At 40.2% G+C, this 224,275-nt stretch overlaps 6 protein-coding genes across 14 annotated transcripts; 3 read left to right on the forward strand and 3 right to left on the reverse strand.

Moving 5' to 3' along the window:
* The first annotated feature begins 395 nt into the window (after positions 1–395).
* Positions 396–67,263, forward strand: myocd (myocardin). Of its 7 annotated transcripts, XM_087845257.1 has the most exons (13): positions 396–582; positions 45,853–45,918; positions 53,553–53,708; positions 56,885–57,069; positions 57,969–58,073; positions 58,533–58,876; positions 60,116–60,272; positions 60,370–60,906; positions 61,253–61,756; positions 62,642–62,788; positions 63,136–63,243; positions 63,922–63,979; positions 64,110–67,263. In XM_087845257.1, exons 1-13 carry the CDS (start codon positions 432–434, stop codon positions 64,721–64,723), a joined length of 3,132 nt encoding a protein of 1,043 aa, XP_087701383.1. In that variant the 5' UTR covers positions 396–431; the 3' UTR covers positions 64,724–67,263. The 7 variants fall into 7 exon arrangements, with proteins under 7 accessions (XP_087701383.1, XP_035766328.2, XP_087701380.1 ...); XM_035910435.2 differs by lacking the exon at positions 53,553–53,708; XM_087845254.1 differs by lacking the exon at positions 53,553–53,708 and having other exon boundaries at positions 64,188–67,263.
* A 2,884-nt stretch (positions 67,264–70,147) lies between these two features.
* map2k4b (mitogen-activated protein kinase kinase 4b) lies at positions 70,148–81,120 on the reverse strand. 3 transcript variants are annotated; one of them, XM_006796936.3, is made up of 13 exons: positions 80,887–81,120; positions 78,732–78,767; positions 77,156–77,188; positions 75,952–76,054; positions 75,005–75,179; positions 73,529–73,648; positions 73,299–73,418; positions 73,152–73,203; positions 72,932–73,059; positions 71,210–71,287; positions 70,970–71,118; positions 70,850–70,895; positions 70,148–70,670 (listed from the first exon to the last, which is right to left on the reverse strand). In XM_006796936.3, the coding sequence occupies exons 1-13, from the start codon at positions 80,996–80,998 to the stop codon at positions 70,557–70,559; spliced, it is 1,266 nt and encodes a 421-aa protein (XP_006796999.1). In that variant the 5' UTR covers positions 80,999–81,120; the 3' UTR covers positions 70,148–70,556. The 3 variants fall into 3 exon arrangements, with proteins under 3 accessions (XP_006796999.1, XP_006797000.1, XP_035766290.1); XM_006796937.3 differs by lacking the exon at positions 77,156–77,188 and having other exon boundaries at positions 80,887–81,119; XM_035910397.2 differs by lacking the exons at positions 77,156–77,188; positions 78,732–78,767 and having other exon boundaries at positions 80,887–81,119.
* A 1,398-nt stretch (positions 81,121–82,518) lies between these two features.
* On the reverse strand, positions 82,519–85,740 carry adprm (ADP-ribose/CDP-alcohol diphosphatase, manganese dependent). The gene is made up of 3 exons (XM_006796938.3): positions 85,004–85,740; positions 84,075–84,197; positions 82,519–83,443 (listed from the first exon to the last, which is right to left on the reverse strand). The coding sequence occupies exons 1-3, from the start codon at positions 85,572–85,574 to the stop codon at positions 83,124–83,126; spliced, it is 1,014 nt and encodes a 337-aa protein (XP_006797001.2). The 5' UTR covers positions 85,575–85,740; the 3' UTR covers positions 82,519–83,123.
* A 687-nt stretch (positions 85,741–86,427) lies between these two features.
* Positions 86,428–91,077, reverse strand: rsph1 (radial spoke head component 1). Its single transcript, XM_087845060.1, has 7 exons — positions 90,908–91,077; positions 90,702–90,815; positions 90,324–90,429; positions 90,081–90,171; positions 89,636–89,771; positions 88,579–88,650; positions 86,428–87,661 (listed from the first exon to the last, which is right to left on the reverse strand). Exons 1-7 carry the CDS (start codon positions 90,956–90,958, stop codon positions 87,539–87,541), a joined length of 693 nt encoding a protein of 230 aa, XP_087701186.1. The 5' UTR covers positions 90,959–91,077; the 3' UTR covers positions 86,428–87,538.
* A 5,105-nt stretch (positions 91,078–96,182) lies between these two features.
* LOC102784652 (myosin-4-like) lies at positions 96,183–114,439 on the forward strand. Its single transcript, XM_087845171.1, has 38 exons — positions 96,183–96,386; positions 96,560–96,703; positions 100,204–100,360; positions 100,455–100,482; positions 100,561–100,675; positions 100,756–100,848; positions 100,928–100,991; positions 101,071–101,169; positions 101,265–101,368; positions 101,449–101,587; positions 101,775–101,893; positions 103,271–103,420; positions 103,499–103,669; positions 103,765–104,071; positions 104,163–104,245; positions 104,330–104,417; positions 104,507–104,624; positions 104,696–104,819; positions 105,746–105,882; positions 105,968–106,223; positions 106,301–106,543; positions 106,792–106,968; positions 107,046–107,191; positions 107,276–107,366; positions 107,466–107,855; positions 108,367–108,493; positions 108,573–108,691; positions 109,325–109,521; positions 109,616–109,799; positions 109,904–110,069; positions 110,314–110,438; positions 110,532–110,840; positions 110,924–111,127; positions 113,268–113,393; positions 113,497–113,667; positions 113,758–113,958; positions 114,015–114,170; positions 114,422–114,439. Exons 1-38 carry the CDS (start codon positions 96,183–96,185, stop codon positions 114,437–114,439), a joined length of 5,850 nt encoding a protein of 1,949 aa, XP_087701297.1.
* Positions 114,440–122,504: 8,065 nt separating this feature from the next.
* On the forward strand, positions 122,505–189,246 carry gas7b (growth arrest-specific 7b). The gene is made up of 14 exons (XM_087845258.1): positions 122,505–122,915; positions 148,695–148,812; positions 158,587–158,664; positions 160,030–160,118; positions 161,635–161,688; positions 166,209–166,298; positions 168,858–168,973; positions 169,191–169,265; positions 175,522–175,600; positions 180,400–180,528; positions 181,017–181,140; positions 185,249–185,328; positions 186,008–186,106; positions 187,469–189,246. The coding sequence occupies exons 1-14, from the start codon at positions 122,736–122,738 to the stop codon at positions 187,580–187,582; spliced, it is 1,425 nt and encodes a 474-aa protein (XP_087701384.1). The 5' UTR covers positions 122,505–122,735; the 3' UTR covers positions 187,583–189,246.
* Positions 189,247–224,275: the final 35,029 nt, after the last annotated feature.

The following is a 224,275-nucleotide window of genomic DNA, read 5'->3' on the forward strand; positions in this document are numbered from 1 at the left end:
AGCAGCAGCTGATGGAGGGCTGCGTCCATGAGGCTGAAAATGGGCTTAAAGTTCTGTAAACAAACACACGCTCTGCTGTCTGCCTGATCCAAAATGGACCTCTGAGAAAAAAAAACAAAAAAAACAATGCAAAATCTGGAACTGCTGTTGTATTCTTCAAACACTAACATGGCTTGAGTCCAGTTCTCGGCACCGCGGAGGAGTCTTCAAACGCAAACACTCAAATGGCTGTTTGCTGTGTCTTTCGTGCTCGTTCAAACTCAATTAACTGAGCCCCCTTTAGCTGTTACAGCTGACTGAGGTGGCAGCGACAAAGTCAAGTGTTTTTATTATGATGTGCACAGACTATGAGTTTTCATTGTGTCTTTTTCTCTTCAAAAGGGAGGTGACCCGAGAAGAGATGTCATCTACTGGGGAATGAAGTGTGAGCCATGAATGCAGTGAAAAGCTCTGAGGTCCACAACGGTCCACAAGACAGACGGTGTCCTGGACAGCTGCAGCGGGCCACGCAGCTTCATGGAGACAAGGAGAGGACAAACCATGTGTTGAAGAAACACATACAATCAAGAGAAAGCAAGAATGGTGAGCCCTTTCTTTCCATTTCAAATCCTTTGCTCTTTAGCGACTTAAGTCCTAGTATATCATATTTGACACATACACTTTTTATGAGTTTTCTATATAATCAGTGTGATTTTCCCCCCTGAAAACCTAAATAAATTGCACAATACATTTTTAAACTTTTTTAAAAAGATGTAGCAAATGTGATACAAACTAAAAGTCATGTGTGGAACTTAAAATCTGATTAATTAACGCTCAATTTTCAAAAAATGTGAATTTTCTGACAATTATTCCATGGTTCAGGCATTAAAGGGTTAACTACCTTAATGTTATCCACATTAAATAACCCAGTCCATCAAACTAAACTGACTGTTCAAATGCTGTTATATGCTTGATTTGTGTCTATCTTTTTTTAAGTAATGACAGCTGATTCTGTTCTTCACTGCTGCAGTTTTAGGTTGAAATCTTATTTTTGCACTCTGAGATTTGGCCTCCTATGTGAACATGTGATCTTCTGTTGTTGTAGTCGTTTCAAATGAGAGATTTTCTCGTCTTTATTTATGATTTTCTGGGTAGGTTGTATTGGGCAGGGCTCATTTTAAAATGTTTGTGATATACAAAAAAGCACTTAAACTGAAATGACAGTTTTAAGGGCTTGCATGAAAATCTATCTAAAAGTTGAAAAATTATATGTCTCAATATAATATTCTGATTATTTTAAAACATTTCCAAACATTCTCAACAAGAAGTTTTTAAACTTTTGTTTGAATGAACTATTTGTTGTTCACAAAAAAAAAAAAAAAAAAAAATCTCTAGTGTCTATCCAGATTAAAATCTGAATCTTGTTTTTACTTCCCGAGCACGTTTCCCATAAATGGAATTTGACTTTTAGTTTCAAGTATCCTGGTTTCCCTGGATAATGCTACACAGCACTCAATAAAGCTAAGCAGAGATAAGCAAAGAAAATCATACGGCTATTGTGTATGTAGAGGTGAGTAGCTATAAAAATTGATATACACTGTATAAGCAACAGCATGCAACTCTGCAAACAAGTCAAACAGTTACAGTGGGTTGTGTATGCACGGTCCAAAAGTGGCACAGGGCAAAGCATGCTCGAGCAGAAACAGTTTGGAGTGTCTGTGAAGTAATTTAATAGATTTATTCTAATTGTAGTGATTTGATTCTATTTTTTTTACTGTATTCTATTATGTTTAGGATTTTGGTTTTTTACATTCACATCAATTTGTATTTTTTTGTCATTTCTTTAGCACCATTTTTCTATTAGTGCCTACAAAAGTAATATAATATTAATATTAACAATAAAGTCAATAATCAGGGGAAAAGGTTAAGTATGCCAGTCGCATCCTCAGAACAATCCTCCAGGCCAAATCAAAACAAGGGTATTTGAATATTTTAGGAACTAATGATTAAATCTGTTCTCAGCCCAGATCAAGCTGGTGTATATGTCGCTCACATCACAGGGCTGAAGGTGAAAGTGCCTCAGGAATCTTATGATTTAGGTTGGTATTTTTAGACGGAACTATTCCTGCCATCTCTCAAAATAGTGAGAGCAGCGCAGCATTTCACTTCAAACTGCTAGACCCTGCAAAGTTTTCCATGATGTCATGGGTGGTGTGGGAGTGAAGTAATTGAAGAGGGAGATGAACAGAAACTGGAATCTCCTCACATTCAGCCATTCATTTTATCCCCTTATTCTTCAAGTCAGCCGGTAGACGGGAGGAACGAGAGAAGCAAAACAAGCGAGGAGCCCGAACCGCTGCTCCTCGTGCTCCTGCCAAAGACCAGATGACAAACGCAAATGAGTGATAAGACTGTCACTGGCATAATGGCCCCTTTTTCATTTACACGGTACGAGTGCAGTAGAAACAAGATCCTAGTCAATCCTAATAATGAGCTCAGGAGGCGTGTATAATGTTTTCATTTTAGATGAAAGTCGGGCTTTTAGCCCAATAACAATGTTTAAATTAGACAATCCACATTTTTAAGCATTTACATGCAAAGGATCTGCATCAAATGTATTGAGATGAGAAGATTAATTAGACATTAATTGTAAGTTCTTGCCAGTGTTAATAATGGATTCTTCTGAACCTCTTCTTGACTTAAAACCTAAATGCAATAGTTGGCCTGACTTCTGCCATAAAGCTCAGGCCCAGCAGGGAACAAATGTTAAAACTTCTCCTCACATAAATGAAAGAAGTGAATAAAAAATAACTAAATACTCATAATCAAGGATTTTATTTTTTAATACAAAACAAAAAAATCATTTTTATTGTGAAAATACGACTCAGGAGACAAACACACAAAAAAGTCAAAACTGTAGGTTATGTGATGTTCTACTGATATGACAACTTTTAAGGAAGAAAATGAATAGATAAATAATTTACCAGTTTTATTTTAGCCTGCACTGATAGAACATTAAAGATCTGCTCATGCTGTCACATTGTAACATACGCTTGAAAACCTGGCTGAGTAAGAATATTGTAAAATTGTAACTACCCAGACTCAGCTACAGTAATCTACTGGACTATGTGTAATATCTAGAAAGTTTGCATCATCAATCACTGCAATAGTCTACATGTCTAAATCTGTTTATGTTGTGAGTAAAACATACATTTTAAAGTTACAAATGTAAAAAAATGTTCAGTTTTGCCTCCCTACAAGGAAAGCTCCGTCCAGTCGGTGGGGAGTGACCGTGATGTGCAGACTCAGTTGCTGAACGTAGACTGATTTTTAGTTTGTAGACTCTTACCTCATCACTCCCCACAAGGGAAACTCACCACGGCAGCGAGTGGGGAGAGACAATAATGTGCAGATCCAAGAAAAATGCAGCTGTAGTATTTTGTCTCTCCCCACTAGGAAGGCTCATTACAGCTACGAGTGGTGCATGTCAAAAACATGGTACACGTTCGACTTGAATGAAGGATTTGCTATCTGGCTTCTGTCCTTGTGAATGGAAGTATAGCTGATGCTACACTTCCAGGATCTGGCCTTGTCACTTCCCACTACGGAAAACTGGGTATGAGATAGGATGATATTTCTTCTCATTCCAAGAAGATGAAATTTATTGTGTGCCTACACAAAACTGGCACCTACGTGTGTGTGTGCGCGTGCGTGTGTGTGTGTGTCAGATAAAACAGTAACTTGGAAATAAATTGCCTCTTTTAGAAACTTTTTGAAAGTTGCAGTTGCCCTGATGTTTTTTTGCTCAGTTGCATTTGTGTTAACACTAAGGCATCAGTGTCCACTGCTTACAAAGATGTGTAAGAGTCCACATGATGGCATTGTTAACACAAGTTTGCCATTAGAGGTGTTACTACTGTACTGCTGCCCACTTACACTTCGAAGGCTCGCTCCTTGCAGAATGGGCAGCGTTCCTTTTGGCTTCATGTTTTGACATTCATGTAGTTTCTCAGAAAGTGCATTTGAGAATTGGTTCGTACCGTCGTAGATCAATTCTTGCATGCTCATTCTAAGCAAACATGCAGTCAGACTTCACCAGTCTTCTTTGCTAGCAGCGGTGTGTTTCCTCAGTCAAAGGTGGCCCCGGCACGGCTGTAATTCTTCACTGGGTCTAATATGAAAACACAGATCTGTCTGATACAAATCTGGGCAGCGCTCTTTTCATTTAGTGAGGTAAGAGTTGAGGAGAGGTCCGACTGGGTAAGAGGGTTCTTTGGCAGCTCGAGAGTCTCAAACACCTGCAGTAAAAAAAAACAACTGTTATTGCTCCAGTCTGGATTGTTCGTGCGGCACCTTCTCTCCTGAAAGCTGAGTGGATTCCACACTGATTTGATGGTGGCCAGAGTTACACAGATTACTCTCATCTGGAGGAGATTAGTCAGTGATGCTGATAGACATGATCAGCCCGACACTTCATCATTTCACGCAGTTAAACATCAGCCCTGCTCTGCTGGCTTGTTTTTGTAGTGCTGTGCCCTTAAACTGACTGAATCATTTTCATCAGAGAAAATTAGCTTTTTTTTCTGATTATAGACAATCATGCATTGTGCAATAGCTTAAACTCCATGCCAGCAGGTAAGAGTTTGAACTTTTAGGTTAGCAGACACAAAGGTTTGAAGTGATTGTAATGAACGGACATTAGCGGAGACATGATAAGAGCTCCATGTTCTGTTAATTGCACTCTGGTTTGAGGGAGACAAGAAATGTTTGCCTTTCTGTTCTCATTATCAAAAGCATTTTCTGCAGCTCTGCCAGACTTTCTATCTTAACCATCAGCATGAAACATCAACACCATAATAAAAACCAGCATTTTTTACATTAGGCAACAGGTGGAATGTGTGCCGATGCATTTTTTTCTGCTATTGTTTCTAGCTCCTAATTCATCCGTGAAATTACTCAGATGTTCATTTATCATGTGAGCAAAGCCGAGAGCAACAGGCCCCGAAACAAGGATCAGTTGATGGATAGAACATTTTCTGTGGGCAAATATTACCTCAGTTTGCACGGGCTGTAAACACATTTATTATTTATCAAACCAGCCTGTGTGACGTGATGAAAAACCAGAAAGGAGATTATGAAATAAATGCTTGTATTCAAGGGGAATGATAAATAAAAAAGAACAGCCCCCTCAACTGACTGTGTTTGTAGTGCCGACCCAAGTTTGTAATTGGTTTCATATTTAGTTATACTACAGTACAACGTATGGAAAGGTGTACCAGGGTTCTGTGAGCTCAGACACATAAATACATCTCAGTTACTTTTGTTGCACCTCTTTGTGCCAAGTGTTCTGACTGGACATTGACCGTTAATTTTTTTTTTCTTTGCAAGCTTTGAAATATCCATCTTCCTGAGCCAAGCGCTGTTCACCTATCTGGAATGTACAGTTAAAATTGCTTTGCAGCTTATATAAATACAGGCACGGCTGTTGTAGTGTAGAGAGATGGCAGACCCTTGTGTGGAGAGCGGGCAGCTCTTAGTCACAGTGCTCTTCCAGTGAAGTGAAACGTGGCCTTGTTAGCTTTCATGCTGATGTCTTTGTGAGTGTCTTGGTGCTACCCTCGATCCCTGACAAGTGATTAACAACACATCACTGCATTTCTATGATGCTCGATGACAAACTAGCTGTTCTCAGGACACTCGAGCGCACATCATTCCTCTGGTTAGTTACAAAGTAGCAATGTATACACATTTTAAAAGATAATACAGTAATGATCAGATACTGTGTAAAATATGCAAGACAAAAATTTTGCGAAACTGAGAAACTGTTACTTTTTTCCTATAATGGCACACAGTGGTGTTCTGTAAATTTGTATTGAATTTAGAGATGAATTTATTCATGTGTGTTTCATTGGTAGCAGTTTTGGTACTAGTCACTGCCTCATCGCTCACTTAAAGTTGCTATAGTCATATTTAAAGGTGCTAGAATTATTACTGCTATATTAACAATGGATTTTATGGCTACATGAAGTGTTCACCCATTATTATCCCAGAATTATCACTCTTCATGCAAGCAGTGGATCCGGGAAAACTCAAATGTTTAACAGGGCCTGCTTTTGAGAGTTGGTGGAGAACAAAGCAGAGCTAAAAATGCCAACGAAAATAACAACATTGACATTTGGCCTTCTTTTGGCAGAGACCAAATTCCAAACAAAAGTTAATGCAGCAATGCATTTGATCATTATGTAAATAGTTTTGCTGATAAGTTTATTTTTATTTATAAAAGTGTTGCTTTCACGGCTTTTTTTCTGCTGCCAGAAATGTTGGTTTAGGGAACAAATGTGTAAGGTGCTGTTTAATGGTAAATGGCCTGTATTTGTATAGTGCTTTTTTACTAGTCCCCCCTAGGGACCTCAAAGCGCTTTACACTCCCAGTCATCCACCTATTCACACACTGGTGGAGGCAAGCTACAGTTGTAGCCACAGCTGCCCTGGGGCAGACTGACGGAGGCTGCCATATTGCGCCATCGGCCCCTCTGGCCAACACCAGTAGGCGGTAGGTGAAGCGTCTTGCCCAAGGACACAACAACCGAGACCGTCCGAGCCGGGGCTCGAACCGGCAACCTTCCGATTACAAGGCAAACTCCCAACTCTTGAGCCCACATGATTAATGTCATGTGTTTGCTAGCAGTCACACAAACTTGTGTGGATGCATTAGGGGCAATAGGATACTTTGGTATACAGCTGGAAGAGTCAGGAATCCACTGACCTTCCCATTTGTAGGTAACGTGCTATACCACAACTGAGGGCGAGGACCCAAAAAGAATAGAGGGGTCCATGGCCGTCTTAGGGGAGTGTCCCCTCTTGAGGTGGGACTCTCCACCAGTTGCTCCTAGAACTGAAGAAGCTTCTTGGATGAGAGGTGAAACGTCTTCAAGAAACTTAAAGAAGTCCAGATGCTTTTCTTTCCAAGCTCCTTAGACTACGATGACCTGGATGACTGAGAACCTCATTCATATTCTCTACAGGGGTTTTGGTTATGAGCCATAAAATCCAAAGTAGGGCTATGACATGGTGAAACAATGGTATGTGTCCTAATACCAACCTTGTTTTAATAAAAACACCCTTTTATTTGCAATATCACAGTAAAGAACTACTCTACCTACAAACAGCAAGGAAGCACCGTATCGTACTTCATACACAACACAAACTGAAAATAACTGTTATACAGCACAACCATAATGAAATGATTAAATTTTACATGGTTGGAAGTCTTTTGTTGTGGAATCTGATTAGCAGTGTATGTTTAGTTCCCTTACTGGACAGTAAACGGACTGGTTCTGCTGCTAAGCACTCAATATAAACCACTCACCTCGACACTTTTGCTGTGCTTTTCTGTTGAATATTCACCCTGCAGTGGATGAAGCAGGGAGCATCCATCGGAGTTGGAGCTGCCAGGAATTGAACCACCAACTTTCTGAGATGTAGATTTAGTAGATGAGCCGCACTGCCTCCTGAGCTAAAGCCGACCCTGTTGTTGTGATTTGGCGCCATATGAATAAAATTGAACTGAACAAAAAAAGATTCATGTTAAATCTAAATCATGAAAAATAATTTAAATTAATGGCTGCAATGTATCTGAACGTACTCCTAAAAGATTTATCAAAAGATGATTGATTCGTTTGCATCTTCCACACAAACATTTAATATGATTGCTTATCGAACATCAAAAACACAGTGGTTCCATATTTAGGCAGCGAGAGAAACGATATTGTGTAATCTCATTGGCCGACTCACATTTGGACAGTTTTCGAGAGGGAGGATAGATGTTATTATGATTTCATGGCTCCTAGTATTATGAAAAGGATTTTCAGATTTGAAGCTACTGTCCACTGGAAACAAAAACTCAGCTGGCTATTAAACTTTCCGTGATTGTCACTAATATGCGCTGTGGATATGAGTAAGGACAAATGTAATATAGAAGGAATTAAAGGGCTTACCTCAGAAAATTCGATTCAAAGTTTTCATTATTTGTTAGTCTTCATGAAAGCAAGCAATTAAAAGAGTGCCCTCGATCATCAGTCGGCACAGATACCAGGCTGTTTCAGTCCAAATCTTTAAAAGCTTTGCTTGAATTTATAAGGATATGGTAACACAGTACACCAAGTAAGAGAGGGAAAACATTCTAGAAAACTGCATTATAGAGATATAAGTAATCAGTGCAACACCACATGATTTAGCACTCTTAAATGAAGAACAACACTGATACTGATCTAATCGCTGCTTCTCTGTAATTACTCATTCATCAGCTGTTAGCAGGAGTGATAAAGACCATCCAGGATTATCTATCTCTCCAAAAATCCGGAAAAGATTAGGTCATTGCATCCACTGAGCTATTTTTAAAGCTCTTAACGGTGGCATATTAAACAAAACGCTTAGAAATTCAATTAAGAAACCACTCAGCCACAATGACCTGAAAATAACCCAGAGTTATTCTAAAACAAAGGCTCTGCCGACCAGCCGCTGTGCCGCTTCACATGTGGGTTGGAAAAAGGAGTGCTTTAAAACCACAGATTTTTAGGGGCTGTGGAGATTAATGAAGAGTTTCTTTTTCCAGGTGTTGTATTGTGGATACAAGAGCTTTGGGTGGTGAATTTTTACCAAGGCTAGAAATCCATGTGGTAGAAATGAAAACAGTAACACAATATACAGCTCTGATCCGGCTCACGGCTTAGATGCGAGAACAGGAGGGCATTCCAGACTCGAGAGAAAGGATGCAAGGAAGGGATCGTTCTCAGATATCGATCACATGTACTACATTCATATTAGTGAAAGTGCCATGTATTCCCGAGGGACCTCTTTAACTTCAGGGAAGTGTTTTAATGGTTTTCACAACCCCTTTGCCCTCAAACCCTTTAATAACACAGTTGGACACCCTGATATAAATATCAATAAATGAAACATCTTAGTCCATCCTATAATTTTATCCACATGCGTCTGTCATCATCAGCACTTCCAGGGGCTGTTAGTCATCTTCTACTGCTTTCATTGGCAGTTTAAAGCTGCCACATGGGTTTCTGATTTTAATGTAAGATGACCCTCAGCCTGACTGTCTGTTAGGCATGAACAGAATTGCAGCTCAACAGTGAAAAAGCCGAACCCTTCTGATCGGTTTCTCACTTTGAAAGAAAATTTACAAAACTAATCATTACAAGACAAGTACAGACTAATTAATGTGGATAAAATGGACAAAATTGAGCATTTGCTCCATTCCTCTTGGTTTTCTTCTACTTTTTTTTTTTTTTACACACAATTCAGATCATCAAACAAATTTTAAAATTAGACCCAGATAAACCGAGTAAATGAAAAATGCCGTTTTTAATGAGGATCTTATTTATTAGGGAAAATGTTTTCTTTGCTTTTAACACCAGATGATTGCCAGAGTAAGCAAATTGTAAATATGATTTATATTGAAGGTTAAATATAGAGTTATTTAAACATAAATTTAAGACTTTTTAAGTTTAATGTCCTAAAGTAAAGTCTCAAGATTTAATTGTCTCGAGCTGAGCGCTGAGAACTGTTCCTGACTCAACTATCATTATTTGGGACTCGATATCAGAATTTAGATTTATTTTACCGGGCTAAATTTTGAATTAAGGCGTTAATTGTAAATGTGCACTCATTACATTTGCTGTAGATATAAAGGAAAATTAGGAGCTAAACAAAGCTGGGCAACAGTTTGCTGACCTACGACGACCATGCAACTGCAGATTATCCCAGGTTCAATTGGGGTTCACTTTAGTTTCATGGTTGGGTGTTGGCCACAAGTCCACAAATGAGGACCGACATCACTCACAGCATGCAGAAAGACAACAACACAATACTGAAAGGAAGCGCTTGTTGCCAAATGTGGATACAGTGTTTTTCTGAGGGACCTGTGGATATCAGATTTAGGATATTACCATGAAATTGCATCTGTGTATTAATGGCTGTGCACATTTTTTAAAGATCCAGTAGATGGGGTTTCACCTTCCTAAAGTAAACTGGAGGAAAAGAAGTTCTGGTCTCTCACAACTGTGACAAGAAATAAAAACATCCTGTAATGCTTTGGTCAAGCAAACACAAGACCAGAGAAAATGTAAATGACAAACAACAACAACAGAAAGCTACAACTACCACACATATAGAAATTTGTCCAACTAACTCTCTGTGATTCCTCTAATCGGTGGTTGCTAGTCTATGTTTATTGTGACTACTGTACAATGATAACTTTTTTACAAGCTTGAAAGGTGCAGACACAAACTATTTACCTGGACTGTTACTACCTTTTCTGAATGAAGTGTTACGGCCCTAGCAGGGCCTCCTCCTGAAGGTGCCTGTGTGGGAGTGTCCTTCAATCGCTTCTGCCTGAGGTGCCACCTTTCCCTTTTCCACAGCTGACTTTCGTCAGTAATTAAAAGTATTTAATCCCAGGGAAAGGTGAGCTCTGGGCCAGAGTGCCATGTGAGTGGTTGCAGCTAGTGAGCTGCTCTCTTTCTTTTTGGCTTACGTTTTATTTTATTGACCAACGCTTGAGTTTTGTTTGTTTTCCTTAAATGGTGATAGCGGCTTGTCCGTCTCTTTTAGTTGAGTTTGATAGGAATTTTAATAAAAACTCTTTAATTTAACCCTTATGCCTTTTTTTCTCCTTTTTCTGACCCGGACACTTTTTGTTACCTCCCCCTCACCGCCTAGACCCCTCAGGGGAACGTAACAAGTGGCGGCTCGTCCGTAACAGAAGTCATGGCAAATGGGAAACTATTCACATCCTCTCACCCATAAACAAACATGTTGCCAAATGTCTGTGACAGAGGTGAAGAGTTAACATTGCCGTATTAATGTAAAATAGATAATTCCTGTAATTCCTCTGATGTTGGATGTGACTCTGGATGTAACTGTCTTGACTGGGACTGGACTTTCTTGACTTGTCTTAACATTGAACTTTTGATAATGCAGATATCTAATCGTCCAGCCAAAGTGCATTAACTTATTGCATTTAGAGATGTAGACATGGGCAAGACATGGCCAAGTTCAATCCAAGCATCAGAATAGGGAAGAAAGATGATTCAAGTGACATATGTGGCATCGTTGTTGGTTCCAGGCAGGCTGGTCTGAGTTTTTCAGAAACTGTTAATCTACTGGGATTTTTCCACACTCCCATTTCTGGATTTTAGGGCGTCAAGGTGTGATTATGTCAGCGTGGTCCAAACAGGATCTAAACAGAATCCAACCACCTTAGCTTGCTTTGTAACTCGAGACTGGACTGCTTTGCCTTATTTGCCTTGAACTGTGCTTCAAGACTCTACACTGTCTTGATCTGGCAACTTTGTTGCATTACTCTTCAGGCTGATGTTGTCTAACTGTCATGGCTTGGGACTCAAGACTTCAGGACTATAACTGGTGAACAGTGAATTATGTTTAGGGCTTGAGGTGTTATGGGACTCGGAACTTAACCCTCATGTCTTAGTATGGAACATACTAAGACAAAGACTTTGTATATTCCTTTAACTGATGGGAACTGGTAGAAAAGCTACTTACTTAAAACTTAAACCTATTGTGCCCACTATAGTATGGAAGATTGATGAATAGGAACCTGCTATGTACATTGCAGTGATGCCACATTCCTGTATTGACATGCAAACCTTTCACCTCTCAGTGATATTTGCAGTCCTCAAGTGCAAAAATGTGGACTGTAGGTTTGTTTTTGTTGAACATACGAATCCATCTGTTTAACTGCAGTCGCAGATCATGAAAATATCACATTAAAGTCTTTCTTCTAGTCTGTTAATGCCCACTACAAATGTAACTTATAGCCCCAAATTATGAATAAATAAAAAAAAAGATTTTGGATCAGCCAAGTACAATAGGTCCTGCTTCTAATAACCGTGATCACAGTCATGTATTGAGGTGCACAACACGAGCAGAGGAGGGTTGCATGCAAGGTGAAATCATTCTCAGCTCTGTTCCACCTTGCTTTCCCCGCCATCCTTGTGTTGTGAATAATAAAAAAGAAGAATTCATTTTATGGTTTTACTAGTCAGCAACCCAGGTATGCATTTGTCAAAATAGGAGGAAAGTTAGAACCATATGTTAATTTGAATGTGCGGCACCTGGTTGTGATTAAGGTCATGCTGTGGATGATAGAAACACAGTGGGCTGTATTCTGGGAGAGCACAATGGACACTGCAACATTGACTCAAATCGGAGTAAAAACATTTGTAAAATCTAAAGGATTTGTTTTAATGAACAGAGTGATTCACAGGAATACATGCCATAATTCTGAGTAGATCAGTGTGTTGATGGACAGCAAAGAATCTCCATATAAAAAGCTAATTTTCCATAAATTACAATGCAATTTACTTTACAACTTCTCTCTCAGTATGTGGGCTTGTTTGAATGTGAGTTCTTTTCTTCTTTGAGGCCACAAAGATCTTAAGCTGAAGAGTGGGTTTTTTAGGCTGTTCGGTTTTGAATTTAAGATTTATGTCAGATGGCAAATGTTCAACAGGTGTTACGAATAAAATATGGAGAAACAAATGTTTTGTCAAACAGCATCTTTCTGTTAAGTCTTTTGTTTCGTAGCGCTAGAAGACTCAAAACTGCAAAGTGCAACTGCCAAACAGAAACATGACAGAAAGATTAAGTTTGACAGAGGTTAAACACATTTGGGCTTTGCTGCCAAACCAGATTTGTTTCTAAGATCAAATCTTTAAGGTAGACTGTCTGCACAATTATTTGCAAGTGGTTAGATTGGATTTGTGAGGACGATACCACTTACCTATCCACATGGATTGCTGTGTATGAAGGTATACCTCCTTCAGTCCATGTCACTCGTATCTCTTGGTGGCCTTTGGACAGACAAGGCCAAAGTTGAGACATTTGGCAATCTCACCAATGAATTCTGTAATGTCTTGGATCTTTATACTTGGCTTGGGACTCCTTCTTTTCCATGTATGTTGAACACAAGGACAGTTTATGGAAATTACCCTGTGATCACATTTTTATGATTAGCCTGACTAAGGTACTGCAGTGTATGTTAATATATCTTTGATTATATATCAATTGTGATGTGATATGATTGTGTTACACTGTGAAACTAGAGAGTAGGCAGTATTAGATTTGAAGAGGTCATGTCTATTGGGATATACATGAGCTATTGTATTATAGCCAGTGTATGTACGTTTTAATCAGCAGTACGTTTGTGCATAAGTGTTACGTCCCCCTGCAGCCCCTAATCATCTCAATGTGTTCATCTGGTGCTAACTGGCCACACTTAGTCAGGTGTGGATAAAAGCATACCTGAGGCAAGCTCCTCGAGGAGCTCACTTGTCTTTGCCTTGGTGGCACCAGCCATTTTAAGATAAAACCTCTTCTCACTAACACTCTGGTATTCATCTTTTTTTTTATGTTGCGGCCTTTGAGCCGGGTCGTAACATAAGCTTGTGTAAGTTTTTATGTAAACAAGAACTTGAAACTTTAGCTTATGTCAGAGAGCCAGATATTTTTGTTGGAGGGGCTCTTTTACTGGTGTTGGATCCTAGTAGTCACAGTGACGAGCCGACTGAGAAATTATGTTTTCAGAGCTTTTACAATGTCAAAGTATTCGATTTAGTGACACTAGCTCCGCTTTTCAGGGTTGAAAGTTTCTTCACAGTATTTCCTTGAAGTATTGTTTCAGTGGTAATGCTACAGTCACAACTGCAGCATTACCAAAATTATTGCTACCATATGCAGTCTTGCAATATTGTTGCCTATGAAACAGTTGCTTCAAAGACCACATCCGCCACCACTACTTGTCGTCTTCAAAGCAACTTTGGTCCATTAAGATGGCAATCGGACCATGCCAGTCTTGGCAGCAAAAACTGCAATCAAGCATTTGTAATAATTTCAATGAATCTTTTACATCGCTGTGAAGGAATTTTGCCCACTCTTTGTAGAATTGTTTAATTCAGTCCCATTGTTTTTTTTTTTAAATCATCCATTTAAGGTAATGCCAAAGAATTTTAATTATATTTAAGTCCAGACTTTGACCAGGCTCCTCCAAAACCTCCCTTTTTTTCTTTTGTTTTAGGCATTCAGATTCAACCTGGCATCTCCCATGCAATATAATGTGTGAGTGAAGTAATCTGCTAGCGACCAAAGAAATAACAAGGAGGTTTTTGGTGCAGCACTGTCTTTGACCAGAGCTTGCCAGGGAGTGTCTGACCAGTATAAGCCTGTGTGACTGGAACCTTATGAGTGTGCAGAGTCCCTCAGTTTCTTAATCAAATTTGCACCTCACTCATGACTTTAACAATGGTGACAGTGGAAATGCTCAACTTGAGGCTTTGGAATAGGACTTCGCAAACTACACTTAAAAAATTATTAGTTAAATGAACATAAAAAATAATGGAAAGGATTTTAGGATTATGCAGTTCTGTTATTCCAGCTTATCAACTTCTTTGCTGCAGTTCAGTCCAACTCAACAAGGCGCCTCTGTCAGTGCGCCCCAGGGCAGCTGTGGCTACAACGTAGCTTGCCATTGCCAGTGTGTGAATGTGTGTTTGAATGGGTGAATGACTGAATGTACTGTAAAGCACTTTGGGGTCCTTAGGGACTGAGTAAAGCGCTATACAAATGCAGGCCATTTAAATTAATAAACAAATTTCATGCAGATCCTCCATGATTTAGTTACGTTGACCATAGAAACATTTTTTGTTCAAATTACAAGTTAGACTCTTGTAAATGTAACAACCACCCAATGTCATTTTGAGTGCAATGGATTTATATATCCATCTTTTTTATACATTGTTCTATTGTTACTAAAATAACCACTTGAATAGCAGCTAAAAGTTACATCCTAACAGCATAAAAAGGAATTTTTAGAAACATTTTGTCGAAGCATTTACTCTAATCTACCACATTTTGGCATAAATGGCATTAACACTTAAAACCTCAAGGATTTATTTTTAGTTTAGGCAAATTTTATCCTCTTTTTACTCAAAAATGCTATCTGATAGTTTCCATTATGTATCACCTAGTCTAATTTTTTTTTATCATTTGGTGCTGAACGTGGAATGGAGAGTACCTGTGCCCTTTGTACAAAACATATTGACGAGGGATACTTTAAGAATTCAACCATTCTATTATCTAATGGTTCTGTCACACGAGAGTAAAACTAGGATGGCAACCATCTTTGTGACCTGGAAAAATATGCAGCTGCAATATAATTGCATTGAATTTGTAACCGTTGATCCAGAGGTGGCCACCCAGCGGTTGCACATGCAAAACCCTCAACATCATGTGTACTACAAAGGTTGCCTAAGCAATCACACCTATGTCATTTTGTAATTAAGTCGTCTTCCTACAGCAACTGTGTCACTATCTCTGGAGGAAACTGTGATGTTCTGTCGACTCTGAATGTAACTAGCTACTGTGAATTTCTGTAGAATATGAGTTTCAACAGAAGGCAACAAATTTGCAATTTTTGCTGATTTAGTTAGTCATGTTATCACACACAGATTACATGTAACTGGCAACTTGACCACATTCATTCACAAACTGAAAGCAGGCTGATAGCAGGCTAACTCCATATTACTGCCATTTTATTGGTGTCTTGATGCAACAAAGTTCCTTTGAAGACTGCAGCTGACTGTGAACGTTCCTACCTTTGAAGCAATCATTTCAAAAAAGTTCATTGCATACAAAAAAGTTCATTTTGGTCTTGCCCCATCCTCCAACCATTTTCCTTTTTTCAGGCTCAAAACACTTTGACGTGCTGTACCAAAGGACTAATCTGACTTAAGCATGATTTAGACTTGTGCTGGAAATCTATGCCGTAAACTTCCAAGCCATTGTAAGTTATGATGTAGATTTCCAGCAGAAGTCTAAATCAGGTCTCACTCACTGTGACTCACCCACATTGGGTTGATTCATCCCAATACTGCTCACTGTGAAAGTGGTCAGTGTTGGGATTAATAAGCTTCACTATGCATTGCTCAGATTCTTCCTTTTGTTATAAATGTTGCTTATGCCAAATGCAACATGGCACTGAGGGTCATATTTTTAAAGGTTTCACCTGACGAAATACTAACATTCATATTTAGATTTTTACCTCAGCCAGTTGTCTGGCAACTATTTAATATATATTTTCTTCGATTAGTGCTCAGGACAGCCATCAAATTTCATAATTTCCTGTTTATGTACACTGTGCTTCCTTTTTAACACACCTTGGAAATTTAATTAAAATGAAATGGGCGCTGGAACAGGTATCTGAGTTTTGATCCACTGTTTATATGATTTGATATAGATGACTGTTAAATGATACTAAGCTTTATGTCAGTTGGCTTTACTGTGAAATAATGAACTAAAAAATGGGATGAAAGAGATTTTACTTCTAATCTGAAGAGAGGAATGAGGTCAAACTGTGAAGGATGGCAATAGTGGAACATGAAAATGTACTTTCTTCAAATTATACGTGCATTGTCTTAGATGGTACATTTAAGCACATTTCTAGCCATCACCATCATCATTTTTTCTGCAGTGGATGTCTAGCAATTAATCGCTACCAAGCAGTGTCTGTCTTAACTACTCCCTAACAGCCTTTGCCATTTGATTCTTGCGTCTTGCGTTCACTCTGATGACCCTCCTCATTACTACTGATTCTATTTGGTGGTACCTCACTACATCCTCCCCTGCTTCCACCTTAAAATCTCCAGGTTCTTTTAGCTTTGCTATGTTTTATAACATATAGTCCAACTGTGTGCACCTTTTCCCTGTTTCTCCTTGTACACCCCATCCTATCTGACAGTTTATAACCTTTAGCAGTAATATTGTCAGCATTCATGGTTCCACCTTTCATTTCACACTGTCCGTTCGCCTAGAAGTAGCCATCCATTCATCAATTTTCTTCTGCTTATCCGGGGCCGGGTCGTGGGGGAAGCTGACCAACTGACCACCCCCCTCCCCCAACTTCATCTAGAAAAAACTAGTCTATCCGGTTGTTAAGTCTGACGTCATTAGCCGTGTCTGGGCCTAAACTCCGCTGCAGGTCCATATATCAATCGATCACTATGGCATTACTGAGAGTTGAAAAACTGTCTAAAGTCTTTCATCTTTAATAAAATGATCAGCGTTCTGCTCTACCAGGTGTAACAATTGAGTTTAACATCCAGGCATCCATGAAAACAGAATTTATGACATTTAACGGAGTTAGAAGTTAGCAGGAAGTTAGCTCGCTAGCTTCTATCTAAATACAATATAGCATGTCCTGATTGCGGGGTTTTGGAAACAAATTAAAACGTACAGCTCTGTTATCACTTCCAACATAAATGAAGACAGAAAACTAAACAGCAGTGACGTTTGTAGGGTTGCTGAAGTTTGGCTAGCTGGTATATAATGATGTGCTACGTGACTGCTAGCGACACAGCTATGTTAGCATAATATAAACAAGCTAACTTTTTTTCTACTCAATAAAAGTTAACGTGAGTGTTCTCGGTGGTCAGGAACAAATGTAATCGCATGGCAGGATGCTGTAAAAGGACCAAACTTCAGCCAGGAGAACAACTGAGATAATCCATCCACAATACGAGGTTAGTCATTCATATACTGCTGCATGGGCTGGGCTGTAGTTACATCCTAAGGTTTTAAAAACTGAGCTTAAATAAATGATTAGCGGTAATAAAAGCCGAGGGAGGTCAACAGTGATCACTGACTGTTTTAGGAGCTTTTTGAGATTAAATAGAAGAAAATACAAAACATTAAACATGTTAACAACACAAAAGCCATATTAAACGCAGACTACTTTAGGCCCGGAAGTAGGATTCGTCACGTCATCACTTAACGACCGGATAGTCTGCAGGACTTCAATGAATGTATAAAAAGGCCCAAGTGAGTCATCACATAGCCACTTCTATTAATGCTCGCTATTAAGGTGGAGGTACCTCCTGTAGTGTTCTCCTGAACAATAGGTGTCACCCCTCAGCATTGCACCCAAAACTGCCACATCAGTGCTGATATAGGAAGAGAAAAAGTCCAGGAAGTATCATCTTTTTGAAGCTGATGCAGCATTTCCCTCTGTGAATCTGTGACCTTCTGTACTGATATGTCATAAAAATCATGCTGAAAACTGAAAAGATTGTATACTCGTGTTTCAACATCTCAACATCAAAAGCATCTCTGCTATTTTTCCTGTTCTCTAATTCATGGACAAACAATCACAGCTGGTCAGGTTTTTACCTCCTGTCTCTACTAAAATGTATCATTCATCACTGTACCTGTACATTATGATTTATTCAGTCATGGACACGTGTAATTCTCTAACTAAAATCAACAATAATAAAGTACCCCATTCAGTTCATCTGCCGTCCTCTCTCTTGTGAGATCTCTAACCTGCAGAGTCTGAGCCAACAGCAGACCTCTCCAGAGAATTTCGGGCAGCCATCCCCACAGGCTGTGAGTATTCCTGTGTTTGACAGACAGGAATGATAAGACTTGCCAAGCAGCACGTTCCCAGTCATTGTGCAGCCAAATCCTGCAGTACAATACGAGGTCACACTTGATACATTCAGTCTGATTACTTTTTGCCAATAGAAGAGTTGACTTTGCTTGTCTGCCTGTTCCTGTGTGTTAAATGTCAAGGTCGTATTATTTTTTTAGAAATACATTTTTTAATTAACAAACAAGACTGAAAAAGTAAATGTTGTATTTTCTAATGAAAGGAAAAAGTCAGAAAAAACATTCACTCGGAGAGAAAGAAAGGAAGGTTCTTGTTATCTGTTTCACTAATGGCCTGACTAATGGAATGGACACACAAAGACAGATAAAGCCAGTGGTCTGTCTGCAGAACTCAGTTGCTGTCTTCTATTTCCTTGCCTTACAAGATGCATGCTGTCTGCTTCTGAGAGTTGTTTATCTGACCAATTGCAACATAGAACACGTCAAGAAACCCAAGCATTTCTGAGCTGTCAGTCAAGCTGATGAAGAGGACAGTTTGCAGGTTTGTGTAAAGTATGCAGAGGTTGAAAGTCCTCCTTGTCAGCACGGCAGCAAGTGTCTCACATCGCACGCAAGTATAGAGCGCAGATGATGGGTGTCTGCATATGTGATGATGTCTTCATGTGTGTGAATTCATACGCAGAACCCTAAGAGGTTAAGATAGGCATCTGTTTCCACCAAACAGAGGCTCTTTAGACAGCTGTCACCTTCAGAGGTGTTATCAGACTGTTGTCTGCTCTTGCGCTGTTTGTCTCCATTAGGAGTTTGTGCAGTTATGATTAAGACGATAAAACCAGTGTTGAGTTTGAACACAGAATAAACTGAAATATTACAAGGACCGAAATAGGAAAAAAACAGAACATCTCATGACATACCCATATACTGGAAAAAGTTTTCATTGATAGACTTGACAAATTTATAGATAAACATAAAATAATAATGGACAGTCAGTATGTTTTCAGACCAAATAGATCAACATCCATGGCATTAATGGAACTAATTGAAAATATCACCAACAATATAGATCAAAGACAGTGCACAGTTGGTGTTTTCATTGACCTAAAAAAAGCTTTTGACACAATTAATCATGAAGTATTACTTGATAAAGTGGAGTACTGTGGCATTAGAGGAGTGGTGCTAGAGTGGGTAAGGAGTTATTTGAGAGACAGGCAGCAATTTGTGAAGATTGGTGAATATCAATCAGAGTGCCTGGACATTGTTTGTGGAGTCCACAGGGGTCAGTATTGGGACCAAAGCTGTTTATCCTGTACATCAATGATATATGTAAAACATCTGATATATTACAGTTTATTTTATTTGCAGATGATACAAATATTTTTGGTGCTGGAGAGAATTTGCAGCAGCTTTTGGAACTTGTCACACAAGAAATGATTAAACTGAAAACATGGTTTGACAGAAACAAGTTATCACTAAATTTGAAAAAAACTACATTTATGTTATTAGGAAATTGTAAAAAAGATGCTGGAGGAAAATTGTTAATAAATAATGTTGAAGTAGAGCAAGTTTCTCATACAAAATTTCTGGGTGTGATAATAGATAACAAAATCTGCTGGAAACCTCACATAAAGCATATACAAGCTAAACTGTCAAGAAGCATCTCTGTACTGAGTAAAGCTAAACATTTTTTGTCTTCCAAATCACTCCGGGTACTTTACTGTTCACTTATATTGACATACTGTGTGGAAATCTGGGGAAATACATACAAAACTTCACTTCAACCATTATGTAAAATTCAGAAGCAATCAGGATGATTACTAAAGCAGGATTTAGAGACCACACTAACATCATGTTCTTGAAATTAAAAATTCTGAAGTTTATGGATCTTATAAAATATAAAACTGCAAAAATTATGTACAAAGCCAGATACAATATGTTACCAGGGGACTATGAATTGAGGGAAAAATTAAATCTGAAGACTCTTAACGGACAAAGGTTAAAACCTTTTGTGTTACCATTTGTGGGGTAAAACTGTGGAACAGCAATGTTCAAGCATTAGTCCGTTCATAAAGATGTTTGAAAACTGATTTTGGAAGAATATGAAACTGATAAAGTTGATCACCCATTGTATATATAACTATGCTAAATTGTATCTAAATTATATCTATCGCTGTAGCTATGTTTATACATGTCCTCCTTGTTTATTGTGTGGAGTAAGTGATGATGGGAATTAGGGGTAACAATGAATAGTGGGCCTCAGAAGACCCTTATGAAGAGAACATCGAGGGAACAGTTTACCCTGCCCGGGATAGGGTTACCGGGACCCCGCCCTGGAGCCAGGCCCGGGGAGGGTGACCGAGGGCGAGCGTCTGGTGGCCGGGCCTTAGTCCATGGGGTCCGGCCGGGCACAGCCCGAAGAGGAGACATGGGCTCATCCTCCCGCAGGCCCACCACCCACAGGAGGCACCATAGGGGTCGGGAGCATTGTGTGCCGGGTGGCGGCCAGGAGCAGAGGCCCTGGCGGACTGATCCCCGGCTGCCAAGACTGGCAATAGGGACATGGAATGCTCCGCCAGGGCTGCCCTTTGTCACCGGTTCTGTTCATAATTTTTATGGACAGGATTTCTAGGCGCAGCCAAGTGGCGGAGGGCTTTCGCTTTGGTGGCCTCAGAATCTCATCTCTGCTTTTTGCAGATGATGTGGTTCTGTTGGCTTCATCGGGTGGGGGCCTCCAGCTCGCGCTGGAACGGTTCGCAGCCGAGTGTGAAGCAGCGGGAATGAGGATCAGCACCTCCAAATCTGAGGCCATGGTTCTCAGCCGGAAAAGGGTGGAGTGCCCACTCCGGGTCGGGGATGAGTTCCTGCCCCAAGTGGAGGAGTTCAAGTATTTCGGGGTCTTGTTCGCGAGTGATGGGAGAAGGGAGCCGGAGATCGACAGACGGATTGGGGCTGCAGCTGCAGTAATGCGGACGCTGCACCGGTCCGTCGTGGTGAAGAGGGAGCTGAGTGTAAAAGCGAAGCTCTCAATTTACCGGTCGATCTACGTCCCTACCCTCACCTATGGTCACGAGCTGTGGGTAGTGACCGAAAGAACGAGATCGCGGATACAAGCGGCAGAAATGAGCTTCCTCCGAAGGGTGGCTGGCCTCTCCCTTAGAGATAGGGTGAGAAGTTCGGCCATCCGGGAGGGGCTCAGAGTAGAGCCGCTGCTGCTCCACATCGAAAGGAGCCAGCTGAGGTGGTTCGAGCATCTGACAAGGATGCCTCCTGGGCGCCTCCTGGGTGAGGTGTTCCGGGCATGTCCCACCGGGAAGAGGCTCCGGGGCAGACCTAGGACACGCTAGAGAGATTATATCTCTCGGCTGGCCTGGGAACGCCTTGGTGTTCCCCTGGATAAGCTGGAGGAGGTGGCTGGGGAGAGGGAGGTCTGGGCCTCTCTGCTTAGGCTGCTGCCCCCGCGACCCGGCCTTGGATAAAGCAGATGAAGATGGATGGATGGATGGATGGATGAATAGTGGGATACAATAACAATAACATATGACTAAAAGAAGGCTTCTGTTTAAGTTGTCATTGACGTTGACCCCTTAGAGCTACATAATACTGAATTTTTGTTTTATTAAGTTTTTCTCCTGAGAAAAACAACGAAAATAATTGACACGCTTAAAAAAACATTAAAAAACCTCCCCAAAAAGTCAGTGTTTGCCAAAATGTATCTCCAAAATATAGGGCTAGGCTAAGGTTATGGGTAGACCTCAGAGGTTGAACATAAAAGCTCAAGATCAAAGGTCAAAGGTCAAATTCACTCACAAGATTTTATGGACCTAGCTTTGTGCACTGGTGTTCCCACAAAGAAACTGTTCCCACAGAGTAGGGAGCGTTCAATTGTCCAAAATCTCTTTGTGTGCTGAAGCTAAGGGGCTGATTTACTCCACATCAAACGTTACATTTGGCGTTGAAATACACACATATGTGGGGTGGCTGCAGCTCAGGAGGTAGAGCAGGCCACCTACTGATCGGAAGGTTGGTGGTTCAATCCTTGGCTCCTCCAGTCTGCATGTCAAGTATCCTTGGGCAAGATACTAACCCCAAGTTGCTCTCCGATGCATCCATCGGAGTATGAATGTGTGTGAATGTAGTTAGATAGCACTAAGTATACATAAAGTGCTTGTGAGAATGGGTGTGATTGGGTGAATGTGGCATGTTGTATAGAGCGCTTTGAGTACTCTGGGAGAGTAGAAAAGCGCTATATAAGAATCAGTCCATTTACCAGAAGCAGGTGCTTGATGTCACACATATGTGACCAGGGAAGTGATTGGAACACCTGAATTAAATGATTTGAATAGGTGAGTGAAGACTTTTGGAAATATAGTGTATGAAAACAAATTATCCCACCAGACAGTGTGTTAAGAGTAGTTTTGCAAAAATTTAACCCATTCATAAAAATAATGGTGGCTGTCACAGTGACATCTTTTACATCACACAGGCTATGATTTGTGTTGTTTCCCCTCCAGAGAAGTGGTTTACTACTTTTATAGACAGATGTGTTGTTTTTTTGCAAATTCTGTGTGTGTGGTGAAGTTGCAACCAGTAATAATGTGATTTTTGGTCACTTTCACTTAGTTCTGCTGTCACATCTCCCATTCCTCACTGTTCTGTTGAGATCTTGGGGCTGTATCTCTGACAGGTGATTACTAGTACAGTGTCACTTCTTCGTTTTACATGTTTTATTGTGCTTCTTTTTTTAACCTCTTTATATGCATTTCCATGGCTCCATACAAATACTTGGTTGTTTTTACTGTATACTGGCAACAGAAGTTCAGCTTCATAGTTCATTCTTGACTGCAGAAATATTTGCCAAAAAACAGAATCATCGTCTCTTTCTGGCTTTGTTTCTTGATTCAAAAGGTCAACAGAAATGTATTGTACCAAGCAAAACTAATGGGTTACATCATTAATTTTAACCCCTCCTCCAGTCTCTGTCTGCACTGCCCTTTACATAGCACTTGTTATGCTGATAGGTGCTGTACTACAAGTGTAAATTTCAAAAAGTCAAATGATATCAGACACTGGGTTAAGGAGGAATCGCTGGCAGTGTTTCTGCATCATTTCTTTGTGCTCTAGGACACTGTGGAGTTGTCTCTCCTCTCCTTTCCTGCTGTTTACTCTTCCTCCCTCCCCCTCATCTCCTCCTCGTTCTCTCGGCTCGTGTGGAGCCTGTGAGTCGTGCAGCTTGCGATCATGGCGCTGTCCACCGCTCAGCAGACAGGCAGCCAATGACATCATGCTTCGCTGCGGATGTGTGTGTGGAGGGGGGAAGACATAAAGTGACACCTCTGGTCAGTGTGACACACCATTCGTCTCACCCACCAAGTTCATGCACTGAGTCAGTTCTCGTTGTGTTGTGCTGAACTCTAAATGTTATCTTTCTTATGGTTATTCCTGACTACTAGACTCAATCTGCTAGATACAGCAAATTAAATTATAAAACTCAACCAAATGCCACATGGAAAAAGTAACAACTATAACTGCAATAGAATGGATTGCAATAGGATTTGGATTTGAAGTGTGTATATTTGGTATTTAAAGTAAGATTTAGAATAATTTTTAATTAGCTGCTGTGATTTAAACTGAGTAAATCCAAAGACAGTGCTTTGTGCAAATACTGAACACTGTGACCGTACACAGCGTGATCATCAGAAGATATGTGAGCGTTTTGTGTCTTAAAGCTGTCTGTGCTACGATGAAATAAAGTCCTGTTGCATGTAAAAGCTCAAACTAAAAAATGTTGGGATCCCATAAAGTTTGTGGACTGTTTGGAGACGTTGTTCTTGCTTGCGCTGACGATCTTACCATGTACAGTATGTCAACAGGCAGTGTTGGGAAAGTTACTTTTAAAATGTATTCCATTACAGAATACAGAATACATGCCCCAAAATGTATTCTGTAACGTATTCTGTTACGTTACTCAATGAGAGTAACGTATTCTGAATACTTTGGATTACTTAATATATTATCATGCTGTTTACAACTACGTGAATGTACTATTGCTGTGATTTATTACTGTTACTGAAGGTCAGCGGCTCCGAACCGTAGTAAAGGGACCTCTGGCTAATACGGTGGGTTCTGTGTCAGGCTCGTAGCCGAAAAATAGCTTTACTTTGTTGTCTGGGTCACTTTGCTAGCGAGAGACAGAGAGAGGCGTTGAAAGGCTGCTCCAACGGAACTTATTGTTTTTGGAGGAAAACACGAACACGGTGTACAGTCGAGTCTTAATAGCTTACTTACAACTGGGCTCGTCAGGCACTCTTCTTGGCTGCAGTGGTTATTATTATATTTACATGCTTCCAGCTCCCGTTTTTGCTCGATGACAGCTCGTACTTTTCCTTTTTCTCCCTCCCTCGCTCACAGACACATAACGGGTATGGCAGTCCATTCTCCCTGCAGCACGGACTACACTGCCCATGATGCTACATTCTTTAGAGCTGTACCTGTAGCATTCTGCCTATTAGCTTAGCACAACAACAACAAAAAGGCCTCTCTCACCCAGGAAACACGCAGAGAGAGGTGTCACCCTGTAACCATGGCAACCGTAACGCTGCCACCTGGAACAACAGAACGTAGCTGTCAAACAAAACCCAAACAGTCCTGACCCGCCACAATATGAAACAGGGAAGTACCGCCGTGTAATCCATTTATTTCAACAAAGTAACTGTATTCTAAATACCACCTTTTTAAACGGTAACTGTAACGGAATACAGTTACTCATATTTTGTATTTTAAATACGTAACGGCGGTACATGTATTCCGTTACTCCCCAACACTGTCAACAGGTAACGAACAGGTTTTTCCCGATCTCTGCATTTACAAAGTCAGCGCTCCAGATTAAGATTTCTCTTGTTTTAAGTAGTTATGTGCAGGCTTTGCATCTTAAAGCTGAGCTGCAGGGTCTTGATTTAGACATACTTACAGTAAAATACTGTTTTTATAAAAGGTTTTTTGGTCATGCAAAGCTGTTTATACTACCTCTGAGACAAATTACTGTAACTTTGAAGAGTTAGTATTGTAAGATAAAATACAATGCAAGGGACACATTTTGGCCTATGTGAGATATGGGGCATCTAGATTAATAATGATCAAGTTAGATAAAAGCAGCTTGAAAAAATCCCAGATCACATCTAAAGTTTTGTTTTTTCTTTTTTCTTCTTTTTCTTTTGCCTCGCAACAAATGTGCTACTGTCAAAAAGTATTTCTCTGCCATATTTCATCTCATTACAAGGAAACAGGCAAGACAAACACAATAAGGAAAGGAATAGGCAATAATCTTTAAAAATATTGATGTAATTTCACTAACTTGGACTCCAGCTTCAGCTCACACTTGCCAGTGTTTTGTCTTCTTAGCATCCAGTCTTTATTCAATAAGCATATCCTCTGGACTTCAGAAATTAAAATAGTAAGAAACACAAAAGAGATTGTGGACTGTATCTTATCTACAATAACTTACCCGATACCTTCACTTTTGGAAAAAAGAAAAAAAAAGCATGAATTTAGTTAACAAAGTGCGAAAGAAAAATTATAAATACAAGGACCATTAAGGAAATAGTCTGAGGTCTAGTCCAGACACTTAAAGCTTGAGGAGGATCCCATAAGAGAGTTGGTTGGAATTATTATATTATCAGCATCTCACAGTTTCCAGGAAGAACTGCAGCTAAAAATCTTGGTGTCTGACATCATGGACCACTTTCAGAGGTCTGTTAGTCCTTCAGAAGCTTCAGAGAGGATAACATTTCAAGTCTCAGTGTGTCTATATTTATGTAGATGAAATGAGATGTTATTATTTATTTATTTGATGAACTGTTTTTATATTATAATAAAATCACTCCAAATAGATGGCTAACTAAAGTAATTAAGCCTGAAAAACATAAATTAAAATCTGCACTGGTGCTCTACCATAAGTGAGCTTGTCTCTTTCCTCCGTCCACAATATCCAAACCGAGGCTACATCTAGGGAAAGAAAACTGCCACAACCAATGAAGCAAAGGTGGTCGTTTTCCACATTTCCCAATCCTGTTAGATGAATCAACAGCATCCACTATCCTATTACTCTCAGTCATGACCAAAGTTTCCAAACCCATACAGCCTGGAAAGGTGTGCTGGGGTTTAATACACACAATCACACCAGAGAACAGGAAAAAAATGCAACCAAAAATACACATCCAGACCCCTTCAGAACCCTAGAACAACATTTGATCACAACCTACTGAGGGTCCCTGGGGTGTTAAAAGCAAGCAGGACCATGTAGCTGTTGGTGCCCCTTTGTTGATTCAGCTTTTGGAATCGGGTGAGGAAGAAAGAAAGGTTTGTTTGAGCGAATTACCTATTGCGAGAAAAAAAATAATAAAGAAGCCAATGTAGCGAATCAATGGGTTAGCATGACGATAGCATAATTTCTTACTGACAAGTCGCATAAGTCAGGCCTTTCAACATCCCACAGAGTGGCGATAGCACATACAGCTGTGTGTTTGTTTTGCACACCGAATGGCAGAAAATGCCACTCCTGATGAATCCTTCACAGCGCTGATAAGGCAACATGCACACACGTGACACATGTGCACACACAGACAGATAAACAGACACACAGAGATGTAGTCCTCTATAAATAAGTCTTTGGTCCTGGAGGGTCAAGTGGAGTCCATGCCAGCAGATACCAGCTCTGTACCCAGGGATCAGCCTGTGGCCCGTGGCAACCCCTCTGTCTGCTGTCTGTCTGTCAGCCACCTCAAATTCTGTTCCCAGATCACATTACACAGCAGTTGGACTCGAGTGAGTCAGTTTTTGTTTAAGTACACAACTCCGACGTTGAATCTGTGTCTGGAGTGGAATGTTTTACTCTGTCAAACAGACATCAGTGGGTGGAGGGCGGGCAGAGTGGTGGGGTTGTGCAGAGGACGGGCTCGTTGGGGTTGGGTCATACCAACAAAAACAAGGCTCCGGTTGGTCCTCATTGAGAGAAAGAATGTGCTGGCTGACAGGTCATTTCAGCCAGGCTGTTTAGGAAGTGCTGGACCAGCTCAGAAGCTCCAGATAGCTAAATATTTGCAATAGTGAGTCTTTTCTTACCAGGAGTTGTTACTAGTTCTGCAAGGATTCTGTGGTGGGTCTACATCAGGGTGTCTCCCTGTCACAGTCAGGTGATGGAGATGTGGATCAGGGATGACATTTTTAAATGTTTAAACCATGGGAGTTCTAAATCCTCACATTTAAAGGCTTGTATCTATCTAGCTAGCTAGCTAGCTATCTTCCGTTCTTGAAGATAGATAGATAGCTAGCTAGCTAGCTATCTAGCTATCTATCTATCTTCCGTTCTTGAAGATAGATAGCTAGCTAGATAGCTAGATAGATAGATAGCTAGATAGATAGATAGCTAGATAGCTAGATAGATAGATAGATAGATAGATAGATAGCTAGCTAGATAGATAGATAGCTAGCTAGCTAGCTAGCTAGCTAGCTAGCTATCTTCCGTTCTTGATCAAGTGCGCCATCAATTACTCAAGTTGCTGACCTCATATCTCATACCTCATGTAAAAGAATATTTGTATAAACTATGAACATCATCAGAAGTAATGATTGAATACATTTCTTTCTACATGATGAATACTTTTCCCAGTATTTTGGTGGTTTTTTAAGACTCCTTTCTTTCCTTTTAATGTGACTCACTATTTTTATTTATCAAGCCTCAAAATGTTTTACTATTTATATTTGAAATGCTTATCAGCTCAGCTTTATTTAAATAGTTTCCAATAACAGTTTTCTCAAAGTGTGGGAATCCACATGAAAAGATGCCTTAGTATGACTAAGTGTGTGGTGACAGGAGGCCTTCTGCCGTGTTTGTTAGTGGGTGAAGCCAAAAAGAGGGTTCAAAGTACAGAAAGGCTGAAAGCAGACAGAAGTTAATAATGTTCTGATATTTGACTATGTGGAGACTAAACGTGCTCTACAAATATGTACAAATTAATTCTTTTCTTTCTCATTAAAAATGAGAAAAACAAAATAGTGTGTCTCTTTTAGTTTTTTAACTAAGCGCCATGTCTGAGCTCTCACCATCTTACTTCATTTATTTTTTCACACTGCAGTGTACTGAGTTCACATATTTGTTTGTAGAAAGTAAAGTTCCTTTGAGGCCGTGGTTCTCTGCCTTGTGTCAACACAGCTGATCGTCTCTCCACCGAACGCTGTGACAAAACAGTTTGTCCTGGAATTATTTCAGCTAATAATCAAACATGCTACTTCATCTTCACAAATTTTTACTTAATAGGTTTCTCGTTGTGGCTCCGTCAAGCTTGATGAAAGACATTTGCGTGGCATACCCGGTGGTTCCTCTTGACGGGCCTTTCATCTGGCCTGTTAGTCACGGACACACACATTAACAACAACAAAGCAGACTTTGAGTTATTAAATTTCTGATAGTGAAGTTTTGGGAATACCACATAAAGCCAGCACATATAGGCCTTGGTAATAGGCAGGAGTTACAGTTAAGCTTTAGTGATGCAGGCCCGTCTCTCTGTTGAAGCCTCGCAGACATACACCCACCTCCTCCCAGCTTGGCCGCACTCCAGCGCCTGCAGACTACAGCGGAGGCAAAGTCAATTGGCGAAATCTAAACAACCACAAAAGTACAAAACACCACGTCCCCTCTGCGTTTTCAGCTTTTTACATAATGTGGAGAAAATCTATTTCCCTCACGCTGTTGTTGTGTTTTGGGATTACATTCAGATCGCTCGCAGCGCCAGTGCCTCTCACACATGTTGACATTTCCAACCTGGCGGCAGACATGCGCCGCTCGGACCCCGTGAGGCCCGAGGAGAGAACGCAGAGTGAAGGTGACCGACGCGCAGACCAGATAAAGATGGAGCGAGAGCAGAGATGAGGGATTTGAAGGGAGACAGGAGGGGAGAGTGCTGGCTCAGCCTCATCTTTCTGTCACTTCTGGTTTTGAATTCAGCCCACTCTGACTGGAACTTCATTATAACCGCAGCTCAGAGACGGAGGGAAACGCTGAACCTGACTCCTCGTCTGGCCCGGTCCACATCTTGCTCTTTCTTTCCCAGCCTCCCCCATTTCTTTTTCTTGCCTCTCCCTATATTTCTGTCTCCTCCAATCTCATTCTTTACTTTATGCCCTTTTCTCTTATACTCTTTATATTTCGGCGACTCTGTTTGCGTTCCACAGTCGCCTCCTTTTTCAGTCCTCTTTTTCTTTTTAGTTGGTCTGCTTGTGTCGTGAGAAACCCCTCAGCTTTCTGATAAGGCTGATTGGTTGCTGATAAAGTACTGAATCACTCTCAAGACTTTCTGATAACTTATCCAACTGCCATCATCTAACCTTATATTACCCCAATGGCTTTCTCATGTGTTATAGTGGAAACAAAAAACAACTATATATACATATAAAGTAAGCTAGTTAAGTAAGAATGCTAACAAGTGTAGCTTGCATCGCAGCAGCTGTCAGTTAAACCTCAAAGAGACACAAACAAGAGTCTCATGTTAGGCATCAGCCCTACAACATGCTGTGGAAGGCTGAAATACTGTATTAGGCGATATTTCAGTAGCCCCTGTCTATTTGGGTGATTGAACAGAAATGCTAGCTAGGGCTTAGCAAGCTAATGTATGTAGCATGTAAACATGTTACTCACAGCTTTCTTAACTATCCAAATTCCACTACATCACAAGTTGATACTATATTTAATTATACTTTGGCTAAACTTTAATAAGTAAAATAAAATATATATGACAGTGACCTGAAAATATTAGTTGGATATCATCAGTGATAAAAATGCTTGCTGCTTGTTTTGTCCACAGTCTCAACTCAACTCAAAATTAGCATTTTTGACTCTTAACTCCAAATTGTCTTCAAAATGGGGGTTTGAATCCTTCTCTGGGTAAACCTATAATCTCCTCCTTAACATATCATTAAAACTGTAATTATATAACTTTTATGCTCTGTATGGGCATGACCGAGGCACAACATGAAAAAGATACTTGCTGTCAAGTCCCAAGCAGTGACTTGTTTAAACTGATTCATCTTTTCTTGTTGGGATGGGTGAGACTTATTTTAAATCTGCTTGGCTGTATTAGTGCAGGACTCTAATATATCTCTCTGACCGCTTATTTAAATGTCAGTATTTACCCGAGAGCCAACCACCACAGAGACAGTGGACCAAGAGCTGCTGTCTGAGGTAGACCAGCACAAAGGCACTCACACTGATAGGACACAGCTGCTGCCACCAAGGCCACTGGGGCTCTTTAACAAACACGTACACACCTACCAAAGTAATTGGCCATAGAACCTGGTGTTCAGGTAGTGAACATCCAAGTTTTCAATTGTTGTGGAAGTTTTCCATTAAATAAAGCCTGCAGACAAGCGGTGAGCAGTAGCTAACATTCTTTAATCAAACACAAAGAACAGAAAACAGAGTTGGTGGAGAGGCTGCATGACCGCGGGGCAGCAGAGTCTCTCGAGCCTAACATGGCTCTCAGTTAAATACCTTCTTCAGGAACAAAAGGCAGTACACAGCTGTTTCACACCTTAAGGTTCACACTCAACAAAGATTGCATGTGAAAGACAAAAGATTCTTCCTGTGGAGTTTTCTGCTTCCCCCCAACTTCCTTACTAGACCCCCACCATTTGTCTTACTGTATGAGTGTGAGACATGTTAAAATCCAGTGGCACCAAGGCATTATACAATAAAATAATGTGATTAATACATAAGTAAAAGAAATTCCTATACACAATAAATTCATTTTTTCTGTATTATAGCTGTTTTTAGTTCAGGTCAGATTTACTGTTTGCCAGTTTGGATATAATCTGGTCCAATTAAAATGTCTGTGGCTTCTTGTTGTTTTATATGAGCCACGATCATGGGGCGATCGTGGCTCAAGAGTTGGGAGTTCGCCTTGTAATCGGAAGGTTGGCGGCTCCGACAGTCGTTGTGTCCTTGGGCAAGACACTTCACCCGTTGCCTAGTGGTGGTGGTCAGAGGGCCCGGTGGCGCCAGAGTCCGGCAGCCTCGCCTCTGTCAGTGCGCCCCAGGGTGGCTGTGGCTACAATGTAGCTGCCATCACCAGTGTGTAAATGTGTGGATGACAGGTTGTGTAAAGCGCTTTGGGGTCCTTAGGGACTAGAAAACATATACAAATACAGGCCATTTACCATATATATGTATTAGTGGTGTCTGTGTAAAAAAAAAAAAACATGCACATAGATGCACAATGTACCCTCCTAGAACAACCACCACATCCTGCGCTCTCCTCACCAGTCAACCTCATCTGTTGCTATCAAACGTGTTATATCAATTCTCTTATTTCCCATCCGCCTCCTTTTTCAGTTAGTCAATTAAGACACACCAGGATTAGCTTCATGTCTTTGTAAATGAAAAGGTTTGTCTTGTTTGCTAGGATATCTTTGGTAGAAGATCAAAATAGACCTTTATAAAACCATCTAAGCTTGAATTTTCACGAGGCATTATCTTATAGAATACAATCGAATCATGGATGCTCAAGAAACGTTAAAATGCAGTTTGAGCACAGATTTGTTCATCTGTGATGAATGGGGTTCATATGATCTCACAACATGACCAAAATTGAGACTTGTGTGTGTGTAGTGTCAGGTGTGCACAGTCTGTGTAAGATCATTGCATTAACATGTGATGAATCCTTTTAAATACTTAACATCAAAGACATATCCTACAGCTTTGATCATGGGGCATGTGGAAACCATAATTATGTTTCCCAGGAAATTGAGGCATTTTCATGAACTAAAATGAGAAAAATACCTAAACAGAAAAACATCGGAGCGGTGCCAGTTTGTGGAAGCCAACATATTGAATCCAGTGGCTGAGAGAGACATTGCTGTTCCCCTGATCACACTTTATATATGTGGTTAGAAAGCGGTCACACTGTACATAGTACTCCAGAGGTGGAGGAGAAGAGAATTAGGCATTCGTTTGTCGTGGGGGTAAATTTCTTTTAATTTTTAATATTTTGTCGGCACCTTCAAATTTAACCCTTTCACGCATAGTTGTCCCTACAGTGGACGGCTATTCAAACACCGTTTTCCTGTATTTGTGTCCCTGTTGATGGTATCCTTGCATATAAACCACTACAGTGGACACTGATGTGTCACTACATACCCTGCCACGCACTGGTTTTTTAATGTTACCATAGATGTATAACATGTTTCATTGTAATTATTGTTATTTAACCCTTTCATGCATGAATTATGACAACCTCAATCAGAATTTTTTTTCTGAAGTATTTTTACTCATCAGAGTGAGACAACAAGCCCGCTAAACAACAAAAGCTGTTGGTTATATGCATTATGCCAACTAATGTTAGGCTTGAGTAGCCTAAAAATCACACTTTTACTCTGATTAACATACCTTACATCAGAGCTTCCCAAAGTGTGGGGGCCGCCCCCTAGGGGGGGAGCAGAGCCATTACAGGGGGGGTGCGGCGTGAAAAGGAAAAAACAAACAAAAAAAACAACGCTTGGACACTGCTAGCACAGGGCGCCCACTCAAACGCAAAGCGGGAGATGAAGCATCGTTGAATATGTTTCCAAACCAACTTCATTTTAAGCCAAAGACTAGAAAATATGGTGAAGCAAATCTTCCCTTTGGCTTCACCTGCACAAGTGCCGAAGTAGGTCTCCCTGCAGAATTGGTTTTCCCTGCGTCGGGAGCAGCGCTGGGCTCTCCACATCACGGACAAACAGGATCCCACATTCTTGATTTTTAGTTCACAAACACTTCTTGTAATGACTAACTACTCCTGACATTTTTTAGGTGTTAGCTCTTTATACAGTAAAGTCACAGCGGGATACAAATAACATCAGGCTCATCCTGCCACGATTTGTTCCCCCGGTTCAAATCACGGACTAACAGTATCCCACAGTTTATGTTTTTAAACCCATTTTGCACAGAGAGGCATTTTTTGAAAAATGTTTGAGGTGTGAAATAAACCGCAGTGGAGCAAAATATGAGTGTGTGTGGTTGGAGGATGTGTTTGTGCGTCCGCGTGCACTGCTTTGCTCGTAAAACTAAGGAGGCCTTGCAAAAAACGTTTGGGAACCACTGCCTTATACTAAGGCACTAAACTCTCATGTAGGAGTTTATTTGCTGTTACAGTCCAAACGATAGATCAACTTCAAAGTTTTAGTAACATTGACTAACAGCAGCTAACAGAAATGAACAACCCCAACAGCAGCATAAAAACAGCAGTGCATCCAGGGAGAAAGCTTATGGATATCCTCAATAACTCATCTCAGTATCACTGTCAGTGGACAGAAGTGGGTTTTTCTGGCTCATCAATTCTTATCCACATCTATTTACTCCTCTAGAATAAAGATACAGGACTACATATTGACAGCTGAGGTAAACAATGGACTAACAACCTACTACACAAGTACACAAGCCATAGTTGTTTATCTATTAGCTTAACATATCTATTTGATATATAGATAGATGTAGCTATATAAATGTGTGTGTTTTAAATTCTAAAATATTCTAAAAAATTGGCTGATATAAGATGAAATGAGTCATAGCCATAACTAGTTTCCTGGCCAGCTACCAGACACACACAGAATTGAAAACAGTGATAGTTCAGATAAACCACATAATTAAGCTCAGCCTCAACCCTGATAGAGCAAGCTTATCTCTGTGCACGCTCACATCACCTGGTGATTCAAAACCCTGCTGGACAATCACGTAATCAAAGCTCCAGCCCATGACCTGGTAAATGGTAAATGGTAAATGGACTGATTCTTATATAGCGCTTTTCTACTCTCCCGGAGTACTCAAAGCGCTCTATACAACATGCCTCATTCACCCAATCACACCCATTCTCACAAGCACTTTATCTATACTTAGTGCTTTCTAATGACATTCATACACATTCATACTCCGATGGATGCATCGGAGAGCAAGTTGGGGTTAGTATCTTGCCCAAGGATACTTGACATGCAGACTGGAGGAGCCAGGGATCGAACCACCGACCTTCCGATCAGTAGGTGACCTGCTCTACCTCCTGAGCTACAGCCAGCCCTGGTGTATTCTAGTAGACAAGTTTGGGCATAAATTACCAAATGACATGTGGTTTTGTAGTATTTTAAGCTTTGTGAGTCAGTCTGTCATAATTCCACCTCACTAAGTGATGGAAGATAGACGAGACAGGATGGTTGAAGATAGAGGGATGAAGGAGATAAGTTTTCAATTTTTCTCAGAAGTCGGGTGTCACGTAACAGCTGCTGCATGCTCTACAAGGCAGTCCACACAACGTCCAGCACATGTTGCATTCACACTGGACAGCGCATTCTAGTACACTTCCTCCTGTGACATCCTGTCAGGCAAATGGCTGCAGGACAGCTGGATTCCACAGATGGCATTTGACAGGAGATATTCCAAGCATTTAAAATACGATGCGACTGCTCCTATCAGCAGAAGGGGCTCCTACAGACCACTGATTCATCATTTACTGGAACTGATGGAAAAGACAATGTGACGATGTCGTTAAAAAATGTCCAGACACGTCGTGTGTAATAACTGTTTGTACTAGATGTGATTTTTATTACATTGTGTCCAGTTTGGCCATTTTTGCGAGTCACATCTGCGTTATCTAAAACACAAGAAATCACCCAAAACACTAACAGTCATTTTTTGATCTAGATGTCTGCGCAGTTGGCCAATAAACAGTTTCTTTTGCCTTATGCTCCAGGCACAGACATTTGAGTAATTGCATCAGAGAAACATTGTTGAAATATGCATCACAGAAAAGAAAAAGCAGAGTCCGACCATCAACAGACACTCTGCTGCATCCTTATTGTATATAATGTAAAAAATATGCACTCAGAACTGTCTGAGTGCATGAGTGTGATCATCTGCTCTCTTCGTGTTTTTATCGCACACGCTCAAACACACACAAACACACGTGCGCTTCCAGACAGTTCAGATGAGACTTGTCACATCCGCTGACATAGGCCCCAATTAAAGGGGAGGATTAAGCCAGGGCTGGGTGACCTCCTCAGGAATCTGTCTGAGACACTGTGTGTACACTGTCAAACCCCCTGACAGAACTTCCCTTTAAGCACTTTCACCTGCTAATTAAGACGGGACCGGTTCGCGTGTGCGTGTCGGCGTGCGTGCACCTGTGTTCATTCAGCGTACTCGCAAGACAAATGTACCTGTGAATGTCGGGGATAGATTTACAGCCCGAGGAGCTTCTATGTAAATATTTGACTTGAGAATCCTATGGGTTTCTTGGAGCTCACTCCAGCACACGTCAGGCACATGGGCTAACAGCAAACAGATAGACCGTATCATTTATTACCTTAAATTATTGCGTGTTTTGGTGTGCGCATCTCACTGGTGTGTGCAGGGGCTCTTCGGCAACAAAAACCAAGCAGTGTTTATGGTGTGAAGAGATTAAAATGGATAGTGGCGAGGCAGAAGCACTGAGCTGTTGCTGGAAAAAAGCTTTCAATGACTGATTAGCCCTCTTTCGCTGCAGTTTTTACACAGTGTGGAGAAAAGGCCTGTAGTAATCACACACTTGTCTTTGGTATTCTCTCTATTTAGCAAACTGAAAACGGGCAGGGTGGGAAATTAATGGAAAAATAACTTTCAAGCCAAAGTTGAGGTGGAGAAAAGCCTATAAATAGGGGGATACAAAGAGAAAGGGTCAAAAGGAGGCGAGATTTTTCTTAAAAACGAATTCTTTTGAATCATCAGATTATAATACAGAATAATTTGCTAGTAATAAACAAGCTAAAATGACAATGCTTGTTAATGTTTTAGAATAAAATCCCTGTTAAGAAATTAAAGAGTGTATTTTCTGGAGCCTTGCACACCTGCACTGCTCCTGGTGTTTTTCTTTTCATGCTCCGGATCATATTCCATATAACTTTCCATTCAAATCTAAGGATAAACAGCAACGGTGAAATCCTTGATGTGTCCGGCCGACGTCCAATGTCGACAGAGGTTTAGGAGGCTCCGCACCTGGTGGGGCAGCAGTTGGCGAAGGCTGCCCTCAGAGGAGAGTATGTGGTGGGGATCACATGTTGAGGACAGGAGAATATAATATAAACTGCTGTGTGACTGAGCAAACTCAGATTGTACAAAAAGTCGACAAAGACAAGTAGCTCACAGAGGTTTATTTTAAATGCTAGACTGTTTCAGTGGTCATCAGTGTTGCTGTTGTTGAGGCAGGCGTGTCTCATTTACAAGGGAGACCTGTTTGTATATCTCATGGTTTCAGAAGTCTGAAAATTATTCAAATGTAAAGCTGCAAAATAAATAATGTTACTCAGAACATGCATGCAAGATGTAAGTAATTGGTTATGTTTGTTTGTCTGTTTAGTGTCCACAATTTTCAAATTTTGTGTAGTTGTAGATGATTTAATGTTAGCTGGGTTAACGTCCAGGCCAAAGCAAGTGTGAAAATCGGTAAAACGTTATATTACCAGCAGTTTTTATGGGTCATTTTCACATGTCACAACAATATACTACTATTGTTAGTGCCCGAGGTCAAAGTTCACCTTGAAAAAAATCTGAAAGGAGACAGAGAAAGCTGTACGACACACTTTTTTAAATACTTAAAGTCACAGTGACACCATAAACTTTTGCAGCTGTCATATTCATGCTGTTCAGTCCCTCCCCTACTCTGCTCTAGCAAATCGCACGATCTGATATCCTCGTGTTGGTGTTGTTCCCAGATCATCATACTAAAGGTTGTTCCAGGATCAACATTGCAAGTGACCAATCAGAATGTTGTGATGTCATACTTTTGCGACTTCAGGAAAAACCGGCGTAAAACAAAAAACTGTACTTAAGCTGCGAGAAACCGCCTTTGTCCGCCGATCAACGGACCCTAACCCTGACCCTAACCCTTTAATAAACGCTAAGCAGAATTGATATTGTCCTTGCAACATTGGAATTTCATAAATGCACGAATGGGTTGGTGCGCAAAAGAATAACGTCACAACAATGTGATTGGTCACTTGCAATGTTGAACCTGGAACAACATTTTCATGATGATCTGGGAACAACACCAACACAAGGATGTCAGATCATCCCTAGCAAATCAGTCATCATTACTGGGCATAAAATGTATTGATACTGGTCTGCCTGTGCTTGATTAGCCTAATTAGCACTGTGTGAAGTAATGTGGCTTGAATGTGACTGGAACACTGGACACTCTGGACTTCAAATCAAAATGTTTTCACAACTGACATATACAGTATTTTTAAAGTATAAACGAGTATTTAGTTGAAACCCAGCATTTCAGATGGAGTTGTAGTCAAAGTTGCCACAAACGATTATTTACCAGCTTCCTGAAAATGTTTCACAATAAAAGCCCTGTTAAGAAATGAAGGATTTCTTTCCACTTTCTTGGATTTAAATTGGAAACATTCCTACATATTTTTGTGTTTCCATTGTAGCATTGGTTGTGTGTTGTGGTCAGTGTTTCTTCTTTCAACAGATTGTTGGATAATGGATTTAATTATGATAAATTTGCCTTTTATTTACCTACGTGTTGGTTTATTGAGGCTGTGTTTGCTGAAAATACTTTTAAATCACGTCTTAAAACCCACTTTTATTCCTTGGCTTTTAACCTCAGCGAGACTTAGTTTCTCTTTTAATTGAAGTAGTTATTTAATGATTTCACTCTTCTTTTATTTGGTTTTTACTTATATCTTATGTAATTTTATTTTACAGTTCCAATGTACAGCACTTTGTGTCAGCTGTGGTTGTTTTAAAGTGCTTTATAAATAAAGTTGATGATGATGATGATGAAAAAATGTAAACATATTTGGAAGAGAATCTCGAGTTATTTTAGACTTCTGTCTTACGAGTCACTCATTTCTTGCCAAACAATTGTTAACCATCACCTTAAAATAAAGTTCAGTGAGGCTTAGTACAAGAACTACTTGCTACTTTCTGCAGTTCAGTCACTGTGAGGAAAATAAGTGATCAGTAATCAGGTTTTCAGTTAATATCTGTTTAAAGTTTTAAAAAAAAAATGTGGCAGCCATTAATACTTTTATTTATTCTACATTGTCCACATTGTTTGTCTCCTCTGTGTGTGTAAAGCCCACTAATGTGTGTTTCCAGTCTGATTATACTGCTACATTTGTATCACAAGTTTATTGAATATTGCTTTTATGCATTCTATTTATTACACGAGGAATTGAATCCTCCAGTGAAACTTGTTGCCACTCCTGCTTTTCTCGCTTTCTTCCTCCTGGCTGTCCTGCTACTTCATTATCTGCTCCTCTATCTTGATATTTCCCTCCCCATCTAACTCCCCCTCTCTCCTCTCTAATGACAGTCAACAAGGCTGATAGGCTGATATATTTACACTGGTGGCAAGGGAGGAAGAAATCATCAGCCAAACCCTGTCCTGCCCCTGGGCTCTGACAGGCGGGGCTTGGAGGAAACCCTGGCCGCTTAGCCACTCCCAGAGCAGGGCATATCTCTCTCTGCTGTCCCTGGCCCTGCTCAGATCTCACAGCTAGATGGGACCAAAGCTTTCTCAGGCCCGCAGACTCACAGACACACTCCCACATCAGCTACCGGGGGGAGAGTGAGCGGAGAGGAGAAAGCAGCAGACAGAGTGGAAGGCTGCTGCTGGTGTGCACGCTGGCTGAGAGAAAGACAAGAAAGCCTGTGTTTGTTTTGTTTTGGGGTTTTTTTGCTGTGCCACTTTTCCTCTAGATCTGTTGATGAGCCAGGCTGGGTCAGCTCTGGGTCTCGTCTCAGTGTGGGGTTCAGAGGTCGGGGTCAAAGTGTCACTGCTTCTTGAGTGTGCGTGGCTATTTTGCAACTTTTGAACACTGGAACTGTACTGTAAGCATTATGACTCTTCTGGGCTCTGAACACTCCATACTAATACGAAGCAAGTTTAGATCGGGTAAGTCCAGTGATGACTGAAACGTAACTTTTATTGCTTCTCTGTTCTGTCACAACTTATGAACACTTCCTGTGTGCAGTTGTGTTTATTCTCAGAAGCCGCACAAACAGTTTGTCTGCCAACAGCATTTGAAAACAATTCTCCGCACGTTGTGTCATTCGTTTGTGTTCGCGGATGATGTTGATACTCAGAACGTGCTCCTCAGTAACAGCAGCCGAGTGACAGGTGTGTGTAATACACGGTGCTGGTATGTGATGGCACAAGGAATAGCAGAGGGAGGTCAGAAAGCTTCCCGTCACTCTGTCACAGCGTGATGGATTTACAGACGTGATGTCCATCAAACTCCTTGTAAATGACACGAGAGAGAATGATGCTTCAGACAGGTTAGTGCACTTGTTCAGTCCCAGTCGCTAACCCTCTGCTGCTGCTGAGGAAAGCCAGTCAGACATTGTCGTTTTCAGGCTTTGATAAAAAGAGATTAGAGGTCAAAGGTTATCTAAATATGGCTGCATTGGAAGCTGCGTGTACCTGAGCATATCAAAGCGGGAGGAAGGGTCTGGACTACAGCACTGACTTAAACTCCTTCTAATACACATCAGATGTTGGGGATTTGTATCCATCTGTCTCCTTCACGTACACAGACTCCTTAATTCCGTCACTTTCTTATTCCCACACGCACTCTCCTTAGTTCGAACAGACTTTGTCTGAGCTCGCACGTGTGTGTTTTCAGCGTGTGTAGTCTGAGCAACACTGCCACCTCCCTGAGGAAATTGCAACTGATCGTAGCTGCTCGGCTTGTTCTACACTCAAAGAGCAGCTGCTTCAAAGCGGTGGCTGCGGTGGCTCTGGTTGCTACCTCCAGTTTGCCTGTGAGCTGTAATTGCGTTCCAGAAATGGCAGGCTAAATGATGCTTTTCCTTTGATTTGTTTAGAGCACATCAGTAGGGTGGGAAATGACTGCCGGTGCTCTGGGGAGCATGAGAGGCTGGATTCAAAAGCAGCATAAGGCTTTTCATGAAGGTGGCTCAGGGTCTGTGTTGCTCTAACCCTTGTGCTATAGCTTGTTATAATACAACACAGATGTAGAGATATTGTCCTTATGCCAAAGTTTGCTTGATATTACAGTCACAGGGGTTAATGCCGCCTGATAAAAGTGACTGCTTGAGCTCATTTATGAGCGCATGAGTGAAATGTTGTGCGTAAATGTCTCTGTGATAACTGCTGATGGCAGGGGAAGTCGAAGATGATCTGCTGTCAAGGATTTGCAGTTTCTTTAACATGATGTAGCTCGACTTACACTTAGTGGAAACCAGCAATTGTCACTCCTATGCACCATGCTTAAACGACAATCAAACTAATCAAAGCCATGGGAACTGCTACCGCATGGTTGAAGCTAAAAGGAAAGATAAAGATCTCATTTAAGTGCTCCCCACGGAGCGCCGAATCTGAGTGTGAGAGGTACTGACGAGTTCTCATGCCGATTTGATTTAGAGCTCAAATGACCACAGTCCATGCTCTTAAGCTCAAGGCCATTGCATAATGTTATGACAGAGACGTCAAATGCAGTGCCACATGTTGACCATGTGTAAATCAGCAGTGCATACATGTGCTGTCTTTAATATATAACTATTTCACACCCATTTTCACTTCTGATCCCAAAAAACATAAACACGCTGGATGTTTTCAACCTGGATCAGCGAGAAAATGGAAATAGTAAAACAGGAAACTTAGTTTGATGTTGTTTTCTGAGCTGGCAAATCTGTATCTGTGAGTTTATCAGTTATAAGCAGAATAAGCCTTTCACTCCACCGGTGTCATCTATAAAAAAAAATAATCCATCTGACCCACAGAGAAAAAAGAACAAAATAAACAACAACAAAAAAAGAAACTATTAACTTAGCTTAAAAAAAAAAACAGGAGGAACCAGCAGTCTGCACTAAATGGATAAGCATACCATGCAGGCAGTCACATGACAAAATTTGTGGGTTTAGACTTTGTTTAGGAAAGTCGCTGTTCTAGAGCCTTCATGACACTCCTCCAGGCGCTAATTGCAACAGTTATTTTGAAGTATTATTCAATAAGTGATCAGAATAGGCTGTAAGTATAGAATCACTAGTCAAAAGATATTAAAAAAAATTGCTATAATAACCTACCATAACATTTTAAAAAACACTTTTACTTCTCTTTTAGTAAATCTCTAATGTTAAATGTACTAAACTAGCACTAAATTAGTCTCATCTTGCATTTATAATGCTGTGCTATAACGAACGTGTCACCAGGTAAAATTGCAGCAGAATTCTTGTCTCTTCTGACAAAGTTGGTAATAAGTTACGAAATGAGCGACTACCCCACAACACGCTCCGCTGACGATGATTTGCAGTCCGGCGACACATAAAAGCACTCACCGGTGTTTCTGAACTCAAGTGAGATTTTTTTTTTTCGCCTTCTTCAACATACATCCAAATCTCCTTATTACCCCACTGTTCACTATGAGTCACTGTCAATGGAGCCGCTCCAGAAACTGTACCTTAATGGTGGAGCGTTGGCTCTCCTCCACGCAGGTCCTGGCTCGCATTCACAAACCTGACTCCAACTGTCCAAGACCGTAGAAATAAAATATGCCAGTTGTGTTTTAAGCTGGATTTTCACTTTATGCAGAGGTATTAGACTAAAATAAACTTAATACTTCATTTAGGAATACCTGTTTATTACAAGTTATACAGTTACACCCATATATCTGTCGTGAACACATTCCTGATTGCACTAAGGGAAAGTTCAGGAGGATTCATGTAACAAATGCAACCAGTGTTGGAGCTTAAGTGTAAAAGTGAGGTGTTATTATTATCTTGTTTTTTTTTTTTTTTTTTGTTCTTTCTTCAGTGTGGTGGCTGTGAGTGTGTGAGGCACAGAACAATAAATCACAGTATCACTCAACTGGCTTGTGCAATTATCAGCACTTCACTGGTGCGAACCAAAGCCAAACGACAATTTATTTACACTATAAATCTGAAAAATTGGGTTTGTCTGTCCTTTATTGTCAAGAAAGCCCAAGTTAAAACAAGTGTCTTCAGTTTCAAAGTCAACATTCAGAGAGGCGTAGTATGGTTCAGTGATCTGTGATTACATAGCTTGGCTCTGGCCCACTTTCTATAACATGTATACGCTGCAATCAGGACAAGCGAGCCTTTGGTCTCAGCAAAGCTTTTGGGGAGAAAGAGCAGATTACATGGCAGCTGCTGTGCTTTTCCAAGCACAATTATTGATAACCTGTCGGTGAACATAATAAAGAGCAGCTGATGTTTCACCTGGCTTTTTCCAAGAAAATTAGAGACAAAATTTGCACGTACGACCAGATTCAAGCTATTCAGGCTGATTGTTACGTTAGCCCGGTATCATGACACGATGTTTGGATAGCGCATTGATTTCCATAGGTCATTTTGTTCATTCAAATGCATTCTTTTAGGACACCTAATTTTTATGAATACATATAATGCTGTGTTTAAATCAAATTAATCAAATTTGTTCATATTTGATCTGACAAATGTTTCAGGCGTGTAACTCTGTCCTAAAAGTTTCACAGGTTATCTGCTTTTGAAGAGAAAAAATCAAAGAGGAAGTTTCTTCATAAATAACAGTTATTCTGTCTTTTGTCTGACAATGAAATTAATTTATCTTTTAAAGCCCTTTTTCTAAAGCATATAGAGAAGGGGAAATAATTATTTGATCCCTTACTAAATTTGTAAGTTTACTCGCCTACAAACAAATGGACAGTCTTTAATTTTCATGACTGTCCTTTTAATCGAGACAGAATATCAACCAAAAATCCAGAAAAAACACAATGCATAAAAATAGCAAATTACTGAGTGAAATAAGTATTTGATCCCCTACAATCCAGACAGAGTTCTGGTTCCCACAGATTGTAATCAGTCTGATCTCAGCGCATTACGTGTATAAATTACACCAATCACAGAATCAATTTCTTCCATTCTAACCTCTTCACCACCATGATCAAGACCAAAGAGCTGTCATGTGTCCATAGACAGGGACACATGGGTGGAATGAGCTACAAGACCACCACCAAGAAGCTTGATGAGATGGTGGCAACATCATCAGTCACCCTCAGTCTGAAGCTCCATGCAGGATCTTGTCTCATGAGGTGAAGCTGCACAGGATATGAAGACGGTTGGACCACAGTCACCAAAAAAATACTATTAGTAACACACTACACCACAATGGGCTGAAATCTTGCAGCGTCTGCAAGGTGCCCCTGCTCAAGAACACACATGCACAGGCCTGTGAACGGCTAAATGATTCAAAGAAGGCGTAGGAGAAGCGCTGCGGTCAGATGAAACTACAGTCAAGCTCTTTTTTGGCATCAACTGTACCTGCTGTGTTTCGGAGAGGATGAGAGGATAACAGAAAGAACATCATCCCCACAGTCGAGCATGGAGGTGGAAGCATAATGTTCTGGGGCTCTTGTTCTGCTAAGGGTGGAGGACAACTTCAACACATTGAAGCGCCAACCGATGGCCGTGTATCACAAGATCTTAGACAAGAACGTCCTTCCCTCAGCCATAACTCTGATAATGTTCGTGGAGTCTCCAGACCTCAATCCTACCGAAATTCTGTAGAGGGAGCTGAAGCTTTGAGCTGCCATGCAGCAGCCAAGAATTCAATTCAATTTTATTTATATAGCGCCAAATCACAACAAAAGTCGCCTCAAGGCGCTTCATAGATACAGAGAAAAACCCAACAATCATATGACCCCCTATGAGCAAGCACTTTGGCGACAGTGGGAAGGAAAAACTCCCTTTTAACAGGAAGAAACCTCAGAACCAGGCTCAGGGAGGGGCGGGGCCATCTGCTGCGACTGATTGGGGTGAGAGAAGGAAGACAGGATAAAGACATGCTGTGGAAGAGAGACAGAGATTAATAACAGATATGATTCAATGCAGAGAGGTCTGTTAACACATAGTGAGCGAGAAAGGTGACTGGAAAGGAAAAAAAAGAGTTTCTATAAAAAGGAGAGGGCCTTTGCATGTTTTCCTTGGGGAACAAATACTTTTTTGACTCAAAATACAACGTCCATTTGTAACTTTTATGTCACGTGTTTTTGGTAAATGCTGGCAATGCTATCGGCTACTTGCGTAGGCTACATTTAACTACATAGATTCATAGCATAAGTATAAATGAATGCGTTAAGGGTTACTGTTACATTACTGGCTTACTGGCGGTGCTAAATTTTAACACGAAAATGTTGCTCTTACAAGGACTTAGCTCAGTACTGTTCAACTTCAACTGTTATTTTTAGATTCAAATGAGTGCAAGCTTGTTGAATAAAAATCATTTGGCTATAGTTACATTCCATCTGTCACCTGGTCTTAAAAAAGAAGAGACAACATTTGCATGCAGGAAAGTGCTCATTTTTCCTTGTCAGAAATTGTATCGGTTACACGTTTTGGTAAGCTTCCAATCGGCAACTAATGCCTTCATTTGCTCTTTGGGATGTCGCGACCGGCAGGTCACGACCCCCTCGCTGTAAACGAAAGCAGATGTCAGATGAAGGGAAGGGCCTGGTATTACATAATGGAGGTGCTCTCCCATGAGAGACCTGTGATGTGGCGCCTGAGCTCGCTGACACACAGTCAAACTGTTAAGAAAGTTGTTACATGACATCAAAGCTGGAAGAAATTCATAAAACGTGCGATTGCAGCCAGAGCTGCGTGAATATAAACCACCTGAGTGAGATAATTAACAATAGGGGAGACAGAAAATGATTAGGACCGTGCAGGGAAAAGGGAACATTTCATGCTTATGTGTCGGATCCAGGATCTGACAGGGAGACCTTCAGATAATACTGGGGAGGGAAAACACATACAGACAAAGGAAGAAAGAGAAAGCAACAAAATCGCAGACGCAGTCAACCAACAGACATTGAGGAGTTTCTATGTTTATGACCTTAAACTCCCACCTAGACCCCCCCCCCCCCCCAACCCACATCCCCCCCCCCCACACACACACACACACACACACACATGCAGGGCACAGTGAAACGTGTGCACATGCTGTGGACCACACACTGCAGAGATCTGTTTAAAAGCCAGGAGCTGTGTTTATCATTCCCTACATCCTGCTCACAGAAATATTTGTGAGCAAGCTGCGCTGTTTTGTGTGTTTTCTGTATGTATATGTGCACATACGTATGTGTCCATGTGCATCTGTTCAATGACTACAAATTGACGCTGGAAGCTTTTCATTCCAGCCCGCAGACAAAGTAAAACGATGCTAATTCGACTTTACGTTTCATTCTGAAATACCGATTTAAGTGGCTTGTATTCTCAGCCTCGTCCTGCTTTTTCTCTGTCCCTCTCCTGTCTCTCCATACCTCTTTCTCACCTTCGCTCTTTATCTGTCCTCCTCTTCCTCCTCCCACCCCCAACTTTAGTCCTACAGTTAAGACTTCAGCAGAGGAGGACACGAGAGCAGCTGGCAGACCAAGGCATCATGCCTCGTGAGTAACACCTTCCAACATGGAGCTGCTGCACATCCAAACACACACACACACACGTGTACTTACATGCTTTCAGACTTAAGTGTGAGTCAGACAGTCAGAGGAAAAAAGTGTGAGAAACTCAAGCTTGTCAACTTATCACACTTGTCCCAATTAGCAATTAGATACAGAGGTGAAAGGTCAGTTCCCCCGACTGTCTAGCTGTTAAAATAATGTAGGTTTTATCTGTCCAAAAGATAAATGAGTGTTCTGCTTCCATGCAAATACGAGGTTGATAGGAACTGAATTTTTTACATTCATTTATGTGAGGCACTCTTTTAACATTAGACTTGTTCCATTAATAACAAAAATATTAGTGAGCTTTAAAACTGTTTTTAAGTAATTTGGGTTTTTTTTTTTTTTTCAATAATTTAGAGCAGTGAAAAAACAAATTTTGGGTGCTTTGTCCTCGGGTGGATGGTGCAGTTCACTGTGGGAAATATGAGCAGTTTCTGCATTTTTCAAATCTGCCCTAGGTCCCCTTGGCTCAATCAGTATTATTTTGAAAATCCAGGAATGAGGTTGTGAGAAGCACCAACTGCCCGAGTTTCACATGCATCGGATCCTCGAGTCTGACATACTGCTTGACATTTAAAGAGAAAAGGGGGAAAAAATAGTTCGATGTAGGCCTGAAATGAAAACTATAAAAACAGATACCAGCTGTTAGTCAAAAGAGAGACAAAAAGAAAGCGATCCACAGTCTCTCATGGACAATTTTTCACAGTACATATATGTTACTGATGGACGTGTAACATGAATCCAGCTGTGTTAAAGAGAGAAAGCAAAATGAAACAGGCAGCAAAAACACAACAAAGCACATATCTAGATAGTGGAGATGAATCAATCCAGAACCAAGGAAAGCAGGTGGCTTTATGCTACAGAGCAGAGGAGAAAGAGACCAGATAGTGGCTGCAGCCCGAGAACAGGCAGACAAGATTGTAAGTGACCGCCGAGGAATGCTCTTGTGCTAGAAGAGGACATTCGGCCTCAGAAGAAACAGCTTAGGAGGCCAGATTCACAAGAGGTGGCACCTGTTTACAGCACAGCGCTGAGAGGCACGCCCAAACACAACAACTGAGCGCGCATTTACAATAAAGAGGCTTTGTGCTTTTAAGAGCACGTAAGTCACAGTGATGAGAACACGTAGACCTGACTGTACTGAGCAACCTCTTAAATCTTCACCCTTGCTGCGATTGATGTTCCCTCCTTTCCTTCAGGTCAGCTTAGTGGATGTTTGCAGCTTTTCGGGTTAGCTGTGACTGCCAACGCACGCCGCGCCAGAGATAAATTTCAAATATTCATGAGAAAGTAGTTTGTTTAGTGTGCGACGTTACAACACAGCAGACAGCTACTCATAAAATCGAGATTTGTATCTATTCCTGTTACTTTAAAGCATCTCGTAAGTCATCTCGGGAAACATGGAATTAGTGAGCCATGCAAGCTAGCTGGTTTTGTCCCCCCCCTCGATTGCTTGCCTGTAGAAACAACAAGGGGACCGGGTGACCTGGACTACAGGCTGGGGATTTGTTGAATGATATCTCTGGCACCGTTCGCCATTTCACAGAGGCTCCAGCCTCAAGATAAACCTCTGGTAAGTGTGCGGGGGAACGGAATCCAGAGGCCCGGCGAGCCCCTATCAGTTTCTAGGAGTCTGTCACAGATAAGGCAGCAACGAGAAACACAATTGGCCAGCAGGGCTCCAAGCACTCTTTTAAAAAAGAAATTTCAATTGGCTGTTTATCTCTTGATTGCAGGCGGTGGTGCAGATCTGAGAGACGTTGCAAGGACTCGTATTTGCGCTGTTTGTCATACGCCCACACACTAGATGTCTTATCGTTCTTCAAAACATCATCCGTCCTCCCCCAAAAAATCAGGCATTTCTGAGGAGGGCACAACATCCTCCTCCTCCTGCGGCTGCCGCTTCTGCTGCTGTCGATGTGATCCCTCAGATGCTGGTTGACTCGGCCTGGCTGTGTTATTCCTGCTCGGGGGAGATGGACACGGCACAGGGTCTGTGTATATATTACCCAGGGAACATCTGGTGTTTATTAGACTATTCAAGAATCCGCCACGGCCTCTTGGGCCCGACTGGCGTGTGGCCTGCATGGGAGCACACACTGTCTGCCTGCTGGCCACAGGTCTGACTTGACACACACATACAATCTAATATTTCCCCATAAAGATAACAGGCCCGTAGCTGCAGGTTTACTGTGCTCTCTGTTGCTTTAAAATGTTCATTTCCACAGCAGAAGGACTTTAATCCTCAGTGGATGGAACCACAAAAGGAATCATTCCAGCTAATGCACCGAACCTCTCTGTGTAGTGTTTACGCATGACAGTCAGCAGTTAAATGTACTGCAGTAGGTTTAAAGAGCACTGTATGTTTAAAAGTGAGCTTCAGACTCACCCGATCATGTTACATTAGGCCAGCGCAGTCGCATCAGGCCAAGTTCTAAACAGACGATAACGCCGACGTGACCATGACAGCAGCTGATGCTTCTCCACTCTCCCTCAGAGGAATGGGGCGTGCAGCCACAGCGGATCATCTGTATTACCCACCTCAGTGTTTTTCCTTCTACTCAAATTGAATCTTTTTTCTTCTTTTCTGCTCCTTTTCATGCTCCCAACATTGTTTTTTTTTATTTTTTTTATTTTAACATCCCCTCACCCCCAACCGGTCACTGCAGATGAGCCTGGATCTGCCAGAGCTTTCTTCCTGTTAAAAGGGAGTTTTTCCTTCCCACTGTCGCCAAAGTGCTTGCTCATAAAGGGTCATCTGATTGTGTGAGTTTTCTCTGTATTATTGTAGGGTCTTTGCCTTACAATTATACAGAACTGTGGTTGTGATTCGGTCCTATACAAATAGAATTAAATTGAATTAAATTTAACTTTTTTCCTGTCCCTCCCCTTTTTGAGTTCAGAATTTGTCTGTGTTGAATATTTTTCTTTTTTTTGCTCTTTATGTTGTTCATTTTCTGGCAGTATCAAAACTTCTAACATACAATGATCTTTCTTAATCTACTTCATTGTCCTCTCTTTTAACATGTTTCTTTCTTCCTCCTCTCTTCTGGTTTATCTTTTTTATTTTCAAGTCAATTCAATTTTATTTATATTTATATAGCGCCAAATCACAACAACAGTCGCCTCAAGACACTTTATATTGTGCGGTAGACCCTACAATAATACATACAGAGAAAAACCCAACAATCATATGACCCCCTATGAGCAAGCACTTTGGCGACAGTGGGAAGGAAAAACTCCCTTTTAACAGGAAGAAACCTCCAGCAGAACCAGGCTCAGGGAGGGGCGGGGCCATCTGCTGCGACCGGTTGGGGTGAGAGAAGGAAGACAGGATAAAGACATGCTGTGGAAGAGAGCCAGAGATTTTATTCTCTACCTCCTGATACTGCTCCTTCCTTCTTTCTGTGTTTTCCTTTCTCATTCATCCTGCTTTAGTAACGTCTGCCTCTTTCTTTTTTCGTCTCTAGATTGATAGATGTCTATTTTGACTGAGACCTTTAGCATAATATTTGCTTCATCTAAAGTTTAAAAATGCCTAATATTTGAACATTAATCTTGATTTTGATGAAACCCATTTTTCCTCTGAAGCATTACATTTCAGATCCGTTTTTCATCAGACACTAATACTCTCTCTAACTTGTCCAGCACAAAGCTCAGTATCATTCATTTCTTTGTTGGCGCTGGATCCTATGTCATCCCTCTGAAATATCCCACTAAAATTATATTTGACCAAATAAGTGCTGTTGCTCTTTCTTGGGCTCAGATAATCAAACTGATCTGGTGCGCTCGCCGCACCGCCTGGTAATCAGTCCTGCGAGTGCTGCGGACAGATTGTAGGCCAAGCCAGGTTAGCTCTGGCCCTGATTATTTATCCAGGATTTAACAGAGATAGATTGTAGAAAGTTGAAAATCTTACCCACTGCAACCCTTTAATTAGAGCCTCTCCATTTATTTTTCTAGTATTCAGACTGTACTAGGAGTAAAAGCAGCTGGACTGATATTACAGCTGATCCAAAATGTAAATATTGATTGTTGAAGGATAAAAGAAGTGTGGAGATAGCAGCTGAACGCAGAAGTGTGTAGATTAATAATGATATGATAAAAAGGGAACAGAGGTTTAAATGGAAGACCATTTTACTCTACAGGAATTTAATAAACAGATGAGAAAAACCCCTGATATCACTTCAAAATTATTGTAGTTTGTTGCTTCTAAACATCATCTATAACTTTGGTTATTGTGAATGTTGTAAAGACAACATTCACAATAAGACGAAAAACTAAAGTCTGTATTCTCCAAAAGTTGATTCTGTTCATCTGGACGTAGTTTTCTGGGAGAAACGTTTCATCACTCATCCAAGTGACTTCTTCAGTCTCAGCTGACTGCAGGTTTCCCCAATCTTATAAACAGTACATTTGCATAATGACTGAAACTGAAGGAACAATGGGCTGTGAGGTCAGTTCCTTAATCATAATTATGCAAATTCTCATGACCATTGATCAACAACCACTGACCAAAACCCACTGATCAAAGACCACTGATCAAAGACCACTGATCAATGGCCATGAGTACCATTCACAGAGAGTTGGGGAATGGCTGCAATCACAGCATTGTAAGATGGTGACAGATGTACCCTTAGGCCCCCTCCTCGATTCAGAGATGGTCTTTCCCTTTTCACGTAAATGGCCTCCTTGACTCCACGCTCAAACCAGCATTCCTCCCTGTCCAGGATGTGTACATCCTCATCCTTGAAAGAGTGTCCACTGGCCTGTAGGTGTAAATAGACTGCAGAGTCCTGGCCTGACGAGGTAGCTCTTCTGTGTTGTGTCATCCGCTTCGCCAGAGGTTGTTTGGTTTCCCCGATGTATAAATCCTGGCAATCCTCCTGGCACTTAACAGCGTACACTATGTTACTCTGTTTGTGTCGGGGGACCCGATCCTTGGGGTGGACCAATTTTTGGCGCAGTGTGTTTTCGGGTTTAAAAGCCACAGAGACCCGGTGTTTAGAAAAAATGCGTCTCAACTGTTCCGATACTCCTGACACATATGGGATCACTACTAAAGTCTGTATTAAAAAAGCATACACAAAGAGTTATTTGCCATATTCTTATAATTACTGACATTATTGAGAAGATGCCCCAATCAAGTTACAGGTAAATGTTCTGTAAGGAAAGAAGGAAAAGAGGAATAAAGTGTAGAAATATTATGAGCAGAATCTCTCTGCGTACAGGAAAAACAGATCTGCTGTTATGAATTCGTGGTGTGCTGCAGGCGCATTCCTAAAATGCAACGTTCATCTTTTTGCTACTGAAAAACAGCCTTGTGACCTTAACTTGTCTTTCAAGTGGAGCAGTGGAAGTGTGCCAGCTTAACCGCCGAGTTGTGCTTTCTCGCAGCTTGCTCTTGAGACGCGAAGAAATCATCTGTGTTTATAGTCGTAGAAGAGACGCACCGAACGGTGGAGACGAGGAGAAGGATTGCATAAAAATGCAGGCACAGAGCCCACGCTCGTTAATTGCAGGACATTATCCCACTTATAGATCACCAGTGACACTGTCAGTTACCTGAATCCTCTAAGAAATGACCACAGTGACGGTGTATTGAAGGATCGGGTTATATGGTTTGTTTTTACATGAATTTCAACATTAGTTCAGAATTGTTTGAAAGTTATATCTGGAAGATGCTCAAGATCGTTACTGCAGAGATCTTTTCATGTTAGCATGTAGCATCAGGGTAAGGTGGAGCCATTATTAACTAGCTTATGGACTCATTATACACTGATCAGGCATACCATAATTCGCACTGACAGGTGAAGTAAATAACATTTTGATGATCTCTTTATCATGGCGCCTGTTACTGGGGTGGATATATTAGGGAGCGAGTGAACATTTTGTCCTCAAAGTTGATTGGTTAGGAGCAGGAAAAATGAAGGAACGAATTGTGACGGCTAGACGACTGGGTCAGAGCATCTCCTGTGGGAGGTTCCCAGTCTGGAGTGTGCATTGATTAGCTGAACACCAGGATGCACTATGGGAAGAAGGAAAGCCAGCGGACGCTGATGCTTTGGAAAATGTCCTGCTGGGAAAACTTTGGTAATTCATCTGCCACAAAGCAAAATGGTTTGAGGAGTTGACTTGACCTCCAAATTCTGTTGCTAACAGCTTGGTACCAGATACCACAGCACACCTTCAGGGGTCTAGTGGAGTCCATGCCTCAATAGGTCAGGGCTGTTTTAACAGGCTAAGGCAGATATAAGGCAATATTACGCAGGTGGTCATAATGTTATGCATGATCGGTGTAAGTTATTCTGGACAACATAGACCATTTTAAATCTTTAAAAGTAATAACAGTCACTGTCAAACAAATGGAATAAGGATCTTTGTGATCACGGCTAAAGTGCATTATATCAAAGTATACTTTCAACTGCAAACATAAAAATATACTTTTAAGCATGTACTTCATTACTCTCCACCAGAGATGGGCAGTAACGCGGTACTTGTACCGCGTTACTGTAATCCGATTACTTTTTTCAAGTAACGAGTAAAGTAAGGGATTACTATTGCAAAAACGGTAATTGGATTACCGTTACTTTCACGTAGAACGCTGCGTTACTGCGTTACTAAAACCATGATTTTTTTGCGAGAATGTCTCACGACACTGACGTAAGCAAGTGCGACGTTTGTGAAAACAGCTGTGTGCAGAGCAACAATGGATCATATATCGAGTGCGGGAGAGAGTATGAGCGTGCAGCATTTAAAGCGTGGAAGTACTGACCTTACTTTGAGTTTGATTCCATAAAAAGTGACATAAAAATTAGTGTCCGTTGTGCGTGGGAAGAAAACTTCTTTTTACAGCGAAAAAAACCCCTAAACTTCCGAGCAAACGCCGAGTGCGCTATGACGTAATGGGAAAGTCACAGAGAAACTCGCGGATTCTTCCACTGACCGCTGCGGCACACCTGCACCAAGGTATACTTCCGCCTACCCCACTCCTGCTTTACAGGTGAAAATAGAGCAAAAGGACCGCTGAGTCTTTGACTTTATTTATTTTCTGCTGTGTTTTACTTGCATCTATTTAAAAGACTGAGTGTAAACACACAAAAAAATTATTTCATGTGCTGGAATGTGCAGAAAATAGGTTTAAATATTAAACAAATTTCTTCCAGTCAGAGAATGTTGCATATAATTTAATTTTTGCTTGATGCATAAAGTTAAAAGATTAAAACTAATAAAACAAGTTTTAAAAAGAGACTTTTCCATTTGATTACATTTTGTATGATGGATTATGCAGAAAAAGTAGAATTGGGCTGAAAGATCTATTGTTTTATCACCTATTCAGGTTGTAAATCGTGTTTTTAAAAAGTAACTAGTAACTAAGTAACTAAGTAATTAATTACTTTTGAAAATAAGTAATCAGTAAAGTAACGGGATTACTTTTTGGGGGAAGTAATCAGTAATTAGTTACTGATTACTTTTTTCAAGTAACTTGACCAACACTGCTCTCCACTCCTTTAGTGTAGTGTTTCCCTGGTGTGTCCCATGTCGTTGATGTTGTGGTCCTGCTCTGTGTTATCCAGACCCGGCCTCGGGCGGCTCCAATCTGGAAGCCCAGCTGAGGCTAAAGCGAGCCCAGCTCGCCGAGGACTTGAATAAGAAGTTGGCTCTCAGGCCAGGGCCCATGGAGCTGGTGCAAAAGAATATCATTCCCCTAGACTCTGCCATCACGATGACAGGTATCAGTGGAGAGACGCCGCCACGTGGTGTAACCCGACTTTAACACCCGCTGCGCCTTAGCCTGTGCGTTTATATGCTTGTGTGTTTGGAACTAAAGTTTAGGTGTAGTGTGTAAAATAGCCCTTCTAACTGACTGACTGTGTGTATACTCATTAATGAGGCCGACTGTAAGCTACTCAAACGAGCTTTGTACTTGAGTGGACTGCACGGCTGCGTCGGTCACATCGTTTAGTCTTCTAACAGGAGAAACGGATTATTCCAAATGATAAGACCGTCAGAGGGTCTGCACAGAGTCTTCAATGCATCACAACTCCTTTTGTTTTTCTCTCGTGCTGGAGAGTCATGTGCTAAAGTCAAGTTTATAGGTATGAGCAATGATATTTCTCTTTATTTTAACCTGGTCTATTTTTGCATATGTGAACCACGCTAATGTTGCACTCTCCAGCAGAGTCTATTTTGGGAAAATATTACAGTGTTTCAGGAAATGGAATTTTAGAGGAATTGTTTTAAACACTAAAATTACTAAAACTATTAATTACTATTACTATTCCTTATTTCTATTAATAAAACACTGGTATTACCACAAAATATGAGGGATATAAACCATCCGAACAAGCATTTTTCACAACTTGGCCATGTGTTCTTGTTTATCTTTCTGATCAGTCACGCTTTGTAAGGCATATCAAAATGCATTATTCAAGTCAAAATTTGAATTCTGGTCTTGATTAGTGGACCACCTATGCATCAAAGTCTTTGTACGTTAGATTTAAATGCCTTAACAGTGACGAGGGCTGTTAAAATGAACATTTGTGTTTGTAGCCAGAAAGAAAGAAAGAAAGAAAATCCATGTTTAAAAAAAAAAGGTGCTTAGCAATCAGCATTTAAAATGTCTATTATGGACTCAAGTGTTTGAGGAGTGCTCTTTGGTGCATCGTGTATGCTTAAACAAAGATTTAGCGCTGTGTGAAGCGCAGGGCCGGAGCTGTCCCACCGCGCCGCTCACACTGTTTGGGTCCAACATGTTACTCACTCTCTCTGTTCTTAGCAGTGCAGCGAGTTTTCTTTAGACTCTGCTGTTTTAGCGGTTTTATGTTTGCCTCCTTAAGCTTCCAGTAAACATGTTGCACAAAGGAGCCGGCAGGCTGCGGTCAGCTGGTTTATAATACCTCTGCCGGAGAGGGGGATCTCCGTTTATCGAGATGAACAGCAGCTGTATTTGGGTCCACCCTTTTTCTTTAGAAGTCTACGATGTGTGTGCGTGTAGAGTGCATCCTTTGCCACATGTGTGGGCGTACCTGCCTGTATGTTTGGACCTATCTGCTCATCCTCCCCCCCTCCTCTTTTGTCTGTGCTCTGACTGGCTCCAATCAGCCACCTACAAAACTACGTGACAGGACCAGGCTGTTGTGACCCCCACCCCGCCCCCCTCGCCTGCAGCATTAACCCCTCACCTTAAAGCTCTATATCTCCCTACATAACACTCCCAGTGATTGTTTCAACCTCTGTCTGGTAATTTTGGAAACTGCCTGACCCGCCATAGCTTGTAAACCAGTCACGTGAAAAGAGGAAGCGTACGTGGCGTGCAGATTTCCTGTAATTCTGCCAACTCAATCTCCCGGTGACAACAAATTATCTTAAAGAGTCCTGGACTGTGTGCAGCAGAGTGAAAATGCACCGAGTAAATTCACACACAGACCGTGTTGGTGTTTTTCCCTACAGAGTTAAACGTGAACAGGTGGGAGGAAATGGCATTTAGGACAATGCTATTTACTAAGCTGTGCGGTAAGCTCGCCGAGTGTGTGTTTGTGTGTACTGCAAGGTCATAGAGTTGCACAGAATGGACCTGGTACTGTGATGGAAACCAGAATCTGTTCCTGGTTGTCACATGTTTGGATACAAAAAGAGAATCTTATACCTCTCAGCGCGCACACACACACAAACACACACACACACACACACACTCCAGCCTTTACCACCTCCTTCCCTGGCTCTGTCCCTTCAGCTCCATTAGATAGTTGCTCTTAACTACCCCAATCAAAGCTGTGTTCCCTATCGCGCCAGCCAATCAGGAGCGTTCTAGAAGTAAAGTGGTTGTGTGAGTGTCTTACCCACACAGCGTAACACCTCCGAGCTGAGTGCTGTACTAGGTGTGAGTGACAGGCAGTGTGTGAATACCTCTGCTCACATACATTGTGTGCAGCATGCAGTATGCATCCAACCAGCCAAGGAGCAAGTAAAAGAAAATGTTTCACAAAAACAGATGTGAAAATGGTCCAGTGGTTTGTGGGTTGAATGAAATGTTTTCTTGAAATGGTGTTCAAGGCGCTTTGGACAAATTCTGATGTCATTTGTGGGACAAAGGTCTTAGCCTATCAGCAGCACATGTAACTAAAGCCTGGTGTATTTAAAACTACAGAGCACAGAATGATTGAACTTCCATAGATACAGTGCTGGAGTAACATAACAGCGTGTTAAACTGAGAACCGTTTCCACTAAATAAACAGGTGGAGGTTGAACACAATAGTCTTGTGACTGGTCATTTGCTGTTTTAGATTGCAGATGAAGTAGTTTGGTGGTAAAGTCTGACTGTCAGCCGGCTGGAGGCAGCAGTAAGGAACATATTGAAGCATGCTCGGTTATTAAAATGTGCTCTTAGTGTCTTGAATCACAGGTCTTGTGATAATTGTATATCGATGATGACTGTGACAGTTTATACTTGCTTTGCTTTTAGTTCTGGTTAGATTTTGCACTTTCGTTTAATTCACCTATCTACATTTTTCCAAATTTTCTTCACAGATTGTACTAATGTTATGTGGAATATGTGAATTTTTTTTGAGCATAATAATATTGTAACAGCCCTGATTTGTGGCTCAGTATGCAAATGAGTTAGATGGTACATCCCATGTCAATTGTAGCAATGCTGCTAGACACTGTTAGGTTATGTGATCTTTAAAGTTTCTACGTGGATCATTTCCTTTAGGCTGTAGTCACACTGTGCAGATTTCTGTTATGTCTGATAACAACGCACGCCTGGCAGATTGAAGACGATCCGAATGCATTCTGTGTGCACTTACAGTTTTTGTTTTGTTTTGTTTCTAGGTGTAAAAGGGGTCTAGGCTGATAGCTATTACATCGCTGACACCCCCACGTATCTCTGTTTTTGTTCTTCTTGCAGTAAACCATGGTAAGCTCCCTAAGCAAGAGGACTCCTATGCATTTGAGGAGGACAGCAGCAGTGAGAGTCTGTCTCCAGAGCAGCACCACAGTGATGAGTCGCAGGGTTCGGCCTGCCCTTCATCTGAGGCTGTCGGCAGTACGGCCTCCTCCTCGTCCTCACCTGCCCTCACCAGCGAACGACAGGTAAAAAAAACCACACAAACACGCCTCCTCTCCTTTGTTCTATCCATTTCTTTCACTCAAGCTCCCACACTGAGCAGCTATGATTACCACCAGTTTATTTCTGCTGCCCTCCTGTGGTAGCAGAGTGAGCTGCACATCCTCTGTTTTCCACTGTTGGACTGAGTTGACATAGGCAGGTGTCACATTCCTGCATGCTGAGCCATGCTGGCGGCGCAGCTGCCTTTATATGCTTGCTGCTTACCTTTCACTCACGGTGACCTCATTCCAACGGTCACCAACAGAGACGGTCCCTCAACTGAAATTCATGCCAGAACACAATTGTTTACATCTCTCAGACCTCTGCCTCTTAAATGTTCCAACTGAATCATCATCCCTCTGTGCGTCATGTCAGTCCCAAAGGTTTGTTTAAAGCTTTTTGGAATACTTTTGCGGAGGAAACATCAATACATGAGCATTTTAGGGATAATTATTCTATTTGGATTATAAACTGTCAAGCAGTCTCCCTGTCTGTTCAATTTACCTTTATAATCATGAAGAAGAAATGAGAAGAAAACAGATACAGTCAGAGCAAAATGCATGAAATCTAAGGCAACAATAGCAAAAAAGTTGCCAAAGACTATAAAATAGCTGCGTAAATACAGTCGTTCACTTTTATTACATCCTGCCATGTGCTTGTTTAGTATTGTTTGGAACCAGATGTCTGTCAGTAGAGTGGATACGATAAAACAACTCCAAGGTTAAACCTCTTTGAGTGAAACTGAGCTCAACAGACCAGTTTATCAAATGAAGCAAGAAGACAATATTCTTTACGTCTAAACTGAAACACTTTATACTTTAGTAATTATTTCTTTAACTTCAGCCTGGAAAAGTAAATGTACTTTGTTTTTATTTGTGGATAGGGTGGTGTAAGCAGAGATCCCCCGGATCAAAGCCAGGATGAGGGGCTTTCTGGTGCTAACAACAGCCAGACTACTCCCCCAATACCTGTTCCTGCTATCGTCAAGGTCAGTTTGTCATTAAACTCACTATCATCTGCCACCTGAGCTACAGCCAGGCAGAGCAGGTCAACTAACCAGAAGGTCAGTGGTTCGATCCCAGGTTGCTCCAGGTTGCATCCTTAGGCAAGATACTAACCCCATGTTTGCCTACTGGTGGTGGTTAGAGGGCCTGGTTAGAGGGCCTGGTTAGAGAGCCACTGGTCTGGTGCCAGTGTCCGGCAGCCTCGCCTCTGTCAGTGCGCCCCAGGGCAGCTGTGGCTACACTGTAGCTGTGGCTACAATGTAGCAATGTAGCTTGCCATCACCAGTGTATGAATGACTGAATGTAGTGTGAAGTGCTTTAGGGTCCTTAGGGACTAAGTAAAGCGCTATACAAATGCAGGCCATTTACATTCTTAACTTTAACAATTCCATTCAATCCATTCAAATGCCTAACTCAGATTTTCTCGTCCTCTCTACCACCAGTCTAAATCTTCCGACAAGAACCGTCACAAGAAGCCCAAAGATGTGAAGCCTAAAGTCAAAAAGCTCAAGTACCACCAGTACATTCCTCCAGACCAGAAGGCAGAGAAGTCCCCTCCGCCCATGGATTCGGCCTACGCCCGACTCCTCCAGCAGCAGCAGCTCTTCCTGCAGCTGCAGATTCTCAGCCAGCAGAAACACACTCATGCGCAATCGCAGACACAGCAGTCGCAACAGCCGCATACCCACACTCCGCAGACGCAGGCCCAAGCCCAGTCTCAGACTCAGGCTCAGCAGAGGCAGCCCACTTTCAGCTATCAACCCCACACACCAGCTCACACCCAGAAGTAAGTAGAGAACATATCTAACGAAATCTCCTCAAATTATCTACTGCAAACTTGTGTATGGGGGGGGGGGTTAATAAAAGTAATGCTACATCTTACTCTTAAGTGTGATCTAAAACAGTAAATAGCACAAAAAACATGAACTGAAAGACTTTAAAATGATGTAGATTAGGGAAGAAATCTGGGATCTGATTACTTTCTGTAGGTTTGAGCCAAACTCCTTACATCTGCATCAGTAAATATGAGATCCAGTTTTCAATAGGGATGGGTATCGTTTAGGTTTTATCCGATACCGGTGCCAAACCGGTACTTTTGAAACGGTGCTGGTGCTTAAACGGTGCCCAAACCGGTGCTTAAAGAATGGAAAACACAAAATTGGTCCAAAAACCTCTCATGTTCAGCTGTTTTTTTGTAAAAAGATAACAATGTTAGCCTTTTCTGCAGGTATAGGGCATATATAGTATCACTCTGGGCTGGAAGCAGTGCTTAAACAATGGAAAAAACACAAACTTTGTCCAAAAACCTCTCATGTTTAGCTGTTTTCCACTTTTTCTTTGGTCATTTTAGCCTTTTTGGCCAGGGTGAAGGGAGTATCTGCCATCAAACAAGAAGACAGCCGCATGTAGCTATGATAGTGTTTGCTAGTTCACCTTACATGCATTAATGTAATAACGTGGTTAGCCTACTCAACGTAAATTACACACAAACAACATTAAGCTACTCACGCAGAGAAGAACGGCTGCTGCTGCATCATCATCCTTCATCATTTCTGCTAGACTGGCAGGGCTAGGGGCCAGGACTCTCCCCTTCGGGTTTTTGGGGGATGTTGCTAATCCCCCAAAAACTTTAGAATCTAAAGCGTATCATTCCATACCAGTTGGTGGCGGTAATGCACCTTACAGTTGTTTGCCAACCGCCAATACAAATGTAAGGAAGAAGAAAGTGTATCACAGCTCAGGAAAAAAAAGCACCGAAATAAAGCACCAAAATGTGCGCTGCTTTTCGGTCTGGTTACTACCGTTTATGTCAGAACCGGTGCCATCATGGCACCGGATACCGGTACCCATCCCTAGTTTTCAATTTACCATCTTACATACTGCAGACCCATGTATCACACATGTATCACAGTGAGATAATCAACAACATGTGGTGCAAGCACCAATGTAAGCAGTCAGAATGTTTTGGCTCATCAATATATATATATTTACTTTTGGGTAATCTTCTTCAATTGCTCCATTCCAGAGGAGTCAGTGAGCAACTATCGGCTTGTAGTTCCAGTGCCCCGTCGAGCACAGCCAACAGTAACTCATCCTCTCCAGTCAAGAACACATTCCCCAACCAAAGCAACATCTCACAAGTCAAACCTGGGCCCCTGCCATCTAATCTGGATGACCTAAAAGTAGGTGATACTAGAGAGGAACATTCTGACAATCTTCTCTCCTTAACATACATATGTAATCCTTTTTATTCTCCTTTTTTTTTTTTTGCTCTGCAAGGTTTCAGAGCTGAGGCAGCACCTGCGTATTCGTGGCATGCCTGTCTCAGGCACCAAGACTGCCCTCATCGAGCGACTCCGGCCCTTCAAAGACTCCAGCTCCTCGCCCTCGGGATCCTCTGATATCACCACCATGACCTTTCCCGTCACACCCACAGGGTCCTTGTCCTCCTACCAGTCCCCATCCTCCTCCAGCGCTCTGTCCCAGGGAGGCTATTACCCGTACCCCAGCACCTCCTCCACCCCACCCATCTCGCCGGCCTCCTCTGAGCTGTCCCTCAGCGGTTCACTCCCCGACAGCTTCAGCGATGTGCCCATGTCTTCGCCAACACAGTTTGCCCTTCATCGATCTCCTGCCCAGCTCGGCGTGGAGGATGGCTTTGGGGGAGGAGGAGGTGGCAGCATGGGTGGGGCGGGTCAGAGGATGGGGGAGGTTGGTGGTATGGGTGGTGTAGAAGCTGAAAAAGACAAGATGCTGGTGGAAAAGCAGAAAGTGATCGAGGAGCTGACGTGGAAATTGCACCAGGAGCAGAGACAGGTGATGATCTGTTTAAAGGCATTTCACCTCTCATCCGAGGTTCCTCAGGTCTAAAACCAAAAGATGGACCCATGACTTTTTTCACAACTTGGGCCATGTGATTACACACTAATTAATAGGTCAGTGCTTCTTGAATGAGAGGTGAAAAGTCTGCCTTTTTTTCAAGCTCTTAAACCTACCACTACATGCTTCGCTAGTCAACAGGTGGATGTAAAGTAGAGATGTTAAGAAAGCTAATTCTTATTTATCAAGTCTGCAGCATCTAATACTAATGCAACAATCAATCCTGTTATTATTTATAAAGTATTGAGTTGTAAATTGAATGCTCTGTGATCATCCTTATTAGGTTGAAGAGCTAAAGATGCAGCTCCACAAGAGAAAACGTTGCTATGGAGCAACACAGGATACGGTCCCTCCTGCATCTCATCCTCCCATGCACCACCAGCAGCACCAGACACCAGCCATGATGGGGCAGCATTTTTTTGGGGTGACTATCAAGCAGGAGCCTTTGTCTTTGTCCTCCAGCTGCCCTCTGTCCTCCCCTAAACAGCCTAAGTGCCCTCCTGGTAGCTGCAGAGAGGATATGGGACACTGCAGTTCCTCCATTACCAACATGGGGGGCCCCGGGGGACCACAGTGTATGGATACAGGCCCTTCCTCTAGCAGCCCCACCGCTATGTCCACCTTCCTCAGCCCACAGTGCTCACCGCAAGACTCTCCTATCAGAAAATCCTCCAGCAGCCCACAGCCTTCATCTCCTAACAACCCCTACCTGCTGTCTCCTCAACTGGGGAGGGATGGCTGTGGTCACCCCCACACCCAGGGCAACAACAGAGCATGCAACATGCAGGTATGATGCCTTTATATTTAGAATGGCCATTTTTACTGACTTCTATTAGATTATATAATTAAAACAATTCAATTCAATTCAATTCAATTCAATTTTATTTATATAGCGCCAAATCACAACAAATGTCGCCTCAAGGCGCTTCATAGATACAGAGAAAAGCCCAACAATCATATGACCCCCTATGAGCAAGCACTTTGGCGACAGTGGGAAGGAAGAAAACAAGAAGCAGTATTTACTTTTAAGGGAATAGTGTTGTATTTTATATATATTTATTTTGTTTTCTTTGTTCTCTTCAAACTTTGAGATGTTTACCTTGAAGACCATGGTGGAGACAATAATTTAACCCATGTTTTAACATATTTTAACATGACCCCACTTTACACCCCTACGAAGTTTTATCAAACTATCCTGTTTAGAGACAGAAAGAATGATATGGACGCAAACAAACGCTACCAAAAACATAACCTAATCAAAGATTGTTTAGCTTTATATTGCTATTTCTTTATTTTCTTTGGATATTCTGATTTTTATTGTGATTTTTTTAGCATTCCTGTATTTGCTGTCATGAGATCACCAAAATCATTAGGCATCATCATCATCATCAGTGGGCTGCATAAGTAAATGTATATTATAGTATAAAAGTTAAAGAAAACCGACATATCTACATTTTTAAATGTAGGCAGCCACCAACTAGCACAGAAACATATGTAACTAGCATTAGCTTTTACAATTTCCCATCATCTGCATCTCTGAAAACATGTTCAAAACAGTTAATGTAAATATTGATTTCATATACAAAATATGCTCTCTTTAGTTTAGGTGGGTTTTTTTACTCTTTTCTTCTTTTGTTGATTTCTAACGTGTTTTATTTTTGGCTAACTATAGATACAGCAAAAGAGTGGCGGTCCGCCAATAAACTGTTCCTATCCTTCCGACCAAAGAGGTCTTCAGGGAGTTTATCCCAGCTCAGCTGACTGTGGCCTCAACAACAGCAGCCCTGCTAAGGCTGAGAGCCAGAACATGCAACCAAAGGTAATTTTCTATCCACACGACCAGCATTTTACAGCATTGTCACATCAGCATCATTTACTTCAGCTGAATCATCTCACATTTATGTTACTGTTTTCCTTTCTTCTCTCCATTTGTGGCCTGTCTCTGTGTATTATTGTCTTTTGTTGTGAAGTTCATTTTGTCTTCATATCAGTTTTCATCATATATTCCTTGACATGTCAGTGACATTTCCTTTACAAGACGACAACGCCAAATCATTTTTTAGAGTAAACTTTTCACTGTGATGAGATTTTTTCAACGTGAGGGCCTAATTTGGGTAAATCCCCCTATAATATACTAATATCACTTTTCACCTATTTCCCATATAGATGTCAGTTTTGCCAAAGTGCCAGGTCCCTCCCCCTGCCTTCAGTAGCTCAGATTCAGATGCATCTGACTTAAGACAGCCCCCATGCTATGAGGATGCAGTCAAACAGGTAAACTCAAATCCATGATAAAATTCAGTAGAGATGGCTGGCCAGAATTTATTTGACCTTTTTTTTTGGCGTTGCTCTCATTCCACTCTTCCTCCTGTGGTCTGTCTTGTTTTTTCTTTCTTCTATTTTTATCTGTGTTGTAGTTTTTGTTTTCATCCATCGCTTTGTTCACTGCACTTTTATACCTATTATGACAAGAGCATTATAGTGATTTTTTTAACCATCGTAATTCTGTAAAAATTTGTTACAATCGACAAAATATTTTATTCATTATATTAAACTGTAAAAAAAATGCCCTACAGTGTTGTGAAATGTCTTGTTTTGTTTGCACATAAAAGGGATTTTTTTCCCCTTAGACATAAAAAGGTTAGTGAATAATTAATAATTATTAGACCACTTGTTGTAGCTCTACGTTTTTGACTATGAGCAAAACTAAATTTCTGTTACCTTCTTAATTTTGCCAGCAAAGCAAAATAAAGCACAACTAAAATTTTTAAAGCCAATTAAAATATTTCTGTTTCTCAGAAACAAGCAAAAAGCTAGTAAAAGGGGCCGAGTCCCGTTTTAGGAGCTAGAAAGTTTTAAAAGAAAACAAAAAAACAAAGACAACCAATTCTGTTTTTTAAGCGTTTAAAATTTCAGCTGATAAAAGGAACGCACTTTTTGTTACTGTTACAGCAACTGACCCGAAGTCAGCAGATGGATGAGCTTTTGGATGTGCTCATAGAGAGTGGAGGTAAGGATTCATTCTATAGATCCTATTGGCTGAAGATGAAAAGCATTTGAAATCACTGCCTGTTGTTCACAGTCTTACCTGACACATTGAACCTGCTGTGACCCTCCCTCCTCTCCTCTTTCTCTTCAAGAGATGCCAGCTAACGCCAGAGAAGAGAGGGAGAGGTCCTCTGTAACCAAAGTTATGCCTCACATTACTGTGTCCCCAGGGTGTCCCGGCCTCCTCATCCCGTGGTTTCACCGACATTACGAGCACCTCCCCCCCACCCAGCTCCCTTACGACCACGCAGCCAATCACGTCACCGAGAGCCACCCAGACACTCTGCTTGGCAGTCCCGTCGGCCGCGGAGGGGAGGTACCTCTTCTTAAAATGGCAGCAGAGGATGGGGGCCAGGAAGATGAAGGGAAGCGAGAGGTTGATCGGTACAGCAGCCCTCAGAATCATCATCACTCTCATCATCCGCAACAGGACAAACTTCTGAGCAACCGAGATCTGATGGACACGTCTCTGTCGGCCATCGGCAGTAAGGCATCCGCCAACCCCGAGGTGCAGGGAATGGTCAGCATGACCTTTAGCGAGACGCCTTGGGAGACAATGGAATGGCTCGACCTGACACCACCCAGTTCTGCCACTGCCTTCAGCATTGCTCCACCCAGTGCACCCAGCATTTTCAATGCCGAGTTCCTGGATGTAACAGACATTAATTTGAACTCTGCCACAGACCTTCACCTGGAGAACTGGTAAAAACAACACTGTCCCTAAAGTGCTGGTTAGCAGCATACCAGCCATCGAACTCAAGACACCAGCTTGCAACTAGCTGCACGGACTTCTGATATTAGCTATGACAATACCAAAGACCTATTTAATTCTGTTCTTAACAGCTTTAAATGTTCACGTGTTGCTCCTTGCTATGATCCAGTGGAATGTATAACCATTAGCAGATATGCAAAAGCTGAAATCTAAGCCAGAAATTTGAACAATTGTCACATCCCAGCCTTTCCACTTCACTGAAATGTGGTTCTTATGTTGTCGTCACAGACCTGGTGCTTTTTTTGCATGATCTTGATGCTCACAACTATCAAGTACTTATGACAGCGGACATAGTGTCAGAAGAAGCGTTAATGTAACTTAAACTTTACGCCAACATTTAATACAGTATCAGTGCTATGACTTGAAGACACAGTTTGACTTTCATTGTATACTTTGAGTTATATATTTGTACTGGAAAAAAACCCCAGAGAGGACTTAACAGGTGAATTGGAGAATTGGATTGCTTAGTAATGGCCATACTGTAAATATCAAAACTGACAGAGATAAGTTGCAGTCTACATATTATGTCAGAGGTGTGGAAGAACATACAAACAACAAAACAAATGCTTTCTGTAATCGCTTTATATTTGATGTAAATATGTTTTTTTTAATTCACTGTGCACCTCTAGCTTAATAAACACTTGTCACAGTTTGCTTGAGCTTAGTATATGTGTATAGGTTAGGTCATTTGAAGGAATCTTTTTGTACTTATTTGTTTTCCACTATTATCCACAGGATGACACCTTTAAAAGAATTATCTTATCAGTTTATGTCAGCAGCCAAATACTGCCTTATTTGCAAAAGCTTTTTATTCCCAAATTTTAATATCAAATGACTGCTCCCCTGGAAGTTGTTGACTGATGTGATTTAGATGGCTCCAACCATGTAAAGCTCACATCTAGTTTTTTCTCTCTCTTTTTTTGGTCATTAAAATGCCAGCATTTCTGTTCCCATTTACATTTATTTATTTTGTGCTTTTTGTATTTATAGTTGATCCTGTATTTATACATTCCTTTAAAACAGATTGGGGCTCTATATGATGTATGAAAAAAGTACCATTATCGATCACTGACATTTCTTCATTATTAGTTCTCTTAAGAATGTGATACAAAGTAAAAGAACCACTTTGAAAAGCCATGTTTTCCTAACTTACTTTTCTTAAAAACAAAAACAGATTTGTAATTGACAATTCTTAGCACTTGTTAATAGGATGATGTAATATAATCAAAGTTTTACTGTGAATACTGGATATTAATAAAGAATAGACTTTCACAAAAGCCAGCCGAGATAAACCTATTATGCACAGTAGTTATAGGTGAGAATGGCAAACTCAGAAACAAATAAGGTTTTAGTTTTGATTAGTAAATGCATTTTTATGCACCTAAAAACTAAATTAAGGAAATAAGTATAATTTCTTGCATACCTCCTTTATATCTGTCCGCAGACTGTAAAGCTACAGCTAGCGCTAGCAGTTTGTTAGCCTAAATTGCATAAAGACTGACAGATGGGGACAGACCGAAGTGGCTTTGTCTTCAAATCACAGAATCAGCCAACCAGCACTTCTGTTTTATGTTCCTAGTTACATCTGTTCATTTCTTCTCAAAAGACCCAGTAAACTTCATTCATTGTTCACAGTACTCACCGTCTTTTCCAAATTAGCATTATCTTAGCTAGCTCATTAGTCATTAACTTGAAAACATGATATTAACTTTACTCCAGATAAACTTGTTCTATTTAATGTGAGTATTAGACATATTACAAGTTTTATTAGCAAAATGCTAAAATAAAGTGCTTTTTTCATGCAGTAAGATTAATACTAGCATAACTAGCAGTCTAGATAGCAGTCTAGACTCCGAACACCCGAGGAGACAGAAAGAAAACTTAATATGCATTTTCTTTTCATTCATGTTCTATGCTTGAGCAAATTTTTAACAGCAGTCAGCTTGCTTTTACACTTGAACCAGAAGTGCTGGTAGGCGTTAGCTACATAAAGTGTTTCTACCTTATTCCAGTCTTTATGCTAACATCACCACCTAGCTATTTTACAGACAGATGTAAGTGGTTTTGATGTCATTTCCAGTAATATAAAATTATGACTTCAGTTCCTTGGCTAATAAACCTCTTCCAATTATTCGTGCCCTCTGTATGGTTCTCATGTCGTGTTGACCAAATTGTTTGTTTTTTTGTTTGTTTTTTGTTTTAAATGAAGTGTTGCACTTGAGTGGCTTCTCTGGTTACATGTCAGCTATTACCCATCTTCAGTATATGTCAAAGCTAATACTTTATTTCCTGTCTTCTGTTGTCAGAACATTACTGTCCTTTTCTTAATTATTTTTGACAAATTTTTAAATAATTTTCCCTAATTAAGAGGAAAGTAATCTGACAGAAGCTTCCATGTTGCTTGGCCACTGACTTGCCCAAGTCCCTGTATACTACAAAAAAGACAGCAATAAACTTATCACTTATCAAAATTATTTTGGCAGTTTTTTCGTGTCTAAATTACAAGAAACACACAATACAGGTTTCCAATCTTTTACGTGGGAACTTTATTTGTAACCATCGATGAAGATACAATATAATATTCATTGCCCTTAATATCTTATAATCTAATATGAACATTCTAGTAATTTTGCAATTTATACAACATGTACCCTGTAGATTCACCAGCGTCAGGTTAGCTTCCTGGAAACACATGACAGACTACAACAGCTCTAGAGACAGTTTGAAGTTAAACGGCTCCATCTGTGGGCTTTCTCTGGGGTCTGCACCATTTCGTGTTAGACAGAAATGGAAAGTCGCTTACCAAAAGAATCGTGTGGGTTCTACAACGTCACCACCTATGCGGTTGTAATGTGTTGCCCTCCCAAACAGGCCAAAAGTATTTAACATTTTAAACAAGCCACACTAAAACGTCCCCAACCCACTCCAACAGTGGTGGTAGTTTCTGGGAGACGCATGTAAAAGTCCCTACAGTGTCCCACACTTAAAGGACCATCATCCATACAGTTTGGTTAATAGCTATCGCCAAGTAGTGTGATATTTGTCTCGCCATTCTGTGGATAAGAGGCCCCGCCTAGTAAATGTGGCTTTCTGAAAAGAAACGACAACGGGTGCATCTCAATAGTCTCAAAATTGCAGCCTCCCATTGACCTTCTGCCACACAATTATGTAAAACTCCAGAATATTACTGACAAAGGAAGACAGGTGAGGCATTTTGGATTATGGAGATGCATCCGAGTTTAATGCATGGTTTGGCATGGAAATATTCTATCATCAGTGCAAGCCAGAAAGACATACTAAGTCATGGAGAAGCATGCCGAGTCCGTGGTGAACATGAGGACAAAAACGCAGTAACTGTGTGGAGTGAGATTCCTCTTCTCCCGACAGTTCGGTAGTTGGTATGGAAGTCAATAATTTGTGATTTAGCAGCATTTACAGTTTTTGTTTTTGACAGAACTCCCATGCCTAGACTTTTAAACTTATAGTTACTGCTGCTATATGGCAGCACGGTGGATCTGTGATCAGTGTGCATGAGAAGTTTAACTGTACAGCGCTATGACAGGTGGAATTAAGGCTCATTCCTAAACTAAAAGAATTTGCACCTAACACCTATCCTGGTGCTTGGATCTGTGTTTAGGAAAAGCCTTAACTGTTGAGCAGAACCTGCCAGTAACAGCAGGTTAGGTGTTCTATGTACATACACATTTACAGTGGACATAATGTCCCAAACTAACTTTACACCAGGGTAGAGGGCATCTTCCACTACTCGCAAGGAGCATGGAAACCAGGATGTTTTTGTGGGACAAAAAGCGTGTAGCCTGGGAGACTTCTGGGTGGTCCTGAAAGAACGACAGTATGCCTTAATGCAAACTGATCGCATTTAAAATGCAGGTGAAGGCATTTAAAAAAAAAATAAAAAAATAAAAAATTAATTGTTGGGTTTAAGCCTATAAAGCAATGGAAAAATAAGACTGAAAAGGCCAACCAGAAGACTATTACTGTAAATGTTTGGGGCCATCTCCCACTAGGTTCCTGCAGCAGAATAGGCTAATGTAGCACTGGATTAGCACCACTTAAAGTCTCTTGTGTTATCATTTTTGGCAAAGTCAAAAAATTAAGTCTCTTTTTTTTGCAAAGTTATTCTTGGAGACCAAAATAGGTTAAAAAAAAAATTTTTTTAAATAACCTTGTTACCAATAAAGGCCTGGTTAGCTAGAGGCAATGCAGCTTGTTTGAACTACATGGGTTTTACAACACTAGGTATTGTAAAGGTATATTTAAAAAAAAAAAAGAAAAAAAAAAAGCAAACAACAAACATTTACTTGTGATGTGCAAAAATGAAACAATGTTTATTTTTTCCTGTTTTTTTAGCGCATTTTACAAATCTACAGATATTTTACCCAATGCTTTGTTGTTTTGCTAGCATCACAGACCTATTACCATATAACTACCTTGCTTACCGCGAATAGAAAAAACATACCGTTAGCTAGATGTTAAACTTGAATTTATTAGCATGATAATAGCGTAACAGTCTTTTCTATTTCCTCATCCATTTGACTAGAACTATATAGTAGAAAAATATACATTTCCATTCAGTTAGTATACCTTATTTTACCAATCTTAACCTTTTTTAAACCTGCTTTTTCTTTTTTTTCTTTTTCTTTTTTTTTTAAAGGACAGAATTATTTAACATATATTTTGCTAATCCGCTTCTCATCTTAGCTAGCTATTGTTACATCATCTTGTCCTTTGTCTTTTTTATTAACAAAAACCTATAAAGGATATTTTAGAAGCATGCGTTATTTTTTTGTTTTTTTTAACCCCTCAATTGTAGCTACCTCTTTGAATGACAAAAATCCAGTTACATTAAACCAGATGTTGCCATTTGATATTACTTCTCATTAGGAGTTTCTACCACCAGCTCTGTTCGGTTGCTGTTCAACAAGACTAACACAGGAAATTCTCAATCAAAAAGAGATGCTTAGTTTTATAACTCAAACACAATGATAACAAAAGAGACGAACTGAGGCCAGTTTGTGAGAAATGGCAGTTGTCTTATTTTTCTATCAAGACAGCTTCTCACAGATTGCATATTGGGGGAAAGTGAAAAAGAAAAGAAAAAGAAAGCCGCGCTACCGAATCCACCACACAGAAACACTCTTGCATACTCAACCATTTGCTGAGACTAAAGGTGCTCTCAACCAATGCATAAAAAGACTGTTGAGACAGCAGATCTATCTGCATACATTTGTACATGTCAACAGTTCAGAGGTGAACACACATATGCAATCATACAGTCCACAATGTACAATCCACTGGGTGGCTATTTTTTTTTTTTTCCCTCATACATCAAGAGCGTCACTGCTCACCATTTTATTTGGTAAATTCTGTATTTGTGTACAAATTCAAGTACATATTTTATATATATACTCCATTCCTTTTTCCTCACATACACAGATACATTGCATTTTACTAAGACAATGTTCTCGCTTCAAGTTTTTCTGGCTGAAGATAAATGACAATATTATGGGATTTTAGAATGAGGTGATGGGAGGTTGAAAGGTTTGCTTAAGGATATTTGTCTCATTGCACTGAGCAATTTGGACTTAGTTCCTTTGTTCTTTGGAACACGAGAAAAAACTGGTGATCCCACCTAACTCTTAGGGCTAAGATGTCAAACGTCGCGTCACAAAACTTAGTGTCCAACCCACTGTTGGCTAACGACCCCCCTCCCCCAACCCTAACCCCACCCTCCCTGGACTAACTGTCAGTCGACATACATGGGCGAGATAGGAGAGGCAGGGATCTGATCCAGAATGCGACACACATAGCTGGCGACGTCCACAAAACGCTCCTCATACATCAGAATGAAAGGGTGTTTCTACAGGAGAGATACACAAAGCTGAAGTCACAATTCATCCTGTATGAGGCGGCTAATTTAAAGTTGGTTTAGCCTAAATCCTCAAATATCGCAGAGCTAGGAGTTGGGGTAAAATTGTATTTACTGCAGCAAATAAAAATGACTTTTACATTTCAATTTTAAGTAGTATTGAAACTCACCAGAAGCTCCTTGTACTTTGGCCTTTTTGATTCATCCTTTGTAAGGCTGGACAGACAAAAAAGAACAAATCAGAGGCAATGGTTCAAATGTAGTGGGCATAAAAATGTGATTGTGCTTACCATAGGTTAACAAAGTTGGTGAACTTGGGGGAGAACTGCCTCTCCTCTGAGTTGCTGAGCTGGGGAGGCTCGCCTTTTACCACCTGTGTCAGCTGATCGAAAACACTATTCCACTTAGGGTAGGGGAATCTTCCTGTTGCCAGCTCATACTGATAACAAACAGAAAGAACCGTGATTGTCTAACACTGTGGATTTATCCTTATCACAACAGCTTAACTTAATAAAACCCTTGGGTCTTACCAGGGTGATTCCCAAACTCCATACATCAGACCGGACATCATAGCCTTGTCTAGAAGCACTGGGGTCTATCCTTTCAGGCTGCAAAATCCACAAATGAAAATATTCTGTGATACACAGATAATTCACTAGACCCCATAAGACAGTATTTCCCTCTATCATACAAATGCAAAATACATGTGAGTCACAACAATTTTAAATCCAATGACACGTGACGTGAACATGTCATTAAATGCAAAGTTCTGAGGATGCTCATATAAATATAGACTCGCTCCCAACTGCAACACCCTCTGTGCAGTGAAAACTACCGAGAAATGACTTGACACACAGCTTAAGCCAGGGGCAGACAATTAATTTTCCCAAAGAGCCACACAAGAAGCTGGACTGTTGCGGAGGGCGATGTTAATAAGCTGAACTCAATTCTGCTCAGTATTAATTTGATCTCTCCACAACATTTGCACTTCTCATGTGGCCGCTTGGGAAAATTAATTGCCCACCCCTGGCTTAAGGTACTGAACTGGTCTCCAACCTCTCTTCAGCAAGCCTGATTTATTACAATCCAAAGGATCAGTTGCTCGACAGCACAGGACACCAGAGGTCTGTGCCCCCATTGGTCAGAACTGAACACAAGGGTAACCCATGCAATATTAAGCAGAAGATTTAAATGTTTTGGCTGCTTGGGGTGCACTCTGCAAGGTATGAACAACTCAAATGAAGGTTCGTAATAAATATGATAATAACACCAACCCGTTTTACTCCTTCACATGTAACTGATGCATATTTCTTAACCCTTTAAGACCTACCATAGAACCAAGTCCGCCAGAGCTTATATTATATTTTTACATGTTGTGGAGCCATTTTTGGGAGCATTTCAAGTTGCTATACATCAATACAACCATTACAGCCTAACTTTTAATAATATGCATGCATTAAGTGCATAGTAATTACATAAATTGCAAAAAAGTGCAATAAACTACAAAAAAAATTGAAAATCGCTTTTGTTTTTTTAACATATATTTCTAGTTAGAGAAATTTAAGAGGCTTATCCCTCAAAACTGTAAATACAAAAAAGTTGCACAAAATAGTTTCCTACCACAGGAAATTTATTTTGAGTGTCTTCATAGTTTTATTTTTGAAATACACCAATTTCTATACACTGCAGGAAAAACAAAAATAAATATTATAGTGCAAATTTGCAAAAAAAACAGCATATGCATCAAAATAAACTATTTGCAGCAGTGCAATATGAGTCCTAAGCATCCCAGAAACGACACAGAAAGTCATAAAGTCAAAGATAACTTTTAAAAACACCAGTATAGGCTCATGAGGCCTTGATGGTAAAAAACTACATTTCTGCGAAAATGATGTCACTTCCGGTTTCGGGCAGGTCAGGGCGGACATGCGATAGTTCACGCTGATGGACGTAGGAAGTGTTATGAACAGCTGATCGGATCGGAAAAGCATGTTTCTGGAATATTATGTTTTTGTTGCTGCAAGTGCATTTTATGCAGTTTTTGCAAAGCTATATCTGGAAGGAAACGGTGACCGAGGACAAGCTGATGGCATAACATGTAAGTACAACTCCTCTGGTTTCATATGCAAAAAAAATTATTGTGCTAGCTCATGTGGTTGCAGAGCTACCGGGATTTAAAAATAATTACGCAAAACGGAGCGTGCCCGCTCCGACCGGTTTTAAAGGGTTAATCAGTGCAGTTGATTACTTACTGCCATGTAAGGCCTGCAGCCTGCATCTCTGGTCTTGGCTATGGAGTCCACCAGCTGGCCGCTGATGCCAAAATCGCACAGTTTGATATTCCCCTTTCGGTCCATAAGAATGTTGGAAGGTTTGATGTCTGCAAACACAGTAAAGGACGAACTAACTATAATGTAACTGGGACGAGAGTTAATTAGTAATAGCTGATCAGAATAAAATGAGAAAACTTACCTCTGTGAATTATTTTCAAGTTTTCTTTTAAGTGGTTCAGTGCTTTAACGGTCTGTCAAAGAGAAAAAAAATCTTTGGTTAATTATTTGATGCTATGCATGCCATTACAGGAAAATTACATTACATGAATATGAAATCGTTGCTTACTGCTAATGTTATTTTGCCTAATATTTCCTCTGGAATGACGTCATCTAATGCACAATATACATATTTGTAGAATTTGTCTAATGAGGTAGACATAAGTTCCATACAAATCCAACAGTCCCCCTGAAACAAAGACATAAAAGTTACACTCCTTCAAGAATTTGCAATCAACTGAATGAATCGGGTATATTTTGTTTCTGTAACAAAAAGACAGGTGGGTGTGTTTTTCAGACCTCCCTGAAGAGGGCGCCATAGAACTGCACAATGTAGGGACAGTCACTACTCCTCATCACTACATCAAGGTCCATCAGCAGCTGCTTCTGCTCCTTCTCATCCACAGTGGAGCGAATCCTCTGAGGGACACATCAGAAAACAGACATGCATGTTTCAGCCTCACACTTTTAATCACATTGCCATTTCTAACTTTAGCAGCATTAAGAGAATTCATGTCTGAGAGAGCAATGGATCAATCATTTTTGTTATTTATTATACCTTGCAAGTTCACCTGCTATCACTGTGTGCATGCTGGGTTCAATAAAAGTAATGCACATAAACCACTCAAGCCATCCACTTAACAGTGAGGTCATTTGACCACAACACTGATGCTAGTTCAGTCAACCTTTGTTTCAGTCAGAAATGAAACTGTTCGACCCTAAAATGCATCGGCGAAACTAATTCCAATGAGCTCGTTATCGTGTTATTCAAAATTCAACACCACATTTTTTCTAAAAATCAGAGTCTGTCAGTATTTCATCTACACCAGTGGTCCCCAACCCCCGGGCCTCGGACCGGTACCGGTCCATGAGTCGTTTGGTACCGGGCCACGAGAGCTGAGGCTCAGGTGTGAAATGTATCGTTTTCAGGGTTTTTATTGGTTTTCAGCGTTATTTTGTTATCGTTTACTCAGTTTTCCTGGGTCTTTTCACGTGTGTTATGAATAAATTATTTTTTCGGTACCGGTACTAGTTTTATTTTGTTGTATTTATCTGCGACACCTTAAAGGCCGGTCCATGAAAATATTGTCAGGCATAAACCGGTCCGTGGCGCAAAAAAGGTTGGAGACCGCTGATCTACACAATGAATGCTTCTAAAAAGGCTGTCAGAATAAGCTAACATGTAACCACCTGCAGTGCACACTGCATGCCATCCAGGTGTGTGGGCAGACTGCTGCTGCTTGCACGGCTAATGTTAGTCACACTTTGAGAGACGTTTACTGTCAGACTTGTTTCAGTACAATCGACTAAAATATTAGTTGGTTGGGACGTCTTTGCAAAACTGAGTTCAGATGCCTGTTGATCAGTAAAGACTGGCCTCTGGTGACATTTTCATGCAGTACACTCAATACAGCAGCTCTGCATCCGCTTAACAAAAAGTAGAGATGCACCTAGAGACCGGCCAGAGACTGGAATTGGTTGATTTCACGCGTTCTGGACCCTCACTGGTCACTGCTTGGTCAGCCTTCCATATGTTTGATTACATCTGTTTTATGCATGTGCAATACACGCACAGCAGCGCAGGCAAATATTTTCACGCACACTCAAAGCCTAACATGTGGATGCTCCTCACTGCTAAACTCAAAACATTTGTAGTTTGATTGAATTCTAGTCAGCAATCATCTTAATTTGAGACAGACATTTCAGTCTTTTTTAAAAAAGCAGACTACAGGAAACAAACTTCTCCAGATCACTAATAGTCTGTCATTGGGCTACCTTGACAGCCATGATCTGGCCTGTGGGTTTGTGGACCATCTTGTTGACGGAGCCATACGCCCCACGGCCGATCTCACCAAGGTCTCTCAGATCCTCTGCAGTGAAGTCACAGTGCTGCTCAGGGGAGATCTTCAGCTTCCCAGATGACTCAATACTGTGTGTCCGTAGGCGCTCTCTGTTGAATGTGGGACGATGACAGCATTTAGATTTAATATTTCTGATTATATTTTAATCAGAAATTAATTCTATGCGAACTGTAAAGTTTCCATGAACCGGCTTTAAAATCTGATCAGGTATGTGGGATTTGACAAGTTGGCAAAATATGAACATAGTATTTGTAATATTTTTATCATTAAAAACTCCCCTCCTGATATTAAAGGTGCAGGATGCATAAAGATTTGACCGCCATTAGTGCTATTAAGCAGTATTTCTAAGGTTATGCCCCAACTTAGACTGCATGTTGTGCAACCAGAAATATGAACATGTGCTGAAAAACAGTCGTGTCAGTGATTTTGTGCCATTGCACAGCACTCAACAAATTGCCAGGAAATGTAGCAACATGTCAATTAAAAAAAAAAAAAAAAAAAAAAAAAAAATGCAAGCAAGCTAAAGTGGTTAGCATAAAAACCAACTCTACAAATGTTTTACACAGAAGCAAATGTAGTCAGTACATTTCTGTTGTCATAGTAACTTGAAGAGATTTTGGAAAATTGCTCACAAAGAAACTTAATAATCAAAACGTACTTCCTGAGGTTATGAAGCAAATGAGCAGTGTCGTTTCTCTGTAAACGTCTACACAACAGGACTGCTTTTTGCAACCAGGCACCGCCCCCTGCTGGCCTGACAAATTCACTCTACTGTTATCAGGTCCAGAGGCTATGTTCAATTTCTATATACAACCTCTTATCTAGTTCCAGTGACATCATGTCCCAACTATCTTTACTCACATGTGAGGGTTCTGGAAAGAGGGAACTGTTGGATTGAGTGGGAGCCTGGAAGCCGGTTTCACTGGAGGGTTGGCAAAATTCAGTTTCAGAGCTTTGCGTTTACCTGGTAGGACAAAGAGAGAAACAGATGCACAGTGCCACCACATGCACACCACTCTGTGGGTTCAACCAACTGGTGAAGACAGAGGATACACGTGGTGTGATAAAATGCCTTTCTTACCTCAGTATTGTCTTTCTACACTTGAGATAAGTCTCAATATGCCACAGCAACTTAATATAATCCAAGTATAAACACATTCATGTGCATTATACAGTTGCATTTGAAAAATATGACTATGAGGGAAGGGTGGGAAAAAAAATCTGTGGCATGAGGTTTTGGAGTTATCTCAAGCTCTTCTGAAGCTTAGAGAAAGCAAAAGGTTTTGAACAAGCAAAAATGTACAGGGGTTCCCAGTGTTCAGATAGGTGTACTGCACAAGCCCTTTTAGCTATAACCTTCTGAACAAATGGCATGCAGCATGTGTGCAAGCTATCAGGCTAGTATGCTGTGCACTAAGCAGGGTGCTAACATTGGGAATCCCTGTTCAGAATGTTTCCATCAATAATCTTTATAAATGTGCATGTCAACACTAAACAGTTCCCACTGACATGTGAAAGCGACCCAACACTCAAGACAGCACTTCGTTCAGACTGAGGACACATAGGTTGAATTAACTGTTAGGTGCATGTGAGTATATGAATGCATCACCCAAATAGAGTTGGTAATTAAGTTTAGGCATTGTTGAAAGTGCTGAGTTCAAGTGTTAAGTTGTCTCTGCCATGCCCTGTCCAACCAGCTCCTGAGTGCAAACAGATCCCTTAGCCTTTTAAGCCCCAGTGCAAATGAATCTTTCTTGGAAATAAATATATTTGTGACAATTAACAGCAGTGAACAGTGGACAGACTCTCCCACTACCAGAGCACCACACAGGCTGTTTCAGTAGTATACAGTGGCATCCTCTCACCTGTGTTATCCAATTCCGCACGTGCATGTATATAATAGTATAAACCATGAATCAAGACTGAAGCTCAGTAACAGGAGGCAAGAATGAGCCCAGTGTTGAATACGGCTACAATAACAGAGGGAAGGATGCTCCTTTACACTACTGAGGTGTCCCCACAAAGAGTAGAGGTTGTGTGCTTTGTGTGCAAGTCTAATGCTTACTTTGGGGTATTCCAGACAGGCTTATCTGAAACCCTGAAGTAAAGAAAAAAACATTTTTACTACATTTTCTTGAAATGTGTTGTTAAGAGTTTAAATGGGCCACGTTTGATAAATGCCGTCCCAGCATGATTCAATGCTGAAAATGGAAAACAGGTCAGGATACTGAGAACGTGCTTTAGCTGGCAAAAGATGTGCCACATTTTGGTGGGTCTTGCTCAGTGCACTGCCATGTATAACCGATGTAGTGTTTGCTGTATTACTGGCAAAATAGTTCAATTTTTACAGTCATTTCAGTACCATCTTACTTTGTTTTATTTTGAAAAACCAATGTTCTGCCAGTCTTGTGGCACTACTTTCTGCTGTTCCACTTGCAAATACTACCACCAGAACAATAATCAATTACATGTATTTGTCACTGCTGCCTATATAAAACTGTTTTAGGCTTTTGCAATTACTTCCTGTGACCCTCTAATAGATAGATAGCAATCGTTGTGCCAAGCTAGGTTAGCTGGCTGCTAGCTTCTTAGCAGTACTAAAAGCATATGGCAAAAAAGCAAATAGTTCAATTTTCCATATTGCCAAGATTATTATTAAAGTTGGATACTGTATCATCAGTGTATGAACTACTATAGAAGAATGAGTGGATTGCATTAAAAAGTGACAGTAAAATTAAAATAAACTACATTGTTTCCTATACTTGGTTTGGCGTTAGCCCTTTTTGCTAACGTATGCTTAGCACTACAAAGTCAAAATACAGCTTATTAAAACAAACTCAATGTCACTGTTTGCCATTGTACCTTAAATGTAAGTATATAAACTAATATCTTAGAAAATTACATTTTTGTGGGAAAAAAAATTAAAACAAAGGGCTACACGTTTTATAGTTAAAGCTAGCTGATAAAACAGTCTTAGCAAAAAAAACAAAAAACAAAAAAAACAGTTTGTATTACAAAAATACATTTCGTGCTGCAAATTCTTGGTAATAAAGTTAATTACCTGCAACCGTTGAATTTAATCACAATGGGGAGTCGGGTGGAGGTAAATAAAACTAATACTAAAAGCTACGATGTTTGTTAGCTTTATAAAAAGACAGTAGTAAAATACTATGAACTTAGATAACACACTAGTGATGACTGGTATTTGCCAGTGGAACAAGACTGATATTCTCTTTTTGTTGGCTTAGCAGAACACCACAGTTTCACAGTGGCCCGCCACTAAAAACTGGCATGTGCCACTTCAACAGCCAAGCTGGTATAGTGTTAATACAATGGAAACCACACTTAACAGTGTCTCATCAAATGGGGTCTGTCTACATCAGGTCATTCTAACATAGAAACTCAGTTGAAAACATGCAGAAAAAAAAGATAATACAATTACAGGTATTACAAAAATGGAAAACAATAACTTTATGCAAACAAAAGAAAAAGACCAACAGAGGGAAGCGATGGGGACATTTCAATAAATTCCTCTGCCAAGATTGGCCCTAAAAATTATAAAAATAGATTTTTTTCTCAACTCAACAAAAAACGAAATCTCCCCAAATCAGACTAAAACCTTATAAAATAAGTTTGAATACCTGTTTCATTTTGACATCTCCAGCAGGTGTTGGTTTCTGCAAGGTTTAGATAAAACATTTGATACTGCCACAGAGCAAGAAATTACAAAGTCAGATATGGCTGTTGAGGCTTAGGATTAGGCGCTTAATAATCAATAAAATCCAGAGTAAAGCCCTCCTGACATACTATGAGCACATCCATTATTACATGCAAGTCTGCCTAACCTGCTCTGCTGGCTTTTTCCAGTGAAATGACAACTCTTGGAACAAACACAGCTAAATGTATGTGAAGCACTTTACATGTGTGTGCAATCAAGGTTAATGAATGACAATAAGAACTCTATTTAACCCCCCAAAACACCCATCAGCTGTCACTACATGACTCCCTGTATATCTGCAGAATTTCAACTATAGCTGAGAACTCCTACTCTGAGGACTTAGGGTTTCATAGGGGGTGACAAGCAAGTCAGAACAAATAGCATCCTATGGAGCTGTAGCCCAAAAATTGACTTTTTTCCCCTCCTCTTGTAATTACACTTATATGGGGGGTGTTAGTCTTCCATATACCACAGCACCAAGAGCAACTTTACTCCTGACAGCAGTCACCTTCAACATTCAAAGGTTTTTGTGGTGATTTATCTTTGCTTCTGAAATCTAATTCTAATTTGTAAACAGAGGTAATCAAGACAGTGTCCTAAACCCTCAACAGGAAGGTGCTAAAATTAGCTTCCTGTAAGAAAAACCCTACGGACAAAAGTTCTTTGTTACCTCAATTTAAACATAATGTCGATATTGCATTCGCAAAAATTAAACTAATACGTTGTCTCCCTTTTTTAGTTAAGTATTTTTGTCAAGTGTTAATAATTATTTTGGAGATTTTACAGAGGACTCTCTTGCGATCATGCTCTTTTATATGCCCAGTGGATTAATGTAGAATAAGAAAATTTGATTTTATGTATCAAGTTTCAGTAGACGTTTCTGTTCCTCACAGCACATTATTAAAATGTGTGACCTCACTAAAACAAATCTTAGCTGACTACAGGTTTTGTCACGAGGTTTGCCTGTCCGATAAGAGATGACAGTGTGCGCTCAGAGGCATTAACTAGATAGAGATGTACACTTAACAAATATAAAGGCTTAGACTTTACATTTATTTTACAAATCGAGGTGATTTGTGTCAACACGTTATGAAACCACCGACACAACTACCGTTAGCAACACAAGGAAGACAAGTAACGTTATGTATGGCCTGAAGCCAACAGAATTTAATGTTGACACTTAATAGAATTGATAGCCCCAACTTTAACTTTATTAGCGCCATCATTTCTTTGCTACTAGGAGCCAAGCACTGAAACAGTGGCCCGACCGGGGACAGAAGTACATTTCAGTGTAGGCCTTGAGGCTACTTGTAGCAGCCCTCTGCTAATAACAAAGGCGAAAAAGTTAAAATAGTTAGAACTCATTTTTTAAACAACGTAATACTTTTAAGGTAGAGTCGAGATGTACGATTCAAACTTCCGGAATGAAAACACTTGACTATGCCATTACAGGCCCGTTGGTACAACAATTAAACTGAAGCTTGTGCATCATTGCTAGCCTAGCAGCAGTGCAGTTTCAGGGAGATGGAGATGAAGCTAAGCGCAGAAAGACAGAATTAGCGGAAGTCTCACAAGTCAGACGTCAAAGTAAAAGCGCTGCTTGTCGACAGACAATTACTCAGATCCTACAGTAAAGCCTTTGATTAGTTTAAGCTAATCAACTACATGGTGTGAATATTTTTTTAATCGGATTTAACATGCAAACACTTACATGTGTGATGCTTGTCACTAACTGCTCATTTTAATTTTAATTATGATTAACCAAATAGGTGCACAGATTGCCCTTACTCAAAGAAAAGGCGGTTCGACCACTATTATGGCTTGTTTTGGCAAAAGTGTGCATTTTGCATTAACATAAGCGGAGCATCTGCAACAGATGCGTTAAATTGGTCACGTTTCCAGACATGGGCCGCGTAACATATTTTATTTTGAAAGTTCTGACCGAAAAGACTTGCTTATTGGGTTTCTCTTGACTACAGTGTTTCTGCTTTTAGGAAGCTAAAGGCTACCCTTTCCTACAAACTCTTATGTCCCCAGTAGAAATATAAAACTGTGAACTGGAGCCAGTGCTCGCCTACCTTGCATGCTGCTGCTCTGTGTTTGCTGGTGGAGTTGGTGCGACGTTGATCCTACGATGTTGCTGTTGTTGCTGGAGCTAGTGGAGTTGCTGTTAGGACTGGGAGTCGCCATTGTTGTGTTGAATTCCAGCAGCAGCGCTCAGGCTGCAATGCAGAGAGTGAAACTTCGCCCTCTCTGCCTCCAGACGGGACACTGCGCCACTTGAACGCAACAGCCGCAACGACGGCCACGTCTCTGCTGTTGTTGCTTTTGTGGACAGTCGGAAATTGCAAATCACGACTTCACAGTTGAACGTTTGACCTGCATAAATAAAAAAAATATATAACATATTCTACATTCTGGCTCGTATGTATCGACTTCTATACTTTTGTTTTATAGTCTAAGCGATTTAACACAATATGATGGACAAAAGACAATCTAATTTATTCAATTTTTTAATTTCGTGTTGAATAATGAAGCTTCCTTTTTTAATTTGTAATATATTTTACTCAGATTTTTATAGTTGGATTTACACTGTTAGATGTGTCAGCTCATCAAAGATAACCAAGGATCACATAATATGTCAAACAGCCTTTGAAATGATACGCAAATTTCTGTCCAGGAAGTTTATGCTTCATTTTTGGTAAAAGAAATTCTGGTGTTTTATTAGTCTGTTGCTTAGCATAAATTAACATATGTGTATATGTATCGGTGCTTTGAATGTAGCCTGCTAATTAGCAGTAGCTGCTAACTAGCACTCCAACTTCACCGGTAAAAGTCTGCCAGTTTAAGCTAAAAATGCTACACTTTTAATGTTCAAATCCATAACTACATTTATACCAAAACAACAGAGACAATGGTTACTCCAAATTTAGTATTTTTAGATACTCAAGAAACAATGGCTTGTGTTTGTGGCAGTGAGGCAAATGTAGTGGTCAAGCTTTTTTCCTCATCCCTTTTTTGTAAAACAAATGCACCACTATTTTTTCTGTTTCTGGACTGCTGCTACATGTTAACCACAAATCATCGGTGATCATTGTGATTGCATGTGTTACTTTCTCCTTTGGGGAGAGCTTATAACAAATACAGAACTTATAAAACGTGTTAACTTCGATTTTCTTATTAAACAAACTAATTTATTAATAATTTAGGCACTCTGCATGACGCAAATTTATAAAACGTAAAATAATAATCCTTGTGCCGCCGCAGTCCTCCAAAGTATCATGTTAAGAAATACTGCTCTAATGAAGAAACACAAGCATTAGTACGTATCTGTACATGGTAAAATTTCAGGATCAATATGAGGGCCAAAATGAGTAGCTACATAACATGTCGGGTAGATTTAGCCTTTTACATCTGAGGGGTAAAAACTGCATATGTAGAACCAGCAGTCAAATCAAAAAACACATTAAAACTTTGCTTTGCAACTAATAAAAGTGTAGTTTTTTCTCCCCTAGGTGGCACTATTGTTCCACAATGGAACTGGTTCTACCATCAGGCTCTTTAGGCTTTCAGTGTGCAGGAAGAGATGGTTAAATAATATAGGTAATCGACAATGTATATGGAAATACCATACACTGGAGCCTGCTATCACATCATTATATTTATATAACTCCACCCCATGATGAATAACTTACGTCTCAATTTTTAATTTACCACTAACTTGAACACATCACACAATGCAAGAAACAGTAGCATTTAATGTATCCACTGAGCATAGATACGTTTTTATTTTCACTTTATATCATACAGCCTTAATCAAACACTTTCAATCAAGTGTTGTCACCAATTTGGTGTGTTATCATTCACACGCTGTCATAGATTAAAAAACAACATAAATGTCAATACAATATCTGAGCTACTGTATTTGTCAAGTATGCTGCTGTTTTCATATTATCATATTACAATCCCTTGAATAGCTCCTAATTTGTCAGTGTTTTTCCATTTTAAAATAACTTAAAAAGCTCAGTGCTGTAAAGTGGAAAGCAGCGAGAACACTATCTTCTTGTAAGGTGTACTCACAATATTCCCACTTCTTCAGAGAAACATCCTTCAAGTTCCCAGTCTGAAGAACATTTCTCAAAATCCAAACAGTTCCATCACAGCTCCAGGTGTGATTAAACGCAAAAGGACACTTTCAAAAATCTTCTAAATTAGTTCCTAGGTGTATCACTAACTAACTGGTGGACTGGACTCACACAAGAAATAATTCTTCAATAATTCTTTTTCAAGACAGAAGCGATAAAGTTGTGATTCTTTAATTACAGTATGTCTCATTTTGTCTGGATGGAAACAGAAACACTCGATCTGTGATACTCCCGTATCCTTTCAGCTCCATCCTGTCTCCATATACAGAGACTGTGGCGAATGCATTGCTGTCAGGTGGCGTCTCAATCACCCCATCGACCGTCAGGTGGTGCACTCCTGTATCTTCGTCTTGGCAGTATCCACCGTCGTGGGCGTGTCCCGCCATGTAACACACCACACTGGTGTGGGAGCGTATGACGGCCAGGAGCTCTTCAAAGTTCCATGCGAGGCAAATGGTATCTGTGCAGTCTGGGTGGATGGGGAGGTGACCTGGATAAAGGAGGAAAAATAAAAACACACGTGTTCTTTTAAATTGTACTAGAAGCACTGGACTGTTGAAGATCAGGCTCTGATCAAGCTGAGCTGGAATCAGCATACGTTCACTTTGGCTACCTTTGTGTTAACATGCTGTTTGTCCAGATGCTTGCAAAGGGCTGGTGTTTTGTTAGCAGTGTAATGCTCTTGGTTCTGTGCTGGATGCAGTTTGCAAACCTAGAACCAAGGAAACTGACTGCAGCAGCAGAAGACCACACCAGAAACCATTCCTGCTAAGAGCAGGAAACTAGGGCTCCAGTTTGCATGAGTTCATTAAAACTGGACAGTAGAAGATAATGCAAGATAATGCGCCATGTCACAAAGTTCAAATCATCTCAAACTACTTTCTGGAACATGACAGTTAGTTTACTGAACTCAGATATAGCTCGTTTGGGATGTGGTGGAACAGAAGGTCCCATCACAGACATTTTGCTGACAAAGCTGCAGCAACTGCATGAAGCTCTTATCTTAATATGGACTGAAATCTCGTAGGAAGGTTTCAGCACCTATGCTGTGAGAAATTAAGGCAAATCTTGGTCCTGTACTAGCAAGGTGTCCAGTGAACGTATTTAAAAGTTTTACTTACTGACAATTGTGACCTTTTCTTGTTTCTCATCAGCTGATGATAGAAGAGAGTCTAACCAGTCCAGCTGCTCCTTACTGAACCCACCATTGAACATTGTGAATCTCTGCGTGAGATTGTTAAATGCTGAAACAAAAACACAAACCATCATCAACTCATCTTGATGCATTCTCAATCATCCAGGAAAATAAATCTCCAAAAGTTGATTCTGTTCATCTGGACGTAGCGTTTTCTGGGAGAAACGTTTCGTCACTCATCCAAGTGACTTCTTCAGTCTCAGCTGAGGAGGAGGGGGCCTAAGGGTACATCTTTCGCCATCTTACAATGCTGTGATTGCTGCCATTCCCCAACTCTCTGTGAATGGTACTCATGGCCATTGATCAGTGGGTTTTGGTCAGTGGTTGTTGATCAATGGTCATGAGAATTTGCATAATCATGATTAAGGAACTGACCTCACAGCCCATTGTTCCTTCAGTTTCAGTCATTATGCAAATGTACTGTTTATAAGATTGGGGAAACCTGCAGTCAGCTGAGACTGAAGAAGTCACTTGGATGAGTGACGAAACGTTTCTCCCAGAAAACGCTACGTCCAGATGAACAGAATCAACTTTTGGAGACATCATCAACTCAGTTGGTGGGTCGCAAGCTAGTTTAGTCAATAACAAGTGTAAATCCATAAAACCTGTTTTCTGTCCTTTGGCCCTCATTTACAAAGTATGCTACTAAAACACATAACTGTCATACTGGATACCTTCACTGGTATAAATTACATTTTCATCTAAGAATTGTCAGTTGTTTAAGGAAGGCGATAAATAAACTAAATACATATTACTGCATTTTAAACTGTGTACATGCATATTCCTATTACTTGATATCTGGGCTAATGTAATTACATTTGTTTTATTAATGTTGTAATTATCAGTAAAGCATACCTGGAGGACAGTTGAGATCTTCGTTTTTGTTATACTGCTTTATCAAATTCATAGCGTCGACATATTGTTCACTGGCCTTGTCTCTTCCCAGCAGGCTCACATCATAGGCATCCAGGACAACAAATGTAAACCCGGGGAAAGGGCTGAAACTGAAAGCATATATGCCGGAGCCGGCCGGGGCAGTGCTCATGCTCCTGTCAGTGTGGAGCGTGCTGTTGAGCTTTGAACGCAGCAGCGCGCTCCTGCTGAAGTTATAAAACTCGTGGTTTCCCCATACATGATACACCTCCGCGGGGCAGGAGCTCAGCTCTCTCAGCACGGTGTCCAGCGCGCTCTCCGAGGCGTCCTTGGGCTTGTTAAAGCCGTCGATAATATCTCCCAGCTGGAGAATAAACGCTGGCTTGACAGCTGATTCCGACCAACTTTTCCGAGCATTTCTCAAGAGCTGGAGACCGCTTCGGTAGTATCGCCTACGAGTCCGAGTGTAATTGTAGCCGTCGTCGATGTCTGCGTACTGAATGTCAGCTATCACGCCGAACGTAAACAGCAGCGTTTGACGACAGTCGTCCATTCTCGGCGTTGTCTTCGGATTAGCTTGAGTGCGCCCCTTATATCTACCGAGGAGGATGAAAATACCGACTCCACGCAGGTATCCTCTCCACCCCCTCACATGCTGACTGCCTGCCAGAATTTCTTCCGTTGTCTAGAATGACAGCGCAGCAGCCAGCGCGTAACCGAAACTGACGGCAACAAAACAACTTCCGGCATCCTTCGAAATAATGCTGAAAGCGAAACGGACTCATCGCAGCACACATGAAGCGAAAATGTGGAAACTGGCTTTATAAACTACTCGTAAATTATATATTATTTCATAGGTGAGAATACTACATTTTTCTTTTGGTTTATTTTTCTATATTTGTAGAAAAATTTAAAGACACATGTATTAATTTTATAGAGAATATAAAGAAACATTCATTTACCTATGCTACCCCTGCAACAAAGGTCTCTATTAATGTATTAAAATATATAGTGTTTGAGTTCACAGCATGTTTAAAATTCTGCTCTAACTTTCAGTTGACAGTGCATGAATCAAAAACATCTTTTCCATCTTACCTCCACTCAGATATTTATTCCAACAGGCTCTACAGTAGTTTGGGGGGTGTTTTTTGTTTTGTTTTTCAACAAATTTGACATAGCTATAAGACTATAATGAAGGAGAAAGTTTAATCTAAAATAGTATAAAGCAAAGACAACAGACAAAAACTATTTTTTTTTCTTTTAAATGTTAGAGAGAACAGTTCTGTCTTTTAGCAGAACTGCAAGTATATTCAAAAGATTAATAAAAAAAATGAAATATTCTTCTGAAAGCTATATAGATGAGGAAGTCCTTAGTAAATATACCTCAGATGAACAACAACATATGATATATTACACAGTGTAAATGTTTATTAAACAAATGCACACCAAAATAAAGAAGCAGTTGTAAAAATTAAATACATCCCGTGATTCAACAGCTTGTGAAACCACCTTTTAGCAGCAATAACTTGAAGTGATTTCTGTATAACTTAATTAGTCTCTTGCATCTTTCTGAAGCACTCTTCTTTACGGCGTTGTTTCAGCTCCTTGAGGTTTATGGCCAAACCTTCATGTCAATTTAAATAATGCTAAAACAATCTCAATTTGAGGACTTTTACAAACAGTGATGTATTTTCAGTGAGGTATTAGTACTTTTTACTAAACAGCATAACAGATCAATACACCTCCCACCACCGCTGCCCCCTTAGTTTAGTTTTGATCTGCTTACCACAACGGAAATGTCACAAACATGAAATGACCCCCTCCAATTCTAAGGACCTATGTTCTTGATGATTTATGATGTCACCCTTTGGTTTGTAAAGCCATCTTCATTTTTATTGGTCCCGATTATTCATTTATTATTTATTATTTGTAGCACTGCTTTCACATGCTCACATCTGTGTCTGCATCACAATAAAACTCGTCTTCCTTATTTGCATCAAGAAAAAAATATATACCAAAACTTAATGCAAAATTAAAATCAACAAGGCTGTTCTAGGTGATCCTCTTGGAGGCACAAGCTCATAATGTGGAGGAAATTTCAATTTTGGGGATTTTTAATTTTTTTTAACATAATGTTAGTCGTCTACATTAGTCCAGGAAACTTAAAACTGCAGGAAAAACTATGATCTGCACAAGCGGGTGGTCCAGCACTGATTTAGGGAGCAACTGATTTGCTTTTGCTTTGCATTTTAACTGGTGAAGCATACATTTAAGTATCAATCAATCATGCTTGCCCATGCAAAAATCATTATCAAAATTAAAATTTTATTAATTGTGCAGCCCTAAAACAAGTATATTGACAATTATTTATAAAATGTTAGCCTTTTACTGAACATTTTTTAAAGTTTTAATGAACATTTTCAATGTTTTCAAATTCAAAATCTCTAGAGTTGCAAGAGTAACATTCTGTATGGGGTTCTGCTACCAGACAGTAGTTTTACAATCACGGCTTGCACGTCACTGTTGAATTTCACCTGAAGTCTCTTTCCCAGGAGTTTCTGTTGTTAGGCCTGTGACACATTTGGGAATCCATTTGAGGACAGTGGCATCCCACTCACCCTCAGCTCTGTCCTGCAAAGGCTGGAGAGAGGACAGGATGAATCCTACAGATAGAAAATGCTCTAAGAACACACTTTGGCATGTAATTCAGTCAGAATGCAGACATATTTCTGTGTAGATGTTTCCACAAATAGCAGCATGACTATCTGTAGAGTGAGCTGAGCGTGACAACATCTGCAAACACTAGGCACATCTGCAGCCGACACACAGCCACTGAAGTCAATTTGATTATAAGCAGATTTAAAACCACAAGGGCTGACCAACTAATTCACATTTAAATGCAAGCGCGTAAATATGCGTCTTCAAGCAGGTTTTAAAGACAATTTAAAGAAGTGTTGGTGAGGTCCTGGTTTGAAGAGGCAGACTGTTCAAAAGTGTGTGTGCAACTACAGCAAAGGCCTGATCTCCTCTGTGCTTTAATAATAATGGATTGCATTTATATAGCGCTTTTCGAGACCCTCAAAGCGCTTTTACAATTCCACTATTCATTCACTCTCACATTCACACACTGGTGGAGGCAGCTACAGTTGTAGCCACAGCTGCCCTTGGGCAGACTGACAGAAGCGAGGCTGCCATATCACACCATCAGCCCCTCTGGCCATCACCAGTAGGCAGCAGGTGAAGGGGCTCGAACCGGCAACCTTCCGATTACAAGACGAACTGCCAACTCTTGAGCCACGATCGCCCCTTTAGTCTGCTTCTCAGAACAACCAGAAGCTGTGATCAGCTGACCTTAATGATCTATCTCGTGACTTTTTCCCCCTTAATAAATTAAAAATCATTTAAAAAAAAATGCATTTTGTTGGTATGTGGGCTAGCTTTGTCTGATACTTGTTTGATGATCTGAAAGTGTGAAAAGAAATAGTAGCTCAGGAAGAGGGCAAATATTTAACATCACCGTGTTTCTGTTCAAGTGAATCGAGTGGATGTTGAATTACCTGCTCTGCTTTCTGGTATTCTCCGTGCTGCTCACAGCCGATGTCAAACACATACTTCCCCGGGCCAAATGGCTACAAAATTAAAACCGAAGATAATAAGGGAGAGAGGCACAGACTCTTCCTCATTTACAATGACACAGACCACAATGATATAAGAACTGATTGTTGTTTCTGTTGATTGACACTGAACACACCAATCTGTCATTTTGCAAAAGTGGGGCAAAAAACAAAACAAAACAATACACAGTGTACACAAGGCAAGAATGGAGCCGAATAATGTAACTTTCTTTATGGTTAAAAACAGAAAAAAATAGTTTTTTGTTTTTCCTTAAAAATTATTTTTACAACACTTTGACCTTTTGATTATGTGATGAATGAAGTGATTCTGATGGCTCTATAGAAGACGCACCTATCCTAAAGCCTCTACTTATATCAAAGTAATAATGCTACAGTATACATACATTCTGTAAAATTAGACTTACGCTGAAGTACAAGTACAAATGTTCTGCATTAAAACATACTTCAAACTCTATAGAACGGTTAAATCATGGAGATAATTCACTATAGCTAAAGCACACCATAATTTAATAGTTTATATATATATATATATATATATATATATATATATATATATAATTCTGCTAAATAGAAGTACAGTAAAAGAGTAGAGTCCATGAAACCGACTAACTTACTAAAAAGACTAACTAAAATCCCCACAAAGCACGGTGACTAATGAAGCCTCCAGGAAAATGGTTAACTCACTGGACAAATGATGTCGTCCCCTCACATAAATAAACACACAGGTGCAATGAAAAGAGTGAATGATGCTCTGAATTTAGGGGAATAAGGAGGACGGTGTCATAAAAAAAAATTCTGTCACTAAAAACAATGAATAGTGATGACAAATAACACATAACTTAACAGTGATCACAAAAATCATCATAATCATTTTGGCTGTTGTCACTTTTCACACCATGCACAGGCTACATTAAAACATATTCAGTATTTTGATCGATCACTGACCAATTTGTGAGAATGTAATAAAAATAAAACTTACATAGTTGTTGATAAAGTTGCCCATGAATCTGTGGTTAGTATGGAGGTACTCTCCAGCTGACTCCATCTTGCCGTTCACCCAAGTGCCCTTGAACTTAGAGCCAGTTTCTTGGTAGTGGTAAATGCCCTGTCCGTGCCTGGGAATCACAAAAACAGCAAAGATTCAAGTAGCTTTTAACATATAGTTACAGCTAACTTCAAAGTAAAAGCATGTCGGTGCAAAATAAAGTTCAAACATCTCAGAAGTTAAAGACATGTGACAGCATTTCTGGGACTACATTTCAACATGAAAAAAGTCCTGCTCTCTAGAGTATTAATACTGTTGAATCAAAGTAAATTATCTAAACATGTAAAGTGTAATATAAAGCCAGCCTTAATATAAACCCTGACTCCTTCTGGCATTACAAGTTGTTATAGCAATTGTGATTGCAGTTCTTGTGACATACCTCAAATTTTGCAGCCACTCTCCATCATAGGTGTCTTTGTTGGGGTAGGTGTAGACACCGTGACCTTGTCTCATATCCTCAACCCACGACCCTGGCAGTCAGAAGAGGCAGTGGTAAGAGTTTTGCTTACAGAAACCAACATCAGAGCTTCAGCTGGCTTTAAAAACTTTCTCAGGACTGTATAAAAATAATTTTGATTGGTAGAAGTACACAACACACTCAGGTAAAGCACATTTGTTATACCTTCATATTTGGACCCATCGGGATAGTAGAAGGTTCCCTGTCCATGTTTCATGTTCTGCTGGTAGTTCCCTACATATCTCGCCCCATTCTTGAACCGATATGTCCCCTAGTGGAGAAAGCGGTTATATTTAAGTATATATTAGTCCTTACCCGAGTAGCATCAGGGAAAAGCGTGAAATATTAAGAAGAATTTTCTTTGGGACTAAATATTTAAATAAAATTGTAATTAGAGAGTAAGACAAAACTGCTTTAAACTGCTCAGTGTTCTCACTGTCCACACTGTTATCTAATTTAGCAGCTTTTGCTATATCTAAAAGAAAATGTCTTTATGTGCTGATATGCACATACATGCAGAATGTTCCAGCTCAAACGTCCTACCTGTCCGTGTCTACTCCCGTTCTGATAGTCTCCCTGATAAATGTCTCTGTTGGGCAGAATAGCTTTCCCGAATCCGTGCCTTTCTCCAGCTTCGTTTCTGCCTCCTTCATACTCCTGCTCGGGTAAAAACAAAAGAGGTTTTTACCATTAGCTTTAGTTCAACGTCGGCAGCAAACAAACATAACACGATAATTATATTCTCTCACCCCGAGTTTATTTTGTTCATCCTCGAACTCCTCAGATCCTACCTCCGACATGTTTCTGTCAGTTTGTGAACGACTGTGTTGTAGTTTTAGTTTAAACAGAAGCGCCAAAAACGGGGAAAATCCTGCACCTACTCTTTTAGCCTCCTAGTTTACAGTTGCTATGACAACCGTCGGTCACGCGAGCTAAAAACCCAGGCGCGCTCTTGCCTGAGAAGACTCGCGCAGTATTGACGTTCATTTGTGTACTGGACGGACGCAGCCACAAGAGGGCGCCCGTCTGACTCAGATTTTTTTCCCAAGCTAAAAATGTTCATTTTGGAGAATACGTTGCGTTAGTAGCTTTTTATCTCTACTCTATTAAACTTTGAAGCCAAGCTCCCCACTTCTCCATAATGAAAAGCAACGAGTGTATTCAATGTCTATTTTGAAGGGTGTTATTCTAGCAGTAAACATGGTGAGCCACCCCTTATTTCTTTATTTTTTAATTCCAAAGAGTTAGACTTTCTTCCTTTAATTGGTTTGAAGAGTTTTCAAGTCAGTTAACAGATAACTTCGCAAAGAACAATTTTTAAATGATGTATTCAGGTACTTTGTTACTTGTGGCAAAAATACATGACTGGGACCCATTTAATTGAATCTATGAAAAATGTCAAAGATAACACCTTGACAGATATATATAGTATTTTTGTATGAACAAGGTAATTCCCAAGGGGCTATTAGCCAACAAATATACCTTAAAAACTGGACAAAAGAAGAAGTGGAAGGCCTAAAAAACATACAGAACATCAACAGTGTCTGACAGTCATGTTGTAAAGTGACAGGAAAAAGGGTTTGACACAGCGCGTGAGAGCTACTGCACTGAAAGCTATTCGTCAACAATAATCTCAATGGAAATGTATGAGGTATTCAGTAACTAATTACTGATTACTTCCCCCAAAAAGTAATCCCGTTGCTTTACTGATTACTTATTTTCTAAAGTACTTAGTTACCTTTTAAAAACATGATTTACAACCTGAATAAATCTAATAAAACTAGTTTTAATCTTTTAAATTTAGGCATCAAGCAAAAATTAAATTATATGCAGCATTCTCTGACTGGAAGAAGTTTGTTTAACATTTTAATAAATTGTGTCAAACTTAGTTCAGTTTTGCTCTTTTAAAATCTGCTTCAAAGCTCCAAAGGGCTTTTTTATGACCACACAATCAAAAAAATAATAAATCCACAGCATTTCAATAAACGATTCATGAAAAAACATTTTTCTTGATATCTTGGCAAATCAGTATGTCCATCAAATGACACCAACATAATAACCTTAGTGACCTCTCCTTTGCAGCTCTTTATTTAGACAACTTGAACTTGTTTTGACATTAACTCATAAGCCCTGAGATTTTGCCATCTGTTGCATTAAAGATTAGAATGAACTCTGGTTGTAATCCACTGTGTTCAGCTGTTCCCTCTGTGACTCGAGATAAGGTGCCGTTTAAAATTTCTGAAGCAGGCATTCAATAACATACATACAAGTTCTAATAAAGCCAAATGAAGGGCAGTTTGTGGCCGTGGTGATAATCTCCGTGGCATCATTGTCCCTTTGAGGACAGTTCCTAAGAATATCTCACTCCTGATTAATTCCTGAAACAGTGCATATTTAAGAAAGGGCCAGCTAATACCTGGGTTCACTGGCTGCTTGTTCGAGATTTAGCACCTCACTTGTCAATTTATATCCATCTAATCTCTCTCTCATGACGCTGTCACTGGTTTTTAAAATAAGTGACAGTTTAACAGCCTATTATGACCTGTTTCCTGGGCACGATTAAACGCCTGGCACCATCTGCCTGCATACAGAAACATTATACCAATAATCTTAAAATGTTGACATATCTGATGTAGATAAAGTTGCCCAGCACAACTTAGTTAAAAATAAAAGTTACATTGATTTGCATGCCCAAGCAAAAGATGACTTGTGGAGAAATCCTTGTTGGCAAGCACAGCGGTAGTTTGTCACTAGATTGGTGCACATCTCGTGAGGGGTTTTGGGACACTTCTCTTTACAGAAACTCTAAATCTTTTAGTTTTCTTGGTTGCCTCTTGGGAGCTCCCTCCATAGATTCTCTATAAGATTGATGCGATGAAATCATCCTGTATCTTTAACAGAAAAAAAGACTCAAAGGAAGTTTCCACCTCCGTGCTTGACTGTGGGGATGTTGTTCTTTAGGTCATACTCAGCATTTCTCTTCCCCCAAACACAGCGGGTCAAGTTGTAGTTCTTCGTGTAGTTTATAACATTTATGTCATGTGTTTTTTCTCAATTGTGCTTGCTATCCTGTCTCTCTCCATTAAAATGAAACTACCATAAAAAATGAGAGACTATTCATTTCTTTGTAAGTGAGCAAAAGCAGAAATTTAGCAGGAGATTGAAGAATGATATCCTCCACTGTAGACACTCTGATCTCAGCCAGAATTGACATATTTTAATGAGGTTTTTTAATAGCCATTAAAATATAATTGAAAACTTTTTTGCATTTTTTAATGAACTATCAAGGTTTAACAAAAACGTTTTAAAGCTAAGGCAACCTCTTTCTGCACTAAAGTGACATTGGGTTGTTTTTTTGTTTCTGTTGCATCTGTCTTCAAGTGTCCCTCAGACATGATTCTTTGGGACGGGAAAAAAAGAAGCCTCAGATTCTCTAATGTGACCGCTAGTCCACTGTGATCTCTAAAGCCACCCCAGAAGGATCCTGGAGGAATTTCTATTGAGGGCTTTATCAGCTATGACTTTATTTATAAACCTGTCATGACTATCAGAAGTGTCACCGCGCACCATTAATGGTACATTTCAAAACAATAAGCTTTGGAGATAAGTGAAAAATGCATTTTGTTACATACATACATACATTTGTGTATTCACCATATGAATTTTTGAAATATGTAGGAATGTGAGTAAATCAGGACATAAAATAAAACCCTGTAAAGCACAGTTTCACTTTTTTTTTAAATGTTTATTTATAAGATTTTAAGTTCAAAGTTACATAACGTCACACCAGACAAAGGACATAAGATTCAAAAACAATAACATTTAAGCACAGAAAAAAAAGAAAAGAAAAACCAGAAACCAAACACAACAAAAAAACAAACAAACAGGAAAGAAAAGGGAAAAAAAATAATTAAATAATAAATAAATAAATAAATAAATAAAATAAAAAAATAAAAAAAATACACCAGTTAGCCAGTACAAATCAAAAGTTCAAAAGAAACACCATTGTCCAAAGAAGATGATCTTCTGTGTGAGTTTAGACAGGGCAACAGAGAGTTCACCAAGACCAGAAGATGTGGGAAACATGTCCAGGAAGGAATCAGGGTCCGGCAGAAGTGCAGTTTCACACAAACACAAAGTGCAGTCAAATGGGTTAAAGTTTATGTTGAATTCCCATTAATATGATTGAGAAAAGGGCCCCAGATTCCAACAAACTTAAAATGGGTGTCAGCCAAAGATAATGAACCTCTTCAATATACAAACAAGCAATCATCTCACGCAGCCAAACCCTGAACAATGGAGGAGATGGTGATTTCCAGGCTCTAAGAATAAGTCTTTTAGCTACAATCATGCCAAACATTAAGGCTTTCTGAAGAGGACATCTGAGTGCCAATGAGGTTAGAGAGCAGCCTAGCACTGCAAGTACACCATCCGGCTCTAATTTTAAGTCATAAATCCGGTTATACATATTAAATATCTCTGCCCAGAAACTCCTGAGTGTGGGGCAAGACCAGAAAAGGTGACCAAGGGTTCCATCCATCGCTTTGCATCTGTCACACAAAGACGAAATAGACGGAAAAATGCTGCATAGCTTTGTTTTAGAAAAATGCAAACGATGAAGGACCTTGAACTGTATAAGTTGTAGTCTGGCATTAACAGAGCGTTCTTTAATCTTCTTCAACCCATTGGCCCACAAAGCATCCGATATGTCTACTTCCAAGTCCTCAACCCAAGCATCCTTGATGTGGTTAGTAGGTGGTATAAGGGAAGTTTCACATTTTTTATGTAATTGTTTCATGACTTTATTTGTGAGAAAACTTGTGATACCACACTCATGTTCATCTGAAACTGGAAAATGAATACACACACAAACACACACACACACACAATAGAAACTGTAGAAAATGACAGATCTTTCAGTCAGCTGTGTTCTAATGAGCAGTGCCAAATCATTTCAAAACTTCACATAAGTAAAAAGTTAGCTTACAGTATTTTACTGTTAATGTCTTGAATTGGATACAAAACAAAAACTCGTCAGGACATAATAAAATCATTTGGTCCTCATCACGTCTTAATATTAGATAAATACAACCTCAGATAAGCAAAACATTTTACACCATCTCATTGTTTATTTAATAAAAAAAAAGTAACCCTCACTGCTTCCATATGAATTAAGAAGAATAAAGAGTAGTAGTAAGTAGCAGGCGATGCTTATACTTGCAGATTGCGGCTTGAGCCTGGTTCTGCTGGAGGTTTTCTTTCCTGCTGTCACAAAGTGCTTGCTCATAGGGGGTCATATGATTGTTGGGGTTTCTTTGTATTATCGTAGTGTGTTGCACATACACATTCCAGTTGTAAAATAAAATCAAAATTCACATAATTTTCAGTAATGAGATTAGACTTGAGCAGCGACTGCTTTGCGTTTAATAACTTTGTGTACCACCAACTATTACTGGCTTACAAATGCATTCTTTGAGCTTAAATTGTTCAATAGCTGCTTTTAAGTCTAGACACATCCTTAATGTCAAATCCAGTTATAATCTTGGAGATCAGTGCCCAAGATAACAAACACTTGGAAAGTTTATCATCTGTGTGAGCCGTATCTCTGGCAGAGGTCACCCTCCTTTGGCATTCATTCTTTTCTTGAGCTGCAGTTGCTCCACGGCGCGGATTTATAACAAAAGCTCAGCACCATCTGCATGACATCACATGCCAAGCTAATCACTTTTCTCCACCCACGTTCAATGGGGGATTTGACCTAAATATAGTTGTTTGCTGTCTATGCTAATGCATCTTATAAAAGCAGTAAGCGCCAACTCTTCGTACTTTTTTCTGCTTCTTTGTCTTCTGGCTGTGACGGCTACTGACTTAACCAGCAGGAGCTCTGATTCAGGTGTCTCTAGAAGGAGCCATACGCTGATTTTCTGGGGTAAGATTTGATCAGGGTGATGATCAAATTCATTGATAGATGAATTCTAACATTAACCCTGGATCTTTTAGTCCCCTGGGGTGTACACTGCAGAGATGAGTTCAGACGCTGACATGGCTGTTTTTGGGGAGGCCGCTCCATATCTGAGGAGACCCGAACGAGAGAGGATCGAAGCTCAGAACAGGCCCTTTGATGCCAAAACTGCCGTGTTTGTGGTGAATCCAAAGGAGCTCTTTGTTAAAGGCACATTGCAAAGCAAAGAGGACGGCAAAGCGACTGTTAAAACTCAGTCAGGACAGGTACATCTGCTCTATGTATCTCTATACTGGAGATTCATAGGCCTCGTTGGCACATTTTATTTAGATTGTCCACTGATGAGCTTTTTAATGTACTTTACATTGCAGAAGTAATATAGAGAGCAGGCACTAACTTCATATATTTCTTGATGAAGGTGTCTTTCTTACCATCACAGGTTGTGACAGTGAAGGAAGATGAAATCTTCCCTATGAACCCACCCAAGTTTGATAAGATTGAGGACATGGCCATGATGACACACCTTAATGAGGCGGCTGTGCTGTTTAACCTCAAAGAGCGTTACGCAGCTTGGATGATCTATGTGAGTACTGCACCAGACAATGCCTGACAAGCTGCTGCTCAACTGAAGCATGCAGACCCTCCTTCATGCAGAAGAAGAATTAGTTCTTCTTTAGTAAATGTAAAAATTGTAGCAAAGCTTAAACAACAGAAGCGCGAGACTAATCCACTCGAAGAGACTTCTTTCCATCCACAGACTTAAACACCTGATTAGGTTCGCTGAAAAGATTAATAAAATCTAACGTTTGATTAAATTTCAAAAAATATGAATGAACGGGGGGTTTCAGATATAGGAATACATATGCTGCAAAAATGTAACCACAGGCAAAGAAAAGGAAACGTGTGGATTTCTTGTCAGAATCAAATAACGCTTCGTTGCCACCTGAGCCTCAGGTACCTTGGTGTGATCTTTGATTCTGCCATGTCCCTAGAACAACACTCTCGCCAGTTAATTAGGAACTGCCTTTTTCAGCTAAGAAACATCTCCAAACTGCGAACTTTGCTGTCTAAGTCTGAGTTAGAAATGGTTATTCATGCTTTTATTTCTTCTCGCTTAGATTATTGTAACAGTCTTTTTCTTTGTTTGAGCAAAAGGAATCTTGACCGTCTCCAGTTAGTCCAGAATGCTGCTGCAAGGCTTTTAACTAAGACACGAAAAAGAGAGCACATTACACCAGTGTTACGTTCATTACACTGGCTTCCAGTACATTTTAGAATTCATTTTAAAATCTTGGTACTGACTTTTAAAGTTTTGAATTGTGATGTCCCTGATTACATTTCTGATGTTTTAGAACCCCACGCTCCCTCTCGCAGCCTGAGATCTTCTAATCAAAGGCTGTTGGTAGTCCTACGAACTCGTTTTAAGACTAGAGGAGATAGATCTTTTAGAGCGGTGGCCCCCAGGTTGTGGAAGTCTCTCCCTCCATCATTACGTTGCCTTGATTGTATTTATTCTTTTAAAAAGACACTTAATACTCATTTATTTAGATTGGCTTTTAATTAGATTTGTGCTGTGTTTTATTATTAATGTATTTTATGTATTTCTGTTTTATATTACTGTGAAGCACTTTGTGGTTTTTATCCTGTGAAAAGTGCTATATAAATAAATTGATTTGATTTTGATTTGACCAACAGCAGAGGTGCAGTCAGCTGAGGGTTTATTTGGGTGCTTTGAGGTTATAGAAAAAGTCTAGAGAAGTGTTTATCCAAATCGATCCTCGAGTATCTTCCTGGACAAGTGAGCCTATTCTCTTTTTCAGGAAGTGTTATAAATGAAACTAAACATAAATTAATGTTAAAATGTTCTTCAAACTAATAACAAAGTCTTACAAATTCACTGAAAAATTCACGATTTGCGGGCCAAATGCGAGTTCACTGGCAGACAGAGTAAAGCAAAAAGCAAACTTCATTCGGGCTGATCTCAGAGTCCAGAATTGCACCATGCAGGAACACACAACAGGACAACAGTGTTACGGTTCAGATATTGAGGGTGAGCACAAAAACAATAACGGTCCAGAAGAGCTTCGGTCAAACAATGATTTTAATGAGCACACGCGTGGGGAGATGAACCCTGCCCACCGACAGCATCGATCCCCGCCCAATGATACACAAACGGTTGTTTTATACCATCGGGGTTTGGTTTATGACGCCCCCTCATGTGTCAAACAGATACAATTCATGCATAAGTTTCAAAAACAACAAATGTTCTGTTGACGACTTTTGACACATTTAAAAGGACATCTTCTCCGTCTCGAGGCCAGGTGCTTCCTACTAATCTTCTAACTCTCGCTTATCTCCTGGAACAAACTGTCCCTTAGGCAGACACAATTTTGCAGTCACAAGCTTTTGCAAACTATTATTTGAACTCTTACCTAAATATGAGTCTAACTACTGTTTGTGTGTGTGTGTCTCGACCTCCAACGCACTCAGCCTCACCCCGCCCGTTGATGCTTCTAACCTTTTACCAGACAGAAGCTCTCTGTGATAGGCGTAATAATCATAACTAAGAACACGTGTAATCTATTGAATAAATGCTTTACTGAAATGATAATTAATGTAATGGTAAATGGCCTGTATTTGTATAGCGCTTTTCTAGTCCCTAAGGACCCCAAAGCGCTTTACACAACCTGTCATCCACCCATTCACACACTGGTGATGGCAGCTACATTGTAGCCACAGCCACCCTGGGGCGCACTGACAGAGGCGAGGCTGCCGGACACTGGCGCCACCGGGCCCTCTGACCACCACCAGTAGGCAACGGGTGAAGTATCTTGCCCAAGGACACAACGACCGAGACTGTCCAAGCTGGGGCTTGAACCGGTACCCTTCCGATTACGAGGCGAACTCCCAACTCTTGAGCCACAATCGCCCCATGGTAATGATGATGGTTATGAATAGTAGCAGTAAAATATTTCCCTGATCTTCACAACAGCAATAAACAATGAGGGAACAAATTAGACTCTAAATTAAGAGTAACATATAACAAGAACTACAAGTTCCCCAAATGCTCAAGAATAAATAAAGAACAGTAAACGAAACTATGAACACCTAGCAAACAAAGAAATTAACTTCAAAAAGCTCAAAAACACAAAGTTAGGCCCAGGATCATGACAAAAATACAGGTGAAAACACCTGTATAAATATAGTTAGCCTCAGCGTTTAAATAATACGGCCCAGTTTTGGCCTAATTTTGTCCAATACTCAGTTTTAAGTGATGGAATTTTACAAAATGGCAGCCAGTCCAAAATCCAGGTAAAATATATGTTTAAATATAAAAATTACATTACTTAAGTCATCTAATGAATGATGACAGATCACTGTGTGAATTAAAGCATCTCATATTTTAAAACCCAGGCCAATCGAATCACTATCCAGTGTTATTTACCAGAAAAAAGAAAACATTTGAACCATAAACAGAACAACACAAGAAGAGAAAATCCAATTAAATTAAAATGTTGTATATATACTGCTTCTGACTTAAGACTTCATAGTTACCACTTACTCGCCTGTCCTTATAATCCATCACATCCTCTGTCATGAGAATCAGTGTCACCTGTGTCCTAAGACAGCGGTCCCCAACCTTTTTTGCACCACGGACCGGTTTATGCCCGACAATATTTTCATGGACCGGCCTTTAAGGTGTCGCGGATAAATACAACTAAATAAAACTAGTACCGGTACCGAAAAAAAGAAAATTTATTCATAACACACGTGAAAAGACCCAGGAAAACCGAGTAAACGATAAAAACGATAACAAAATAACGCTGAAAACCAATACATAAACTATACATTTCACACCTGAGCCTCAATTCTCGCAGCCCGGTACCAAACGACTCATGGACCGGTACCGGTCCGAGGCCCGGGGGTTGGGGACCGCTGTCCTAAGCTGCCTGGTCAACAACATAAATATATGGTGACCTTTGAGACTAATTTCACCAGGCTAACTAATTAAAAAGCAATAGTTATTATGTCAGATAAAGCTAATAAGCTTATATTGACCACAGATGTTGCTTTTGGTTGTAGACCTACTCTGGGTTGTTCTGTGTCACTGTGAACCCTTACAAGTGGCTCCCAGTGTACAACCAGGAAGTGGTGGTGGCCTACAGGGGTAAAAAGCGCCAGGAGGCTCCACCACACATCTTCTCCATTTCTGACAATGCATATCAGTCGATGCTTACTGGTAAGCTTAAAAGTTATATTATATATATATATTATGTAATCCAGTGCACCTCTCTAACATGACTGTTTGCTTTTTTTTTTTCTTTTTTTTTTAGATAGAGAAAACCAGTCCATCCTCATCACGTAAGCTGCATTTAAAAGATTGTACAACAGCCTGTCTTTGTTGATTAAAGATTTCTGATTGTACTTTATGTGCTGTAGTGGAGAATCCGGTGCAGGAAAGACTGTCAACACCAAGCGTGTCATCCAGTACTTTGCGACAATCGCAGGCTCCGGGGACAGGAAAAAAGATGCTGCTGCCACTGGAAAATTACAGGTAATATTTAAATATATATGGATCATCAGCTGCCTTGTCTGTATTTTTAATATTTTACATTGTTCATTGTCTTACTTAAGGGGAATCTGGAGGATCAAATCATCTCTGCTAACCCTTTGTTGGAAGCCTTTGGAAATGCCAAGACTGTCAGAAATGATAACTCTTCACGCTTTGTAAGCGAAGACTTTTTTATTTATTTTAATTCTAAGTCTTCTTTTGCTCTCCATAGATAACGCTTCTTTCATTTTTCAGGGCAAATTCATCAGGATCCACTTTGGAACCACAGGAAAGCTGGCTTCTGCTGATATTGAGACTTGTGGGTATTAATGAGTAATACAATCTTGTCAGAATTTGTTGTATTCTTTATTTAAGCCAATTTTGTGTGTTTTTGGTAGATTTGCTGGAAAAATCCAGAGTAACGTTTCAACTGGCCGCAGAGAGGAGTTACCATATTTTCTACCAGATAATGTCCAACAAGAGGCCTGAGCTCATAGGTGACACAAGAAACGGCAGCATTGCAACAAAGTCATATACACAATGTGTGTATGGTGCAAGGCACCACATTGAGGGCTTGTTATTTTCTTTCCAGAAACTCTCCTCATTACCACCAACCCCTATGACTACCCATTTGTCAGCCAGGGGGAGATCAGCGTGGCGAGTATTGATGACAGTGAAGAATTGATGGCCACTGATGTAAGTCAGATGAACATTTCCTGCTTTTCCATCACTGCTAACTTTGCTCCTAGATCAGCTCTACTTTCATGTGCATTCAGAGTGCTATCGACATCCTGGGCTTCACTGGAGAGGAGAAGATTGGCATCTATAAGCTGATAGGTGCCGTGATGCATTATGGGAATATGAAGTTCAAGCAGAAGCAGAGAGAGGAGCAGGCAGAGCCAGACGGCACAGAGGGTAATTGTTATTCATAATGTTCCACCTTAAGGATTTTATTTATCTTGATATAAATATATATCTCGTGTGCTCATTATCGTTTGTTTTTGGTATATGCAAATATAGATTTTAATCTTTTCAAGCCTTAGAGTCTCAGCCTCTTTTATCACACTCTGCCTTTATTTTTCTTCTCTTTTTCTTTGACAAGTGGCTGACAAAGCAGCTTACCTGATGGGTCTGAACTCTGCAGACCTGCTGAAAGCTTTGTGTTATCCAAGAGTAAAGGTTGGCAATGAGTATGTGACCAAAGGGCAGACTGTTCAGCAGGTAACTGGCAAATTTTAGGTTATTCCTCACAAGTGTTAACGGACACGTAAAAAAGTTCATATCAGGTGCACAGGTGAAAATTCATCCTATAATAATAATACTAACACTACTACTACTAATAATAATAATAATAATAATACATTTTATTTATATGCACCTTTAAAGACCTTCAAGGTCACCTTACATTAGTATAAAAAATAAAAAATAAAAAACAAGTATGAAAGTATAAAAACTCAACAAGGTAAAAATAGACTAAGACAGAATCATGATGAAGGGTGTGCAATTGTGAATAGAAGGGTTTTAAGGTGCAATTATAAAAGTGGAGAGAGAGTTTGTAGTCCGGAGATCTGGTGGCAGAACAGCTAAAGGCTCTGAGTCGTATGAAGTCAGTCGAGCAGGTGGAACAAACAAAAGGGAAGCTGAAGAAGAGCGGAGTGTGCGAGGGACTGAGAGCATATGGAGAAGATCAAATAAATATGGGGGAGCGTGGTTATGAAGCGGTTTGACGTTAAGAAGCAGGATCTTGAAATTGACACGGAGGTGAACTTGAAGCTAATGGAGCTGTTTAAGAACAGGTGTTAGATGTTCAGTCTCATCCTCTTATCTGCTTTATCTTCAGTGTTTGCCTTGGTACAGGTGTTTGCAAAACTATTGGCACTAACGTAATCAGCTTTGTGAGGTTCATATTGTGCATTGATCATTTTTATTGTTCAGTGACAGGAAAGCCTTATCAAACGCTTAATGTCTTTGAATCCATCAGCTGTGTTGATGCTAGAATATAGCCGGCTTAGCTCAGTGCATTGAGTGGGCAACCACATGCCATATGACTGAGAGTGACCGGCCCGGGTTCGAGTCCACCCCTTGGCCCTTAGCCACATGTCTTTCTCATTCCCTCTCCTTTTGTTTTTTCACTGTGTCTATCAAATAAAGCTGAAAAAAGGCCAAAAAAAAGAATATAGCAAGAAACTCTAACCTTACAGTCCTGAGAACTCTGACATCTAATCCTGTACTTTGGGGAAAAAAATAACATCTTGGAAAAATGTGGGTTAATTGTTTTTGTTGTGTGCTAGAGTTACTTTTTTCTGGTTCCCTGATTGTTATGACCTGGTAGATCATTCTGAAATGACAACTGTATGTATTTGTGGAGCTCAGGGTTGGAGTTTGTGTTAATCAAAGAGGACGGCAGGCAGGTGTCGTCTGGACTAAAAATGGCATGTGAAATAAGTCTAGCAAATATAGAGTCCTATGGCTTTATCAAATTAACAGTAATCTTGCTCTGTGTATAGATGTTGTCTTGAAGTGTGTTGCACACAACAACCTTACAACATGATGATATTAAAGTTGCTGTTGAAATCTACAAAATGTCATTATGCACAGGTCTACAATTCTATTGGCGCTTTGGCCAAATCAGTGTATGAGAAGATGTTTCTCTGGATGGTCCTCCGCATTAATCAGATGCTTGACACGAAGCAACCTCGGCAGTTCTTTATTGGAGTCCTGGACATTGCTGGATTTGAAATCTTTGATGTAAGTTTTCTTTCTACGGTCCATCTGATTATTTGTAGAAAAATAAATAAGCTCTACAGTAAATTCCATGTTTTGCAGTATAACAGTCTGGAACAGTTGTGCATCAATTTCACCAACGAGAAACTGCAACAGTTTTTCAACCATCACATGTTTGTGCTGGAGCAAGAGGAGTATAAAAAGGAAGGCATCGAGTGGGAGTTCATTGACTTTGGGATGGACCTGGCTGCCTGTATCGAGCTCATTGAGAAGGTTTGTTTATTCAGATGCAATATGACCCTGGACAAAGATCCAGAAAGAAATCCCTGTGATCCCAACAGGATTTTCTGACTCACTATCTTCAACAGCCAATGGGCATCTTTTCCATCCTTGAAGAGGAGTGTATGTTCCCTAAGGCTTCAGACACGACCTTTAAAAACAAGTTGTATGACCAACATCTAGGAAAATCGAGCAACTTTCAGAAGCCCAAGTCTGTCAAAGGCAAGGCTGAAGCTCATTTCTCTTTGGTGCACTATGCCGGGACCGTGGATTACAGCATCACAGGCTGGTTAGACAAAAACAAGGACCCGCTGAATGAGACCGTCGTCCAACTCTACCAGAAAGCCAGCCTGAAACTACTGGCTTTCCTCTATTCTAACTATGCTTCTTCTGAGGGTAGGAGTATGAAATACCAAATATTTTATTCTCTATTAAAATGGCCTGTTTTTAATATTCAAAATAAATAAAAACAATGATTATTTTAAAGAAAACACAGGTGGAAGTGGTGGCGTTAAGAAAGCAGCAAAGAAGAAGGGGGCATCGTTCCAGACTGTGTCAGCCCTCTTTAGGGTAACTTTCTGAAAATCTGATCAACAATAGTCTGAAAAAATATTCTGATTGAAAAAATAAATCATCACTGATCATTTCTAACAGGAGAATCTGGGAAAGCTGATGACAAACCTGAGGAGCACCCATCCTCACTTTGTTAGGTGCCTGATCCCAAATGAAACTAAAACTCCAGGTATTCCTCGTGACATTTCAGACTGTTTTACTGTATGTATGGCAGCCTGAATACAGCCTAAAGACAGTGTGGCTCTACCTGACTTGTAGGGATCATGGAACACCATCTGGTCATCCATCAGCTGAGATGTAATGGTGTGTTAGAAGGAATCAGGATCTGCAGGAAGGGCTTTCCCAGTCGGATCCTGTATGGGGATTTCAAGCAAAGGTAATCAACAAAAGTCTGTTTTTGTGAGAATACTTTAAAAATTGTGTGTAATAAGAGATTTCTTTGTTTAGGTACAAAGTACTGAATGCCAGTGTGATTCCTGAAGGACAATTCATTGACAACAAGAAAGCTTCCGAGAAGCTCTTGGGCTCTATCGATGTAGATCACACACAGTATAAGTTCGGATATACCAAGGTAATTCATTTTGAGTGTAAGTGAAGGCTTCGCCATATTTGAAATGACATGTGGTAGGGTTACCATATTTTGATTTCCAAAAGAGAGGACACTTGGCCCAGTCATGAAGAACTTTAATAATACTGTTTGCTTCAAGAAAATTTTAACATATTTAAACGATGCCTTCTCTGTGCAGTTAATAAATGGTGAAATGAAAAATGTCATATAGGCTTTTACAAGTCAACAAGTGCAAAAAAACCCTCTGGAATTAAATAATGGTACAGAAATAAGGCCTCATCTGTATAAGAAAAATTACGGGACGGTGCGAGGGAAATTTCTTTTGCAGTTCGTCTGAAAAGCTGCACTTGTGCTTTGGCATCTTTTAAACATCATCAGGCATGCTGTGTCCCGTCTGTAAGGCAGAACAGCTATGCACAAAGCAGCAGCTCGGGGATGACGTCACACATATGGGTCCTCTGTGGGCCCATAGAAAAACCCGGACATTTTCATCAATCTCGAAAATCCCCCCGGACAGAACGTGAAAAGTGGACCTGAAAAGAGGACGGTTGGTCACCCTAACATACGGTGAAACTGAAACTTACTCTTGGAAGGCGGACAGTATTTATCCCACACTGAACGTAAGAGTAGGGGGACTGTCCACTTAGTTCAATTGTTGCTACCTAGCTAGCCCAGCTACTCCCATCTCATGTTCGTATACCACTTAGCAGATCATTGTTTTGGTAGTACCAAACTTTTCCCCACAGTCAAACAAACTCCAACATCATTGTCTTCAACTGTAGTCAGTAACAGTAATCCAAGTACTAGTGAAGAACTGTTATGTTGTTTGTTGTAACCAAGAATCTTTATTATTATTGAGAACAGTGGGTCTGAACATAGTGTTGTAGTTTTTAAGAGACATACAGATAAATGTTTCTTTTCTTCTGTAGGTGTTCTTCAAAGCAGGACTTTTGGGTCTGCTGGAAGAGATGAGGGATGAAAAACTTGCCTCTCTTATCACAATTACTCAGGCTTTGTGCCGTGGCTTTCTCAGAAGGAAGGAGTTTCAGAAAATGATGGAGAGAAGGTAATTAAAATTAGGCCAGAGTAAACTCGAGGTCAATGTTCAGCGCACTAAATGCAGTAGAACTTTTTGTTCCACCTCTTTCCAGAGAGTCTATTTATATCGTTCAGTACAATATTCGCTCCTTCATGAATGTGAAACACTGGCCGTGGATGAAGCTCTACTTTAAGATCAAGCCACTCTTGAGGAGTGCTGAGACTGAGAAGGAGATGGCCGTGATGAAAGTTGAATTTGCCAAGTGTAAGGAGGATTTAGCCAAAGCTGAGGCTAAGAAGAAGGAGCTGGAAGCCAAAATGGTTTCTCTACTTCAGGAAAAGAACGACTTGTGTCTGCAGATTCAAGCTGTGAGGAGAGAAACTATGAATTTTGCAATACACGAGTGCAGTCTGCATAAATGCTAAATGTGATTTTTGTTAAATAGGAAAGTGAGAGTTTGGCAGATGCCGAGGAGCGATGCGAGGGACTGATAAAGAACAAGATCATGCTCGAGGCTAAAACCAAAGAACTGAGTGAGAGACTAGAGGATGAGGAGGAGCTGAACGCTGAACTGACTGCCAAGAAGAGGAAGCTAGAAGATGAATGCTCTGAGCTGAAGAAGGATATTGATGATTTGGAGCTCACCTTGGCTAAAGTGGAGAAAGAAAAGCATGCCACTGAAAACAAGGTGTGTTTTTGGTGGTCACCTAACCCTAAAAGAAGGCAAAATTGACTCATTTTGAAAAAACATAAATAGTTTATCATGTGTTTGTCAGTTTCGTTTGTTTTCCGATTGCCACAATTAGAAGAACAATAAAAAATATATAGATATATATATTATGCAATCTGATTGATTAGAGTTGCAGTTACGGTTAGGGTCATCGCTGATGACAGCTTCGACCTCAGAAGGTTACGATACGTGTTTTACACATTCAGGTGAAGAATCTGACGGAAGAAATGTCGTGTCTTGATGACACTATTGCTAAGTTATCCAAGGAGAAGCTGGCCCTCCAAGAGGTCCACCAGCAGACACTAGATGATCTGCAAGCAGAAGAAGACAAAGTCAACTCTCTAACCAAAGCTAAGATCAAGCTGGAGCAACAAGTTGATGATGTAAGTCTATATAGCCAGTAGTTGTTAAAAAAATCAAGTCACACATCATGTATAATGTGTATATCCCCATGTATTAGCTTGAGGGCTCTCTAGAACAAGAAAAGAAAGTTCGAATGGATGTGGAGAGGGCTAAAAGAAAGCTTGAAGGAGATCTGAAACTGGCTCAGGAATCCATAATGGATTTGGAAAATGGCAATCAACAGCTGAAGCAGCATCTCAAAAAGTATGGATGGGCACGTCTTTGTTTAGGTATAATTTTAAGCTTCTAATGTTTGCTTATATAAATAGATATGATTTTGTGCAACAGGAAAGACTTCGAATTAAGCCAGTTTGTATCAAAAATTGAGGATGAGCAAAGTGCAGCTGTACAATGTCAGAAGAGGATCAAGGAGCTTCAGGTACCTACAGCAGAAATCTAGTGAATTATTTTTTTCTTTTCTTTTTCAAATATCTAGAAGTCAGTGAATGTTAATGGGGTTTTTTGTTGCTTTAACAAGGCATGCAATGAAGAGCTAGTGGAAGAGCTTGAAGTTGAGCGTGTTGCTAGAGCCAAGGTGGAAAAGCAAAGGTCTGATCTTTCCAGAGAGCTTGAGGAGATCAGCGAGAGGCTGGAGGAGGCTGGAGGAGCCACGGCCGCTCAAGTAGAACTGAACAAGAAGCGAGAGGCTGAGTTTCAGAAATTAAGACGAGACCTCGAAGAATCGACCCTACACCACGAGACCATCGCTGCAGCTTTAAGAAAGAAGCACGCTGACAGTGTGGCTGAGCTGGGAGAGCAGATTGACAATCTGCAGAGAGTCAAGCAGAAGCTAGAAAAGGAGAAGAGTGAGTACAAGATGGAGAGTGATGATCTGTCTAGCAACATGGAGATCATGGTCAAAGCAAAGGTAAGCTAAGACATTCATACTGATGAATGCATATAATAATATAACATCACCATTACCTACACGATGCAGGTTCCATGTGTTTCTGCAACTAATCTCAGCAGATCATTTAACCTTCTAAGATCTAAGTGGCCATAACCCTAACTGAGATAGGGTTATCGTCTAATTAGTGCATAACTTAGACCTCAGAGGGCAGAGTTGTGTGCATTCAAATTAGAAGGACCTTTACACTTACACTACAGAGACAATCTGACTTGATCATCTGGACGTAACAATCATTTGACATTTAATTGCTCTTTACCTCTGCTCATTTTTGCCCACATCTTGACTCCTAATCAACTGTTTTGCCGTATCATTATATATACAAAGATACCAATTTTGGTAAAAAGTTTGGCCTCTGAAAGTAAAGTGGGAATAGTGCATTCAAAATAATGTAATCAGCAATTAGTGGATTGTGTCTTGCATATAATCCGTATGTTAGAAATACAAATAAAACTGTTATCCATGTTATCAGATTAATTATGAAAAGCTGTGCCACTCTCTGGAAGACCAACTGAGTGAATACAAAACAAAACATGATGAGAACACACATCTGATCACTGAAGTGAATGCTCAAAAGGCAAGACTGCAGAATGAAAATGGTAAGCAGCTGATTAAAAGGTTTTTGGAGTGAAAGTGCTCTTGTTTTTTATGCCTTATTTTCTGAACCCTCTCAAACAGGTGAGCTCTCTCGTCTGCTTGAGGAGAAAGAAGCAATACTATCTCAGATGTTGAGGTCCAAGCTTGCCTTTACCCAGCAAGTCGAGGAACTGAAGAGACAGGCTGAGGAAGAAATAAAGGTTTGTTTCCACCGTGCCAAACAGTACCTGTTAAGCTAGCGCTAAGCTATGCTATATCTTCGCATAGCTTAAGCTATGCTATATAGCTTAAGCTATGCTATATAGCTTAAGCTATGCTATATTTTAGCATAGCTTAGATTAGCTTAACTTAACTTAATTCAGAAGGTTAGAAGTGCATTCATCGTCTTGGTCTCCTAAGTTGACTCAGTTAGATTTTTTTAACAGTTGTGGAGAACTGGTTGCTACACTGGTTTTAAAGGAAAAGTCAGACGTTTTGTAGAATAGGTTTGTTTACTAGTGGATAATTAGCACAAGACCAGAAACCAGTCTGTCTGTGTCCAGAGTTAAAAAGCTAAATGTAACTAGGCTAAAGCTAAAAACAGGACAAGGAGCAATGCTATTTAAAAGATGTACAGATGTTTTTATCGTTCGGCTTCTTGTCCTTATGTTATAAAACTAACTTTAAAAGCTTTAGTTTGTTGCACAAATGTTTCCAACTAACATGCTAATGCTAACATGCTAATACTTTATATTTAAAAAAAAAATGAACTTGCCAATGTTTACAGTGACAGGATTATTTGACCCTTTATGTGTAGTTTTGTAAATAACAATCCAAATCTGCCTCCATGTCAGGCAAAGAATGCCCTGTCCCATGCTCTTCAATCCGCCCGCCATGACTGTGATTTGCTGAGGGAGCAGTATGAGGAGGAACAAGAGGCCAAGGCTGAGCTCCAGAGAGCAATGTCCAAGGCCAACAGTGAAGTGGCTCAGTGGAGAACCAAGTATGAGACTGATGCCATCCAGCGCAATGATGATTTGGAAGAGGCAAAGTGAGACGTTTTCTCAAACACATACATATGTAGATTTTAAAAAAAATTATAGCGTAAGAAAACTGCCATTATTATGGATTCCCAACTTTCTCAGGAAAAAGCTTGCACAGCGTTTGCAGGAGGCTGAGGAGGCAATCGAGGCTGTGAATGCCAAGTGTTTCTCTTTGGAGAAGACAAAGCAAAGGCTGCAGGGAGAAGTGGAGGACCTCATGGCTGACGTGGAAAGAGCAAACGCTCAAGCAGCTGGTCTGGATAAAAAGCAGAGGAGCTTTGATAAGGTAACTGAAGCATCTTGTAACCCACTGCTGCTAAGAGTCAAAGCATTTCATAAAGGCCTTTACAGATTCTGCCTTAGACAAACTACTTCTTCTGTTTTCTATAGATTCTTTCTGAGTGGAAGCAGAAATATGAGGAAACTCAGGCTGAACTGGATGGTGTACAGAAAGAGTCTCGCTCCCTCAGCACTGAACTCTTCAAAACAAAGAATTCTTATGAGGAAGCGCTGGAGCAGCTCGAAGTCCTCAAACGAGAGAACAAAAACCTGCAACGTATGTAGATGATTTCTTATAGATGGTTCATCACATTTATTTACCCATGCAATCCTCCATGCATCCATCTGTGTATCTGTCCATCCAACCATCCATCGATGATCGCCTGCTGTTTAAACATCATGTTTGCAAGAGGCAGCCAATCAGAAGATAGTAGATTTACAATGATAGCTCCCTTTTTAGAAAATAACTGATTATTTTTCATGTGATCAGTAACTGAGCGTTACATGTTTTACATTTATAGAAGAAATTTCTGATCTGACTGAACAGCTCGGAGAGAATGGCAAAGCCATTCATGAGCTGGAGAAGACTAAGAGGCAAAATGAAACTGAGAAGACAGAGATTCAGACTGCTTTGGAGGAAGCTGAGGTGACCTAATCTGATTTTTTTTTAAACATAATTCACACAAACCTTATTATTCTTTTTTCCCTTCTGTGTAACCGTTCAGTCTTTTTACTCTAGGCTTCTCTGGAGCATGAGGAATCCAAAATTTTGCGCATTCAGTTGGAGCTCACTCAGGTCAAAGGGGACATCGATCGCCGGCTGGCAGAGAAGGATGAGGAGATTGAGCAGATGAAACGCAACCACCAGCGTGTTTTGGAGACAATGCAGTCAGCTCTAGATGCTGAGATGCGGAGCAAGAATGATACCATTCGAATTAGGAAAAAGATGGAGACTGACCTCAACGAGATGGAGATACAGCTTAGCTATGCCAATCGACAGGCTGCTGAAGCCCAGAAGCAGCTGAGGAACATACAAAGCCACCTCAAAGTAGAATATGAAACGCCACTTTAAGTACATCGGTTATGAATCATGAATCATGGGTAAATTAGACATCGTCTTTCTCTCTGTAGGAACAAACCATTCACCTGGATGAGGCTCTGCGGACCCAGGAGGACCTGAAGGAGCAGGTGGCCATGGTGGAGCGCAAGAGCAGCCTGCTACAGGCAGAAGTAGAGGAGCTGCAGGCTGCTCTGGAACAGTCAGAAAGAAGCCGGAAATTGGCTGAAGGGGAAGTAGCTGAAGCCTGTGAGCGAGTCGGGCTGTTACACTCTCAGGTAACTCGTAATAGTGAAAAAGCTCTTTTCTTTTTTAGCTTTAAATCCAGTATATATCCAAGTTATAAGGAATATTTCTCCATAACAGCAAATAATAGTGTCAAGCAATGTTCCCTCTAATTTTTCATGTGTCTGAGCGAACACACAAACTCCCTGAGCGGACACTTGGACCACTGTGAGCAACAACAGACGCGTGCACTGTGGTCACGCCAGCATCGAATCCATCAAGTTACATGTTTACTAAAAGAATCAAATTACAGCATTTATGTTAGACTACTTTTAATTAACTGCTTTAGCCCACTTACAATGAAAATTTAAAAAAATCCTGTTCATGAGCTGTGTAGTATGTTAGCACTATTGGAAGTAAAAATAACTTGAACTCCAATTTTGAAAACACAACTTTATTTTTTTTCTGACTTGTATCATGAGTCTGAGTCTGTGGTCTGGGAGAGAGTCTGTAACTCTCTGTCTGCAAAATACAGAATATAAAGACCAATGTTGGGCAATTAATTATATAGTTACTTCTTCAAAAAAGTAACTGAGTTTTGCAAACAAAGTTTTTTGCAGCTGTTTACCTAAAAATGCAACCAAGAGTTTTTTTAAATAAACATTTTAAAATATTTACAGAACAATCAGCTGTTCTGCATCAAATCTGATGCCACACAAATTATTTGTGCCACTCCAAAAAGAATTTCTGTCCACTATGAGATAAACGAGAACAACAGCCTGATACCTGCAGGCCTGACAACAGGAGATGTATCACTGCTGTAACACCTGTAACATTCAGCAGTCGCCTCATTGTTCTGACACACAACAAAACTACTGACTACACTACACACTAACTACACAAGATTTGCGCTAAACGTCTCAAATCTCTCACATCTCAAAACGCTGCTGTCACTCCTAAAACTTCCCCCTTCCTAAACAACTAAAGGCCATGTTGCCATATCATTTTTTGATTGGTCGACATGGTACATTTTTCCACCAATAGGAAAGGCTGGAGGGGGGGAGGGGTGGTTTTGTTTTTGCTCACATTTGAGCGTTTTCCTTATAAAACGCGTTTTTTACCGTTTCTTCCCACAGTAAATATAAACAACGACAGTATTCAGGAAGAAAACCAAACATTGCAGATGTTTTTATCATAACTCTGGTTTTTCGTGGCCGATCAACACAATTTAAAAACTGGTATAAAGTCCACACTTTTTCTGTCAATTGTTCCGTCTGTCCTGCTCACATCTCCAATGGTCGTACACGTTGTCATTAACGTGGCTTCACTCCTCATCAGCCACGCCGCTTTGCTAGCTAAAACACAGGTGTCTGACGCTGTCATAGCCTGTCATCGATGTTGAATAGCTGCATATATATGACTGTGAATCGCATTATTGGCTGAACTATAGGATAAAGTGGCATCGTTCTAATCCCATACTGGAGCAGCCAGTCACTTACTGACTAACACTGCAAAACAGAATTGTTAAAGTTCTAATTTTAATTTCAATTCAGGTTAGATGTTTTTTGTGTGCAATGCAGATTTTCTGTGCGCAGAGACCGTGCCAGCAGTGCGCACGCGCGCAGCTTAGAGAGAACAATGGTGTCAAGGTGTGTGCTGTGTGGCAGGCAGTCGCAGGACTCAGAAACAGATGGTTAAACACAAAGCGCAGCTTTTATTGCTGGGGAAACTCGGATGCTAAAGTACAGAGAACCGAACATCATAACTGGAAACAGAGAACTAAGAGGCTAGAGACTATGAGACGGTAAGAGTGTGTACGTTAGCAACACGACAGCAAGGAGTGAATGACAAAGGACTAAAATACACAGTGGAGTAATCAGGGAACAGGAGACAGGAGGAAAACACAGCAAGGACAAATCAAGCAGGACGAGACAAGGGAGGGAAAACTAGACACGCTAACAAAGCACACACGTCTATCAAAGTAAAACAGAAAATGTGAAACATACGCACAGACTCAGACACAGTAAAACCAAAATACAAAAAACTTGTGAAATATAGTGAAATATCTGCAGGTGGGTAATGGGGCTGCTGATATAAAATTAAATATGTTGTTGGACTTGTGAGAGTTCACGCATGGATTGTTAGCACAAGTTCGCTTTTATTGACAGCTGGTTTGTTGTCATTTGGCTGCAGAACACCAGTCTGCTCAACTCTAAGAGAAAGCTGGATGCAGATGTCAGCCAGCTGCAGGGCGAGGTGGAGGACGCCATCCAAGAGGCTCGTAATGCAGAGGAAAAAGCCAAAAAGGCCATCACTGATGTAAATGTCTTTATCCTTAATTTTATTCAACAATCGTTCATTTTCCATTTTTCAATGACAAAGTAGACTTTGAACATCAACCTAACCTCCTGTGCAAATGTAGGCAGCAATGATGGCGGAGGAACTGAAGAAAGAACAGGACACAAGCAGTCACCTGGAGAGGATGAAGAAGAACCTGGAGGTATCTGTGAAGGATCTGCAACACCGCCTGGACGAAGCAGAGAACCTGGCTCTGAAGGGGGGCAAGAAGCAGCTTCAGAAACTGGAAGCACGGGTATCATAGCCTTTCATAAACAGTACCTGAGAAGCATCACTTATAACGATGACCACAGTTGATGCTAAATTTGTTGAGTGCTGCCTTTAGGTACGTGAGCTGGAGGGGGAAGTGGAACTTGAACAGAAAAGAGCCGCTGATGCCATAAAAGGAGTCCGGAAATACGAGAGGAGAGTCAAGGAGCTCACTTACCAGACTGAGGAGGACAAGAAGACTGTTTTGAGACTACAGGACCTCGTAGGCAAGCTGCAGCTCAAAGTCAAGGCCTACAAACGACAAAATGAAGAAGCGGTAAGAGCTTCTCGTGAAGTGAGAAATTTGATATTCTCATCATTATTATTCGGTAGCTAAATTTCAGAGTTTTCCTACAGGAGGAGCAGGCCAACGTTCATCTTGCTAAGCTGAGGAAGGTGCAACATGAGCTGGAGGAGGCGCAGGAGCGTGCAGACATCGCTGAATCCCAGGTTAACAAGATGAGAGCTAAAAGCAGAGAGTTTGGAAAGGTAAAGTTAGAAACCTGAATATTTTGTTTTCTCCTGCAGTCATTCACATTTACATTATCAAGCTGTGTTTAACCACCAGTTAAAAAAGCATACTTGTTGCCTATGTGTGGCCTAACATGGATGGAAACGCTGGGAATGGCCATCAGTGGCTACGGAGACTGCAGCAGGAAATTAAAAAAGAATAATGAGAGTGGATTATTTTATATTTTTACTTATATATTTGATTTTATTTCCTTTTCTTCTTGTCTCAGGCTGCAGAATCCGAGTAAAACATCCAGCGATGGCAGAACTTATTAGCATAAATGGAAATGAACAAACATTTGTTGTTTTGCTGTGAAACTGTAGCAGAATAAAGTGATTTAAAGCATAACGTTGTTTAATGTTGTTCGTTTTTTCTCTGCATTCAATATCAGCCATCACAATCAAGAGCAATGTTCCACCAGCCCACGCAACAATCACAATCTCAGTATTTCATATTATATCTTAATATTAGCAGAAATGAGTGGAAACCTTTGCTTGATGCGTTCATGAGCAAGTCGAACTTCTTTTTGTGGTGCTAATTAGGCAGCTAGCGACAGCACTCTAACAGATAATCAGTTTCACAGGAGTGAGAGGTTTATATATAAACTGCTATGTATGTGGGCAGTTAGCATCTAATTAGAGCAAATGTTTGCAGAGATTAGGGAAAGGCCTGGTGACATTTACATTCTGTGTTAAAATAGCCATCTTTTTCAATGTCACTCATCTACATCTACTTAATCCTCGGAAGGCTCTAGAGGATTACAACAAGATGGACTATTAGGGTGTGCCACCCAATTCTCCACAACACAGGGATCGTGTTTTTATTCATTGTCAGTGCTCTAACCTCCTAGGATCTGGCGTCCACATATGTGGACATCACATTTTGGGTTAATTAGACCAAAATACTAAATTTTGCTCTACAAGGGCCTGATATCCACTTACGAGGTGGATAGCATTATACTGCTACTGTTCTATCGAAATTTTAAATGAATATCCTCATATGTGGCTCTGATTTTTCTTAGAAACAAAAATTAGGTAAAAAAATAATAATCTGGTAATTCTTTGTTTTTACATTCAAATCAAATCACTATTATTGTCACATCACATGTGCAGGTACACTGGTACAGTACATGCGAGTGAAATTCTTGTGTGCGAGCTTCACAAGCAACAGAGTTGTGCAAAAATACAATAACATAAAACAAGCAAAATATAAGAATGGCTAAATCTGAGACTAATAAATATATGTACAATATATAATAGTATATGCGTTTCTGGATGTGTATACTAAATATGTTTTTCTACGTGTGTGTGTGTGTGTGTATACAAATTTACAAATTAAATAGAGTAAGCAATAAAATATATAAATATTCATCAGGTCCCAATCAGCCCAAATATCAAAGAGAAATTAAAAATGTATGCCGTGGAAGAGTTCGGGTCTTAGGAGGTTAAAGTCCTCATCATTACAGGTATTGAATTTGTCTGGGAGAAAGACTGAAAGCCAAAGTCTGACATCGACATGTTATATATCAGAAAGACTGAATGGAGTCAGAATAAGACTCTTTCCCTTCGTTTGGTTACGTTTTTTTATTGGTTTTCCAGCACTCGATGAATTCCAAGAAGCTTTTGTCCTCATTCGTAATGTCATTTGAACTTTGGTTACCTCATGAACTAAGAAAGACGTTTGGCTATTTTTATTTTTTTGCTTAAAACTTCAACAAGTTCAACAGCTAGATGATAACACTGCCTACTGTTTGTTTGCTGCTGAGTAGTAATAGTCTGCATTTGGAGATTGCTGCTATGAATAATAACGCCTCTTGGCCATCGCGCTCTGAGACTGGTTCTTCCTGTTCAAAGGGAGTTTTTGCTTCCCGCTGTCGCCAAAGTGCTTTCTCGTAGGTTAACTGATTGTTGGGGGTTTCTCTGTTTTCTCTGTATTACTATAAGATCTTTACCTTCCAATATAAAGTGCCTTTTGGCAACTATTGTTCTGACTTGGCACTACAGAAATAAAACTGAACTGAACTGAATTAGAATATGAGTTGTACATGTAGCACTGGGGAGTTTCATGTGAATATGATTGTATAATGTTTCTTTCAAAATGTACCTGTCGCTTCAGTTTAGTTCTAAAAAAAACCCAAATAGCTTTGTCAAAACGTGTTGGTTTAATCACACAAACTCACTGTATGTTAATAAATGTGAATAATCTGAGAGCAGCTGCTGGGATTCATTTCTCTTCAAACATCTGCTTTTTCCAGAAGTGTCTGCAGGCTGTTCTCCATTTTTTTTTCCCTCTTTGTCCTTTTTTTATCTGTATATATATATATATATATATATTACCATTCCACTCTTCAGTCTCCCCAGAGCATGACTCCGCCATCTGAAAAAGTTAAATATATAACTGAAATTAACATTAGGAAAAGAAAAAATGCTAATACATGTCATTTTCAGACAGCTGGAATTAACATAATTTCACTCTGAGTAGGAAGCTGATTGAGAGTCCAGCTGGATTCAGCCTGCTTTGCTCTGTTTTCCATGTCATGGAGTGCAGAGATGATGCCATCTCTAGCCGTTGTGAGGTTTTCATCAAAGTCCATGAGGTTGAAGGATTTTGAGTGGTTAAGAAATTTTTTGTAAAAGTCTTTCACCATGTTCCAGGCCACCAATGTGCAGCCCCGGTCGAAGTAAGCCCGTGTGAAAGATGCAGCCAGGGAGAAGCAAGCAATTGCTGCGTCAGCCAGCAGTTTACAGATGTGAGCAGCAGCTTTTTAGGCCCTGCTCTTTAGAAACACAGTCAAACTGTGTCATGGTCCTGGGTCATGTGACCCAGTATTCTGAGTTCTTGATGTTTTTGTTATTCCTTTCAGTCTAGTTTCATTTCAGTTTATCTAGTTACATTCTGTCATGCCTAGGTTACAGTTTTAATTCATGATTTATCAAGCTCCCCATTTGTCTCATCCCTGTGTGAAGTTTTCTGTGTTAAGTCTTTGTGTGTTTATCATGTTTCATGTCCAAGTTTTCTTTGTCTAGTTCGAGTCATGTCTAGGTCTCGTTATGTTTCCCGTTTTATTTTGAAGGATCCTTGTGTTTTTTGTTTATTGTATTTAGCTTCACATCCCCTCTCCTGTCATTATGTTAATTGTTGTCAGCTGTTTTCCCTATGTGATTCCGCTTCCCCTGATGGTTTGTTATGTGTACTTAATCCGTGTGTTTCTGCTCAGTCGGTGTCAGATCGTCTGTTAACCTCACCACAGTTTTCATAGGTTTACTCCATTGTTTCTCTGTGTTTTCTAGTTTACTCAGTGTTCATAGTTTGTCATAGTTTTTCACTGAGTGTCACAGCCCTTTTGTTAACAGTGTTCATAGCCTCCTTACTTTCCCTAGTTTCACGTTTTTTTTCTGCAATCAGCCACAATAAAGGCTCGCTTTATTTTTGAAACTACGTTTTGTCTCCACCGTGTTTGCATCTGGGTCTACCTCTTTCCTCACACCGGCGCACCCCGCCGTTACAAACTGGAGCTCTTCTTTGTGGCCTGAGGATGTGAGGGTGTGACTTCCACAAGTGAGTCATCCAGAAAGAGGAACTCAAGAGCAGTATTTACCACCAAGCTGTGGTGGTCAGCTGCAACTTGATGAAAAGCATCCGTTTTGAGCGCTTGCTTGTGTGAGAGCTTGTAAGAGCTGAGCAGCTTGTTGGACAGGTGTGTGAGGAAGGTCCATCAAACCTTAGGGCAGGGAGAGCTCAGTAGGTAGAGTGGTTGCCCCATGATTGGAAGGTTGGGGGTTCAAATCCATTGAGCGCCTACCCTGAGGTACCCCTGAGCAAGGTACCGTCCCTACACACTGCTCCCCAGGTGCTGCACTGGTGGCTGCCCAATGGAGAGGAGGGACTAACACATACACATTACCTGCTCTGCTTTAGGTTGGAAGGGACACATTTGAAGACCCTCCACAGCGACCTTTATGTAGCAGGTAGAGGAGAAGTGTGAAGGACTGTGTTAAGGATAATTACTGGTTCATTTCAACCTTGTGTATTTTCTATTAATGTAGCTGCTTTGTATCTACGAGTCATGCCAACTCCACACTCTCCGGCTCTCGTGTAGAGATTCAAGGCAGACAGCGCTTACCTCTTTTAGGACAAAAAAGCTGAAACTGCCTGAGGCTTTTTTTCAAACAGAGCTTGTGCATTAAAAAACACGGTCAAGGTGACATCAGCCATTGTTTTCTGGTTAGAGATCAGCTTGCTTTAAAAGTTTACCTAAACCACTGCATGTATGTGCCAACCACATGATATATTTACTGAGATTAGCGGCTGAGACTATAAACCCACAATAAAAGTGTTTATCGAGGTCACAAATCAAAGGAGCATTTGGACGTTGTCCCATAGACCAACTGGACTTCTTTTATAAACCATTAAAAGCAATCCAGGTTTAAGTCCCACATGGGCTTCATTGTTCAGACCCAGTCTTTTATATTCAGTCTGTGGAGCCATATCAATAGGCAATAACCCAGACTGCAACCAAACCAATTCTACGTTAAATTCTTTACTCATGAAACACCACATTAGATCGTTACCTCTCTTCTGAACAGCTTTGTGAGACATTTCTGTTCTTGAAATTCCTCCTGGAGCTCTTCTGAGTCTCCATCTGAGTGAGACAGAGTTGCTGTGCAGAGGTCCACGCCTGTGCAACAGGCAGGACACCGTCTTTACATTTCTGCAATTCTCAAATATCTGTCAAGCACTATAATAATAATAATAATAATAATACATTTTATTTGAGGGCGCCTTTCAGAAACCCAAGGTCACCTTACAAAAAACACAATTAATAAAAGGAACAGTAGTCATAAAATACATAAAATAAGTTAAAATTACAAAACAGAGCGTGACAACAGATAAAATCAGCATTAAAGCGAATAAGTCAGTTTAAACAGATGTGTTTTGAGCTGTGTCTTAAATACGGAAAGGGTGTCAATATTTCTTAGTGCAGGAGGAAGAGAGTTCAGAGCCGAGGAGCAGAGCGACTGAAAGCTCTGTTCCCCATAGTGATGAGGTGTGAGGACGGAACGGTAAGATGAGTAGCAGATGATGATCTGAGAGGGTGGGAAACAGTGGTGATATGGAGCAGGTCACACAAATATGAAGGAGCAGATTTATGGATACACTTGAACGTGAGAAGTAAGATTTTAAAGTTTATCCTGGCTTCTATTGGCAACCAGTGAAGCTGCTGAAGAACTGGGGTAATATGAGCACTTAACGGAGTACGGGTTATGATCCGAGCTGCAGAGTTTTGAAGGAGTTGGAGTTTATGAAGGGACCTTTTAGGGAGACCAAATAGGAGGGAATTACAGTAATCAATACGGGATGTAATAAGACTATGGACAAGGATGGCAGCAGCATGGGGAGTAAGGAAGGGGCGGAGTCGGTTAATATTACGTAAATGGAAATAAGCAGACCGGGTTATGTAATTAATGTGAGACTGGAATGAAAGAGTATTATCAAGTATGACACCCAAACTCTTAACCTGAGGGGAGGGAAGGGTGGGAGAATTTTCAATGTTAATGGAAAAGCTGTCTGATTTGGTTAAGATAGATGGTGTGCCAACAAGTAAAACTTCAGTTTTATTACTGTTGAGTTTGAGGAAATTGGAGGAGAACCAGGATCTAATCTCAATAAGACAGTCTGAGAGGGAGGTAGGTGGGAGGGATGAATTGGGTTTAGAAGAAAGGTAGAGCTGGGTGTCATCGGCATAACAGTGAAAGTTTATATTATATTTTCGGAATATATAACCAAGAGGAAGCATATAAATAATGAATAAATGCGAATGCACAATAAGGTTAGGTGAGATGGTGCCATTCTATCAACATTAAATCCTTTGTATGTGTCTTCTCTCTAAGCTACCGCTACTGCTTTAATGAATTGTTAATGTACTGATGCATTACAGAACAGCTATAAATTGCTCACAAGTGCTAGTTGTAGGTTAAAAACCCTCCTTCACTTCAAGAGAGACTGACAGTGTTATTCCAAAAGCATTAAAAAAAGATCTTGGTTTATTGACTCTGGGTACACAGCACTCCATCAGCTCCATCTGTTGTCTACATTCTCCCAAATAAGCACTCTCCAAATAATAACAGGTGTGTTTTCTGATGAGAAACAATGTTTAAAGAGAGGTTAAAGACAAAGACTTTACCTGATACAAAGACAAAGTTACAGCAGTTTGAGTGAAGGACGTGTACTTTCAGGTTATATCAGAGCGGTCTGTTCAATAAGAAACAGTATCTGATCTTGCGTGTCTTGATGTGTGTGTATTTGTGTATGTGTGTGGAATATGCAGCAGATCACATGATTCTGGAACTTGACATGAAACCAAATAAAAGTCTAAATGGAATCAAAGTTCCAAAAATAAACAAAAACAAAACAAGAAACCCCCCAAAAAACCCAACAACAGTAACAAGTCTTGTTGTCACATGAAACGCCCGTGGGCATTAATTTAAACTGTTGTTTTTGCAGTATTTTTGTGAAGCAATTAAAGTTTCATGTTGTGCTCCACAAACTCGCACTTCTGCTTGATAACCAGTAGTCTGTAGCAGAGAGCCTTTTATTTGTGGCTGCATTATTGCTCATGACTCTTCCATGATTGTTTACTTTAAAAGAACACGCCACTAATTTAAATCATTCAAATCTGTTAGCTTGTCATCTACAGTTTGAAAAGGATGAAAGAGAAGAAGCAACCGAAGAGCTTTATACAAAGTAACTCTTTATTGATTTTTTTTGTTTAGTTGTTTATTATTTAGCTTGTTTTTGTATTTTGAACAGCAGTGTAGTGAAAGTGTGGACATACGACGATAGTAATAAACTGCTGCACTAATCCCCTAATTACATTATGTCACATAGCCTCGAGTTAACATGTACTTGTGTTGTTTAATATCTAATTTTTTAGTCTTCTGATTTGTGAGTGATCAGCTTTCTTTTTTTGTGAAATATGGCCTCTGGTTTACTGTGCCTCATGCTGATCTGATTGTGTTGCCTGGATAATCAATGATATGCCATGACACACTGGAATAGGGTAAAGGAAGGAAGTCTAAGCTCATGTGATCATGTTCATATTGAGGGCAGCATTGGTTCCTAATACAGCTGCTTAACTTCAAGTGAAAATAAACTGTTTAGGTAACTAGCTTCCGCTGTTTTACTAGACATGCTTTCACCTCCAGTAGTATTCTACTGATCGCAGCGATTATTGTGGTGCCAACCAACTTCCCAAATGCAGCAACAGAATTGCAAAACTCCTCAGTGCAAACCTAATAAACTCACTAAAAGATAGATAACACAGATTGATGAAAAGATAAACAGTCGCGTTGTTTATTTATTTATGTAGAAATAAATAAATTCACAAAAACTAACCCAAAAAGTTAAAATGGTAGAAAAACTATGACTCATCTTCCTCATTTTAATGAAATTGAGTAAAAGTGGAGATACAGCCCTTTCTTGTGTCAAGTATGCTATGATAAAAGCTTTCCGGTTAAGCTTGTCAAAGTAAAACACAAAAGTGCCCACGTGCACATACACCAGGTTTCTGTGGCGAAACAAAGCATCTGAAAACATGCACAGGATGACGTCAGCTACTCGTGTGAGTCAAAAGCTCAGGTTTCAGATTGTTTAGTTTCAGTCATTTTGTGTCTTTGGGGATATCCCGAATCTAGTCATCTCTAGGGACGGATTGTGGGTGTGAGCACAACCCCCCCGCCCAGCTGGCTTAAAGGTAGGTGGGGAGGCTTGTTTCACAATGAGTCCCCCAAAGTTTATTCTGTTCATCTGGACGTACCGTCTTCAGTGGAAGAAACGCTTCGTCGCTCATCCAAGTGACTTCTTCAATCTCAGCTGACTGCAGGTCTCCCCATTCTTATAAACAGTCAAGGTTTACTTACCTGCATGATTGAGCATACATCAAGACGTTTCACAATGAGAATAAATCAGTCCAAACATAAAAAATAATAATTGTTTCACTTTTAATGATTTGAACTAAATTAATGATGAACAAACTCTTATTTTCATCGTTTCAAAAAAAAAAACCAAAAACTGAATTTTGTTTTCTTGTGCAGTGCCCCTTATTTTCTCGGTTTGTCTCATTTGTGTGTTTATTTACCTGCATGGCATATAACTAATATATGTACACACACGTTGCTCAATTACAGAAAAAAAACGTGGTGAGGTTTGTGCTTTTATTTTAAAGGGAAACTTAGCCAACTTCCGCTTTCCGCTGCCTCGCTCTTCCTACTTGACAGCCTTGTAACGAGTTTCTGAGACAGCGTGCAGGCTGGCAGGCACACTGGAGGAGCAGAGCGCTGAGGGGCGTCCTGACAGCAGCAGTGGTAGCGGCGGTACCAACGGTGGGAGGAAAACAACCTGTTCTCCAAGTTCTCCACAGTTTCACTCCGCCTCTCTACAGCCCTAAAAACCAAACTCCAGTTCCATTAAAAAGTTTGCGCTTTCCTCTGAGGGTGGTGGAGATCATCATCATCGTCGTGTGGCTTCTTCAGTGAGCAGTGGTCATGTCGGGATCGCACTGCAAAAGTTTGTACCCCTTCAGCGGGGAGCAGCACCAGCAGGGACTGAGCTTCGAGGCAGGGGAGATTATTAAGGTGGTCCAGGCTCTGCCTGGAGGCTGGTGGGAGGGAGAGAAGGATGGAGCCAGGGGATGGTTCCCCTCCAGTTACGTCCAGGTCCTGGAGGTAAGGCTGCAGAATCGATTGTTTTGACTTTTTAGGACTGCATTGGATGAAAATGTGCTTGAGTAAATTGAACTTATTTGGCTTTAATTTTGATGAAAACAAGCAGAAAAGTGTATTTTTAATGCCTCTGTGACTCTTGACACACACACAGTAACAGCTTGGTTTGAACCACAGATGCACACTTGAAGATAAAGACAGCATTGAATGATGCTCTAACAAATAGTTTTCCCGTGCTGCGCTTATCAGATTAACTCAGACCTTCCCAGCAGTCACCTCTCCGCCTGGCTGAGCGGCTGCGCACTTCCTCATTCCATACGCATTCCAATGAAGCGCTCAGGTCTCCTCTCTGTGCGCCTGACTGCTCTTCATGGTCAAAACCTTTCAGTCCTCGCCCTATCTATCCCCTCTGTGGGTTTAGCCACACTGCTGCTACAAGTCTCACTAGATCTCCTACCTTAACATCGGCATGTATGGCTCTGAGAGGAGTAGTCAGTTTGTGACACCACCCTGTGTTCTGAGAGTTGGTTACAATGTTGGGCACTAAGCCCAGCATTCTCAGCGATGGCATTTTTATCTTATCTAGATAGCATATGCAGAAACTTGATTAGTGACAGCTGAATGATGCTGATGAAAAAAGAGCCATTTGCAGGTGTAAAACAAAAGACCGTTCAAGCACAGCATCTCTTATCTGGTCCCAGACCAGTTTAGGGACAGAGCTGATGGGTGGGGCAGTCGGGCGGTGCAGGTTGGAGAGTTTCATCAAGCAAACCACAGTGAGCTCTAAAGGTGCAACATGTTGGAAATGAAATGGCAGAAGGGTCTTTCTGCTTAATAATAGGGTGATGTTCACATGTTAGTGTTTTAATCATGACAGAGTTTCAGTATGATATGCTTCCAAATAACTTTAATGAATCATGACACTGAAAGGTGTGAAAAGTTGCCTTTTATAATGAGTAAAGGCAGAAGTCAGAACTACACCATACACTCCCATGTTACACTGCTAACACAAACCCCCTTTGGGGTCGTGTCAGGGAGGGGATCCGATGTAAAACTGGTCAATCAAACAGCAGCAAAAATAGCTTTTTAAAAAGATCTCTATGGACAGTTTCCCTCATCATAGTCAGTGCGTGATGGGTAGTTTGTTTTTAAATCTAAAATATCCACATGTGCACTGGTAAGACCTAAGTGTAGGGACGTTGCTGCTTTGACTGATGCATGGACAGAGGTAGCTAAAGCTCCCTCGCAGACTGATCAGCACCTGAGCCCAGATTACTGTAAGAAGTTTGAATACTGAAATAACTCGAAATGATTCACCGCGGCATGTGCATGTGTGTACATACATGTGTGTGTCATCTAGGAAAAATGTGGTCCTGGAAAGAAGTACCACAAACATAGTTTTGTGTGCTCTGGCAGGTGTCTGTTTGTCTGACTGTCTGCCGGTCCACGGGCAGATTGTGTCAGCTTTGTTTGAGATGTAATTACAAAACCTCACAGGTGTGTAGTAGAAGGCTGCATTCCACAAGGATGTGTGACTCCTTTTTGTGTCTTTGACATTGAAGACTTTTCATCTCATTTTGATTTTATGTGTTTTTGTATCTTTAGGTGTTTTTTGTTGTCTTTGAAGTAACATTTTTCTGATTTTTCTGATCATTGTTTCTCTGGACTTATTTTATCCCTTTTTTTGTTTTTTGGTTGTTTTGTGTCTCTTTGTGTCTTTTTGGTGATTTTGTCCCATCCTGTAGTTATTGTGTCTTGTATTTTTAGGATTATTTTGCATGACTTTGTAGTCATCTTCATGGCTTCAAACCTTTTGTTTCATCATGATAACACAGCAGTCCTTTTAAGCATAGTGCAAACTCTACATGTCAGTAGCACAATAAAACAAACATTTGCTGGTTTCTTACTGGTATAATCTTCATTGTTGCTGTTATTCTGTGGATGAAGGATGAAATCCAGTTGCATCAGAGCTAGACTGAATGCACTACGATATGTTATAGGCCAGAAATCACCTTTGAAATGCTCTTAAAAACTCTGATTAGGTGCAGTCCTCATGGTAAGAATACTAAAAAGATGACAGAATATATAATTTTGTAGAAGCGGCCAGTCTTCCCCTGCTGGGTGCACTGGCACTTTCTGTAAATCTCTGATGCAATGTGAGGAAAGAGCTCGCCCCTTAAACACGGGTGCATTTGGAAACAATAGCTTGCTTATCTGAAACAAGGTGTGACTCATCACACAAATAAAAATTCTCCCCAGTTTATTGTGAACCCACAGATCTCTGCGGTCTGCAGATCATGTTTGATATATTCAATGTTGTGGGTACAACCGCCAGAAGTAACCGCTTACCCACAGTTCCTGTCTGCACCGGAGTGGAATCTTCTAAAAATAACCTCACACATCAGAGAAATGACACAGGAGTAAAGTGAGGAAAGTCACTCATCAGTTAGCTTTGCTGGTTCAGTATTGAGCTGGTGAGGTGTTTTTCCCCCTGTTCTCTAACAGCATGAGTCAGTCTGTTTTCCCCAACAGGCCAATGACGTACACTGGGTTATGTTAATTAGTGATTCTAAAGCCGACCATAGGTATGAATATGAATGAGAATATCAATAGTTGTATGTAATATATCTTAGTTCTGCAACAGATTAGCAGCCTGTCCAGAGTGTGCTCTCCCTCTTGCCGTATATCAGCTAGGATGAGCTCTGTGATTAGCAGAAAATGGGTAGAAACAGTTAACTTTGAGTGAACTAACAGTTAGTTGACAATATGAACTAAAACTAGCATCAGCAGCATTTTTTTTCCAGCATCAACAAAAGGTGCAGGTTCTCCCCAAATTAGTTTACTTGTCCAACTATGATTGTAGGGGGATAGTCATAGTGAGATTAACCCAAAAGTTAGCAAAAGTACCAGTTCCATGAGTGAGGTAGAAACAGAAGTCGAAGTGGCCACAACCCTATAAAATACATTTTAACTTTAAAATTCAAAAGGGTGATATGTGTATATATGACAGCTGGGATAGGCTCCAGCACCCCCGCGACCCTGAAAAGGATAAGCGGAAGCGAATGGATGGATGGATGGATATATGTATATTTTTAAACTGCCATATACACTTAAGGTGATAGTAAACATATAAACCAAAAAAGGTTTTGCACTAAACATTCTTTTCAATGGTGTAAAGATTGTCATTTTAACATAGGAGTCTATGATCATTGGCTCTCTTTTAGATTTCTGCCTCAAGTGGCCATTAGATTAACTGCAGTTTTTTTTACTCCTACATTTGCTTCATTTTTCAGCTCTGAGTTTACAGCTACGCCTCATTAACTCAACCGGTGCTGTTTGCATTTTGTGAAACTGGTGTCATTAAAAGTTGCCCAATTAGTTATTGGAAGTAACAGTTTGCAATGCACCCATGCATGCACAGACATCATTGCTGGGTTTATCTTGTGTGAAAGAAATGTTAAACAGGTAATTACTCTCAGATAAGATTTAAATTGTTTCCCATATTTCCTCAGAGTTTAAAATTCAGAGCAGAAAAGCAGCTAAGATATCAGTGATTAAAGAAAAGATTTAATCCCCCACCACCTCTTTCCACCCCTGTAATGTTAATCCTGTCCTAATGAGCTTAATGCAATATTAGGTTAAAGAAAACAGAAACTAAGTATACCTCTGTCAACACAGACTCTACTACCAGGATTATAGTATTATAATCTGGAATGAAGGTTGACTTCCCACTACATGTAAGCTAAAGTACACATATTGAAACTTGAGGTTTCACAGTCAGTGTGTCATCTGTGCTGTAGGTTGATCAGACATGTTTTGAAGGCTGTAAGATCGCACAATGAAATGACTAATGGTGAAACAAAAGCCACTTCTGTATTTTCCTTATTTAGTTAACGTATTCAAACCTCTGTCAAAAAAGAAAATCTGTTCTCTGGAGTAACTCCGCTCCCTAACTTTCAGAATCATAAGTGATCATAAATACAGGACATGCAGCTGGCACATTTAACAATGGAGCTGTGACCTGGCTCTGTTGTCATCTTCAGCATTGTCGCTTTGTTCTACAAACAGCGTCATTCTTCTGAGCATAATGAATCATTCGCATTGTAGTTCTGCTGTTTTTAACAGACCAACACTTGTTGCTGCTTCAAAGTTGGGCTAATATTCAAAACAACTGCCTGTTAAAGACCAAAAGCTGAACTCTTAGCAGTAAAACACATTTAATATTTGCTTGTGTTTATCTTACGCTGTGTTTTCAGGATTTATTTTCATCTGTTCTGTGTCACCGTACAACTTACGGTCTAATTTTAAATTTAATAACAATGGTTACTAAGGCATGGACCTTTTCTAGACTTCTTGTGAACATATCATTAGTTATTGTAACATTGTACTCCCCAACGTTATTGCAAGGATGTTGCGACATAACTATAACGTAGTCCGACTGAGTCAGAGACAAGCAGTCAGAAAATGATACATGTTATAAGGAAGCTGACAAGCTTTGCTCTTCTGGAATGTTGCTAACAATTAGAACCCAACTGATACAAATACTTCAAAAAGCCAATATTCTGATATATGGCCCTATTGACATATAAAACAAAAGCAGATTTCCCTAACATCTGTTTTGTGAAGATGGGATACAACGCACATCATGGTGAAATATACCAGGGTTTTGTAGCAAAGGAGAAATCACCTTGTTGGTGCAAAAATACTGGTTTATGGCCATCAGACTGTATTCGTTTTGGAGGCTTTTGTAGATTCAACCAAAGAAATGGGAACAAATCATGTCATTGCAACAGGCAGCGAGTAACAAAGTGTTTAAAGAGACCATTTTAAATTGGTTATGTTATGTGGTTCATTCATTGACCTCGGTGTTTCTATGCTTGACATATTCGTAGGTCAGTGTAAGTGGCTTAACAAAAACAACAGAAAAAATGGTCATGCCATTTTGTCTGTTGTTTTTGTGCAAAGAGGAGATCTTGAGAAAGCCTGGGGAACGATTGTTCAAGATCACTATAGAAAATTACAAGAAAGTCTGGCTGCCTGGAAGCAAAATATAAATCAATGGTGTGTGACTCAAGACTTTTGCACAATACTATAGCTGCCAGGTGATGTCACAATGATAAAATCAGGACTTAACCGCTATAAAGGAGCCACTTGGCAAAGGGTTGGAGGTGCCTGTTACCTTTTTAATGTAATGGCTGTATTACATATATAAATAAAATTGAATTAAAATGAGTTCAAATGTGTCCAACTGCTCCTAAAAGTGTTTCCCACATAGTTACTTATGTGTAAATATGAGAAACAAAGTCACGCTGTCATGTTTTTTTAAGATGACATCCTCCCACAGTTATCTTGCAAAATCAAGTTTTTACTTGATAAGAAATTAAAAATGCTGCTCCCAAAGACGCTGTGACTAAAAACAGTCATATGACACATTACATCACTGTTTGGCTCCTTAATGTCCAACTATTAAAGAGGAAATGAAGGAGCAGGTCGTTAAAGAAGTGATTGACTTTTTTCTGTTAGGAGTTCGTGCATGGTTCGTGAATGACATCACTGCATAGAGTTTAGATGTGAGGACTTTTGTCAGCAAGTGAATACCATCCTTCCGTCTTTTTAGAAGTTCCTTTCATTCGTTAGCACATTTCCATCTCTATTCTCAATCACCCCAACCCGCTGCACATCCTTTCCAGCTTGATCTCCCTGCCTAGCCAGTCAGTGCAAGTTCTTTCCCTTCCTTTCTGTCCGGCCTCACACACACTTCAGTAAAAGCCTTTTCTGCCTTTGCAGTACCCCTAACCTCCCAGTACTCCTGTCTACTTCTTCATCTCTCTGACTTTCCTACTTTGTTAACCTCTTCTTTTGAATGCTTTCCTGTACTTCCCCTTGTGTCGCTTTGTCCATGTTCCTCTCTCCAGAGGATACACCAAAAACCACCTTGGCGGTGTTCCTCACTATTCCGCCTGTCCTTTCCCAGTCAACTGGCAACTCTTCCCTGGCATCCAGAGTCTGTCTCCTGAACTCTGCGCAACAGTCTTCAACTTCTTTTAATCCTCACCTTTGCTTTCACTTGCTTCCTCTTCTTAATTTCCAAAGTCATCCTATAGGCTAGCATTCATTCTCACCTGCTACATTCTCTCCTGACACCATATTCACATATGAATTTACTTAATAATTGGGTTATGATGAACTGACAGGCTTTTTTTTTGCCAATTCACACACTGGTTGAATTTGTTTATGCAAATAAGATGGCCGGTTAACTGATAACAGAATAATTTGTAGTTGCAGTCCTCAGGCCGTGCTGAGGTGACCCTTCTGAAATGGGTTTAATCCACTGAATTGTTGACACAGTGGGTTATAGCCCTTAACAACTGGGCAGAGGGTACTTATATGCTCTCGTTACTCTGGGGCTATATATGACATTTCCATAACAAATCAGGGCTCCCCGTGAAGTGTTACACTATCAACATGGGCACTTAACATGTAACCAAAGCCTTGCAGCTGGGGGCTGCCTGGGGCCATCTGGAGGGAGACTCCCCACCCCCTCAATTCCTTCATATAGATAAAATATTTTTAGTGTAGGTTTCCCAGTAACTTATGGTTAAGTGCGAGTTTTCTTCCATGGAAAATGATGTAATTCTAATTTTCCTATATTTTAATATCAGTATATTGTTTTTCCTCCAGCTTAAATGCTTTATTATTAAGTCTTCATGTAGCCAGGGGAACTACTGTAAGCAATTTGGAACAAGCTGAAAATGGTGGAGAACCACTTTGTCTACTTAATGCTTGTCCCAGTAGAGAGTCAGCTGTGTTTATTGTGAAACTGGAGCGCTGAGAGCTATTTAGGGGGCTTCTAGTAGAGGTTTTAGGACGGTGATTTAGGCTGGCATAATCCGTGGTGTGGAATGCCGGGGGTCAGACGACTGCTGGCGAGTCTTCAGCGCACAGCCAGGTGTTTCCCCTGCGCGCTGGAAAAGTAACACCACCGCTCCTGTGCTGATGTCATTCTGAAATATAGTCACTTGTTGTCACGGAAAGCAGTTTGTGGAAATATCAGCTGGATAACTGTGAAGCACCCACCTTCACAACCACACCTTATCAATCACAATCTGTTGTTTGTTTTGACACTGAAGATGAGCTGTGTTGTTTTTATATATCTCCTTGCAGAAATAATAACTCGGTGCATTGGAACAGACGAAGCTGAATATACAGCTTTCATTTCTATCGTTCTGCTGAACTCACGTGCAGCTATTTTAAATTGTAGCATGAGACACATTAGCTCGGTTAAAGTGCAATCATAGTTACTTTCACTTAGGCCTAATTCAGCCAAAATGTGTTGACACATTACTCCGTAATAGTGCGTAAATCTGTGTGCTGGGAAAACTCAAAATGAATGAACATATTAAACTGTTGTTTAAATCTGACTCTCACTCATGTGTACAGCTTCTTTGGACTGAGCTCGGCTGAGGGTTGTGCTGTGAAGAGTATTTGCAAGTAGGGCTGCTCAATTAATCGAATTTTAATCACGATTACGATCTGGGCTTTCAACGATTATTAAAAATGACTGAGCCGATTATTAGCCCCTCCCTCGTGCTTTACTCTCGCGCTGCTCCGTGTGGCAAATCGAGCGCACCTCTCTGCATTTCGAACACGTGTCACAACAATTAAGAGCAGCGGTCCCCAACCTTTTTTGTGCCACGGACCGGTTTATGCCCGACAATATTTTCACGGACCGGCCTTTAAGGTGTCGCGGATAAATACAACAAAATAAAACTAGTACTGGTACCGAAAAAAAGAAAATTTATTCATAACACACGTGAAAAGACCCAGGAAAACCGAGTAAACGATAAAAACGATAACAAAATAACGCTGAAAACCGATAAAACCCTGAAAACTATACATTTCACACCTGAGCCTCAACTCTCGCGGCCCGGTACCAAACGACTCACGGACCGGTACCGGTCTGAGGCCCAGGGGTTGGTGACCGCTGATTAAGAGGACCGGAGGGAAGCTCGGAAAGCTAAGCAGAAGTTATTTGGAGAGGAGAGTGACTGCTGTTGGTTGAAAAGAGAGGTAAAAAAAACTTAAGTGGTGTGGAAACATTATGGGTTCGCGGAGTCAGACGTGGATCAAGTAGACACAGTGTGTAAACTTTGCTACAGTGTCGTAGCTGCACCACAGAGCAACACTGCAAAGTTCACTAAACATAGATGTTTACATTTTTCATTTATTTTTTATATTGCAAACATTTGCACTGTTATCAGTATTCGCACACTATTTTATATTATTTTTTGACAATCTTTAAAGTCATTATTCAACACATTGTTATTGTTAAATAAATATCGTCAAATAATCGAGATCTCAATTTCAGTGTAAATAATCGTGATTATCATTTTTGCCATAATCGAGCAGCCCTATTTGCAAGCCCGCATTGTCTGAGCTACATGGAAGATGGATGGTGTTGGTAATAGTTTATGTATCGAGTGTTTTTGTTGCTGGGATTATAGACTTGTTTAGGGATGTAAATCATATGGTCATGTCAGGAAAGAAGGTGGACTCCCATGGGAACTCCCGGGATCTTTAAAATCTGTTACTGTGGACAAAGCAACCACCTGACCACCTGAGTGTTGTACAGCTCCATCTCCAGGCAAATGTTGCTAATAGGTATAACCATACCTCTAGAAACTTAATTAACTGTACTAAACCTAAAGGGTGGAGTCCCTTTTTGTAAGCTACAACTGTCTAGTTTCTGTGTGATGAGATTATACTGCTAAAATAATAACATAAATCTAACTTCCTTCCTTACTATGAGATTGTAATCACTGGAAGATGTGGGGGTGGTTGTCAGCTTGTTAGTTTCTAAAAGGTGTTGCAAGGGGATGTTTTGCCCTCTGTTCAACAGTGTAATAATAAACATGATGTCTACCCTTCAGGTCAGTGCTGAGACTCAAAGGCAATGTTTCTGTTACCTAAAGCCATAATCTTATTATTTTAGAGTGCATCCAAAGTTTATGATCACAGCTGAGAGTTGGAAAATGTGTTGATGCAATGATAGTCAGCTCCTTCTTCCACTCCTACTCTCTAGTGCAGGGGTGTCAAACTCCAGGCCTTGAGGGCCGGTGTGCTGCAGGTTTTAGATCTCACCCTGAGTCAACACACATGAATCAAATGATTAGTTCATTACCAGGCCTCTGGAGAACTTCAAGACATGTTGAGGAGGTCGTTTAGCCATTTGAATCAGCTGTGTTGGATCAAGGACACATCTAAAACCTGCAGGACATTGGCCCTTGAGGCCTGGAGTTTGACACCTGTGCTCTAGTGGATCAACTGTTTTGAAGAAATCCACCCATTTTGTAGGTATTATGGATTTTATTATGGACTGTGAGGTGGAGATCTTCACAGGACCAAAACAGTCTCTGAAAAAACACAAATCAACTGTAAATAGATTTATAGATCCCAAACACCGCAAGACCCAACCTGAGTAGACCAGAGAATAAGAGAATTTATCCAAAATGATGCTGACCTAGAAACCCAACCCAAACTCTGCTGGTATTTAGGTGTTGAACATGTTGAGACAACCCAGTTTAAACTAACTAGAATTTAGTCAATTTGGAATTGGGTAAGGTCGGAACAAGTCAGTTCAGGTGGGAAACAACAGATAAATTATAACATCTATAACGAAGTCTAGCAGTAGGTAATTCCCAACATGACACACACAGTCTTAACCAGGAGGATTAGGTGGGACAACCTGTACTAACTGGAACATTTATGACTCTTTTCCACCAGCACCTAGTGGGCTTGACTTTGCTCTGTTCTACTCTATTCAGTTTCAGTCGTTTTCCATTTCAGTTGAGCACCACCTCGCTGTGGGTGGGATCGTTATAGCAAGGCGCCCCGAAAGTCCCGTGACGTCTTTTGCATGTGGCACAAACACAGCACAATAATGGAGGCGATGTTTTGATACGTACTCAATCATCCAAGTAAGGAAATCCTAAAAAGTTTATGCCCTTCATCTGGACATAGAGTTTCAAAACGCAACGTCGAGATGATCAGCAGGGTTTTAATAGTTTTGCAATTTTCATTAGTTTTTATTTTTATTTAGTTTTGACTTCAGATTTTCAATTTTATATCAGTTTTAATTAGTTTTTACCAATTGTTTGCTAGTTTAGTTTAGTTTTTATTTTTTTGAAAATCCTTAGTTTCAGTTTAGTTTTGATTAGTTTCAGTTATAGTTTTAGTTGTGTTTGCAATAATTAAGTGTAACAAAATCCCAGTTTCATCATATCAGTCATTCTGCTCATCCTTGGGTATGTTGCTATTCCAGCTACCATACTGCACCCTGGACAGGTCGCCTGTCTGTCTGTCGGCTAACACGCAGAGACAGACGACTCACATTCCCACCTATGGGTTCTTTAAATAAATAAATAAAGGCAGATGAACAACCATTGATACCAGGCAACTATAAAACGTATATCTTGGCCCCAATGAGACTATTAACTCTTGCAGCACCGGGTGTTTGTAATTTTGGTTCAAGTGAATTGATAAACTTTTTGAAGGTAATTGACTCACACAGTTGTGTAGATATCCCCGTCCTGTTGTCTCGGGATGCATCACGCTGCCTTGCCTGGGGTTAGCTTCTGTTTTAGGTAAGCTAGGTTAGCCTTCTTGTGTGAGCTTTTCAAGTGCACTTTAAGGTTTGTGGGATTTTTTTTCCCTTTAGAAATGTCCCTCATAATTTGTCTGTTTCCACTACAAGACACTTGCTTTATCCAAAACACAGTCATATTCAAAGTAATCCCAAATTGGACTCTGGCGCTTTCTTCCGACTTTTTCTAACATGATTCTGCGCGTGGACGGAGCAGCGACACAGACGACTCGACTAACGTGCTGCCACCTGCTGGCATAATGAGACAGCAAGAAAAAAATCTGGAAACTAAACTTCATTTTCACCCTTGACTATTGTATGACACGCACACATCAATGAAAACTAAACACATTTTTGCTATAAATTCAGTTAATTTTAGTTCGTTTTGTGAACACTCATTATAGTTTTAGTTTTCCTTTTTTTGTTTTTATTTTTATTTCCGTTAACGAAAATGTTTTTTCACTTCTAGTTTTCGTTATTTCGTTAGTTTTCGTTAACGATAATAACCTTGATGATCAGAATCAACTTTTTGGGAATGGAGGCGAAGGTATAACTGCTATAGATATAGGTCTATAGATCTGTGTCAGACTCTAGGTAAAAGACGAGAGCCAGAGACCACACTGTTGGTTTCCTTCATTGGTTTGATTCTTGTTAAGAACTCAGGCTCATGATTCATCCAGTGTCATGACTTCCTGGCCAATCAGTGGCATGCAGTCTGTTGGCGTTGCATTTGTGGCTCGATGTAGCTCGGGGTTGAGCATGTAGTGAAAAGTATCTGGTATCAGGTACTGCCACCTAATCGTAACCCTAAAAACCAAGTAGAGTAGACTCGAGCTGAGTGGGCTAGGTAGTTTTAGGATGGCACAGTAAAATCTAACGCCTCATTTCCTCTAGCGCCAACTATCAGCTGGTCACGGCGAGAACCGCATTCGTTTTCGTTGAGAGCTCAGTGAGTTTAGTACTCGAGTGGAAATTGGAATAGAGGATTGAGACCATATCCGATCTTGAGATAAGCAGGCTCGTGCAGATAAGCTCGGCACACTGGTGAGCACGTTCCTCCGCATGCAGAACATAGCATAGTAGGACATTATTTGTACGGGTGAAGTAGAAAAGTCACAGGGCATGTGAAATTCACATAAACTTGTAGAGGGCAAGATGTAACAGAACGGGCTTTGTTTGTTGTAGTGAAACACTCTCACACACACATATATGCATGTGCTCAACGATGAGGCATTGCACAGACAATGACAGTTTGTGGGAGCATATGCACAATATCTCTGTGTGACTGAGTGCATGTTTAAACAGGCATGTGAATCCCTCCTCCTCCCCGAGTGTCTGATGTGTCTCTAAATCTGGGAATGTGGCTTTGCTTTAGGCTCCCACATCTGCCCAAACCAAAACAATGTCTCCCAAGTAAAGATATGGTCCACAGACCCTGTCACTCCGTTTCCCTCTTCCCGGTCTCACTTGCCCCCCTCCCCCTTCAAGAACTGTTTAAGTCTTTCACTGCACCACCCCTCCTACATTTACTTTCGCTGTGTCTTGACACTTTTTTCTCCTTAGGTCTAGTAGGCGGCGGCCCAACACGCATGTGAGAAATTTCTCCCCCACTGAGCGAGCCCAGAGGGTGAGGAGGTCAGTGGTACAGTCTCCTCTGAGGCCCATTCATAACACCGATGATAAGATATGTTTTCAGTGGTTTGCATGTGAGTCTTAAAGTTTTTGTTTCACATCAGTTTTTGCCAGTTCCCAGTATAACTTTCGTCTTTACTGTTTCCTTTTCTTTTTCCCAAAAATGTTTAGTTTGTATTAGTTTCAGTCTTACTTTGTTTTGTGGATGTTATTTGTCAGCAGGGCTGCTCGCTCACTGAAATTGGGATCTCGATTATTTGACGATATTTATTTAACAATAACAATGTATTGAATAATGACTTTAAAGATTGTCAAAAAATAATATAAAATAGTGTGCGAATACTGATAACAGTGCAAATGTTTGCAATATAAAAAATAAATGAAAAATGTAAACATCTATGTTTAGTGAACTTTGCAGTGTTGCTCTGTGGTGCAGCTACGACACTGTAGCACAGTTTACACACTGTGTCTACTTGATCCACGTCTGACTCCGCCAACCCATAATGTTTCCACACCACTGAAGTTTTTTTTACCTCTCTTCAACCAACAGCAGTCACTCTCCTCTCCAAATAACTTCTGCTTAGCTTTCCGAGCTTCCTCTTAATCAGCGGTCCCCAACCCCCGGGCTTCGGACCGGTACCGGTCCGTGAGTCGTTTGGTACCGGGCCACGAGAGTTGAGGCTCAGGTGTGAAATGTATAGTTTTCAGGGTTTTTATCGGTTTTCAGCGTTATTTTGTTATCGTTTTTATCGTTTACTCGGTTTTCCTGGGTCTTTTCACGTGTGTTATGAATAAATCTTCTTTTTTTTGGTACCGGTACTAGTTTTATTTTGTTGTATTTATCCGCGACACCTTAAAGGCCGGTCCGTGAAAACATTGTCGGGCATAAACCGGTCCGTGGCGCAAAAAAGGTTGGAGACCGCTGTTCTTAATTGTTGTGACACATGTTCGAAATGCAGAGAGGTGCGCTCGATTTGCCACACGGAGCAGCGCGAGAGTAAAGCACGAGGGAGGGGCTAATAATCGGCTCAGTCATTTTTAATGATCGTTGAAAGCCCAGATCGTAATCGAGATTAAAATTCGATTAATTAAGCAGCCCTACTTGTCAGGGGAAAGAATATCATCTTTGTGACAGTTTCACATTTTGTGACCACACCTGGCTGGATCATCATCAGATCATTTGGTCCCGGGTGAAGGTGTTGATTGGGCGTCTGTTGTTCTTTTCACACAGACATCAGCGTCAGCATTTCATGTGTGAACCCAGGATGTGCAGACATGACAGTGTCGCCCTAGAAAGGGAAGGTGGAGGTATTTATGAGTGAATAATAGGAAACAGACACTTCCACTTGCTGTTACACCTTTGTTCCCATGCCTCTCTGACATGTAGCGTTAGGAGATGGAGTGAGCAGGGAAACAAGATCACAACGCTGCTGCATGCCTCGCTACGATTCTGCACAAACTCCAGACCAGAGATGGCCCCCACTCTCAGGCTGCATCTTAGAGTTTGTGTATGTGGCTCACTGGTGGCTGTTTACGACTCTGCTCCAGTGTGTGTACAGATGGAATTTGTTTGGTTTCTCCTCAAGACGTGCCCGACTGTATACAGCAGGAAACGACTAAACTACAGGCTGCGTTTTATTCTGTTTTTGAAGGTCTAATTAGAGTAAGGATCAGCATTCTTGTAACTTTGTTATTATCTTTGGTAATAACTGAAGCAGACATGTACCAACCTAACCAACAGATTACAAGCAGGGATGAATTAATACTTCATCATCATAGGTGGTAACCTTAATCCTAATCCTAGAAAGAAAATACAAACAAGACAGCACAAGCGAGAATAGCCCACAGACGTTGTTTGTGAGCTGAGGTGTCCGTAGGCTGTGCTTAGAACCACCACAGAAGCCTATTGGATCAATCTAATCATACTTAAAGTTGGGTTTTGTCTTAAATGACTCATATTCTGCTAACTCTATAGTTCTGATATTTTCACCTTACTAGTGAACTAGCTTTTCTTGATTCACAGATCGAGATAAACCTTATTTGCCTCACACTGGGCCTCGATGCAGCCTCTCCATTTACTGTCTATCTGAAACTGCTCGCTTTCCTCTCCCTTTAAGCCAGCTTTTTTCTGATTGGCACAAACAGGAAGGTTGAACAGCAAATGGGCAACGCTTAGGTGTCCATATAATGGTAAATGGACTGATTCTTATATAGCGCTTTTCTACTCTCAAAGCGCTGTATACAACGTGCCACATTCAGCCAATCCCACCCATTCTCCTAAGCACTGACTCTAAACTGAGTGCTTTTCTAACAACATTCACACTCTGATGGATGCATCGGAGAGCAACTTTGTTAGGGCGTTAGTATCTTTCCCAAGATACTAAAGGAGCCAGGGATTGAACCACCAACCTTCCGATCAGTAGGTGACCTGCTCTACCTCCTGAGCTACAGCCACAGTAGGAGTGGATATCTACTAGGGGTGGGGGAAAATCGATACTGTGTAGTATCGTGATATTTTGTTTGCTACTAATGTATCGATACAGGGACAGCAGAAATCGATATTTTGTTACAAAAAAGGTTTTTGTGCTCTGACTTCAGAGCATGTTGATCCTTTTTCTGAGCACGAATCCTGACATTCCTTCACTGTCCAAATGTGTTTAACTTTTTTTTTGCAGCAATAAACATGACAGTTTACTAATTTTAATTTAAGACATGTTTTATTTTAATTAAGTTTAAAACTTTTTTATTTAATGTAAAATTATATTTTGTTTTAATTTACTGTCAAATTCTTCAGTTGCTGAAGGGGCTGCATAGTTTTCATAAACTGCATAGTTCAGAATAGCTATAATTGTACCAGATGGTTGATTCAGTTAAGTTGGACTAGACTGTAATACAAACCGTTCAGTTTGTCAACAATAAAACTGAAATGAGAGAAAGACTGAGTGTGAGACTTTGATATTAGATAAAATGAATATTGATAAAGTTTACCTTTATGTACAGAATCTGAATATCGCAAAGTATTTTTAAAAATTGCAATAATATCGTATCGTGCGTTAAGTATTGTGATAATATCGTATCGTGGGATGTATGGTGATTCCCATTATTTCTTCCTGCCATTGTAGTCTTGTCACAGAAATGCAGAGCAGACTATACACTGCACGTATTCCGTGACTTGGTGTAGAAGTATGATTAACATGGATTTCATTTGTTAGAAATACCCATAATTCTTTGTATCAAGTCAGTACAGCTGAGCTGTTGCTGCCTGCACTTGTTGCTGCAAATCCACATGTTGCTGTGAGGGCCGGTACCTCCTGAAATTACAGCACCGACTCTGTGGTGCAATTTACAAAAACAAACAAACAAAAACAAATATTGAAATTCATATTGGCCGTCCTGTCGCTGGCCGCAGCGCCTAATCTGCCTCCTCAGTCTGTATCACGTGTAACTCTGTATGGAGTCATGCTTACATTTGCAAAACAGTTTCTTAATTCACAGACAGAGAACTACAACAGCAGGCTTTGGAAAACAGGAACAACTTTAAACAGCAACGTTTGTGTTAGCTTCTGCAAAGCCAATTTCAGATGATGTGTTCAGGTCATATGTTATTAATTTCAATTTCATCCACTTAATCTTCAACTCATCTATTTTCTTCTTTCTTCTTCTTTTGTGGCTACGAATGCAGTATTTACACAAAAGCCAATTCATTTTGTTTGTTACTGAGACTATTTCAATTCAGTTCAATTTTATTTATATAGCGCCAAATCACAACAAAAGTTGCCTCAAGGCGCTTCATAGATACAGAGAAAAACCCAACAATCATATGACCCCCTATGAGCAAGCACTTTGGCGACAGTGGGAAGGAAAAACTCCCTTTTAACAGGAAGAAACCTCCGGCAGACCCAGGCTCAGGGAGGGGCGGGGCCATCTGCTGCGACCGGTTGGGGTGAGAGAAGGAAGACAGGATAAAGACATGCTGTGGAAGAGAGACAGAGATTAATAACAGATATGATTCAATACAGAGAGGTCTGTTAATACATAGTGAGCGAGAAGGGTGACTGGAAAGGAAAAACTCAATGCATCATGGGAATCCCCCGGCAGCCTACATCTATTGCAGCATAACTAAGGGAGGATTCAGGGTCACCTGGTCCAGCCCTAACTATATGCTTTAGCAAAAAGGAAAGTTTGAAGCCTAATCTTAAAAGTAGAGATAGTGTCTGTCTCCCGAATCCAAAACAGAAAACAAGACTAAATCACACTCATTTTTGCAGGTGCTGGTTGTGTGTCCACAGTGGGCACAGAACAGGTGCTGTACCTTCACAGAGTGTGGTTAGCAAGCCTGTTCTGTGTGGACCTTTATAAATTCTGTTTCACTGAACTGTAGTTGGTTTAAAACACTTGCATCTACATCTTATGTAGGAGGCCTTCCAGATGAAGGGAATCTAAGTAAAAGTATGTGGGAAGAGGGTGTAGGGGATTGGAATTCAGCCTATATATAGCACCAGTTGTCCACTTACACACTTGCTGGATCATCTTTGAAATTACAGTAGTCAAGCTTTTCTCTCATGTTCCTCTAATAATCCAACCACATGTGATGTTTTTCACTCTTTCATAGCCTTTGCGTTTTGCCTGCTCCTTACCTGGTTTGCCTACCTGTGCATGACCGCTGCTCGTTTAGGAATGAAAAATATGGATTTCTCCTGGTTTCCTGTGTCTCAGTCCTCTCTCGCTGTAGTTTAGAGTTTCTGCCTTCAGGCTAAAAACACATCTCTGGAAGGCTTGTAGCTAGCTTGTGACAGACAGCTTGGAAATAAAGTTTTTTAAATGCAGTGTTCTTGGAGCATAATTCCCCCTCTTTGCCCTTATTTTCTCTACTGGTGCATTTATGTGGATGTGGAGCTGGAATCTATACATTTTGCATGAGATTGATTGGATGATTCAGCAGTAAAATTGTGTTCAGTGACATTTTTTTTGCAGCATTCGGTGTATCTATTAACTCCACTGTTCCATGTTTAATAAGATCCATTTGGTATTATCCACTGAAATCCCTGGATTGTCTTTGATTGTGCAAGGCTGTTTTCGGTGCTAAAACATTTGCGGTTGGATTAAAGAAAGAAAAGAAAAAAAAGGCAAATGTTCCTGACAGATCTGTGATTTTGCATGAACTCTCATGGGTTCATTGAAAATGAGCCGTCTACTACATTCTTGCTTTCTGATTCACAAGATAAAAAGTACTTAAGGTTTAGATTAGAAGAGCAGGGATCTGTAACTGATGGTCTGACCCCCACAGAGTCACGACATCATGGAGTCAGTCTGGGGTTACTTGAAGAGTCAGACGATACTCTCTTCAGATACTGAGTTGTTTATAGGCTTTCTACAAACTATTTGTTATATAATTGTTGAAAACATTTTACTTTTATTAGGATAAAACCTTTACGTGGAGGTACTCGACATAAATCGCTGAGCTGAGCTGCGTAAAACTGTGTCAAGGGGCTTTTTTAAATAGATGACCCCTGGTTTTGGAGTGTAGGCTCATCAATTACGGCTTGCATATGAAATATGAATACTTGACATTATCTCTGTTTCTGGATTCATCCTGCTGAAAGCCAAACAGCTGCTCTGACAAAGCCTCCTCTCAGACATCCATGTGCTTCCACAGGGATCACTAGAGGTCAGCGATGCAAGATCAAAAAAAACTAACTCTTTTTTTTCACACATCCTGTCACGAATCGGGAGAGACTGAGTCACTCGGACGTGTTTGATGACAGCTAAGCAGTAGTCCTGTCCAGTAATCTGTTGGAACTCTGGGCTGCGTGTCGGTCCTCCTCCACACAGCCAGTGTGTGGGTGACCAGCGTTTCTCAAACCATGTGATCCCGGCGAGTGACGGTTTCATCTGATGATTCGCCTTAGATGGACAGTCTGATGTCTGTGATGTCGGGATGCTAACCTGCCGAAAGCTTACAGATGGATTTGTCACTCAGACTGTTGCTCAATGATGGAAACAGCTCACAATCTGAATCATGTCTGATGTCAGTGGAAGGTTATTCTGCATTTTCAAGTTGCTCAAGTCAGCAAACAATTTTGACATCTTAGGGATTTTTAAAATAGCGTAGAAGTTGAAGTATACCTCATTTCCTCAAAAGTTAGATCATGAACAGAGTCTGAACTCCCTTTGAAAGGTTTCTAATATTCCCTTTAGTTCTCAGCTGAGACTGTTAAAGGGCGGAGGGTTAACTACCTCGTTTACTAGCCTGTTTTTCTCTTACTGACCTCAATGTGAGACAGCTATTTATTTAAAGGCATTTTCCAAGGGAATTTAACAAATTATTCTTGGTTTTCCAGGCAGGAAGCCAGTGTCCCTGAAATAGAGAGACCATGAGGTATTTTGTTTTCCATAATAAGAGATGCTGCCTGTGTTTGGGGATTTGTGGGAAATGTCTGTAATCGGGGCGAGAAAATGCTGGGATCGTTCATTGTAAAACAGCCGTAATCACAATTTCAGCTTTCACTCTTTGTACTTTTAAGCACATTAAACTTGTGTTATGCTTTAGATTTATGACGATAATTCAAACATTTCTATCCATCCATCCATTCGCTTCCACTTATCCTTTTCAGGGTCGCGGGGGGCGCTGGAGCCTATCCCAGCTGTCATAGGGCGAGAGGCAGGGTACACCCTGGACAGGTCGCCAGTCTGTCGCAGGGGCAACACACAGGGACAGAAAACCATTCACATTCACATTCATTCGCACATTCACACCTAGTGACAATTTGGATTATCCAATTAACCTATCCCCACAAGCTGCATGTCTTTGGACGGTGGGAGGAAGCCGGAGTACCCGGAGGGAACCAACGCAAACACGGGGAGAACATGCAAACTCCACACAGAAAGACCCCGGCCTGATGGTGGAATTGAACTCAGGACCTTCTTGCTGTGCGGCAACAGTGCTAACCACCGTGCTGCCCTTACACGGTGCAAACATTTCTACTCATATTTTATTAACAAAAAATTTAAGCCACTCAAGAACAGCACAACAAGTTGTAGACTAAGCTAAACTGCCCTTTTCTGTTGTATTGGTTTTACAAATACAGTCACACATTCAACAGACAAAACCTTCTTTGGGAGACTTCTAGTGACAAACCTTACTAATTGCTAACTAGTTGATAACTTAATCTGACAGCCACTTGGTGCTCGACAGAGTGGAGTGGGTGTATTGGTTGTTTGGTTTGTTTTTCCTGAACAAACACTTTCTTGTCCAAAAAGACTAGCTAAAGTTGCTACAGAACTGGGTAAAAAAAATCTTTTAGCTAGGAAAAAGAAATGCTCTAATAGCTGTATTAGCAAAAGACCTCAAACTCGTCAGACTATAGAGCAACTTCAGTTGGAATTCAGCGGCAAATATCGCGGTTTATCAACTAGAACTTCAACATCAATTTAAAAAATGCAGCATCACTCTGTGGCTTTGAAGCCTTGATGGATGAAATGTGGACAAAGGCTACGTTCACACTGCAGGTCTTAATGCTTAATTTTTTTGATCAAATTCGATTTTTTTGTCTGCTTGTTCACACTACAAATAAAATGTGACAGCAAACGCGCTCTAGTGTGAACCCTCAAAGCGGCCCGCAAGCGCAAAAGAAGACGTCAAACACAAAGCGCTCTGTTCAGACCCAGAACAAACAGTATTGTTTGACTGATGGCCTTAATATAAAGACTTGTTTCAGACTTTACGTTTCCCAATTTTTGCTTTAAGTTATAAAGTTATTTTGTTATTTACATATGGCCTAATAATGATTCTTATTGCTGTTTTAGAGGAGCGGTGCTTCAAAGGATAGTTGCAGATTTCTGCCAGAATCTGCAGATTATACAGTACAAATAAAATGTTCACGTTTCTCCAACGTTGTCTTCCCAACAGTTTCACTAACATCTACACTGGATGGCCTGGAAGCTTTCACGATGTCTTCTTGGCGCTGATAATTGGCGTCTGTCTTGTGTCAGTGATGTAAAAGACGGATTTAATTTGACATGACCGTTCAAACAGCAGTCGCTTTCTAAAACATCAGATATGTATCGGATTCAGTACCACATATGAAAGTGACCCAGGTCAGATTTGAAAATATCGGATTTGTGCTGTTCACACTGTCAGACCATGATCAGATATGGGTCGCATAGGCTCAAAAAAGTCGGATTTGATGCGCTTTCCCCTGCAGTGTGAACGTAGCCTAAGTGTAGTTGATAGTCCCAGTCTGTTGTAGCTGAAAGCTGTCAGATCAAATCACTGTCGTGTATGATATGTAAACATTTTAGTCATCAGATCCAGTTGCTGCCAGTTTTATCAGTTGTGTGTTAGTCAAGGTAAATAAACAACTTTATCAGAAGTTGGCTTCATTTTACAAACTCTAGGATCTACAGACATCAACCGTATACTCGCAGGTATGTTTGCAACTGATGCCGGTTTAGTACAAGAGCACACAAGGTTGTCATAATAGGATAATAGGTTGTCTAGAACTGGGATCCTCAGAGATACTGGTTTTTCAGCTTTAGTTCGTAGCAGAGACTGATCAGACGCCTGCTTTTCTGTTGAGTATGCTCTCTTCTTTCATTATCCAGTGCACTTTCCCAGACGGATGTAGAGTTTATGCAGACTTCCCGAAAACTGGTAATGGTTATTTCTCAACTTTGAGATAAGTCATCTTGGAAGACCCACGTGTGTTTGGTGTTTTGAACCTTTAGAAACTCATCTTGGTGTGTATTATGTTGTGGGTCTGCAGAATGTGCTTGTGCATGTTTTCTACTATGGAGCTCAGACTTCCAGAGCTCAGATTATCAGATTTTCCGCTCCGCCTGGACAGCCAAAGTCTTAAGACTTGTGTAAGTTGGTAAAAACTTGTTGTTCTGTTTAAGGTGTGTTCCAAGCTCAAGAAGAATACCATACCACTCTGTTTATTTCCATGTTTTCTGTCCTCTACTGTGATTGTAAACAGTTGAAACGATGGAAAAGATGAGACAGAATTCAAAAAAAGCAAACATGGTATTCATAACCTGATAGTGACATTTTAATGAAACCACAATTCACTCGTTTAGATCATTGCTCAAACTAATATTTCTCTTATCTTCAAGATTCTCTAATGACATCTGAAATGACTAATACGCCTTCAATTAGAGGTTTATCTTTTAAACTGGGGTCTGCAGAGCCCGCAGAGTGCTGAGACGATTATAGTGGTTGCTCATCAGTCATCACAGGCCGTGATGAGTCCTTGCTTTCTCTACCAGGGGCAATTCTGGCAAGCCATGAGTGTGGAGCCAAAGGCAGTCTGGGGCTTAGAAGGTTAACCATCTGGAATGGTGCATTATTTAAAGTTGCATATGCCTGGGCAAGCTGGCTCTCAGATTCTTATTTCCCACTGCCAAGGTGTTCCCATTCTCTCATTCACATCCGATGTTTATTTTTCTCCACGACAGGGCTGTCAGATCTGTCACAAACTTCTGTCAGGAAAGAGAGTTTTAACTTGTGCTCTTGTGGCTCGGTCCAAACTTTGCTCGCTTGTGAAATTTGTTGATGTTTGAAGCGACTGAAATTTAACACAAGACTCAGAGACACTCTTTTTTTAAATTGTTGTGCTAAAAATGAACTAAAATGTCTTCGTGGCCAAGAGTTTTTGCATATTATGTGTCCTTCTCAGCTCAAGCAGCCCACTCCCATCTGTCTTTGCCTGCTACTAAGAGCCATATCTGCTCAGCTCCGAGAACAACAATACTGGCCTAACATTTCACTGATAATGAGCATGTGACCTCACAACAGAAAGACGCCAACAGGAAAGCAGCCAGGAAATGCACAGAAAACTCCAAGGGTGTTTTGTTAGTGTAGTACATGAGATCTGTTAACCTGGAAGATCATTTAGGCTTTGGAGATGTATCAATGGTATGTAAATGAAGTCCTCTGATAAAACCAGACCAGGATCTCGTTCCGATTGATGCTGTAAGGTCAAACTTGGAGGTCAAACATTCCTGGATGTGAGTTTAATTTACCCATTCTCCAGTGTTAGAGTCAAGTGTTAATAATATACATATTACTGGGTTGGTAGATGAACTAGTTAAGTGCTGTAGTTGGTTATAGAAGTGTTTAACTCCATCAGCTTGTGCCATCAGCTTGTCCTCGGTCACAGTTTCCTTCCACATATAGCTTTGCAAAAACTGCATAAAAAGCACTTGCAGCAACAAAAACATAATATTCCAGAAACACGCTTTGCCGATCCGATCAGCTGTTTGTAACACTTCCTACGTCCATCAGCGCGAACTATCGCATGTCCACCATGACCTGCCCAAAACCGGAAGTGACGTCATTTTTGCGGAAATGTAGTTTTTTACCATCAGGGCCTCATGAGCCTATACTGGTGTTTTTAAAAGTTATGTTTGACTTTATGACTTTCTGTGTCTTTTCTGGGATGCTTAGGACTCATATTGCACTGCTGGAAATAGTTTATTTTGATGCATATGCTATTTTTTTTGCAAATTTGCACTATAATATTTATTTTCATTTTTCCTGCAGTATATAAAAATTGGTGTATTTCAAAAATAAAACTATGAAGACACTTAAAATAAATTTCCTGTGGTGGGAAACTATTCTGTGCAACTTTTTTGTATTTACAGTTTTGAGGGTTAAGCCTCTTAAATTTCTCTAACTAGAAATATATGTTAAAAAAACAAAAACGATTTTACATTTTTTTGTAGTTTATTGCATTTTTTGCAATTTATGTAATTGCTATGCACTTAATGCAGACATATTATTAAAATTTGGACTATAATGGTTGTATTGATGTATATCAACTTGAAATGCTTCCAAAAATGGCTCCACAGCATGTAAAATATACTATAAGCTCTGGCGGACTTGGTTCTATGGTAGGTCTTAAAGGGTTAAGTGTAATAATAAAGTAAAAAAAAATGTCTACAGGTTATTCTAAAAAAATTGTTTGGGTCACTGTAGCTAAGGTTTACTTTTACAACAGCTGTATGGGGTTGATTTTTATAAAACTATAAATGTTATAAATGTAGAAATCAGTGATCCCCAACCCCCGGGCCACTGATCGTTACTGGTCCGTGAGTCGTTTGGTACCGGGCCGGGAGAGTTGAGGCTTGGGTGTGAAATTTATGGTTTTCAGGGTTTTTAACGGTTTTATCGTTAGTTTTTTTTTATCGTTGGTTTCCCTGGGTCTTTTCCCGTGTGTTATGAATAAATCTTCTTTTTTTTGGTACTGGTTTTATTTTGTTGTATTCATCTGTGACACCTTAAAGGTGAGTCTGTGAAAATATTGTCAGACATAAACTGGTCCGTAGCGTAAAAATGTTGGGGACCACTGGTTTATATTATTTGGGCTATGGCGTCTTTGAATAGCATGTGGATGCCACCACAGATAGCTGTAGCTGCTAGCTGTCTATTAGGCTTTACCCTGGATGAGACGTCTTGACAGATGATGTGGTATTAAGGTTTTATGGAGCATTTCTAAAATAATTATCTGGCAAATGGCTTTCGTGATGTTAAACATGGTCACTTGATGCTCTAAAAACCAACACGGTAAATCCAGAAAGATTTCGATTCAGGATTCTTTCGAGTTCCATGTTTCTATCTGCTAATTTCTCTTCCCTGGATAAGTTATTAGGTCTCACCAGACAGGAACTTTCACTAAAACACGATTAACATCTAGACAGCCGGGCCCAAAGGCAGATTTACTGTGTCACAAAGACCAAATAACAATGCAACATGATAAGAGTCCTAAGCTGGCTCCTGCATTGCTGCTACGTCAGCTTCTATACAAGACATCGGGTCTTGCTTACACCCTTGGCTTGGTGTCGTCTTGTTTTCACAATTCTACTCTGAAACTGTGAAAACGAATTTGCAAAAGCACATGTTTGACTGAGAGACGTGCGAAGTAAATGAAGGCCGTCTTCCCTCTGCAGGCGCAACCGTACACTGTAGCACTAAGCTCTGCTGTAGCTGTATCTGTGGTTCGACTGTCATGTTGTCTTTTACACTCTTTCCATTTCTTTTTCAGTGCACAAACCACACTCTATCACTGCTGCCACTGGAAATAGCTCTGATTTTCTTTTGTAGCACGCCGTTTATCCATCATTACTTCTCTGCGACCGCTTTTCATTTCTGCAAGAAATTACCAGACGATTTTTCAAAGACACATGAAGGACAAATATAAAAGTGACCACCGAGACCATCAAAGAGAAAACTTAGCTGAGATGCTGTCGGAGAGTGTGTAATTACGCACAGTCGTAAGTCTCCCGAGGTTGACATGTGTTCATGCTCTCGAGCCCTGTGGGACCACAGAGGTCTGGGTTTTATCCTGCTTCTTCCTTCCTTCCTATCCTTTGGCTTCTTTCACTGAGGGCAGCAGTTACATGTAATGGATTCATTCTCCAGGGACAGTTTGGGCTTAAATAGTTACTGACTAGCAATTGATTACCCCTAAATGGGTAATGAGATGGTTTCCATTAAGAAATGTGTTGTCTGTCCTCATCCCAGGTGCCTCTAATGATAATGAAGTGCATTCCTGTTTCCTGGATTCCAAACTCGTACCCAGAGTGGCCTTTCAGGACAGTTAGTTTCACTCATTACTGGTTTCCCCAGTGCTTCCTGTTATCATTCTCTCACATAACAACACTTCAACTGACCCAGAACCTACTAGTTTGTTTAGATGCAGAGAGCACGCTTTTTCTGAGTTTCACGGTGATTTAATACTTAAAAATGCATCATTTGAAGACCAAGATCAGGACTTGTAAATCTGTAGCAAATACAATTGGTCTTATAGTTTAAAAGGCTAAGTAATGCCACCCTCCATGCCTAAATGCATAACGTTTCTCCTTCTCCTTAAGCATGATTATAAATTCAAGGGTTTAGAGTCGGTATTCAGAGATGGAGTTTACTGTGCGGTTTGTAAGTGCTCCAAATCCTTATCCTTCAAAGACATATCCATTTACCTCCAGTGATTGGCTCAAATATCTTCGCAGTTTGTAAAATGAACCTCTTATCCCAGACTTTCTGTTGAGGAATAGAGCTGGAATTTCATTTGGCTCTCTCGGGTCTCCAGACAGCATCCCCACAATGTGTTACAATAGTCTCAGCCCTTTGTTTTTCTGCTAATCAGTAGCAGATGTGCGCAGTTTGGCTACATGTTCTCTCTCTCTCGACCGTGTTCTTCAGCTGTCGGCTGTGTGTGCTCATGTGCTGACTCTGGAGCTCTGGAGCTTTCCGTCCAACCTCAGGGCCATGCCAGTTTCTTGTTCTCTGTGTGGCAGCGGCAGCAATTCCGCCTGCTCCGCTATGATGTCATCGATGGTTGCGAAATGCTTGAGGAAATGAGAACCTCATTGAACCCAGGCTGTACATGTCTTCTGCACCAATAGTATAGCCTAATCTTTCTTTTAACTCTAAACGTTAGGTTAAGAAACAGTGAGTGAACTAAGACTCTTCATCATTATTGACATTTCTTACTTTTCTGTTTTGATAGAGGACATCATCTCTGAGTCAGATTCCTGTCGAGGATCTCAAAGATCCCCTGCCTCCTCAATGGAAATGCTATATGTCTCCACAAGGGCGGCGATACTATGTCAACACCACAAACAACGGTAAGCGAAAATGTAATGTGGATTTTTTTAGACCTGCTGTGAAAAGAAGCCGGAGCCAGAATATCACTAGCCTGGCTTTTTGTGGCTCACTTTCCTATTCAAGCCTAAGGGCCTGTGAAGTAGTCAGACTCGAACGTCAAGGAAGGTGGTAGGGAAGCAGACTATGCGGACATTTCAGGTTTCCAAGGTGAGCAATTTATTTACAGTGAACTTAATTTAATGTAACTTAACAAAACTTCCTCCCCAAATAAACTCTATTAACAAAATATGGATCTGGTGACACAGCTCACCTCTCCTCTCCTGCATCTGGCAGAGACTGGCTTTAAATAGGGTCATCAATTTCCCTCCAATTGCCCAGCCAGTACCACTCACTCAAACTGAGGGATCTAAAACTCTACACAGATTATCCAAAAACACAAAACCTCTACACACTTCTAACATGCACATTTACACAACTAAATGGCAGTATTAACGAAAGGAAAAACATTCAAAAAATCCCTTTAAACCTTAACACAAACAAAAGGAAGCATCTCTATGGAAAAAGAAACCCCTCCACTTGGTTTGACCTGCTGATGTCATATGTGACATCATCAGGACTTTAAAATGAGGAAATGCCAGGCAGTGTTGCCAACTTAGCGACTTTGTCGCTATATTTAGCGAGTTTACAGACCCCCTAGCGACTTTTTTTAGAAAAAAAGTCGCTAAAAAAGACGTGAAAGACATTACAAAAAACAATAATTGCTAAAAGAAATTTAATTTGTAGTTCTAAATAAATTCTAAATGCATTTAGGATGTTTTTTGCTCACTTTATCTCTCGTCCACGATGTTATTTCTCTCTCCAACAACATAGGTTACAATTACATTAGCATGACCAATTATGCAAATTAGGTGATGACGTCATTTAGTGACTTCTAGCGACTTTTAGGACAACCAATAGCGATTTTCCTTACTGAGGAGTTGGCAACACTGATGCCAGGCGGGCGTTTCCCCACACCTGACCCTTATGACGACTGAAAAGACAAACAAAGTAAGTATGAACAAATGACTTAATCTGTAACATAATAAAATATAAAGAAACATGTAACTGAGTATTTAGCTTAATTTGCAGAATGTTTGATTTGCCGGAAACAGAACGCTTACACAAACAAACCCGGGATAGTGATTGAAGCAATGTTACTTAACAAATAGCAAATCATAGCAAATACATAGAAACAGAATAATGTGTACAATGTGCAAAAAAAGGTAAACACATATGGGACAAATGGAGAGCATTGCAACTGCTCCTCCACTTTGTCACAGGGCCCTCTTCAGTTTTTTGTTTTCAGTCCTAGAGGTCACTGCTTAAATGGTAAATGGAGTGGTACTGATGTAATGCTTTTCTAGTTTATGTGAGCGCTCAAAGCTCTTTCTTACTACAAGCCTCATTCACCCATCCACACAGGCCTAAGCGCTTTTTAACCTAACACTTACACTGCAATGGATGTATTGGGGAAAGTCAGAGTTCATGTCTTCCCAAAGGATACTTTAACATGTGAGGTGCTATAATTGAATCACAGACCTTACGATTGGTAGACAACCAATTGTTATCCTAAGACCAGATTTACTAAACAGAGCAAAATAGAAAATAAAATAGTTCTCATAGGTGTGGTTAGTTTTACAGGCGACTTATAAAAATCGAGCTGCTTTGTCAGTTAAATTTAATATCAAACGCGAAGAATAAGTCAGTTTTTTCAGCGATAAGTATTGACACAATTAACAGTAAATTGCGTATCATAAATGTCAGTAAATCAGTTTGTGTGTTTGAACTTGTCATGAGGTTTCATTATTAGCTTTAGCACGCTATGGAGTGAAGCTCAGCGGTTTCGCTGTGTTTCATTCCACATTAGCTAAAAAAATCAGCAGCTGCAGCTATGAAAGGGTGGTGACCTTCCAAAACAGAGAAATGGAGACCTGAGTGAAGTTGTTTTTAGCTGTTATTACTTATTGTTATAAGCTTCAGATTAGCCTAGCTTAGCATGCCCCTACATGCTAAGCTAGGCTAATCACCTCCTGACTTGAGAACCATACTTGGCACAGTGTTGCCAGGACCAAACACACTACCATTTGATCAAAACTCTTTACTTCTGAGTTATATTCTTAAACCACATTCAAAAGGCTTCACGCCAGAACATTTATAACACTGTGCCCTTCCTCCTCTAGAAAAAAAAGTGCCAACCACACACTTCCTTCCAGTTACACAGTGAACGTCAAACTGTGCCAAACTGTGCCAAAGCTTCAGTTTTCACTTTGTATACTACACATGATAGTCAATATTAAAATGCTGAATTAGCTATTAGCAGTTTCCGTTTGGAATTTACCCCTGAATGTAGTTACAGCTATAACCAGGCGTTCTGATACTAGTTACCCTTAAAGGAAGTTCTGTAGTTACAATAATCATCACCTTTTGGTTGTCAGTGTGTAAATGTAATGGAGCTGTAACTCAGAGAAGTATTGGTATTTTTTGCAAAACCCACTAAATCAGTTTACTGAGAAAGTAAAACTCAGGTTTTTGTAGGTTCGCCTGGGTTTATTAGTTGGTTTATTTCTGCAGATTTATTTCTTCAGCTCTCATTATTAATTTTTGCACTCTGACGCTTGTGCTGTCTGTTGGGGTTTCTTTGTTAATACTTGTTTCTAAAAGACATGCTTATAAACATTCATTTCCCATTTGCCGCATTGAAGTAAAAGATTTCCTGCTTTGCTCTCAGACCGCTCTTTGAATTCTCAATAATATGTTTTCTTTCATGAAACGGAAAGCTAGCAGAGCTCTGTTTTGATCTTTAAAATGATACCTGCGTGATTTCATGTGACTGTAATCCGGCTGAATGTGCACTCAGTGTCTGTTGTAGTCATGGTACCAGAGAGAGACGCCGTCCATCAGGGCCTGTAAGGACAGACCCTGCTGATAGTGCCTTGTTTCTGTCAACACAATCCCCTCTCAGTGTCTCCCTGATTAAACACACACACTCACACACTGGCACAGAGACAGCTTAATACTATCCCAGAGTGAAGTCACTATAAAACTTGACTGATGATACTAATATCTTACAGGTAAGAGTGGTTTATACATGCAACTGTCACCAGTGTTGGGGAGTAACGGAATACATGTACCGCCGTTATGTATTTAAAATACAAAATATGAGTAACTGTATTCCGTTACAGTTACCGTTTAAAAAGGTGGTATTTAGAATACAGTTACTTTGTTGAAATAAATGGATTACACGGCGGTACTTCCCTGTTTCATATTGTGGCGGGTCAGGACTGTTTGGGTTTTGTTTGACAGCTACGTTCTGTTGTTCCAGGCAGCAGTGTTGCGGTTGCCATGGTTACAGGGTGACGCTCTCGCTCTGCGTGTTTTCTGGGTGAGAGAGGCCTTTTTGTTGTTGTTGTGCTAAGCTAACAGGCAGAATGCTACAGGTATAGCTCTAAAGAATGTAGCATCATAGGCAGTGTAGTCCATGCTGCAGGGAGAATGGACTGCCATACCCGTTATGTGTCTGTGAGCGAGGGAGGGAGAAAAAGGAAAAGTACGAGCTGTCATCGAGCAAAAACGGGAGCTGGAAGCATGTAAATATAATAATAACCACTGCAGCCAAGAAGAGAGCCTGACGAGCCCAGTTGTAAGTAAGCTATTAAGACTCGACTGTACACCGTGTTCGTGTTTTCCTCCAAAAACAATAAGTTCCGTTGGAGCAGCCTTTCAACGCCTCTCTCTGTCTCTCGCTAGCAAAGTTGACCCAGACAACAAAGTAAAGCTAGTTTTCGGCTACGAGCCGACACAGAACCCACCGTATTAGCCAGAGGTCCCTTTACTACGGTTCGGAGCCGCGGACCTTCAGTAACAGTAATAAATCACAGCAATAGTACATTCATGTAGTTGTAAACAGCATGATAATATATTAAGTAATCCAAAGTATTCAGAATACGTTACTCTCATTGAGTAACGTAACGGAATACGTTACAGAATACATTTTGGGGCATGTATTCTGTATTCTGTAATGGAATACATTTTAAAAGTAACCTTCCCAACACTGCCTGTCATACAAGCAGCATGACAACATTACATTCTACAGCAGTGCGCAAACTTGTGTGTAAACCATGCATACATTTAGTCGTACTAGCATCCTTTACCTTCAGGTGAAAATCAACAAAATCAAGAAGTCAGTAAATGAAAACAATCCTCATTTCCTCCTACTCAGCCAAAATAAAAACAAATTATATTCAGTACATTTTTCTGTCACTCAACTTTAAGACAGTTTGGCAGGGGCTCTCGTTTCCTGCGCTGCGTTCAGACAGAGAGCTGGCTCTCAGGCTTGTAGATTGGACCGAACGCTCACTTTTCAGTGTGAATTCCTACCAGAACACATAACCACTTGTCAGTAATAAGACCTGACAGAACAGTTAGAAACATTATTCATACTTGGCCTTGTGTTGTGAATCAGCTTGTTGTACTGGTTTCACACGTGCACCTATCTCCTTCATATAACTGGGATTGTGGCCTAGCAGTCACTGATGACCCTCACGTCAAACCTGCTCACAGCATGCTCGCCTCCGATCACGGCTGCGGCGGTCAAGTTGCGGTCATTAGCACGGATCTAAACTTAGCTGAGGTCTCCACCCAGGCACGAGCCAAGGGTTTCTCCTTCTGCTCCTTTAGGATTTAATGAGGTGCTTAAGTGCTGCTGTCTTAAAAGTTGGACCCAACTCGCACTCTCACTGGATAAGACTGTTGTTGAATAGTAAAAACATCTATTTTTCCCTCTCACATTATTCCACTGAGAAGTCAGCAGATCTTACTTGTTTTTATGCGTTTGGTGCTACAAAAAGAGTCCCACAATATTTCCTATGAGAAAAAAAATGATTAATTTTTCATAACTTTTTTTGTTGTTATTTTTTTTCTCACATCAGCAGCATCTGTATCCTGGCTCATAAAAAAAGCAATATTGTTGCTATGGTGTTGTGAAACTGGCCTCACAGGGCACGGGAAAAACCTGCAGGACTTATTTTCTGAGTCTTAGCTGCACGATGACTAAAAGCTTAGAGAACGCTCGGTCCTGACGCACGCACACAAACGCTGTGCTACAGGTCTTGTGGTTTTCTCTCTTCACTACCACAGCAGCTGTTTCCAAACAAACACATTAGATACAATTTTTAGGTATTTATAGCAACTCTGCTATTTTCTTTGGACTTCCCTTTGGTTACGCTAAAGTTCAGCGAGATTACATTGTATATGTGTGTGCACGTGTGTGTACAGGTGCACGCGTGCGTGTGCATTTGTGTTTCTGTGTCACCATGGTAACAGCAGAGTGCGTGGGTGAGGGCTGCATGTCCTTGTGTTGGGGATTGTTTTTTTTTTCTCTTGGTTTTCCTTCCTGTGTTGCTGGGTGCAGCAGAGCCGCGGTGCTGGCTGTTGCAGCTTGTACCCGTCTCCTCAGAATCTCCACTCATCCCAGTGAACCAGTGGGCTGCTGGATAAACATACGAAACCAAAGACATTCCAGCCAGAGCACACATGCTGTAGATACAGATTCAGTCCCAGGATTTTTAAGGCCGAATTGTAAAAGCAATTAAATCTGCCCTGTTTTGTGAAAACATGCAACATTAAATGCGTATAAGTTACTTTTCAAATACAGTAAACTACTAAAATTCAGCTCAACATTCAGTTAACAACATATTTGATTCACTTTTTCCATGAGATTAAGTGAACATGACTAATAAGTAGTTAAATGATATGAATAAGAGCCTAAAGGTCTTATCAAGGTGGCTACTGGCAAGACTGCTTCTAAAGGACTTTACTTGAATGTGACAAAAATGACTTTGCAATGTTATAAGTTCACATAAGGTACACAGACAGTGTACAGTATTTATGTTTAGTGTTTTTGATTGTTTTCCCCCTATTTTACTGCATGTTAGGAAAATCACATGTCAGTGCGTCTACAATCTGGAGATAACGCAGTGAGTGAACGGGCTGCTTCGACTGATAAAAACCAGATACAGGAGGTAGCTAATCCATCAGGGACCTGTGTCATATGGTTATGAATAAAATATAGCATCAGTGTCAAAGCTAACTAGGCCATTCTCCTTCTCCCTGTTTCGAATCAGGGATCTCTCTCGGTGTGGCGTCGTGGACAATGAGCTGTCGCCGTGTTGCTGTCGGACCTGCTGTCGACTAGTTTCATTCATTCATTTTCACTTTTAAGCATCGCTGTCTTCCGTTGTCAGTCACACTGTGCAAAATGAAAATCCGAGACGTTTGCTCAATCCGAAAAGAAATGAATGCTTTTATGATCCATAAATGAGCTCGTGCCGATGCAGCTCGGATCATTAGATGACTTCATTCTGTCATTGATTTCATGAATCTGCTTCATTAAGACGCACGTGAAACCTGAAAAGCGAGTAAACTGTGCACTCTTTGGTCTCTATTCTGTAATCCAGGCTGTCAAAGTAATTTAGGATGATTGACAGCTTTTTAGATTTCATCTCCTCTGTGACAAGGCAGGCTGATGAAAATCGCTCCTGCTGCTACATATGTATCACTGTATCTGTATGAACGAATGCAGCAAATGTTAAGACTGGTGTGTGTAAAAAAAAAAAACCAAAAACAAAACAAAAAAAACCCAGTTTGATGGAAATGATCAGAGCCAGTTGCCTGGAAACTCAATCTGTCCCTCTCTGGGATTGAACATATAGTAAATATGTGGGCTTTCGCACCTTTTAATACAAATAAAAGTGCTATTTGGTTGGAAAAAATATTTACGGGCAATTCATACTGAAAACGATTGTGATAGCCTTCGTTAATTTGTAAATCTAGTTTAAATCTGACTAACAGGGATTTATGAAATTGTATTTTTAATGATGTTTTGAATGCTATTCCTCTGGCAATACATAGAATGACAATAACAAGCAATTTCCCTCCGCTAAGAAGGTTATACAATAATTTTCTGCTTTAATATCCCATTTTTCTTACTGTATCGATTTGTTTGTGACCGCCTAACAGAGAGGAATTGATACATTTATGGCCAGCGAGTGCCGGCTCTGCCCCGATGTTGTACATCCAACATGAAGGCACAGCCTCTCTCCATAAGCTCGCAGCCAGTTATCACCTCCATGCGTGTCATTTGAGCTGATGGGCTTGGCTCAGTTGTCTCCTCTGCTGAGCAGCGCCAAATAGAGCAGGGCCGGCCTAAAAGACCCGAATGAAATGAGAGCTCTTTACATGTTTGTGCCTATTCTCTCTGTGATCATAGAAAATGGCTAATTGAGCCCAGCACTGTGATCAGAATGGACATAAGGGAGTTCAAATGAAAGGTATCTTCTAGGATCTGCATTGGACTTGCTTTTACAATCTTTAATTGCCAGCAACTTTTCCAGCAGGAATGAAACGTTGATAGATGTTGGGAAAGTATCATCAGTACCTCTGAGAAGCTTCATTAATACTTTTTGTTTTGCTTGGTTCAAAGCTTGTACCTTTTGTACAGGTACAGTTCAACCAGGAAAAGACAACAGGTGGTTGATAAAAGACGTATATATATATTTTTGTAGCAGCCAGAACAGATAAATGTCATTATCTGGGTAGACCTTCAACTTCCACATGACTTCAAGCGGGAGTTCTTGCATTTCAGTTGGCCTATGACACGTCTATAGCTCAAGTAAGGTTTACTCTGTGGTGTTTCCATTATTAAGTGTATAGTACTTTTTCTAACTCTGTAATGCAAAAAATAACTAAACTTTCACCACTTGAAAGAGGACAGCGTTTCCTCAGTGGGTGTGTTGAAACACATTCACATAATTTTCCAGAAAAACATGCTAGAACTGACAAAAGGCAAATATTTTATATTAATAAGGCATACTATATTTCTACATATTTGTGTCTGGATGAACAGAGACAGTGGCTCTATAGTAAAATCTTGATATTTGGCAAACATCCTTCTACTTTGACTGCATTTGAGCTGGAAGCATTGCCGATATAAACACTGTCCCTGTCCTTCCAGTGTGGCAAATGTTCATCTTGTCCAGTGCAACAGGTTGATCCAAGAGGTTTTGATGGAACGAGGTTTCTGTAGAGCTGCAGCCGCCACGCAGCAGTCTCTGATTTTCTGTTGCTAAGTGATCCTGACTCTTAGAGGAATATGAATCAAACAGACTTCACTCTTATCAGGTCTTTCTGGGTGTGATGAGAGGCAGAGCAGGTCAGGAGGTTGTTAGTTTGATCCTTGGTTCTTCCAGTCGGCATGGCTTAAATTTCTTTGGGCAAGATGCTGAACCCCATGTTGCCCTGACCTATCTGTCCAGACAGTAGCGGTTTTAGATACGGGCGACACGGGCGGTTGCCCGGGGCGGCATCGTGGTGGGGGGCGGCATCACGGGCATCGGCAAAAAAAAAAAAAAATGCTCGTACTCATGCTGCCCCGACGTCAGCCAGCGCATATTGGGAATGTCATAGATACCGATCAATTTTCTATCGCCCATTTGCTGGGAGTAAGGACGCCCTTCGTTTGCGAGGAGAGGGCGGGGCGGCGGGGGATTCTCTGGCTGGCTGGAGCAGCGTCTAATAACCAACCAACAAACACGAAAACACCAGACATTATAATACAGACTTATAATTTGCACCAATGTTTTATCAAAATTCTATACACAAAAAGTGAGCGCGAGAGCCCTCAGTGCGCCTGCTCGCTGCTGAAGTCAAAGTAAACTTTATTGTCATCTCCGCTACATACAGTCCAGTATATAGAGAGACGAGACGACAAGGCTCCAGTTACAGCAGTGCAAGTAAACAAACAATATATATAAGAAGAGTAAGAAAATAAATATACACTTTAGGGCTCGGGGTAAAGGGATCAATAACAATTTAAAATTTACTGTTTGATGATTCAAAGTCTCACACACAACCCGTCGAAAGGGGAGGAGGGCGGCTGCTTCCAAATAGAGCACATTTCATTTATAATGATGTAAATCCAAGTCCATCATGTATTCTTGATTTGAATCCTGGGTTGTGTGAAATCCCAGAAATGCACCATAGACAAATCGAATCTGTTAACTAAGGTGTAGGTGTGTTAGATCATGTTGGGGCGCCAGAGGGAGTGTTCGCCCAGGGCGCCAAAAAGGCTAGGACCGCCACTGTGTCCAGAGAATCAAAGACATATCCCTTCAGCTCTATTCTGAGCCTTCAAGACTCCGAATAAAAGAGGCGCATGAAGGTGAAGTCCATTTGAATACTGACAAAATAATGTCAGCAGTCAAAAAGTTATTAGGTCTGGGTCTGTAGGTCAGACTATCTAGCTACATCTTAGCTACTAAAACAGTGACAGTTACTTTTTAGACATTTGCAAATGTTGTGGTCAAATAGAAATTGACACACATTATCTCTCTGATTATAACAGGTCCTAGAAACCACTTGCACTGTTCCTGTGTTTCTTCTTTCTTTTTTTTTAATACTCGAGAAACAAAAGAGGCCTCACGTTAAAAATACGAACACTATAAATCAAAATTATAGCTGATACACGATGTAGAAGTGAAACAGAATGGATGCCCGCTGACTGCGGTCGAGATGTGGCTTTTTTCGAGTGTAACTGCTGACTACGAAAAGAGCTAAGTTCCATCTGTGAATCACTTCTTCTTATGGTTTCCAAAGTTGTTTCCAAAGTTGTCAACAGAATAACAAAAGAATGTAGCAACTGGTGTTACTTTGTTAATGTCATTGTGTTCTTTTCTTCCCCTTCTCCCAAACACCAACAGAGACAACATGGGAGAGACCGTCGAGTGCACCGGGGACGCCAAAGAACTCCTTCCGACACAAGAACTCTCTGCCAGCAGGTACTGAATATTTATTTCTCCAACTCAGCCTCTTTTACTTCAACTTCCTCAAGTTATAATGCCACAGGGCTGTGAATTCTCTGAAGATTCCACAATGGCACAAAGCACCCACTCACATACACACCACACACAGTCATTTCCTGTAACTAACTTAATCTGGATCCTCAACTAATGAATTAAGGCCTGCAGTGTCCCTCTTTTGGCTCTGCTCCTAAAAGAAGACAGAAGGGAAGAAAGAAGCAGTAAGGTTTCTAAGTGGTAAAATACAGGAAGCGGGCTATGTTCATTCACTTTGGTTAGAAATTACTTTTCTTTTCTTGCCTTGTAAATAAAAGAATGGAGAAAAGGTCGGCCATGTTTACTGTGTGAGTGTTTAGTAAGTGGAGGTTAGCTGATTCTTAGTAAAAGCCAGTTAACGTCTCTTTTCAGTAGTCGGGATTGTTTGGATTGCGGTTGTTGTTGTTTTCACAGGTAATCCTGCATTTTCAAATGCACTATGACCAAGATTTTCAAAAAAGGTGTAATTTTTTATTCAACATGATCGACTGACCACATAAAATATTTACCGAGGTCAAAACAGAGAATAGTTTTCTCATACCTGCTGGCCTTCAGGTAAAATCCAGGTTTAAGACACTTCGATATTGTTTTCATTCTTCTGACCCAGAAGCTACGTCCATGTTTTTCTTTAGGTTCTTAAACCAAATGATCAATTAAAGTTTGTTAAGCTGTAAACAGTCATACTATTAGAAAATGTGTTAGGTTAGCATAAATTGACATTTCCTGTAAATTGCATTTTAAACCAAATGAATACTTTTTAGATTTTCTTATGTATGACAAAAATAAATAAGTCAACACAGTCACATGGATCATTAACAATAAAGCACGACTATTTTTTTCTTTTTATCTAATAACATGAACAACGTTTAGCTGTAGGCTAAAATTGTTAGCTATTGATAGCTAATTAGCTGCTATAGCAGTATCCTCTTTCTGGCTAGCCACTGATCCATTGGCTTTGTTATTCTAAATCTCTACTGAAAATATGTCAATTCAGTGATTTACTGTAAAACTGAGATTTTTACATATATAAACCTTTAAGACATTCCCATGTAACCTGGTGGTGGATTTATCTATACCACAAGCTGGTGTAATGTAGCTAACTGATTATGTGTGTTTGTTCCATTAAAGGTATTTTCAGACCACAAAGCAGAAATAAGTTCAGTTCAGTTGTGGTTTGGTTCAGCTCTTAAAGATGAGGAGCAAACTCCCTTATGATAAGAATAAGTTTACATCTTATCCATAGAATCCTGAATGTCTTTCTTTCTGCCTGTCTTTATCTGTCCTGGTGTCTCTCGTTTGTTTTTCCAGTGAATGGATTTCACTCAGGTGGTAGTCCCTTGCATCATGTGGAGCATTCACACAACAGTCTGGTTAGGAAGAGCAGTACAGAACCCCAGGTAAAGCTGTCTGATTTTATTCTTTTGTCCTTGACTATATCACTGAAAGCATAGATGCAAAAGATGTGGATATTCAGCCGTCAAGGCTTGCTTGTTTGCTCCTTTCGAAGAAAGTCTGTCACTGTTTTTTAACGTTTTACTATCCCAAAGACTCATAAGTGATGCGAGTCCCCCAAATTTAGCACAAAAGTTGTGAAATGTCACATGGAGTGAAATTAACTGTGCGTCTAAAATTAGTGGTGTTGGTGTCTTTTTCAAGGTTTGAGAAAACTTGCCTCACTGCTGTCTCTTCGTGCTCTAAATCATCTTCCACCCTGCCAGGTTTTTCACAGGCATGACATTTAAACAGTCTGTTTGTCCTGCTGTATGCTCCTCGCCACATGTAGATACCTGCTTATTTTAAGAACAAGCGTACTATGACTCAGTTTTGTCTCATAGTGTATTAGTTTAGGACACATGAGGACAAGAAGTTGAGGTTAGAGCTCCACAGGTGCAGCACAACTAACCAAAGTACTTGGTAATGGCATTGGAGTGCAGCAGAGATAAATAACCCCTGTGAGGGTGGCACGAGGCTGTTTAGACGCTTTGATTAAGACTTAAAACATTTTCCCAGTAAACTGGTCCGGCTCTATCAGGACGTTATTGTGGATATAATAATAAATGACCTGCTTCTGCTTCTCTGTTGCAAAATCATTGCTTTAGGTTAGTTTGTCTGCCAACACAACTCGATCCATATCCAGTGTTTAGACACAATTAAAGATGTAACGATGTACAGCTATACTGATGATGCATGATGTCATGATCAGACCACCTCTCTCTTTCTCCGCTCGGTATTAATGGAGCAGCTGATGGCAGTTTGAGCACATTAATCCCTCCTACAGTATCTGCTCCCCTGATCATAATTAACCAGGCACTCAGGGTGCAGTTATACAGGATCCACCCACCAGTTTTTCACTCGCTGTCACCTCACTTCTCTCCTTTTCTGCATCGCAGACTCGTGTACACAAACCCACTCATTCAAAAACTGCAAACACGCACATGATGCTAATGACTCAAGGTCCTATGCCCTTTTCTATCTTTAATTATTTTGTGGGAAAAGAGGTGATAAACTCCGTATACTTTCCATCTAGCTTTACTGTTCAACACTTATTTATTTCACCCACTGCTGCTTCATCCCAGAGCACTGGAAATGACTCTATTCTGAGCTTAAGTGTTGGAAATCACACACACATGCATCAACATTCACACAAAGAGAGAACGCAAGCCGTGCTTTGCTTTGCTCTGCAGAACTATCCTCCCTACTCTGCACAGCAACACACACACACAAACACACATCCATACACACTAGCAGCAGCAGCACCAGGAGCACAGAGAGCGCCAGACAGACGCTAACAGCGCTCGCCTGGAAAACAACTGTGTTTGCGTGCATGTGCGGGTGGCGGTGTGTGTACGCCGAGCAGTCATGTCTGACACGGAGGATGGAGTTTTTGACGGAGCGTCCTTCTTCTCTCTGCAGTGCCCAGGATCGACGTCGCCCACGAGGAAACACAACAAGGAGACCACGGTCACGGTGAGTGGGGCAACTACTGGGAACTCTTAACTAACCATGAACTCACCCCAGAGCGCTACAATAGTCCCAAAGGACCAGCAGGGAGGAACTTGAGTCTTTATTTCTGAACTTATTAGCTTAAAAAATGCAGATGTCCCTCCTGGTGGACTTTTTATATCCAACCTCATGATTTCTGCATCATTTAAAATACATCAGTGCATATACTAACTAACTAAACCTTAACTGTATTGTAGCTGTAAATGCTTTTCATTTTCTCTTCAGGCTTGCTTTGGTTGTTTTTTGATCTGTCCGCTCCTGTGAGAAGTGTTCGATGCTTATTTTCAGTTGCTAGTGTACAGATACACAGTGACATCATCCTGTTCAGCATCCAGATGATTTCTCCTCTGCTGTCAGGTCATTACTTCCTGTTTGGCCTCACACTAGGAAAATAGCAGACGTCCTGCTCCCAGGAGGTCATGGATTAAGCCCAGGCTTTTATTTTCTCAGGATATATATATATGTATAGAAAACATGCTTGAAATGTAAGGGGGAGGGGGCATTTCTTGGCTTCCATAGCAACCAGAGCGATGCTATTGATAAGCAGATAGTTATAAGAGGAAACGGGAGTGAGAAAAGGGAGGTGAGAACAGCAACAGTCGATATCAAATAGCTACTACTGATGCCGTCTGCTGACAGCGAAGTCTTGAAGAGGTCAGGTGACCTTCAGAAAAGTCACGCTTCTCTTCTTGCACAGGAGATACACACTTTGCAGTGGTAGAGACCTGTTGTTTATCTTTTTGAACATCACAGTGAGGATAAAAGGATGAATAAATTAAAAAAAGATGAAGCTACATAAATAAGAAGTATTCTCATCACCAGACCAGTTTAGACTATAATACTATAAAACATGTTTCAGTAACAATATCAAATTTAGATTTAAGTTTTTAAGTGTGTACTTTGAAACACTGTTTCATTTTCAGCCCTCAGGCTGATGGGGCATTGTTGTCACTCTGCCAGGCGGGCAGGTGAGCGACGTCGATAAATGGCAGGATTGTCAACTTGATACTAGGGGTGGGGCGAAAAAATCGATACTGTGTAGTATCGTGATATTTTGTTTGCTAATAATGTATCGATACAGGGACAGCAGAAATCAATATTTTGTTACAAAAAAGTAACAAAGAGCAAGAATCCTGACATTCCTTCACTGTCCAAATGTGTTTAACTTGTTTTTGGCAGCAATAAACATGACAGTTTACTTATTTTAATTTAAGACATGTTTTATTTTAATTAAGTTTAAAACTTTTTTATTTAATGTAAAATTATATTTTGTTTTAATTTACTTTCAAATTCTTCAGTTGCTGAAGGGGCTGCATAGTTTTCATAAATTGCATAGTTCAGAATAGCTATAATTGTACCAGATGGTTGATTCAGTTAAGTTGGACTAGACTGTAATACAAACCGTTCAGTTTGTCAACAATAAAACTGAAATGAGAGAAAGACTGAGTGTGAGACTTTGATATAAGATAAAATGAATATTGATAAAGTTTACCTTTATGTACAGAATCTGAATATCGCAAAATATTTTAAAAAATTGCAATAATATCGTATCGTGGGATGTATGGTGATTCCCACCTGTACTTGATACCATAGGTGTATCTACTAAAAATCTCAGACAAGTTCAAATCCCTGTCACCTCGGCCTCGAGGCCACGGTTAGAGATCAAGTTTTGATTGTAAATGCAATCAGTCGAAAAGGAAGATTGAATGATTAGCGAATCTACTGAAGCTGAGCTTTTATTTTTATAAGACAAAAAGTCTTTATTTTAGCATAACAAGAACAATTTGTCCAAGATTGCTGGATTGTAAAAAATCAAAACAAAGCAGTGCACACTGATTGTAAGCCTTATCACTGATACGGTAGTATTCAGTGACATGATAACACCAAACACCAACCAATCCAGCTAATGACATGTTGTAACTCTTGGGCTCCAAAAGAACGTACGTTAGAAAACTAACAGATTATTGTGCTAATTACTGCACATGCTGTAACTTGTTCACTTATATTAAAGCAGATAAACACACGGTCGTCCATGTGTGACGCAGCAGAGTGAAAGCCAGCAACAATGCTGACAGCCAGGCAGTGATGCAATCAACAGCTTAATCTTAACTTTACCGTCTGCAGCAACTTGAAAAACTGTGTTCTTGAACAGTTTCTGATGTATTTTGCCCCAAATCCTTTTAAGCTGTGAGCGCTGTGAGTATGACCTGACCATTCAACCAGTGAAATTTGCCCCCTTAATGATGCTGGCAACTTTTCCGTCTTTGGCTTGTGACGATTACTCGATTGGGATCCATTGATGGCTTCTTGTAAACGTAGTGGAGTTTTTAGAAGAACTTTAATCCTATGAACATGCTACAAGTGAGTACTTATCTTTACACATTGTTACTAAACCACAATATTCAAAGAAAAGACACAGTTTGACTTCTTCAATTGTTTCTAGAAAAGAAGGATTTATTAAATCTAAAATCTTACTTGTTATTAATCTCTGGCTCTCGTCTACAGCATGTCTTTATCCTGTCTTCCTTCTCTCACCCCAACCGGTCGCAGCAGATGGCCCCGCCCCTCCCTGAGCCTGGTTCTGCCGGAGGTTTCTTCCTGTTAAAAGGGAGTTTTTCCTTCCCACTGTCGCCAAAGTGCTTGCTCATAGGGGGTCATATGATTGTTGGGTTTTTCTCTGTATGTATTATTGTAGCGTCTGGGTGCTGGTTTAGCTCAGTGCGTTGAGCAGCTGAGAGCGGACGGGTTCAAGTCTGGTCCACGTCCCTTTGCCGCATGTCTTCCCCTGCTTTCCTGTCCTTTCTTCACTGAGTCCATCAAATAAAGCTGAAAAAGGCCTTGAGGCGACTGTTGTTGTGATTTGACGCTGTATAAATTGAACTGAATTAAAAGTCAATCTGAAAGTTTATGAACTAAGTAAAACTTTAACATTCTGGAGTTGAGGTTTTCACATGTTGCATCATATTTTTGGTAACTTTACTTCTAGCTTTAAGACAACACCTTCAGAATTCTATAATTAGGTGGAGCTATGTGTCTGCCATCACACTGCTTCAAAATGTGAAGAAATCCCAATCTGTGCCCACTGTGAGTGTTAAGCTCAGACTGGATATTGCTGGGAGGAGGGGTAAGTTGTTAGGGTCACCAAAGGTCAGGAGAGAAAGTGCTGGAAGCAGTGCCTGTGTGTGTGTGTGTGTGTGTGTGTGTGTGTCTGAATTCAAACAAACTAAGCCTTTCATTGGATACTTAGTTGGAAGTCTCTTTGCCCTCATCTTCACCAAAGGAAAAGCAGGGGTCAGTTTAAAGCCCTGGTAGCTTTCAACCTCTGGACCTCCACAGCGATTAAATAGGAAGCCATTACTTCAAACAAATTATAAGCTTCATAAGCCAAGAAAAGGTTGAATTAGAGGCCCCTTTCTTCTAACTCATAGCATGTCAGAATATTGGCTCTGGAAAAGACATCAGCACAACCATATTTGTTGAATTCCCCTGAAAGGCGTGGCTTTGGTATTAGACCAGGGTGCCACTGAAGTTTGTTAAATAGCAACTGTGCATCATCGCTGCAGGCTGATTACCTCCTGAGGTTAATGGGAATGTGAGAGAAAGCTCCTGTTGTTTGCTCTGAAGTGAAAACTTGTGTCTTTATGTATGTCTTCACTGTGGAGACGTGTCTTTTCTGCTTCTTTTCTTGTGAGGATAAGTTGGCTTGACAGCAAATGAATCTGCAGAGCGAAGTGTAGATTTTCATGGCAAAGCAACGTTTTTGTTCTGCTAAACCTAGAAGCGATGAATTGTCAAAGCAGCTCTGAGATCTGAGAATCTATTATACTGTGTGAGTTCACTCCTGAAAGCGGTGAGGTTACCTGTGGTTGTCTGCTACCTTTCCACACTAGTGGAAAAGTTTGGAAAAAAACAAACAAAAAGAGCAAAGAGTAGTAGAGCATCATCAGTTATGTGCAGTCCCTCTGCTTATGAGTGCTTCACAGCGGGGAGACTTGAAGCCAACAAACTCAAGAACACTGCTGCTGACAATTTGCGACGCCGCGATAATTAAAGGCAATCTTCCGGAATCCATCCCACTGATTGCTCTGAAACCAGAGCAGAGCAGAGAGTGTCGGGCTGTAGAGCAGAACAATGTATCCTCAAAAAAGCTAAGAACCACAATGGCGCTGTGTTGACAATGCTGTCCCTGAGGACAGCGAGCGCTGAAAAAAGTAAACGAACAATGTCAGCTTGACTGTAAATGTTTGGGCTTTTTTCACATCGGCATCTTCTCATAGCTGCACGGATGAGAGAGGGTTGCCAGAGCAACAGAGCACGCGCTACCTTGAATAGCACTGCAGGTGTATGTGTGAGAGAGTGCGCGTGCACGTGTGAACTGCCTGTCAACACAAGGAGCAATAACAGGTGTGTGAAATCAAAGTTATTCGTCATGATCCCATAAACTGCCCCGTTAAACTGCGCTCGCTCCCCCCTCTCTCCTGCAGATCAACTGTGTGACGTTCCCATCACCCGCCTGCATGCCCGAGCAACAGCTACTGAAACCCAGTGAATGGAGCTACTGTGACTACTTCTGGGTAAGTTTACCTGAGAAGTAACTATTTTCTATAGATCAAGTCCAGAACCTTTAAAAACACAATCTTTTCATGATTTTAGTTTTTATATAGAAAGATTTGTAGTTGACCATCCTTACGTGTCCATGTTATGAGAAACAACACTGGATCCTCTTCATCTTGCATCGTGATTTCATATTTTTGTCATCCTGGCCCAACTGCACGCTGAGAATCAGTATTAGCTTTAATAACATCCAAGACACAGCGCAGCAGGAAAACCCATTACATGTAACTGGCTGGAGCACAGTGAGGCCAGCTGGCCTCAGCTGCTCTGTTTGGACATCTCCTTCCCCTGCAGTGTAATTTCTACCAGGTGCAGTTTGTGTGGTAACACACTGTAATCACAAACACAGGTGACAATGCAGTAGAAAGAAAGAGAGAGTGGAGGAAGTGGATGGGAGAGTCCAGGAACGTCTGGTTTTCTGTAAAATGTGCAGTTCCCAAAATTCAGGATTATCTGTTCTCTGAGCTGAGTCAGTTTGTCATGTATGGTGTAGCTCCCAGTCTACTGACTGCTTTCTGCAATTAAAGCTGTACGCACTGTCCAATGTTTAAGTGATTTCTAACAGGCTTTAGAAGACGTTAAGAGACTTTAGACACAGTTTTAAATATAGCCTGTATATAAAAAAAAGGTACAACTCAGCATTCATTGAAATAGCTACTACAATATTGTGCGTTGTCGTGACCAACACTGAAGATGTAGTCCTGCTGTCCTGTTGACTGTCTAGCCATCGCAGTCTTAGCTAGCATCGTCTGCTTGCTGTCTAGCTCACTATCAAATGTCATTTTATTATGTTCTCCATTAAAACTCTAAAAAGTTAAGAAACACAGTCCTAATCAAGTGTTTTCAATCCAATATCAATTTCATTTTTAAAGCGCTCAATCTTTTAGTTCAAGGCGCTTCATACTGTGGGGTAAAGACCCTGCAATAATACAGAGAATACCCCAACAGTCAGACGAATCCTCATGAGAAAGCACTTGGCGACAGTATTCTAGGGTTTTACTGTTGGGGTAGTCAACGAAGACGACTTCAAACCTCAAAAGGTTCGTGTCAGTTGAAAAAACAGGATGAATGGATGGATTGGTCATCCCGTGGATGCTGGGCATCGGAAATATTTATGTACTGTATCTGCTAAGGCAGCGGTCCCCAACCCCCGGGCCTCGGACCGGTACCGGTCCGTGAGTCGTTTGGTGCCGAGCCGCGAGAGTTGAGGCTCAGGTGTGAAATGTATAGTTTTCAGGGTTTTTATCGGTTTTCAGCGTTATTTTGTTATCGTTTTTATCGGTTACTCGGTTTTCCTGGGTCTTTTCACGTGTGTTATGAATAAATTTTCTTTTTTTCGGTACCGGTACTAGTTTTATTTTGTTGTATTTATCCGCGACACCTTAAAGGCCGGTCCGTGAAAATATTGTCGGGCATAAACCGGTCCGTGGCGCAAAAAAGGTTGGAGACCGCTGTGCTAAGGTAAGCTTTAAGGTTCTTAGTGCCAGCGCACTTTTAGAAGCATGTTACATGTCGTCCCTCTCTACATTTTTACTCATGTCATTGTAACCAATGATTAAGAAAAACATGACTTGCATTTTAAGGTGCTATTTGCTGCAGTGAGTGAAGTGCTCACCCCAAGACGAGATAGCATACAGTGGATATGTGACATTAGAGCAACATAGTACAGCTGGAGGAAGTGAAACCAAGATAGAAGTTAAAATACTCTCTGCTAAAAAACTTGGTGCTTGGAAGGTAATATCCAACTAGTTTAGGAAACACATGTCCAGCAGCTGTTTGCAGAAAACAGCTGGTGCGAGCTCTGATAAAGCATTGTAGCAACAGCAATGCCATCGACATGGTAACGAAATTGGTGGTCGGAGACAAAAGTACAATCAGAATTATTGTGACTGTGTGCAATGAATTAGAAGACTGTTAGCAAATCCGACTGCTCAGAGTGATACAGCAGTAATAAAACTAAGCCTGTTATCTGTTTGTTACCAGTTAGTGACTGAATAGCATCTGTTTGTGATAATATTGCAAGAAATTGTGAAAAATCATTAATTTGCATTATATGCATGATATTCATTATGCATATAATGATCATATTAATCATGCATATAATGATCATATTCATCATAATATTACATTGTTGTTTTGATGGTCACTGCAACTATTTGCAACTGGTTGCCAATCACCAACAACTCATCAGTCGCAAGACGGCTTTTTGCTCTGATGTGACAGAGCCATGAATAAGTGAGCAGAAAGAAGCTAAAATGTCTTTTGAAGGTGAAATTTTTCACAGAAAGATTGAAGAATGAGGACGATGGTGGCAGAATAGCGCTAATCAAAAAGGGTTCTACAGTTTTCAGTGAAGCCACCTGATTCAGTTTCCTCTGGTGTCATCTCTTTGAGGGAGCATGCAGCATGTTGTTTATTTTACTTAGCAACTTTGTTGAGGTCTAATGTTCACGTGTGCGTTGCTAAGCGTTTGTTTATTCACTGCATTTCTCGTGTGTTCGCCTTGTTTATCTCGTTAGGCTGATAAGAAGGATCCCCAGGGCAACGGCTGCATTACAGGATTTGAGGTTTTGCTGCAGAAACAGCTGAAGGGGAAACAGATGCAGAAAGAGATGGCCGAGTTCATTCGAGAACGGTATCTGCTACGTTCACTTTTTTACTGTTTCGTTTTGTTCACACTTCGTCCTCGGGTTACTGTGACAACCATACAATTGTCATTAAAAACAAACCATTTCTCCTTTTTTCGTGCTTGCTCTTTCATGTACATCAGTGCATTGCACAATAAAGGAAATGAACATGGAAACATTGTTGCGTACATGCCGTGTGGTAATCACCCTCTACTTCCTTCTCAGGATAAAGATAGAAGAGGAGTACGCTAAGAATCTCTCCAAGCTCTCACAGATCCCTCTAGCAAGCCAGGAAGAAGGGTGAGTGGCTGTGAAGAAGAAAGACACACAACCTGCCCCATCACAGAGCACCCTGTCACACATGTGTGCATGGATCAATATATTAAAAAAAAGCCGCATGTCAACATTTGAAAAGCACTGTGCCAGGCTTCTCACTTTGAAGCTGCTTTAGAGTTGTGCAGGTTGTAAGTACCGCGTTTATGCTCCCTCCTTAACAGTGTATTCTGAAATTTTATTGCACAATAGAGGGTACATCACTTTAAGATATTTCAGCTTTAAACATTAGAGCTGGTTTAAATTAAGTAATTTACAATGACAGTGAAGTTTGCTGATAATTTATCCCCTACATATATTACATGTAGGATACAATAAACATAAAGTAAGGTAGGTAGGTTAGGTAACAAGCTTATACACCTACTTACTCTTAGCTCATGTGCTGATCAGGTAACTGTCACATCAAAATTGCAGAGTGTTTAAAACTATACAAATGTGAATTTTATTTCTTAGGAATCAACTTGTCCCTTATAATTATTTTCACCTATTTTATACTTTTGTACTCAGTTTCCACAATCGAGCTTTAAAGTCTGCCATGAGTGATATTGCTAGGTGTAAATTGCCGAATTAGTCGGTCAATTAGACAATCCAGCAGACAGCTCCTCAGTGAGCAAGCCAATCAAGTAGCCAATCGCGCGAGACATCCCGGTGTGAGCTGGAGTCTGGAGGCCCTGTCAGTGAACCTGTGAAGCAATAAGACCATCCTGTAAAACCACTGCATGCTTTGATCTCCATCCTGCAACACATTCCAGCTATTAAAGGAAAGCACAGGAGAGGAGACACAGACGCATGCGAAGAGAGGGGGGGTGTTAGGAGATTGAAGGGGAGAGGGGAGGGGAAGGTGTGAAGCCCTGCTGGGGGAAAGAGAGTTTCCAGCCACTCCTCTTTTATCCTGTTTGACAACACACAGGATATCATGCTGAGGTGAGAGCAGCTCTTTGTCTGATTCACCGAGGGCACACAGGAATATGTATGTGAATCTCTTAACCTCAGCCTTTAATAGAAGCTCAGGGGTCAACGCAAGTTAAACTGCTGATTATTTGATGTTCACACTATCTAAATACGGATGAAGCACAATTTTTATTCAAATTATGATACATGTGGCCATGATGAAAGATTGTAGTGGCAATATAGGGCAGCAGAATCCTCAGCTAATAAGAAACTAATCACACAAACAAGGAATTTGTTGTGTTGCAAAAAGACAGTGGTGCAGAGAAAGACTATAAATTATACAAATACTTAGGAAATATTAGCATTGCAGCTAATTCATAAAATTATCCTAAAATATTATGTTAAATAATTACATGATACCTAAATTAAAAACTATTTTACAGTTCATGTGTTGTTTTTGTAAAGTTTGATTTGGTTTTTAGGCACTAAAACTAAGCAGAACTGCTCTTCTAAGATGGTTTACAATAACTTGCAGTTTCCTACTTTGCCAGTGATGTAACTTTGATTTTTTGTAACTTTTCTTGCCTAATCTCAGTGTAAGTCTTTATGTGGTGCAACTACAAGTCTTTGGCTTGAAAACAACGTGGAAGTACCTCTAACTTGGATTCCTATTAATGGCCACCAGATGGCGAGACATCTGGTTCCTAAAAGACTTCCAGTCCTAAAGAGTTCTGGGAGAAAATGGCCCGCAGACTTTAAAACTTTATGATGTCAGTCACTCACTTTGAGTCGTACTGAATAAAGCATTGTCCATGTTGCTAATTTCAGTCATTCAAGGTTTCAGAAAAGAAGATTATACAAGAAACCCTCAGTGGCTTATGACTTGTGATTGACAGTGAGTGTGATAAGTAATAAGTGTGCACCATCTTTTTTGTTTGTTAGATCTGGTTTGAAAACACCAAGATGATGATGCCAAAAAATGCTTGAGGCTTCAAAACAGGAACTTTAATAATTCATAAAAAGTTTTATTTAGAAAAAAAGTGACTTTAAAACTTGCTGGCAGAATACCTGTACAAGAGTTGTGCCTTTCTTTAAATATTACAGGCAAAAACAAATCACTCAGATTAATACATGAATGTGTGTTGTTGCTGATTTGGTTGCTAATGTTAGCTACCATTAGCTAGCTAACATTCTAGCTAACTTTCAGCTTCTTCTAGACTTGAGCTAGCATATTTTGAATTCAGCAAAAATAACATAGGCTGAAAAATATTGGACACTTTATTTGACATTATTGTCATTTCTATCAGACAAAGAAAGAAACTGTACACGGATGTAAGGGGGGTTTAGCTACACTTACCCTCCCTTTCAGTGTTTACATGCATATAAGATAACCCCTCTTCATGCTAGGATGGTAACAGAGTGGGATGGAATTGTCCCATATAGAATCCAGATTATGCCAGCCAGCTCAGTCTGCCCACACCCACAAAAGTGCAACACAATGCTTTCATTATGCCGTCCCTAAGGCTGGCTCTGTTGTCACACAGGACAATCACTGTTTTGTTGGTCGGTTCCTACCATCCGACCAGCCGCAGCCCAGAACCAGCCATCTATTTATTCCTGAATTTGCTATTTGTTTGGTGGGGATGTGAGGCATGTGACCATTTTTTTTTTATAGTTACCAATACTGTACTATGCTGAATGAGGAAGTGCATGGCAAGAGATTAATTTTCCCTGAGATGCAGCATTTTGTTGCCAAGTGACTGTCACTTGGGAATGCAAAATTGCAAGCACATGACACATATAATTTATTGAGTGTGAAGAATGTTTGAAGTGGTGCAGCTTTTCCAGTTTGGAATCATAATATCCAGATTCCTCTTAGTTCAAGGTTTGTCTTTCATCTGATGACTTTTTAAGGTGGAAAGATACTGCATCTGTATGAGCTGTCAATCTGGTCTATATTGAGCAAAGAATAATAAAATAGCCTTCTTGCATGTAGAAAATTAGTGTTTTCAAGCTTATTTTTCTACCCACAAACAAAAAAATTGATTTATTAGGTGAAAAAGTTGTATTTCGATTCAATCATTTAAGTCTGTTTTTAAGCACGCATACCAAACATTTGATGGCTCTAGATTTTTTAATGTGAGAATTTGCTGCTTTACTTAAACTTGTGTTACAGTCAGCTGAACATTAGAATAGAATAGAATAGCCCTTTATTGTCATTGTATATGTACAACGAAATAAGGATTTTATGACTTGAGCAAAATATAAATAAATAAATATCCTAAAATAAAACAGAAGATCGCTAGAAAGGGAATAGAGATATAAACAACAAAGGTTTCAAACTTAAAGAAAGGGATGAGGAAGGAAATGTCGTCAGCGCATTGGTCAGACCTCAAGGATATACAGATTACATTTCAGTGAGTACCACTGAATGTAAACAGAAGTGTTGCTTATTTATAGGAAGATTCTGTCGGTGGTGCTGTTTCCTTTGTTCAGCCATGGTGGCTGACTCTTTTAATGCTGACATCTATCTTCATTTCAGCCATACCTTTGTTACTGAGGCGTCAAACATAAACACATCTGCTTTCAGTCTTTAAAGACAACGATGTCACTGTTATGATAAAAGGGTCAATTTCTGTAGTTCCCAATGTAAAGTGTGTGTGAACTCCGATAGTTAAGGTTAGACTTTTCAGAAGACACCGACACATTCACACAGTTTCTACTGTGTACTGGTTGGGCAAATCGACTTGTTAAAACCAATGAGTGTAGAAAACAGTCGTGGGTTAACGCATGCTGTTTTTATGTGCCAGTGATTGCTCAGTTTAGATGTATGTCTCCCCATTCATTTAGATAGAAGCTTTAAAATAGCTTTCCAAATAAGGCCCTAGAGATATTACCAAGATGGTTGTCGAGTTGCAGGACTTGTGTCTAGCAGGACTTTTCGAGAACTTTAAAAGCAGGAAACTGAAATGTTGTCTTGAGTCAAGGGGTTGCTGGTGTGTATCGTGGCCTAGGTGTCACAGGGTGAGAGGCTGGGTATAACCTGGACACACTAGAATCAACAATTAACCCAACACCCGGTGGTGCATCAGTTTTTTAGGATGATCTGATATCGTCGTGTTGGTGTTGTTCCCAGATCATCATGAAAATGTTGTTCCAGGTTCAACATTGCACGTGACCAATCACATTATTGTGACGTTATTCTTTTGCGCACCAACCCATTCGTGCATTTATGAAATTCCAATGTTGCAAGGACAAGATCAATTCTGCTTAGCGTTTATTAAAGGGTTAGGGTCAGGGTTAGGGTCCGTTGATCGGTGGACAAAGGCGGTTTCTCGCAGCTTAAGTACAGTTTTTTGTTTTACGCTGTTTTTTCCCGAAGTCGCAAAAGTATGACATCACAACATTCTGATTGGTCACTTGCAATGTTGATCCTGGAACAACCTTTAGTATGATGATCTGGGAACAACACCAACACGAGGATATCAGATCGTGCCAGTTTTTTATGCCATTAATTTTTTATGATGAGCCGATATTTCTATCTGTCATGTGTGCCAGTGACCGCTCAATTTAGGTGTATGTCTCCCCATTCATTTAGGCTACGTCCACACATACACGGAGATTTTCCGTTTTCGTTTTAAAAAATAATCCCGTCCACACGTAAAGGCAGAAATGAAGGAAAACGCTGCTAGGAACATGCCAAAGCAGCAGGTGGCGCTATATTCCTAACCGTGCAGAAATGTTGGCCAATCAGAAGTCTAGAAGCCTCGGTGGGAAAGAGTTAACAAAGCTGGGGCATAGAAGCAGAACCCAGTCGTATGTGTGGAGGGACAGTAACTGTGTGTGTATATGTAAGCATTTAAACACTGCAGAGAGTAAAATTACCGGTAATAGTATTGTAGAAATTCATTTTACCGAAACGATAACGTGGCGCACAGTGTGACGTCAAAAAATGCGCACACCTTTGACGCTGTGTTTTCTGCCTTTCGTCAGTTTTTCTCGCCCACACGTAAATGCACCCTGGCCGCAGTTTTTAAAAATCCCCGTTTTCAGTGACCGAAAACGCCGTTTACGTGTGGACGAAAGGTGCAAAGGCAGAGAAAAATCTGCGTTTTCAAAAATACCCGGGTACGTGTGGACGTAGCCTTAGATAGAAGCTTTAAAATAGCTCTCCAAATAAGGCCCTAGAGATATTACCAAGATGGTTGTCGAGTTGCATGACTTGTGTCTAGCTGTTGTTGTCTTGAGTCAAGGGGTTGCTGGTGTGTATCGTGGCCTAGGTGTCACAGGGTGAGAGGCTGGGTATAACCCGGACACACTAGAATCAACAATTAACCCAACACCCGGTGGTGCATCAGTTTTTTATGCCATTAATTTTTTATGATGAGCCGATATTACTATCTGTCAGGCAAATCATTTCATAATTAAAAAAGCAAAGAAGAGGTGGGAGAAACAAGAATGAACTTATTAAGCATTTAATAGGCACAAACCTTCACTTGATGAAAGGTGCACAGCTTATTCCGCAACCTGATTGGACGACACTGATGATTTGGTGTAACTTATAGAAATCATGCTCGCTGATTGCCGTTAGGTAGCTTTTGTGGTATCTAAGCTTTAAAATGATCTCTATGATTTTAAAAGCTCGCAATGGTTTAGATGGCGTCGATCTGGAGGTACCCGAATTTGCTCCGACAGCGTTTGGAATGTTCTGGATGTCAGTGTGAGGGAATTCCACAGGTCTTCCACTCAGAGCGGCGCTTTGAAGTGACCCGCTGACCCGCGAAGACCTCCAGTCCTGGACTTAAAGCCATGCGTCTGTGACTGTCTGCCTAAGCGAGTGATTGTTTTACAGCCTTCATGATCTTTTTGCCATAAACCATTCTGTCTAAGAATGCAAACATATCTGCACTATTAAAAAGACGAGTTGCGTGTGAAGATAATGTAATGTGCATCATCTCGTCTTCAAAACAAGCTTTCTGAGTTTTACTGCCCCCAGCTGTGTTGAGAAAGCTGCCCTCGAAGCTGAGAGAATAAGTGGAGCCATATCTCATGTCCCATACATCCTAATCATCTGTTGAACTGGCGGTGGACCTCAGCTCAGCTCTGTAGATTTACTGGTTACTTGTGCTTCTGTGAACTTTTGCACTGACTACTCATGAGCCTCAACTCTGTGTGTGTGTGTGGGATTCATCCTGCTCCCTCGGCTCCGTCTTACCCCCCATTTTCTCTGACAGCTTCCATGCCCACCCTATGAGTCTTTATAAAAGTGTGTGTGGTCTTTTATTGTGTAATATATTAACCACTCACACTCTCCCTCCTTATCTGCTCTCAGTACTCTGGGGGAGGCTTGGGCCCAGCTGAAGAAGAGCCTGGCAGACGAAGCTGAAGTTCACCTAAAGTTCTCCTCGAAGGTAATTCATCAAACTCTGTCGGATCCAGTTAATAAGATAAGAAACCAAATATTAACTAAACATATTTTTCATAGTATTCTGACTGCCTGATTATTCACCACAGCCATGCCTGTCTATCTCTTAAAGCACAAAAGGGCATACAATAGATGCAGAGAGGAAAAGCTTAGCAACAATGTGGCAACCAGAGACCACGGAATGTCTCAATAACAGGCAAAACTACCAGTGGCAACATGAAGTGGGTGGATACCAATACACACAAAGCTAGCATCGCTATATTATACAAGATATGTCCAGTGTTTGTTTTGTTTACAAAATACTGAATGGCTGAATGGATTCCTCCCCCGCACACCACAGACATAGTTTAGACCAAACCAGAACTGGCTTTAAGAGGCAACATTGTTTTCTTTGGCCAGGTTACATTCACAATAACAGCTTAAAGTTAGTCATGGTAAAAAAGAAAGAAAGGACACCCTAACCTGGTTTTAGCAGGACTTAAAATTAGATTATATGCAAAGTGAGATTAACATGACATATTGCACCGTGCCATTATTTATTTAACACAAACTGGGAAAATGGAACATGGAAGTACATGGTGACAACATATTTTGACTTTTATACTGATATAAACGTAAATACATGCACAAAATGAGGGTGCTGTTTTTTGTTTTATTTGTGTTTCTCTTATCAGACTGATTAAAACAAACAAACAGTTAGTGCCTTCCACTCTGGACAGGAATCAGTTTGTCTCTGCTATTCAATTCAACTTTATTTATACACAGATCACAACAACAGTCGCCCCAAGGCTCTTTATATTGTAAGGTTGACCCTAGAATAATACATACAGAGAAAAACCCAACAATCATGTGACCCTATGAGCAAGCACCTTGCCGATAGTGGGAAGGAAAAACTCGCTTTTAACAGGAAGAAACCTCCGGCAGAACCAGGCTCAGGGAGGGGCGGGGCCATCTGTCGCGACCAGTTGAGGAGAGAGAAGGAAGACAGGATATTCTGATTGAATGCGACCTAGTTTTATAATATGTTATTTGTGTTGCATCACATTTGTAAAAAAAACACAACATTTTTACAGTTTTCATTCATTTGAGATCGCACGTTTATGAGAATGCACAAACAAAGGTCTAAATGAAGCTTTCTTCACTTTTTTTTTTTTTTTTTTTTTTTTAACCGACTTTGTTTAGCCAAAATTCAGTTCAGTAACAACCAGACACTCAGTTTATCCACAGCTGTTTGGAGTACAGAGTACTGGTGTGAACGCTTCTGCTGAGCTTTCTGTTAAAGCCCATTAATTCCTCTTTTCCCCAGGCTCCTGCGTTTTTAAAAGTGGGTCATTTAAACCTACACTGAAAATAGGTTTAGCTTAGATAAAAGCCATAAGATGTGATCTAACCCAGTTAACTTTTTAACGTAACCTTCAGGGACCCTGAACAGTGATAAATGTGACTGTGGCCCTGTGATTGGAACAAAGACACTTCCTGCATCTTCCTGTGAGCGTCTCTTATTCATAGAGCCAAGGCTCCTATTTCACCTTACAGTTACTGAATAAACTGGGGGATGTTTTATCAGGTGGACTAATGTTTCCAGTTGTTTAACCTCTTTAAGCCTTATGATGAAGAGGTCACACTGTATTTTATTGGCTGATCACTCCGGACAGTCGCTGCTGCTTGGTTTTACAGTACGTCCATATTGGCTGCGGGTACTGCAGCCTACAGCACACGTGACTCACTAGGCAGACAGACTGCCTTCAGTGACATAGAGTAAAGGGCTTCCTGATGGCTCTGTGGGCTGAAGCACATGTGTGTGACACAGAGGCTTTGACTCAACATTTTATTTATTGTTTTATTTAAAAAATTATTTTTAATCGCGATTTCCCCTCAAGCAGAAAGGCCGCGGGAACCGGTAGCAGATGATTTATAAGCGAGGCATCTTCTGTCTTAAGAACTCAGTAATGCTCTCAAAGTCTTCAAGGGGCCAGCTAGCGCTCTTCATTTTCAGGTCGTTTTCGATGTTTGATGTCGAAGGAAAGAGGGGGAGACAAAAGACAGAGGCCAGGATTCCAGCTGGAGCGATGGAGGAAATGGAATCGGTGATGTTATCCTCCAGGGATGCACAGATGTGCGGCACTTTTCCAGGTTCTTGGAGGAGAAGGAAGGGTTTAAGTGGAAATGAATTTTGAATGACGGTGTGATTGCAGGAAGGAGCTGCACATCTCATTCATCACTGACAGCTGGGACAGGACACCACATTGCATATTACCAGTGACGGGCCTGCTGCTGGCATTCAAAAATAATACGGCCTTATCAGAAACTTGGATCTGGAAGATGTGCTGTTAACTTTAAAAGCCACTTTACCAATAAAAGATCAAGCAAAAAGAGAAGCAAATGAACGATAACAACTGAGATTCTGGTTTTTGCTTGGCTCCTTCATATCAAACATTTGTGATCTAAAATAGCTCAGTGTCAGAAGATGCTGACATGATATATGGAATGCAACCAGAGCGAATGGAGCTAATTAAGGTTCTGGATAATTAAATCTGATAAACACAGAGGTGATTAAAGGGTGTCCCTTTGTGATTAATCACTAGCATTACTGTAATCTAAACTCTATAAACCTGAGTTGCTCTTGAAGAAGTCATTTTATTGAAACTTCTCATAATGTGCATTAACAGTCGCTGTATTTGTTATTCGGTGCATAAATCTGCCTGACACATTTGTTTTCCCCTTCAGCTACCAGAATTCTGAAACCAATCAAAGTACCACATGGTTTTGAGTAGTGAACACTAAGTCACGAAGTGCTAAATGAGACCAAACTTAGCTCTATTTTTTATCAGTGTCAGGACATACAACGGACCTGAGTGGCTTAATGACTTTTCTATGCGTTATTTTGTAAATACGGTCATGTTAAAAAATGACATAACAAATGACATATTACACTATCCTTATTCATTTAACAGCAACTAAGTATAAATGCAGAAGCAGATGGTGTGAAATTGAATTGAATTGAAATTTATTTCAGTCAACAACAACAACAACAGATTATAATTTTACATAAAAGTACTCAAACAGTAACCGAAAAAGGAATAGGCTGAAGCCTTATGGCTTATACTTATCCTATCCCTTCTTACCCCCATAGAAATAATCAAATCCTTAACCAAGAAAATAAATAGCATAGCATGGTGTGAAATGTTAAGTGCATCGTGTGATTCGGTAGCTTAAATAAAGTGAAGTAAGCCTTTTCTGTTTGACTTTATGAGTCTCTCACATCATTGTGGAGGAACTTTAGCCCACTTTTATTTGAAATGTTGCTTTAGCTTATTGAGGTTTGTGTCCACTCCCGGGAGACTTTCTCCTTCTGTGAATAATCTTCCTCACTTACATTTTCTGTGGTTTGTTGTTGATTCAACAAACCAAAGTCTAGGAATGCTAAACTGTTTTTGACTAGCCAACAGTGCAAATATTTGGCTAATTAGCCACTAGCAAAACCTTTGGCTAATGTCTGTGCCGCTCACCTTTTTATCGCAAAGAAAAAAATATTCAGAAATTTTGGAACTGTAAGTTAAAGGAAGCATAATCAATAATGAATCAATTCTGTCATAGCAGGAAAGCTGCAGTCAGTATTTCTCCTGTTTGCTATTTATTCCTGCTGTCTGCTGTCTACATGTTATTACGGCACAGTTGGTGTAGAGCAGGGGTGGGCAATCTCAGTCCACGTGGGCCGGTGTCCCTGCAGGTTTTAGATCTCACCTTGGGTCAACACACCTGAATCACATGATTAGTTCATTACCAGGCCTCTGGAGAACTTCAGGACATAATGCCTGTTTCCCAATTCAGGGTCTGCAGCCTTAAAGTACGCAGCCTTAACGGTCCACAAGGGCCGCGTACTCAAAGACCGCTAAGGCCGGAAGTGCGAGGCTTGTGAAATGGGACGGTCTAGCCTCCGTCGCGCTGCCCAGGTTGCCTAGCAACCATGATACTAACAGCTGGAAACGTTTCATACAGCTTTGTTTGACAGAAATGAAGGAGAAAATCTTTTGTTCATTTGTTTGTTTGTTTCTACATGAGCTTTGATCATTCTCTGTAAGATTAAGCTCAGCTATTGAACGGCGTATATTTTAAAGTAAAGGCTTTAAGTTAGTACAAACGTCACTAATGTCACATAACTTTGCCGACATGTGGCCAACAGTAATGTTTTAATGTTCTTCGTTATTAAACATTTGAACATAAATAAGTGACATAATATTCAGTACTTACTATTCACAGTTTACTCTTCGGCCGCTCCGCTTCTTCGTCTGCGGCAAAATTATCCACACCGAGCACCGCGCTATGAATTGTGGGATATGTTGGGCCACGAAGTCTACATTGCCACAGCCTTAAAATTCAGGGAAATGAAGGACGCATTTGAGGGCCGCGTTTCGAGCAGCCTTCGAATTGGGACAGCCTTCGGCGCGCCACTGTGACGTAATCTGCCTTAAAATGCGCCCTTTAAGGCTGCAGACCTTGAATTGGGATACAGCCGTTGAGGAGCTAATTTAGCCATTTAAATCAGCTGTGTTGGTTCGAGAACACATCTAAAACCTGCAGGGACACCGGCCCTCGTGGACTGAGATTGCCCACCCCTGGTGTAGAGCATTGTACATGTACAATGACAATAAAGGGCTATTTGTCTATTATAGCAATGGCCAGTCATGTTTTACTGACAAACGCTTGTCTGACACTAGTTTTTCATCATTTTTTTTCTGCTCAGAAAAAAATCAGTATTCAGTATGTGTTGTTTTCTTTGAGCAGCTCCAGAGTGAAGTGGAGAAGCCCTTCCTGACCTTCAGGGAAAACTTTAAGAAGGACATGAAGAGGCTCGACCACCACATCGCCGACCTACGGAAGCAGATGGTTGGTCGCTATGCAGCTGTGGAGAAGGTATCCAAACTCATACAAATATAAGAACTCATGTACGTTATATTATTTATATGACCGTATAAACTATTTAGGGAATCATCTCACTGCTGATTATAATTCCACATTTCTTCTATAAGCAGATGGCTGTTTCTCATCTGTTGGATATTTTGTCTTTGTTTATGTATGCAATAGAAAGCAACTGGGTAAAGCTCGTCTAACATCATCTGTCAGTGTCTTTATGATCAGCGATCATGCTGAGAAAGGACTCAACAGTTTCTCTCAAATAAAGTAATCTGATGGGCGACTGAGCATTTAACACTGAATGATGCACGAATGCTGCAGACAGCATTATCATTGTGGTGAATTGAAGAAGACTGTAACATTATTTTATCGTGTTAGCCTGATGTTGCACATTGTTTAAAGGAAAACGTTTGCTGCCTGAAGCTCAGCCAGAAATTCAGATTGTTTTGTGAAAGCAAGTCTTTACTTCAGACTCTTATCTCTGGCAGGCTCGTAAAGCTCTGTCTGACAGGCAGAAAGAGTTGGAGCTAAAGACGCAGCAGCTGGAGATCAAACTCAGCAACAAGATTGAAGAAGACATCAAAAAAGCCCGCAGGAAATCCACACAAGCAGGTCAGAGCATGGGGCAAAGGTCAAACCATGGGTCTTTATAGGGTCACACTTTCACTGAGGTATTTGTTGTTTACTCTGTACCCTCTCATGTGGCTGAAACATTCACCGTTGGTCGCTGTTTCCCGACTTTAATGGTACTGCATGTAAATTCTAAATTTCTAGGTTTAAAATTATGTAGTTTAAACAAATCTGTCAAAATGTTCTAAGAACCACCATGACTGTATGTGCACAACATCTGTTTTCAAACTAAACTTCAGCAGAAATTTACTGGATAAGCAAATGGATCCAAACCACTGCTAAGACTTTGTTGAGTCTTCCTATTCTACACGGATGTTATGTTATATATACATATGTATATATATGTATATAGACATATATGTATGTATATATAACCCCAAAATATATTTCATCATCACATCAGCGGTAGTTTGTGGTGGTGCTATCCTCAGTTAATCTAAAAGAATAAATTACATCGACAGCAGGACTCACACAGTTTGACAAATGCAGGTCTGCTTGTCATTGTGTGCAAATGTGAACATACATTTAAATTCTGTTCATATCAGTAAATTAATCAGGTCAGCCACGAGTTCTGACGTATCTGAATGTAAATAAACATTCTGTCAACATTTCATATCTTCTGCCGCTGTGAATATATTTATCTTTGGCACAGAAGTTTCTTTCATGATTAATTTCAGTCCTCTCCCATTCCTTAGTTAGCAACCACAGGTTGGAGCATTAATAGGTTCAGAAATAGTGTTAATAGAATTTAGATTAAATAAGTGAATCTAATAATGGGTTCCAGTCAGATAACATGCTAATTCTAAATAAGAAATAATTAATCGACTTTATGCAGTTAGAAAAGGGTTGTGTTAAATAAGCACAAGGCGTTGCATCTTTTGCATAATTATTATTTCCTAAAAATGTAACTATGAGACCCTCCAGTGCCTGCATGTAAAAGTGGAGACCTAACTTACTGAACATGAAATCTGAATCCTCCTTCAGTGTTTCTTTAGCCCTTCACTTGAGCTGGCCTATGAACCGGGATTCTGTTTGTCTTTTTGCATGAGTCATGAGCTCTATCAGTGCTGCAACCCAGACTGGGACCCCCCACCCCAACATATATTTTCCTAATAGACTGGGAAAGAGAAAAGAAGTCCAAAAAACGTCTCTGCTTCTGTGTTTGAGGTTGGGTATCGCAAAGGCAGTCCGCATCTCTGCAGAGTGTTTACTGTCAATGAGGCGGTGTGTGCAAAATACGTCAGTGAAAATCCCTCTATGTCGCTGATATGATCATAAATTATGCTCAACTCCGTGGTCCTTGGGCTGGGAGATGTACCATCCTTCCACTGTTTGCCCTGCTGTAGCCTGACAACCTGTGCAGTTTTTCAAATCTCGCTAAAGAAACAATTTTGTTGCATTGTTTGATTATATGAGGTGTCTGTTTCTTCTCACTGCTTTGAAGTGGGCAAGAATAAATGATTTATTATGTTCTTTGGGGCACTAAACAGGATTTAGGAAGACAGACAATACTGCCAATGCTGATGATTGATTAATTCATTATTTCAGCACAATCTGCAGTTTCAGAAAGAAGCTGAGTATTCTAAATTTGAACGAATGTTACATGCATTTCCTGTGAACTATTTTCAGCTATAGAATAATCATAGATTGTATAAAAGATGTACTTAGCTTCAGCTTTTGAAAAGCAAAGCCAGCGTGGAAGGGCCTTAAACCTGCATTCTTTTTATGACAACAGTGAGGGGTGGGTGAAGGGTTGGGGGCTCTGGTTGCAGTTGCAAAAGACTTCCGGTCCTTTAGAAGTCTGTGGGAAAATGGCCTTGGGACTTGACCTCAGTAAACATGTTAGTGGTGAGTTTATAGTCTTAGTCACTCGTTTCAGGTTATATAAAATCAATTTTTAGCCCCATTTTGTAAATGTTGGCCATTCTAGGTTTCAGTCGGGAAGATTATCCAAGGTGTCCTCACTGGTTTTAGTATTTGGTTTATCATTTCAATATAACTTTATTTATAAACGGTGTGAATACCTCTATTTAAAGTTTTTTTTGCCAGTTATAAAGAGTAAAAGTAGAGCATTCAGCTGTGTAACAATACATATATGGTGCAATGCTGTAGTCTCCATTACCTGTGTGTGTTTTTTTACTAGGGTAAAAGGGTTCATCCACTGCTCCTCACAAACAAAACATTATGTCACATTGAGTGAACAATGGATCGTAAGCCACTGAAAATAGTGAAAGCACATGTGCATGTTAGAAGGGCGGGAGGTGGAAAAGAGCCAGAGTGGAAAAGTAGCTGCAGCAGATTGATGATTATAAAAGTTTTTACTAGCTGTGCCACCTGAGGAAAGTGACAGGCTAAGAGCCAACAATGTAAACCACAAAAGTGTGATGTCATGGGCCAACCAGGCATGACCACACGTGACTCATGACACACACACGCACAGAGCGATCCCTCCTCTGTTGCTTATGCAACCAGGTAAAAAAGAAAAAGCGGCAGTTGTTGACAGTGCTCGTGGTGTCTGGCTGCCAATGATGATGACTGCAGTGTGAGGGAAGCAGAAAGGAGTCTGATGCCAAAACAAAGAAAGCATGGCATCTGTCTGCTTATAACAAAGTCTCGTTATCGCTCTCACTGCATTGGTTTACACACAGCAATGATAGCAGGGATTTCCTTACAGTTTAAATCAACCATCTGAAGCTGTGATCACCCTTTTATAGAGTCCATTCCTTTATTTTATATATATTATGTGTGTGTGTTTGTTCTTAGAGTCTCTTTTTTTCTTGGAGGGCTTATGCGCATGTGCTTCTCATTTTTTTCTCTGTTTATTTATAGAAGCCATTCTGAGCTGAAGTGAGAGAAAACCCTGTTTACTGTAAATTCTGCTGCAGCGGCAAGAACTTTAAGAAGTGCTAGAACATTTCAAGATCCATATATATGGATGCATTGTACACAAAAGGAGCAGTTTATTACAGCTTTCTTATGGCCTGTATTTCTTTTCGTCCTTTTAGAATATTTTGAAAGAGTTGTTCGATTAATATAGAATAGAAATCATAGCAACAAATGTTTAATGTAGGAACTGTTTTATTTCTTCTAAACTAAACTAAAGCTTTAACTCATAACTGGGTTCATACCAAAACAATCTAGGTGGGTAAATATGAGTCCAGGCAAGAGGGAAGACATATAAACCAGATTTGGATATAAATGTTCTCTATACTGATATATTGCATAAAGTACCTGTGATTTATAAAGAACTAGTTCCAAATTCTTCAGCTTCACCTTAAATGAATTACTACATGGTTGAAACAGTTGGATGGTCCAACTGGAAAATCAGACTAAGCACACGTCAGTCATGTTAAGTGAAGCAAGTTAAGTTTCTGGAGTGGTCTTCCCAAAGCTTTGATGTTATCCCAATTGAAAATTTGTGGACTACGCTTATAGGCCAGGTCTGCCCCAAGAAACCATCCATCCATCCATCCATCCATCCATCCATCCATCCATCGATCCCCTTCCACTTTCACTGTACTACTGATTATACTATAAGAAATATTACTCCACACTAGCTCGGCTGTGAGATATTTAGCAGCCACATTGAAGAGAGGAATAGGACACTAATGTGAACATAATGTAGCACATGTATGAGCGCATGTTGGCTGAAGAAGAATGAAGAACAGAATACTCAGCATCATTTCCTCTCTGATCTAATCTTCTACATGATTAGTGTTTGTTTTGTTGTCAGCTGGATGCAGGCAGACACATTAATGAAATAACAGATTAGACCTTTCCTTTTCTCATTGCTCATGGTATCATAATGAAATCTTCTATCAGTCTAGATTATCTGTGCTGTTCTGGAATAATTGTATCAGCTGAGTAATGAGAAAACATCCCTGTACATGCATGTTTTGTTCGAACGCCCCAGCTGTGAGGGAATATCTTGGTTGCAACACCATCTGCTGGATGTAAAATGCTAGAACCAAATGAAGTGCTTGGGCTTGCTTTTGTCTTGGGGTTTTGTTTTTTGCTGTTGTAGCCAAATTAGTGCATGGATTTTCAAAATAAAAGTTGCTAATTGGCTTGTTTTTCTTCTTCGTGGCAGGCGATGATCTGATGCGCTGTGTCGACCTTTATAATCAGTCGCAGTCCAAATGGTTTGAAGAGATGGTCACCACAAGCCTGGTAAGAATGCATGAGTTTTACATGTGTTAGCATAATTTAGTCAAAGTAATATTTTGCAATTACTTAAAATGTCTGTACACCTTTAAAGGTGCTTTTTGGATTTACCTTCTGAAGAATTAACTGAAACTTTCACCACCAAGGGTAAAATGTTACCATTGGTTATTTCTAATATGTCATTTTAAATGCACTCGTGCTTCCATAGTGCTTTTCAACTCAATGTGAGCAAAGTGCTCTGGACTACAAAGTCTTATTCACACAAGCATTCATACAGTGCTTTTAGCTATATATAAAAACTTTTTTTACCCACTTCCAGGCCTCCATTGTGATTAAAAACAGGCCCCTTAATGACTTGCCTGGTTAAATAAAGATTATGGTCACTTATTACACCATCCTGTGGTACAAGTTAGTATTAATGTTGGGTATTAACTTTAATTACCCTTTAATACCCAACATATAAGTTTTTTTTTTTTTTTGCATTTTTACGTCTATTTCAGGGTTTTGTGGTTCATTGTGTGCTAGTTTGATCTGAAATTACTCTTTTCTTTCTTTTTATCCATTCCATTCAGTTTCCTTAATAGTGAATTTCCAAATGAGTTTTGTGAATTCACTGCACTGCACTTGATGCTGAGTTTCGGTAACTTCTCTGTGACTCAGCTGTTAAAACTGATCTTTTTCTCAGGAGCTGGAACGACTGGAGGTCGAGCGGGTGGAGATGATCAGACAGCACCTTTGCCAGTACACCACCCTTCGACATGAGACAGACATGTTCAACCAAAGTGTAAGTGCAACGTCTGCTGTCTTTTGCAAGCAACAGTATACACCAAGGCGTCATTCATTCATCCATCTGTTCTCTTCCACTTATCCAACTCAGGGTCTATCCCAGCTAGCATAGGGCAAGAGGTGGGGTGGCCCCATTCATATGGGAGTTACAACGCATATGAGAGGTGGACATTTATATAGTACCAGCTGTGATCTGTGCTTCCCAAATAAATTATACCTGCGTTCAGGGCTAGGGCCTCTGCTGGGCTTGTTCTAGCATATCTTACAGAAATGCGATAATAATAGGGCTGCACGATTTTGCATAAAATGAGAATCACGATTTTTTTTGCTTAGAATTGAGATCACAATTCTCTCACGATTTTCTTTTCCAGTATAAATATTTATTGCGCTTATTAACTGCACATCAACTTCGTAACAGTTGAGACTGAACATAAAAACAATAAATAAACATAAAAACAACAAATGCCTCACGTTTTGTCGTTGCCGCAAAATGTTGTACTGCTTGAAATTCCATCTCTATCGTTGCTCGACACTGTGTGTATAGAGCAGGTAGTGCAACAATAGAAAAATAGTTGCGGGACGGCACTGTGTAGCGTTTGTCTAGGGTGTTGATCATTTTTCTAAATCCCTCGTTTTGCACAGTGTTGATGGAGCCATATCTTTGGTCAGGTGATAAGTAATAACCTCCGTAATTTCTTTGTACCTGCGGAAGTTCGACGGGTTTAGGGAAGCGCTGTATAAGGTTCCCGTTATTGATGTTTGGGTGGTTGACCGGGACTGATTTTCTCCTGTCACTTTCTCGTCATCCCTGACGTGCTCTCCGTTGTTTTTTCCCTGCCAATTTTAGCAGCCAGCTTCTGTATCACGTGGTATAAGGCTCCGCCCTTGTCATTTGTTGAGCAGGAAGAGTGAGCGCTTGTTTTCATGCAGATTACATCCCGGATCAAAATGCGGTACAATCGTCGTCTGCTTTTTTCTTTTTAAAATCGTTGTCATTTGGAAATGAGATCGCACATAAGTATGAATTGAGATCGCGATTTTCTAATGATTAATCGTGCAGTTCTAGATAATAATGTTATTTACCTAACCTGGTTTTAATGATGTGGTTCATTGGTGTTGCTGTGCAGTATTTAAATAAAAAAAATATTCTGACAAACAGTGTTTTTATTTAAACATAAATTAGATTGAGTGTTGTTATATAGCCCCTTGCTAATTGCTTAGGGTCTAATAGTCTGATTGTATAGTTACCTCACTAGTACCAGCAGAGGGAGGCAAAGAGCTACTTTCTCTGAGTGACTGAAGCATGAAGAAGAGGCTAAAGTTTCTTGTTTGACGTTTCAGCTGTTGTTTGTCCTTTCAGACCATGGAGCCAGTGGATCAGCTACTGCAGTGTGTGGACCCAACCAAAGACAGAGAAACGTGGGTACGGGAGAATAAAACTGGAGAAATTCGCCCAGTGGACATCGAGATCTGATATCGGCGCTATCTGATGAACTCACACCCAGATACAGCAAGCTCGAGGCTCCGTGCCGGAGGAGAGGAAGTCTGTGCTGGGATCATCCCCCTCCCACGCATGCACACACTGATCTGTATGTGATTCCTAACAGACTGAGGGACGGTCAGTTTGTGCTGAGCTATTCTTTACGTCCTGACAGCCCCCCTGCTGACAATGATATCAGTGTCTGAGGGAGTTTTTTGAGGGATGACGAGACCTGTCATAGTTTTGTGTTATACAAGCTGTTGCTCGGCACAGTGAATGGAAACTTTATGTATATTCTTTAGTAAAGGATGCTTAGGTGAGGCAAATGTTTAAGAAGCACCAACATGTTGTAAGTGTTGAATAGCTTTATGTTAGGCAGAAGTGTAATGCTAATACTCCAGAAATGCAATGATTTAACAGATGCTGCTAAGCAAACTGCATTCAGAAAAAGAGTTGTTCTGTTACTTTGTAGCAGAATGAAGTACTTTAATGTCTCCAGTGTGTACATGGTGACTTTGCTAGACTCCACCCTTTAGTTACTGTTGCTAGATCTAATTTTAATTAAAAACAAAATGCAGCTTATTATGGCAGTGGTGTTTGAAGGTAAAGTTTTTTTTCTAATAGTGGGTCTTCGGTTCAATCTATGGTGTAAAAAAAAAAAAAAAAAAAAAGCAGGCTTCTCTTTTGTAACACAGCTGTTGCAAGTGTTCAGCTGATCGACATCTGCAGACTCTCACATTCTGTGGAAAATCAATGCGAGCCTCCCACCTAAACCCACCAGAAACTGATGGCTTCGTTTCATAAAATGACTTTATTTAATGAGGCCAAGCTAAATTTTACTTCACACCAAGTGCTGTTCCTCAAAGTTTGGCTCTTCTGTTATTGTACACACACCCCAGGCCAAACAATTTAAGCAGGGGATATGAATCCCATTAAAGATTCAGACACAGTTAATAAATGGTGGGAAATCAGATGCTTTATGGGACTGCCACCAACAAGCTGCATTTCCTAAACTATGACTGGCAGTAACTGATCATCACACTTAGGAGTTGGGCAATAGACAACGGTGAATAACTGAGGACTAAAATCCCAAATCTGGCAACACTTCACAAATCTAATTTTCTCCTTTTTTAAATTTCTAATAAGAATTTTAAATCAGCCAGTTGCACTTTACATTCAGATGATTTTTAATCAACTTTTACTGTAAATTGCTGTTCATATACAAAGATATCTAAACACAAGTTGCTACAGACTTGTTTTTGGTTATGTTCATGAAGCATAACTGTGACATATATGTGTAAATATGTTTTAAGGTGATTTGCTCTGAAAGGGGATCGTAGTGGAAAGAATGTAAAATAGATTAAATAGTAGATTTTTACAGAAAACATACGGTAGATATTTGGTACTGATAATATATTAAACATACAAGTGCTTTATACACAAGAAAACATCTCTCTAACAGTATGATAGAGTTTTGGAATATGAATCATTTGCTTCAGTTGGATTTGGTAACCGTACTGCAGAAGCTAAATGCCATACCAAATGTTCTTGTCCAGTATTACTGCTTAGTACTGCTTGACTGCTAAAAGGAGACAAATGAGATGTTTTTGTACATTAACAGCTAAAAGTTGTCATTTTTCATTAATAAAATGGAAATACGTATTCATGTCTCAAAACGTTGCTTTGTGGTTTGTTTGTTTCCAAAAAATGAAGAAAGAAAAAAGCAAGAAAACAGAGTTAATGGGAAAAAAAGGTCTTTTATTTCCTTAAAAAACATATTCATATTCAACAACATATTTGGTCAGGTCTTGTTACAGGTTTAGTCAGTGAAAAGTTCAGACAGATGCATTTGAAATATGAAAATACACTGACATTAATGGCCTAAACTACTCAGCACCCCAACAACACTTTATGATAGTGACTGAAGTCATTTATCAGGAAAAACTATTTTGTATTTAAGTCACCGCTTATGTACGGACTCAAACTTCCCTGTAGCCTCTCGCATGTATGATTGATAAATACTGCAGCCAGTTTGAACCTTATTTATCTTAAAGGTTGTCACGGATTTGCTTAAATGAAGGAAATCTTGACTCCAAACAGTAGTTTCCTGATTCCTGATGATCACACTTACATGTTTCAGATCATCAAACAAATTGTAGAATTGGAAAAAGAGAGAGGGAATAAATACAAAATGCAGATTTTAAATGATGAGCTTGTTTACTGAGAGGAACAAAGCTATCCCGACCTTCCTGGAAATGTATGAAACACGCTCTTTATTTTATAGTCATATTTTATTAGAACTACATTAGGATTTATGCATAAAACCCATCCTCAACATACATTGGCCTGTATAGTGCACACTGTGCAGGACTTTGTACCCTATTAATTGTAGATTGAAAAACCTTTAAAATGACTAGAAACCCCAATGTATCTGAGACCAGACCTCTTTGGTTAAAGCTGATAAATCCGTCTCCCATTTCACAATAGGAAGTATGCTGTCCTCGCCCTGAGTCTCTTAGTTTCACCAGCTAGACAGCGAGATAACGATGCTCCAATAACCAGACTTATTTCCTTTTTGCGCTGATTTATTGAAGAATGGCCTCTGACCATTGCCTTCTCTTTGACCATCGTAAAACTGAAAGTACAAAATACTGTATTAGCTAACTAACATTGAAAACTAGCTTGTTACACTCTTACAACGAACTAACAAGATAAAACTTTCAAATGTACAAATTATCGAACCATTTTTACACAAAACAAAAGATAATAATTATTTTATCGACACTCATACTTACAGACATATCTTGTCCAAGGCAACAACATTTTAAGGTCCGTATTAGCTTAGAACAATAACCTTACGGTATCACTTTCCGCCATCTTTTATTTCTTCCTCACGTTCTCATTTTTCCTTTCCCAAAGTAACCGAACCCATATCACAAAGCAGCCACTAGAGGGAGCTCTAGGGCAGTTTACAACTCTAATATCCCATTTAAGTTATAAAAGGCAGAACAGGAAGGGATTTTATTAATTCGTTGTTTCATTTCATTCATTTGGGGGTTTTGAGAACTCCAGTCTAGGAAGTTTATGATATTATTGTTTTGTAGGATGTCAGGATTAGGAGCTGATATTAATGCTTTAAAGCATACATGTTGTTTGATGATTGAGCTAGTGAGGGAAATCTCTATATTTTTACATAGTTTTTTTTCTAGAATTATTATTTTTTCTCATCATTTTTATTGAAAATATTTTATGAATATATAATATTTCAAGTCTGAATAAAAGTCCCTGGAGGTTTTTATTCTTTCAGGCTCAAATATTGTGCTCCCATCACATATAGTTGTGGGTTTTTCATTATTTATTTTCAGCTGGTTAGCTAAAATCGATCTGATTTGTTCCTGTGTTCACAATTTACCAACATTTTTGAGGTGACACAGAGGGTTTCTGCTCCTCAGAGGCCACGGCTGCTGCTTCCGGCTCTGGGGCTTCTTCTAGTTTTGGGATTTGTGGTTCCACAGACAGCATGGACTTTTCCTGCTGTAAAATAAGCCATGAGCTAAGACATGGCAGAAATGCACCATCGGAGCGGCCATGTGGGACATTAGCTGGACAATGCAGTCATCTGGGCGACCAACCAGCATGGATCGCACCTGCGACATGTTTAGTTGATCAAAAAAGCCATCTATGAGGGGACCCACAGTGGCTGCGTTAATGTTGTCCGACTACATTTTAATGTTTTTAGCTGCAGCAGAGTGAACGACTGTGTCTGTTCTTGTGCTTTCTCCAAACTTGAGGTGACACAGAAGGTTTCTGTTCCTCGGCGGTCACAGCTTCTTCAGACTGTGATGTTTTCTCTTTTCGGGGATTTCTTGTTCCACAGACTGGCCCCTGAGCTTAAAACTTATATCCTTTTGTATTTTGTAAAGACCTCATTCCAATCCATTTTATTATTCTCATGTATTCTGTTGACTGTTTGTTCCACTTATGCGCACCTCTGTATGTATGTTTTCTTGGAAATGTACAACTTTGTATGGATGAAATCTCACTAATAAATATCACAACAGGATGTTCTCATCATTTTCTACCTAAAACAGTTTGGATTGAAGGACAACTACTCAACACACATTCATTCTAAGCTGAACACACACACACACACACACACACACAGTGAAAACAAGCAGATATCAGAGTGTGATTTTTCTTTTACAATTTTATTAGATTTTCTGATATTTTTTCATTAATTTAGAGTGTTCTAGTCAGTAATTTACTGACTAGAACAAGACCCCAATAATCGGACAATTCCCTCTGAGCAAGCACTTGGCGACAGTGGGGAAGAAAAACTCCCTTTTAACGGGGAGAAACTTCTGGCAGAACCCGGCTCAGGGAGGGACGGTCATCTGCCGCAACCGGTCCAGGGGTGTTTAAAATTACTCTATTAGATGTTAAATAATTTGGCTTGTTTGAATTGTTTGTTTTTAGCCAAATGTTCTGTTGTTTTTACAGGGGGGACACCTGCTGTCTGCGGGTGATGCCTAAACTCCGGCCCAGAAATGAGAAGAACCTTTTGATGCGACCTGCTGGCGCCGCTGCCGATATCAGATGTTCTTTAAAGGTTTCGATGATTCTTTGCTCACCTACTTCATGGTTGAGATTAAAGAGAATCGCTACACACTCGGGGTCCTTATACTCTTTAAGGAGAGATTTGTAAATGACCTTGTGTAAGGTTCTGAAAGACTTCGAGGAGGGCTGAAAATCGATATGTTGGATATCAGCCCAGATTTTCTTCAACAAACGGTTCTTAATTTCATAAATTCTGTCATCTGTATATGGAAAGCGTGCCTTTTTGAAAGCACGCATGATAAGTTCTTCCACACAGACGTCAACTGAAAACTGCTTCTGAGCTTTGATTTCAGAAGACTCTAGCTCAGGTTTCTGTGTGGACGCTACAAAGTGTTTCTTAAAGATGGAGATGAAAAGTTTGTCCACTGTTGGCTCTCCTAATTTCAATAGAGTTAAGATGTATTTTGGTTCGGAGACCGCTTCCTTGCAAAAGTCTTTGAAAATGACCTTTGGAAGATCTTGTAAGGCCTTTGGTGATAAAGTCAAATCTGCTGTTTTTATTTCAGAGCAGATTTGATCTAAAAGGCGCTGGTGGAGGGAGTCTGATGGGCAGACTTTGGATTCTTTTGCAGCCTGGGAAAGGACAGCCTGAAGGACCGTGCTTATGAGCCCATTTCCCTCTGCTTCACCTCGAGGTGACGCAGAGGGTTTCTGCTCCTCAGAAGCCACGGCTGCTTTTTCAGCCTCTGGTTCTACCTCTGAGGCTTCTGTGTTTGCCATTTGTGAAGGTTCCACAGACAGCGAGGACTCCAGATCTTTCTCTGGTTGTTCTGTCTGTGGGACTTTCTGATTTTCCTGCTGGCTGTCTGACTGGGTGCACGTGCAGTGTGCAAATCTCCCTAACAACACCCGGATCAGTTCTTTTATGAAGACTTCTCTGGCTCCGTGATCTGACTCCGAGGTGAGAGAGGAAGCAATCGAGCCGATGTGCCCCTCCAGTTGTCTGAAGAGGCTGTGGATGCATCGCTCTTGTGGGATGCAGTTTTTCAGCAGTACTGCTGTGGCAGAGTCCGCGCAGAGCTGCACCATCTGAGCAGCCATGTGAGACATTAGCTGGACGGTGCAGTCATCTGGGCGACCAACCAGCATGGATCGCAACTGCGACATGTTAATGTTATCAAAAAAGCCATCTATGAGGGGACCCACAGTGGCTGCGTTAATGTCATCTAAATACATTTTAGTGTTAGTGTTTTCTCTTACTTCGTGTGTCTGGTTCCGATGCATGGACTCAACTGAATGATAGTACCTGGTAGCAGCACCCCTATTTAAGGGTTTTCGACGTCTTTGTAATGACGTGCGTCCTGTGACGTGACAGTATTTAGTCGCTTTGAAGTCTCTCCTTTGAAGTATGCCTATAAGCCCCGCCCACCTCTAAAAAGAACGCCTAGCAACAGCTTCACACAAACGCACCGGCGCTGGCCGCATGGATGTGAAACGCGGGGAGAGATCACGTGGAGCCTGCACGTCCACTGCTGTCACCGACACGGAATACTTTTAAAACCCTTCCGTTATCGTTTGTGCTGTCACCAGGCTGTCCGTGATGGCGGGTAAGCGACGGGAACGTAAATGTGCGTGTAGCTTCACTCGGCTAGCAGAGTGGTCACGTTAAAGCTAGCTATGCGTAAATGTTTTTAGCCGTGTGGATTTTTAAAATACTTTGTTATGTCTGTCATTCAGCGCAGCTGTTCAGCTCTTTGAAATGCAGACGAAAATAACGCGTTTTTCTCACGGTGGAGCTCACGTTTTTTTAACCACAGCACCGGAAATGACTTCAGATACCCACGTGTGCCACTACATATATCAGGGGTGTAGATTTGGTTTTGGCATTGGTGGGGACAGATGATTCAACCACTGAACCCTGCCCTGTTTCTTTTTTTTTTTCTTCCTTTTTGTGTTTGCTTCTTGATTAAAAAAAAAAAAAAAAGGAGAAATATACTTGCCTACATATGGTATTCTATATGCTTTTAAACCATTTAAAATTACAATTCATAGTTTTATATGTGAATTATATAATGTTACTATTAAAAAAACGACTAAGTATTTTAGGCTTTAGTTTACTTCAGCCATATTCCATATAAATCAAGTATCATACAAAAATAAAAATAGCTTCAGTCATGGCAATAAAAGAATATGACTTTAAGGACTTAACAACATTACTTCAGTTATAGTACACCAACATCTCTTATACATTAGTACTAAGGGGACACTGAATGACTTGGTGGTTTTTTGTCCATAAAACTACTCATCTAAGATTACGTTACGTTAAAGTAAAAGATCTCTCAGCAAAATTATGCAACATTTTAGGTATACTATACAAACATTGCTGATGAGTCACACATCAGTAATGTTTGTAGGGTGAGTGCATTTTTTAAACAATTTGTGCAAACTGCACTACTATATTTGCAAAATCATGACTACCTCATGATTAGGGATGGGTACCGGTTCTGACATAAACGGTAGTAACCAAACCGAAAAGCAGTGCACATTTTGGTGCTTTATTCCGGTGCTTTTTTTTCCTGAGTTGTGACACACTTTAGATTCTAGCCAATCATTTTACGTTTCCGAGGATAGTAGGCGGGCCCAGGTATGTATGTTCTTTTAGAGCAGCGCTACAGATTAAAAATGCCCAAGGCGAAGCGGTCAAAGTCTGGCTGTACTTCATAGCAAAAGATGCAAACTCACCATCATGCAACAAGTGCTTTAATGTGATACTGTCAAAGGAGGTAACACCTCAAATCCGATGAAACACCTGGCGACGCATAGCGTTTTTTTAAAAGCCGAGAAATGCGCCGTATTTGACAGCTTGCTGCAAGACCTCACACCGTGCACATCTACTGCGGGTGTGGTGCCTGTTATCAGACCCGGAGTTAGCAACGTCCCCCAAAAACCCGAAGAGTAGAGTCCTGGCCCTGCCAGTGTAGCAGAAATGATGACAGATGATGATGGCAGCAGCAGCCGTTCTTCTCTGCGTGAGTAGCTTAATGATGTTCGTGTGTAATTTACGTTGAGTAAGCTAACCACGTTATTACATTAATGCATGTAAGGTGAACTAGCAAACATCATCATAGCTACATGCAGCTGTCTTCTTGTTTGATGGCAGATACTCCCTTCACCCTGGCCAAAAAGGCTAAAATGACCAAAGAAAAAGTGGAAAACAGTTAAACATGAGAGGTTTTTGGACAAAGTTTGTGTTTTTTCCATTGTTTAAGCACTGCTTCCAGCCAAGAGTGATACCATATATGCCCCATAGCTGCAGAAAAGGCTAACATTGTTATCTTTTTACAAAAAAACAGCTGAACATGAGAGGTTTTTGGACCAATTTTGTGTTCTCCATTCTTTAAGTACCGGTTTGGCATTGGTATCGGATAAAACCTAAACGATACCCATCCCTACTCATGATATTTTGTCTCAAAAATTAACCCTATGAATATGTCAGTGCCATTTGGATGAAATTATTGTGTCACCAACATTTTAATGTTAGATATATAATGTTAACAGCCTCTGTAAACTAATATCCTGGCTTGCTCAAAGCTGCCGTTTTCTCTGACAGTTTCAATCAAAATTAGAAACGCTACTGTGGGAGACTGAAATAACCAATAGTGGGCCATAGCCTAGCATAGCCTGTAACGTTATTATGACGGATACATTTTATGAGTGAACTTGACCTTAAGTGACTTACAGGTTTCTTTGAAACACTCTCTTATATCCAGCTTCTTCCTCTTTGCTGCCGTCCTCCTCTCCTCCTCGCAGCGCAGGCTTGCTGCTGCTAAAACTAAACAGAGCTCACTGAAAGGCACAGCCAATCACATTGGCCATATTTGTCATATGAGGTAGGACTCCAGTAGAGAACGTAATTTAAATCTTTTTGCACCGCTAGGTGAATGAGACGCTGACAGATCGTTTTTCTTTTCTTTCTGTCGGTTTTGTTTTTCTTTACTCGAAGAGATCAAATTATTGGTGGGGACAATTCAATAATCGCTGGATATTGGTGGGGACGTGTCCCTTCTGTCCATGCCAAATCTATGCCCTAGACATATATATTATTTATATAATTTGTTTCTGGTTTGTGAATTGAACTTAAAATCAGATGTGATATATCAGGAAATACCCTGTATGTATTTCCTGATATATTCTCTTATCTGCAGGTATCTTAAAAAAGGCTCTCCCTTGAGCTTCAAAGTCTCTGTGCTGCTGCAACATGTTTTGCATTTAGATGGTACTGTAAGGTTGAAGTGCTTCGGTGGTGATAGTTTTGGAATATGTATCATTTGCGTCAGTTGGATTTGGTGACTGTACTGCAGAAGCTAACTGCCATACCAAATGTTCTTTTCCTGTATTACTGCTTAGTACTGCTTGACTACTAAAAAGAGACGATTGAGATGTTTTTGTACATTAACAGCTAAAAGTTGTCATTTTTCATTAATAAAATGGAAATACGTATCTCATGTCTCAAAGCGTTGCTTTGTAGTTTGTTTGTTTCCAAAAAATGAAGAAAAAAAGCAAGAAAACAGAGTTAATGGGGAAAAAAAGGTCTTTTATTTCCTTTAAAAAACATATTCACATTCAACAGCATATTTGGTCAGGTCTTGTTACAGGTTTAGTCAGTGAAAAGTTCAGACAGATACATTTGAAATATAAAAATACACTGACATTAATGGCCTAAACCAGGGGTGTCAAACTCCAGGCGTCGAGGGCCGATGTCCTGCAGGTTTTAGATCTCACCCAAGGTCAACACACCTGAATCAAATGATTAGTTCATTAACAGGCTTCTGGAGAACTTCAAGACATGTTGAGGAGGTAATTTAGCCATTTAAATAAGCTGTCTTGGATCAAGGACACATCTAAAACCTGCAGGACACTGGCCTTCGAGGCCTGGAGTTCGACACCTGTGGCCTAAATACTCCATGTGCTGACAGCACCCCAGCAACACTTTATGATAGTGACTGAAGTCATTTATAAGGCAAAAGTTAATCATGAAAAAAGTGTTTTATATTTAAGTCACCACTTATGTACGGACTCAAAAACTTCCCTATAGCCTCTCGCATGTATGGTTTAATAAATACTGCAGCCAGTTTGAACCTTATTTATCTTAAAGGTTGTCACGGATTTGCTTAAATGAAGGAAATCTTGACTACAAACAGTAGTTTCCTGATTCCTGATGATCACACTTACATGTTTCAGATCATCAAACAAATTGTAGAATTGGAAAAAGAGAGAGGGAATAAATACAAAATGCAGATTTAAATGATGACCTTGTTTACTGAGAGGAACAAAGCTATCCCGACCTTCCTGGAAATGTATGAAACACGCTCTATATTTTATAGTCATATTTTATTAGATGCATAAAAACCTAAAAAAGTTTGGATTGAATAGTCAATGTCAAATGTTCTGTTGTTTTTACCTTAACTCCGGCCCAGAAATGAGAAGAACCTTCTGATGTGACCTTTTGCTGTTTGATTTTAAAGAAATTGTGACACACTGGCGGCCCTTTCACTCTTTAAGTATAGATTTGTAAATGACTTCGAGGAGGGCTGAAAATCGATATCTTGGCCATCAGCCCAGATTTTCTTGAACAAACGGTTCTTAATTTCATAAATTGTGTCATCTGCGTAGGGTGGCGTGCCTTTTTGAAAGCACGCCTGACACGTTCTTCCACACAGATGTCAACTGAAAGCTGCTTCATATCCTTGATTTCAGAAGCCTCTAGCAAAAACTGTAGTTCCTTTGTGGATGCCAGAAAGTGTTTCTTAAACACGTAGATGAAAAGTTTCTCCACTGCTGGATCTACCTGAAACACATGTGATATGTATTTGGGTTTAAGCTGTGCTTCCTTGCAAAAGTCAATGAAAATGTCCTTTACAAAATTTTGTAGGGCCACTGGGTGACAAAGTCAAATCTGCTTTTTGTATTTCAGAGCAGATTTGATCTAACAGGTGACTTATTAGTGAGATTTCAGAACTGCTTAAAACCTTAATTGAAATAAGCATAAGCCTGAATGGGCACACACACATATATATATATATATATATATATATATATATATATATATATATATATATATATATATATATATATATATTAGGGGTGCAACAATACACAAAATTCACGGTTCGGTTCGGTACTTTGGTGTCACGGTTTGATATTTTTTCGATACAAAAAAATGTTCATGCTTTTTTAATTTGTCATTTATTAAAATTATAAATATATATTTTAACTCAAAAGTACAGTTTTTAAATTTAATGTTGCTGAAAGAACAAAATAATAATAATAAAAATAAATTTATCTGATCGAGAAATCACTCATCTTTGGAAAAGAGAGTTTATTACAGAGAAATGTCTCTTTCCAAAATAAAAGCTATACTATACGCTTCTTCTGGGCTATATTCTCAGCAGCATATTAAACATATCAGGTCCCCATAAGGAGAATCATGTGCTAACGGCTGTCTAAATGACTCGGGTAAAGTTTGTAGCATGCGTGCTTGTTGTTTTTGTCTGCTTCCACTTGTCTTTGCACGAGGATGATGTCGGAGTAAATGTGCAGTCATATTCGTTGTGTTCCCACTAGTGCTGTCAGCGTTAATCTGAAATGACATTAACGCCACAACACGGCAAATCTCTGTTAACGAGCTACCGCGGATTGCCCGGTGCCTGGGGCTGGACAGCGTCAACACGTTAACGAGCTAACTGCGCTAACGCAGTAGTTCCCACCAATGTAATTGAGCATTGCGTGGCACATGCAACATACTGTTTTACTTTTGTCCATGACGCGCTTACCTTCAGGGTCATACGTCACATGAAGACCAAAATAGTTCCAAAGGCCAGATCTGAATGAGGGTGGGGGAGGTTCAATTTGCCATGTTGCAACGAGCTTAGCTTCTGTCTCGCTAGCTTGTGCTGCGCTCAGTGGATCTGCACTCGACAGTGCAGCCTAGGCGGAGTAGTCGAACGCAGATCCACTGAGCTCTCAACACAGACAGCATCGTCAGAAGAAAAGTTGATAAAATAAATTAAAAATTTTGTATTGTTCAATACATATGCGTACTGAACCGAAAGCACTGTATCGAACGGTTCAATATCGATACGAGTATCGTTGCACCCCTAACACACACACACACACACATATATATATATATATATATTCTGGATTTCCTGTTCTATTCTGAAGGTCTGTGTCTGTTGTCATTGTGTTCAGCTTGTGTCCTCCAGTCATCATGTGTATTAGGATCAGCTGTTCTCCCCTCCTGTGTGTGATTACCTGATTACCTTGTGTGTGTATATTTAGTGGGTGTCGCTCTGTATTCGTTGTCGGCTCGTCTGAGTTCATCTGTGTATCTCTGCGTTTGTCTGCGTTCTTGGTATCCTCCGTCAGTCTGCGTCTCTCTGCCTTTCACCCCGTGTCCTGAGGATTTCAAGTTGCTCTTTAGTCTTCCCAGTTTAGGTTTCCGTTAGTATTTCTCATGCTTCGTTGTCTGTTTCTGGCACTGTCACCTGTAAATAAACTCTCACTCATATCATCATTTGGCTGCCTGCATTTTGGGTCCTCCTTTCATTCCACAACACGACTGCTGCCCCAGCCGTGACATTTGGTGATAAAGTCAAATCTGCTGTTTTTATTGCAGAGCAGATTTGATCTAAAAGGCGCTGGTGGAGGGAGCCTGATGGGCAGGCTTTGGAGTTTTTTGCAGCCTGGGAAAGGACAGCCTGAAGGAGCGTGCTTATGAGCCCTTTTCCCTCTGCTTCAACTCGAGGTAACGCAGAGGGTTTCTGCTCCTCAGGAGCAGTGTTGCCAACTTAGCGACTTTGTCGCTATATTTAGCGAGTTTTCAGACCCCCTAGCGACTTTTTTTCTAGAAAAAGTCGCTAAAAAAAGACGTGAAAGCGCATATCGCTTTTACTCTCAACAAGCAGCGGGTGCTGTAACGCAGTCAGTTCTTCTTTTACTCTTATGCTGTTTTGTGGATCAGGTTTAAAACTACTTATAAACACACACACACACACACAGTAACTCCACCAGAGTGCCTATTTCGGGTCACTTTTGCCGGTCCAAGCCCGGGTAAAGGAGCAGGGTTGGAATTGTGACATTACAAAAACAATAATTGCTAAAAGAAATTTAATTTGTAGTTCTAAATAAACTCTAAATGCATTTAGGACGTTTTTTGCTCACTTTATGTCTTGTCCACAATGTTATTTCTCTCTCCAATAGCGTAGGTTACAATTACATTAGCATGACCAATTATGCAAATTAGGCGATGACGTCATTTAGCGACTTCTAGCGACTTTTAGGACAACCAATAGCGATTTTCCTTACTGAGGAGTTGGCAACACTGCTCAGGAGCCACGGCTGCTTTTTCAGCCTCTGGTTCTACCTCTGAGGCTTCTCAGGATCTTTGAAAGATACGTTAAACTTTCTAATATTTATTCTTTTCTCAGATCCTGGTCAAATATTGACTTTATGTTTGATGTCAATCATTTTAAGATGCTGTATTTAAACCAAACTAGATAGCTGGCAGAGTTCCCTTTGTGTACGTAATGAAACTTTGGTATCCTCAAATGTGCACATGCCAGATATTTAACGGATACGTTAAACATGGCAGAAATATTCGTGTTTGTGTACAACATTGTAAAATTGCAGTGCTTTTCAGCTAAAATGTCAAAAACTAACCGTAACCAAAACGATGAAGGTGATGATGTGACTTTTTAGATTTTTAAATAAAACACTAAAAAATTCCTTTGTTTAATTCTGAAGCCCTTTATACCTTTATTAATTTTATTATATCAACCTCTAAAAAAAATCCTAATTTGTTTAATTTATAAATAAAATAATGGTTTTATGTGTGTTGATTTTTGTTCTAGTAGGAAGTCTAATACCCAAATAAATTAAATAAAAATAAACCCCCACACAAATAGCCACCATAAAGGAAGCCAGTACTGAAATGCCAGTTTTAATGACACAGCAAATTTTGTTACTCAATGGTTTTACCACAGAAACTTATTTTCTTTTAAACTACTGCCACAAAACCTTAATGCAATTAAGAACAAAAAAAAATTTCCTCTCTGATTCTAAGACATGTTGGGTTCACTTCAATGGACTTGAAGGGGGCATAAGTCCTATTAACCTGTAACAACTGTGATACTTGCTTCTAATAAAAGATATTTGAAATATATATATATATATATATATATATATATATATATATATATATATATATATATATATATATTCAATCTAGTTTGAACGTGTGCCAAATATTCTTCATTTAATTCTCCCTGGTTTGGGTAGAAAATGCAGAGAAACAGTCTGCAGAAGGTCTTCTTGCAAAGGTCTTTGAAAATGTCCTTTACAAAATTTTGTCAAATCTCCTTTTTGTATTTCAGAGCAGATTTGATCGAGCAGGTGACTTACTAGTGAGATTTCAGAACTGCTTAAAACCTTAATTGAAATAAGCATTAGTGATGGGTCGGTCGCGAACGAAATGGCTCTTAGAGCCGGGTCTTTGACGTGAACGACGCGAGCCGGCTCCGTATCGCAAGCCGTGGGGTTTTTTTCCCTTTCTCTCTCACCCTTGCACTTTTTTTCCGCTTCACTCCGCATGCGAGCCTTGTGCTTTACGTTAGGAAGAGGGGGAGGGGTGGTAGTTACACTCAGTAGCACAGGAACAGAGCAGGAGGGTGAGACAGAGAAAGAGCCAGGGACAACAACGTCGCATTAGAAAGGTATAGTAATCATCCACAACTATTTTCAGTTTCGGATGATAAAGGATTCAGAAAGTTTATTCATGCAGGTCCATATGACAGAGAATATGCATCTTCTTTTTGTTTTCATATTATAATTTATAATTTGTAAAAGGAAAAAGCGGAAAATTTAAATAGTTAAAAGTTGAAATGTGAATAGTTGATTTTTGTATTATATGATTTATTTATTACATTTTATGTGGAGTGAATAAATAAAAGTATATTTACGGTGGCCCCTAGAGACAAAGCACGTACAAACTTCAAATCACGTACGAACTCCGAAGCACGTACAAACTCCAAAACATGTTAAAACACGTAAAAACTCCAAAACACGTAAAAACACGTACAAACTCAGAAGCACATAAAAACTCAAAACATGTACAAAAGAAAACAGAAGTGCTCCAGGATGCTGGGCGCAGTGTTGAGCTTTTGTTACCTAGTGGCTACACAAGCCAGCAAGTACAAACGACCGGATTTGGTGTGGTGATAACAGGTAAATGAACTTTTTTTTTAAAAAATTATTTGACTATATATGAATGCTTGTGTATAAATACACAAACAATACACATATGCTTTCAATTGTGTAATCTAAGTGATCTAGGTAACTCTGTTTTGGAAGTTCAGTTCATGCTAGAAATGTGTTTTGTCTCTTCTTGGAGCAGCTGTAATTCACATAATTTCCTTAGGGATTAATAAAGTTTCTGATTCAGAATCAGAATCACAAACTTTATTGTCATTGTCACAGGTACAACGAAATTAAGAATGTTCCCCGATCATTGCATCATCCCTAGCAATATCAAAATATAAATAAAACAATAAAATTCAATAAATAAAATAGAATACTTAAAATACTAATAAGACGAAACAGTAAAACATTCACATACATTCCCACATACATGCTTCAGACCGTGCATAGATTAACACAAGAGTGCCGTGATGGACATTTATTTTGTAGCATTCAGATGTGTTATTGCAGTTGGATAACAGCTGTGTTTGAGTCTATTAGTCCTTGTGCTGATTGCCCTGTACCGTCTGCCTGAGGGCAACAGTTCAAACAGGGAGTGGCCAGGATGTGAGGTGTCTTTTATGATGTTTTGGGCCTTTTTAAAACAGTGGATGTTGTGTAAAACTTCCAGTGTGGGGAGAGGGCAGCCAGTAATCTTTTGGGCTTTTTCATCACTTTAGTCAGAAGCCGTTCGCCGAAGCCTTTGATGAGCGTGGAGCCGCCACACAGTACGGGCTTTACAGTACAGATTGTTTCGGGATGACCCAAGCAATGACACATCTGCTTACCTGCATCTTTTGCTAGTTTCTCTTCCTCTTCTTTTCTCTTTTTTCTAAACTGAGCACCTGATGGCTTTGAACTTTTGTTGTCCATCTTGGTTTTAATTTTGCACTTGAGTATGTTTTTATTTCAGAGCAGATTTGATCTAAAAGGTGCTGGTGGAGGGAGCCTGATGGGCAGGCTTTGGAGTTTTTTGCAGCCTGGGAAAGGACAGCCTGAAGGAGCGTGCTTATGAGCCCTTTTCCCTCTGCTTCACCTTGAGGTGACGCAGAGGGTTTCTGCTCCTCAGGAGCCACAGCAGCTTTTTCGGCCTCTGGTTCTACCTCTGAGGCTTCTCAGGATCTTTGAAAGATACGTTAAACTTTTTAATATTTATTCTTTTCTCAGATCCTGGTCAAATATTGACTTGATTGACTTGTTTGATGTCAATCATTTTAAGATGCTGTATTTAAACCAAACTAACGAGTTCCCTTTGTGTACATAAGGAAACTTTGGTATCCTCAAATGTGCACATGCCAGATAATTTAACGGATACGTTAAACATGGCAGAAATATTAGTGTTTGTGTACAACATTGTAAAATTGCAGTGCTTTTCAGCTAAAATGTCAAAAACTAACGATGAAGGTAATGATGTGACTTTTTAGATTTTTAAATAAAACACTAAAAAATTCCTTTGTATAATTCTGAAGCCCTTTATACTAGTGATGGGATTTCCCGCTCTTTTTAGAGAACCAGCTCTTTCGGCTCCGAACCGGCTCTTCAGGTTGTTTTGTTGCTTTAATATATTTAATTATTAACAATAATATAAAATTATGCACAAAATGAATTACTAATGTAAAAAAAGTGGTTTTATTTATATATGTTTCTATATAAATATATGTGGTGGCCCCTAGAGACAAAACATGTACAAACTCCAAAACACATTTCTAGCATGAACTGAACTTCCAAAACAGAGCTACCTAGATCACTTAGATTACACAATTCACAGCATGAAAGCATATGTGTATTGTTTGTGTATTTATACACAAGCATTCATATATAGTCAAATAATTTAAAAAAAAAAAAAAAGTTCATTTACCTGTTATTACCACACACCAAATCCAGTCGTTGGTACTTGCTGGCTTGTGTAGCCACTAGGTAACAAAAGCTCAACACTGTGCCTATCATTCTGGAGCACTTCTGTTGTCTTTTGTACGTGTTTTGAGTTTTTATGTGCTTCTGAATTTGTACGTGTTTTGGAGTTTGTACGTGTTTTTACCTGTTTTGGGGTTTGTACGTGTTTTTACCTGTTTTGGAGTTTTTACCTGTTTGCACGTGTTTTGGAGTTTTTACGTGTTTGTACGTGTTTTTACCCGTTTTGGAGTTTGTACGTGTTTTTACGTGCTTTGGAGTTTGTACGTATTTTTACGTGTTTTGGAGTTTTTACCTGTTTTTACCTGTTTTGGAGTTTGTACGTGCTTCAGGGTTTGTACGTGCTTCAGAGTTTGTACATGATTAGAAGTTTGTACGTGCTTTGTCTCTAGGGGCCACCGTAAATATACTTTTATTTATTCACTCCACATAAAATGTAATAAATAAATCATATAATACAAAAACCAACTATTCACATTTCAACTTTTAACTATTTAAATTTTCCGCTATTTCCTTTTACAAATTTAAAGTGAAACAACACAAAAACACTGCAAACCACAACACAATTAAATATAAATTATAATATGAAAACAAAAAGAACATGCATATTCTCTGTCATATCGGCCTGCATGAATAAACTTTCTGAATCCTTTATCATCCACAACTGAAAATAGTTGTGGATGATTACTATACCTTTCTAATGTGACGTTGTTGTCCCTGGCTTTCTTTCTCTCCCTCCTGCTCTGTTCCTGTGCTACTGAGTTTAACTACCACCCCTCCCCCTCTTCCCAGCGTAAAGTACAAGGCTCGCATGCGGAGTGAAGCGGGAAAAAAGTTCGAGAGAGAGGGTGAGAGAAAGAAGAAAAAAAACCCCAATGGCTTGCGATAAGGAGCCGGCTCGCGTCGTTCACGTTAGAGACACGGCTCTTAGAGCCATTTCGTTCGCGATCGACCCATCACTACTTTATACCTTTATTAGTTTTATTATATGAACCTCTAAAAAAAAAAAATCCTAATTTGTTTGATTTATACTTAAAATAATGGTTTTATGTGTGTTGATTTTTGTTCTAGTAGGAAGTCTTAATACCCAAATAAATTAAATAAAAATAACCCCCCCACACAAATAGCCACCATAAAGGAAGCCATTAGTGAAATGCCAGTTTTAATGACACAGCAAATTTTGTTACTCGATGGTTTTACCACAGAAACTTATTTTCTTTTAAACTATTGCCACAAAACTTTAATGCAATTAAGAACAACAACAAAAAATTTCCTCTCTGATTCTGACATGTTGGGTTCACTTCAATGGACTTGAAGGGGGCATAAGTCCTATTAACCTGTAACAACTGTGATACTTGCTTCTAATAAAAGATATTTGAAAAAAAAAAGTATATTGTGCGTGCCCAGATTTTCTTCAACAAACGTTTCTTAATTTCATAAACTGTGTCATCTGTACACAGAAAGCGTGCATTTTTGAAAGCACGCATGACAAGTTCTTCCACACAGACTTTAACTGAAAGCTGCTTCTGAGCTTTGATTTCAGAACTCTAGCTCAAGTTTCTGTGTGGACGCTACAAAGTGTTTCTTAAAGACGGAGATGAAAAGTTTGTCCACTGTTGGCTCTCCTAATTTCAATAGAGTTAAGATGTTTTGTGGTTTGGAGACTGTTTCCTTACAAAAGTCTTTGAAAATGACTCGAGCCGATGTGCCCCTCCAATTGTCTGAAGAGGCTGTGGATGCATCGCTTGTGGGATACAGTTTTTCAGCAGTACTGCTGTGGCAGAGTCCGCGCAGAGCTGCACCATCTGAGCAGCCATGTGAGACATTAGCTGGACAGTGCAGTCATCTGGGCGACCAACCAGCATGGATCGCACCTGCGACATGTTAATGTTATCAAAAAAGCCATCTATGAGGGGACCCACAGTGGCTGCGTTAATATTGTCCAAATACGTTTTAATGTTTTTAGCTGCAGCAGAGTGAACGACTGTGTCTGTTCTTGTGCTTTCTCCAAACTTGAGGTGACACAGAAGGTTTCTGTTCCTCGGCGGTCACAGCTTCTTCAGACTGTGATGTTTTCTCTTTTCGGGGATTTCTTGTTCCACAGACTGGCCCCTGAGCTTAAAACTTATATCCTTTTGTTTTTTGTAAAGACCTCATTCCAATCCATTTTATTATTCTCATGTATTCTGTTGACTGTTCCACTTATGCGCACCTCTGTATGTATGTTTTCTTGGAAATGTACGACTTTGTATGGATGAAATCTCACTAATAAATATCACAACAGGATGTTCTCATCATTTTCTACCTAAAACAGTTTGGATTGAATGACAACTACTCAACACACATTCATTCTAAGCTGAACACAAACACACACACAGTGAAAACAAGCAGATATCAGAGTGTGATTTTTCTTTTACAATTTTATTAGATTTTCTGATATTTTTTCATTAATTTAGAGTGTTCTAGTCAGTAATTTACTGACTAGAACAAGACCCCAATAATCGGACAATTCCCTCTGAGCAAGCACTTGGCGACAGTGGGGAAGAAAAACTCCCTTTTAACGGGGAGAAACTTCCGGCAGAACCCGGCTCAGGGAGGGACGGTCATCTGCCGCAACCGGTCCAGGGGTGTTTAAAATTACTCTATTAGATGTTAAATAATTTGGCTTGTTTGAATTGTTTGTTTTTAGCCAAATGTTCTGTTGTTTTTACAGGGGGGACACCTGCTGTCTGCGGGTGATGCCTAAACTCCGGCCCAGAAATGAGAAGAACCTTTTGATGCGACCTGCTGGCGCCGCTGCCGATATCAGATGTTCTTTAAAGGTTTCGATGATTCTTTGCTCACCTACTTCATGGTTGAGATTAAAGAGAATCGTGACACACTCGGGGTCCTTATACTCTTTAAGGAGAGATTTGTAAATGACCTTGTGTAAGGTTCTGAAAGACTTCGAGGAGGGCTGAAAATCGATATGTTGGATATCAGCCCAGATTTTCTTCAACAAACGGTTCTTAATTTCATAAATTGTGTCATCTGTATATGGAAAGCGTGCCTTTTTGAAAGCACGCATGATAAGTTCTTCCACACAGACGTCAACTGAAAACTGCTTCTGAGCTTTGATTTCAGAAGACTCTAGCTCAAGTTTCTGTGTGGACGCTACAAAGTGTTTCTTAAAGATGGAGATGAAAAGTTTGTCCACTGTTGGCTCTCCTAATTTCAATAGAGTTAAGATGTATTTTGGTTCGGAGACCGCTTCCTTGCAAAAGTCTTTGAAAATGACCTTTGGAAGATCTTGTAAGGCCTTTGGTGATAAAGTTAAATCTGCTGTTTTTATTTCAGAGCAGATTTGATCTAAAAAGCGCTGGTGGAGGGAGTCTGATGGGCAGACTTTGGATTCTTTTGCAGCCTGGGAAAGGACAGCCTGAAGGACCGTGCTTATGAGCCCTTTTTCCTCTGCTTCACCTCGAGGTGACGCAGAGGGTTTCTGCTCCTCAGAAGCCACGGCTGCTTTTTCAGCCTCTGGTTCTACCTCTGAGGCTTCCGTGTTTGCCATTTGTGAAGGTTCCACAGGCAGCGAGGACTCCAGATCTTTCTCTGGTTGTTCTGTCTGTGGGACTTTCTGATTTTCCTGCTGGCTGTCTGACTGGGTGCACGTGCAGTGTGCAAATCTCCCTAACAACACCCGGATCAGTTCTTTTATGAAGACTTCTCTGGCTCCGTGATCTGACTCCGAGGTGAGAGAGGAAGCAATCGAGCCGATGTGCCCCTCCAGTTGTCTGAAGAGGCTGTGGATGCATCGCTCTTGTGGGATGCAGTTTTTCAGCAGTACTGCTGTGGCAGAGTCCGCGCAGAGCTGCACCATCTGAGCAGCCATGTGAGACATTAGCTGGACGGTGCAGTCATCTGGGCGACCAACCAGCATGGATCGCAACTGCGACATGTTAATGTTATCAAAAAAGCCATCTATGAGGGGACCCACAGTGGCTGCGTTAATGTCATCTAAATACATTTTAGTGTTAGTGTTTTCTCTTACTTCGTGTGTCTGGTTCCGATGCATGGACTCAACTGAATGACAGTACCTGGTAGCAGCACCCCTATTTAAGGGTTTTCGACGTCTTTGTAATGACGTGCGTCCTGTGACGTGACAGTATTTAGTCGCTTTGAAGTCTCTCCTTTGAAGTATGCCTATAAGCCCCGCCCACCTCTAAAAAGAACGCCTAGCAACAGCTTCACACAAACGCACCGGCGCTGGCCGCATGGATGTGAAACGCAGGGAGAGATCACGTGGAGCCTGCACGTCCACTGCTGTCACCGACACGGAATACTTTTAAAACCCTTCCGTTATCGTTTGTGCTGTCAGCAGGCTGTCCGTGATGGCGGGTAAGCGACGGGAACGTAAATGTGCGTGTAGCTTCACTCGGCTAGCAGAGTGGTCACGTTAAAGCTAGCTATGCGTAAATGTTTTTAGCCGTGTGGATTTTTAAAATACTTTGTTATGTCTGTCATTCAGCGCAGCTGTTCAGCTCTTTGAAATGCAGATGAAAATAACGCGTTTTTCTCACGGTGGAGCTCACGTTTTTTTAACCACAGCACCGGAAATGACTTCAAATACCCACGTGTGCCACTACATATATCAGGGGTGTAGATTTGGTTTTGGCATTGGTGGGGACGGATGATTCAACCACTGAACCCTGCCCTGTTTCTTTTTTTTTCTTCCTTTTTGTGTTTGCTTCTTGATAAAAAAAAAAAAAAAAAAAAAAAAAAAAGGAGAAATATACTTGCCTACATATGGTATTCTATATGCTTTTAAACCATTTAAAATTACAATTCATAGTTTTATATGTGAATTATATAATGTTACTATTAAAAAAATGACTAAGTATTTTAGGCTTTAGTTTACTTCAGCCATATTCCATATAAATCAGGTATCATACAAAAATAAAAATAGCTTCATATAGAGTCATGACAATAAAAGAATATGACTTTAAGGACTTAACAACATTACTTCAGTTATAGTACACCAACATCTCTTATACATTAGTACTAAGGGGACACTGAATGACTTGGTGGTTTTTTGTCCATAAAACTACTCATCTAAGATTATCACAAAGTAAAAGATCTCTCAGCAAAATTATGCAACATTTTAGGTACACTATACAAACATTGCTGATGAGTCACACATCAGTAATGTTTGTAGGGTGAGTGCATTTTTAAAACAATTTGTGCAAACTGCACTACTATATTTGCAAAATCATGACTACCTCATGATATTTTGTCTCAAAAGTTAACCCTATGAATATGTCAGTGCCATTAGGATGAAATTATTGTGTCACCAACATTTTAATGTTAGACATATAATGTTAACAGCCTCTGTAAACTAATATCCTGGCTTGCTCAAAGCTGCCGTTTTCTCTGACAGTTTCAATCAAAATTAGAAATGCTGCTGTGGGAGACTGAAATAACCAATAGTGGGCCATAGCCTAGCATAGCCTGTAACGTTATTATGACGGATACATTTTATGAGTGAACTTGACCTTAAGTGACTTACAGGTTTCTTTGAAACACTCTCTTATATCCAGCTTCTTCCTCTTTGCTGCCGTCCTCCTCTCCTCCTGGCAGCGCAGGCTTGCCGCTGCTAAAACTAAACAGAGCTCACTGAAAGGCACAGCCAATCACATTGGCCATATTTGTCATATGAGGTAGGACTCCAGTAGAGAACGTAATTTAACTCTTTTTGCACCGCTAGGTGAATGAGACGCTGACAGATCGTTTTTCTTTTCTTTCTATCGGGTTTGATTTTCTTTACTGGAATAGAACAAATTATTGGTGGGGACAATTCAATAATCGCTGAATATTGGTGGGGACATGTCCCTTCTGTCCATGCCAAGTCTACGCCCTTGACATATATATTATTTATATAATTTGTTTCTGGTTTGTGAATTGAACTTAAAATCAGATGTGATGGAGACACTTGTCGAAACCGGAAATACTGAGACTCTCAAAGCCCTGTACGTATTTCCTGATATATTCTCTTATCTGCAGGTATCTAAAAAAAAGGCTCTCCCTTGAGCTTCAAAGTCTCTGTGCTGCTGCAACATGTTTTGCATTTAGATGGTACTGTAAGGTTGAAGTGCTTCCGTGGTGATAGTTTTGGAATATGTATCATTTGCGTCAGTTGGATTTGGTGACTGTACTGCAGAAGCTAACTGCCATACCAAATGTTCTTTTCCAGTATTACTGCTTGACTACTAAAAAGAGACGATTGAGATGTTTTTGTACATTAACAGCTAAAAGTTGTCATTTTTCATTAATAAAATGGAAATACGTATCTCATGTCTCAATGCGTTGCTTTGTGGTTTGTTTGTTTCCAAAAAATGAAGAAAAAAAGCACGAAAACAGAGTTAATGGGGAAAAAAAGGTCTTTTATTTCCTTTAAAAAACATATTCACATTCAACAGCATATTTGGTCAGGTCTTGTTACAGGTTTAGTCAGTGAAAAGTTCAGACAGATACATTTGAAATCTGAAAATACACTGACATTAATGGCCTAAACCAGGGGTGTCAAACTCCAGGCGTTGAGGGCCGGTGTCCTGCAGGTTTTAGATCTTACCCAAGGTCAACACACCTGAATCAAATGATTAGTTCATTAACAGGCTTCTGGAGAACTTCAAGACATGTTGAGGAGGTAATTTAGCCATTTAAATCAGCTGTCTTGGATCAAGGACACATCTAAAACCTGCAGGACACTGGCCTTCGAGGCTTGGAGTTCGACACCTATATATATATATATATATATATATATATATATATATATATATATATATATATATATATATATATATATATATATACGTGTATATATATATACATATACGTGTATATATATATACATATACGTGTATATATATATATATATATATATATATATATATATATATATATATATATATATATATATATACACGTGTGTGTGTATATATATATATATGTATGTATGTATATATGTTTGTGTATATATATATATATATGTATATATATATATATATATATATGTATGTATGTATGTATGTTTGTATATATATATATATATATATATATATATATATATATATATATATATATATATATATATATATATATGTATGTATGTGTGTGTGTGTGTCCAGATTTTCTTGAACAAACTTTTCTTAATAAACTGTCATCTGTACACAGAACGCGTGCCTTTTTGAAAGCACGCCTGACAAGTTCTTCCACACAGACTTCAACTGAAAACTGCTTCTGAGCTTTGATTTCAGAAGACTCTAGCTCAAGTTTCTGTGTGGACGCTACAAAGTGTTTCTTAAAGATGGAGATGAAAAGTTTGTCCACTGTTGGCTCTCCTAATTTCAATAGAGTTAAGATGTTTTGTGGTTTGGAGACTGTTTCCTTACAAAAGTCTTTGAAAATGACCTTTGGAAGATCTTGTAGGGCCTTTGGTGATAAAGTCAAATCTGCTGTTTTTATTGCAGAGCAGATTTGATCTAAAAGGCGCTGGTGGAGGGAGTCTGATGGGCAGACTTTGGATTTTTTTGCAGACTGGGAAAGGACCTTCACCTCGGGTTTCTGCTCCTCAGAAGCCACGGCTGCTTTTTCAGCCTCTGGTTCTACCTCTGAGGCTTCTGTGTTTGCCATTTGTGAAGGTTCCACAGACAGCGAGGACTCCAGATCTTTCTCTGGTTGTTCTGTCTGTGAGACCTGCTGATTTTCCTGCTGGCTGCCTGACTGGGTGCATGTGCAGTGTGCAATTCTCCCTAACAACACCCGGATCAGTTCTTTTATGAAGCCTTCTCTGGCTCTGTGATCTGACTCCGAGGTGAGAGAGGAAGCAATCGAGCCGATGTGCCCCTCCAGTTCTCTGAAGAGGCTGTGGATGCATCGCTCTTGTGGAATACAGTTTTTCAGCAGCACTGCTGTGGCAGAGTCTGCGCAGAGCTGCACCATCTGAGCAGCCATGTGAGACATTAGCTGGACAGTGCAGTCATCTGGGCGACCAACCAGCATGGATCGCACCTGCGACATGTTAATGTTATCAAAAAAGCCATCTATGAGGGGACCCACAGTGGCTGTGTTAATGTCATCTGAATACATTTTAGTGTTAGTGTTTCCTCTTACCTCGTGTGTTTGGTTCCGGTGCATGGACTCAACTGAATGATAGTGCCTGGTAGCAGCACCCCTATTTAAGGGTTTCCGAGGTCTTTGTAATGATGTGCGTCTTGTGACGTGACAGTATTTAGTCGCTTTGAAGTATGCCTATGCGGTCGTTCAGTCTGACATCATTAGCCGTGTCTGGGCCTAAACTCCACTGCAGGTCCATATATCAAACGATCACTATGGCATTACTGAGAGTTGAAAAACTGTCTAAAGTCTTTCATCTTTAATAAAATGATCAGCGTTCTGCTCTACCAGGTGTAACAATTGAGTTTAACATCCAGGCATCCATGAAAACGGAATTTATGACATTTAACGGAGTTAGAAGTTAGCAGGAAGTTAGCTTGCTAGCTTCTATCTAAATACAATATAGCATGTCCTGACTGCAGGGTTTTGGAAACAAATTAAAACGTACAGCTCTGTTATCACTTCCAACATAAATGAAGACAGAAAACTAAACAGCAGTGACATTTGTAGGGTTACTGAAGTTTGGCTAGCTGGTATATAATGATGTGCTACGTGATCGCTAGCGACACAGCTATGTTAGCATAATATAAACAAGCTAACTTTTTTTCCACTCGATAAAAGTTAACGTGAGTGTTCTCGGTGGTCAAGAACAAATGTAATCGCATGGCAGGATGCTGTAAAAGGACCAAACTTCAGCCAGGAGAACAACTGAGATAATCCATCCACAATACGAGGTTAGTCATTCATATACTGCTGCATGGGCTGGGCTGTAGTTACTAGGGGTGCAACGATACTCGTATCGATATTGAACCGTTCGATACAGTGCTTTCGGTTCGGTACGCATATGTATCGAACAATACAACATTTTTAATTTATTTTATCAACTTTCCTTCTGTTGGTGCTGTCTGTGTTGAGCGCTCAGTGGATCTGCGCTCGACAGTGCAGCCTAGGCGGAGTAGTCGAACACAGATTCACTGAGCGCAGGGCAAGCTAGCTAGACAGAAGTTAAGCTTGTTGCAACATGGCAAATTGAACCTCCCCCACCCTCATTCAGATCTGGCGTCTGGAACTATTTTGGTCTTCATGTGACGTTAGCACCCGATAGCATCCTAGTGCAAAGACAAGTGGAAGCAGACAAAAACAACAAGCACGCATACAAACTTTACCCGAGTCATTTAGACAGCCGTTAGCACATGATTCTCCTTATGGGGACCTGATATGTTTAATATGCTGCTGAGAATATAGCTCAGAAGAAGCGTATAGTATAGCTTTTATTTTGGAAAGAGACATTTCTCTGTAATAAACTCTCTTTTCTAAAGATGAGTGATTCCTCAATCAGATACAGGGCTCGCAAAATCGCTAGCCCGACGTCCCGGGGCTAGCGATTTTTCCAGTCGGGCTGCCCTGCCCTGCTCGTCGGCCTATCGTAGGAAGGAAAAATATATGTCAATGCTTTTGCATTCTTTCGGAAATGTAGCTGGGTAATTATGTCATTGGCATCGGTGAGCCACTGTCAATATGTGACATATTGAAATCGCGTTTGAATTTGCGCTTGTTTTTTGCTTTCACTTTGCAATCGCGCGAACTGTGTATAGAGAGCGACAGCACTGATTGGTGAGTGATGATAATTTGCACACCAATTCCTCTGACATCGTCTTATCAATCGTTAGCTTACTATGCAAACATGACAAGTGAAATCTCCCGCAGCAAGCTTAAACATATGAGAGGTTGATCGCGCAGAGAATCGCTGAGCGTTATGTGAGTGCGTGTGTAAAAGCAGCAGGATATATATTTTAGTTCTGCTGAGCCAAATAAGACAGGTCAGGGTGAAGAAGTGACAGCCAAAGAAAAGCTTACCACAAAACGGAAAAGTTATGACAAATCAGACTATAAGGCAAAAAGAAAGTGCAGCTTTATGGTTTCATGGACAAAAGAATTTCTGTGGCTGCAATATGACGAGCTAAATAACCAGGTCTACACATTAGTGGTCCGCAGGTGCGCATTCGCTGTCAAAATAAAAAAGTTGCAACGCGTGTTTGCATACATAAGATTTTCAGGAGGAGGACAGACATTTGTTTAGAACTCTTAAAGACAAAAGAAGCGCGTATTCTCGGAAAAGTGGTTGCAGGAGGTGAGCTGGCTTCAAACAAATGATGAACGCACAGAGAGGTGGTGCAGAATGTGCCGTGAAAATTTAATAAATGACAAATTAATAAAAAGGCATGAACATTTTTTTGTGTATCGAAAAAATATCGAACCGTGACACCAAAGTATCGAACCGAACCGTGAATTTTGTGTATCGTTGCACCCCTAGTAGTTACATCCTAAGGTTTTTAAAAACTGAGCTTAAATAAATGATTAGCGGTAATAAAAGCCGAGGGAGGTCAACAGTTATCACTGACTGTTTTAGGAGCTTTTTGAGATTAAATAGAAGAAAATACATAACATTAAACATGTTAACAACACAAAAGCCATATTAAACGCAGACTACTTTAGGCCCGGAAGTAGGATTTGTCACGTCATCACTTAACGACCGGATAGCATAGCCCATAAGTGGTGTCAGTTTATGGTGGCTGTGTGGGTATGTATAATATTTTTATATTGTTAAAACAGTACATCAATGTAAAAAATAAAAAATGATAAATGTGTAAACTAAAGTCAAAAGCTGTGCGGTTTATGATGTCAGTGTGGCACCCCGCTCCTTTAACATTATCAGTTATAGCCAAAACAGCGAATAGGAGCAGTACTATATGGTACTATTTGAGGTGCTAGTACCCTTTTTCTTTTTTTCTTTCCCAGAAGACAGTGCAACAGATCTTTGGCTGATCAGTTTTTGAGACAGTGCCAGATACCAATAAAATCCTAGATGCCAATACCCATCTTTGAAAGATACGTTAAACTTTCTAATATTTATTCTTTTCTCAGATCCTGGTCAAATATTGACTTTATGTTTGATGTCAATCATTTTAAGATGCTGTATTTAAACCAAACTAGATAGCTGGCAGAGTTCCCTTTGTGTACGTAATGAAACTTTGGTATCCTCAAATGTGCACATGCCAGATATTTAACGGATACGTTAAACATGGCAAAAATATTAGTGTTTGTGTACAACATTGTAAAATTGCAGTGCTTTTCAGCTAAAATGTCAAAAACTAACCGTAACCAAAACGATGAAGGTGATGAGGTGACTTTTTAGATTTTTAAATAAAACACTAAAAAATTCCTTTGTTTAATTCTGAAGCCCTTTATACCTTTATTACTTTTATTATATCAACCTCTAAAAAAAATCCTAATTTGTTTAATTTATAATTAAAATAATGGTTTTATGTGTGTTGATTTTTGTTCTAGTAGGAAGTCTAATACCCATATAAATTAAACAAAAATAAACCCCCACACAAATAGCCACCATAAAGGAAGCCAGTAGTGAAATGCCAGTTTTAATGACACAGCAAATTTTGTTACTCGATGGTTTTACAAGAGAAACTTATTTTCTTTTAAACTACTGCCACAAAACTATAATGCAATTAAGAACAACAACAACAAAAAAATTCCTCTCTGATTCTAAGACATGTTGGGTTCACTTCAATGGACTTGAAGTCTACTTTAGATACCATCTAAATCATCGATTGGTGGATTTGTTTTTTGGTTTTCTGTTTATTTATTTTTTTATTTGCTTTGTTTAGAGGAAAAGGGGGCATACGTCCTATTAACCTGTAACAACTGTGATACTTGCTTCTAATAAAAGATATTTGAAAAAAATAAATAAATATATATATATGTATATATATTCAATCTAGTTTGAACGTGTGCCAAATATTCTTCATTTAATTCTCCATGGTTTGGGTAGAAAACGCAGAAAAACAGTCTGCCGAAGGTCTTCTTGCAAAGGTCTTTGAAAATGTCCTTTACAAAATTTTGTAGGGCCTCTGGGACAAATCTGCTTTTTGTATTTCAGAGCAGATTTGATCTAACAGGTGACTTACTAGTGAGATTTCAGAACTGCTTAAAACCTTAATTGAAATAAGCATTAGTGATGGGTCGGTCGCGAACGAAATGGCTCTTAGAGCCAGCTCTTTGGCGTGAACGACGCGAGCCGGCTCCCTATCGCAAGCCGTGGGGTTTTTTTTCCCCCTTTCTCTCAGCCTCTCTCTCTCTCTCTCTCTCACTTTTTTTCCGCTTCACTCCACATGTGAGCCTTGTGCTTTATGCTGGGAAGAGGGGGGAGGGGCGGTAGTTACACTCAGTAGCACAGGAACAGAGCGGGAGGGAGAGAGGGAGAAAGAGCCAGGGACAACAACCTCACATTAGAAAGGTATAGTAATCATCCACAACTATTTTCAGTTTCGGATGATAAAGGATTCAGAAAGTTTATTCATGCAGGTCCATATGACAGAGAATGTGCATCTTCTTTTTGTTTTCATATTATAATTTATAATTTGTAAAAGGAAAAAGCTGAAAATTTAAATAGTTAAAAGTTGAAATGTGAATAGTTGGTTTTTGTATTATATGATTTATGTATTACATTTTATGTGGAGTGAATACATAAAAGTATATTTACGGTGGCCCCTAGAGACAAAGCACGTACAAACTTCAAATCACGTACGAACTCCAAAACACATAAAAACACGTACAAACTCCAAAACACGTAAAAACACGTACAAACTCCAAAGAACGTACAAACTCAGAAGCACATTAAAACTCAAAACACATACAAAAGACAACAGAAGTGCTCCAGGATGTTAGGGGCAGTGTTGAGCTTTTGTTACCTAGTGGCTACACAAGCCAGCAAGTACAAACGACCGGATTTGGTGTGTGGTAGTAACAGGTAAATGAACCTTTTTTTTTTTTTTTAATTATTTGACTATATATGAAGGCTTGTGTATAAATACACAAACAATACACATATGCTTTCATTTGTGTAATTTAAGTGATCTAGGTAGCTCTGTTTTGGAAGTTCAGTTCATGCTCGAAATGTGTTTTGTCTCTTCTTGGAGCAGCTGTAATTCACATAATTTCCTTAGGGATTAATAAAGTTTCTGATTCAGAATCAGAAACTTTATTGTCATTGTCACAGGTACAACAAAATTAAGAATGTTCCCCAATCATTGCATCATCCCTAGCAATATCAAAATATAAATAAAACAATAAAATTCAATAAATAAAATAGATAGAATACTTAAAATACTAATAAGACGTAACAGTAAAACATTCACATACATTCCCACATACATGCTTCAGACTGTGCATAGATTAACACAAGAGTGGCGTGATGGACATTTATTTTGTAGCATTCAGATGTGTTATTGCAGTTGGATAACAGCTGTGTTTGAGTCTATTAGTCCTTGCGCTGATTGCCCTGTACGGTCTGCCTGAGGGCAACAGTTCAAACAGGGAGTGGCCAGGATGTGAGGTGTCTTTTATGATGTTTTGGGCCTTTTTAAAACAGTGGATGTTGTGTAGAACTTCCAGTGTGGGGAGAGGGCAGCCAGTGATCTTTTGGGCTTTTTCATCACTTCAGTCAGAAGCCGTTCGCCGAAGCCTTTGATGAGCGTGGAGCCGCCACACAGTACGGGCTTTACAGTACAGATTGTTTCAGGATGACCCAAGCAATGACACATCTGCTTACCTGCATCTTTTGCTAGTTTCTCTTCCTCTTCTTTTCTCTTTTTTCTAAACTGAGCACCTGATGGCTTTGAACTTTTCTTTTCCATCTTGGTTTTAATTTTGCACTTCAGTATGTTTTTATTTCAGAGCAGATTTGATCTAAAAGGCGCTGGTGGAGGGAGCCTGATGGGCAGGCTTTGGAGTTTTTGGCAGCCTGGAAAAGGACAGCCTGAAGGAGCGTGCTTATGAGCCCTTTTCCGACGCAGAGGGTTTCTGCTCCTCAGGAGCCACGGCAGCTTTTTCAGCCTCTGGTTCTACCTCTGAGGCTTCTCAGGATCTTTGAAAGATACGTTAAACTTTCTAATATTTATTCTTTTCTCAGATCCTGGTCAAATATTGACTTTATGTTTGATGTCAATCATTTTAAGATGCTGTATTTAAACCAAACTAACGAGTTCCCTTTGTGTACGTAATGAAACTTTGGTATCCTCAAAATATTTATTCTTTTCTCAGATCCTGGTCAAATATTGACTTGATTGACTAGTTTGATGTCAATCATTTTAAGATGCTGATGTTTAAACCAAACTAGATAGCTGGCAGAGTTCCCTTTGTGTACGTAATGATACTTTGGTATCCTCAAATGTGCACATGACAGATATTTAACGGATACGTTAAACATGGCAAAAATATTAGTGTTTGTGTACAACATTGTAAAATTGCAGTGCTTTTCAGCTAAAATGTCAAAAACTAACCGTAACCAAAACGATGAAGGTAATGATGAGACTTTTTAGATTTTTAAATAAAACACTAAAAATTTCCTTTGTTTAATTCTGAAGCCCTTTATACTAGTGATGGGATTTCCCGCTCTTTTTAGAGAACCAGCTCTTTCGGCTCCGAACCGGCTCTTCAGGTTGTTTTGTTGCTTTAATATATTTAATTATTAACAATAATATAAAATTATGCACAAAATGAATTACTAATGTAAAAAAAAAGTGGTTTTATTTATATATGTTTATATATAAATATATGTGGTGGCCCCTAGAGACAAAACACGTACAAACTCCAAAACACATTTCTAACATGAACTGCACTTCCAAAGCAGAGCTACTAGATCACTTAAATTACACAATTCAAAGCATGAAAGCATATGTGTATTGTTTGTGTATTTATACACAAGCATTCATATATAGTCAAATAATTTTTAAAAAAAAGTTCATTTACCTTTTACTACCACACACCAAATCCGGTCGTTGGTACTTGCTGGCTTGTGTAGCCACTAGGTAACAAAAGCTCAACACTATGCCTAACATCCTGGAGCACTTCTGTTGTGTTTTGTACGTGTTTTGGAGTTTGTATGTGTTTTAGAGTTTTTACGTGTTTTGGAGTTTGTACGTGCTTCAGGGTTTGTACGTGATTTGAAGTTTGTACGTGCTTTGTCTGTAGGGGCCACCGTAAATATACTTTTATTTATTCACTCCACATAAAATGTAATACATAAATCATATAATACAAAAACCAACTATTCACATTTCAACTTTTAACTATTTAAATTTTCAGCTTTTTCCTTTTACAAATTTAAAGTGAAACAACACAAAACACTGCAAACCACAACACAATTAAATATAAATTATAATATGTAAACAAAAAGAACATGCATATTCTCTGTCATATGGGCCTGCATGAATAAACTTTCTGAATCCTTTATCATCCACAACTATTGATTACTTTGTAATGTGACGTTGTTGTCCCTGGCTCTCTTTCTCCCTCTTTCCCTCCCGCTCTTTTCCTGTGCTACTGAGTGTAACTACCACCCCTCCCCCTCTTCCCAGCGTAAAGTACAAGGCTCGCATGTGGAGTGAAGCGGAAAAAACGTGCAAGAGAGGGAGAGAGAGAGAGAAAAAAAACCCCCAATGGCTCGCCATAGGGAGCCGGCTCGCGTCGTTCACGTCAAAGACCCGGCTTTAAGAGCCATTTCGTTCGCTACCGACCCATCACTACTTTATACCTTTATTAGTTTTATTATATGAACCTCTAAAAAAAAATCCTAATTTGTTTAATTTATAATTAAAATAATGGTTTTATGTGTGTTGTTTTTTGTTCTAGTAGGAAGTCTAATACCCAAATAAATTAAATAAAAATAAACCCCCACACAAATAGCCACCATAAAGGAAGCCAGTAGTGAAATGCCAGTTTTAATGACGCAGCAAATTTTGTTACTCGATGGTTTTACAAGAGAAACTTATTTTCTTTTAAACTACTGCCACAAAACTTTAATGCAATTAACAACAACAACAAAAAATTTCCTCTCTGATTCTGACATGTTGGGTTCACTTCAATGGACTTGAAGGGGGCATAAGTCCTATTAACCTGTAACAACTGTGATACTTGCTTCTAATAAAAGATATTTGAAAAAAAAAAAAAAAAATATATATATATATATTGTGTGTGCCCAGATTTTCTTCAACAAACGTTTCTGAATTTCATAAATTGTGTCATCTGTATATGGAAAGCGTGCCTTTTTGAAAGCACGCATGATAAGTTCTTCCACACAGACGTCAACTGAAAACTGCTTCTGAGCTTTGATTTCAGAAGACTCTAGCTCAAGTTTCTGTGTGGACGCTACAAGTGTTTCTTAAAGACGGAGATGAAAAGTTTGTCCACTGTTGGCTCTCCTAATTTCAATAGAGTTAAGATGTTTTGTGGTTCGGAGACTGTTTCCTTACAAAAGTCTTTGAAAATGACCTTTGGAAGATCTTGTAGGGCCTTTGGTGATAAAGTTAAATCTGCTGTTTTTATTTCAGAGCAGATTTGATCTAAAAAGCGCTGGTGGAGGGAGTCTGATGGGCAGACTTTGGATTCTTTTGCAGCCTGGGAAAGGACAGCCTGAAGGACCGTGCTTATGAGCCCATTTCCCTCTGCTTCACCTCGAGGTGACGCAGAGGGTTTCTGCTCCTCAGAAGCCACGGCTGCTTTTTCAGCCTCTGGTTCTACCTCTGAGGCTTCTGTGTTTGCCATTTGTGAAGGTTCCACAGGCAGCGAGGACTCCAGATCTTTCTCTGGTTGTTCTGTCTGTGGGACTTTCTGATTTTCCTGCTGGCTGTCTGACTGGGTGCACGTGCAGTGTGCAAATCTCCCTAACAACACCCGGATCAGTTCTTTTATGAAGACTTCTCTGGCTCCGTGATCTGACTCCGAGGTGAGAGAGGAAGCAATCGAGCCGATGTGCCCCTCCAGTTGTCTGAAGAGGCTGTGGATGCATCGCTCTTGTGGGATGCAGTTTTTCAGCAGTACTGCTGTGGCAGAGTCTGCGCAGAGCTGCACCATCTGAGCAGCCATGTGAGACATTAGCTGGACAGTGCAGTCATCTGGGCGACCAACCAGCATGGATCGCAACTGCGACATGTTAATGTTATCAAAAAAGCCATCTATGAGGGGACCCACAGTGGCTGCGTTAATGTCATCCAAATACATTTTAATGTTTTTAGCTTCAGCAGAGTGAATGACTGTCTGTTCTTGTGCTTTCTCCAAACTTTTTTTTAATTTTTTTATACATTTTATTTTCAGTCACAGCAGCATATTAATAACAAAACATTGAACATACAGTAGTTTGCTGTTCAGTATTTACAATACCCCAAAAGATAACAGAAATAGAGAAGGAAAACAAACAAACCAAAGAAACCTCTACAAAACAACAAAAAACAAACAAACAACAACAAACAAATATAAAAATAAAATGTATAAGGGACATTCAGTGTACAGTTAACTATGATAGTGATATAGAGATATGGCTTCCAGTCATGATAAGGTGGTCATTTTAAACGTTTCCATGTACATCAGGAATGGCCGCCATGCCTTAAGAAATTTGGTGGTTGAACCTGCCAGTGTATATCTCATCTTTTCTAAATGTAAAAACCTCATGAGCTCTGCAAGCCACTGTTCATGTGTGGGAGGAGCTTCCTGCTTCCATCTTAAAAGTATAAGGCGCCTTGCGATAAGTGAAGCAAAGGCGATAGAATTCGAATAGTATTTTGGCAAAGTGATGTCTTGAGGTATCACCCCAAAGATAGCTGTTAGAGCAGAAGGATCATATTTAACGTTATGCATCTCTGACAGAGTGTTAAATATAGACACCCAATAGTTATGAAGATTAGGGCATGTCCAAAAGGTATGAAGGAGCGAACGTGCTTTCTCCAAACTTGAGGTGACACAGAAGGTTTCTGTTCCTCGGCGGTCACAGCTTCTTCAGACTGTGATGTTTTCTCTTTTCGGGGATTTCTTGTTCCACAGACTGGCCCCTGAGCTTAAAACTTATATGCTTTTGTTTTTTGTAAAGACCTCATTCCAATCCATTTTATTATTCTCATATATTCTGTTGACTGTTTGTTCCACTTATGCGCACCTCTGTATGTATGTTTTCTTGTAAATGTACGACTTTGTATGGATGAAATCTCACTAATAAATATCACAACAGGATGTTCTCATCATTTTCTACCTAAAACAGTTTGGATTGAATGACAACTACTCAACACACATTCATTCTAAGCTGAACACACACATACACACACACAGTGAAAACAAGCAGATATCAGAGTGTGATTTTTCTTTTACAATTTTATTAGATTTTCTGATATTTTTTCATTAATTTAGAGTGTTCTAGTCAGTAATTTACTGACTAGAACAAGACCCCAATAATCGGACAATTCCCTCTGAGCAAGCACTTGGCGACAGTGGGGAAGAAAAACTCCCTTTTAACGGGGAGAAGCTTCCGGCAGAACCCGGCTCAGGGAGGGACGGTCATCTGCCGCAACCGGTCCAGGGGTGTTTAAAATTACTCTATTAGATGTTAGATAATTTGGCTTGTTTGAATTGTTTGTTTTTAGCCAAATGTTCTGTTGTTTTTACAGGGGGGACACCTGCTGTCTGCGGGTGATGCCTAAACTCCGGCCCAGAAATGAGAAGAACCTTTTGATGCGACCTGCTGGCGCCGCTGCCGATATCAGATGTTCTTTAAAGGTTTCGATGATTCTTTGCTCACCTACTTCATGGTTGAGATTAAAGAGAATCGCTACACACTCGGGGTCCTTATACTCTTTAAGGAGAGATTTGTAAATGACCTTGTGTAAGGTTCTGAAAGACTTCGAGGAGGGCTGAAAATTGATATGTTGGATATCAGCCCAGATTTTCTTCAACAAACGGTTCTTAATTTCATAAATTGTGTCATCTGTATATGGAAAGCGTGCCTTTTTGAAAGCACGCATGATAAGTTCTTCCACACAGACGTCAACTGAAAACTGCTTCTGAGCTTTGATGTCAGAAGACTCTAGCTCAAGTTTCTGTGTGGACGCTACAAAGTGTTTCTTAAAGATGGAGATGAAAAGTTTGTCCACTGTTGGCTCTCCTAATTTCAATAGAGTTAAGATGTATTTTGGTTCGGAGACCGCTTCCTTACAAAAGTCTTTGAAAATGACCTTTGGAAGATCTTGTAGGGCCTTTGGTGATAAAGTTAAATCTGCTGTTTTTATTTCAGAGCAGATTTGATCTAAAAAGCACTGGTGGAGGGAGTCTGATGGGCAGACTTTGGATTCTTTTGCAGCCTGGGAAAGGACAGCCTGAAGGACCGTGCTTATGAGCCCATTTCCCTCTGCTTCACCTCGAGGTGACGCAGAGGGTTTCTGCTCCTCAGAAGCCACGGCTGCTTTTTCAGCCTCTGGTTCTACCTCTGAGGCTTCTGTGTTTGCCATTTGTGAAGGTTCCACAGGCAGCGAGGACTCCAGATCTTTCTCTGGTTGTTCTGTCTGTGGGACTTTCTGATTTTTCTGCTGTCTGTCTGACTGGGTGCACGTGCAGTGTGCAAATCTCCCTAACAACACCCGGATCAGTTCTTTTATGAAGACTTCTCTGGCTCCGTGATCTGACTCCGAGGTGAGAGAGGAAGCAATCGAGCCGATGTGCCCCTCCAGTTGTCTGAAGAGGCTGTGGATGCATCGCTCTTGTGGGATGCAGTTTTTCAGCAGCACTGCTGTGGCAGAGTCCGCGCAGAGCTGCACCATCTGAGCAGCCATGTGAGACATTAGCTGGACAGTGCAGTCATCTGGGCGACCAACCAGCATGGATCGCAACTGCGACATGTTAATGTTATCAAAAAAGCCATCTATGAGGGGACCCACA

Source organism: Neolamprologus brichardi, chromosome 8, assembly GCF_056152115.1.
Source record: "Neolamprologus brichardi isolate AB-2024 chromosome 8, ASM5615211v1, whole genome shotgun sequence".
Taxonomy (NCBI): domain Eukaryota; kingdom Metazoa; phylum Chordata; class Actinopteri; order Cichliformes; family Cichlidae; genus Neolamprologus; species Neolamprologus brichardi.

Coding starts and splice junctions, on each gene's coding strand:
- myocd (XM_087845257.1), top strand. CDS start 432: ATGAATGCAGTGAAAAGCTCTGAGGTCCACAACGGTCCACAAGACAGA. Junction 62,789..63,135: donor GCCAGAACATGCAACCAAAG/GTAATTTTCTAT, acceptor TTTCCCATATAG/ATGTCAGTTTTGCCAAAGTG. Junction 63,980..64,109: donor TGTGCTCATAGAGAGTGGAG/GTAAGGATTCAT, acceptor TTTCTCTTCAAG/AGATGCCAGCTAACGCCAGA.
- map2k4b (XM_006796936.3), bottom strand. CDS start 80,998: ATGGCGACTCCCAGTCCTAACAGCAACTCCACTAGCTCCAGCAACAAC. Junction 73,419..73,528: donor ATGGCGCCCTCTTCAGGGAG/GTCTGAAAAACA, acceptor TCTTTGTTTCAG/GGGGACTGTTGGATTTGTAT. Junction 71,288..72,931: donor GCTGCAGGCCTTACATGGCA/GTAAGTAATCAA, acceptor TGGATTTTGCAG/CCTGAAAGGATAGACCCCAG.
- adprm (XM_006796938.3), bottom strand. CDS start 85,574: ATGGACGACTGTCGTCAAACGCTGCTGTTTACGTTCGGCGTGATAGCT. Junction 84,198..85,003: donor AGATCTCAACTGTCCTCCAG/GTATGCTTTACT, acceptor TTTTTGTTTCAG/CATTTAACAATCTCACGCAG. Junction 83,444..84,074: donor AGAAAAGGTCACAATTGTCA/GTAAGTAAAACT, acceptor TCCTTTATCCAG/GTCACCTCCCCATCCACCCA.
- rsph1 (XM_087845060.1), bottom strand. CDS start 90,958: ATGTCGGAGGTAGGATCTGAGGAGTTCGAGGATGAACAAAATAAACTC. Junction 89,772..90,080: donor GAGTGGCTGCAAAATTTGAG/GTATGTCACAAG, acceptor TGTGATTCCCAG/GCACGGACAGGGCATTTACC. Junction 88,651..89,635: donor GCAACTTTATCAACAACTAT/GTAAGTTTTATT, acceptor TTAATTTTGTAG/CCATTTGGCCCGGGGAAGTA.
- LOC102784652 (XM_087845171.1), top strand. CDS start 96,183: ATGAGTTCAGACGCTGACATGGCTGTTTTTGGGGAGGCCGCTCCATAT. Junction 100,676..100,755: donor CTGCCACTGGAAAATTACAG/GTAATATTTAAA, acceptor GTCTTACTTAAG/GGGAATCTGGAGGATCAAAT. Junction 100,849..100,927: donor ATGATAACTCTTCACGCTTT/GTAAGCGAAGAC, acceptor TTCATTTTTCAG/GGCAAATTCATCAGGATCCA.
- gas7b (XM_087845258.1), top strand. CDS start 122,736: ATGTCGGGATCGCACTGCAAAAGTTTGTACCCCTTCAGCGGGGAGCAG. Junction 122,916..148,694: donor GTTACGTCCAGGTCCTGGAG/GTAAGGCTGCAG, acceptor CTGTTTTGATAG/AGGACATCATCTCTGAGTCA. Junction 169,266..175,521: donor CTAGCAAGCCAGGAAGAAGG/GTGAGTGGCTGT, acceptor ATCTGCTCTCAG/TACTCTGGGGGAGGCTTGGG.